This window comes from Prionailurus bengalensis, chromosome C1 (assembly GCF_016509475.1).
Source record: "Prionailurus bengalensis isolate Pbe53 chromosome C1, Fcat_Pben_1.1_paternal_pri, whole genome shotgun sequence".
Taxonomy (NCBI): domain Eukaryota; kingdom Metazoa; phylum Chordata; class Mammalia; order Carnivora; family Felidae; genus Prionailurus; species Prionailurus bengalensis.
In genome coordinates this window covers 23,299,784-23,584,215 of record NC_057345.1, presented here as the reverse complement: position 1 = coordinate 23,584,215, position 284,432 = coordinate 23,299,784, and the positions used below count along the sequence as shown (strand labels likewise).

The window sequence follows — 284,432 nt, the reverse complement described above, 5'->3', positions numbered from 1 at the left end:
AGCCCCACCCAAACCACATGAACTAAGGGTCTGGAAGGTGGTTCCCAAAACAAAGACCAGAAAAAGAGGTATTGGGCAATCAATAACAATGGATTTCCCTGGCACCTTTGTTCTTCTCTTTTGTTTGTTTGTTTGTTTGTTTATTTATTTTGAGAGAGAGTAAGCAAGCATAACAGGGGGAGGAACAGAGAGAGAAGGAGAGAGATAATCCCAATCAGTGCAGAGCCTGATGCTGGGCTTGAACTCATGAACTGTGAGATCATGACCTGAGCTGAAATCAAGAGTCCGACACTTAACCTCTTGAGCCACCCAGGCACGCCGGCACCTTTGTTCTTAAGTATAGCAGCTGCAAGGTTGAACCGGGGCTACTGGGAAAGGGAGTGCTGATGGGGTCCTATATATCAGTTAGCTTCTGCTGGGTAACAAATCATTCCATGACAGCAATTTAAAACAACCATTTTATCGAGCTCATGATTCTGCGGAACACCTGGGAGATTTTTCTGGTCTAGGTACGTGTCTTAGGTCAGTTGCTGGGTTGGTTAGCGGAATGATCTAAATGGCCTCACACGTCTGAAGGTTGATTGGCTGTCAGCTAGGGTGCCTTGGTTCTCCTCTCAGGCTCCGGGTGGGCACCCGGGCTCTTTCACGTGGTGTTCTCTGTGTTACACGTGTAGCAGGTGGGCAGACTCCAATGCACAAGCATTTTGGGGGTCTTCACTTGCATTGGGCTTGCTAAAGTCCCATTGGGCAAAGCGAGTCACATAACCATGCAGAGTTAGTGTGGGACGGCATTGTCGAAGAGCATGGAAACATGGAGAGGAAAAACTTGAGGTCAATTTTGCAACCCATTACAGCTCCCTGGGGGAAGGAGAGTAAAAAAAAAAAAAAAAATCCCTTTCTCTGCATCCCATGCATCCCACGGGCCAGGGCAACCTCCAGAACAGGAGTCCTTGGAAGAAGGGACTTCAGGACTTCTAGCCCTTCAGGGCGATGGCTCAGCCCTTGGCCAGAGCTGGGAGGGCGGGGAGCAGTCTGGATCCTAACTCCACCTGCTCAGAGCCCCACATGGGGCAGGGGCAGGTACTAGTGGGCAGAGCCTCTTGGCTCTGAAGGTGTTCTGTACTGTGGTTCCCTTCTCCCGTTAGCCCTCCCCGAAGTGATGATCAGGGCTCAGTCTCAGCCGGCCCCCACAGCCTTGCCCTCACTCCCCCGTATCCCTGTGGTCTTGCAGAGTTAGGATGATGCTGAGACTCGCGTACAGTCAGGCCGTGGTGCCCCATCACCACGGTAGGTGGCATCACCCGCTCCACAAGGTCAAGGAGGAATCCCTTCCCTTCCCTTTAGTCCCTGGCCTTCCCTTGTCCCTGTGGCCTCAGCCTGCTCTTTCCCACAGGTGGCTGCACTGGAGAGGCAGATCTTTGACTTCCTGGGCTATCAGTGGGCTCCTATCTTAGCCAACTTCCTGCACATCATGGCCGTCATCCTGGGCATCTTCGGCACCGTGCAGTACCGCTCCCGGTACCTCATTCTGGTATGGCTCACTTGCCCCTCCCCTCCCCCTCTCCCTCCCCACCCCCGCTGGCTCCTCCAGCCAGAACTGCCCCCTACCCTGGACACCCAGACCCCTGCTCTGTCTTAGCTCCAGCCCGGCTGCTGGTGCGGATGCCCAAATACCAATGCTTCTTTGCTCAGCAGAGAGACAAGAGCGGTATTCTCCCTAAAGAATTTCCTAGGGAAAAATCCAGATATTAACAAGATATATCATTTTAGTGAGTGCCTACCATCCGCCAAGCACAGTGCTGAGAGTTTCGCACGTTTTGCTTATCTTTACAACAGCCCTGCAAGGTATGGCTTACCATCGCCGTTTCCCAGATGAGGAAATGAGGCTCAGAAAGGTTATGAGGCTTCCTAAGGCCACACAGCTAATCGGTGGCAGGATTAGAGAGCAATCAGGTCCGGAGTGAACGCTCTTGACACATCTTCACGCTGCCTCCGGAAGCCAGTGGAGGGACAGACTTCATCTGGTTTAGTTCCTCAGGTTGCTTTAGGAAGACCTGCCCTTTGCTGTTCATGAGGAATATGGTCTCGAGCGGCTAGTGTGGCTTGTCAGTGTCCCCTGTGCTCCAATCCCAGGCGTGGATTGTGTTGTGTCCCTGGCTCCCTCCTCCTGCTTCCTCTTTCCAAGCCCTGGTCCTTGACGGTCTCTGTTAAACCCCTGCTTTCAGCTAGGCTCACCCTTCTCCCCTGCTCTTCCTCAGTGGCCCATTCACACGCCTCTTTTGAGGGAAAAGGCTTTTCAGTAGGTTTATTACATAAAATGCTAGCCACTTGTGATAACAGTGCCATGCAACGCCATGCTCCCGCCAGAGCCCCCTCCGGCTCATTCTTGGGCTTCTCCCACCTCCCACGGGCTGAGCTCCCGGAAGCCAGGTGAAGAGGGCCCTCCCAAAGCTCTGTGTCACCTGGGATGGGAGGCTCCTTCTCTCTGGCTCTCAGGAAAGCCCCAGGTACCACTCTAAGCATCACTGTCTGCCGTGTGGCGGCACGGAAATTGCAGGCATGGGACTTGGGTGGAAATATCTAGATCCTCTCCAGCGCTCCAGAGCCAGGCCGTGGCTGCTGTTCTCTGCAGAATGCATCGGATTAGCTGCCCGAGGACTGGAGTTTCAGTGGCAGCCCTATCTCTTCCTCGCTGTGTGATCTTGGAAACCTTAAACCTCCTCTCTAGGGCTTACATGAGTTATCTTTAAAGAAAGGATGGCGCCTTCCATGCAGGGCTGTTGTTGTAAGAACCGGACGGATATAAAAATGATTTGTGAACTATAAAGTGCCGTCTAAGTGGGATGGCATCATTTCCCCCTGCAAAGGTCCCCTCAGTCCCTGAGCTCCGTCTGCGTTGACATGCCCTGTCCCCACTTTCCCAGGCCCCACCCTGATCCCACCTCTCCTCTCCCCAGTATGCAGCCTGGCTGGTGCTCTGGGTTGGCTGGAATGCATTTATCATCTGCTTCTACCTGGAGGTCGGACAGCTGTCCCAGGTAAGCCTCGGGCCTGGCAGTGCTAGAGGGCAGAGCCGGACCTTTCCTGTCCCCTACCCAAAGGCTCCAAGTTAGGTGTGGGTCTGGGACATCGTCTCTTGAAGAGACTTCCCTCTACACATCCGAATAATCTGCTCCGCAAACCCTACCCCCACATTTTCGTTTGGCCGCCCCTGCACCTGCCAGAAACGAATGATGGAGCAGACAACGCTGAAGGGCCATCTGCATGAAGATGGGCTGGGGTCCCAGGTGATTCCAAGCTCGGTAGAAACCAGCCTCACGTCGTGGCCCTGAAAACTGCTCTCAGGCCCCACAGGTGTTCGGTGCAAGGGAGATGAAAACGCCATGCACTTTGTACGGCTAAGGCCACAAAGATTTGGGCCCAGTTCTTTTTTTTTTTTTCCCCCACGATTTCATTTTTAAATAATCTCCACACCCAACCTGAGGCTTGAACCCCCGACCCCAAGATCAAGTCAGATGTTCCACTGACGGAGCCAGCTAGGCGCCCCGATTTGAGTCCCGTTCTGATCAATATTTTCAGAAGAGAAAGAGGGTAGACTTCGGGGACAATCGAGTGGCCCAGGGCCCGTGCGGAACCACTGAAGAAAGTGGAAGTTCTTGGCTTGTAGAAGAGCAAGCCCAGAGGGCACAACTTCTAATTTTAGACAAAAAGAAGGCAAAATACATGAATGGGAACATTGGCTTTGTAGTTCTGCTGGATTTAAATCCCAGCTCCAACGTTTCCAAGTGATGTGACCCTGGGCAAGTGGTTTACCTTCTGAGCTTCAGTTTCCCTGTCTCATGAGTGCAGATAATTACTTCATGTGGTTGCGGAAGGGATGGAATGAGATGACACATCTCAGTGCTTGGCACCTGGTCAGCACTCGGTGAATATCTGTTAACAGGCTGCGCGAGTGACTGGATGGGTAAACACATAGACGCCGTGGGTGAGAACCTCGGATCTAAGCCAGGCCCTTCTCCATTTCAGATGGGCAGACCAAGAACTAAAGAGAGGAAACGTTTGCCCAGGGTCACACAGAGAGAGCAGTGGAGAGGCTGCATGGGCCGTGAAGGGGTCTGTGTTGAGAATTCCGCTCAGGGCTGGAAAATTGGACTCAGTCACTGTTGATGTCCCTTCCATCCCTGAAATTTTGGGGCTTTCTGTGGGTCAGCACCAGCCCTTTCGGTCTCTGAGGGAAGTGTGAGACCTGCATAGTCATCAAGCGCCACCTACTGGCCAAATAGAGACTTGTGGAAACAGACCCCCTTCCAGACCCTTGAAGTCAAGTCAGGAGAGGAGGCTGCTTCAACAGTCCAGGTGTCAAGTAGGCTTTATATAAAGTTCCCTGCTGCCTGAGGAAGATTCCCGCCACCTCGTGGCCCCAGCTCAGTATCCTAGGCCCCTCTGCCCCCAGGACCGGGACTTCATCATGACCTTCAACACGTCCCTGCACCGCTCCTGGTGGATGGAGAATGGGCCAGGCTGCCTAGTGACACCTGTCCTGAACTCCCGCCTGGCCCTGGAAGACCACCATGTCATCTCTGTCACCGGCTGCCTGCTTGACTATCCCTACATCGAAGCACTCAGCAGTGCTCTGCAGATCTTCCTGGCTGTGAGTCCTCCTGTCCCCCTGACCCACACACTCCCGGAGGTGGAGTCTACCCTAACCCCTTTGTTTAGCTCTAGTTCAGAAGGGAAGAATGTAGATCTCCCAGCCTTCTTGTGCTTCTGTCTGGCTCTGTCTCCTTATCTTGTATCTTCTCCCTTCACCCCTGCCCCAGCCTGGCGTGAGCAGGTTTAATGACTAGGATGAGTCATCAGACTGTAAGTCAACCTGATCCCCAGTGTATCTGCTGTGTGACCTTGGACAAGTCACTTGCCCTCTCTAAGCTTGTTTGCTTATTCACAGAATGGAATGACCACATCAAGTGCATAAGAGTTGTGAGAGTGGATCCAAGACAGTTCTGGTTCCTAGTCTTGCCCTCCACACTCCACATGCCCAAAGTCACATACTCCTCTTTCTTCTAAACAAGTCAGTAAAGTATTGCCCAGGTCCAGCTGGGGAAACTGAGGCTCAAAGAGGTAAAATAATTACTTGTCCAAAGTCCACTCGCAGAATGGAGAATGGAACCAACTATGTTTGACAGTAAGGCCCAGTCATTTAACTGGAAGTTGTTATGGGTTGGCCTTCATCTTCGCATACCGTGCCCCTCCAGTCGGACAAGGCCCAGCCAGGCAGAGGGTGGAGGAAGAGCTTCTGTCTTCTTTCCTTCCATCCCCAGCTGTTCGGCTTTGTGTTCGCCTGCTACGTGAGCAAAGTGTTCCTGGAGGAGGAGGACAGCTGTGAGTGGGGAGCCCCTAGGGAATGGGGAAGCCTGGCCGCACACCATCCTGTTCCTTCAGCACCCTGGACAGCGCCGCCAAGCTCCCTCCAGGGAGGGAGCCCTGGGTTGGCCAACCGGACCCTCTTGGTGGGGGAGAAAAGGCGGCAGGGGTAGTGGGGGTCTACGTAGCACATTTTGAGCTGTGACCTAGACATCCAGGTGCCCAGCCCATGGTTCCAGCGCCGCTCTCTATCCACCTCTCTTAGGTTCTGCCCCCCGGAGGAGCTCCATGAGGCTCACCCCTACCAAACACTGCCCATGCCCAGTCTCTGCCCCCATTAACCCACCACCACCACCACCACGCACCCACCTCCGTGGTCTTGCCCCCTTACGTGGCTCAAGCCCTGCTCCCTTAAAGGACGGCCTCGCCCCTCCAGGCTCTCTGTCCACTTAGGGCTTTGGCCACTCTGGCTGAGCTTCTCCATGTCCTGTTCCCCATAGGTCCACCTATTGGGATCTGGCAGCAAAGCCTGGCCCTAAAACCCTGTATGGGATCTGGCTCTCAGATTCCTCCTTTTCAGGACCCACCCTCCCATAACTCGCACCCTAGGGGCCCATCCCTAACTATGAGCCACCTCCCCTTCCACAGTCGACTTCATCGGTGGCTTTGACTCCTACGGATACCAGGCGCCCCAGAAGACGTCGCATTTACAACTGCAGCCTCTGTACACGTGGGTCCTGGTGCCCAGTGGGGTGGGGTGGAGGGACCGGGGCGTTGCTGCTGGGGGACGAAGGGCAGGGAGGAGCGGGGAGGGCAGCCGGATCTGCCTGCCCCCATATTTTCGGGGTCCACTTCCCTAACCTGCCTTTGTTTTCTGCAGGTCGGGGTAGCCGCGCTCCCCACCCGGGCGCCGCGCTCCCCACCCGGGCGCCGCGCTCCCCACCCGGGCGCCGCGTGCTTGCTGGCTAGACTGAAGCTGAGGCCACCAGGTCGGGCCCAAATGGCAGGAGCGCCCCCTGGCGGCTAGCGGACCGACTGCAGCCTGCACTGGCTGGGTCCGCCGGACATGGACCTGGCCCTTCGCAGCCCGACTCCAAGGGTGGGGCGGGCCGGGCGGGGGAGGGGATCGCGGGGGTTTGTATTTTTTTTTTTTTTTAATCTCAGCCTTGGTGTGCGCTGGGGCCTCCCTCCCTGCTCCAGCCTCTTCTTTTTGAAACCCTTCACCCAACTTCCGGTCCCTTGTCCAGAGAGAAATGGACCTCATTTTACCACACTGGTTCACCAGCCTTGGGGAGAGTTACTGTGACCTAGAAGCAGGAGTCCTGGGTTCCAGTTGCAGCTCCGTCACTGACTCTCTGTGTGACATCTGGCAAGGCCCTTGCCCTCTCTGGGCCTCAGTTTCCCTCAAATAATTAAAATAATCTCTTAGCAGATGGAGCTCTTTCTAGCCTTTTCATTTGACTCTTAAGTCCCCAGGGCGAGGCTGGGATTATAATTCCCATTTTTCAGATATGGAAACTGAGGCCCAGATATGAAGCGTTTGCTTGAGGCCACACAGCTAGGCTTTGGGTGGAGGCAGGACTTGAACACAGTGTACTTTCTGCAGTTTCAGGCTCCAGAACCCCTGGGGTCTGGTCTCTGAATTCCGTTTCTGAGCCCCCATCCATCTGGGACACTCTAGAACCCACATGATCTCCACCACCTCTCTTGTAGCAATATACCTGTTCTCCTGTTGGGAACCAGATGAACAGAGCCCAGAGCCCTGAATTCAGCCTGACCCACAGGGAAGCCCTCCTAGGCTCGGCCCCTGCCCACCCTTGGCAAACATTTCAAGCTCATTCCACTAAGAGGGGAGGCCACACCTCAGTCACGCCACCCCCTTCCAGGTCCCTGAGGCCGGGTCTGCTGCAGCCATGATCCCTACCTCGTCAGCAACCCCACCGACCCCTGATGGTTCCATCCACCTTCCAGATGGAAGACCTGTGGTTCCGGAATAGAAGAGGGCTGGTCGGTGCCGCCCAGTCACCACTTTTCAAAGATCACCAGCGTTTGTGACCACTCCAGTGTCCAGGAGAAACCTCTAAGAAGCCCAGAAGGAGTTCTGAAGAGGCAGACTGGGGGAGTGGGTCAGGGTGTGGGGCCGGGAGGGCCAGCACCCTTGAGAGCAAACAGAGATGAGAGCTCGTTCTCCCCACCTCCTTCCACAGACACCCCTGAGGACCTTGGTTCCTGTGTATGGGCTGGGAGTCCAAGGGCAGGAGGATCAGGCCTCAGCTCCCAGTCTGTGATACAGGAGTGGCCCTGGGTTAGGAAGGAGGGCAGGAGGCGTGGGGGACTTGGAGGGAAACACAGATGGCTCGTACACCTGAGCCCGTCCGTGGTGAACACTCCCTCCTTGCTCTCCACCCTCTGATCTAGCATTTCCTACCGTCTGCAGCCAGAATATCCTGGGCTAGGACCCCACCCCACCATCCCATCTGTAGTGCTGTGTCAAGGAGCCGGCCCCAGGAGTTCCTCTAGTTCCCCTAGGCACTGAGTCCCGGGTGGTCTGCCTAGGTAACTGTGCGTACAGCTCAAGAAGGGAGCAGCTCCCTTCAGACCTGACTGCTTCCCTGCCTCCAGCCCTCTCCTCCCACCCCCACACGCCCCGCCTCCTTTCTACTCCCCGGGTTTTGCCACTGGTGCTTTGAAGCCTTTTGTTTTTATGAGATGGATTTTGCAAGGGGACCCAAGTTCTTTTCTCACTGGGACCTTGCAAGGCAGGGAGTGCTCCCCTGGTTTCTGGATTAAAGATGGTGATTTCTTCTCTATCTTTCTGTCCTCCTGCCCTGTGAGTGAGCAGGGTCCCTGCTTGAAGGTGAGCAGGGGCTGGGAGTCAATGTCATTGTCATTATCACTCCTGGGGCACCGGCCTGTGCTTCCGATTGGCTGCGTAGTTTTGAGAAGTCACTCTCCCTCTCTTTCCTCATCCATAAAATGCAGAGGTGGGACTCAGTCGGTGGGTTCCCAACCCTGGCTTCGCGACCCCTGGGAGAGCTTTCTAGTTTTGTTTTTTTTTTTTTTTTTCATGAAGTACATTTTAAGTTTATGCTTCCAAATATCCTTTACATCTCGACCCTGCCCTCTTCCTGACAATTCAGTTTCTGATTTAGAATGAGCTGACAGACAGTGCTTTAGGCACAGGTTCCTGGATCCTTCCTGGCAATACAGCCAGAATCCATATTTTTGAACTTTTACAATTTTATTTACTTTTGTGAATAGATCGTATGCACAGATGCTACAGAATTCAGAAAGTTCCAGGCGCTGATGTCCTTTTGCTTATTTTTCATATCTTTCCAAAGGTAGACCATTCGTTGTTGGCTTATGTAAATACATTTTCCCCTTTTCACACAAATGGCAACATGCTCTCCTCAATCTTCAGCTTCCTCCAGCTGCTTCTACTTAACTTTGAATCTTGGAGACCTTCCGCCCAATGATACACATGGGGCTGCCTCCCATTCTTCCGTGGCAGTCTGATAGGATTAGGACTTGTTAAGATTCCCAGGTCATCTTGATGCGGCTAGAAGCTGAGAACCAGACGTACTACCCAAGATGCCCCAGGTTCACTACACAGACCTCTGTGGGCCACTCCTGGTCGTGGAGCTCAGGGGAAAACAAACCACAGACCCCACCTTCAAGGACTTTGTGGTTTAGTGGGGCAGGACAGAATGGGCGGGGCAGAAGGGTGAATGCCGCTGGCAGGGGGTCAGGGCTGAGGACCGGGTGGGGTGAAAGGCAGTTGTTACTAAGAGTCTCAGGCGAGAGGTGACCTGAGTGTCCCGAACAGGGTCAGCAGCATGAGCCAGATGTGGAGGGGGCAGAGCACATGGTGTCACGGGGAAGAAGAGCGAAGGACCACGTGCTTGGAGGGAGCTTCAGTTGTGCTCTCCGAGATGATCGCGACGTTAGTGTCGTAAAACAATACAATTTGTTCTCTTATGGTTCTGTAGAGGTTGGACATGAGTCTCACGGGTCAACTCAAGATGGCTGGAGGGTTGCATTTCTTTCTGGAGGCTCTGGGGGAGAATCCAAGTCCTTGCCATTTCTAGCTACTAGAGGCTACCTGCATTTCTTGGCTTGTGGCCCCTTCCTCCACCTTCACAGCCAGCAAGGTCCTGTCTCTCTCACCCTCCTTCCATCCTCACATCTCCCTCAGCCAGGAAAGGCTTTCCACTTTGAAGGGCTCATGTCATTAGGTTGGGCCCAAGCAGATTATCTCCCCCACCTCAAAGTCCCTTTTGCCAGTAACACATTCACAGGTTCCAGGGATGAGAATGTAAGCACCCTTGGGGGCCATCATTCTGCCTTCCGGGGTAGGAGTTGAATCCAGGCTATAGCCACACTGATGTCAAATCAGGGCATGTTAGCTGATGGGAAGTCCTGAAGGATTTTGAGCAGAAGCCACTCTTTTAGAGCTGTCCTTCTAGAAGATATTTGCAAATGACATATCTGATAAAGGGTATATATATATATATATATATATATACCAAAATATATAAAGAACTTTTAAACCTCAACACCCAAAAAAACAAATAATCCAGTTTAAAAATGGGCAGGAGACATGAATAGACATTTTTCCAAAAGAAGACATCCAGATGGCCCACAGACACATAAAAAGATGCTCGACGTCACTCATCGGGGAACTACAAATCGAAACCACAATGAGATACCGCCTCCCACCGGTCAGAATGGCTAAAATTACCAACACAGGAAAGCAGGGTGGCGGTGAGGATGCGGAGAAAGGGGAACCCTCGTTCAGTATTGGTGGGAATGCAAACTGGTGCAGCCACGGTGCAAAACAGGACAGAAGTCCCTCAAAAATAGGATCACCCTACGATCCAGCAATGGCACTACTAGATATTTATCCAAAGGACACAAAAGTACTAATTCAAAGTTTTCAGTAGCGGTAACGATAGTCAAATTACGGAAAGAGCCCAAATGTCCGTTGGCTGATGAATGGATAAAGAAGATGGGGTGTGTTTATATATGAATGGAATACTCCTCAGCCATAAAAAAAAAAAAGAATGAAATCTTGCCATTTGCAATGACGTGGGTGGAGCTAGACTGTATTCTGCCTAGCGACACGAGTCAAAGAAAGACAAGCACCATATGATTTCACTCACGTGGAATTTAAGAAACATTAGAGCTGCCCTTTAGCGAGAACTGGCAGGGCTGGAAGGCTGGAGTGGAGCAGGGAAGCGGGAAGCAGGGTTTTTTTGTCAGGAACCGACCTCGGGTTTCTCACAGCCCTGTGTGGATGTGTGTTCTTGGGGATACGTATGTGGCCATGAGCTCTATGTGTAAACTTGGGAGGGCTAGTACAGTGGGGCAATGATCACCATGAACTGCAGGAGTCAGGCTGTGCCTGGGTTCAAGTTGGTCACTCTGGAACCAGTCAAGCCGGTCTTCCTACCAAACCCGGTGAAGATCCCAGCTTCTGCCATTCCCCGCCCAGCAACCTCCGCACATTAGAATAATCCAGGTAGGAGGGGCCATCTTCCAGTAACTGCTGAATCCCAAAGGTACCCAAGGCATTCTTTAAGAGGACACGAATTCCCCAAGGTACATTTGACAAGTGCAATAGTCCACTGGGATTTATAGACACACTAGTGTTTTCTTTAATGCATTGGAATTGGATCTTGGAGTGTTTTTGTTTTTTAAGTTTATGTATTTATTTTGAGAGAGAGAGAGCATGAGCATGGGAGGGGCAGAGAGAGAGGAAGAGACAGAATCCCAAGCAGGTTCCACACTGTCAGCACAGAGCCCGATATGGGGCTCAAACTCACAAACTGTGAGATCACGACCTAAGTTGAAATCAAGAGTTGGAAGCTTAACCGGCTGAGCCACCCAGGTGTCCCAAGCAAGACCTTGCAGTTTCTAAACATATTAGGAATGAGAGAGGGCCGGACACCAAGGCCTCACTGCCTTACAGGACTCCCTAGTCCACAGGCTGCGGGCCCAGGACAGGGTTTCTCAAGTTTCCAGAGCATAAGAACCCCTTAACATCCAAATTCCTGATCCTGATCCAAAAGCACAGACCCAACAGCTCCTAGGCAGTGACAGGAATCTGCATTTTTTTTCAAGTGCCCCCTGTGCTCAAGGTTTGGGAAATCCTAGACCTGGGTGAAGAGACATCCAGACATTTTTGAAACTCCCCCTCAGGCCAATGTCCTGGACGTCCCATCAAATTATGCCTGCCAGCTTCCTCATGTCAGAGCTGGACGTTAAGACTCCCCTGAGCTCAATTTCACTTGTTACCGACAATCAGCGTGCATATGCGTGTGCGTGTGTGTTAATGGCTTAGTCGTTTTAAAGGCTGCGCTCCACTCCTGAATGTAAACGTTGACATAACTTCGCCACTAGGTTAGTGGGAGCAAAGGTAGGTCCATGCCCTGCCTTATCCCTCCCTCAGCCTCCGTCACGGTCACCCGGAGGAGGTGAGGGCAGTTTCAAGTTGCCCCACTGCCACCTGAGCTGGGGGCCACACCCTGCCCCGAGCCTCTGTTCCAGTGACTCAGCGGTTCCCCTCGAGCCTTCCCTGGAATCAGACCGGGCAGGCTCAGGCAGGCTGGAGCTGCAGAGAGAGCCCTGTGCCAGGCGTCCCGTACCTAAGTTCTACTTCCTTCCCCTCCCCCGCATGCACCTGGGCCACAGGGCAGCTCCTCCGCCTTTGGCCTCGGTGACTTCGTGGGGGAAATCAAAGGGCTGGACTTTGCACGACATTCCTGGGCTTCTTCAAACTGCTGACGTTCTGGAACAGGGCTTATCCAACCTAACCCTACTCGGGATGCTTTTTTAAAATACACGATTCCTGGACGCCACTTGCACACCAGGTTCAAGGGGACCTTGCATACTAATTCAAGGGGACCCAAGCATCTGAATTCATTCTTCAAATATTTATTAAGTACCTACAGTGTGCCGGGAATTGGGGGTACAACAGTGAACAAAGCGAAAAGCAATCCCTGCTCTGGGGAGGGTATCTATTGGGAAGAGGCATACATAAATAAACCAGTAAAATATATGGGATATCAGAGAAGTGTCGCAGAGCAAAGTGGCAGGGAAGAGAAGTAAAAGACATGAAGAAGGTTAATTGGGGCGCCTGGGTGGCGCAGTCGGTTAAGCGTCCGACTTCAGCCAGGTCACGATCTCGCGGTCCGTGAGTTCGAGCCCCGCGTCAGGCTCTGGGCTGATGGCTCGGAGCCTGGAGCCTGTTTCCGATTCTGTGTCTCCCTCTCTCTCTGCCCCACCCCCGTTCATGCTCTGTCTCTCTCTGTCCCAAAAATAAATAAACGTTGAAAAAAAAAATTAAAAAAAAAAAAGAAGAAGAAGAAGAAGGTTAAGTAGGAAGCATAGGGAGCAACACGTGCAAAGGTCCTGAGGTGGGAGCGTGCCTGAATGTTGGAGGGAAGCAAGGAAGCCAGTGCGGTTCAAAGCAAGGGAAAGGGAGAGTGGTAGGAGATGAAGTCACAGAGAGAGGAGGGGTGGGAGGTGGCACGTCAGACGCTCTTGACCTCGAAGGACATCGTAAGGGTCCCAGCATTTAATCTGAGTGAGATGGGGAGCCACTGGGGTCATAGAGCACAGAGCTGGGAGATGTGCAATGAATGGATACTGTGGGTACTGTGTGATGAATAGACGGCAGGAAGTCAGGGGCTGGACCAGGGAGACCAGGCACACGCCATCAAGGTAATCCAGGTGACAGACGCTGGTGGTTTAGTTAGGGTGGCGGCAGTGAAGTGACCGCATTTCAATACATCTCGAGGGCAGGGCCAGCGGGCATTTATTTGTAGACTGCATGGGGAATGTGCGTGAAAGAGAAGGTCAAACAGGACCTCAGGGATTGTGGCCTGAGCGCGTAGGGGATGGGATGGCCCTTGAGATGGGATGACCACACAGCGAAGGTGTGGGGGTGGCCTTCAGCATTCTGGTTCTGCACAGGAAAGTCATGCCTGTGAGACGTGCACAAGGAGATATCAAGGGGGTAGTTGGGTACAGGAGGAGAGCTCCGGGCTGATACAGAAAGCTTGGCATCGTTAGCGTTAAGATGACGTTTCAAGTCATGCAAATGGATAAAGCCACCAAGGAATGAGTGCAGACAGGGAGGAGGGTGGCAGCCTGAGTCCTGGGGCATTTCCCCGTTTGGAGTTGGAGAACATTTGATGGAACCACCAGGGAAGGCTGAAGTCAGGAAACCAGCAAACTAGCATCAGTGAGTCGTCTCAGTTGACTGATTTCATTCTCTGTCAAATGTTTACTGAGCACCTACTATGTTCCAGCCACCATTCTAGACACTGAGGCTATGGCAATGAACAAGACAAGCAAAGGGGCACCTGGGTGGTTCAGTGAGGCTCAGTTAAGCATCCGACTCTTGATTTCGGCTTAGGCCATGATCTCATGGTTTGTGCATTTGCAGCCCGCATCAGGCTCGGGGCTGACAGCCCGGAGCCTGCTTGGGATTCTCTTTCTCTCTCTCTCTCTCTCTCTCTCTGTCTCTCTGCACCTCCCCATCAAAATAAATAATAAAAAGCTAAACTTCAAAACAAAACAGAAGACAGGCAAGGCCCTAGCTCTCTTACCCTCTAGGCAGAATTGACATGCATTTTCTTGTTCAGTCTTCGTAACAATCCCGAGAAGGTAAGTTCTATTACTATCATTTATGGATGGAGCTACTCAAGCTGGGAGAGGTTAAGACACATACCCAAAGTTATACACCTACTAAGTGGTGAGATAGGTGTTCCAATCCAGCCACTCTGATCCCAGGCTCTTTCTCTAGCCATGGACACACATTGCCTTGCAGAGAATCTCGGTGCCCAGCTAGGTTTGGGAACCACTGCTCTAGGACCTGGGGGGGACCCCGTTAGATTTCTATTGCTGCCTAGCAAGCTACTCCAAATGCAGCAGCTTAAATCCATAGACATTATCTCACACAGTTTCGATGGGTCAGAAATTCCGAGCACCTGCCAGGGACACGGACTTCCAAACTCTCCCACCCTCTAGGTGAACACCCTGTATGCACTTCTGTCGCCCCCCTCGGCATCCTACCCTTGGAGTGACTCGAGGCTTCTTGAGCAAAGTGGGAAATAGCCCCCGGGACCCAGCAGGGAGGGCTGCTACTGACGAGGAGGGACGGGATCAAGGTTAAACACTCACTGCGTCCCTACAATGTGTCCGACTTCCATAATTCTCTTAATCCCCATAGCAACCCTGTGAAGCAGCTGCTGTATTCCCATTTGATAGATGAGGGAACTGAGGCATAGAGAAATGCAGTAAGATTTCCCAGGTGGTAAAGTGGAAAGTGCCTCGTGGGCACTTGTCGGAAGTGATACCGTGCATCTCTTAGCCTTGCCCTTGAATAGCCCACTCTACCCCTCCCATCAGAACACGGGGCGGGGGGGCGGGGTGTCTGGGAGCACGTCTGTCCCAGCAACACCTGCTGGCTGGCAATGCACCCCTCCCTGCCCGTCAGCCGGCCCTCCTCACCCAGGCACCCCTGAGTCCTAAGTCCCCCCCCCGCCGCGCCCCCGAATACCTGGACATCCTGCTGCCCGGTCAGCACCCTCCCTCTCCCTCTCCTTTCTTGGCCCAGGAAGGATCGTGGATTCTGAAGTTTGCGGTCTAGCTCTGCCATTTGCTACCTGGGCACACTCAGCCAAGTCTTATCATCTCTCACTTGAAAAATGCCTCCCTGGGCAGGGTTCTGTGAGGATCCCAGGTGGTGGTGAATGTAAGATAGGAGGGGTGAGTTCCCTTCCGTTAGCCTGCAGGCATTCGTGTTTGAGGGGCTACACAGGGGGCTGGGGGAGGCGGGCGGAGTCTGGGGCCCTGGAATGTGTCCTCTCTGCCTGCCTAGAGCCTGGGTGTGACAGAGGGGCATCCCACTCCGTGAACCTCCGGATCTTGCCCTTCCCTGACACCTCACCCTTCCTGAAAGATGGCAGCCCCTGGGATCCCCATGGATGGGGTTGGGGAGGTTTGGGGGCCCCAAGAAGAGGGTAGATGGGGAGCTGGGGTTGGGAGTAAGTCGGTGGGGAGCTGGAAGGAGTGGGCGTGACCGGACGGTGATTCTTCTTCTTTTTAATGTTTATTTATTTATTTTGAACGAGAGCGCACGCACACAGGCGCTCGAGTGGAGGAGGGGCAGGGAGAGAGAGGGAAAGAGAGAATCCCAAGCAGGCTCCAAGCGGTCGGTGCAGAGCCCGACGCGGGGCTCCATCCCACGAACCGTGAGATCAAGACCTGAGCCGAAACCAAGAGTTGGATGCTTAACTGACTGAGCCACCCAGGTGCCCCAAGTTCCTGTTTAATGGGTCGCATTAGGCAAGTTAGCCTGCTGCTTGGAGCCTCAGTATTTCTATCTGTAAAACGGCCCTAATAATGTGTGTCTTCAGGCCATAGAGAGTAAGAGAAAGGGCTCTGGAAACTGTAAGAGCTGTCCACAGGGGAAGAGCTCATTATATTTGGGGTGGCCTGAGGCCTCCTTGTGGGATTGCACCCACAGCAGTGTGGAGGGACCAGAGTCTCAGCTGCGCCTCCTGTGGGGCTTACAGAGGCCTCCCTGGCCTGGGGGCAGCTCTCAGGGCTGCTCAGCCTTTCCTGCCAGCCCCAGCCTTCCTCCACCTGCCTCTGCAACCCCAGCTGCCCCCTGGGAGGACGATGGGCAAAGGGCCCGTCTCACTGTCCCAGACCTTGGCCCTGAGAACCAGTCAACTTCTTTCCAGCCCATGATCTGCTCACCTCCCTGCAGCCTTGCCCAGAAGCCCTGTGAAGTCTCTCCAAACCTCCACTGTGATAAGCACTCCCATTACCTAGAGGTGAAAGCAGGGCCCCTGGAAGGGAAAAAAAACGGTTCCAGGCCCCAGGGATGATCACCTCCTTCCCGTTGCCTATAAGGACTGGCACACTACTGCCGGGGTCACACCTTAGTGTGGTCCTGGGCCTGGGCCTGTCAGAAGTCAGTAGGTGTTCATTGAGTAAGTAAGGGAAGGAAAGAAGGAAGGAAAGAAGGAAGGAAGGAAGGAAGGATAAGAGGGAGGGAGGAAGGAAGAAAAAGAAAGAAGGAAAGAAAGAAAGAAAAAAGGAAAGAAAGAAAGAAAGAAAGGGAGGGAGGGAGAGAAAGAAGGAGGGAGGGAGGGAAGAGAAGAGGGAAGGAGGGAAGGAAGGAATAGCAGGGTAGGTGCTATGGTTATTCCCTTTTTACAAATGAAGAAACTGAGGCATGGTGAGGCAAAGTGCCCTCTCCTTCGACAGGCCGGTCTCCACTGCCTGCCTCGTGCAGCATTTTGTGTTCTCCATGGGTGTGGTGGGAACACTTGGCCCAATGCCTTGGGTTTTAAGGGACCTGGGCTCCCCACATTGCCCATCCTCCTCTATCCTGGCAGGGGGCGCCACAGCCCCTCCTCCAGGGTTAGTGCACATGTGCTGGGGGCCACCACTCCGTCCCCCTGGGAGCTGTCCCCCACTGCCGTGACATCTTCAAGGCCTTCTAACCCCTCTGACATGGCCAGGCCACAGTTCTAGGGCTGGAGCCCAGGCTCCAGTCCCAGCTCTGTCCCCCCCAAGCCTCAGTTTTCCGTGTTTGAAATGCAGATCCATTGCGTGTGTGTGCGTCTCCCTCTCTTTCTTTCTCTCCCTCTCTGTCGCTCTCTTTCTGGATTGTGCTGAGCTGGTAAAACACCACGCATCGCTGTGCCTGGCACACAGGAGGAGCTCAATATATATGAGCCCTTTCTGTTCCATGGCATCAGCGTGAGGTAAGTCAACACCTCCAATGTGAGGTCAATGCCATGGACCACTAAGAGCTCTCTCAGCTTGGGCCAGTCAGGGAGAGATGGGGTGGCCAGTGACTGCCCACCTGTCCAGCTGCAGCCCTGCCCGGGTGCAAATGAAGCTCTCATTGCTTTCCTCTTCCCACCAGAAGATCACTCACCTGCCCTCCTGAGTCCTGGCGGCTGCCCAGCCAGCATCCTTGGTCTGGCTGCCCAACGGTCTTGTTCCCTCGGTTCCAATTATCTATTGCTGCATCACACATCAGCTCCAAACTTTGTGGCTTCAAACATTTCAACAGATCTCACAGTTTTGTGGGTCAGGAATGTAGGCAGGGCTCAGCTGGGTTATTCTGCTCCACATAGCATCAACTGGGGTCATCTGGCAATGTTTAGCGGGTAGCTAGTTTGATCTGAGGTTCCAAGACACCCATGAAGCTTCACTCACATGCCTGGTGCCTTGGGGACATCAGCAGCGACAGTGAACCCAGCCGGACCCTCCCTGTGAGTTTGAGTGTTCCCACACCGTGTCTCCAGCAGGATCGCTGGAGTTTTCCATGGTGACTGAGAGCTCCATGAGACCAAGGAGGGTACCGCCTAGGTTTCGGGGGTACCTGGCTGGATCAGTTGGTGGAGTATGTGACCCTGGATCTCCGGGTCATGAGTTCGAGCCCCATGTTGGGCTTAGAGGCTACTTAAAAAAAAAAAAAGAAGAAAAAGAAAAGGGGCACCTGGGTGGCTCAGTCAGTTGAGATTCCAACTCCCGATTTCCACTCAGGTCATGATCTCATGGTTTGTGAGTTCGAGCCCCACATTGGGCTCTGCACTGACAGCATGGAGCCTGCTTAGGATTCTCTGTCTCCCTCTCTCTGCCCCTCCCCCACTTGAGTTGTGTCTGTCTCTCTAAAAAATTTTTTTTTCCAATGTTTATTTATTTTTGGGACAGAGAGAGACAGAGCATGAACGGGGGAGGGGCAGAGAGAGAGGGAGGCACAGAATCGGAAACAGGCTCCAGGCTCCGAGCCATCAGCCCAGAGCCTGTCTCGGGGCTCAAACTCACGGACCGCGAGATCGTGACCTGGCTGAAGTCGGATGCTTAACCGACTGCGCCACCCAGGCGCCCCGTGTCTGTCTCTCTAAATAAACTGAAAAAAGAAAAAAAAAAAAAAGCTGTGTGGCTGGCACAGTATCACTTCTACCACAATCCACTGGTCAAAGCAGCCACAGGCCAGCTCAGAGTCAAGAGGAGGAACCACTCACTGGCCCTACCTTTAGACAGGAAGCCTGGCACAGAGTTTGTGACCACGGTCACCGGCCCCACCACTTGAAGTCTCCCCTCTCGAGGTACTGTTCTCCATTCCCTTGAAATTTAATATAGCACATACAGCCTCAACTCCTAATGTGCCGAGCCCTGCATGGGGCAATAGTGCTAACATTGTAAAGGCACAGGAAAGGGGACATCTAAACCCACAGCTGTGTCCTAGGCAGTGGAGAGTCCCTCCTTTCACAGGCCTCTGGTTTCTTCTGAATTCCTTGAAGGGGTTAGATGCACAGACGGGTTTGGAACCAGGGGCTGGAGAGAACGGCAAATGTTCTGCATGACTGGCTGAGAATTTTGGAGGCCTTCCAGGACAAACTGGTGTTAAAAAAAAAAAAAAAAAGGGAGGGGGGCGCTCAGTTGGTTAAGCATCGGACTTCGGCTCAGGTCATGATCTCACGGTTCGCGAGTTCGAACCCCATGTCGGGCTCTGTGCTGACGGCTCGGATCCTCGAGCCTGCTTCGGATTCTGTGTCTCCCTCTCTCTCTCTGCCCCTCCCCGTCTCTCTCTCTCTGTCTCTCTCTCTCTCTCTCTCAAAATTAAACATTAAAAATTTGAGAAAAAAAAAAGTTGAGAAAGGGGACAAGCAGAAGGCCTGAGAGAAACTTTGAGGGGGTTTCCCAGTGGAGGATGAACATTCAAGACGGATGTCTGATTCCATATTGATTCATTCATTCATTCAACAGCTGCCTCCCTAGCACCCAGTGAGCTCTGCCAGCATGATGCTAAGATCAGTTCCTACTCACTACCGGAGGAAACAAACCAAGAAAAAGTTAAAAGACATGTAAAGTAATTGCAAATCGTGATAAGTCCCATGAAGCAAACTCACGAGTTGCTGAGAAAGAGAATAAAATAGGGATCAGCTTTATATATTAAACCACCCCCCCCGCCCCCAACCTACCCCAAATCTTCAGGAAAGTCTGCTACCCGAGTGACGGGGATTGGTGGTTATCAGAGAAAGAGGATGAATTCTCAATCTGGTTTAACAAGACGTCTTCCGGAGCCAGGAGAATAGGATGGAAATGTTTCGGTGACCCGAACTAACTCAGGATGAACAGGACCTCAAACTGCCGGCTGACGGCAAGAATCCGAATTCCACCCCCCACGGTATGTTCCAGGGCTTTGCAGACAATGTGCAAGCACCATGGGCCTCCACAGAGTATGAATGGAGGAGTCAAATGATCCATTACAACCTGACTTCACCTCCCTTGAGGGGTCACGCTCCAACGGGGGAGGTGCCCTGTACCTCACAAGAGCGCACTGGAGTCCAATGTCGCCTGTAGCTGAGGCCTAGAGGAGGGGCTTGGGAGTACAACCTTGAAAGGCATGTTCAAAAGCAAAATTCAGGGGCGCCTGGGTGGCTCAGTCGGTTGAGCGTCTGACTCTTGATTTCGGCTCAGGTCATGATCTCACGGTTCTCGAGAGATCGGAGCTCCACATTGGGCTCTGTGCAGACAGTGTGGAGCCTGCTTGGGAGCCTCTCTTCCCCTCTCTTTCTGGCCCTCCCCCCACCCTCTCTTTCTCAAAATAAATAAGCTAAAACACACACACACACGCACGCATGCAAACAAGAAACAAAATTCAGGGGTGCCTGGCTGGTTCAGTTGGAAGAGCATGTGACTCTAGATCTTGGGGCCATGAGTTCGAGCCCCACATTGGGTGTAGAGATTACTTAAGTAAGTAAGTAAACTTTAAAGACTCAAGCAAATGTGAAGATCTAATCGGCTTTATTAAATGATTTGTGAATCGGGCAGCATCTCATCTCGCAAGGAGAGAGCAGCTCCGAGGTGTACAAAATGGAAGATTTTTATAGGAAGGAGGGAGGGCCAAGAAAGTTATGATCAAAAGAAAAGAAAGGATTGTTCCAGGCACGGTCAGTTTCCCTTGGGCGGAAGGACAAGGGGTCTATTCAGGCAGACCACCTCATCTGCCTTTGGGGAATGGAGAGGGACCATGTGACAGATTACCTCGCTGGTGCTTAGCAGAAAAACTCCAGATTGAGCGGTTAAGACTCGTATTTCTGAACGAGCTTGCATCTACAAATGCAATTAGATTAGGTATGAAGTCCTGGTATGGTGACTTGAACAGGCCCAAGTGGCATCGTTTTGGGCCCGTGGTTCTCTTTTCGACACACATTGCAAGGACAGCTGATAGTTCTGGGTGAGTTCAGAGAGGACTTCACGGTGGAGGGGACCTTTGAGCCGAGCGTCAGAGGTGGAGAAGGAATTCTCTAGGCCTCAGGGAGAGTGAATTAATTGGTATAAGGCCAGGCTGCTTTTACAGAGAGAGACCCAACAATGCAGGGGTTCAAGAACAGGGAAGGGTCTTTCTCACAGAGCAGCCCCCATATGAATAGTCCCTGTGGGTGGGTGGTTCTGCTCCCTGTAGTTATTCAGGGACCTGGGCCAGTCCCGGTAAAACTGTCATCACAAAAGCTCTCTACGGTTGCAAGGCCCTCACACCTTGGCTGCCGGCTCCTTTCCTGCCAGGTCACTCTACACCGGGTGAACTCGTCTCCCCACTCCACATGCCTGTGCCTGTCTCCTGGTTCCACAGCAAGAAGCTAAGGCATTGCCTCATCGAAAAGCCAGGACGGGCCCACATCCAGGCCCTTCCTAGATTGGTTTCACCAGCTTCCCAACCTCGGGAACCAAGTGGCAGAAAGCCTAATGCCCAAAAGCGAAAGCACAAAGTTATCAGCCCCGGAGCTGAACAACCCAGGAATAAGTCTGGCTGTAGGCTGTGGCGGGACATCACCAGGACTGGTTTCTATCTTCAGCCTGCAGTGACAAGACCTCTGGATTGGCTCAGCTCTCAGACCCTCTTGTGAATGGATGCTACAGCCCCCATCCTCGCGGGGCCTAACTTCTTTCCTTTAACTTCCTCTAATTTAGGAAGTTCTAAGTTAGAACTTCTAACTTCTAACTCCTCTAACTTCTTTCCTTTTTTTTTTGAAACTTTTTATTTTTTTAAGTAATCTCTCCACCCAACATGGGGCTCCACGTCACAAGCCTAAGTTCAAGAGTCACAAGCAAGCAACATGGACTGAGCCAGCCAGACGCTGGGAGGCTGGCCTAACTTCTGAAACCCATTCTGATTGGACTGGTGTATGTCATGTGACCACGCACGTACCAAATCATCACAGCCAAGAGAATGTGATACAAGGATGGGCCAAGCCAAGTCAGGTGCTTGCTTCATCCCTGATGCTGAGGGTATTGACCCAAGGTCGCCAGACTCTCTTAGTTGGAGGGGAACAGTGGCTCTAAATAAACAGGTTGGAGATGGATGCTAGGGAGGCATCCAACCAATGACCATTATGGTGCAAACCCCCTCCACTTTCCATCAGCCTTGAAGTCTCTTCCCCCTCCCCCAAATCAGTTAAGTCTGTTCCCGCCTCCTGCCCTTGGCCTGGACCGTCACTTAGCCAGAAAGGCTCTTTCTATTCCTCCTTTTCTTCTTTTAAAAAAAAAATTTTATATTTATTTATTTTTGAGAGACAGAGTGTGAACAGGGGAGGGGCCGAGAGAGGGGGAGACACAGAATCCCTTTCACACATCACCTCATTTAATTGACCCCCAAAACGTCGTAGCACGGTCCTGATTAGCCTCTGTGCACACCCCCTTTGCTCAGACTGAACTTGGGGAAAATCCACCAGACTGTGACTACCTCTTCAGCCTCATCTCATGCTAGTTCTTGTCTGCACGCACCCTGCTGACCTTCCTTCAAGTCCTTGAACATACCATGCTCTTTTCCACCCAGACAGTAAGTTCCCGTGAGGGCAAGACTGGGGTCTGCTCTGCTCACCAGATGGTTTTACCTAGCACATGAAAAGCTCAGCAAATATGCTATAATCTTAGCAGATAGGGAGGACTTCGGACAGACTTGGCTTTGGGATTCAGCTTGTGCACGGGTTGAGGACGACCTCAGGGAGTTTGGGGGAAACAGTCCCAAGACTGCTGTTCTATGCTGAAGCCCCAGTGGAAAGTATGCTTTCTCTCTGAGGACTGAGAGCTATAGTCAATGAAAGCCTAGCGCTGTTGGTAGCCATCTTGCCTGGCTGCATGGAAAGAAGAATTGAGGGATGCGGAGAGAGAGGGGGCCCTGGAAACTTCTCTTGAGCCCTTAGGATCCAGCCATACCCAAAACTCCTGTACTTCTATACAGTGTGCCAGTAATTCTCCTCCCCCTCACCTCCTTCTTTGCTTTAGCTTGTGGTAGGTTTCTGTCATTTGCAACTGCTAGAACTCTGGTGAATACAATGTTGAAAGGAGTCTGGTCAAGATCTTAAGTGGGCGGGAAACCCAAGTCAAATCATAAAGGGTTTAGGATAGAACCTGGCACGTGATAGGCACTCATTGTTGAGGAAACACTGTTCTTGTAGTTCCCTTACTTTCCCACCAAAATGCAATTACATACTGCAATTTTAACTGAGTAATTATTGTTGTCATTACTTGCTCACTGTCTTCCAACTATCCTGTAATCTTCATTTCTGTAGGGACTGTCACTTGTTCCCTGTATTCTTACACCCAACACATGACCTAGCACAGAGGTGATCAATAAATATCTTTGAATGAATGAATGGATGAATGAACGAATGAATGCTAGTTAAGAGCATGAGCCTTAGGGTGAGAAAGACTCCAAAAACGTGAAGTGAGACCCAAGGTTTAAGTCCTGCTGCTTGCCACTTACTTGTCTTCATGTGGGCATGCCACATAAGCGCGTGTGAGCTTCATTTTTCTCAGCTGCAAAATGGGGGTGATAATATTACCTAGTTTATGGATTGTTTCGTGCAATAAATGGAAATGTGTGAGTGAAGTGTTAGTACAGTTATTAAGACAGTTCTTCCTAGCAAGTACAAAATAGACGTCTGTTAAGGAGATGACAGCAAGCCCTCCTCCTCACTTCCGTTCTCGCAACCCACTCTCCCAACACCCGGCAAAACAAGACCTGTCATCGTCAATTCACAGAAGAGGAAACAGGACCACGCAGGAGAAGGACTCGGTCCAGGACCCAGCCCCTAGCGGTGGAGCCTCCGGCCTGAGCACACTGGGGACGGGCGGGGCTGCGGAGCGGGCGGCGCGCAGGTTCGGGGAGCCCATCCGGCGCCCCTTGGCGCGTTCCCCACCGCTCTGCTCTCTCCAGCGGCCGCGTTCCTGGGGTAGGGGCCCCTGCGGGACCCCGCGGCTCCCCGCCCCTGCGAGCTCGGGCCCCGCCCCACTCCTCCCGGGCCCCGCCCCTCCGCCCCCACTCTCAGGCGCAGGCCCGCCTCTTTCTGCATGGGCCCCGCCCCTCCGCCCCACTCTCAGAATCAGGCCCCGCCCCACTCTGCATGGGCCCCGCCTCTCCGCCCCTACTCTTAGGCGCAGGCCCCGCCCTACTCTGCATGGGCCCCGCCTCTCCACCCCTACTCTCAGGGGCACGCCCCGCCCCACTCTGCGTGGGCCCCGCCGCTCCCCGCCCCTCTCCCCCGGCTCCGGCCCGGCTCCTTCTCCCCCGCCCTGGCCCCCCAACCCCCTACCAGCCCCACGCGGACTCCCTTTGTTCCAGAGCCGCCCGCCTGGGTCTCGGGAGCCGCTGACTCAGCGGAGTGGAGCCAGCCTTCCGCGCTCCCGCCCCCACCCCGCTTTCTCTGGAGACCTGGGAGCCGGCGCCTGGGGAGGTGGGAGGTGCGAGCGCGCCAGCCCAGCCCTTCTTTTGTTCCCTAGGACATTCCTTTGCTCCAGTCCTCCCGATCTGGAGCGTCTGCGGTTACTGTTTCAGGTTATGTTTCAGGGAAACTGACACCGAGGAAGTAGCCCTGACACCACGTCCTGGTTGTTGGTCTTCAGGAAGCCCTTCGACGACCCCCTCCCTGAATCTCAGTTTCCTCACTTGTAAAGTGGGAGCCAAAATGCTGCAGTGGAAGGGTCACTATGAGATTAAGTGCGAAAACACCAATATAAAGCGGCAGGTACAAAATGAACGTTGGATACTTGTTTTTGGAAGGTCTCCACAGATCAAACGCTAACATTTCTGTGTTGAGGTCGCCCCTCCCTTATCCTGCTTCATCGGGACAATTTGACGTCCCCCTAGGGGATTTGAAATCTCACTTTCTGGTGCAGACCTTCCCTGATCTCTACCCTACCCCCAGTTCGCCCACACCCCCATACCCTCCAGGAGTTACCCTGTCGTACATTTCCCTAGTATACGGTAACTTCCCTATTCAAATACTTTTTTTTTAAGGAGTTATCGTTTACATTCGATGTAATGCACAGACAGAACTTACACGTGCAGTTCCACGAGTTCCCAGAAATGAAAACACCCCTGTAACCCACATCTCTATCAAGACAGAACATCTCCAGCCCCAGAGAAAGTTCTAAGAGTTCCTACCCAATGAATCCCACACACCCCACCCCAGGCAACCTCTGGACGCCCTTCTCTGACAACAGGTAAGTTTTGCCTGTTCTATCTAGAAGAATATAAATTAAAGCATACAATATGTTTTTTTGAGTCTAGCTTCTTTCACTCAGCATAATCTTCTCGAGATTCACCCATATCACTTTTTCTTCTTTTTTTGAGAGTCATCCATATTGTTGTATGTGTTAGTAATTTTTAAAAATTGAAACTGATGAGTAGTTCATTGTATAACTATAATATAACTTGTTTAACCATTTTTCTGTTGATGGACATTTGTATTGTCTTCAGCTTAGGGTTATATCAACTATCAATATTATTATTTTTTTAATTTTTTAAATATGTATTTATTATTTAGAGAGAGAGAGACAGAGTGTGAGTGGGGGAGGGGCAGAGAGAGAGACACAGAATCCAAAGCAGGATGTAGGCTCTGAACTGTCAGCACAGAGCCTGACGCAGGGCTGGAACCCACAGACGGCAAGATCATGACCTGAGCCAAAGTCAGACGCCCAACCAACTGAGCCATCCAGGCACCCCAGTATTATTATTTTTTTAAGTTTACTTATTTATTTTGAGAGAGACAGAGACAATGTGAGCAGGGGAGAGGCAGAGAGAGAGGAAAAGAGAGAGAATCCCAAGCAGGCTCTGCGCTGCCAGGACAGAACCCGACTGGAGGCTCGAACTCACGAAACTGTGAGATCATGACCTGAGCTGAAACCAAGAGTCAGGGGCTCACCTGACTGAGCCACCCAGGTGCCCCTATCAATATTCTTACACAAATCTTTTTGTGGACCTGAGGTTTTATTTATCTTGGATAAAAGAGTGGAAGGAATTGCTGGGGACCCCTGGGGGGCTCTATAGGTTGAGCGTCCTACTTTGGCTCAGGTCACATCTTCTGGTCAGTGGGTTCGAGCCCTGCGTCGGGCTCTGTGCTGACAGCTCAGAGCCTGGAGCCTGCTTCACATTCTGTGTCTCCCTCTCTCTCTGCCCCTTCCCCTCTTGCACTCTGTCTCTCTCTCTCAAAAATAAATAAACATTAAAAAATAAAATAAAATAGGGGCGCCTGGGTGGCTCAGTCAGTTAAGCATCTGACTTCAGCTCAGGTCATGATCTCACAGTTCGTGAGTTCGAGCTCCACATCGAGCTCTGTGCTGACAGGTCAGAGCCTGGAGCCTGCTTCAGATTCAGTATCTCCCTCTCTTTCTGACCCTCCCCTGCTCTCTCTCTCTCTCTCAAAAATAAAAATAAATAAAATAAAATAAAATAAAATAAAATAAAATAAAATAGGGGCACCTGGGTGGCTCAGTTGGTTACGCAGCTGACTTCAGCTCAGATCATGATCTTACGGTTCGTGGCTTTGAGCCCCACATCAGGCTCTGTGCTGACAGCTAGGAGCCTGGACCCTGCTTCGGATTCTGTGTCTCCTTCCCTCTCTGCCCCTCCCCTGCTTGCGCTCTGTCTCTCAAAAAAAAACAAACATTAAAATAATTTTTAAAAAAAAGTGAAATTGCTGGATCATAGGTAGTTGTAGATTTACTCTTGTAAGAACTGCCAAATAGTCCTCTAAAGTGGTTGTAGCATTTTACGTCCTCACCGTCAGTGCATGAGAGGTTCGGTTGTTCCACATCCTCCGGGTCATTTGGAGTTGCCAGACTTTACCCACTTAATGGATGCAGTGTATCTCTATGGCGTTACTTCTAAAAATAATGAATCCATGTTGTTTAAAATTATTAATAAAAGTATACAATTCCAAAGGTACAAAAGGCTATTCAGTAAAGAAGAGGCCCACTTCACTCGATTTTTCACCCTAAGGTATCAGCCTTATGAGTGGCTTTGGTCTCCATTCAAACTGTTCTTTTTGACTGTCTCCTTTCTACTAGAATGTACAAGCCCCAGGAGGAGAGGGGTCACCTATGGTATTGACAGTTGTGAGCTGAGCTCCTCTCCGATGCTAAATCAAAGCCCAATCAATATTGTTGAATGAATGGCAGGCACTGTTCTAGAAAAGACGCATCACCAATTACATTATGCCATTTAATTTTTGTTTAATGTTTATTTTTGGGAGAGAGAGAGAGAGCGTGAGCGGGGGAGATGCAGAGAGAGAGGGGGACAGAGGATTCGAAGCGGGCTCTGCACTGAGAGCACAGAGCCCCATGTGGGACTCAAACCCATGAACGGTGAGATCATGTCCTGAACCAAAGTTGGATGTTCAACTGACTGAGCCACCCAGGGGCCCCCCATTTTTAATTTTCTTTTTATTTTAGAGAGAGAGAGAGAGAGAGCATGAGCGGGGGAGAGGGGTAGAGGGAGAGAGAGAGTCTTAAGCAGGCTCCACACTCAGTGGGGATCCGACGTGGGTCTCAATCCCACGACCCTGGGATCATGACCTGAGCCAAAATCAAGAGTCAGACCGCCAACTGACTGAGGCACCCAGGCACCCTTACATTATCATTTTAAATCAAGAGAGTAGCAGAGTCCTTTTGGACTCTGGAATTAAGTGATATCAATGAAATTTTGTTAAATGAGTGAATGTTGATGAAGGGGACCCCTGGGTGTTCTTGCAGGCAGTGCAACTCGGTTTTTTCTTTTCTTTCTTCCCCCCCCCCCCAACATTTCTTACATGTCAGGCTCTGAGCAAACCGAAAAATACACGTGTTATTTTTGCTGCCCAGCATTATTTCACCCTTCCGGTAATAGGACCTCAATTTTTCTCAGGGGAACTGTCTTTGTCCGCTCAGCCCACACTTCCTTGAGCTCCAGGTGGGCATGTGACTCGAGCCTAACCAATCGGAGAATCTCAACCCTTTGGCCACAGTGATTGGTTCAGGGATGTGCCCTTTGGCCAATGAAAGCCAGCCCTGGACTTGGGTTCCCACTGGTGGGGAAGCAGGCGCTCTTCCTTCTACTGGACTTGGAATCCTGGGGGTGGAGACCTAGGAGGGAGGAGATCAAGGGAGTTGAATTACCAATGAAGTTAGGCAGCAAGGCGTAGGGGTGAGGTCCTGGCAGAGGAACACCCCCAGCCTGAGGAAAAACGAGAAGCCCAGTGCAACGGAGTGAAAGAGCAAGAACCTTCAGGGAGTCAGACAGCGGGTGGAGTTTGAGGGGCCAGACAGGCCACGGAGAGGGGTTTGGATCTTATTCGGAGAAGCTAGTAGAAGGTTTCGAGCAGAGGAGTCACGGGCTTCGCATTTTTAAAAGATCATTCTGTGGAGATGAGGCTTGGAGTGAGAGGCAGGGGTGTGGGAAGAAGGGAGACCAGTTAGGAGGCTGTTGCCATCATCAACCTAGAAACCGTGCTGTTTGGACTAGGGTCATAGCGGTGGTGAAAAGTAGCGTGATTTAGGGGCACCTGGGTGACTCAGTCGTTTGAATGTCCAACTTCAGCTCAGGTCACGATCTCACGGTTTGTGAGTTCAAGCCCCACATTGGGCTCAGTGCTGTCAGCACAGAGCCCGCTTCAGATCCACTGCCCCTCTCTCTCTGCCCCTCTCCCGCTCGTGCTTTCTCAAAATAAATACATAAATAAATAAATTAAATTAAACATTAAGAAAAAAAAAAGTAGAGCTATTTAGCATGGCTTGTTTGGGAATGGAGCCAGAGCAAAAGAAAGCAGAGCTACAAAATTGTTTCTGATGACAATATTTGAGCCATTAGATCCAGCTATGCCTGAAGCTGTTCCTCCTGGACTTTTCAGGTATATATGAGCCAAGAAATTCTTTTTTTTTTACGATTAAAGCTAGTTTGATTTGGGATTATGTGTATTATTTTATTAACCCTCAGAACAGATGTTAGGATTGCCACTATTAGCCAATTTTGCAGTTGGGAAAACTGAGGCTTAGACAGGGAAAGTGAGTTGCCCGGGACCACACGGAGATTACATGATAGAGATAGGATCCAGACCAAGTCACGAACCCCAAAACCTGTGCAACTAACCCTACAGGCCATTGATTGTAAACTCCGCCCCCCCCCCCCCCCCCCCCCCGTCCCGACATCCACCCCAGTCTTAGATCATCTTTCTGACTGGCACTCGGTTCCTTTTGCTCCACCCTAAAGGAAAACCAAAGGTCTTTTATTTTCATGGTCTGGTGTGTGATCTTGTGCTCCAAAGGAACCCTCGAGGGGTCAGAATCCCACTCGCCTGTTTACACCGTACTCGTGTAAAATGAGGGGGATCTTAAAGTTCTCAAGCAAGTTTAGTATCGACCCTGAGTTCTGCGTGGATGTGAGAGATGCAAAGAGCACGTGTGTCAGTACGGGAGGCCGCGAAGTATGATAGGACTGATTCTCTTAAAAGAGGCAGAAGCAGGGGCGCCTGGGTGGCGCCGTCGGTTAAGCGTCCGGCTTCAGCCAGGTCACGATCTCGCGGTCCGGGAGTTCGAGCCCCGCGTCGGGCTCTGTGCTGACAACTCAGAGCCTGGAGCCTGCTTCGGATTCTGTGTCTCCCTCTCTCTCTGCCCCTCCCCCGTTCATGCTCTGTCTCTCTCTGTCCCAAAAATAAATAAAAAACGTTGAAAAAAAAATTTTTTTTTAAATAATAAAATAAATAAAGTCACCTTCTTGGGGTGGCTCAGTCGGTTGAGCATCCAACTTCGGCTCAGGTCACGATCTCGCGATCCGTGAGTTCAAGCCCTGCGTCGGGCTCTGTGCTGACAGCTCAGAGCCTGGAGCCTGCTTTGGATTCTGTGTCTCCCTCTCTCTCTGCCCCTCCCCCGTTCATGCTCTGTCTCTCTCTGTCCCAAAAAATAAATAAACGTTGAAAAAAAAAATTAAAAAAAAAAAAAGAGGCAGAAGCCTAGATCAAAGAAGCAGAAGAAAAACATTAGGCAACTCAAAATATAACACTACTGACTTCGGGTATCGTGGATCCAGGATCTCAGATCACATCTTCCATTTCTCTTGTTTCACAGGTGCTCTGTGTGAGAAGGATGATGGCCTCCAACAGTCCAAGACTTCGCTTACAATTTTAGGAAAAAAGATAATTTTCTCCAAAAGCTCTGGGGGAAAAAAATATCTCAGGCGGACTCTATTTGACTCAGTCAGAGAAAGTATCTGTTCTTTCTCTGATCCAGTCACTGAGATTAGGCAAATAGGATACCCTGTTGGGCAGGACATGGCCATGCCCACCCCTGTCACCAAGAACAGGTAGGCTAGAATTAGTATTGGTCAAACCACAAAGAACAGTTCCTTATAAAAAATAAAAATGAAAATAAGGGAGGATTTTATCCCCCAAAAGAATAAGGAAGGAGTTCTGGGCAGACCAGTACAACCAGTCTACTTTAGAAAACTCTGACCATTCCATCATTATTTTATGTCGTTCAACTGGAGAATTTGCGCCTCCAGCTGAAAAGAGGCCAGATTTTGGAGGCAGACAGGTCTGAGTTCAAGCCCAAGGTCTGACACTGAGCTCTTTGAACCTCCGTTGTTAGCTCGCAGCATTGTAATGTAGTGATTCATTCTTGAAATTCTGGGTAGCAACCTTGAAAGGATTAAAAGAAGTAATCACAGTGTAAGATGGCCACAGAATTTTGACATCGCATGATGTGCTCAAAATGCTTGTTAAGTATCAGGCTGGGTCAAGGGCCTTCTCTGTTTGAGAACAGTTTCCTGCCTTCACCATGTCCTTTCATACTCAGAAGGCCAGGGTCTTGCATGTTACAGTCAAGACAGAGTCTCTCCGGGGCATCAGCTGAGGGCGTTACACCTCTCAGCCATCTGTCTGCCGGACATCATCATAACAGCATGTATGCCCAGGGAGAGCATAGTAAATGCGTTTCACACACTGATCCAAATTCAGCAACGTACCTGTGAAGACCGTGGAACGAGGAGGGGCAGTTGATGGCACCAGCACCGATCGGTCACAATGCATTCTGTAGCACAGAACAGGAATCCCAACTCAAACTGGCTTAAGCAAAAAGGATGTTTATCGTCTCACATCAGAGACGGTGTAGGGGTAGGGAGAGCTTCTGGGACGGCTGATGATGACTCCACAATGCCACGCAGGACGCGGGTTCAGGCCACCTCTCCGCTTTGGTGATCTCAGTGTTGGTTCTTATCCTCAGGTCGGTTGAAAGAGCTGCAGTTCTGAGGGCTCACACCCAAGCACCACGGTGTTGAGGGAAAGAGGAGAGTCCGTACCATTCTGTGACCGTCTCTTAGGAGAAGACATGTCCCCGAAGCTCTCCGGCAGAGCCCGCCCAGGTCCCATTGGGCAGAATTGGGTCTCCTGACCAATCTTGAGCCATCGCTGTCTAAGGGATGGGATCATCATGATTAGCTTGGATACATCATCTGGGTGTGGAATCGATGTGGGAGGTGGGGACTAAGGCCGCCACCAGGGACCAATTTACATAAGAGATGTCGAGGGCCTGGTGGGTGCTGAGCTACAAATAGCTCCCTTCTCTTTCTGTCTTGGAATTGATACTGTGATTAGATGGCGTGTCCAACGAAGGCCAATGTCAGAGAGCTGTCCCATCCAGGGATCACAAGGTCTTTGGCAGGGACCTGGTGAAGGCTATTTGTTTGCAAGAAACTGAAACTGAGCTCCGTTCAAGCTCGATCAAATAAAAAGGGGTTGTGAAATGATCGGGGAGAACTGTAAGACACTTCCCAGCGTCTCCCCAGCTCCGGTGCCTCTCTCTACCTGCTCACCATACTGCAGTGGGCTGCTTTTTGAAAACAAACATGCTGGGGCGCCTGGGTGGCTCCGTCGGTTGAACGTTCCAACTCTTGATTTTGGTTTAGGTCATGATCCCCGGGTCCTGGGATCGAACCCCGTGTCAGCCTCTGCACTGAGCGTGGAGCCTGCTTGGGATTCATTCTCTCTCTCTCTCTCTCTCTCTCTCTCAATCTCTCTCCCTCTGCCCCTCTCCCCCACTCATGCTCTCCTTCTCCCTAAAGTTAAAAAAAAATAATGAATAAAAACACACGTGTTACTTCCAGTGAATCATCTTATACCTAAAATTCTTTCTTTTCCTTTTCATAAACTCTAATCTGCTTTTTGTTTCAATGCCCAGGAAGACAGAAGCACCAGAGAGAGGTAAGAGACTTCTACAGAAGATGTCCTTATCTGAGTTAAATAAATTGTCAGGATTTTCATAATTTTTGGTGGGTGCGTAACTTAGGACCAGGCCTGTAGAAGGCTATTGGCTAATATCTATTTAAAAATTTTAACTGCATAGGGGCAGCGGGCAGGCTCAGCCAGCTGGCTGGCAGGGGACTCTTGACCTTGGGGTTGTAGGTTTAAGCCCATGTTGGGTGTAGAGATTACTTACATTAAAGTCTTAAGGGACACCTGGGTGGCTCAGTCAGTTAAGCATCTGACTTCGGCTCAGGTCATGATCTTGTGGTTGGTGAGTTCGATCCCTGTGTCCAACTCTGTGTTACAGCTCAGAGCCTGGAGCCTGCTTTGGAATAAATATCATTTTTGAGAGAGAGAGAGAGGGAATGAGTGGGGGAAGGGGCAGGGAGAGAGGGAAACACAGAATCCAAAGCAGACTCCAGGCTCCGAGCTATCAGCACAGAGCCCAACATGGGGCTCAAACCCATGAACCATGGGATCATGACCCAAGCAGAGTCAGATGCTTAACCAACTGAGCCACCCAAATGCCCTTACATTTTTATTTTATTTTAAATGTCTGTTTATTTATTTTGAGAGAGAAAGCACCAGCAAGGAAGCGACAGGGAGAGGAGACAGAGGATCCTGTCTTTAAGTTTGTATTTTAATTCCAGTTAGTCAACATACATTGTTCTATTAGTTTGTTTTGTTTTTTAAACTGGGTAGGAAATAGAGGGGCGCCTAGGTGGCTCAGTCAGTTAAGCGCCCGGCTCTTGATTTCAGCTCAGGTCATGATCTCCCCGTTTGAGTCCGAGCCCCATGTTGGGCTCCGTGCTGACAATGCAGAGCCTGCTTGAGATTCTCTCTCTCCCTCTCTCTCTGCCCCTCCCCCACTCTCTCTCCCAATATAACTAAAAAAAAAAAAAAGTAAAAAATATATAAGTATAAATATAAATGTAAATGTATGCTTGTATATGCACAGAGTATCTCTGGTAACCTAGTTCTCCTGAGGCAAAGCAAAAATGGCTAGGGACAGGGGACATTCTTTTGTACCAACTGGTGCATGTGCGGGGGAGGGGCAGAGAGAGGGGGGGACATGGAACCTGAAGCGGGTTCTGTGCTGACAGCAGAGAGCCCAATGCGGGGCTCAAACTCACAAACCATGAGATCGTGACCTGAGGCAAAGTTGGAGGCTTAACCTACTGAGCCACCCAGGCGCCCCCACCATTAATTTATTTTTTTAAATTAATATCCTAGTGGACACTTATGCTTAGCCCAGATTCCCTTGGATCCCTTTTACCATTTCTTTTTTTTTTTTTATAACATTTATTTATTTTTGAGACAGAGAGAGACAGAGCATTAACGGGGGAGGGTCAGAGAGAGGGAGACACAGAATCTGAAACAGGCTCCAGGCTCCGAGCTGTCAGCACAGAGCCCGACGCGGGGCTCGAACTCACAGCCCTCACGCACCGTGAGATCATGACCTGAGCCGAAGTCGGCCGCCCAACCGACTGAGCCACCCAGGTGCCCCCCTTTTACCATTTCTATGTGCACCTCCCCTGTTTGCATGCTGGTGATTCAGTTTCCAGTGCTCACGCCCCCACCCCCACCCCGGGGGTAGGGGGAGCCGTCTACAGAAGCCTGGACCCTGCTTCTGCAGCCACTTTGTCCTGGGGAGAGCTAGAAAAACTGGAAAGTTTAAGTTCCTGGCCTGGCCCCATTCCCTACCCCCGTGTGCTTTAGCCCGTGAGGGATCAGAGCCGAAAGGAAAGCCCCACTCCGATGCTTCAGGGCAGGACAGCGGCAGAGACCGTGACCTCCCCTCTAGAACCCCCAATGCCCAGGGGGATCAAGCAGATGTTACCCCCGCCCCCTTCAGGATTTTGTCTGAAATCACATCCCTGTTTGCCCTCTTCCCTGGCCCTGTCCTGTTTCCCTTACCGGTTTCTTTCTCTTGGGGGTCCTTTCTTAATAAATCACCTGCACGAGAAGCTTCATCTTGGGGTCTGCTTCTGGAAGGAAAAAAACAAAAAACAAACCCAACATATTTGTTTATTTGCTTTCATGAAAACGACATCTATCTTTTTGTTTAAGTAAATACATCATACAGACATTTACTCTTGCTGTAAAAATTCAAGTAAAACTGAGCCCAAAGCAATGTTAAATGTCCCAAGTCCCAAGTCAATGGCACCCTGAGGAGGCAAATTCTGCTCTTGATGAGGGGTGTGGCCTTTCAGACCTTCGACTGTATGTTTTCACTCAGACGCGTGTTTTGTCTGCTGGGATAGCTTTGTGTGTTTCACTTGGCCAACTGCCTTTCTTCTTTAAGAATCTGTCTTGAATGTTTTTCCGTGTCAGCACATTTAGCCCAGGCTCCAGGGTGACCTTCCTAAACTGCCTGTGACTTAAAGCAGCTCCCCAGTTTAGGGGCCTTCGAAGGAATGCTCCCCACTGCTCCTGGAGGCCCCGCCCACCACTTCTGCCTCCTCTCACCCTCTTCACACCCCTCCAGCCTCTCTGGACTCCCCTTGTTTACTTGAATGTGCCTCAGGGCCTTTGCACGGCCCATTTCTTCTTTCTAGAATATTCTCCCCTTTGCCTAGCTAACTCCTACTTACCTTTGAGGTCCCAGCAGAAAAGCCTTCCTTGAGGCCCCAGGCTGGGTGACATCTCATGCCCTTCGTCTTTATAATACCCTGTACTTTGCCTTTGGAGTCCTGGTAAATAATTAAGTCGTCTTGTCATTAATTCGCATTGGTAATCGTGCTGCTAATTAATGAGTTAATTATTCATTTTTTTCTCCCTGACTGGAGTGCAAGCTCCAGGAGGGAGGCCTCCCTTCTGTCTTGTTCGCTCACCTCGCGAGGGACCGGCACAGCTCCAAGCAAGGAAGCTCAGTGGTTGTTGAGTGAGTGGAAGGAAGAAGGGAAAAGCCGCCAGACGGCTTCTCTCTGTTTCCGTCTCTGTGAGGAAGCCCTGTCTCTTGTCTCTTGTCTTTTTTTGTTATACAAAAAAAAAAAAAAAAAATACAAAGGGCTTTTTTGTTTTGTTTTGTTTTGGGTTTAAGAAAATTGAGATGGCCTGGGGCACCTGGGTGGCGCAGTCGGTTAAGCGTCCGACTTCAGCCAGGTCACGATCCGTGAGTTCGAGCCCCGCGTCGGGCTCTGGGCTGATGGCTCAGAGCCTGGAGCCTGTTTCGGATTCTATGTCTACCTCTCTCTCTGCCCCTCCCCCGTTCATGCTCTGTCTCTCTCTGTCCCAAAAATAAATAAACGTTGAAAAAAAAAATTAAAAAAAAAAAAAGAAAATTGAGATGGCAGCTACCACTTTCTAGATAAATTTTAGCTTGCTTCTTCACATCCACAGAGCCATTTGGGGCCATCTGTCCAGCTCTGATCCTCTGGGAACTGACCCCTACCACAGAGAAGCGTGTTATACATATGGTTCCTCCCCAGAGGCCATAGCTGATGAGTCTTGAGCTCGAAACCTGTCTCAAACTGGGTCACTCAGAGTCCTTGGGCCGAGAATTTGGAATTTATCGCAGAGCTCCAGAACTGACCCGGCAATTTACCGTCAGATGCTGAGGAAAGCAAGAAGGAGGAGGAGGAGGAGAAGGCAGACTACAGAGGGAAGCTAGACCAGACTCTCATTCATTCAGTAAATGTTCACTGATCAGGGCGCCCGGCCGGCTTGGTCAGAAGAGCACGCGACTCTGGATCTCGGGGACGTGAGTTCAAGTCCCACACTGGGCGTAGAGATGACTTAAAAAGAAATTGATTTTTGAAAATAAGTGAATAAATATTCACTAAGTCAGGCACTATTCCGTGTGCTCAGGACACGCCGTGAAACACGAAAGGAAAAATCCCTGCTCTCTTGAGGGTACATTTTATTTTTTATTTTATTTTTTTTTTATTTTTTATTTTTTTAACGTTTATTTATTTTTGAGACAGAGAGAGACAGAGCATGAACGGGGGAGGGGCAGAGAGAGAGGGAGACACAGAATCCGAAACAGGCTCCAGGCTCCGAGCCATCAGCCCAGAGCCTGACGCGGGGCTCGAACTCACGGACCGCGAGATCGTGACCTGGCTGAAGTCGGACGCTTAACCGACTGTGCCACCCAGGCGCCCCGAGGGTACATTTTAGTAGGGAACAGACAGTACGTCATATCAACAAAGAAAATAATAAATGGTGATAGGAGCTGAGGAGGGAAAAGAAAGCAGGCTGAGAAGTGGGGCAGGAAGTGTAGGGGCAAGAGAGGGCAAGTCCTGAAATGTTAATTAAGCTGTCCAGTGAGGTTTTTACAAAGACGGGGATTTTTTTTTTAACATATATTTTACTTAAAAAAATTTTTTTAATGAATTTCTTTATCTTTATTAATTTTTGAGAGAGAGAGAGAGAGAGAGGAAGTGGGGGAGGAACAGAGAGAGAGGGAGACACAGAATCCCAAGCAGGCTCCAGGCTCCGAGCTGTCAGCACAGAGCCTGACGCGGGACTCGAACTCACCAACTGCAAGATCACTGGGGTCAACTGAGCCCAAGTCAGACGCTTATCCAACTGAGCCACCCAGGCGCCCCTGGGGATTTTTTTTTAATGTTTATCTTTGAGAGAGAGAGAGAGCACAAGTAGGGGAGGGCGCAAAGAGAGAGGGGGACAGAGGATCTGAAGCGGGCTCCGCGCTGACAGCAGTGAGCCGGATACGGGGCTTGAACCCACAAACCGTGAGATCATGACCTGAGCTGAGCCACCCAGGCACCCCTGCACTCATATCATTCTTTAAAAACCCCACTCCCTCTGTGGGTTCGAGCCCCGCATCGGGCTCTCTGCTGACCGCTCAGAGCCTGGAGCCTGTTTCAGATTCTGTGTCTCCCTCTCTCTCTGCCCCTCCCCCGTTCATGCTCTGTCTCAAAAATAAATAAACGTTCAAAAAATGAATAAATAAAATAAAAACCCCACTCCCACTCCATCTGTGTAAGCTGGTTGAAAAGGGTTTCCATTCAGGACCAGCTGAAAGACAAGCCCCTCCTGATACACCTGTTCATGTGTCATTTCAGGGGCCTGAAGCCTCGTAATACTTTTTTTTTTTAACGTTTATTTATTTTTGAGACAGGGAGAGACAGAGCATGAACGGGGGAGGGTCAGAGAGAGGGAGACACAGAATATGAAGCAGCCTCCAGGCTCTAAGCTGTCAGCACAGAGCCCGACGCGGGGCTAGAACTCACGGACCGCGAGATCATGACCTGAGCCGAAGTCGGCCGCCTAACCGACTGAGCCACCCAGGCGCCCCAAGGCTCGTAATACTTTATATGCATGTCCGTCTACCGCTGGACCAAGGGCTCCCTGAGGGCAGGGGCTTTGCTGCCCACGTCTGCATCCCCGGGAGCTAGCACAGGGCCTGGCTCAGAAATATCCCTGGTTCAAAAAAGGTGGACAAAATCCTGCCCGCTTCCAGGTGAGTGGGGCAGACTGAACGCACACTTACTCTGTGTTCCTTCGAACTAAAATGAGAGGAAAGCCCATTGAGCCGAATCTACACCGGTGAGGGCAGAGCGGAGACGCCGCCCGACTTCGCCGCAGCGGACCCCAAAGCTCAGGGCGTGGAAGGACTGGGTAGCTCTGGTCTACACGAGAGGGGCGAGAGTTGCTGAAACTCGGTTGGAGGCGAGGAGGCCTGATGTCCCCCCTGCCTCCCCATGTTACACACCACCGACTTCCAATCTCTCCTTCCTTCCACACTCCCTTTCAATCCCTCCTTCCCAAAGTTGAATTCTGCCTTAAGGTTATGAACACTTACAGTACCGCTGAACTGTGTTCCTGTCCTCTTTGAAATTTGGGGTTAAGAAAAAGGTCGAATGAATAAAACCTTTTGTAAAGACGGTCGCCACCTTCAACAGAGCTGAACAGTAAGCATTATTCACAAGAAGTATTTGTTTGAGCCATAAAATGTATCTCGTGGAAGTCCATGTACTTTGATGTGAACTGTCAGAAGTGATAGTCTGATCCTAAGGAGAAGGGATTGTAACAGCTTGGATTATTCCTTAAATTCATCCTTTCAATAACCTCACGTGCCAGGCATTCAGATCTATCGGCAAACGTCTACAAGCTCACACGGAAGAGCTTTTCCCAGAATAAGACAAGTATCACCTGAGTCAGGTTTCCCGGAAGGAATTCCTTTTTTTTTGGGGGGGGGAGGGGGGGAGGGTGAGGAAGGGACAGAGAGAGAGAGAGAGAGAGAGAGAGAGAATCCCAAGCAGGCTCCGTGCTGTCAGCACAGAGTCCGATGCTGGGCTCGAACTCACAAACCCACGTTTCTCATTTCCGTTACTTCCAAAGGTGATGTTTCCTTTGGTCCAAAATGCAGTGTTGACTGCACGCAAGCCAGTAAAATCAACACTTGGGCAATTACACGACCGCATCTTGGTTTAAGCTACTCACTGTGTGAGGTTGAAACTACCCTCTTGAGCTGGACCTGATTCTGTGAATGAAAACGCACCATCTGAAAGGAATCTTCTTCCTCGTTCTGCACGTGGAGATGCTTTGACAAGTTCCAACCTTCTTTTCCGTGTCAAGTGATGCACAGACCTATGAAACAGCCCTTGGAACTCGAATTATGAAAACACCAATGAAATTAGAAACAGTTGGGGCGCCTGGGGGGCTCAGTCGGTTAAGCGTCCGGCTTCGGCTCAGGTCACCATCTCGCAGTTCGTGGGTTCGAGCCCCGCGTCGGGCTCTGTGCTGACAGCTCGGAGCCCGGAGCCTGCTTCGGAGTCTGTGTCTCCCTCTCTCTCTGCCCCTCCCCCGCTCCTGCTCTGTCTCTCAAAAATAAATAAAGGTTAAAAAAAAAAATTTAGGAACAGAACGAAAATTACAGCCAAAGAGTTAGGAATACAGGTGTGGTACAGCCCAATGACAGAGATGGAAAAGAACAGAGAAATCACCAGAACACCAGAGGGCCAGCCTTGGAGGTGCAGTATCTCAGTCCCAGGAGTTCCAAAGAGAACAGAGGAAACAGAGTGGAGGAAATCCTCCAAGAGCACATTCAAGAACTCTAAAGAACATTGGTTACCATAGCGAGGCCCACTAAGTTCCCAGAAAAGTAGGTGAAAATTGGCCTGTGCCAAGTTACATCGGCAGGAAATTTCAGAACAATAGGGACAGAGAGAAGATGCTAAAAGATTCCAGAGAGAAAAACAAGTTTTCCACAGGCACGTGCGCACAGGGAGTCCGGTGACGGTATTCAGACGTGCTGAACAAAGGACACTGATTCTGTTCACTCTGCAAAACGCCGTGTGGGTGCGGGGACGTACTTTTTGTGGGAGGGAGGGAAGTGGGGGTGAACTGTCGCTTTGTGTGCCCGGAAGGACACATCACTCTTCTGGGAAGGGGTTCTGTCCCTCTCTCCTCCACGTACACCCTGCGTGTCGAGTGGCTACTCCCCGGTCTGCTAGGCTCCTTCCTCCCTGGCCACGTTATATCAGAGCCACCTCCAAAATTGTGAAAACCCGGGGCTGGAAAGTCATTACTGATTTCCGGCTGGGTGGGAAAGACGGGAGCTTCTTTGGCGGCTGGCCACCGCGAGCCCAGTAGATGTTTGAAAGCCTAGAGTCCCGGCAGAGAGAAGCAGAGATGAGATTTGGCAGTTTCCGAGCCCTGAGATCCGGCCGTCCCCGAAAGTAGTCGAAGCTAGACCCTTACAACTTTCCGGGTGATGTGAGGTCTTCCAAAACAAAACAGCAGAACCAAACGTTTCTCTGACCTGGGTTTCCATCACTGGAGCAAAGTCTTGTGCCTAATACAGAAATGTAAAGGGCAACCAGACTTACCTGTGCAACAAATAATTATAACTGATGTGTATCAGGGCTGACGAGGTGTCAGGCACCGTGAGCGTGTTTTCAGTGAAACACAGAAAGCAACTGAGGACAGAGTGGGCGGCTTACTTCTTGTTTTCACACCCTGAGATCAAAGGCACGTAAGAGGCCCTCAGAGACCCTCCCCTCAAAGGGACACCTCCCTCCTGCCCACACTTCCATTCCCCCCACCAAGCCCTGCTCCTGTTTTGTCTTTTGCCAGGGTGCCCTTTCTTCCGGGAAGATCCTATGTGTCCTCCAGGACCCACGCAAACGTGTCCTGCCTTGGGGTCGGTCCCTGGCAGGGGGAGGAGGAGCATGTGACTCTTGATCTCAGGGCCGTGAGTTGGAGCCCCACGTCGGGCACGGAGCCTACTTAGAAGTGTCCTGCCCTGGTCCATCCTGAACTCGTCTTCAAACGCAGATCACTCCCTAACCTCTTCCCTCTCCTCGCCCCGTAGGCACGAGAGTATGAAATGTAAGGGCATAAACTCTGTTCCGGTGGAATTTAAATCCCAGCTCTAGCACTGGCCTGTTGAACATACCTGGGCTTTTTTAGTTTTCCTCCTCTGCAGAAGGGGATAAACTAGGGCAGCCTGATAGGGTTTTCGTGAGGATTAAGTGACTTGAACACATGCCCACGACAAGTTCTTAGTGCCCGCGTCGTAAAGAGCATTGTCTGAACGTCAGCTAACGTGATTACCAGCCCATGACTTCATCCTCAAGCAACTGCCTTACTCTTTCTACGCCTTCGATTCCTTATCCATGAGCGGGACGTCACGACGGCCCAGCTCTCGGACTGGCTTGGGATTTAGATCAGCCACTGCTGGTGAAGCACCTGGCGCCGTGGTCAGAACACCGGCGGCCGCTGCCAGAGACTGACGTCTCCATCTATTTCGAGACTGTCCACGACGCACCTTTCTGTGCGGCTCTGTCTCCGCCCCCAGCACTGGCATCTCCGGGGCGGAGGCGGCGATCCAGGCGGCTGTTCCCCGAAAGACCTCTCCCTGCCTTTCCAACTGATTGGTTTCCCAGTTAGAAACCCAACGTGTAAGTCTGGTCGGGTTCTCTTATTTATTTAATTTTGGAAGAGAGAAAGCGTGTGTGGGGAAAGGGGCAGAGAGAGGGGGAAAGAGAGAGAATCCCAAGCAGGCTCTACACTGTGGGGCTCGAACCCACCACCCGAACCGTGAGATCGTGACCTGAGCCAGAGTCGGACGCTTGACCCACTGAGCCGCCCAGGCGTCCCTGGGGACAAATCCCATCTCCTTATTAAAAAATGTGTGGATTATCTCCAAGACTGAAATCCGCTTGGAGAGGATTTCCAACCCTTTCAGAGATTCCCACTATTATCGGTCTGATGGCTTATTTTCATTGAAGTTGCTCAGTAGCTGGGTACTTTCAGTCTGAGATCTGATGTCTTTCTTCTGTTCTGGAAAAGTCTTCACCCCTGACTTCTTCAGGTACTGCCTCTCTGCCATTTGCCCCATTCTCCACTTCTGGAGTGCCTGTAACATGGCCTCAGTCTGGCCTCCAAATGTCTTCATTTCTCTCTCTTTTCCCTCCTCTGTTTTCCTTTTGGGAAAACTTAGTACTATCTTCATTTTTTAGTACTTAGATAGTACTTAGTACTATCTTCCTTACTACTATCTTCATTTTTTATTTCCCTGAAATTTGACTGTGTTCTCATAGGCAATGAAGAGTAAGTCTAACACATCACAACAATTATGAAAAGCATGTGACATGAATATTAAAATGTAACAATATAAAAACTTTAAAAAACGTTCAATGTAAAAGGTAACTGTACTTCTTTTAAAAGTCTTGTCCAGGGGCGCCTGGGTGGCGCAGTCGGTTAAGCGTCCGACTTCAGCTCAGGTCACGATCTGGCGGTCCGTGAGTTCGAGCCCCGCGTCAGGCTCTGGGCTAATGGCTCAGAGCCTGGAGCCTGTTTCCGATTCTGTGTCTCCCTCTCTCTCTGCCCCTCCCCCGTTCATGCTCTGTCTCTCTCTGTCCCCCCCCCCAAAAAAAAAAAAAAGTCTTGTCCATTATGGGGCACCTGGGTGGCTCAGTCGGTTAAGCATCCGACTTGGGCTCAGGTCATGATCTCAGTCCATGAGTTTGAATCCCTGTTTCGGATTCTGTGTCTCCCTCTCTCTCTCTCTGCCCCTCGCCGGCTCACGCTCTGTCTCTCTTTATCTCTCAAAAATGAATAAACATTAAAAACGTTTTTTTTAAAAAGTCTCGTCCATTTTGAAAAGGTGGATATCGAATTTAAAAAATTTTAGGTGGGGGGAAAAAATCTCTCTCGCCAAAACGTTTCAAGAGCCATGGGCCAACATCGTATTCTAAGTGCCTTGAGTGAACTCTTAGGAGCTGGAAGGATCTTTCCAAGGCAAGTAATGACATTCAGCTTGTGAATGCTATCTGGATTTAGCCCAAAGCGAAGTAAAGGTGAAACGGGCCATTTAGAAATAGCCACGTCACCCCTCTGTCTCTGATATGCTGCCCCGCACCGGGCCCCATGCCTGACGCATGCAACCCCTTGGCCTCACTTGGGAATCCGACACCATGATTACAGAATGGCCACTCCGATTACACTCCAGGGCCCCTGAGACTGGAGGGCCCGGAAAGCTAGCCAGTACCATCTGCTTTCACCAGGAACAAAGATCTCTCTGCAGCAAACTAAGTTACTTTCCAAGACCTCCTTAACCTAGGACCCCAACCATGTGAAGTCTTTTTATTGCTTTTCCTGTTTACTAATTATGACCGCAATGTGTCTCAAGAGATTGTTTTTTTCCAGACAGGCTTGCTGTATTTCTGCTTCCTAATGACAGAGAACACTGGCTGTACACAGGGCCACGGGCTGCCTTTTGTCCCTTTTATTGTACTTTGGTTTGTTACCCATCAAAGGTATTTGGGGGGCAGAAAGAAAAGCTGGGAAGTCCATCAGGACACACACATTTCTTAAGCTGAGTCACCTCCGATAACACAAGACCTCATTTAGCTGGCCCCTGGAGAAAATTCAAGCAACTTTGGTGTTTATTCAAGCATGCAGATCGTGGTGTCAATTTCGAGCATAAATCACAGCCCTCCAGACGTATGTACTTTCAACAGAAAAATAAAAGCGAGCCGTTTAAAAATAATGTTTTCTAAAATGTCATTTGATGGATTTTTATAGCAGGTTGAGTATCCAAAACTCAAGCCTGAGTATTTTTTTGAAACAGACAAACTGAAATGTGTTCACCAACAAAATAAATTCAGCACGTGTAGCCAACTTGTTTACAAGGTTTTTATGTATAAAGGCACTAGTGAATTTATATTCTGCAACATTCGATCCGCAAGTCAGGTTGTTTTTATTAAGAATTGCATTTTGGGGGCGCCTGGGTGGCTCAGTCGGTTGAGCGCCGACTTCGGCTCAGGTCACGATCTCGCGGTCCGTGAGTTCGAGCCCCGCATCGGGCCCCTGTGCTGACAGCTCAGAGCCCGGAGCCTGTTTCAGATTCTGTGTCTCCCTCTCTCTGACCCTCCCCCGTTCATGCTCTGTCTCTCTCTGTCTCAAAAATAAATAAACGGTAAAAAAAAAAAAAAAAAAATTAAAAAAAAAAAGGAATTGCATTTTGTAGATAACAGAGCATCACAAACTGCATTCTAGAGTAAGAAATTGTGGTGTTTTGACATCAGTCCACATAAAAAGTCCTGTTGAGATGCTTTCCCAAATTAGTATTATGTAATCTTTTATTACTTTCCCAGAAAAACACGGAAACGCTATAAACACATTACTCTGAAAGATAAAAAAAGAGGTAACAATGGACTGCTCTATTACTTTTGACTGGAAACATTAAAAAAATTTTTTTAATGTTTATTTATATTTGAGAGAGAGAGACAGAGCATGAGCAGGGGAGGGGCAGACAGAGAGAGGGAGGGAGACACAGAATCTGAAGCAGGCTCCAGGCTCTGAGCTGTCAGCACAGAGCCTGCTTGGCTCTTTGTCTCCCATTCTCTCTCTTCCCCTCCCTCGCTCTCTCTCTCTCTCTCTCAAAAGAAATAAACTTAAAAAAAAATCCATATTCTTAAAAGAAACAAAAAATAAACTAAAAAAACCCCCAAAACCTAAATCTTAGGGGCACCTGGGTGGCTCAGTTGGTTGAGTGTCAGACTCTTTTTTTTTATTTTTGGCTCAGGTCACGATCCCAGGGTCGTGAGATCGAACCCCGAGTTGGGCTCCATGCTTGGCATGGAGCCTGCTTCAGATTCTCTCTCTCCCTCTGCCCCTCTCACGCTTTCTCTCCCAATGAATTAAAAACACACACACACAAAAACTAAATATTGAGCTCTTTTGCCCATCTTTTGGTATCCAGATTAAAATCAGTGGAAATGAGGGGCGCCTGGGTGGCTCGGTCGGTTGGGCGTCCGACTTCGGCTCAGGTCATGATCTCACGGTCCGTGAGTTCGAGCCCCGTGTCGGGCTCTGTGCTGACCGCTCAGAGCCTGGAGCCTGTTTCAGATTCTGTGTCTCCCTCTCTCTCTGCTCCTCCCCAGTTCATGCTCTGTCTCTCTCTGTCTCAAAAATAAATAAAAGTTAAAAAAATTTTTTTTTAAAAATCAGTGGAAATGAAATGGGAACACGATTAGAATGAATTTGTATCTGCTAGGGTCTTAGGTAAAGTGTCTTCTGAATGACGGGAAAAGGAAGTTCTGCTCATTTTACTAATTCCTCATTTTTCTTTTTTTTTTAATGTTTATTTATTTATTATTTTAAAAAATTAAAAAAAAATTTTTAACATTTATTCATTTTTGAGAGTGAGAGAGACAGAGCATGAGCGGGGAAGGGGCAGAGAGAGAGGGAGACACAGAATCGGTAACAGGCTCCAGGCTCTGAGCCATCAGCCCAGAGCCTGACGCGGGGCTCGAACTCACGGACCACGAGATCGTGACCTGGCTGAAGTCGGACGCTTAACCGACTGTGCCACCCAGGCGCCCCTAAGATTTTATTTTATTTTATTATTTATTATTTATTTTTTATTTTTCAACGTTTTTTTATTTATTTTTGGGACAGAGAGAGACAGAGCATGAACGGGGGAGGGGCAGAGAGAGAGGGAGACACAGAATCAGAAACAGGCTCCAGGCTCCGAGCCATCAGCCTAGAGCCCGATGCGGGGCTCGAACTCACGGACCACGAGATCGTGACCTGGCTGAAGTCGGACGCTTAACCGACTGCGCCACCCACGCGCCCCTGTTTATTTTTGAGAGACAGGGAAAGCAAGTTGGGGAGGGGCAGTGAAAGGAGGACAGAGGATCCAAAGCAGGCTCTGTGCTGAGAGCAGAGAGCCCGATGGCGGGGCTCAGACTCACAAAGTGTGAGATCATGACCTGAGCCGCCGAAGTTGGACGCTTGACAGACCAAGCCACCCAGGCGCCCCCAGCCCCCAGTTTTCATCTTGAAGTAACGGCTGCTTTCTACCTTATTCGTGGTACTTTTCTTTGTTTGCTTTTTTGTAGGAAAGGATATGAATGAGGCCAGATCATATTGGTTTCTTATCAGGATGATGTCTCTATGTCTCTTACATCCTTTTTTTTTTTTTTTCCTGTTAATATTGCAGGATAGGTTTCCTTTGGGCTTCCTAAGCCTTTGGTCTCTTGGCAACAGCGTTCGGTCAGCTCACAGACGCCCGTGGGTTGGGGAGGGTTGGATCAGCACAGTATCCAAGGCGCTGGCTGTAGGAACCTAGGAAGCAGGAAGGCATCGCTTAACAGTCTTCAAAGGCATGGTCAGGTCAATCACCATGTCTGTCAGACGAACTCGATCCAACAGCCAGCTCTACAGGGTGAGACTTTTCAGCGGAGTCACACTGCCTGGATTGAGTATCCCATGCACCATGGAAGTCTTGAATGAACGCTGACTTCTGGGTCCCTCGGCGTGTGGTCTTGGAACAGTAACCTGATAGATGTGAGGTGGTATATCTTGCTTGGGCACAGCACCCTTGCCTAAACCCAGGACCCTCTTGGTCTCTGTGATCAGCAGCTGCCTGGATACCTTCATGCTGGAGAGAGAGAGACGAGGGCAAACTCCGGGCAGGGATGAGAGGTGGCCTGGCCCAGTGAGGCTGCTCACCCAGCTCTGCCTCCCGTCCACGCGTTAATTTGCATGCTTTCTGAAGTCCGTTGTAATAAATCGTCACGCCCCTCTCCCCACTTTTTTTTCATTTTTTCTAAGTGTATTTATTTATCTTGAGAGAGAGAGAGAGAGAGAGAGAGAGCATGAACAGGAGAGGAGGAGGAGGAGCAGAGAGAGAAGGAGAGAATCCCAAGCAGGCTCCACCCTGTCAATGCAGAGCCCGACACGAGGCTCGATCTCATGAACCGAGAGACCGTGACCTGAGCCGAAATCAAGAGTCAGACGCTAGGGGCGCCTGGGTGGCGCAGTCGGTTAAGCGTCCGACTTCAGCCAGGTCACGATCTCGCGGTCCGTGAGTTCGAGTCCCGCGTCAGGCTCTGGGCTGATGGCTCGGAGCCTGGAGCCTGCTTCCCATGCTGTGTCTCCCTCTCTCTCTGCCCCTCCCCCATTCATGCTCTGTTTCTCTCTGTCCCAAAAATAAATAAAAAACGTTGAAAAAAATTTAAAAAAGAGTCGGACGCTAAACCCACTGAGCCACCCAGGCGTCCCTCATTTCTCAACAGACTTAAATGTCTGCAGAATGATGTCCTCAGATTGTAAGTATGCCGTCGGATGTGTCCGACAAAGGCATACAGCCCTGTAACCCACACCCTTCTCCAGATAAAGAATATTTTCGGGGCGCCTGGCTGGCTCAGTTGGAAGAGGACACTCTTGATCCCAAGGGTTGCGAGTTCGAGCCCCACGTTGGGTATAGAGATCACTGAAAATAAATAAAACTTAAAAAAAAAAAGAATATTTTCATCACCCTAGAAAGGTGCCTCAGCGCTTTCCTAGTAATCTCCCCCACCTCCGTCCCAGGCGACCTGTGCGTCCCCGATAATAACACATAGGAGGAGTTTGGCGTTCTGATATTTGCAAATAGTATTAGAAGAGCACCAGCCGTTCGTGGTAGCGTATGAACATACATATCGCCCCAATGTCAAGTGCTTCACAAGTATTACCTCATTTATTTCTCACAACAACCTCGTCAGGTATCAATATCCCAATTTTTCAGGTGAGGCAACTGAGGCCCAGGTTGGTGAAGCATAATTGGTGGCACAGGTTGTAAGGGGCGGGGCCGCTGTTGGAGGGACCCAGGCTAGGAGACCCCCAAGTTCCTGTCCCATTCTTCTCACATTGCCTCAACATAAAGCCTTACGAGCAACGTGTTTTTCAAAGTAACAGGGCCCTGCTGGGGTGGGGCAGAGGCAAGAGTTGACCGAGAAGGTGCCAGAACCCTGGGTCTGCAGGCTTTCGGGAAGGTATGCTGGAGTCTGCTCACCTGGGAGCCGACCGTTCCATCTTCAGGCTGATGCAGGGCAGAAAATCAGCTTGAAATCCGCCACAGTGAGAGCGTTCACAGCGAGGAAATCAGCCAACGCTACAGACCGGAGCTGTCTCTTCACTCCGGACAGCCGCTTGGTGAACACTTAATGGCACGCTGCTGGTGACACCCGTCATGCCGACTGCCCTTTCCTGTGCAGAATCGTCCGCTGCCAGATCAGCCCTCCTGAATAGCCCAACGGAATAGGCACAGGAGACCAGCGTCCGATCTGACTTTGGCAGCTCGCTAGGTGAGTGACCTCGAGCTCATCGTTCACACTTGAGTCTCAGGTTGGTCCTCTGAAAAATGAAGGGAGGAGCAAGCCAGGGCACATGGAGTTAGGGTCCAGATAGCACATCTACCTGGGGCTTTCTGATTCTTCCAGACCGAAGGACCCAGGCAGAGAAGGGCCGGACCAGACAGATTTTAATGGTCTCTTAGCCATTAATAATGTAGAAGGCTGCCTAGTGAGACAGGCCTTAATTTTTAGTTTGGCAAGAGAAGCTGCTATTTTAAAATTACTGCCTGCTTCCCACCCTAGAAGGACATAGAAAGTCACCTAGGTGCGGAGCAGTCTAGGCAAGGATTCCTGGAGTGATCCCTGTTACATATGTAAATGTAAGACTGGTTTGCTCCTTATCTGTGTGTGTGTGTGTGTGTGTGTGTGTGTGTAGGTACCCTTTGTAACCTGACAGGGGCTTCCTCTCCAAATGGAGTCCTGAAGGAGACAGAAGTAAGGAAATTTGCATTCTAGAAATGACCAGATTGAGACCTGCCCCCTTCCCCATGAGCGTCAGTGATCTTCGACCATTTCTGGAGGACTAACGTGTCTTCTCTCTTTCTATTCTCTTTCTGGAACTCCTCGTAGTTAGATGTTCTTCCTTCTGAACTCACTTCTCTCTCTCTTTTCCCAAGTGTGAAGTCAATTTAGAAAAATTGGAGGGGCGCCTGGGTGGCTCAGTCGGTTGAGGGTCCGACCTCAGCTCCGGTCATGATCTCGCAGTTTGTGAGTTTGAGCCCGCGTCGGGCTTTGGGCTGACAGCTCGGAGCCTGGAGCCTGCTTCAGATTCTGTCTTCTTCTCTCTCTGCCCCTCCCTGCTCATTCTCTCTCTCTCTCTCTCTCTCTCTCTCTCTCTCTCTCAGAAATAAATAAACACAAAAATTTTAAAGTAATCTTTACACCCCACAGGGGGCTTGAACTTATAACACCTCTATAGTGCATAAATCTGAAACATATACTCGTTAAATTTTAGAAATGAACATACCTGACACGCCTGGCTGGCTCAGGCGGAGCATGTGACTCTTGATGTCACAATTCTGAGTCTGAGCCCCATGTTGGGTGGAGAGATTACTTAAATAAACTTTATTTTTAAAAAACTGAACATACCCATGGAATCATCCCTCAGATCAAAAGGGAGAATGTTTCCAGCATCCCGGATTTCTCCCTCTTGCCCCTTGCAGTAAGACCTCTCCAAAAGCAACCACTTTGTGTTGTGATAGAGTAGTCTTGTCTGTTGTAAAATTTCGTACAAATGTAACCATGCAGGATGTACCCTTTGACATGCATTTTTTTTTTCCACTCTGTATTGTATCCATGAGATTCCCCTGTGTTACTGTGTAGGCCAGGGTAGATTCTTTTTACATTGCTCTGTGACATTCTACCACATAAATATAAAACATGCTGGGGCGCCTGGCTGGCTCAGTCAGTAGAGCATGCCCGTCTTGACCTCAGGGTTGTGAGTTTGAGCCCCGGGTTGAGTGTAGAGGTTACTTAAAAGTAAAATCTGCCGCACCTGGGTAGCTCGGTCAGTTAAGCGCTGACTCTTGATTTCGGACCAGGTCATGATCTCAAGGGTTGTGAGTTCGAGTCCCATGTTGGGCTCCACACTGCCAGAGTGGGGGAGCCTGCTTGGGATTCGCTCTCTTCCTCCCTCTCTGCCCCTCCCCTGCTTGTGCTGCCTCTCTCTGTCTGAAAAATAAATAAAAGTACACTTAAATAAAAAAGAAATCTTGGGTCGCCTGGGTGGCTCAGTCAGTTAGGGGCCGGCTCTTGGTTTCAGCTCAGGTCATGATCTCCCGGTTCATAAGATCAAGGCCCAAATGGGGCTCTGTGCTGACCGCAGGGAGCCTGCTTGGGATTCTCTCTCTGTCTCTCACTGCTGCTCCCCGACGAGTACACTCTCTCTCTTTTTTTTTCGGTCTCAGAATAAACATTTTTTTTAAATGAAATCTTTGAAAATAAATAAATGTAAAACATTTATTTTCGAGTTTTCCTGTTGATGGATATTTGGATAGTTTCTATTTTGGAGCTGTTATCATAAAACAGCTACAAATATGTCATATTTTACTTAAGAGTTTTTATTAGGAACAACTGATCATGCTTTTCAGGCTCAATTCATGTAATCTTACGGGTTTTCTTCCTTAATTAATATCAGTGTATTCTTTCACAGCAAATGCACTCACATACTCATAATGAAGCCTGTTTGTATTATAGTCACATACCCTGTGAAGGAGGCTGTAGTGTATCATGTTCTCATTATATTGCTAGATTTGAATTGTCAAGGTTTTATTAAGAACTTTTACAACTATGTAATGTGAATTCGGGATGTATCAAGTTTATTAATTTACATATTAAGGTTATGCCGGTTTCATACAAATAAATTGTGAAGCTTTCAATTTTGTGATCCAAAATAGCATTAGGGGCGCCTGGGTGGCTCAGTCAGTTAAGCCTCCCGCTTTGGCTCAGGTCATGATCTTAAGGTTCATAGGTTTGAGCCCTGCATCGGGCTCTGTGCTGACAGCTCGGAGCCTGGAGCCTGCTTCAGATTCTGTGTCTCCCTCTCTCCCTGCCCCTCCCCTGCTTGTGCTCTGTCTCTCTCTCGCTCCAAAATAAATAAAAATAAAAAAAAAAATACAAAAAATAGCATTAGATACACTTGAGTTTTAATGGTTACAGAAAATTCAGCTATGAAAGCATCTGATCTGATATCCTTTTTTTAATTATTTTTTAATCATTTTGATACAACCTTAGGCTTACAGAAAAGTCATAAAAACTGTACAAGGATTTCAGATTCAATAAACATTTACATTCTGCCCTACATAATTCTCTCATTCTTCTCTCCCTCTCTCCCTCTCCTTCTCTCTCTCTCTCTCTCTCTCTCTCCCTCCCTCTTTCTATGTATGTGAAACAAGACCATTCTCTTATATAACCACAGTACAATTATCAAAAATCAGAAAATTTAATATTAGTGTATTACTATTACTTAATATACAGTCCATACTCACATTTTATGGCTTGTTGCAGTAATGCTCCTTAGGGCTATTTTTTTCCAGGTCCAGGCTCTAGTCCAAGGTCACACACTGCCTTTGGCTGTCCTATCTTCAGTCTCCTATAATCTGGGGAACAGTTCCTCAGACTTTCTCTGTTTTTCTGACTTGGCATTTGGGAAGTGCCCGGGCCAATTATCTTCGCGTGGGTTTGTCTGATGTTTCCTTGTGATTAGATCCAAGTTATGCATTTGGCTAGAGCATCACGCAAGCGAGCTGTGTCCTTCTCAGGGCCCAGGACCCCAGGAAACTGTCTGCTTGTCCCAGTCTTGGGGTGTTAACTCTGACCATTTGCTTAAGTTGGTGTCCTCTGTTTCTTCCCTGCAGGGTCACTGTTTTTTTTCTCCTTATAATTAATAAATATTTATGGGACATTACTTTGAGTCCACTTAACTGCCCTGTTCCTCCTCGAACATCTGGCCTCACCCCTTTTAGAAAAATAATAGAACTTTCATTACCTTCCAGCCCCTTCTCGATGATCGGTGTTCCAACTTTTCTGTCCTTGAGTCAGCTCTTAAAATGTTCTGCCTGTCTTCTTAGCTCTCCATTTTGTGGAATTTTGTCACTTTTCATTTAAAATCTTTTATCTGCGTTAAAAAAAAAAACAACAGGGGCGCCTGGGTGGCGCAGTCGGTTAAGCGTCCGACTTCAGCCAGGTCACGATCTCGCGGTCCGTGAGTTCGAGCCCTGCGTCAGGCCCTGGGCTGATGGCTCGGAGCCTGGAGCCTGCTTCCGATTCTGTGTCTCCCTCTCTCTCTGCCCCTCCCCCGTTCATGCTCTGTCTCTCTCTGTCCCAAAAATAAATAAATGTTAAAAAAAAAAAATTAAAAAAAAAAAAACAATAAAAAAACAAACAAACAAACAACTCAAGCGATCGTGTAATTAATTCCAAGAAGACTTTCTTGTCCTCTGTTCATTTTTAAAAATGTGCTGTTACTGTTGAAGAGATGACAATAATCGAGGGTCCCCTAAAGTACCTTTGCTGCCTCCAAGATCTTTTTCCCTCCTTGTTTATATATATATTTTTTTATTTATTAAAAAAAATTTTTTTTAATGTTTATTTATTTTTGAGAGACAGAGAGAGACAGAGCATGAGCGGGGGAGGGGCAGAGAGTGAGGAGACACAGAATCGGAAGCAGGCTCCAGGCTCTGAGCCATCAGCCCAGAGCCCGACGCGGGGCTCGAACTCACGGACCGCGAGATCGTGACCTGGCCGAAGTCGGACGCTTAACCGACTGAGCCACCCAGGCGCCCCTATTTATTTTAAAAAAATGTTTAATTTATGTTTATTTATTTTTGAGAGAGAGACAGATAGAGTGCGAGTGGGGGAGCGACAGAGAGAGAGGGAGACACAGAATCCGAAGCAGGCTCCAGGCTCTGAGCTGTCAGCACAGAGGCCAATGCGGGGCTCGAACTCCCAAAACCGTGAGATTATGACCTGAACCGAAATCAAGAGTCAGTTGCTTAACAAGTGAGCCTCCCAGGCACCCCTCCTCCTCATTTATCTTGGTCTTCCTCTTTCCCTCTTTCCCATGGAAGCCTTCTTCAAATGCCTGGCAAGTCTTGTTTGGTGTGTGCAGTTCTAAGAAGCACGCAGTGTAAAAGCTCTCAGGGGCCTTGCACGAACTTGCTAGAGGCTTTCTGGCTGAAAGCTTCATTTTTGGAGCCGTGGGAGGGGCCCTCACGGTGCTGGAGGATCTCAAGGGGAGATTTATTCAGACAGTGGCCGCCGTCTTCCCCATCCGTCTTCACCATCACCAGAGAGTTCAATTGCTTAATTGTGTAGACAAGAGCCCCCACGTTACAGCCTGCCATTTCGTGTGGCGGAAGGGCGTCTGGGTGAGACGTGCAGTGAGTGCCTCCGTTTACAGCCCATCTCTGACTCTACCACGTTATCCCAGTTCTCATCTGCCAGTCAGGAACCTCTCTAGAATTCTGCCGAAAAAATAGATTCCCTCTCTTCCTGCAGCCCCTTCTCGGCATTTTCTCACTCGCTGCTTTCACCAATCTGCTTTGCCGCCCATTTGCCACCACCCTGAAATTTATTGAAACTTCTAGTTCCCCCAGGGATCAATCTCCTTTTTTAGGTGCAGATATATACAATGTAAAAAAATGTTGCTATCCTTTCGGTGGCATCCCCAGACAGAACAGAATACAAGGGTCAGGCTGTCATCTTGGGCTACCGCCTTGCCAGTTACATTTTAATAAAAATGTCCTGTACTAAACTAACCACAATTTGCATCTGTTACTTGTAACCAAAATATGTTGAAGATAGAAAGGCATGGTCAATTTGTAGCTCTCTGCTGTAGGCATAGGATCCTTTCTCATTCCCTCTGCCTTTCTGCAAATGCATTACAATGCAATTGACTAGCGTCCTGGCTTGTTGCGTGAGATCACTGCCCGGTCACCTTGGATCAGACTTTTGGTTGCTCCTGGAATCCTCCATCACAGTTAATTTCCTTTCTGATTCTCGGGGCGCCTGGGTGGCGCACTCAGTTGAGCATCCGACTTCAGCCAGGTCACGATCTCGCGGTCCGTTGAGTTCGAGCCCCGCTTCGGGCTCTGTGCTGATGGCTCAGAGCCTGGAGCCTGCTTCCGATTCTGTGTCTCCAGACTCTCTCTCTGACCCTCCCCCACTCATGCTCTCTCTCTGTCTCAAAAATAAACGTTAAAAAAATTAAAAAAAGATTCCTTTCTGATTCTCAAATCCAAATACCTGGGGGAGCCAGGCATATGTCACCAACGAATGAAGTGGGCTAAGTGGGGACGGGGGCAAACAGAGGGTTTATGCATCGTAGAGGAACAGCTGACACCAGACAACACAAGATCTCTGCCGTGTGGACATGTGACCAAAGTTGCCAGGTCTTCTGATTTTGGGGGGTGGGAGGGGGCAGATCTTTTGAGTTTTAAAAGAAACTGGGAATCTAAAATTGATGTAAAAATTCCAGAGTTTTAAATGTTGGCAATGGATTTTTTTTTTTAATTTAAAACCCTGTTCTGACTGAAGAAAACATGCTTTAAGGCCACATTTGTTACTTCTAATTTAATCCCATAGGTGTTTAATCACAACTGATTTATGGGACACTTTTATCACTGCTACTGCTGGTGACAATTTTACTGCATATTTACTATTAGGCATTGTGCTAAGTAATTTATGAACATAATTGTATTTCATTGATATTACTTTTCCGTTTTATAGATGAGGGTGTCTGGGTAGTAAGAGTGATCCTTTTGAAATACAGCTCTTAAATCCTTAAATCTGTTCGAGGCTTCCTGTTACCCTTAGAATAAAAGTCAAACTCAAGATCCTATTTTTCTCTTTTTAAAGTCTGTTCGTCTGGGGTGCCTGGGTGGCTCAGTTGGTTAAGCATCCGACTTCGGCTCAGGTCACGATCTCACAGTTTGTGGGTTCAAGCCCCGCGTCGGGCTCTGTGCTGACAGCTCAGAGCCCGGAGCCTGCTTCCGATTCTGTGTCTCCCTCTCTCTCTGCCCGTCCCCTGCTCATGCTCTGTCTCTCTCTGTCTCAAAAATAAATAAAAAAAAACATTAAAAAAAATAAAGTCTGTTCATCTATTTTGAGAGAGAGAGAGAGAGAGAGAGCAGGGGAAGGGCAGAGAGAGAGGGAGAGAGAGCAGGGGAAGGGCAGAGAGAGAGGGAGAGAGAGCAGGGGAAGGGCAGAGAGAGAGGGAGAGAGAGCAGGGGAAGGGCAGAGAGAGAGGGAGAGAGAGACTCCCAAGCAGGCTCCATTCTACCAGAACCGTGTCTGACGAGGGGCTCAATCCCACCAACTGTGAGGTCATGACCTGAGCCGAAATTAAGAGACACTTAACCAGCTGAGCCACCCAGGTGGCCCGAAACTCAAGATCCCTTAGCGTGGGGCGCCTGGCTCGTTTGGTTGGTGGGGCATGCGCCTCTTCATCTCAGGGTTGTGAGTTCAAGCACCGTGCTGGGTATGGAGATGACTTAAGAATAAAATATTTTTTAAAAAGAGAAACGATCCCTTAGCTTGGGTTACAAGGCGCTTAACGCCCAGCCCCTACGTATCCCTCACCCTGCCTTGCACACTCAGCTTCAGCAGCACTGAAGTTTTCTCAGTTCCTTCAAACGTAGTAATTCTCTTGCTACTGGGTTTTCTCTACCTGGACACTCTTCACTTCCATTCACTCTTCAGCCTCCACCCGCTTCCCTTCTCCCCCACCCCCCATGCTCCCTCCTCATCCTGAATTAAGTTAGGTACTTACACCGTGAGTTTCCACAGCACTCAGGCCATTTCATTGCCTGTGACAAACGTGTTAATTAAATACTTCTTCCCTCGGGGCGCCTGCGTGGCTCAGTCGGTTAAGCGGCCAACTTCAGCCCGGGTCACCATCTCGCGGTCCGTGAGTTCGAGCCCTGCGTTGGGCTCTGGGCTGACGGCTCGGAGCCTGGAGCCTGCTTCCGATTCTGCGTCCCCCTCTCTCTCTGCCCCTCCCCCGTTCATGCTCTGTCTCTCTGTCTCAAAAATAAATAAACGTTAAAAAAAATATATATTTCTTCCCTCTTTATCCCCCTTGAGTAAGAGAGCCCTTAATGATGGGACATCTAGGTCAGATTCCATAAATTCTCACTCACTTTCAGATATTCAATTTGTGTCCAGTTTGACGTGTGACAATAGTCTGCAGCAGGGATCAGCAAACTGGGGCCTCTGGGCCAAATCCTCTGGACTGTTTTTGTAAATAAAGTTGTTTTTTTTTTAAACACTTATTCAAGTAAATAAAGTTTTTCTGTACAACGGAATAGTGTTCTGCAATAAAAAGGAATGAAGTTGGGGCTCCTGGGTGACTCAGTTGGTTAAGCTTCTGACTCTTGATTTCGGGTCACGATCTCACAGATCATGAGTTTGAGCCCCGCATCAGGCTCTGTGCTGACAGCACGAAGCCTGCTTGGGATTCTCTTTCTCTACCCCCCTCTCTTTCTGCCTCTCCTGCGCCCTCTCTCTCTCTCTCTCTTAAAATAAATAAATAAATAAACTTAAAAAACTGATCGTAAAACAAAAAATTGATCGTGCTGATGGTCACACAATTCTGAGTATAATGATAACCAAGGAATTGTATATGTCAGGTGGATGAATTGTACAGTATGTGAATTATGCCTCAATAAAGCTGTTAAGAAAGAAAGAAAGAAAAGAGGAAGGCTGGAGAGAGAGAATATGGGGCACAACGGTGTGAACTTGTTGCAATTTATCGCACCGTGAAGGATTATCAGTGGGTTGACAGAAATCTGTTCAGACTACAGCGGGAGCAAAGAGGGAGGAAAGGTCACTCCCTCCAGGGAGGTACTTGGTGATACATGAGCTGGGTATTGAGAGATAGGTTGGTGTTCGCCAGGCTGACAAGGCAAGGTGGGAAGGGGTGAGCGAGGCATTCTAGGCAGAAGGAACAACTTGGCAAACATCCAAAGATGTGAAACAGCAAGATACGTCTGGGAAACCGTAAGCCTTTCAATACCGTCAACCCTTTAAAAAAAGGAGAGAAATTGGGGCATCTGGCTGGCTCAGTCGGTAGAGCATGTGACTCTTGACCGCGGGGTTGTGACTTTGAGACCCACGTTGGGTGTAGAGATTACTTAAAAATAAAATCTTAGGGGCGCCTGGGTGGCTCAGGGTGTTAAGCGTCTGACTTCAGCTAAGTCATGATCTCACAGTTCACAAGTTCGAGCCCCGCGTCGGGCTCTGTGCTGACAGTTCAGAGCCTGGATGGAACCTGCTTCGGATTCTGTGTCTCCCCCTCTCTCTGCCCCTCCCCCACTCATGCTCTCTCTCTCTCTCTCTCTCAAAAATAAACATTTAAAAAAATTTTTTAAAATAAGAAAATAAAATCTTAAAAAAAAAGAAATGTAGAGAAATGGAAGTAAGGCTATCCTTGAGAATGAGCCTGGTCAGTGGAGCAGAGTTTTAGGGGCACAGAGTTGTTTTTTTTTTTAAGTTTATTTATTTATTTTTGAGAGAGACAGAGCATGAGTGGGGGGCGGGGAGCAAAGAGAGAGGGGGAGAGAGAGAATCCCAAGCAGGCTCTGCATTGTCAGTGCAGAGCCTGACGCGGGGCTCAGATTCACGAAACTGTGAGATTGTGACCTGAGCCGAAACCAAGAGTCCGACGCTTAACCAGCTGAGCCACCAGGGGACTCGGGGCACAGACTCTTGAGGCAGATAGACCTGGATTCAAATTGCCTCCCATCAGGTATACAGTGTGACCTTAGGCAAGGTAATCAACAGCCCTGGTGCTCAATTACCTCATTTATTTGTTCAACTGACTATTAAACACTGAGGCTGTGCTGGGCACGGTGCTAAATATTCATAATACAAGGGTGAACAGGGCAGTCAGGGCTGATGGGTGCTTCCCTTGATGGAACTTAAAGTCTATTGGGAGAGACAGACTCTAACACAAGCTACATTTGGGGTGCCTGGGTGGCTCAGTCAGTTAAGCATCCGACTCTTGGTTTTGGCTGATATCATGATCTCACAGTTGATGAGTTCGAGCCCCGGCTCGGCCTCCATGCGGACATAGTGCGGAACCTGGAGGAGATTCTCTCTCTTTCCCTCTCTCTCTGCCCCTCCCCGCTGTTTGCTTGCTTTCTCTCTCTCAAAATAAATAAATAAACTTAAAAAAAAAAAAAAACCCAAGCTATATTTATTAGATTTAGCTGCAAATGCAATGAAGCCCCAGTCAACTGTGTCTGGTGGTGGTCCAGGGTTTCTGTGTCGTTCTGTTGTCAGGAAATAGGTTTCCTCCAGTTTTGTGGCTCTGCCATGCTTGGTCTTAACTTTATGATGCAGAAAAACAGAACTACATTTCAGAGACGGATAAAGAAGTAAAAAGGGCATTGGTCTCTCTCTCTCTCTCTGTGTGTTTAAAAAAAATATTTTAAACATTTTATTATAATGTTTATTTATTTTTGAGAGGGAGACAGAGCGTGAGCAGGGGAGGGGCAGAGAGTAAGGGAGACACAAAATCTAAAACGGGCTCCAGGCTCTGAGCTGTCAGCCCAGAGCCCGACGCGGGGCTCGAACCCACAGACCGCGAGATCGTGACCCGAGCTGAAGTCAGATGCTTCACTGACTGAGCCACCCAAGTGCCCCATCTCTTTAAAAAAATTGTTTTAAATTTATTTTATTTTTTTATTAAAAAAATTTTTTTTAATTTATTTTTATTTTTTTGAAGATTTTGTTTTAAGTAATCTCCACACCCAACACGGGGCTTGAACTCACAATTCTTGAGATCAAGAGTAGCACAGCCAGGCACCCCCACACATGATTTCTTAAGAAAAGTTCATATTTGAGACACTTAAGACTCTTTTAAAAAAAAAATTTTTTTTTAACATTTATTTATTTTTGAGAGAGAGAGAGACTGAGCACGAACGGGGAAGAGGCAGAGAAAGAGGGGGAGACACAGAATCCGAAGCAGGCTCCAGGCTCTGAGCTGTCAGCACAGAGCCTGACGCGGGGCTCGAACTCACGGACTGCGAGATCATGACCTGAGCCACCCAGGCGCCCCGAGATTACTTAAAAAAATTTTTTTTAAAGATTAATATTATTATTATTTTTGCTTCAGTTTATTTATTTTGAGAGAGAGAGAGAGAGAGAGAGAGAGAACCAGTGGGGGAGGGACAGAGAGAGATGGGGACAGAAGATCCCAAGAGGGCTTTGTGCTGACAGCTCAGAGCCTGGAGCCTGCTTCCGATTCTGTGTCTCCCTCTCTCTGGCCCTCCCCCGCTCACGCTCTGTCTCACTCTGTCAAAAATAAATAAAAATTAAAACAGTTTTTTTTAGGGGCACCTGGGTGGCTCAGTCGGTTGAGCATCTGACTTCTCAGGTCATGATCTCACAGTTCGTGAGTTCAAGCCCCGCATCAGACTCTGTGCCGACAGCTCGCAGCTCGGAGCCTGAAGCCCGTTTCGGGCTGTGTCCCTGTCTCTCTGCCCCTCCCCTGTTCATGCTCTGTCTCTCTCTCTCTCTCTCTCTCAAATATAAATACACATTAAAAAAAAATCTTTTAAAAGATTTTTTTTTTTTAGGTAATCTCTAGACCCAACATGGGTCTCGAACTCACAACTGTCAGATCAAGAGCCACATGCTCCGTTGACTGAGCCAGCCAAGCATCCCCCAAATTCACATAGTTCTCAATCTCTCTCTCCCTCTCTCTCTCTTTCTCTCTCTCTCTTTTTGCAAGCCCCTCTCCCAAATTCACAAAATTCTTTACCGGAGCTGGAATTTGAACCGAGGCAGTCCACTTCCAGGGTTTGTCAGTGTAACTACCTTGTTGGGGAGTTAAGGCACACGCAGGACTTGTCACTTACGTATTTATTTATATATGATGGCTTCCCTTTTTCATCTCACGGGTGTCAGATTGGAGAAAGGTATCTCCGATGGAGAATGAGAAGCACAAAGAAAGAAAGAAATGCAGAAGCCTTTAGGAGCAAAAGATCTCCCAGCACTTCCAGACATGCCCCCGATAACCCTGGGACTCAGTGAGGGCAGATGTGATTATCTTTTACGAACACAAAGCAGATACTCAGGTAAAGTGACTTGCCCAAGGTCACACGGCGAGGGCGTGGCAGAGTCAGGATCGGGGCTCCGGACTCCGGGAGCTTGTCTGGGTGCATCTTACGAGCACACTGTCTCTCAGACTCTGTCCAGGCCTGCAGCCTCCTCTGTTGGATGGGTTACCCAAGACCTGGTTTTTCCCGAGAACACCGCGTATGATCTTCGGTCGTGCACCAAATCCCACAACGTCAGAACCCTTGGAAGCTCAGAAGTGGCAAGTCCGTGAAAGACCATCAGGGGACCCTCCTGCTTCTGTCGTGTCTGTGTGCCAGGCCTTGCTGGCTGCTTGGCACTCATTATTCCATTCAATCCCGCAGAAGTCTCCAGAATCTTTCATTTGCGAATCTGTGGCCCCAACAGCGGGTCTCAGCGAAGGGAGTCAAGGCCCTGGGGTCAGACCGCTGCCCGTGGCAATCCTGGCTCAACCACTCACCAGGTCTGCAACCCCAGTCAGGTTGCTTGACCTCTCTGGGCCTCAGTTTCCTCGGCGGGAAAATGGGGACAATAGAACTTATCTCGCACAGCTGTTGTAAGAATTCAGATTAATATTTGTATGTCAGAGTCTTCTCAGTGGTGATCACTAAGGGGCAGGGTTAGGGGAGACATTTCACAAACTTTTGTAACTGTAAATATTTTACAATAATTGTGTGTTATTTGGGAGCACCTGGGTGGCTCTGTCGGTTAAGCGTCCCGACTCTTGTTTTCGGCTCAGGTCATGATCTCCCGGTTTGTGAGCCTGAGCCCCGTGTGGGGCCCCGTGCTGCTGACTGCTGAGCCTGCTTGGGATTCTCTCTCTCCCTCTATTTCTGCCCCTCCCTCTCTGCTCCTCCCCCACGTTCAGCGCTCTCTCTCTCTCAAAATACATAAATATAAACTAAAAAAAAGTTACTTCTGAGGGAAGTATCTTCAAAAATAGTGTATTATTTTGTCAGTAGAAAAATACGTATAGATGAACATATACACACACACACACACACACATACACGCAAGCTAAGTGCATACAGTAAGCACTCAGTTCACTTGCCTGTATATGTATTTGTTCAACAAACAGGGAGCATCTGCTGTCTACAGTTGGCTACAACAACGTGTCTGTGGGATTTGAGCCCTGAAGAAGTTCCCAGTATGATTCACACTGGGTGAGGGTGGGAGGCATCTGCTGTGGTGTGAACAGAGCGCTGTGTGTAGGTGACAAGGCCAGGCGGGAGCGGGGGCCTCTAATTGCCAGTTAGGGGTGATGGAGACACCGGGAGAGGCGGGCACCCAGAACAAAGGGTAGGTTTTCTGGATTAGTAGAGCTTGCCGGAGGGCAGACTGGAAAGGTACTTTCCCACAGCCAGCGACGATTTTTCGCAGGATTATAAGGAAAAGAGTTCTTTGTCTGAGGGTGGCTCAGTATGTGTCAACCTCTGTAGCGGGGAAGGCACGGCCGTAAGATTTTAGGACTCACCAGGTCACTCATGGTGGGGGAGGGACAATTCTCTGCGAGAGGCTGGATTGTCATCCGGATGGAGCCCAGCTCCCTTACAGATTTAAATGTTATACCTACAACCATCAAAGCTCAGGAAGAGGGGGTGCCTGAGTGGCTCAGTCGGTTGAGCAGAGGACTTCAGCTCAGGTCATGATCTCACTGTCCGTGGGTTCGAGCCCCCGTTGGGCTCTGTGCTGACAGCCTGCTTGGGATTCTGTGTGTGTCTCTCTCCCTGCCCCTCCCCTGATCACATTCTCTCTCTCTCTCTCTCTCAACAATAAATAAACATTAAAAAATTTTTTTTTAAAAAGCTCAGGAAGAAATATGTGAATAAGTTTACAGTATAGAGTTGAAGAAGGGGTTCCTTCTAAACACCAAGCCAGAAGCCATGTTGTAAAAGATTGATTAATTTGATGGGGGGGGGGGGTGGAGTCTAAACACAGGTACGGCACAAGAGTCCAAAACCAAAAGCAAATGACAGATTGGGGTTAAATATTTATAATAAATGTAACATGTGTGTAGTGTAAGCACAGAGCACCTGCAAATAGCAACAGAAAGACAGGGCAAATAGGCAACTCACAGAAGAAATGGCTGGGGAACGCAAGAAGATGTTTATCATTCTTACTATGCGAAGCTACAAACAATCCAACAAAAAAATACGATCTTTTTTATCTATCAGATTGACAAACTTCATGAAGGTTAATGATAGCCTGTGTTGGTAATGGTGCATCTGTGTGTCTGTATTTGTGTACTTTTTTTTTTTTTTTTGGTAAACTCTACCCCCAATGTGGGGCTCGAACTCACCACCGTGAGGTCAAGAGTCATGTGCTCCACTGACGGAGCTAGCCAGGGCTCCCGTGTACCCTTTTTATTTTATTTTTTTTAATTTTTGATATGTTTTTTATTATTTTATTTTATTTTATTTTATTTTTTATTTTATTTTTATTTTTTTTTCAACGTTTATTTATTTTTGGGACAGAGAGAGACAGAGCATGAACAGGGGAGGGGCAGAGAGAGAGGGAGACACAGAATCGGAAACAGGCTCCAGGCTCTGAGCCGTCAGCCCAGAGCCCGACGCGGGGCTCGAACTCACGGACCGCGAGATGGTGACCTGGCTGAAGTCGGACGCTTAACCAACTGCGCCACCCAGGCACCCCGAAATGTTTTTTATTTTTGAGAGAGAGAGAAAGAGAGAGAAAGTGGAAGCAGGGGAGGGGTGGAGTGCAAGAGAGAGAGGTAGACACAGAACCCAAAGCAGGCTCCAGGCTCCGAGCTGTCAGCACAGAGCCCGACGCGGGGCTCGAACCCATTAACCGCGAGATCATGACCTGAGCTGAAGTTGAACGCTTAAGCGACTGAGCCGCCCAGGCGCTCCCTATGTACCCTTTTTAAGTGGGTTTGAAATTGGGCAACTACTTTGGAGAATAATTCGACCGTATGTATTAATATTTGAATGATTTGCTCTCTCTCCCTCCCCTCACTCCCCAGGAACGTAAGATCCAAGAGGGATCCAAGGACCTCAGTGGCCATCCCTGCTGTTGTATTCCCAGAACCTGGAAGAGTATAGGTATGACATAATAGGCCTTGAGTAAATACTTAATGGAGGCATGAATTTTACATTCACGTTTCTCTAAGTGTGGAAATTCTTTTTTTTTTTTTAAGTTTACTTACTTAGTTATTTTGAGAAAGAGAGAGAGAGTGTGAGCAGAGGAGGAGCAGAGAGAGAGGGAGAGAGAAGATCCCAAGCAGGCTCCGCGCTGACAGCGTGGGACTTGAACCCACGAACTGTGAGATCATGACCTGAGCCGAAATCAAGAGTCAAACGATTAACCGACTGAGCCACATAGGCGTCCCTCTCTAAGCGTGGAAACTCTAGTCCAGAGAATCTGTTGAAAACTTCTTTCATGAGGGGACAAAGATATTCCTCTAAAAATGTTTATTGAAGGGGCTCAGTCAGTAGAGCGGGTGATGACTCGATCTTGGGGTTGTGAGTTCAATCCCCACATTGGGTGTAGAGATTCCTTAAAAAATAAAATCTTTAGAAAATAAAAATATCTGTTGAAGCATTATAGGACATGATGAAAAGAAAATTACAAACAAAATAAATGTTCCCCAATAAGCAGGGTGCATGAAAAAAAGTTTTCACCATGGAATACTATGCAGTGAGCGTGGAATGTCTCTTCGAAATCCTGATTTCATTTCCTTTGGATTTATACCCAGAAGTGGGGTTGCTAGATCATATGGTAATTCTATTTTAATTTTTTGAGGAATCTCCATACTGTTTTCCATAATGGCTGTAACTCTTGTGGTTTAGTTTGAAATGTTACTCACGAGCACATATTAGAATTATAACTTTCAAAAGAAAACAAGAAAAGTTAATGGAACATAAATGGTATTTTAGCACGAAAGCACTAAAGAGAAAAATTCAGCAGTCTGCCTAAATCACTGGGGTCTGGATTCGGGGTTTTGTTTTGTTTTTTTTTCTCTTCTCCCTTCCCTCCTTTACCAGTTCTCCTCCTTCTCTCTTACTCCTCTCTTATGATTATTACTTTTTAAGATATTTATTTTTAAGGAATCCCTACACCCAATGTGGGGCTCAAACTCATGACCCTGAGATCAAGAGTCACATGCCCTTCCTACTGAGCCAGCCAGGGGCCCCTTCCTTCTTCTTTTAGATTCAGTATTTTTTCTCTCAAAAATAAAAAAAAAAAAACATGAAAAACAAAATTTAAAAAAAAAATGAAGATGATAATGACACTTCCCACCTAGGGTCATGGTCAAGATGGAGTGAATTGATGTGCGTCAGACTCCTAGAACGGTGCCTGACACCGTTTTACAGATAAAGAAATTGAGGCAAGTCAGCAGGGATTCGTGCCCACATCCCTTGGCCTGGATCCAGACACTGAGCACTCAGCACCTGCTGGGTCCTTCCAGTCAGCCCTATTTTGGGAGCCAACCTTTCACTTGGACTCTGAGGCAGAATGGGGAGGTGTAGTTGGGAGAAGTTCCCTTCTTGGTCCTTCCTGTGTTTCCTCAGCTGTTGAGCACAGCAGTGGTTTCCTTAATTAAGCAGGAGGCAGCCTGAGGGAAACCAGAAGCAAGTTCCTCCGCTCTCCACAATCCTCAGAATTTTTATGCTGGTTGTAAAGTCAATTTGTGCAAGTCCCTGGGAGGGTCGCGCGTTTTTGTGGGGGGATCGGTTCCTTGTTGGCCTGAGGGGACTGCTTCTCTTCCCCGCCAAGATGGCAGCCTGTGGAGGCAGGTCTGGCGGGACCCTCCCAGTTCAGGCCCTGGCCTGCCCCCTACCTCACCCCAGTGACCCCGTGTGATGGCCACACAGAGATATAAGTGAGAGAGAGCTCCATTCGGAGGACTCTTTGAGAGGCACCTGGGTGGCTCGGTCGGTTGAGCATCTGACTCTTGATTTCGGTTCTGGTCATGACCTCACGGTTGGTGAGACTGAGCCCAGAGACAGGCTCAGCACTGTCAGTACCTGTCTGGTTGGCATTCTCTCTCTCTCCCTCTGTCCATGCCCCTCCCCTGCTCACATTTTCTCTCTCTCACAAATAAAAACAAAAACAAACCAAACAAAACTTTAAAAATCATGAAAATAATTGGGACTTCCTGGGTGGCTCAGTTGGTTAAGTGTCCCACTTTGCTCAGGTCATGATCACATGGCTCGTGGGTTTGGGCCCCGCGTTAGGCTCTGTGATGACAACTCAGAGCCTGGGGCCTGCTTCGGATTCTGTGTCTCCCTCTCTCTCTGCCCCTCCCCCAGTTGTTCTCTGTCTCTCTCTGTCTCTCTCTCAAAAATAAATAAAAATAAGGGCGCCTGGGTGGCTCAGTCGGTTAAGCATCTGACTTCAGCTCAGGTCATGATCTCGCAGTTCATGAGTTTGAGCCCCGCGTCAGGCTCCGTGCTGACAGCTCAGAGCCTGGGGCCTGCTTGCCATTCTGTGTCTCCCTCTCTCTGCCCCTCCCCCGCCCTGTCTCTCAAAAATAAATAAACACTGCAAAAAAATGTAAATAAATAAACAAAAATATTAAAAAAATAATAATACATATTTTAACCATTTTGCTTCAGAAATGTTTAGGAGTGGGGTGCCTGGGTGACTCAGTTGGTTGAGCGTCTGACTCTTCGATTCACTCAGGTCATGATCCCAGGGTCGGGGATTGAGCCCCGTGTCAGGCTCAGGGTTGGGCGTGGAGCCCGCTGAACATTCTCAGTGTCTCTCACTCTGCCCTACTCCCCCCAGTCAGGTGCGGCCTCTCTCCGTCTGAAATGAAATAACATACTTTAAAAAAAAAATTTTTTTTTTTTAAAGATGTTTGCGGAAAAAAAAGCAGATGACAGGGCGCCCGATGGGCTCAAACAGTGGAGCATGTGAGCGGACTCAATCTTGGGGTCGTAAGTTGGAGCCCCACACTGGGTGTAGTTGTTAATTAAAAATAAGAGTGAGGGGCGCCTGGGTGGCGCAGTCGGTTAAGCGTCCGACTTCAGCTCAGGTCACGATCTCGCGGTCCGGGAGTTCGAGCCCCGCGTCGGGCTCTGGGCTGAGGGCTCGGAGCCTGGAGCCTGTTTCCGATTCTGTGTCTCCCTCTCTCTCTGCCCTTCCCCCGTTCATGCTCTGTCTCTCTCTGTCCCAAAAATAAATAAAAACATTGAAAAAAAATTTTAAAAAAAAGTGAAAGAGAAAGAAAGAAAGAAAGAAAGAAAGAAAGAAAAGAAAAAAGAAAGAAACAGAGCAGATGTGAAATCATTTCTTTTTAAGAAAAGTGAGGTCACAGAGGGAATGTGGCAAAATCCAAGGCTTCCTCCGGGCTGCCCCTGCACCTGCTGGCCCCACACCCCATCCCCTCTGCCCCACGCTTCCTCCCTCACTAGGTGTGTGCGACGAAGGGGGTACAATCTGCAGTGGGGTATCCCTCTGGCACTTGGTGACCGGGTCTTTCCGCACCCTGCCCCCTCCGCAGACCTGGGCTCCTCCCCCACCCCTTCTTCCTACTTATAATTCCGTGTAATGATTTAATTCCTGGGGGGTGGCCTGTGTGCGGAGGCTGCGCGTGCCTTGTGGCAAGGAGGCTGGTTTCTAGTGAACTGAAAATAAAGAATAATAAGCCACAAAATCAAAACACATACACAAGAAGTCAACGTGGAGAGCAATGTCTATTCCGGTTTTTGCTCCTTGCCCAGGACGGAAAACACAAAATGAAAACACAGCTACTCCCGGCACGGAGAGCCAGCCAACCTTTTTGTTAACAGTTTGTTTCTGCTCTTTGGGTTACAGGACACCTGTGGTGTTTATTTAGCCCGCGGGTGGCGGAAGAGACAGCCACCTGTCCCTGCGTGCCCTCCCCCCCTCACCCCCCTCCAGCATGAAGAGGGCAGAGTCGATGGCTCAGCTCGGCCCTGCATCGGGGTTGCAGCTGTCAGCGCAGAGCCCGCTGTGGATCCTCTGTCCCATACACGTTTGTAAACAATTAAAAATAAAAATAAATAAATAAATAAATAAAAATAAAAATGACGAATAAAGCCATCTGGGTGGCTCAGTGGGTTAAGCATCTCTCTCTCTCTTTTTTTTAATGTTTATTTTTTCAGAGAGAGCGAGCATGAGTGAGGGAGGGGTAGAGAGAGGGGGAGACACAGAATCCGAAGCAGGCTCCAGCCCCCGAGCTGCCAGCACAGAGCCGGACATGGGGCTTGAACCCACGAACCGTGAGATCATGACCCGAGCGCCCAGTCAGACGCCTGACCGACGAAGCCACCCAGGCGTCCCAGCATCTGACTCTTGATTTGGGCTCAGGTCGTGATCTCACGGTTCCCGGGATCATGGGATCGACTCTGCAGACAGCGTGGAGCCTGCTTGGGATTCTCTCTCCCTCCCTCTCTGTCCCTTCCTGGCTAGCGTCCACATGCTCTCTCTCAAAATAAACTTTAAAAAATAACCATACTAATTATTACAACAGCCTTTTCAATTGGAAAATGCAAAACAAAACTTTTTTCTTAATGCCGACTATGGAAAGTCAGCTGAGAGGAAATCTGGTCAAGAAATCTGATCTTGGGGGGCATCTGGGTGGCTCAGTTGGTCGTGTCTTGACTCGATTTCGGCTCCTGTCATGATCTCACGGGTTCGTCTTGTGAGTTCAGGCTGTGCATCTGGAGCTGATGGTGCAAAGCCTGCTTGGGATTTTTTTTTTCTCTCCCCCCCCCCCCCCCGCCTTGCCTGCACTCCCTGAAACGAATAAATAAACTAAAAAAAAACCCACAAACGCCTGATCTTGGGGTTATCGCAAGCCTCTTGTTATCGGCGATCCCAAACCTGGGGGAGTGGAAGAGGGGCAGGGCCCTGCCCTTTTCCAGAGGCTATCAGGAATGGGTGGGCGTGAGCTGGTTTTATTTACCAGACTTAAAAAGGTGGATTCCAGGCTGATGGGGGAGGGCCTGGAGCAGAGAGGACTGTACTGATTAGAAAGCAGAGATCTGGGCCCTGGGGTCAAAGGGAGAGCTCGGCAAATTCCAGGACCCGGAGGGAGCTGGAGGGGGGAGGTGCTCTGACGGGCCTTGGCAGGAGCTGACCCTTAGAACAAAGTTTCTGCCCAGTGTCCCCAGGGCAATGGGAAGCCACAGTGGGTGTTTAAGTTAGAGTTCTTCGGTTAAAAGGGACAGAATTCCACTGGAACTACGTTAAGAAACTCTGTTAGGAAAGACAAAGCGATCTCTCTCTCTCTCTCTCTTTTTTTTTTGCACTGTTTATTCAATTTTGAGAGAGAGCGAGAGCAGGGGAGGGGCAGAGAGAGAGGGGGACAGACATCCCAAGAGGGCTCTGGGCTGACAGCAGTGAGCCCGATGCAGGGCTCGAACTCACAAACTCACAAACCTGAGCTGAGGTTGTAGGCTCAGTGCTCCATCAACGGAGCCACACGGGTGCCCCGACAAAGGGATCTCTTAAAGAGAGCCGAAGAGCTAACAACCAGGTCCAGGAAAGAGGAAAGGGGTGTCCCAGCTGCGGCAGTTTGTGTGCTGGCTCTGGGTGGTAAGAACAACTCCTTTTACCAGGTTCCCACCGTATGCCAAACCTTGCTCAGTCCTTCACGTGCATGAACCTATTTAATCCTCAAGGGATGAGGCCTCGGCAAGTATGACCTGTTGCCCCGATCCTCACTGCACAGGTAAGGACAGTTATGTGACTTGCTTTTAAAAAAATATATTAAGGGGCGCCTGGGTGGCGCAGTCGGTTAAGCGTCCGACTTCAGCCAGGTCACGATCTCGCGGTCCGTGAGTTCGAGCCCCGCGTCAGGCTCTGGGCTGATGGCTCAGAGCCTGGAGCCTGTTTCCGATTCTGTGTCTCCCTCTCTCTCTGCCCCTCCCCCGTTCATGCTCTGTCTCTCTCTGTCCCAAAAATAAATTAAAAACGTTGAAAAATTTTAATAAAAAATATTAAAATATATTGAATATATTAAAATATAAAATATTTTAATATGTATATAAAATTTATTTAAAATATATAAAAATATATTAAAATTTTTTTGAGGTTTATTTATTTTTGAGAGAGCGAGACAGAGCGTCAGCAGGGGAGGGGCAGGTTCCAGGCTCTGAACTGTCAGCACAGAGTCCGATGTGGGGCTCAAACCCATGAACCACGAGGTCGTGGTCTGGCCAAGTTGATCATGATATCGCTGAAGTTGGACACTCAACCAACTGAGCCACCCAAGTGCCCCAAAGGTATCTTGACTTTTAAGTTTTTGGTGACACAGTGGCATGCACTTGGCTTTCTCATTGTAGATTCAACATTGACATTCAACTTTGGGACATTTCTGTTTGAAAATACTTATTCAAAACCCTCCAACGTGTCATCAAAACTGAAAAACTCCTGCTATGTCGTTCCTAGACGCTATTTAAAAATTCAGTGATGTCAAAGGAACCTTTTACCACATCGTTCGCTATCAAGTTTAAAGGATACACAAGACAAAAAAAAAAAAAAAAAGATACACAAGACAAAATAAATGGATTTCCCTGGAACTATTTCTCAAGGCTCTTCTAACCCATCATAGTTTTCCATGCATTTCTGCTACATAGTCATATTCCCGGCCCCTGGGGTTATTTCTGTCTTCCCCTTGATTCAGTTTTTGTAAGTAGTCTCCTGAGAATGTAAAATCTTTCCCTAGTTGAGTCATCTGCTAAACAAAATCCCCCAAGATGTTCACACATAGATATATTTGCATTTTGGAAATCAGCAAATCTAAAATAATTGTTATGTATTCTGCATAGCTTGTTTCTGGAGTCGTACTTAAAATAATGGAGTAATGTCTAACATCTCTTTATTCAACATGGTCTTATTCGTTGCATCTCTCCTTTTAATTATTTCGTTTTGCCTTTTATTCCCTAAACAATGTGTAATATTATTTTGTGTCAATGTTTACATTTCGCATAAAATGTTCTGACATGATTGTTTCAAACTTGGCTATGATTCCTGCCAAGTCAAGAACGTTTCTCATTATCACACTCATTAACTTTTTTTGGATGAGCTTAGATATTCCCTCACCAAAAAGTGAATCATAAGTATCATATGCTCAAAAACAGCACCCAATTTTGTTTTCTCATTTTCACATGGATATCATATATTTTTGGAATCAGATTTCAATTTGGTTGGTGTGCATTTCACTCCCTTCATGTTTATTAGGAATATGCAGGAGACGCTGCCAATCTCTGTGTTCCCATTCTCGTGTTGATTTGATTTTTTCCATCTCCAAAGACTTTACAATGTAGACAAAATATAGAATTCCTGGAGGAGAAATAAAGTAAGGAGGATTTAGTGATTTTTTTTTTCCTAGAAGAACTGTATTTTCTTTCTTTTTTTTTTTTAAACGTTTATTTGTTTTTTGAGACAGAGAGAGACAGAGCATGAACAGGGGAGGGGCAGAAAGAGAGGGAGACACAGAATCTGAAACAGGCTCCAGGCTCTGAGCGGTCAGCCCAGAGCCTGACGCGGGGCTCGATCTCACAGACCGTGAGATCATGACCTGAGCCGAAGTCAGATGCTTAACCGACCAAGCCACCCAGGCGCCCCTCTTTTTTTATTTTTTTTAAGTATTTTTTTTTAATTTTTTTTTCAACGTTTATTTATTTTTGGGACAGAGAGAGACAGAGCATGAACGGGGGAGGGGCAGAGAGAGAGGGAGACACAGAATCGGAAGCAGGCTCCAGGCTCTGAGCCATCAGCCCAGAGCCCGACGCGGGGCTCGAACTCACGGACCGCGAGATCGTGACCTGGCTGAAGTCGGACGCTTAACCGACTGCGCCACCCAGGCGCCCCTTAAAGTATTTTTAAGTAATCTCTACATCCAAGTTGGGGCTCAAACTCACAACCCCAAGAACAAAAGTCACGTGCTCTCCTGACTGAGCCAGCCAGGTACCCTAGAACTGTGTGTATTAAGTTTCTAAAACTTTCTACTTATGATGTTATCTGGAAACTTAACATTTCTCACCTGAGATATATCATTACAACTAGAGTTCCCTGTTTAAATTTTTTAATGTTTATTTATTTTTGAGAGAGAGAGACAGAGCGTGAGTGGGGGAGGGGCAAAGAGAGAGGGAGACACAGAATGTGAAGCAGGCTCCAGGCTCTGAGCTGTCAGCACAGAACCGGACATGGGGCTCGAACTCATGGACCTCAAGATCATGACCTGAGCTGAAGTGGGAGGCTTAACCGACTGAGCCACCCAGTCACCCCCAGAGTTGCCTGTTTAATATGCAGAGTTACGTGGTCAGTACCTGACAGCCAGAAAGTGCATTTGGTTTAACGGATTCTTTCTTCTATTTTTTTTTCAATTTTTTAATGTTTATTTTTGAGAGAGACAGAGAGACAGAGTATGAGCGGGGGAGGGTCAGAGCGAGAGGGAGACACAGAATCCTAAGCAGGCTCTAGGCTGTCAGCACAGAGCCCGACGCAGGGCTCGAACTCACAAACTGTGAGATCGTGACTGGAGCTGAAGTTGGACACTTAACCAAATGAGGCACCCCTGGGTTAATGGATTCTTTGAGGGTTTTGTTTGCTTTTGTTTTGCTCTCTCTTCCAGTTTTTCGCAAATTCCATCCGTGATGGGGTGTTGAAGTCCAAGGTAAACTCACAACCTTGAGAGCTACATTTTGCTAAAACGTGTACCTCCTTGTGTTCTGGCAATCCTTCTCATTTTTCCAGAAATCCAGTCATCTAGAGGAGTCATTAAGCTTGGCCACTGGAACCTAAATGTGTAAGAGGGTGCTTAGATCATTGTAAGCAACTAGATATATATATATATTTTTTTTTAATTGAAAAAAATGTTTATGGTGCACCTGCCTGGCTCAGTTGGTAGAGCATGCAACTCTTGATCTCAGGGTCATGAGTTCGAGCCACATGCCCCCCCGTCCCAGGAAAAACAGTGTTATTTGGACTGAGAGTTGGAGAATGAGAAAGAACTGAGCAGCCTGCTGAGCTAAGGAGTAAGATTAGGTAACAAAACGGCAGAGAGAGCTCATCAACCAAATGAACTCCACTTCCTAGCCACCTTCAGTGCAATCAATTAAGGCCTGCTGGGAAATGTATTTGCCATTAAATCACCAAAGTGTGCCAGCCCCTGTTACAAAAAAAAAAAAGTACAGTTTCTTTTTAAGTTTCCACAACACCTCCCAGCCACAGTATTGCAAAAGAAAGTTTAAAAACATCACCTTTGACAGATCTTGAGCTTATCCTCGGCATTTAGCTCAAAGGTCTCACCATCCCCCCAAAATGATTCTCCCGCCAACCTCATCAGCTAAAAGTTGTATCCAAGTAGTGAGAAGTCGGTCTTTGCTGGCCCACGGTAATTCTCTTCCCGTTTTCCCTAGCCGTTTAGGGCTGAACGGCAGAGTCAGGCTCCGATTGGGGGGGTGAGGGAGGAAGGGCTCAAGGGCTTAATTTTCCCCTGTACAAGATGGCTTCTGGAGCTTGATGGGAGAGTGGAGCTGGAGAGGCTTGAGGGAAGCATCCAGGCCCTGTATTCAGAGTCACTGCTGGAAAAGGAGGAGAAGAAATGTTTTCCTACCTTGTGGTGTTGGCGCATCTTTTTCTGAGCTTTCCTCATTTTCTTCCGCATCTTCTTGTCCATCGTCATTCCTGGTCCTACCATGCAGGGTGCCAAGGGGTTCACAGGAGGCATGCCAGGAGCAGGTGGTGGGTAGGGAGGGGGGTAGGGGTCTAGGGGTTGGGGTCCTAGATACCCCGGTTGTGAGAGAGGACTGGCTTCTGGATGTGGCTGGATCCGTGGCCTCAGTGTCATCAGGTCAGCGTCTCTTGGCTTTGTTTTCTTCTGGGCTAAGCTTTCTTCTCTGGCAGGCCCCTTATGAGCGGGGGAGGGGCAGAGAGCGAGGGAGACACAGAACCGGAAGCAGGCTCCAGGCTCCGAGCTGTCAGCCCAGAGCCCGACACGGGGCTCGAACCCACGGACCGTGAGATCATGACCAGAGCGGAAGCCAGACGCTTAACCGACTGGGCCACCGAGGCGCCCCTGGCCCATGTGTTTTGACCTCCGAGGGGAGAATTGGTTAAAGAAATGGTCTAGCAAACAATGGGAATTTCAGAGTCTGCACCCACGAACGTGCCTTCCCTCTAGCCATTGTAGAAGAATGGTCTTCGCTCCTCTCTAAAGCCAGTCTCTCCTCTGAGCCACCAGACTCAACGACAGCGATCTTCCCCTCTCCCCAATGTCATCAACTTCTGCTCCCTGCTGGCTCATTGCCACCAGTTTACAGACATTCCATTATTTCTCCCATCTTAAAAAGAAACTCCTCCTCATTCTATCCTCCCCCCCCCCCCCCCCACCGGTCACAGCTTCTTTGAGGGGCACCTGGGTGGCTCAGTCGGTTCATCACCTGACTCTTGATTTTGGCTCAGGTCATGATCTCACGGTTCAGTTCGTGGGTTCAAGCCCCGCATCAGGCTCTCCACTGTCAGGGCAGAGCCTGCTTGGGATTCTTTCTGTTTCTCCCTCTCTCTCTGTGCCTCCCCTGCTCTCTCTCTCAAAAAAAAAACAAAAAACAAAAAACAAAAACACCTTAAAAAAAAAAAAAAAAGAACAAATTTCTTCAAAGCCAGTCTCCTCCAAAGAGTCAACCTACTCACTGTCTCCAATCTCTCTCCTCATAACCTTTTTCTCCAGTCTGGTTTTTCCTCCAGCATTCCACCGAAACTGCCCTGGCCAAGGTGACCAGCCCCTTTCACTTTGTTAAGTTCAGTGGTTAATTCTCTTTCTTTCTCTGGTTTGACCCATCTGCTCACTCCTCAGCATACTTTTCTTTTCTGGTTCCAGGACACCAAATCATTCACCTCCAGTCCTCCTCTGTTTCTCGGTGGACTCCTGTCCTTCTTCCAGACCTCGGTGTAGGAGTGCCCCAGGGCCCCAAGGTTGAGCTGATTCCCTTCTCCACCTCTTGTCACCGCCCCCCATCTCATCCAGCCTCATGATTTGATTACCGGTTGTGTGCCAGCAAGTTCCAAGCATGTATTTCTAGCCCAGACCCCTTTCCTGAACCCCAGACTTACTTACCTGCCTACATACCAACACTGCTCAGATCTGCTTGAATGTTGAATAGCTGTCTCAGATTTAAAAATATTTAAGGGGCGCCTGGGTGGCGCAGTCGGTTAAGCGTCCAGCTTCAGCCAGGTCACGATCTCGCGGTCCGTGAGTTCGAGCCCCACGTCAGGCTCTGGGCTGATGGCTCAGAGCCTGGAGCCTGTTTCCGATTCTGTGTCTCCCTCTCTCTCTGCCCCTCCCCCGTTCATGCTCTGTCTCTCTCTGTCCCAAAAATAAATAAACGTTGAAAAAAAATTTTTTTTTAAATATTAAAAAAAAAATTTTTAAGGTTTATTTATTTTTGAGATAGAGAGACAGAGCGTGAACAGGGGAGGGTCAGAGAGACAGGGAGACACAGAATCCAAAGCAGGCTCCAGGCTCTGAGCTGTCAGCACAGAGCCTGACGCGGGGCTCGAACTCATGGACCGCGAGATAGTGACCTGAGCCGAAGTCAGACGCTTAACCAACTGAGCCACCCAGGCGCCTAGATTTAAAATGTTTAAAACTTGGGGGCGCCTGGGTGGCTCAGTCGGTTAAACGTCCGATTTCAACTCACGTCACGATCTCGCGATCCAGGGGTTCGAGCCCCGCCTCGGGCTCTGTGCTGACAGCTCAGAGCCTGGAGCCTGCTTCGTTTTCTGTGTCTCCCTCTTGCTCTGCCCCTCCCCCGCTTGTGCACTGTCTCTGTCTCTGTCTCTCTCTCAAAAATGAATAAGCCCTAAGAACAATTTTAAATGTTTAAAACTTGGAGCGCCTGGGTGGCTCAGTCGGTTAAGCGTCCAACTTCATCCCAGGTCACGATCTCATGGTTCGTGACTTCTGGCCCCGCATTGGACTCTGCTGTCAGCACAGAGCCCGCTTGGGAACCCGCTTGGGATCCCCTGTCTCCCTCTCTCTCCGCCCCTCCCCCTCTCCCAAATCAAGAAACGTTAAAAAATAATAAAACCAAGTGTTCAAAAGTGAACCCCAAATCTCTCCCCTCCCCACTTCCTCATTCCGTAGCCTTCCCCAACCAAATAGAGGACAACTGTCTATTACTCGGGCTTCCAAATCCTCAAGTTATCTAAGTGACGTGCCAAGGTTGGCCGTAGTGGGGTGAGACGTCCACGGGCAGTGGCCTGGCGGTAGGGGGGTGAGATGGCCACGGGCAGTGGCCTGCCACAGTGGGGAGGGAGTACTTTATGACTTTTTAGACAATGTTTAGAATTGGCGATGCATGATGATACTACACAGCACATTAACATCTCCATTTTATTATGATTTTAAAATTCTCTACAGACAAGATACCCCTTCATTCTTATTGCCTAAATCCAGGGAGAACCATCTGGTTACCATGCTTCCCATCCCTCCCTTGGGGAGGCTACTGTCTGTGTCCCCTCTTTTCTTTCACCTTCTTCGTTCTTTCACATAAGAAGTTCTAGTAACTCGACCTTCGAAAATATCCCTGGGCGCCTGGGTGGCTCAGGTGGTTGAGCGTCTAACTCTTGGTTTCGGCTCAGGTCATGATCTCAGGGTTTGTGGGATCAAGCCCCGAGTAAGGCTCTGGGCTGGCAAGTGTGGATTCTCCCTCCGCTCCCCTCCCCCACTCTCTCTTTCTCAAAATAAAAAGAATAAACTTAAAAAAAAATCCAGAATCCAGCTTCTTCTGCCGCCTCCACTGATGTCACTTTGAGCCACCACCGTCCCTTCTTCGCATCGATTGTAAGTAGCCGCTAGCTGGGTCTCTGTGCCTCTACCCTTGCCCCTCGGTCACTCCTGACGCCGCAGCCAGAGTGACTTCTTTTTTAAGTTTGTTTATTTTGAGGGAGACAGGGTGCCGGCAGGGCAGGGGCAGAGAGAGAGAGGGGGAGAGAGAGCATCCCAAGCAGGTTCTGTGCTGTCAGCACAGAGCCCATCGTGGGGCTCGAACTCACGAACTGTGAGATCGTGACCTGAGCCGAAACCGAGAGTGGGACGCTCAACTGACTGAGCCACCCGGGTGCCCCTGGAGTGATTTTTCTAGAGCCTTGAGTCACATCGTGTGGAGGCCCTGCTCAGTACCCTGCAATGGTTCCTCACCTCCGTCTTCACAATGGCCTCTGAGTCCCCAGTCAGCCCAGCCCCGTAGTCTGTAGTAGGTCTCACAGACTTGGACTCTTGCCTCTCCCTCCCTGGCTCTTGCTGCTTCCACCCCAGTGCCTTTGCAAGAGCCGTCCCCATTGCCCGGACTGCTCTCCCCTTAGAGGTCAGCTTGGCCCGCTCCCTCACTTCCGTCAAGCATTTGTTCAGACGTCACCTTCTCTGAGGCCCACCTGCGTGGACCACCCTCTGGCCGTGCTGCGATCCATGCTGTCCCCCCCACCCCCAGACACATGCGTCCTCTCATCTTCTGTTTTTTTTTTTCTTTAAAAAAAATTTTTTTTTTAACGTTTATTTATTTTTGAGACAGAGAGAGACAGAGCATGAACGGGGGAGGGGCAGAGAGAGAGGGAGACACAGAATCCGAAGCAGTCCAGGCTCTGAGCCATCAGCCCAGAGCCCGACGCGGGGCTCGAACTCACGGACCGCGAGATCATGACCTGAGCTGAAGTCGGACGCTTAACGGACTGAGCCACCCAGGCGCCCCTCATCTTCTGTTTTGAAGGTATAATTGGCTTTACTAAACGATTCACGAATCAGGCCGCATCCTATCTGGCAAGCAGAGGGGAGCTCTGAGGAGGTATACACAATGGCAGGTGTTTGTTTGTTTTTAAGCAGGCTCCACACCCAACATGGGGCTTTAACTCAAGACCCTGAGGTCGAGAGTCGCATGCTCTGCGGGACGGAGCCAGTCAGGGGCCTTCAAAATGGAAGGTTTTTATTTTTTTTTTTTTTAATTTTTTTTTCAACGTTTATTTATTTTTGGGACAGAGAGAGACAGAGCATGAACGGGCGAGGGGCAGAGAGAGAGGGAGACACAGAATCGGAAACAGGCTCCAGGCTCCGAGCCCTCAGCCCAGAGCCCGACGCGGGGCTCGAACTCCCGGACCTCCGTGACCTGGCTGAAGTCGGACGCCCAACCGACTGCGCCACCCAGGCACCCCAAAATGGAAGGTTTTTATAGGAAGGAGGGTGGCGCGAGAAAGCTATAAGGAAAAGCAAGGATTAGAGCACCTGGCTGGCTCAGTCCGTAGGGTACTGGACTCTTGATCTCGGGGTCATAGGTTCAAGCCCCATGTTGGGCCTAGAGTTTACTTTAAGAAAAGAAAAGAAAAAAAGGATTATTCCAGACCAGGTCACTTTCCCTTGGGGGGGCGGGGCCTTATCTCGCAGATTACCTCTTCCTTTGGGGAATGGAGAGGGCTGCGTGACAGACTGGCGCTCAGTGGAAAAATCCTGGCTGACTGGTTGAGACTACCTTTCTGGAGGGGAGAGGGGCCGTGTGAGTCCTCTTGCCTTAATCTCTGATCTGTTTTTCCTTTTTCTTAGCACTTTCCCTCCCCAAGGTATTACCTAATCTACTTATGATGTGTATTGTTTCTTATCTTTCTCTCTGGGACTGGACCGTAAGCTCCCTGAGGGCGGAAGCTCTTTGTTTATTTATTTACTGATGGATCCCAAAGCTTTGGTGAAAATGACACCTATCATCCCAACCAGTGGTGAAAGAAGGTGCTGTTTTCTGTGGCTTCTTGGGTGTCCCCCACAACTGTTCCCCAGCCAACAAACCTAGACAGAGTCCAATGTCTTCACTTGCTCATCTGGAAAACTTTGAAGTTGGTGCAAGCAGGCTGGGTCCAGGGACCCAGAGGAGGATCCTGTAGGACCAGCTCAGAGGGTCCTGGCCTCCCTGCAGGATAGAAATCAAATGGGAGCAGGAGAAAGTGAAGGCAGAGTGTGTTGGATAGGGTAAGGGACAGGAAGAGAATGGCAGAGTGTCTGGGAGACTCAAAAGAAAGAATGAGTGTCCTTGTCGCTTTGGGTTAGGGGTTTATACTGGAAAGGGGTCGAGGATAGTGTTCCTTGAGGAATCCAGGGCGGGGTCCAATCAAAGTGGGGGGGTGCATAATGGGTGTTATTTTATAAATCACCGAAGGTGGGGGATATGGATGTCAGCGTTGGCTGAGGTTTGTTTGAAGCTAATGTCTTGGAACCTGTTTGGTTCCAACTCTTCTTAGATGTTATCAGGTGTTTGGAGCCCAGGACAAAACTCAGAGAATGATTAACTTTCTTGTCTCCTGCTGGGAGTGGGAACATAGTTTCTTTGGCTTATTCAGAGGCAAATTATGGAACATGAGTAAGGGGGGCCTCGCAGATGGAGTCTTTCTAAAATGGAGTCCCGGGGCTCCTGGGTGGCTCGGCCAGTGGAGCAGGTGACTCTCGGTCTCAGGTTGTGAGTTCCAGTCCCATGCTGCGTGTAGAGGTTACTTAAAAATAAATAAATAGATAAAAAAATAAAGGGGCGCCTGGGTGGCTCAGTCGGTTAAGCATCCAGCTTTGCCTCCGGTCATGATCTCACGTCATGGTTCGTGAGTTCGAGCCCCAGGTCGGGCTCTGCGCTGACAGCTTGGAGCCTGGAACCTACTTCGGATTCTGTGTCTCCCTCTGTCTCTGTCCCTTCCCCGCTTGTGCACGCGCACTCTCGCTGTCTCTCAAAAACTAAATAAGTAAATATTAAAAAATAAATAAATAACGGAGCCTGGGTGGCTCAGTCGGCTGAGCATCCGACTTCGGCTTAGGTCATGATCTCACGGTTCGTGAGTTCGAGCCCCGCGTCGGGCTCTGTGCCGGCATCATGGAGCCTGGAGCCTGCTTCGGATTCTGTATCTCCCTCTCTCTCTGCCCCTCCCCTGCTCATGCTCTGTCTCTCTCTCTGCTTCAAAAATAAATTTTAAAAAACATTAAAAAAATTTTTTAAATGTATATAATGGAGTCCCTTCAGCTTCTCTGCATCAAAGGGATCCAAATATATAGTTGACAGCACAGCTGTCCCCATCCAGAATTTTCCATCATACTTCTTACCTCTTTGTTTTCATTCTGAACCCTTTATGATACAGTCTCCCTACTGCGTCCAGAAGACATCTCCTTCCCCATTTCCATCCTCCCCAACCCTCCTCTCCCCTTAAAGACAATCATTTAATGTATATCCTTAGAATTATAATTAGGTAAAATTGTAAATTACATTTTAGTACTAGTATTTCTGTGGGTTTGAGTTTAATTTATGAGAACGGGACTGTGTTTCTTCCGTTAAATTTTTTTCTTTCCTGTAATAGTATGTTTGCTTGTTTCCTTTTTTTTTTTTAATTTTTTTTTAAATTATTATTTATTTTTTTTTGTTTGTTTGAGACAGAGAGAGACAGAGCATGAACAGGGGAGGGGCAGAGAGAGAGGGAGACACAGAATCCGAAACAGGCTCCAGGCTCTGAGCAGTCAGCACAGAGCCCGACGCGGGGCTCAAACTCACGGACCGTTGAGATCATGACCCGAGCCGAAGTCGGACGCTTAACCGACCGAGCCACCCAGGCGCCCCTGTTTGTTTCCTTTTTAAGTAAACTGTGTGGTGCTTCTCTGGATCCTATGGGGGTGTCCCCAAAGGTGCGGCAACTAATCAGGTAGAAACTGGTGGTGCAGGCAGTGACAAGAATTCACCTGAAGCAGAGCAAAGGAGGTAGAAGTTTATTGAATACGCGACAGGGGAGTGGTGGGCAGGACAGCGGAGGAGAGGCTGTCTACAACAAGGCATTGGGCGGGGGGCCATATTTAAAGTGGAAAAGTGAGGAGGTATGGGGACATATGGAATTTTCCCTGTTTTGGTAACTGTGCCTCGTTGTGAGTAGTTCATTGGTCAGTTAGGGCCTGTTGCCTGATAGGCCAGTCTATATTCAGCCAAGGAGTTGGGGGTCACTGTGGGCCCTTCTTCCTTCCACTGCTCAAGGCTGTTGGCCTAAGAGGGTCAGCTCAGAGGGTCTACAACTGTACCCCAACTGCTCAGAGGGTCTACAAACTGTACCCCCAACGTGGAGCTCCCACTCATGACCCCAAGGTCAAGGGTCAGGAGTTGCATGCTCTACCGACTGAGCCCGCCAGGTGCCCCTGTAACAATATGTCTGAGAGAGCTATTCATGGTGTTACGTGGATGGAAGCATGACACTTCATTGAGCGTATCCACCCCATTTCCTTCTTCCCAGGCCTGGATGACGAACAGCAGGTGCCTCCTGGTCTCCGTTGCCACAAACAAGACCTTGATAGATATCCTTGCATAAGCTGTTGTTAGGACGCTTGCAAACATTTCTTTGGAATGGAAATGAGGAGACGGATGATTGGGTCCTGGGAGGTGTTCATCCTTAATCTGATTAAGTTCAGATCTATTGATCCATAAATGGCTGCAGGGCCTGAGGGAATTTACACTTCTCTCTCCTTGACAACATTCAGATTATCTGGCTTTTTACTTTTTGCTACTCTAATAGTGTAAAGTGATATCTCACCATGGTTTAATTTGCATTTTTCTGATGACTAGTAAGTCTGAGCAGCTCTTCATAAGATCCTTAGTCTTTTGCTTTTCCTTTTCTGCAAGTTATCTGCTCATATACCCTTTGCCAGTATTGATTTGCAAGAGTTCCTTGGTTTTTAGTCATTGTTGGGTTTAATCGTTGCAAATATCTTCTTCCACTCTGTCTTCTGTCTTGTAACTTTGCCCATTGTATCATGCTTTGAATAGAAATACTTAATTTTGGGGCTCCCGGGGGGCTCAGTTGGTTGAGCATCTGACTTCAGTTCAGGTCCTGAGCTCACGGTTCGAGCCCCGTGTTGGGCTCTGTGAGGACAGCTCGGAGCCTGGAGCCTGCTTTGGATTCTGCATCTCCCTCTCTCTCTGCTTCTTCCCTACTTGTGTTCTGTCTCTGTCTCTCTCTCTCAAAAATAAATAAACATTAAAAAAATTAAAAAAAAAAGAAATACTTAATTTTGGGGGCACCGGGGTAGCTCAGTCGGTTGAGCATCCAACTCTTGATTTTGGCTCAGGTCATGCTCTCGTGGCTTGTGAGTTTGAGCCCCACATCCGGCTTTCTGCTATCAGCTCAGAACCCACTTCAGATCCCCTGTCCTCCCCTGTGTCTGCCACTACCCACCCCGCCCCCCGGCTTGCACTCTCTCTTTCAAAAAATAAATAAACATTAAAAAACATCCTTAATGTTAATATTGTCAAATGGTTTGTGCTTCAGATTTAAATGGCTTTTCCCCTTAGTTTTTATTTAAAAAAAATTTTTTTTTAACGTTTATTTATTTTTGAGACAGAGGAAGACAGAGCATGAACGGGGGAGGGGCAGAGAGAGAGGGAGACACAGAATCAGAAACAGGCTCCAGGCTCTGAGCCATCAGCCCAGAGCCCGACGCGGGGCTCGAACTCCCGGACCGCGAGATCGTGACCTGGCTGAAGTCGGACGCCCAACCGACTGCGCCACCCAGGCGCCCCTAGATCTTACTTTAAAATAAAAACTAGATCTTACTTTAAAATAAAAACTAGATCTTACTTTAAAATAAAAACTAGATCTTACTTTAAAATAAAAACTAGATCTTACTTTAAAATAAAAACTAAGGGGGCGCCTGGGTGGCGCAGTCGGTTGGGCGTCCGACTTCAGCCAGGTCACGATCTCGCGGTCCGTGAGTTCGAGCCCCGCGTCGGGCTGTGGGCTGATGGCTCAGAGCCTGGAGCCTGTTTCTGATTCTGTGTCTCCCTCTCTCTCTGCCCCTCCCCCGTTCATGCTCTGTCTTCCTCTGTCTCAAAAATAAATAAACGTTGAAAAAAAATTAAAAAAAAAAATAAAGAAAGATCTACACCAAATGTGGGACTTGAACTCAAAACCCCAAAATCAAGAGTCTCATGCTCACATGCTCCACCAACTGAGGCAGCCAGAGGCCCCAGATTTAAGTTTTATTGAAAGAATACTTACCTGCTTCTAGGTCACGAATGTGCTCTCTTATTAACTCAAGACTTTTGCTTTTTTTTTTTTTTCATGGTTAGGTCTCTATTTCATTTGGAGTCTATCTTTGTATACAGTGGTAAGCAGTCATCATTTTTATTATGCGTCGATTTTCCCAAATGTACCTACTAAATCAACGAGTCCTTCCACATTGGCTATAGTGCTGCCTTTCTTGTATGTTAAGTTCTCATTTCTGCCTGGGTTTGTCTCCAAGCTTCCTATTTTATTTCATTTGTCTATTTGTTCTTGAACAATGCTACAATATATCGGGTAGCCTGATGGGTTGGTAGCGTCTTACTATCAGCACAATCGGTCTCCCTTCTTGACTCAGCACTTTACTCAAGTCTGGAGTTAGAATGTTGGGGAGATTGACATCTACTCTAATTCTGAGTTATTTCTCCTATGACATGTCTCTTCATTTATTTGGGTTGTCATCTATATCCATCTATATTCATTACTATGGTCTTAAATTCTCTCTATAGATATCTCCATATTTTTGCTTAGTTCTTCTTTTTTTTTTTAAGTTTATTTATTTATTTTGAGAGGGAGAGGGCAAGCAGGGGAAAGGCAGAGAGAGAGGGAGAGAGAGAACATCCCAAGCAGGCTCTGCACAGAGTGGAGCCCGATGCGGGGGCTTGAATTCTCAAACCACGGGATCATGACCTGAGCTGAAACCAAGAGTTGGATGCTTAACTGACTGAAGCATCCAAGTGCCCCTTAGTTCTTAAACTAAGTACCTGTGGTGACATGTTTCTTAATTTTTTAAATTATATTTTCCAGTAGGTTGTAGCAGGTAGAGAGATACAAACTTCCTCCTTGTCTTTTAAAGCATCTTTTGGGTAAACTTCTTTCTCAGATGCTTGATTTTCAGGTTGATGAAATCCCTTCCCTCTTTCTTAAGAGATTCTGGCACAGTAAGAACCTTCTTTTTCTTCTCTGCTGTACCCTCCATGGTTCCAGCTAGAAAAGAGGAAGAAAGTTTCTGTGTCTCCCTCTCTCTCTGCCCCTCCCCCACTTACTTTCTCTCTCTCTCTCAAAAAGTAATACAAGATAATAAGATAAGGCCACCTGGCTGGCTCAGTCTGTAGAGTAAGTGACTCCTGATCTCGGAGTTGTGAATTCAAGCCCAATGTTGGGCGTAGAGCTTACTAAAAAAAAAAAAAAAAAAAAAAAGATAGTAAGAGAAAGCTCTCATAATTTTTATGCCAATAATTTTCCAAATTTGTATGAAATGGACAACTTCCTAGAAAATATAACAACTAAAATTGACTCAAGAGAAAAGCAAAAAGGCAAGTCATCTTATAATTATTAAAATTGTAGTCTTAGCATTTATCACAGAGAAATGAAAATAATGTTCACAAAACAAAACACCTGTACACAGTTGGTCATAGCAGCTTGTTTTTTTGTTTGTTTTTGTTTTTGTTTTTGGTAGCTTGTGCATCACACTTTTTTTTTTTAGGTTTATTTATTTATTTTGAGAGAGAGAGAGAGAGGGGGTGTGTGTGTGTGTGTGTGTGTGTGTGTGTGTGTGTGGTGGGGGAGAGGGCAGAGTGAGGGAGAGAGAGAATCCCAAGCAGGCTCCTGGAGCTTAAACTCACAAACCCTGAAATCAATGCCTGAGCTGAAATCAAGAATTTGAGGCTTGACTGAGCCACCCAGGTGCCCCTCAGCTTTACTTGTAATAACCTAAAACTGGAAAGAACCAAATGTCCTACAATGCTTACATCTGTGGTTCATCCCTACATGCCTAGCCCTGAATACTACTTACTCAGAAGGAAAAGGAACAAACTATTGATACAGGCAGCAACTTGAATAAAACTTAAGGGATGCTGAGTGAAAAATGCCAATCTTGAAAGGTTACATCCTATATAATTCCATTTATATAGCATTCTTTTTTTTTTAAGTTTATTTATTTATTTACTTAGAGAGAGGGGGAGCTCCCATGAGCAGGGGGAGGGGCAGAGAGAGAAGGAGAGAAAGAGAATCCCAAGTAGGTTTCACGCTGTCAGTGCAGAGCCGCCAGACCCAGGGCTCGATTTCACAAATCGTGGGATCGTGACCTGAGCCCAGCCAAAATCAAGAGTCAGATGCTTAACTGACTGAGACACCCCAGTGCCCCAGAGATCATTCTAATTTTATACAAACTCTTCCAGAGTGTGGAGAAAGAGGGAATACTCCCCTTCTGCCAATTCTATGAGGCCCATATAACTTCAATGCCAGCTCCAAGTAAAGGAAGAACAGGAAAATGATATTATAGACTCATTTCACCTGTGAATATAGGTGCAAAGATCCTAAACAAAACATTAGTGAATAATAGTCAACTATGAATAAAAGAAACAGTATGCTATGACCAGCTTGGGCTTGTCCCAGGAATAATATATCTCCAAGTTGGAATATCTCTAGATGTCACTTAAGAGATTATAAGAGATTAAGAAGAAAAAAGTAATATAAACATTTCAATAAATACAAGAAAGTTATTTGACAAAATTCAACATAACTTAAAAATAAAATGGTGACCCGAAGAGAGATCTATGAAAACCTTACAACAAATGGTATCATAAGCGTGGAAACTTTAAAAGCATTCCTTTTAAAATCATAAATCTGAGGGGCGCCTGGGTGGCGCAGTCGGTTAAGCGGCCGACTTCAGCCAGGTCACGATCTTGCGGTCCGTGAGTTCGAGCCCCGCGTCGGGCTCTGGGCTGATGGCTCAGAGCCTGGAGCCTGTTTCCGATTCTGTGTCTCCCTCTCTCTCTGCCCCTCCCCCGTTCATGCTCTGTCTCTCTCTGTCCCCCCCCCCCAAAATAAATAAAAAATAAAATAAAATCATAAATCTGATATGCATGCGAACTCTCATTATTTCTGTTCAATAATATGAGGGAGGTCCTAGCCAGGACAATAAAACAATAAGAAGAAACTCACGGCACAACTATTGAAAAGTAAGAAATGAAATTATCATTACACTCAGATGATACTATTTTCATTAAAAAACACAAAATAATCTATAGACAAGTTATTAAAGTATTAAGAGTATATAGTAAGGTAGCTGATTATAAGGTCCAAGTACAAAAGTTGATTGCAATTCTACACAATCATATCATGTAATTATACAAAGAAACCATTCAAATAGCACAAAACTATGACATGCTCAGAAATAAACCTAACAAAGGAGGCATAAGATCTGCACATAGAAAATTATAAAACTGTACTAAAAGACATTAATGAAAACCTAAAGAAGTAAGAGCTATGCCATATTAACAGTAGGAAGACTTGAATTCAGAAAAAGACAATTTTCTACAGGTTGATCTACAGATTCAACCATTTTTTTTTTTTCAAAACCGGTATTGGATTGACAAGCTAATTCTAAAATGTATATGTAAGAATAGACCAAGAATGGTGAAGACTAAATTTTATTTTTCAATTTTAATTGTAATTTTTAAAAATATTTTGTTTTTAAGTAATCTCTATACCCAATGTGGGGCTCACAACCCTGAGATCAAGAGTTGCACACTGTAGGGGCGCCTGGGTGGCGCAGTCGGTTAAGCGTCCGACTTCAGCCAGGTCACGATCTCGCGGTCCGTGAGTTCGAGCCCCGCGTCGGGCTCTGGGCTGATGGCTCAGAGCCTGGAGCCTGTTTCCGATTCTGTGTCTCCCTCTCTCTCTGCCCCTCCCCCGTTCATGCTCTGTCTCTCTCTGTCCCAAAAATAAATAAACGTTGAAAAAAAAATTTTTTTTTAATAAATAAATAAAAAAGAGTAGGATGCTGAACGGATTGAGCCATCCAGGTACCCCCTAAATTTTATTTTTAAACTTACTATATATATTTAAAATTTTCTACAATAACGATTTTAAAGAATCTTGTCTGTTCTTGGTCTTTTATTCTTCCTATAGTATACTAAAACTCTCACATACTTGTCATTCAATTTCAACAATGATCGATTCTTATACTATCTTGTTTCATTTATAGTCTCTTCTAACTTCCCCCACTCCAGATTATTTTGAATCAGATCCCAGACATTACGTCATTTCACCCTAAATAGGGAACTCTTCTTTAAATGTTTTGACAACATAGCTGCAAGAGGAATATTTTTGTTCTCCACTAAAGTTACTCAGACATTCCAACAAAATAAAATAGCAGCGGAAGTTCGATTGTGTTTCACTTAAATGTATTTTCAACTTCTCTTTAATCTTGCCAGTTTAACAAGCCAACTAAAGTTTACAGATAAATGCAAAAAAAAAATTATTAGAAAGTTACCCTTTCTTTTCAAACAGTCCAGGAGAAAAGGGTTAACCGAAATACATCAGGCTGTGGAATTGATTTATCTCAGACATGATATATTGCATTTTGGCCTCAAATTTGGCGAAACGCTTATCGTAATTATGGAAAGTTTTGGTCCGTGATGAATTTTAACTCCCAGACATGTTCGATCTTGTCACAATACATGTCGATGATTATTCCTTTAAAAAGTGACACGTACATGCACGGTCCGGATATATTGGTTATACAAAGTGAGGTTTTCCCAGGAGCTACCATAGGAAGTTAGTTGTTGGGGGTGTGCTAGGTAAAATGATGCTGGGTGCTGGGTCGAATTAAAGATTTGAAAGTTTCATTTACTTTCATGGTAGCAACTTTATTCCTGCCATGACTCGGATATTCTGAGAATGGTAGCCACATCTTTTTTGATGGTGAACACCAGTTGTATCCCTCCAAATTGATGACCGCAGGAAAGAAGGGTGAGACTGTTGTCAAGGTTAAATGTTTCAGAAATATCTCATCAAGTGCATGGTCAGAGTGCCTGGCTGGCTCAGTCAGTAGAGCATGCAATTCTTTTTTTTTTTAATTTTTTTTTCAACGTTTATTTATTTTTGGGGGGACAGAGAGAGACAGAGCATGAACGGGGGAGGGGCAGAGAGAGAGGGAGACACAGAATCGGAAACAGGCTCCAGGCTCTGAGCCATCAGCCCAGAGCCCGACGCGGGGCTCGAACTCACGGACCGCCAGATCGTGACCTGGCTGAAGTCGGACGCTTAACCGACTGCGCCACCCAGGCGCCCCAGAGCATGCAATTCTTGATCTCAGGCCTGTGAGTTCTAGCCCCACGCTGGGTGTAGAGATTACTTAAAAAAAAAAAAAAAGTGTGATTACATATGGAGAAATAGTCCACTTTATTTTTTATCATCTGAACTGACACAAAAGCCTACACATTAGCAAATAGATTCCCAAGGCACTTATTTCTTTTTTAATTTAATTTAATTTAATTTTTTCTTTTTCTTTTTTTATATTTAAATTTTTAAAATGATATATGAATAAGGATATTTATTTAGTGTTGTTTGTACTGGCAAAAAAAAAAAAAAAAAAAAAACCCAAGCTGGAAACAACTTGAATGAACATTAATAGGAGAATAGTTGGATTGATTATAATAATCTTTACTACAAACTGTTATACCAAAATTAAAAAGAGTAAACCAGATTTACATATTTTGAACTGTATGGATTCCAATGATATAATATTATGTGGGGAAAAAAAGTGGGAGATTAATGTACAAGATAGTATCACATTTCAGATTAAAAAGAAAATTTTTTTTCAATGTTTATTTATTTGTGAGAGACAGAGCACAAGCAGGGAGGGGCAGAGAGAGAGGGAGACACAGAATCGGAAGCAGGCTCCAGGCTCCGAGCTGTCAGCACAGAGCCCGATGCGGGGCTCGAACTCACGGACCATGAGATCATGACCTGAGCTGAAGTCGGATGCTTCACCGACTGAGCCATCCAGGCATCCCAGTTTAACTTATTTTATTTTTAAATGCTTATTTATTTTTGAGAGGGGGGGTGGCAGGGGAAGGAACAGAGAGAGAAGGAGACAGAGGATCTGAAGCGGGGTCTGTGCTGACAGCAGAGAGCCCGATGCAGGGCTTGAACTCCAGAACTCTGAGACCAAGACTGGAGTCGAAGTCGGAAGCTTGACCCACTAAGCCACCCAGGTGCTCCAATTTAATTAATTTATTTTTTAAGTACTTTCTACACCCAATGAGGGGCTGGAACTCACAACTCCAAATTAAAAAGTTACATGCTCTACCAACTCAGCCAGCTAGGGGCCCCATGTAAAGCATTTCTAAACAGTGGTATTCCCATATGTTATTACATTCATTTAAGAAGTCAAGTACTGGGGCGATTTTTCAGCTTCCATGATCTCACAATATTGTAATACATTCTGGACAATAGTCACTGCTTGTGTCTATTGACTAATTATATTTATCCACACATTTGCCCACGAATAGATAGTTTTCTCTGGTGATTTTCCATCATTAAAAAAAAATGCCCCGCAAGATCATGTAATTGACCATGGGCACCTCCACGGAATGTAAAAACCAACATTTCTTTTGCAGTTTGATTTTTGTGTTAGTATAGCCTCAGCTTTCTCTCATAGGATCCACACGTGGTTCTCTTTTCTTTTTCCTTCGGGCTTGTCCTGTAACTTTTGGTAACTTCTAGAATTGGATCGGTAGGACTGTTCATTTGGAACAGTTCTATCTCCAAAAAATATATGATAAATAAAGCATTTAAAATGATATATTTTCCTCCAAATACTGTGGGTTTTTTTCTCTATTCCATAAATTTTGAACTGTAGTGTTTTTCTTATGATTCATTTCATTTTTTTTCTTATGATTCATTTCTAAGTGATTTCCTTTACACATTGGGAGCGCAATTGTTGCTTAATAATGTAATTTAGTTTCCAAGTATACAGGATGTGTCATTTGTAACAATAAAAAACAAAGTTTTTAGTTTTGCATCTTATAGCTGGAGAACGTGGTCTATGTGATATTGATTTTTTGGAATTTATTGAGGCTCCCTTTACAGTATTATGCACATTCTATTTGTGAACATGTACTATAAATGCTTAAAAATCTATGACTTCTGTTGGCTGGGAATAGAATTTTACGTATAACTAGTAGGCTGAGCTTATTGTGTTCAGATTTTTGATATTTTTACTTATTTTTTTGTTTACTTGATCTGTATGTATTTTTTGTTTTGGTTTATAAATTTTTTTTTAACATTTATGTATCTTTGAGAGACAGAGAGAGACAGAGCATGAGCAGGGAAGGGGCAGAGAGAGGGAGACACAGAATCCGAAGCAGGCTCCAGGCTCTGAGCTGTTGGCACAGAGCCTGACGTGGGGCTCTAACTCATGAATTGCGAGATCATGACCTGAGCCTGAGCCACCAAGGCGCCCCTTGTTTTTATTTTTTGAAGTTTATTTATTTATTTTGAGAGAGACAGAGAGAATGCAAGCAGGGGAGGGGCAGAGAGAGAGGAGGACAGAGGATCTGAAGTGGCCTCTGTGCTGACAGCAGAGAGCCCAATGTGGGCTCGAACCCATGAACCCCAAGATCATGACCTGAGCCAACTGAGCTTTTAACCAACTGAGCCACCCAGGCACCCCTTTACTTTTCTTTTTTTAAGTTTACCTTATTTTGAGAGAGAGAGAGAAAGAGAGAGAGAGCTGGGGAGGGGCAGGGGGGGATGGTGGGAACAGGAGAGCCAAAGCGGGCTCTGTGCTGATAGCCCGGAGCCTGATGCAGGGCTCAAACTCACGTGAGTGAGATCAAGACTTGTGCCGAAGTCCCTCGCTTGACCGAATGAACCATCCAGGCACCCCTTGACCCCATGTCTCTTAAAGATGGGTGAAAGGACAGTCACCAGCCTTCAACTGTCACCTCCACACCAGCCTTGATTTTCCTGAGGTTTCTTGTTTGCAGTTCATAATGTTTCTTGAATCTATGCCTTTATTTTTTTCATAGGTTTTGGTAAGTTAATCTTTTCATGTCAAATATTTCTTTTCCCTACTCTTCGCTTCTCGTCCTGCTTTTCCAATTACTTGCACATGAAAGTGTCTTATTCTTGCCTCTGTGACTTTTATCCTTTCTCTCTTCTCTATCCTTCTACCCCTTTATGTTTCATTCTGGATATTTGCTTCTGAGACCCCTAAATTTGCTAATTCTTTTCAGCAGTGGGTAGATTGCTGTTGAATCCAGTTCATTGGGTTATTAAATTCTATATTATATTTTTTAGTTACAGAATTTCCACTTGGATGTTTGTATATTTCCTACTATACAATTTCCTACTATACTATACTATACTATACTATACTATACTATACTATACTATTTCCTACTATACTATATACTATATTTCTACTAAGGTGATCAATCTATTTATCCTCTTGAACATATTACATAATTTGATGAGCTGGCTACAATATCTGGGGTTCTTTTGGGTCCTTCTCGATTGTCCTTTGTTGCTGCTAGTTTTTGTTCATGCTATATTGTCTTCCAGTATGTGTGATTATTTTTGTATCACATATATACTACATATATATACATGTATAATTGTTCATAGAGACCATCTGACATCTGAGGCCTGGGATGGTGATCTCTTTTTTTAATTTTGAAAAAATGTTTTAATGTTCATTGATATTGGAGAGAGAGACAGAGACAGCATAAGCTCTCTATAGAAGGGCAGAGAGAGAGGGAGACAGAATCCGAGGCAGGCTCCAGGCTCCAAGCTGTCATCACAGAGCCTGACACAGCACTCGAACTCATGAACCTCGATATCACGACCTGAGCCGAAGTCGGACACAACCGACTGAGCCACCCAGATACCCCAATGGTGATCTCTTTTTTTTTTTAAGACTTTTTTTTTTTAATTTTTTTTTTCAATGTTTATTTATTTTTTTGGGGGACAGAGAGAGACAGAGCATGAACGGGGGAGGGGCAGAGAGAGAGGGAGACACAGAATCGGAAACAGGCTCCAGGCTCCGAGCCATCAGCCCAGAGCCTGACGCGGGGCTCGAACTCACGGACCGCGAGATCGTGACCTGGCTGAAGTCGGACGCCCAACCGACTGCGCCACCCAGGCGCCCCAATGGTGATCTCTTTTAACCAGAGATGATTCACTTCGTTTTCTTCTAGATACCTGGAGGCCTTGGCACTCTGGGATCACCTTAACATAATTACAGGATTTGAGACGGTTTGAAACGGAGTTTTGATCTCTGTGAGAGCTTGTCTATTATATTCACGTTTGCTTTTATTTTATTTTATTATTTTTAAGGGTTTATTTCATTAAAAACTTTTTTAATGTTTTATTAAAAAAATTTTTAATGCTTATTTTTATTTTTGAGAGAGAGAGAGACAGAATGCAAGCGGGTTAGGGGCAGAGAGAGAGGGAGACACAGAATCCAAAGCAGGCTCCAGGCTCCAAGCTGTCAGCACAGAGCCGGATGTGGGGCTCAAACTCATGAACTGTGAGATCACGACCTGAGCTGAAGTTGGACGCTCAACTCACTGAGCCACCCAGGCGCCCCTATTCACTTTTGCTTTTAAATTGGAGTCCTTTGGGATCCCAATCCAAAGTGAGAGTTGTTTATTGGGTTTTCTCTCTCTCTCTCTGGGGGGTTTCTGGGCTCCAGTCTCTGCTCCCCTAACTCCCCAAGGCCGCTAAAAGCACCACTCAGTCTCTTAGCTGCCTCTCAGGAAATGCCCCACCTGGAAAAGTAGTCCTAAATGTGGGCCTTACATTGCTTAATTTCTCTCTTCCCAGATCCTGGCTCAGTAGTTCTTCACTAATGTTAACTTTCCAATGATTTAAAGATTTTTAGATTTTTCTAGTTTTGCTAGTTTTCCTCGGTGGCAGAGTTGGTCAGAATTACCTAGTCACCAATACTGGAAGCCCAAACCAACCCTCCCTCTTACCTTCTTATGGAAAAAGTACTGCCATAACTGAGATTTGCTAAGAAACAAAATGACAATAGAAATGTTAACAGTGTAACGATTACCCAAGCACCCAAACAATGAGGGGAAGTGCCTCGAAGGGAGATTCCACAAATATACAAAAACACAAGTGTAACACAGTTTAAAAAGCAACTCAAACCAACACTGATGACAAATTATGTTTCCAGAAAACTGGGAGTGTTCCAACTTTGCTCAAGAATACTTTATATCCAATATGCAAATTCCGTATTATAGCAACCTTTGCTAGCCAAAAGCAGTTGGCTGTAAGTGAGAATAAAGGCCTGTGGAATTGAATAGCATTTGTCCATTCTGGAATTTGTTAGCTGTCAGCACGGCCAGGTTGGCTGACTCACCAGTTAGCCTCAGACCATACTTTGAGAACCACTACCTTACGAAGGAAGAGGCAACTGTCTGAAATCCTTGAACCAACGGGGGTGCCTGGCTGGCTCAGAAAGTTGAGCGTCCATCTCTGGTTCAGGTCATGATCTCATGGGTTCATGGGCTTGAGCCCCACGTCTGGCCTTGCACTGACAGCATGGAGCCTGGTTCAGACTCTATGTCGACCTCCCTCTCTCTCCGGCCCTCCTCCACTTTCTCTCTCTCTCTCTCTCTCTCTCAAAAATAAACATCAAAATTCTTGACCCAAGTCTTACTTGAATGGCCTTCACTAAAGTTTCTATCTTGAGATCTCTGTCTTTCTCTGATTGGGTTACAATGGAATGGATTAGTGCCGACCAGACAACTCTCAGGAAATAGCCCTAGATAATAACACGTTTGGAGAAAGGCTAATCTGATTCCTTAACCACCCGGAGCCTCAGTTTCCTCACTTTTGAAATGGGAATAATTATGTGGTCCATGTCATAGGTATTTGGGTTTTTTTGTTTTTTTTTAATTTTTGGTATTTGGGAGTTTGAAATGAAATAGTGAATATAAAAGTCTTAACCCAGTACATGACACACAGGTAAGCATTGTCTCATGAGTTTTTTTGGAAGACGATGCTCTGACAGGGTTGTTTTGGGGCTGGACAGGGGCCGCAGGTCCTTTAAGAGCAATGAAGGGAAACCAGGGATGGGTAACTAAGTATTCTGTTGAGATTGCAACGTTCGACTGGGTAGGGGCCTGGGTGTGGCATAGTTCCACATGGTGCCTACACGGATATTAGAATCTTTATGACTGAGTAACACAAGCTAAAGCTTAAAACTAAGGAGTTAGTTGTGGGTCTTAGGATGAAATCACGGCGCGCAGAGCCTGATAAGTTTCTGGAAACTGTAATTTTCTCATGTCTGCTATGTTTCCTCCTCTTCCATGCTTTTCAATTATTGGCTCCTCAGCACTCCGTGTCTCCGCCCCATGGGCCTAAATGTTTTATCTGCTTTATTTCATTTAGTGTTCTTATATTAACCTCATGTTTCGCGGGAGAAAGTGGAGGCTCAGAGAGGTTAAGGAAGTAATTTCTTGTCTGGCTTAAGAGCTGGCTCTCTGAACACAGCATATTACTTTTAGGGTTGTTGAATTTGAGAGTTGATACTCCAAATGGCTGTTGGATTCATTCATTGAACAAATATTTAGTGAGCAAGGACCACAGGGGATTCAAAAATGAGTAGAGACTACAGCTACAATGAAACGGCCACATTTATTGAGTGTTAATTCCGTCTCTGGCGCTTTGCATATGTTAGTTCATTAAACTGTTGTAACCCCCCTGTGAGAAGAGTATTGACATTCTTATTTTGTAGATGAGGGGGCTGAGACTCGGGGACTTGCCCGAGGCCACACAGCCAGTAAGTGGCAGAGCTCAGGACCTCTAACTTTCAAGTTTGTCTTCTTTTTCGGAAATGAAAATCTCACTTTTTTACTTTTAAAATAAAAATAACTTTTTTTTAAAAAAGATTTCATCTTGTAAGCAATCACTACATCCCACATGGGGCTCGAACCCACAACGCCAAGATCAAGAGTCGCATGCCCCACAGACCGAGCCAGCCAGGTGCCCCTGTGAAGTAAAAGGAATCTATACTCAAACAAGTTAAACAACATGAGTGCTGATTTTCTCACAAAACTCGACAAAACAGAGTGTTTATAATCACTGATCGGGGCGCCTGGGTGGCGCAGTCGGTTAAGCGTCCGACTTCAGCCAGGTCACGATCTCGCGGACCGTGAGTTTGAGCCCCGCGTCAGGCTCTGGGCTGATGGCTCAGAGCCTGGAGCCTGTTTCCGATTCTGTGTCTCCCTCTCTCTCTGCCCCTCCCCCGTTCATGCTCTGTCTCTCTCTGTCCCAAAAATAAATAAACGTTGAAAAAAAATTATAATCACTGATCATTTTTTTTGCCAGTGTATTTAATATGTGAAAATATTATATTTCGAAGTTGTTTCTTTTATTATTTTTCCCATTTTGTTTACAGCTGTATTGAGATATATTTCACGTACCATCAACTTCACCCATTTAAAGTATATAGTTCAGTGGGTTTTGGTACACAGTATTTCAGAGTTGTGCAGCCATCATTACAATCTAACTAAAACTTTTTCAACACCCGTAAAGAAACCCATACCCACTGGCTGTGCATCTTCCTTCCCCTACTCCGCTACCCCTCTGCCCCCGGCTAGGTATTTTTCTTCCCTTAAGTTTATTTATTTATTTTGAGGGAGAGAAAGAGAGAGCACAAGCAGGTGAGGGGCAGAGAGAAGGAGAGACAGAATCCCAGACAGGCTCGGGGCCATCAGCAACAGCCCACTGTGCGGCTGGGACTCAGGAACTGTGAGATCAAGGATCAGCTGAGCTGAGATCGAGGATCAGTAGCCTAACCAACTGAGCCACCCAGGGCCCCCGGGCTAGTTAGTTATCTTTATGTGTTTATTGGCCACTAATGACTTGATGTCTGTTTACTTTGGATTACGGGTTTTTTAATTGATTAGAGACGGTCTGTATTTATCATGAAGATTAACCATCTGTTTACCGTGCATATTGCAATATTTTAAAGCTATTTTCTCAACTTGTTCTACTTTGTTGGTGGCATCCCTTCCTGACAGATGTTTAAACATCTTTCACTTTTTAAAGTAATGTATTGATTTCGACTCATTAGAAACGTTTTCCCTCCTCCAATTATAAAGCTTTCCCCGGTATCCCCTTCTGGTCTTTTGTAGTATTGTGAGATTTGCCTAAGGTTTCAATCTATCTTGGGCTTAGTTGGAGATAGAATAACAATATCTTACCAAACGCTACTGATCGGAAAAGTCACTTTGATCAAAAGATAGTACGAGTGCTTACAACCAGGGTTGACTTTGTGTCTTCGGTTTTGGTTTCCTGTTTGCTACCGTGGCCTTGCAATTCCTTGACAATTTTGAACAAGGGGCCCGGCGCTTTCACGTTGCCCTGGACCCCGCAAACTATGCATGGGTCCAGTTTACAAGTCCCGGGCCCTGTCCTGAGAAGCGCTGGCTATCTTTAAAAGGAGTAAGAAGCCACATTGTTTTCCTTAATTTTCACGGCAATTCTGTTGAGTAGCTGTTCTCGTTTTCCTCTCTCTTCTCCAAATGGGGCGATGGAGGCAGGGAGATTAAATACGGCCACAGAGCCAGGAAGCTACAGCAAAGGGGCTCGAGGCCGGCACCGGTCTCAGCCAGAGCCGGGTCAGCGTCCCTTCACCCCCGCAGGCCCGTGCAACCTGGCGGTGAAGCTGGGAGCGCGCGGGGCCGGGCGTCGCGAGCACCGCGGCCGCTCCTAGGCCGGCGCGGGACCCCGCCTTCTTCCCGCCACGGCGCGCGCGAGTGCCCGGCGCGCGCTCGTCTGGCGGGCGGGCACTCGCGCGCGCAGCGGTTGTGTTGCCTGCGAGTTTCCCAAGTTCACACAGGCCCTGGGTTGGCATGGCAACCGGGCAACCTGTTCCAGAGCCGCCTGCCTTCTCCGCACATGCCGCTGCCACCGCCGGAGCCGGGGCCAGAGCCTATCCCAGGATGCACCGCGCCAGCCCCGTCCCCAGTGGGCCGCCATGTTGTCGGAGTGAAAGGTAAGGGGGAGCGAGAGCGCCGGAGAGAGAAGATCGGGGGGCTGAAATCCATCTTCATCCTACCGCTCCGCCCGTGAGTATCCGCACCCCGCCGGCCCCAAACGCTGCTCCGGACCCCCAGCGAGCGGGCTGTCCCTTTGTATTGGTGTTTGAGAGCGGCTGTAGGGGTGAGAAGGGCTTTGGAAAAGCCGCCCGGGGCCCTGGCTGAGGCTTCTCACTCGCTGTTCCTCGTACATGTTTTGGAGTCAGCAGCAAGGCCCCTATTGTTATCAAAGGAGGGAGGGGGTGGGGAGCGGGGTCGAAGCGAGGAAAATGCCGGGGGTTGAGGCCCGGGCCGTGGGCATAGACGTGCCTGTACCTTTCTGCTGGGCCCTGTTGGAGCCTCCGAAGATTGATGTTGCCATTCGGGTTGCTTTTTTTTTTGATGGGTTTGCGAAGCCGCGAGTCTTCTGTGTGGCCATGAAGTGTAATTCTGGGCCACCCTGGATTTCTTCGACTTCTTGAGCTTCCGTGGCCGCGTCGAAGCCAGGGGAACAATAAATCGCTTTAGAAGCAGCCTTGGCCCCTTGTCTACAGGCGAGACCCACCATGGGGGAACTTTGCGAGCCTTAAATGTGGAGAAGTGGCGATCAGGAAGTTTCAGATCGCTTTTTAGTCTCCTGGGTGCTTGTGGCCTTTTGTCTCCGTGAGAGCTTGGGTTTTGGTGGGTTCTTCCTCTTGGAGCCTCCCAGGGTTGGCGAGTGCCTGTCTTAACTCGAAGAGGGGCTCACCCCTCGGTAGTAGGAAAACAGGCACGCACTACCAGAGAGTTTTAGTGCTCACAAACGTTCTTGGTAAACAGACATCGTTTGTTATACTTGTCGTACCACTCCCACGTCAAGTGAGGAATAAGCTCCTGGAACTTTTTCCCCCCCCTGTAGCACCCCCTCCAACCCCCCCGCCCCCCCCCCCCCACCGCGCGTACGTACACACACACACACGCGCGCGCACACACACACACACACACACACACACACACACAAGAGAGAGAGAGACCCGGTGTTAGGGAAGGTTTTAGCCTCCCCATAGCTTGAAGAATTGTTACTCATTGTCTGATTGAGAGAACAGTGTTTTTTAGTTGTCGATAATCCAATCCGTTCACTTCCTGCTCTTCGTGGGATGAAGGATGAGAGTGGAGAGAGGGTTTTTCGGGGTTGTGTTTTTAAAGTCAGCCGCTTCTGAAACAATAGACGCGTAGCTTTCGCGTTTTGTGTGTTTTATGAAAACACAAAAACCCACCAAAACAAGCCTACTCCCGAGATAATGCGGCTCCCAGTGCACGTTTAGTAAACAAAATAAACATTTTGACTCGTTGCTAATTTTAACTTCATAAAACACTCGCTGGGGCTGTTGATTTGTTTATTTGGACCTTGGGGAAATACTCACTGGATTTTGAACTTTGAATTAGTATTTTGCCTTAGCCACAGTTGAATGCATTTTGTCCAAGGCCACATCTTTTTGAAGTTGGGTTTGAAGTTTAGTTTGGGTTTGAAATGAACTGCTTTAAAGTAAATTTATGATCACAGAATTTTTTGTTTTCAGTGTGGCAAAAAAAAAAAAAAATCAACAAAAACCACCTTTTATACTACTAAGTATTTTAGTTTTTTGTTTTTTTTTTTAAGAAAAGGTGAGCTTTTGAGAGATCAAACCGTATTCCTTTGCTTGAAATAAAATCTATTAGGGATATTAAAAAAAGACACTTCGGTGTGAACAGTTTGAAAACTTCGGAAGAGTATAGAATCAGCACTTCTAGTTGCTTACAGTATTTTTATAATGTGCTATAACTCTAAAAGGCATCAGCAGTTTAAATGTTTTATAATATTTAAGTGACTGATTTCTTAATTTTTTGTGCTGTAGTTGCCAAGATATTACACAACTACCCAAGACACATGTTAATTGCTTAGGTATTTGCTCACTTTCAAACTGTCCCTTCTGCCAGGTTTTCTCTTGTTTGAGAAACTGCCTTGCCTCATTAGGTAAAGCAGGAAGTCTTAGGGCATACAGATAGCTTTACAAAAGCCAATTGTTTTGTTTGAACTGTTTTGGAGGAACTCCTCCCCCTCCCCAATCCCTTGTTAGAACTTAGTTGTGTTTCAGAGGTAACCCTTTTTCATATGGAAATTCCTTGTTAGAGATGTATTGTGGCAAATCTTTTATTTCAGTTAAAGATTGCGTTTGCTATTTTAGGAATCCTCTTAGAGACTGGAGCTTCATTGCCTTCACTGGTGGTAACGAATTCCTGGGGTCTCAGCATGGTGACTTTAAATTTACCAAAAACTTTTCTATAATTTTATTCTGATTAAAAACAACAACAAACAAACAAAACACATTTGTGAGTCTTAGAGAAAGGATTTCTTCCAATTTCTAGGTGAGGAAACAGGCTCCGAGAGGTTGCTAATTTAGTGGTAAAACTTGAGTTTTGGGACTCCTGGCTTACCCTAGAATAGACTATTAGATTGATGGTCCCTTGTAGAAGAAAACTAACAGGGCAGTGACTTGGTTGATGAATGGTAACCAGAAACTATTATGGTGATCATTTTGAAATATATGTAAATATCCAATTATTATGTTGTACACCTGGAAACTAATACAGTGCTCTGTGTCAGTAATACGTCTATAAAAAAAAGTGCAGTTAATTCATTTGAAAATCAAATGGGAAGGTATTAGCCTGGTTGTCACTTTGCAATAGCCTATGGTAAACACAGCTATGATTTTCTGGTTTTGGTACTTAAGCATGAACACGATTCTATTCAAGAAAGCACAAACTGTAGTCTAGAAAGCTAGGCTCCCCACTACCCTGGTAAAGTTCTGATGGATTAGAATTGTTAACTGAAACTAGGCATTTCCAAGTTAAGCTTTGAACAAATTACAAATTCCGTTGTGTCTCTGGCTTCAAAACATGAATTGTGAGAAGCACATGCTTTATCAGGAGGTTTAATTCTATAAAGAAATAACTTAATAGATTTTTCATAAATCTTGTAAACCTGTTTTTGAGACGTTACAGTTGAGCTTGGTAGAGAGAAGGCATGTGCAGCAGTGGGACTATTAAGCTGATAGTCTTGAAATTAGACTCCAGTGACTATAGGCAGGGGTAGTCTAATAGGTTAGTGATTACTTTGTGGCAATTTTTTAAGCACCCACAGTTTGACAGATGTTCTCTCTTGTGTACAAATGTAGCTTTTGGTTTTAAGAACCTGAATAGTAGTGTTTCATAGTAACATTTCAGAGATTCTTTGTTCCTTCCAGGGAGGAGTTGTTGCAAGTGAGAGATATAGTATCTGTAAGGGGCTGACAAAAGTAAGCTTGAGCACAAAACAATTATTTATTTATTTATAGATTTTTTTTTGTTTTATTAAAAAAAAATTTTTTAATGTTTATTTTTGGGAGACAGAGAGACAGGGTGGGGGAAGGGCAGAGAGAGAGGGAGACACAGAATCTGAAGCAGGGTCCAGGCTCCGAAGCTGTCCGCTCAGAGCCGGATGTGGGGCTCAAACCCACTAAGTGTGAGATCATGACCTGGGCTGAAGTTGGATGCTCAACCGACTGAGCCACCCAGGAGCCCCTATAGATTTTATTTTTTAAATTATCTCCACATCCACTGCTCGAACCTACAACCCCCAGATGAAGAGTTGCTTGCTCCACAGACTGAGCCAGCCAGGTGCCCCCAAAACAGATTTAGGTTTGAGTCCCTCCTCTACAACTCACTAGCTGAGTGGCCTTGGGCACATCCCATAACTTTTCTGTCCCTTAGTGTTTTCATTTGTAAAATAGGGCTGATATGATACTCTCTGCATTGTGTTTGCCATTCAGTTATTATTGAGGTATCTGTTTTTTTACAGTGAGATGTTCTATACTAGTGAAGTGTTTGAATTTGGTTTGGTCTCATCCTATTTTTAAGGGAATAATGATGTGATTACAACTGTAAATTATTGGTAAAAAATTTTGATCCCCCCCCCTGCCCCGCACCATTCAACAGCAGCTAAAATGGTTCAGGCTAAGAACATCCTGTTGCTGTGCTTGGTCAGGGGGTTCTTACTGTTTCTTCAAGGAGCATCCTATGAATATATTAAACATTTTAAAGGGTCTTTTCAAATTTTAGGCAGTCTGAGTCATTGCTAATTATATACTAGGTTTGGATTTTTGTTTGGTTTATTGGCTTTTGTCTGCTCCATTTGTAAAATGATATTTTGTAGAGCTCTTGTTCGTTGAAGAAGTATCTGTCCCAGTTGGCTTATGGTGTAAATAAGGTGGGTAGAAGAGCCATTGATTGGAGTCCAATTCTATATCGTTGTGTTTGGTAGCAACGTAGGGCTTCCCTGAAGTTGCCGTATTGAACTCTGATCTCAATACCTTGTCAGATTGCCTGCCACCAACCAACTTACGTTTATTTCCACATGTGCACATATTCAGCAACTTATAAACAGAGGTTTCAGTTTGGCAAAATTGTGTGTGTATGTTCTAAAACATTTAGCTGCTTGGTAGAAATTGGTTGTAGATGTGGTATCGCAAAAGACATGGGGCTCCCATTTTTGTTTTATCAAAGCAAATATATTAAGTCATGTACGTCAAATTATGTTTTAAAAAATGCAGATTTTAAACGCTTGTAACCTCTTTGTCCTTAGGTGTTGGTGGAATGAGCGTTGCATGTGTCTTGAAGAGAAAAGCAGTGCTTTGGCAGGACTCTTTCAGCCCCCACCTGAAACATCACCCTCAAGAACCAGCTAATCCCAACATGCCTGTTGTTTTGACATCTGGAACAGGGTCGCAGGCGCAGCCACAACCAGCTGCAAATCAGGCTCTTGCAGCTGGGACACACTCCAGCCCTGTCCCAGGATCCATAGGAGTTGCAGGCCGTTCCCAAGACGACGCTATGGTGGACTACTTCTTTCAGAGGCAGCATGGTGAGCAGCTTGGGGGAGGAGGAAGTGGTGGAGGCGGCTATAATAATAGCAAACATCGATGGCCTACTGGGGATAACATTCATGCAGAACATCAGGTAAAAAAAAGTTCACTATTTCAGCTTTGAAACTCTTTTTTAATCTCTGTCCACTCAGGATATCTGCTTTCAGTGAATGTCTTTAAAAGCCTAACTGCTAATTTCATTTGGTCCCAACTTAACAGTCACTTGTTTTAAGGGATGAATGTTGTGATGTTGTCACTGGATCATTTATCATTCTGGTGCTGAAGAGGTAACAACCAGTTCATTTAAGAAAAGACCTCAGATTGTTTTGATGTACACGTTACGTTTTCGAGTACGCTTTTTTTTCAGTTCTTTTTTTCATGTTTATTTTTGAGAGAGAGCGCGCGTGCACGCGTGCACGAGTGGGGGAGGGGCCGAGAGAGAGGGAGACACAGAACCCGAAGCGGGCTCCAGGCTCTAAGCTGGCAGCACAGAGTCTTGTACGGGGCTTGAACGCACGGACCGTGAGCCTGAGCCTAAGTCAGACGCTTAACTGACTGAGCCACCTAGGTGCCCCTCAGGTACACTTTTTAAACAAATAATATTTTTTCTCCTTTGACATATATTCTTTTTTCTTTTTAAGTTCATTTATTTCTTTTGAGAGAGAGAGAGAGAGAGAGAGAGCGCGCAAGCCAGGGAGAGAGAGAGAAGGAGGGAGAGAGAATCCCAAGTAGCCTTCGCACTGTCAGCTCAGAGCTGGGTCTCGAACCCACGAACTGTGAGATTATGACCTGAGCAGAAATCAGGAGTCAGGCGTTTAACCGACTGAATGACCCAGGCGTATTTGGCCTGTTAAAGGATGTGTCCATATTTTCAAAGCCTTTTCTGTTGGGCGTGGGTGACTTTTGTTTTTAAGATGTTACAGTTGAAAGTAGGAAGTTGATAACAAATTAGCTGCTCAGGTGAAATTTATTTGAAATGGAACTGGTATATTTAATGTTTTGTGTCAGAGGAGTGGTTGTGGCTTTTAGGTTTCAGCCATCTTTGTCCTCTTGTTGTAAGTGCTTGGCTTCATTTGGTGAATTTTAACATGCTTACTTTTAGTAATCCAAAACCACAGCTGGAATCACAGCGTTATTTCGCTGAGAAGAGAGTTCAGCTTGATCTAGGTTTCCTAACTTCCTGATAGTGACGAAAGGCTTAGAATGTTTTAATCAGGCTATTCTTTGAAATGGGATATAGGTTGAATTTGCAGAGGTTCATTTTATATTGCCAGTGTCTTGAGTACTGACTAGCAAAAGGAACTTTCAGCCTTTCGCTAGGTCCCTGCTGCTTCTGTTCTGCCTTAGAAGTAAATCAGGCACAAGCACACTTGCAAATCTGAATTCTCATTGTGCTTTGCCTGACCCTTCAAAAAAGGCAGCCCATGTGCCATGGTTCTTTATCATACTAGAAATGAAGAGGTGGGATTTATCTTCTTCTTCACGAGATTTATCGAGCATGTTGATGATACGTCTCTGGTTTATTGGAACTGTGGTATATATGAGTGCTGTTTCAAAAGCACATACTATGTGTAAGTGAGGGACACTAAGAAGTCAGACACGTGGGAGCTTCTTGTGCACTTGGGACACTTTTTGTCTTTAAGGCAGTGTATTTGCTATTTGCTTGGAGTCTTGTGGGTGGGAATCAGATTTTACTCATCTCACTATCCTATTCCCTAGAATTCGGCGTATAATAAAGCTTCAGAGGAAATTTACTGATTGCGTGAGTCCTTAATTCTTTGGCTTTAAAATAAAATAGGAGTGGGGAGCCTGGGTGGCTGAGTTGGTTAAGCGTCTGACTTTGGCTCAGGTCATGATCTCGTGGTTCATGGGTTCGAGCCCCGTATCGGGCCCTCTGCTGTCGGCGTAGAGCCTGCCTCGGATCCTCTGCCCTCCTCTCTTTCTACTCCTCCCCTGCTCGTTCTTTCTCTCAAATAAATAAATAAATTTTGAAATAAAATTGGAGAAAAAAGACATTGTCACAAAGAGAAGGGCTTTGAATGCCAGTGCTAAGATTTAGTTCAGTAGGCTGCAGGGTTTTTGAGTGTGTATGTGTGGAGTGGTGTTTGGGAAGATTGAGTTGGCAGTGAGAGATGGGAGTGGGTAAGGGTTGAGACTAATTGAACAGCTACTCTCACAGCCCTGGTGTGAGCGATGGTCAAGAACGTATGGGACTGAGAAATACAGAGTTTGGTGACTGAATTAGAAATCTTAGGTCTGTGGGAAAATGGAGTAATAGAGGAAAAGGAATAGAGACAGTATCTGGTTTGGGGACAAGATAATTAAATTTGGTAATACACCTGTTGAGTTTGAGATGTAGGCAGCTGTACGTGTGGGGAGACCAAAGTAGGGGGTGTTTGGTTTGGATGGTATCTGTGTAGGGGGCAAAAGTGAAAGGACTGTAATCTTTGCTTTACTTGGCTAAACACTGTTTAGAAATCATAAACGTTGGTTTTAAAAATCTCTATTATAGATCTTATGTTGGCCTTCCTAATGATAGTCCATTGGGTAAAAGCTTAAAGGAGAATCAAGGTGCTTGCCTGTCTTGTGTAGTTGGGAAAATCAAACTCTGGGTTAGTTTTTGGCAAAACTCTAAGATCTAAAAATCTGGCTGTGCTGTGCAAGTCAGCAAGCGTTTATTGAAGGCTTAGTCTGGGCTGTGTCTTATGCTAGGCCTTATCATAAGGAATCATATCTGATTGAGCAGTTTTATCCAGGTCGTTTAGCAAACTAGAGTTAACATTGAATGGCAAAACCTGTTCCATACCCTGGGGACCTAAACCAGTGAACCAGCTTGGAATTGGCATTCGTCACAACACAATTCTGTTGGGCCAGACGCATGATACAGCGAACAGCGTCGGAGAAACTCAGGGTAGTTGCTGTGTTGTGGCTGTGGGCCACACACAGATTACCTCTTCTGCAGTCATCATAGTGTATTGTAATTTACTAGTTTTGGTGTTGATCTCATCTGTTGGTCTGAACTATGCCAGGGCAAAGACTGTTGTGTTTTTCATGCTGCTTTGCCTGGCGGTGTCTGTAATTTTTGTGTTGATGGTTATGAGGATGAGAAGTTCTTCAGATTTGTACTCGGGTAAAACAGTAGATCTTAGAGCGCGGCTATCCTGCTGGGAAACACCAGGTAACAGGTGAGGCAGAGTGCAGGGTAATTGAAGGGGGGGGGGGGGGCTTATCTTTAGGTGGAGAATCAATGCCGTCATCAGCCAGTGTTACTGATTGGAGGAATAAAAAGGTGTTTGATCTGTCAGGTGGGAACCACTGATGGTGATAGAAACATTTACTGAGCATTTACATTATAGGCCCTGGACCATATATTATTTCCTGTAGTTACTCCTCAGGACAGTCCCATGGGGGAGGTAGTATTCTTTCTGAGAGATGAGAAACTGAAACTTAGTTACCAGGTAAACTCCGATTTTGAAATCAGGTCTTTGTTATTCCAGTTCCCATGCTCAGTCTATATTTCTGCCTCTCCCCGGGAAGAGTTCCAGCGTTAAAAACTAGACCAAACCAAACAAAGTGATTGCAACAAAGTAGCACATTCTGAGGTCAGAGAATTAAAAGCCATAATTTTGCTTGAATTCTAGAGATGATAAACTTGATAATAAGGAGAGGAGTACAAATAATGTTGACATTTCTCCTAGAGTTGCAAGAGTCCTTTTTTTCCACAGGAACGGTAATGCTAAAGTCTATTTTTTTTTTTTTTCAGATTTTTTTTTTTTTTTTTTTTAAATTTTTTTTTTTTTCAACGTTTATTTATTTTTGGGACAGAGAGAGACAGAGCATGAACAGGGGAGGGGCAGAGAGAGAGGGAGACACAGAATCGGAAACAGGCTCCAGGCTCCGAGCCATCAGCCCAGAGCCCGACGCGGGGCTCGAACTCACGGACCGCGAGATCGTGACCTGGCTGAAGTCGGATGCTTAACCGACTGCGCCACCCAGGCGCCCCTCAGATTTGTTTTTATTACATGTGTATTCTAAGTAGTAATTGTGGGAAACTTACCTATATTGAGACAGAATGACTTGCTAGCACATTCTGCCATAACCCTGGGCTATTATTACTGTTTGGTGGGCCTGTTTCATTAGCCTTTTTTTTTTTTAAAGGCCTTTTGGCAAAATGGAACAACATTTAAGATCAGATTGGCAGAATGCTTTTATCAAAGTGAGTTGGTGAAGTAAAAGAATATCACAGGCTATGATGCCAGTCAATAGTGTTGGAGGGAAGGAAACTATTGTGCCAGGTACTTTACGGCCATTTCTCTCATTATTACTTGCATTTATGAACAATCAGGTTTTTTCACTTAAAAAAAACTTTTCTCTTTCCTTTTTAAGTTAGGATTTTCTTGCCTGATGTAGAAATTCTCATAGTGTCTGAGTTTTCCCTTTTTTTTTTAATTTTTAACGTTTATTTATTTTTGAGACAGAGAGACAGAGCATGAACGGGGGAGGGGCAGAGAGAGAGGGAGACACAGAACTGGAAGCAGGCTCCAGGCTCTGAGCCATCAGCCCAGAGCCCGACGCGGGGCTCGAACTCACGGTCCGTGAGATCGTGACCTGAGCTGAAGTCGGACACTCAACTGACTGAGCCACCCAGGCGCCCCTGAGTTTTCCTTTCTTTTAATGATGAGCTCTGTAAGCTGTGCCTAAATACGTATGTGACTTTTTTTTAATATGCAAGTTTTATTTTCTAAGTATAAACCTTAACATAATCAGCATGAGGTTCTTTAAAGGCTTAAACAACAGCTTGAGAACATGTGTTGAGGTAATATGCACTACTTAAAAAAATTTTTTTTAATGTTTATTTATTTTTGAGAGAGAGTGTGTGAGTGGGGGAGAGGCAGAGAGAGAGAGAGAGAGAGAGAGAGAGAGAGAGACACACACACACACAGACAGACACAGAATGTGAAGAGGCTCCAGGCACTGAGCTGTCAGCACAGAGCCTGATGTGGGGCTTGAATTCACCAACTGCGAGATATGACCTGAGCTGAAGTCGGACGCTTAACTGACTGAGCCATCCAGGCGCCCCTATGCACTACTTTAAAAATCTTGAAAACTTTATTTAAAATTTAAATTGAATTTTAAATATTTTAAAATTTGCTTAAAATAAAAAATTTAAATTTAAAAATTAAAATGTTTAAATTAAGTCTTTGAATAAATATTTAAAATTAGGTGAAATTTAGACACCATAAAAATAATTTTGAGGTGAGGAATGTGTTTAGATTTGTGTGTTTATTTTAAAAAGTTGTAGTGTGCAAACTCTTTATGGTCTGTCTTTCTACCTTAAGAATACAAACATATTGTCACTTATTTTAATACTTAAAATTACTATATTTGGCATAGTTAGAAACTTCAGACCCCCTTCTCCCCCATTTATGGGTCAAATTGAGGTTGTTGGAGGAGAGTGAGGTTAAGAAATCTCATGAATTTTGTTTTTTGGCCTGTTAAACTTAACCACAGCAAACAAGACAATGGATGTGGATCAAGGTATTATAAAATACTAGAAAGCACATTTTTCTATGTGAGTAAATAATATTTTTAAAAAACGTTGCCTACAAAAAATTTGTGTTTTTTAACAGTGATTTTTATAACCGAAGAACTTTTATTTTGAATAGTATTAAAAATTTCATCATGTAAAACCCAAGGTCAAGTCTTTGACTTGTGATTGTTTTATTCTCTTATTGTGAAATCTGTTTTCTCTGTAAACTGCTGTGAGATAAAGTGGGTGATGAAATAGCAAAAAAAATTTTAGGGTTGACCAATTGAACTGTGTGGCCTCTGAACTGGATTTTAAGGAACAGAGGTGGGGAGTTCTACTTTGGGTGAAAAGAAATTGAGAGGATGGGGCACCTGGGTGGCTCAGTCAGTTAAGCCTCCTGCTTTGGCTCAGGTCATGATCTTATGGTTCGTGAGTTCAAGCCCTGTGTCGGGCTCTGTGCTGACAGCTCAGAGCCTGGAGCCTGCTTCAGATTCTGTGTCTCTGTCTCTCTGTGCCCCTCCCCTGTCCATTCTCTCTCTCTCTCTCTCTCTCTCTCTCTCAAAAATAAATAAACTTACAAGATTTTAAGAAATTTAGAGGACAACTCAACAGATCCTTTTCACCTTGGCTAGTAGTCTTTTGGCACTAGGATATATCAGTGTCCACCATGGATGGACAGTTAGTCAGTGGGAGATAATTCTAGGTAGCCTGGCAGAATTCAACGGGTGAACCCTCTCTTTGACTCTGTATCTCTGTTTTCTTTCACTTGGTGTTGTCATCTTCTGTTGGTATCTTGACACTTACCCTTGATATGTCTGTCCATAGTCTCCAGTGTCTGTTAGTTAATCCTTACATTTGTAATTAACAATATTGTGTTAAACTAGGCGGGATGTCAAGTATTCCTCATACTGAGAATCTCCTCGTTCCCTGGAGATCTTTTTCTAGTGTCCCTGCCAAATGATTGTGCTAGATTATGAGCCTCTTGTCTTTTTGGGTAGATTGCTTAGATGTTTCAGCATTTGGGCCATTGCCATTGAACAGCATCCCCTAAAGCTGAGTAGTCTGTGCATATCTTGAAGCCTTTTTCATTATATTTGGAGTTCACAAAGACTCAACGTGTTATGTACACAGTCAAAGGATCCCTTTCTTTGACTAGAACTATTTTCCATTTTTAAGAACTGGGTTCCAGTGTAAAACAAAACAAAACAGCATTCAGTCAGTTGCTCTTTACTAATACTGTGTGTGGTACTTGATTGTATGTGCCCCCTAGATGGCAACTTGCAGAAGTTTGTGACACATCTTTACTTTGTTTTGTTTCAGAAGATGTTTGGAGTGGAATTAGGGGAAAAAAAAATACATAAGATAGGTGGTAATGAGATGTAACCGTGGGGAAACTAAGGGTATGTCAGCAAAATGAAGTGGGTAATTTTAGAATTTATAAATATGTACCAGACTGGTGAGTTACAGAATTTGCTCTGGGTGTCCTTGTGGCCAAAGAAAAGAGGGAAATGTGGCAAATTATGGGACTCTTCGTAAGAGAAAACCACAGCAGTTATTCAGGAAGAGATTTCAGTTTCAGATGTGTTTGAAGTGTTTTGTAAAGTAATGTGGTGATACTGGTTTTCAGTGCACTTTTCTGTTGCTGCACAAGAGTGACACATCTTTTGTGTGTGTGTCCATTTTCTCTGAGGCAACGGCATTTACTGAATACTTTCTATAGGCTGAGCCTGATTACAGAGTTACGCTTTTGGGTACTGTGGAAAAAATACTTAAAAAAAGTTCTAGCACTTGCTTAGGATCTATCCGTTCTAGGGAGTGGCTTAACGTTCATAGAGGAACATAGGCCTGCCAATTAATACACTTCCAAGAGCATAGTTAGTGCTGAGGATAGGGTAAGTAACGTTTTTGTTTTTTGGTTGAGGAATTTCTGGCCCTCTTTGCTTTGTCTTTTACATTCAGTTTCTTCGTCTTTGGAATATGGTAAGGAGCCATGGTGAGAGTGTGGCTTTGGCTCAGTGGACTGCTCTGGCAGTTTGCGCCCTGCCTGTTACTGTTTTGAGAAGTGATGGTCAGTGATTGGCATTAGATTGGATGAGTTTACTGTTTGGAAATTGGACTGAAGACCTTGGGCCTGAAGGGTGTACCTGGCATTGGTGATAAAGTCTGCAGTTGAAGAGTTACTGGACCTATTGCAGAGGAACGCTCTTCCATGTCTTTTCCATGTCATATTTTTGGAGAACTGTGGATTTTAAAGTGCCTTAGTAATGGTTTCAGAAGACTTGGTCTATTTAATGCCCTCAGTAAGTGCTCTTTTATGGTTAAAGTACCCTTCTTAGTGTTTTTATGAATCTCATCGGGAAAATTCTTAGGCTTGTGGAAATTGAGGGCCCTAAAGATTTTTTTTATAACTGCTTTATTGATACATAATTCATCCATTTACAGTGTACAATCCAGTGGTTTTTAATGTATTCACAGAGTTGTCCAGCCATTATCACAGTTTTAGAACATTTTCAGCACCCCAAAAAACTATATCCAGTAACTTTCACTTCCAGTCCTTGGCAGCCGCCAGTCTACTTTCTGTGTCTGTGGATTTGTTGGTTCTGAACAGTTCATATAAATGGAGTCCTACAATGTGTAGTCCTTTGTGACTGGCTTCTTTCACTTACCATCATGATTGATTTATTATTTATTATTAACATTTTTTTCTAATGTTTATTTTTGAGAGTGAGAGACAGGGACAGAGTGCAAGCGGGGGAGGGGCAGAGGGAGAGGGAGACACAGAATCCAAAGCAGGCTCCATGCTCCGAGCTGTTGGCACAGAGCCCAGTATGGGCTCTCACAAACTGTGAGATCGTACCCTGAGCTGAAGTCAGCCGCTTAATCAACTGAGCCACCCAGGTGCCCCTAGAGTCATGTTTAAAAAATTTTTTTTTTTGTTAACATTTATTTATTTTTGAGACAGAGAGAGACAGAGCATGAACGGGGGAGGGGCAGAGAGAGGGAGACACAGAATCGGAAGCAGGCTCCAGGCTCTGAGCCATCAGCCCAGGGCCCGATGCAGGGCTCGAACTCACGGACTGCGAGATCATGACCTGAGCTGAAGTCGGACGCTTAACCGACTGAATCACCCAGGCGCCCCCCCTAGCGTCATGTTTTAAAGGTCCTTCCATGTTACAGCATGTGTCAGGACCTCATTTCTTTTTATTGCTTAATAATAATGCATTATATAGGGATACACACCACATTTTATTTATCCATTTGTCGATTGATGGACAAGTTTTTGTATACAAGTTTTTGTCTGGATGTATGCTTTCATTCCTTTTGGGTACCTAAAGATTTATTAAACATTTCTTTTAATGTTTAATTTTGAGAGAGAGAGAGCACGCGCCCACGCATGTGAGCCGGGGAGGGGCAGAGAGAGGGAGACACAGAATCTGAAGCTGGCTCCAGGGTCTGAGCTGTTATCATGGAGCCTGACATGGGGCTCGAACTCACAAACTGTGAGATCATGACTTGAGCCCAAGTTGGAGGCTCAACTGACTGAGCCACCCAGGCGCCCCTGGGTACCTAAAGACTTTTTTTTTTTTTTTTTTAATTTTTTTTAACATTTATTCATTTTTGAGACAGAGAGAGACAGAGCATGAATGGGGGAAGGTCAGAGAGAGAGGGAGACACAGAATTCGAAACAGGCTCCAGGCTCTGAGCTGTCAGCACAGGGCCCGATGCGGGGCTCGAACTCACAGACCGCGAGATCATGACCTGAGCCGAAGTCGGACGTCCAACCGACTGAGCCACCCAGGCGCCCCTACCTAAAGACTTTTAAAAGGGCATAAGTTTCATATGTACAGATACAGAAATAATGGGAATTTTTTTCACTGATGCCAGTACTTTATTTAATTTAATTTAAACATTTTCATTTATTGATTTATTCTTAAGGTGGTTTTACCTTTTTTTAAATTTTTTTTTTTAAGTTTATTTATTTTGTGTGTGTGAGAGAGAGAGAGTGTAGGTGCAGGGGAGAGGCAGAGAGAGGGGGAGAGAGAGAGGGGGAGAGAGAGAGAGAGAGAGAGAGAGAGAGAGAGAGAGAGAGAATCCCAAGCAGGCCCCAAGCTGTCAGCATAGAGCCCCATGGGAGGCTCAATCCCACAATCCATGAAATTATGACCTGAGCTAAAATCAAGAGTTGGACGTTTAACTGACTGAGCCAGCCAGGTGCCCCACGGTAGTTTTACCTCTTAAAAAAATTTTATTTATTTATTTATTTAGAGCATGTGCATGCACAGCTGGGCAGGGGCAGAGAGAGAGAGAGAGACAGAGGATTCCAAGCAGGCTCTGTGCTGTCACCGCCATAGTCTGATGTGGGGCTTGAAGCCATGAACCATAAGACCACAACCTGAGCCGAAGTCAGATGCTTAACCAACTGAGCCATCCAGGCGCACCCGTGGTTTTACCTTTTTAATGACTGATTCAGACCCAGGATCTGAATCACAAATTCCAGATGTCTGGTGGCACTTTTCTGTAGGCCTGTTTTTTTGTTTTTTGTTTTTTTTAATGTAAGCTCTAGGCCCAGTAAGAGTCAAGAATTGCATGCTTTACCAATTGAGCCAGCCAGACACCCCTGTATTTTTTTTTTTATAACTTTTAAATTTTAATTTTTTATGGAAGTATAGTTGACATATTAGTTTCAGGTATATAACATAGTGAGTTGACATAAACATGAAGTGATCACCACGATAAGTCTAGTTACCATTTGTCATACAAACTTATTACACTATTATTGACTGTTCTGTATATGACCCTTTACTGTGCCATGACTTACTTGTCTCATAACTGGAAATTTATACCTCTTAATCCCCTTCACTTCTTTGCCTATCCTCTACCCCATCCCCCCACCACCTTGTTCTCTGTATTTATGAGTCTGTTTCTGCTTTGTTTTGTTGGTTCACTTGTTTTGTTCTTTAGATTCCACCTATAAGTGAAATTGTACTGTGTTTGTCTTTTCCTGTACCATTTATTTCATTTAGCAGAATACTCTCTGGGACCACCCATGTTGTCACAGATGGAAAGGTTTCACTTTTTCATTTGTGGCTAAGTAATATTCCGTTGTAAATATATGCACAACATCTTTATTAATACCTGCATCTATCAGTGAACACTTAGGTTGCTTCCATATCTTGGCTATTGTAAATAATGCTGTAGTGAACATATGGGTGCATATATCTTTTCGAAATAGTGTTTTATTTTCTTTGGATAGATACCCACAAGTGGAATTGTTGGATTGTATGGAATTCCTAGTTTTAATTTTTTTGAGGAACCTCCATACTGTTTTCCATAGTGGCTGTACCACTTTACATTCCCACCAACTATGCACAAGGATTCCCTTTTCTCCACAACCTCAGCAACACTTGTTACTTGTCTTTTTTTTTTTTTTTTTTTTAATTTTTAAAGTATTTATTTATTTAAAGTTGATGCACTTGAGAGAGAGAGGGAGAGGAAGGGAAGGGCAGAGAGAATTCTAAGCAGGCTTCTGCTGTTGGTGCAGAGCCTGATGCGGGGCTCGATTTTATGAACTGTGACATCATGGCCTGAGCTGAAATCAAGAGTCAGATGCTTAACTGACTGTGCCACTTATGCACCCCACTTCTTGTCTTTTTGATACTGGCCATTCTGACAGGTGCGAGGGAGTATCTCACTGTGGTTTTGATTTACATTTCTGTGATGATTAATAATGTTGAGGATCTTTTCATGTGTTAGTTGGCCATCTGTTTGTCTTTTGGAAAAATGTCTATCCAGGTCCTCTGCATTTTTAAATCAGATCATTTGTCTTTTTGGTGGTGAGTTGTACGAGGTCTTCATATATTTTTGTATGTTAACTTCTTATTAGTTATATCATTTGCAAATATTACCTCCCATTCAGTAGGTTGCCTTTTCATTTTGTTGATGGTTTCCTTTACTATGAAAACGTTGTTTTAGTTGAATGTAGTCCTGATTGTTTATTTTTGTGTTGTTTTTTTTTTTTTTCTTTTTGCCTTTGCCTGAGGAGATGGATCCAAAAATACATGCTGAGACTCATGTCTGAGATTTTACTGTGCCTTTGTTTTCTTTTAGGAGTTTTATGGTTTCAGCTTTTACATATAGGTCTGTAATCCATTTGAGTTTTTTGTTCTGTATGGTATAAGAAAGTGGTCCAGTTTCATATTTTCGCCTATAGTTGTCCAGTTTTTTCAACATGATTTATCAAAGAGACTATCTTTTCCCCATTGTATATTCTTGCTTCCTTTGTTATAGAGTAATCGACCATGTATGTGTGGATTCATTTCTGGGCTCTCTAGTCTCCATTGATCTGTGTCTTTTTTTTTTTTTTTTTTTTAATATTTTTTTCAACGTTTATTTATTTTTGGGGGGACAGAGAGAGACAGAGCATGAACGGGGGAGGGTCAGAGAGAGAGGGAGACACAGAATCGGAAACAGGCTCCAGGCTCTGAGCCATCAGCCCAGAGCCTGACGCGGGGCTCGAACTCACGGACCGCGAGATCGTGACCTGGCTGAAGTCGGACGCTTAACCGACTGCGCCACCCAGGCGCCCCGATCTGTGTCTTTTTGTACCAGTGTCATACTGTTTTGATTACTATAGCTTTGCAGTATAGTTTGAAATCTGGGAGCATACCTCCAGCTGCTTTGTGCTTTCTCAAGATTGCTTTGGCTATTTGGTGATGGTGGTTTTTTTGTTTGTTTGTTGGTTGGTTGGTTCTGTACACATTTTAGGATTAATTTAGTTTTGTGAAAAACGTTCTTGATATTTTGATAGGGATTGCATTGAATCTGTAGGTTGTTTTGGTATGTAGACATTTTAAACAATATTCTTCCATTCTGTGAGCATGGTATACTTTTCTATTTATTTGTGTCATCTTCAATTTTTTTTATCAGGTCTTACAGTGTTCAGAGTACAGCTCTTTTACCTCCTTGGTTAAGTTTATTTCTAGGTGTTTTATGATTTTTGATGCAATTGTAAATGAAATTAAAAAAAATATTTGAGAGGGAGTGTGAGCATGAGTGGGAGAGGGGCAGAGAGAAAGGGAGAGAGAGAATGCCAAGCAGGCTCAGATCATGAACTGAGCCAAAATCAAGAGTCAGATGCCTGACTGAGCCGCCCAGGCTTCCTGAGCTTGTTTTCTTAATTTCTCTTTGTCATAGTTCCTTGTTAGTGAATAGAAATGCAACAGATTTCTGTATGTTAATTTTGTATCCTGCAACTTTACTGCATTCATTTATTTTAATAGTTTTTTGGTGGATTCTTTAGGGTCTTTTCTGTAATAGTATCATGTCATCTGCAAGTAGTGACAGTTTATTTCTTTCTTAGCAATTTGGATGTCTTTTATTTCTTTTTCTTACCTCCTGTGGCTAGGGCTTCCAGTTCTGTGTTGAATAAAAGTGGCGAGAATGGGTATTTTTGTCTTGTTCCTGATCACAGCGGAAAAGCTTTCAGCTTTTCACCCACAAGTATATGATGTTAGCTGTGGGTTTGTCATAAATGACCTTTATCACATTGAAGTATGTTTCCTCTATACCCGTTTTGTTGAGACTTTTTGTCATACGTGTGCCAGTGCTTTTTAGAAATAAGCTTGGGAGGGTTAGTTTATTTACAACTTTACACCATGGATTTGGAATTTTTCTTTTTTTTTTTTAATTTTATTTTTTTTAATTTACATCTAAATTAGTTAGCATATAGTGCAACAATGATTTCAGGAGTAGATTCCTTAGTGCCCCTTCCCCATTTAGCCCATCCCCCCTCCCACAACCCCTCCAGTAACCCTCTGTTTGTTCTCCATATTTGAGAGTCTCTTATGTTTTGTCCCACTCCCTGTTTTTATATTATTTTTGTTTCCCTTCCCATATGTTCATCTGTTTTGTCTCTTAAAGTCCTCATATGAGTGAAGTCATATGATATTTTGTCTTTCTCTGACTAATTTCGTTTAGCTGGATTTGGAATTTTTCTAAGCAATAAGTTTTACTGAAACTGATAGTGTCTTTCTTCTCTATGAAGTGTTTTCAGGTTAACAGCATAAATAAATTTGTTTACAACCCTGGGAAGAGGTATACTTAAATTATAGAGAACAGGTGTTTTCAGGTAACTGTATTATTTAGATGTCACGAATATACAATCAGTTGATCCACTAATGAAATATCATTTTTCTCTGTTAAAGGAAGTTCCCTAAGGACTTTAACAAGGGAACAGTTCATTAACCTAATTCTAGGTATTGTATGTATTTAAAAGCACCATACCTGCTGTTAATTAAAAAATGTTCTTTAGGGGCGCCTGGGTGGCGCAGTCGGTTGGGCGTCCGACTTCAGCCAGGTCACGATCTCGCGGCCCGTGGGTTCGAGCCCCGCGTCAGGCTCTGGGCTGATGGCTCAGAGCCTGGAGCCTGTTTCCAATCCTGTGTCTCCCTCTCTCTCTGCCCCTCCCCCGTTCATGCTGTCTCTCTCTGTCCCAAAAATAAATAAACGTTGAAAAAAAAAAATGTTCTTTAATTTGCTAAGAATTTATTGATTCAAATTGTTCTTTTTTCCCCAGTTGGCCAAATTAAGGAGATCCTACTTGTATGTGTCAGAAGCCCAGTAAAATGCAAACCAATGAAATTAATATATTGTTCTTTCTATGAAGAAACTTAGTTTCATGAACTGAGGAAGAAATTATAAACAAATTTTTTTCCAGATGAGAATTTCAGTGAGTGTCTACTCAAATGAGTGCTAAAGCTGGGGCTGTGGCGTGTTTGGGTAACACAAATCAGATGAGACTCATTGTGTGTGTGTGTGTGTGTGTGTGTGTGTGTGTGTGTATTTCATTTTATTAAAAAAATTAAAAAAAATGTTTGTTTTTGAGAGACACAGAGAGATAGAGCTCAAGCAGGGAAGGGCAGAGAGAGAGGGAGACACAGAATCTGAAGCAGGCTCCAGGCTCCGAGCTGTCAGCACAGAGCCTGACACACAAACTGTGATGTCATGATCTGAGCCGAAGTTGGATGGTCAACCAACTGAGCCACCGAGGCGCCCCATTTTATTTTTTTGAGTAATCTCTAAATGCAACTTGAACTCAGGACCCCAAGATCAAGAGTTGCATGTTCTACTGATGGAGCCAGCCAGGCACCCCAGACTAATTTTATATTGAATACAGTTCCTTCAGTTGTTAATTTATTATCCAGAAAATGGACTTAAAGCTCTTTGTATCCCTGAAGAGTGGTGCACATGGAAAAGGACTGGGAGGAAATACAGCAAATTATTGCTTTTATTTGGGTGGGTGGGGAGATTATGGGTAATTCGATTTCATCTTGTGTTTTGTAGTTTCCAAATTTCAAACCCTGAAATTTTTCTAGGTTTAAACCACCTGGCTGGCTTAGTCTATGGAGCATGTGACTCTTGATCTTGGGGTCATGGGTTCAAGCCCCACATTGAACGTAGAGCTTACTTACTTACAAATAAATAAATAAAATTGTTAAAAAAAATTCAAAGAAAAATACATATGTAAAAAAAGAGCTTAATTTATTGTACTGAATTAAGGGAAAGTGAATTGGCCAATACATTTGCAGTGGAATTTTGGTATTGAAAAAGATCTTGGAAATCATTTGACTTTTTTTCTGATGCAGTGATCTCCTTTACGTGAATTATCTCTGTTTTAATAAAAAAATGTTAGTGTTTTGAGCAGAGTTTGCTAGGATAGGTTGAGTGTATCCAGTGAGATCTAGAAGTAATTTTAGTATTGAGTACTGCCTTTCTGTATCTAGAAGTAATAATGACATGTAATTCATAAGCTGTGTGCTGGAACTGTTTTAGTCTTTTTTACATATGATTTGAATCTCCAATAACTCTTTTGGTTTTCATCGTTTCCATTTTACGAATGAGGAAATGCAGGGTCAGAAAAATGAGCTATCATGCTTTATGGTCTCAGATGATGTATGTTGAAGGTGATTACCGTTTGCTCTTTCTACCAGACCAGTCTGTTTGGAGACCTACCATTCTTCTTCATGGCGTATTCAACTTTTCCCTAAAACGCACACACAGTCCTGTTTTTACACATCACACATTTTAAGCCCTATCTGCTGTGCATATATTAAAGTTTAGGGACACCAGTAAGAGTTTAGTTTGTATGTCTAATTATATGTATGTCCTGGATGCATAATAGGTCTTCAGTGAGTGATATGATGTTGTTCAAAACTGAACTTGTTTAGTGTCTGTCATTCCCTACAGCCTGTTTCTGTGGTGCCATCCCCATTACAGGCAACTTAAGAATCTTAGATTCCTCCCTCCAGCCTCCCAACAATTCCAAGGTTATATTTATACTGCCTTATTTGATAGGCTCATATTTCTTGCCAGGACATTTACCGTAGTCTTCTGGTTGGTTTTCTGTGCTCCCCCAGCCCCTCCCTCTCCACCCCCCCCCCCCCCATGTTCTGTGTTGCTGCCGAATTGGTATTTCTGAAGACGCAAATCTCTTGTCTCAACCTTGCCTAAATTTTGGTATTTTGTTTTTCAGTTGCTTTTAGAATAACTTCCAAACTCTTCAGCATAATTTAGGTCCTTCATGTTTTGAGCCAGTTTACCAGTCTTTACTGTTACCCTAGTTCAGCTATATTGAAGTATTTGTAATTTTCTGAACATACATGCTAATTTTGTAGTGTGTGTGATTCCTCAACAGAGTTGTGCTATTTTATTTATGCAGTTTTCTCTGTTTGGGACTCTTTTCTGTTTTCATCCACTTAGCCACTTTCTCCTCTTTCAAGTTCCAACTAAAGTATCTTCGTCTCTGGTAAACTCTCCTCATTATTCCACTCTTTTATTGAAGGTTGGGTGTCTTGTTGGTGTTGCTGTCATACTTCATACTCATTGAAACATTCAGCTTCCTGTATTAGAGTTAAATATTTACTTTTTCTGTCACCATTGGGTGCTAGGAAGCTGGTTCAGTAAACACATTCTTGGGCTTAAGTCCAGACCTACTGAATCCAAATCTCCAGTGATGAGACACAGTTCATGTGTTTTTTTTAAAAAGCACTCCCTGGTGATCCTCATGTGCCCTTTGGTTAAGAACTACTGTGATGGTTCCTCTTGAAGAATCTTTTAGCCTTGTATCTCCAGCACCTGGCAAGTAGTGTTTACCTCATAAATGATGAGTGAATACAGTATGTTTTCAGAGCACATTGAAGAGACTCATTGAGTGGAGTGTTTTATTTTCAAGGGTATTAAGATTGTATTTTGAATTGATAAGGTCTAAGGTGTAACAGAATGTATGGTCTTGGAATACTGAGAGGCTTTTGGGCTTGAAGATAAGGAGCCAGTTAGCATTTCTTGAAAGGTTGTGTTAAAGAACTTTTAAATTCTTATCAGCTCCGGTTTTATGCTTTTTCTTTTTGTTTTGCCCCCCCCTCCTCCCCCCCCCCCACCCCCCGCCCCTATTTGACATTTCTTGAAACCCTAAAGGATAGGCAAACAGAAGGGGCTGGAGGAGCAAGGTTTACTTTCTTTAATTTGTAAAACATTAAAACTTTGTTTCTGTTCACAGTTACATCGCTTACTGGAAAACAGTGCTGTACTTTTTCAACCTAATACATTTACAAGGTTCATTCCTGTTCTCTGAAGTGAATACTCTGTACTAGCATAGTTGAAGATCACATACTTATGAACATAGGATCAAAGTTGTAGTTTAACCCTGTCTTGTCAGCGGTTAATTGCTTTTAAGATTAGTGACTCGGGCGCCTGGGTGGCGCAGTCGGTTAAGCGTCCGACTTCAGCCAGGTCACCATCTTGCGGTCCGTGAGTTCGAGCCCCGCGTCGGGCTCTGGGCTGATGGCTCAGAGCCTGGAGCCTGCTTCCGATTCTGTGTCTCCCTCTCTCTCTGCCCCTCCCCCGTTCATGCTCTGTCTCTCTCTGTCTCCAAAATAAATAAAACGTTGAAAAAAAAAATTTAAGATTAGTGACTCATTTTTCCTATTTGAAGCTTTTTAAGAGGTACTGTTTGGGTTCAAGCTTTTTATTGGGGTATAGTATAAGGTACAAACTGTGAATTTTATTTTTTATTTTATGTGTTTATTATTTAAATATTTATTTGTTTATTTGTTTGTTTGTTTGTTTGTTAAGTGATCTCTACACCTAGCATGGGGCTTGAACTCATGACTCCGAGATCAAGAGTTGTATACTCTGTTGACTGAGCCAGCCAGGTGCCCCCAAACTGTGATTTTTAAAAGGTTTTGTGATGTAGTTCACATACCATACAATTCACCCATTTGTTTATTTAAAAAGTTTTTTTAATGTTTATTTATTTTTGAGAGAGAAACACGGAGCATGAGTGGAGGAGGGGCAGAGAGAGAGGGAGACACAGAATCTGAAACAGGTTCAAGCCTCTGAGCTGTCAGCACAGAGCCCAGTATGGGGCTCAAACTCAAGAATTGCAATATCATGACCTGAGCTGAAGTCAGATGCTTAACCGATTGAGCCACTCGGGCGCCCCACAATTCACCCATTTAAAATGTACTATTCAGGGGCGCCTGGGTGGTTCAATCAGCTGAGTGTCTGATTTTTAATTTTAGCTCAGGTCATGATCCCAGCGTTGTAGGATTGAGCCCTACGTTGGGCTCCACACTGAGTGAGGAGCCTGCTTAAGATTCTTTCTCTTTTTTTCCTTCTGCCCCTCTACCCTGCTCTTCCTCTCTTTCTCTTTCTCTCTCTCAAAAAATAAAATGCACTGTTCAGTGGTTCTTAGTATTCACAGAGTTGTGCAACCATCACTACAATAAAATTTTAGAACATTTTTATTATGCCCAAAAGAAACCGTGTACCCATTACCAGTCACTGTCCACTTCCCTCATTCCTTTAGCAACCACTAATCTACTTTCTGTCTAAAATGGAATTTTTTTATGATCTAAAAATTTTCATTAACTTTTTCAAAGTAAAATACTTCTAACAGCACAGGTCATTTTCTTTCTAGATGTTTTCTGTGTGTATATACATAAACACAGGTTCATGTGTTTTAGTTTTAAGCCAAGTGGGAACATTCTAAGTATATGACACATGTACACAGGTGCCTTTTTGCCCTTAATACATTGTGGCTATCCTTTCAGGTCAATAATGTTTGATTCTTCTTTAAGGGCCTTAGTGCATGGAGCTACAGTGATTTATTTGACTGACTTATCTCACATTAGTGAACTTTTAGAGTGTTTTCAGCTTTTGACCTTCTAAACAATGCTATAGTAACAACAGGTAGTTTTATTTTTGTATTCTGCGGTCATTTCTTTTTTTTTTTTTAAGTTTTTATATATTTATTTTGAGGGAGAGGGAGAGAGAGAGAGAGAGAGAGAGAGAGAGAAATGAATGAGTGGGGGAGGGGCAGAGAGAGGAGGGTAGAAGATCTGAAGTGGGCTCTGTGAGCCTGGTGCAGAGCTCCAACTCCCGAACTGAGTGATCATGACCTGAGCCAAAGTTGGGCACTTAACCAGCTGAGCCACCCAGACGCCCCTCTGCTATCATTTCTTTAGACTGTATTTACAGAGGTGAAATTGACAGATCAAGGAAAAGAATGTATTTAAGATTTTGATACATATTTCCACATTTTTCTCCAGATTTCCACGTTGTTCTACGAATTTAAAGTTTTACCAACATTATACGAGTATTTATTTTCTCTGTTGGTATATATATTATTTTCGTAGATTTTTTTTTTTCTTTTTTGAGCGAGAGAGAGAAAGAGGGCACAAGTGAGTGACAGGCAGAGAAAGAAAATCCCAGGAGAGACAGAGAGACAGAGAGAAGCAGGGCTCATCTGAAGTGGGGCTGGTGCTCACCTAATGTGGGTCTCGAACTCACCAACCGTGAGGGCTAGGGCTCTAAGACTAGAATTTTTCTTTTTTAAATTACCTTTATTGAAGTATAAGTACATAATAAAATGCACACATTTTAGATGTATAATATGATAGTTTTGACACAGAGTATTCACCCATGACAGGATCACTCTAATCATAATGACAGTTCCCATCTCTCCAAAAGTTTCATGGGCCACTTTTAATTCCCCAGCAGCAACTGCTGATTTGCTTTCTGCCTAGGCCTAGACTTTAATTACTGTATTTTAATGGCATTTGGAATGACATTAAAACAACTCTTGTTATTTCTAGAATCACAGGTATACCCCATGCCCTAAGGGATGAATGCTCCTCCATAGATGGCTGTAAAAGTTGCTCCCTCACCTCCTTCCAAGTCCTTTGTTTAAATGTTACTTTTTCATTGAGGCCTTCCATGAATACTATTTAAATTATAGTTCTGTCCCCCTTCCCTGCTTTTTCTCAGTGGTCTTTATACCATTTTGTAGTTTTCTGTACTTTCCAAAATGTTTGCAGTGAGGGTTTATTGTTTTTAGAATTCAAAATTACCTTAAACACGTTATTTTTAACGGGAGGAAAAAACTCCTATGTGTTTTGGTTTTTAAATCCAGTTTCAAACATTATTCCATGGCACTCACAACACCCATAAATAAGCAAGTGTAAAACCTGATAAATTTGCTATAGCTGAAGTTCTTCTCAACCACAAGAGGGAAACTTGCATGTTTCATGACCTCACAGTAATACAAACTGTATTAAGGGTAAGGAACTAAAGGTAGTAACTGTGCTCAAAAAAGGAGCAAATGAAGGTTTACTGTTTGCATAACATCAGGTGGAATTCTATACAGAATTAAGCCACATAAATTAATACCTGCCAGTGTTTAAGAGATTATTTTGATTAGGACTTCTTACTTTTTTTTTTTTTTTAAGTTTATTTATTATGAGAGAGCACAAGCAGGGGAGGGGCAGAGAGAGAGAATCCTAAGCAGGCCCCGTGCTGCCAGCACTGAGTCTGATGCAGGGTTTGAACCCACAAACTGTGAGATCATGACCGAGAGTCTGAGCACCTAATTGAGCCACCCAGGTGCACCCCCCACCACCACTTTTTTTTAATTCAGAGGAGATAAAACTCTGAAATATATTCTCCCACAGATACAGTTTTGGATTTATGTATTATGTACTCTTTTAGGATCATAAAGTCCAGAATGAGCTATTTGATGTGCTTGGTAGCTGCCTTCTTAATTATGTTGCTGTGATTTATCTGGATAGATTTACTCAGTGAGAATTCCTTATTCCCTTACATACTACAATAGAATGTTGAAACAAGGGAGTAGTAAGGGTTTGTGACAAGGCCACTAAATGGAGGAAGACATTTTGTAGGCCTCCTGGTTGAAGACTTGATAGATAATCTGTTTCTTGTGCCAGTTGTTTGTAACTGTAACAATAATAATGAAGTGTTTAACTCAAGAAACTTTATCGCACCAGTGTTTATTCCCTTTACGCCGCCTGGCCTGGATGGCTCAGTCGGTCGGTTGAACGTGCAACTCTTTTTTTTTTTTTTTTTTTTTTTTAATTTTTTTTTTTTTCAACGTTTATTTATTTTTGGGACAGAGAGAGACAGAGCATGAACGGGGGAGGGGCAGAGAGAGAGGGAGACACAGAATCGGAAACAGGCTCCAGGCTCTGAGCCATCAGCCCAGAGCCTGACGCGGGGCTCGAACTCCCGGACCGCGAGATCGTGACCTGGCTGAAGTCGGACGCTTAACCGACTGCGCCACCCAGGCGCCCCTGAACGTGCAACTCTTGACGTTGGGGATGTGAGTTTGAGCCCCACATTGGGTGTAGAGATTACTTAAAAAAAAATACGTATATATGCAGATATGTTAAAACAAGGGTCATTTTTATTGACAGTGAATGTAATTTTGTTTTCATTATGGGCCAACTAAGGAATCTTTCCATGGTTCAATGCCATTCTGTGTATCCTCATAAACAGGGATTTAAAAATCAAATAAAATGTTTTTCCCTCCCATTAAAAATAACTTGTAGGTACTTTTGATTTCTAAAATCAATAAATGCTCATTGTAAATATTTTGGAAAGTACATCCAATTACAAAATTATAAAAACATGCAGGAAACCAACCAACTAACTGTAATTCGGTCTTCTGTAACCTTTTATGATAGGTCTATCTGGTTTTTTACTAAAAAATTTTAAAAATGTAAATACTTATATATTTATAGACAGGAAAATCTCTTTGGTGCTAATAACAATAATGATTGCTTCTTGAGTTTTGCCTTTTTTTTTTTTTAATCTTATGGGCAGTATGAATTTTTACTAATTATTTTTCTGTTTTGGTTAACCACTGGAGAAGTTAGAGATAAATTTATGGCTCATTTCTAGCAAGTATATTGGACCCAATTGCATACATTTTATAAACAAGGCTCTTTCTTCTCATTTTCCCTTTGCCTTAATTTTCTCATTAGTTGAATTTACTCGAGTTTGTAAGTCACTCTGAATCCTTTTTGGAACAAGTTCAGGTAAAGTAAAAACATTTCTGTGATTATAGGTTTCTGTCTTTTTTTTTTTTTTTTGGTCTAACATATCAAAATATCCTATGACAGAATATTTCCGTAGATAATTTTAAGGTTTTATAATATTCCATTATATTTAATGGTCTCATTCTTTTCTGTATTATTTCCTGATATTGGTCATTTAGGCTTCTAAATTTTTACCATTATAGGTGGTTCTGTAATGAATATTTTGTTCATCAATATTTGCAGTTTGAATTATTTTCTTAAGTCTTAGAATGGGAAAAATACTGCTAGATGTTCATAAAGCTATTCTACCTCTTGTGTAATTATTCCCCCCCCCTTTTTTTTTTAAATTTTTTTTTCAACGTTTATTTATTTTTGGGACAGAGAGAGACAGAGCATGAACGGGGGAGGGGCAGAGAGAGAGGGAGACACAGAATCGGAAACAGGCTCCAGGCTCTGAGCCATCAGCCCAGAGCCTGACGCGGGGCTCGAACTCCCGGACCGCGAGATCGTGACCTGGCTGAAGTCGGACGCTTAACCGACTGCGCCACCCAGGCGCCCCATATTTTTCCCCCTTTTTAAGATACAATTTGTGTATAGTAAAATATGTTATTTTGGTATGCACTTTTTTATAGGTTTTGACAAATGCAGATATTCTTGTAACTACCATGATCAAGATCAGTTTGACCCATCCCCACATTCCATGCAGCCCCTTCATAGTCACTTCTTAACTCTGTTCCCAGCCGCTGGTAACCATGAATCTGTTTTTTGCCCCTTTAGTTTTGCCTTTTCCAAAATGTCATATACTGTAAATGTATGTAGTTTTGAATCTGTTTTTTTTTTTTCACTTAGCATAATGCATTTGAGAATCTATGTTGTTGTTTATAACAATACATTGGTCCTTTTTATTGCTCAGTAGTGTTCCATTAAATGGTTTTGTGACTGTTATCCATTTTGTGTGCTTAATTTTAATTCTCAGCTGGAATGCTTGGTACACTCATTACTTGAAAGATGGAATGTGGGTGGCATATTTTTGTTACTTTTCTATATTGTGTTTCTGTAGTCTTTACATGTGAAAGACAGTTGTATCAAGACCAAATCTTTGGCCATAGTTTGTATGTTTTATTGTCTTTGGCATGTAGTATTTTATTTTCTTTATTTATTTAAAAAAATTTTTTTAACGTTTTATTTATTTTTGAGACAGGGAGAGACAGAGCATGAACAGGGGAGGGTCAGAGAGAGGGAGACACAGAATCTGAAACAGGCTCCAGGCTCTGAGCTGTCAGCACAGAGCCTGACACGGGGCTCGAACTCACGGACCGGGAGATCATGACCTGAGCCGAAGTTGGCCGCTTAACCGACTGAGCCACCCAGGCGCCCTGGCACGTAGTATTTTAGAGAACCAAGAGTAAACCCCCCCCCCCCCCCACTGGAATACTTAAGGAATACTCCAACTTTAGTATAGTTTGTTCAGGATGTGATTTTTATGTGCTATTTGAGTGAGACCTTTTGATCTGCATTGGTTTTTTTTTTTTGTAGCTTGAGAAAAAGGTTCTTTTGGTTATATATTTGCTTATTTTAGGGTTTTTTTTCCCCCCCCCCTCAGGACTATCTTTTTTATGGAACTATCATTTTTAAAAAAAAATTATTTTTTTTCTTTATTTTTTTTAATTTACATTCAAGTTAGCATATAGTGAAACAATGATTTTTGGAGTAGATTCCTTAATGCCCCTTACCCCTTTAGCTCATCTCTCCCCCCCCCCAACCTCTCCAGCAACCCTCTGTTTATTCTCCATATTTTTAAGCCATATCTTCATTATTTCTTTATAGTGGCCTTTTCTTTTTTAATGTTTATTTATTTTGAGAGAGAGAGAGAGAGAATAAGCAGGTAAGGGACAGAGAGATTGGGAGAAAAAGAGAATCCCAGCAGGTTCCACACATGGAGCCTGATGTGCACGGTTCAAGTCCATAACCCTGGGATCATGACCTGAGCCAAAATCAAGAGTCAGACATTTATCTGACTCAGCCGCCCATCTGCCTGTCCCCCTCCCTCCCTTCCTTCCTTCCTTGCTTCCTTCTTTCCTATTTTATTTTCTAAAGAGAGTGAGCGAGTGGGGGAGGGGCAAAGAGAGAGCGGGACAGAGAATCCTAAGCAGGCTCCATGGTGACAGTGGAGAGCCCAATGTGGGGTTCGAACTTAACAACTGTGAGATCAGGATCTGAGCTGAAGTTGGACACTCAACCAATTGAGCCACAAGCACCCCACACCTGTCTTTTTTTAATTTAAAATTTTGATTTAGTTATTGTCAACTCACATACTATTGTAAGAAATAATACAGAGTATAATAATACAGTGTACAATCCTTTATACACTTTGCCAAATTTCTCCCCAGGGGTAACATTTTACAGTATAACATTTGTAGATAACATTTTTTAGGTAATGTTGTGTAATATGACATTACAACTAAGATGCTGACATTGATAAAAATCCATCCAATCTTACTGAGTTTTTCCAGTTTTGTTTTTAATTAAAAATTTTTTTAACATTTATTTATTTATTTTTGAGAGACAGAGAGAGAGAGTGTAAGCAGGGGAGGAGCAGAGAGAGGGAGACACAGAATCCAAAGCAGGCTCCAGGCTCAGCTGTCAGCACAGAGCCCTATGGGGGCTCGAACCCACGAATGGTGAGATCATGACCCGAGCCGAAGTCAGATGCTTAACTGACTGAGCCACCCAGGCACCTCTGATTTTTCCGGTTTTGATCTCATTTGTGTGTGTGTGTGTGTGTGTGTATGTGTATTTTAAATGTGGTATTGGAGTTTTATTAAGATAAAGGGCCTCTTTCTTTCTTTGTTATTTTAGAGAGAGCGAATGGGGGAGGGGGCAGAGGGGCGGGGTGGAGTGGGGGGCAGAGAAAAAAAGAAAATCTTAAGCAAGCTCCATGCTCAGTATGGAGCCCGATGCAGGGCTTGAACCCACGAACTGTGGGATCATGACCTGAGCTGAAGTCGGAAGCTTGCCCAACTAAGCCACCCAGGTGCCTCTGAGTAGCTCTTTTTATAACCACATCCACCTTCTTCTTGAGGGGTAGGGGATAGGGGAGCTCCCCCCAAACTCTAATTTCTTATTCTCCAGTTTTGCAATTTTGTCTTTTCCAAACTATTCTGAATGGAATCATCGTATTACCTTTGGGGATTGGCCTTTTCTTGGTCTGCAGAAGGTCCTGGAGACTTAGCAAGTTGTTGCATATAGTAGTTCATTCCTTCTTGTTGCTGCACACTGTGCTATTTTGTAGATGTACCACAGTTTGTTTCACCTGTGGAAGGGCATCTGGGCAGATTCTGGTTTTTAGTTGCTGGAAATAAAGCTGCCGTGAGCATTCATATTCAGGTGTTTCTGTGACCATAAGTTGTCATTTCTCTGGGATAACTGCTTTAGGAGTGCAAGTGCTGGGTCGATCATAGGATAGTTGCATGTTCAGTTTTTGAAGAAACTGCCAAATCGTTTTCCAGAGTTGGCTGTGCCATTTTGCGTCTTACCAGCCATGTTTGGTCTAATTTTTCTGAACCCTTACCAGCGTGTGGTGGTGTTACGTTTTTTTATCTTAGCCATTCTGATAGGTACGTGATGGTATCTCATTGTGGTTTGAATCTATATTTCCGTGATGGCTAATGATGGTCAGCATCTTTTCACGTGAGCAGTTATCTTTATTTATTTTTTTTATTTTTTTTTTCAACGTTTATTTATTTTTGGGACAGAGAGAGACAGAGCATGAACGGGGGAGGGGCAGAGAGAGAGGGAGACACAGAATCGGAAACAGGCTCCAGGCTCTGAGCCATCAGCCCAGAGCCTGACGCGGGGCTCGAACTCCCGGACCGCGAGATCGTGACCTGGCTGAAGTCGGACGCTTAACCGACTGCGCCACCCAGGCGCCCCAGTTATCTTTATTTTTTAATGTGGGTTTTATTCTTATTATTTATATGATCTTAATTATTGATAAAAATGTTAAATTCTGTTTGGTACATTTTCCCTGGTCCCTTTATCCGATAACATTTGTGGAACTCTATTTATAAGTTTGATAAAAGATCTTTAATTTATAGATCAGCATTAATTTAGCATGTATTCACTTGGAAAAATTTAAGAATGATTTATTTTTAAACTAGATTTGGCAAACTGTGGCCTCTGTGCCAAATCTGGCTTGCTGCCTGTTTATGTATGGCCCTTGAGCTAAGAATGGTTTTTTACCTTTTTAAATAGTTGAACCAAATCAAAACAAACCAAACCAAAGAAAGATATGATAAAGACCCTGTGTAGCCCACAAAGCCTATATTCTTTGGCCTGTTACAGAAAAAGTGTGCCAACTTCTGTTTTTTAGATAACAGCTTTATTGAGCTATTTTTCACATACCTTAACATTTGTCCTTAAATTTGTAATTCAGTGGTTTTTAGTACATCCACAGTGTTATGCAACTTATCAGCTATGTAACTGTAGACATTTTTAGCACTTCCAGAAGAAACTTTGTACTCATTAGTAGTCATTGCCTATTTTCTCCTTTCCCAAGTCCCTGGCAAACCCAAGTCTATTCTTGTTTCTGTAGATTTGTTTATTGTGGATATGTTATATAAATGGGATCATATAAATATATGGCTTTTTGTGTCTGGCTTCTTTCACTTACCTAATGTTTTTAGGGTTCATGCATGCTTATGTATCAGTGCTTCATTCCTTTTTGTGGCCAAATAATACTCCTTTGTATGATATACTATATAAATTTTACACATTCAGCAGTTGACTTACTGCCTTGTGGATTTGAATTTTGCTATGAATTTTTGTCTGTAGATCTATATTCTTTCTTCGAATAGGTAAATCATTTTCAGAAATCTTCTCTTTTATATCTTCAGGATGTGACTTCTTTTTCCTCATTAAGTAGTTTACTCCCTGTGGCCTCATGATGACTTACTTCCGTTTGATCATCCTTGAATTAACGGAGAGAGTTCTGGCCACAGATGGGCTGTGTGGGTGGCTGTTACATCTTCACATACACAGTTGGGCGGCAGAGTAGTGTGCACAGCTCCTTCTCCGCTTTTGGGTTTCTAGCAGGCTTTTGTCTGGTGCAGCTTTGTTGGATCTGGATGGGCCCTTTTGTCTTTATTGCCCATTTAAACAGTTGGAGTACCCCAGACACATTTTGATCCCGCGATATAGGACACCGGAAAGAGACACGGGAGTCAGCCTGCCTGGGTAACTTTGGGCGAGTTTTTAACCTTTCTCTACCTCAGTTTCCTCCTCCATTAAAAAAATGGGAAATGGAGGATAATTAGGAATTATTTTATAATTTGAGAATTAAATAGTACATACTGCTACCTAGAACATAGTAAGTATGAACTATTCTGACAGTCATAAAAGGCCCATCCTATTTCTGTTCTTTTTCACAGTGTTTCCCTGTAGAAACTGCTTCTGAATGTACCATAACTAACCTAATTTTTATTTACTGTTGGCTATCCTACCCCTGACTTTTTGTTGAAAATTTTTTTCTTTCTTTCTTTAAATTTTTTAAGCTTGTTTGTTTATTTTGAGAGAGAGAGAGCGAGCAAGCAGGGAGGGGCAGAGAGAGAGGGAGAGAGAATCTCAAATAGGCTCTGCCCTGCCAGCTCGGAGCCCGATGGGGGCTCAAACTCTCAAACTGTGAGATCATGACCTGAGCTGAAATCAGCAGTTGAACGCTTAATCGACTGAGCCACGCAGGTGCCCCTGTTGAAAGTATTTCTTAACTGTTTTTTTTCTTATTGTTAAAAGTAACTACACAGTGAGCACCTTGGCTTATAGAACTTATTCCTCATTGTGGTTATTTAAGATGTTTTTAGAAAGAGGATTATTGGTTTGAAAGTTACTAATATTTTAAAGACATAAATATTGTCAAATTTGTTTTTAGAAGATTCTGATTTTTTTCATAGGCATTACACAAAATACAGAAACTACTGAAGAAATTTTAACATTTGAGTATATTACCTTAGTCTTTTTTTTAACCTTCTAGTCTTACTTTGTTTATGTCTCTGTATGGAAATGTATTTGTATCTTTTTATATATGCAGATTTGTTGTCTTTTTTTTTTTTTTCAACGTTTATTTATTTTTGGGACAGAGAGAGACAGAGCATGAATGGGGGAGGGGCAGAGAGAGAGGGAGACACAGAACCGGAAACAGGCTCCAGGCTCTGAGCCATCAGCCCAGAGCCTGACGCGGGGCTCGAACTCCCGGACCGCGAGATCGTGACCTGGCTGAAGTCGGACGCTTAACCGACTGCGCCACCCAGGTGCCCCCAGATTTGTTGTCTTTAGAATCCTTACACATACACATTTTTCTCGAACAATTTTAAAGATGTTTTAAATAGCTGCATAAAATTCTGTAAGTGAATATATACTACACTTAATGATTCCTACTGTAGTTTAACTTTTTACCACTTTTGCCATCACATTGCCAGGTTGAAGATATTTGTTAACACTCTTCGATCGTATTTCTGATTATTTGCTTTGGCTAAAATCCTAGAAGTGGAGTTATTAGAACAGAGGCAATGAACATTTATAAAACTTGATGCATATTGTCAAATTTCTTAAAAAAATTTTTTTAAATTATTTAGTTTAGAGAGAGAGGGAGAGAGAGAGAGAAGGAGAAAGGGAGGGGCAGAGAGAGAGGACGACAGAGGGTCCAAAGCAGGCTCTGTGCTGAGAGCAGACAGCCCAATGCGGGGCTCAAACTCATGACCTGAGATCATAACCTGAGCCAAAATCGGATGCTTAACCAACCGAGCCACACAAGTGCCCCATCAGATTTCTTTCTTGAAAAGCTGTAGAAAAACATGACAAAGTATTCTTTTAAGCAGGATAAGAACCATTTTAAAGAAGCTGGCACTGGAAGTCCTATTTCTGCTATTTTTATCACTCCTGAGACCAAGGGTAATTTCTCACATTACAGATATTCGTGTGTACTGCCCGTCATGTTTTTAATACTGTGGGGGTGACTTTTAGAGAGAGAAGACAACTGCCATGGCACTATTGATAAAGTGCAGTTTTGCTACTTAGTGGTTATGACAGCAGTTAAGAGAGCAGTAGGACCTGTGTGCCATGGTCTTTGAACTTTTGTTTGCATCCAACTTCTGGTTTGCCAACAAGGGAGAGCAAATAACTAGAGAAGTAGTCTTTGTGTAAGGACCTCTCCCACCTGGAGACTGACACTGTAGGCGTACCTTGCAGCTGATAGTTTCTCCTCCTAGCTTATTTTCCAAAATTGGTAGTTTCCACTGGTGGTCTTAATTGTACATTTGTTAAAAATAGTCACTGTCTTGTAATTTGTGGAAAATTCTTATCAGTGACTGTGTAGGCCCTTAATTTGTTTTCTCTGACAAACCCTTCTTATGGTAGGAATTCTTACGTGTCTGTTAGTGAGCCCCAGGGATGACAAAGTGAATCTCAGAAAATTTGATGTTAGCAAGACTTTGGAAAGTCCACTTCTATGCCTTTTTGGTGGGTAAATATTTGCTACTTTCATATAGACTCTAATACTCTGCCAGTAAGATTGTTCCTGATTCCAGTGAGGTCAATGGTGCCTTTAAATTTTGTTTCATTTTTTGAAAAGAGCCTGATACAGATTTGCCACAACCTGATTTAGGAACTTTTGGATGAGTATTCTTCATTTATCTTTTTTTATTTTTTCCATATGTTCTCTCTTGAGATTGGTATTTCAGAATGAAGTTTTTTACTGCTAATGAACACTTTCTGGTGTGTTCCCCATTTGTAAATAAACATTTTTTTAATGTAAATGTAATCTCTATAGTGGTATAGGAGTCTCTTTTATGTTTCTGAATTTTGGGTTTTTTTGGTGGTTAGCAATATGCCAGTCAGCTCTCTGGCTACAGATAGTAGTTTCCAGACAAGAAGAGAGACGATTGATCATTATCTTAAGTTTTTAAGGTGTTTTATTTTTAAGTAATCTCTACATCCAGTGAGGGGCTTGAACTCAGACCAAGAGTTGCTGCTCTACCAACTGAGTCACCCAGGCGCCCCGATCATTGTCTTAAGTTTTACACTTTTTATTAGGTTCTTCCATAACAATTAAACCGTTTCTTTTTGCAGTTAAAATGGCCTTGCCTTCATTATTGATTTCAGCTTGAACATGATTGGTGAAATTAAGAAAAAGACTGGCAGAACCAGCAGTTGTGAGGTTTTTTTGTGTTTAAAGGTCACTAGTATCATTAAATGATTTTGAAAATGTGTATTAATTCCTTTTACTTTCAAAATTGTTTTCTTTTATGTTTAGGAAGTGCTGACATTTACATGAGATGTATATGTTCGGGTAGTCTGGTAGCAAAACAGTTTTGGTAACTTAGTTATAGTAGTTTATTATGGGGGTCTGTTAATCATCCTAGCAGAATGCCACCAGCATATTAGGAAATCTGTAATTCTAATATATTTACCTTAATTAGTGAAAGCAGTAGCAGTGTTTAATGATAGATAATAAAGAAGTGGATGGGGGTGCCTGGGTGGCTCAGTCGGTTAAGCATCTGACTTCAGCTCAGGTTCTGTGAATTTGAGCCCCACGTCAGGCTCTGTGCTGACCGCTCAGAGCCTGGAGCCTGCTTCGGATTCTGTGTCTCCCTCTCTTTCTGCCCCCTTCCCCACTCACGCGCTCTCTCTCTCTCTCTCTCTCTCTCTCTCTCTCTCTCTCTCAAAAATAAATAAACATTAAAAAAATAAAAAAACATGAAGTGGATGTTCAGTCTAATCCTGGCTGTGGTGACTTCATTTTCCTCATTGTGTATCATAGAAGACAGTATCAAAATAGCGTAGTAATTAGTTGCTGGACCAACTGTTGAACCCAGGTGTGCTTTTGTGTGACTTTGACGAGAACACAGAAGGTAGTAAAGGGTAGAGACTTAAATTTGAATTCCACTCTATGTGCTATATAACTTTGCACAAATTACTTCACTGAACCTTGGTTTCCTTGTGTATAAAGTGGAATAATATCTATTTTTGTAGTACAGTGTCTTGAAACTCAGCAAATGCTGGTGTTTAGTGTTGTCACTGACAGTGAAAAAGAATGGAAACCTTCATGAGTAAGATCACGTAGTAGGGTTTGCAGCCACTTAGGCCGAAAGAGTGGGTTTTTTTGTCAATGCCACCCATCCCCTCCCCGCCAAGAAGGATGCTGATTTATTTAAATTTTATTTGAGGACCGTAATCAGTTTTTGCTTTTCTTACAAAGTGGGTGCTTTTGTAAGAGTACCTGTGTTTTCAAATTATGATTGTTAAAACATACAAAGTATTTATAGGACAGGGTCTGGCACAAAGTAAGGCTTAGTAAGTATCAGTTATTGTTTATGATACTGATACGTAGTGGTACAAGAGCTGCTGTAGAACAGACTTAGTAGTTAATTCTCATGTTCCCTTTCCATATTTTATCGCTCAAGTTTCTCCTGCTTTTTTTTTTTAGGGTTTTATTTTTTTAACTAATCTCTACGCCCAGCATGGGGCTCAAACAGACCAGCCCCGAGATCCAGAGTCTCATGCTCTGCCATCTGAGCCAGCCAGGCACTGCTCAAGTTTCTCTGGCTTTTGCTTGGCTTTTTCTCACTGGTGTCTCCTTCCTGTAATGGTTCTTGGCACCAGCTCCCCTGCTTATATTGTTCTGGATCTGTGCTAGTGAAACAGAGCTAACGTGATCTAGGCTTGCCTGTGCAGAAAATCCTCCAGGAGAACAAAGGTAGTTGTGGAGGAGAAAAGCTCCTCTGACAACTTAGATTCAGTTGTCAGTTGAGGAAGCACATATTCTAGTAAAGGCAATTTTAGTCTCAAGGTGTAGAAATATGTTTTAACTAGCAAAAATTTAGGGCTTTAATGAAAGAATGCCAGGGATTCTCTCTGACCACCTCTGAGTAGAAATGTAAACGTGGGCCCCCTTGGCACTAGGTAGCTTTCTGTTTCCAGCACATTCTTTCTCTACGTTGCTTGTCTTCTGCTTATTCACCAGCTGATACTTGAATCAAAAATGATAGCCCCAACTGCCAGATCTTTAGGAACCTTCATTTTATCTCTCCATACCCGTCAGGCTCACATGGTAAGAGAAGAACCTGATTAGGTCAGTTTATCATTTCTTACCAGGTACCAGGGATTTGGCCATTTAGGGGAATACTTTTGCAGTAGGTGCTTTGGCCAGAGATGATAGGAATCATGAACTTGTCCTTTCTAAGCAGGTGTCTTGAAACATGTCCATTACAGAGAATATTCAGAAAGTATTGATTTGTTGAATTTTATTTTTCTAAGTGCACTATATAGCTCTGAGTTACTGTTTTTTAAAATACTATATTAGGGTGCCTGGGTGGCTCAGTTGGTTAAGCATCCGACTCTTGATTTTGGCTGAAGTCATGATCTTACGGTTCAAGAGACTGAGCCCCCCATTGGGCTCTGTGTTGACAGTGCGGAGCCTGCTTGGGATTCTCTCTCTCCCTCTCTCCCTCTGCCCCCCATCCCTCGCCCCCCCCCCCCCCGCTCATGCTGTGTCTGTCTCAAAATAAATAAACGTTAAAAAAAAAAATAAAGACTTCCAGTGTGATTTAATAAATACCAAGTCGGGGCGCCTGGGTGGCTCAGTCGGTTGGGTGTCCGACTTCAGCTCAGGTCACGATCTCGTGGTCCGGGAGTTCGAGCCCCGCGTCGGGCTCTGGCCTGATGGCTCAGAGCCTGGAGCCTGCTTCTGATTCTGTGTCTCCCTCTCTCTCTGCCCCTGCCCCGTTCATGCTCTGTCTCTCTCTGTCTCAAAAATAAATAAAACGTTAAAAAAAAAATTAAAAAAAAAATACCAAGTCAGTGATATCTTTGTGTCCGAGTTTGGTTCTTCTGTACAAGCCACGGAGAACTGGTCAAGCTGGCTCAAGTAGAGGGGCATTCTTTGTAAAGACACACTGGGCAGTTAAGAGGAATGCTAGCAGAGTCGGTCCAGGAACCTGACCACAGTGCTGTCAAAACTTGTTTCTTTCTTAGGGCTTTTATTCCGGACTGTGTGGTCTCCCGTGATTATTTGCTTCATTCCATTCTTTGAGGTATAATGTTCAATAACACCTGCTTGAAAAATGGATTAATTGTAATTGATTAAATATTTGGATCACGAACTGTTTACATTTGGATGTCTTTGTGCCTGAGTTTGTTCTTTTTTTCCCCCCTTTGACTACAGTGTTGGTTGGCAGAAAGAGTCAAACATCTGAAGAGTGAGGTAGGAGGAGAATCAGGAGACCATAGTGGCATGGGAAGTTCAGGAATGAAGGAATTTTATAAAGTGGTTTTACTGAGTGTTTTAAAAAATGAGAACTGAAAGAACATGAGGTTGAGCCAGCGATGGTGTTGTTTTTTTGTTTTTTGTTTTCCCTTTTGGAAGTTTCTGAATGGATGAGGATGGAGAGTGAGTGTTGAAGTTTCTTTGAATTGGTGATTTAGCTGGGAATTGAGACAGAGAGATGGATGTACTTTGAGATGCTAAGTTTTAGAAAGTAATTTAGATGTTTGCATGATCTAGGGACTTTTAATACGTTGATTATGGAAATGCTGAACTGGAGAGACACCCACCCCACCCTCCCAACAAGGAATGGCCAAAATCTTAACCCTGGGGGTGGGGGGGGGGTGGGGAAAGAAGGGATGAATGGGTGAAGGAGACATTTCAGTTACTTGAAACAGAATAACCTGTGAGGTGGGTACAGTTGAATAAGTGCCTCCTAAGTATTGGCCATTTTGTCTCATTTAACTATTACAACAAACTTGTAAGAGTTGGTGTTACCTCGGTTTTACAGATGAGGCAGTAGTGACATGTATATCATTCATTGGTGATTCTGATAAGTGTATGGACCGTTGGGTATGGTAAGTAGGGTTTCTCAAGGGGTGATGGAAAGGGCAGGCACCCTTTCCATGTGATTATCTTAAAGAGAATTTGATTATGTTAAAAGATTTGTAAAGTGATACTTTTGCTTAATTTTTAATTTTCCAAGTGTGATCTGTAATTCTGGGTCTATTTGTTTTTATTTTATAACTTCTGTGTGGTAAAACATGCAACTTAGTTTGCCAAATTAGGCAACAGGATCTAGTTAGGACAGGATCCCTGCTGGAAGGAGAGATAGGTGTTGAGTTTACGGAAGAAAGTTCTGGGAACTGGGAAATGGAAGGGAAACTCAGAAGCATAGGACCTGTGTATGGATGGTATTTGTGGTGGGATGAAGAGAGGAACATAGACGTAGGTCAGGCACTAAAGTGCTTCTCTTGCTCGCGTCTTCAGTAAAGGGACTGGCAGATGCCTTCATGGGGAGGGGCAGTGGTAGAACAAGTCCTGGATGGTTATGAGAAAGTTACATGTTACTGGCAAGTAGCCCGAAGACGGAAAACAGGAAATAGATTTGTGAAACCAAAGGAGATAGGTAATAGCAGTTAGTGAACGGAAGGACGTCTTCTAGACGTTTAGCGAAAATGGAGAAGAAATTAGTAAGTCGTGCTAGAAATTAACACTAACCCGGCACTCAAACCTAGAGAAAGCAGTAGAGCACCAGGACTGGACAAGACTGTTCTGTCCTGATGGGAGAATTTACTCTGATTATAATTTGCAGCCAGCTCTTCTCTTTTATGATAGAAGGAGCTTCTTTGTTACCTGCCTAAAATATTTCTTCATTCTTTGATTTCTCTTGATTCCCGAGCATCTTCTTCTGATCATTAGTTTTGTTTCCTAGGAAGAATTTGTGTGGAGAGTCTGCCTGGTGTCGATGACCATACCAGGTATAGCTTCTACTATAAACAGTACGTTCCTGACTAGTTAAAAACGTTTTTTTTTTTTTTTTTTTTTTTTGTGAGAATGATTTGATTTGTCTGGTCTAGTCACCTGTGGGCAAATGGTTTTTAATGGAGTTTCTGGACTAGCATGGCAAACTTTGGAAAGTGAGGCTCCTTCTCGCCTGTGTGAGGAGAACGACCAACAGGAATTAGGAGGGTAGTGCGCAGAGGTACGAGGAAGAGTGGTTCATCCTCTGGGTGTGGGGGGGGGGGGACAGAGGGAGACACCCGGAAAGAGGGAGGGCTGGAGGAGGTGAAGAGGGAACTGAAGAGAGGGAGAGAGAAGACCTGAGAGAGCTAGCAAATAAGAACAGAGAGAGGGAAAGAGGGAAAAGGGGGGGAGGGGGAGGGGAGGGGAGAGAGAGAGAATGAATGAATGAGTGAGTGAGTGAGTGATGGATGGGAAGATAGATCATATAGAAGGGAATGGAAATGGCTCCAAGGGCAGGGCTGGCTTTGAAGGTGCGGGGGAGGAGACAGTGGAAAGCAAAGGCAAACACGCCAAGAAAGCACACTCCTCAAAGCCCAGGCAGAAACAGAAGGCACTGTTATCTGAGGGGGCGAAACTTCCTGTGGCTGCCTTGGAGGCAGCGTGGTCACATAGGAAGGACGTTGCATTTTGAGTTGGAAGCCCCGGATTTAAATCCTGGCAGTGCCATTTAAGGGCTCTGCCCTCTTAACAACAGTTGGGAAGGGCATTTCTCAGAGGTTCAGTGTTCTCATCTTTTAAATGGAAATAATCGCTGTGACGTTGTTGTGACGATGACATAAATATGTGTACTGCATGTTCTGTACCTTGCCTTACTACTCTCTTTATATTTCCCTCCTTGGGAAATATAAATAGGATTTCCAACATTCTTGGTTAAAACTATTTGTAGATTGGATTTTCAAGAAATGCCTAGCTCTAGTTAAATGTATGATCGGATTCCACAGAAAGAGCTAGATATAGAGCTTTATGCATTTGATTTACACGCTTTGTAAATGTTCACTCTGGCCTGAAGGTTTAAAATGATTTCATCTGACATTTGTAGTTTTCCAGTTAGCATCTTGTCCTCATTCTCTCCTCCCCCCACGGCCCGGCCTTTATCTTTACTACCTATAGCTTAGAAGCTTACTCAGTGTGTTTACCTAAATAATGGAAACACTTTGTAATGTGTTCACAGCTTGTTTCCAGGCCCTTTGAAAGTATTTTAACCACAGTCAAAAGCTTGGTCTCTGTCTATGTCTCTTTGTTCTCATTGGGCTGAATTTTAGCTTCATTTTGAATTTTATAAATTTCCATTTTTAGCAGGCATCCCAAAGCTGCTTTGTCTTAGTGACACATTGTCATTTTGTAGCGTGTATCAGCTCTGGGTTTTGAAGGTATGTGACTCAGAACAGCGGTGTAACTACATTTTTATGTGGTGTCGGTTCAGTCAAGTTAAGATTGTTGGGTGATAAACAGGCAGCCCTGTTAATAAAATCCTTGGGTTGGTTCTCCTAGCTGTATTCTGGCCCGTGTTCTCCATACTCTTCCCTCTGCCTGCCTGACCTCAGCCTGACCTTTGTGTGTACCCATTGCTGGCGATTGTACACCTACATTGGGAGGTAGTGATGGTCAGATGAGGGGTTTGTGAGAGTCCTGCTTCAGGCCCTCTGCTGTCTTTCTCCAGCGGTCGAAGAGCCTTCCTTGTGAATAAACAAGGGACGGTCCTCTCGCCTCCGGCAGCAGAGATGGCTTGCTGCTCATAACTGAGAGGACCTACAGGATATTAGACAACACAAGGTTTTTTGGGTTACTGTTTCGAATAAACGATCGCACACTTCTTCCTTGATCTTAACCTTATCTTGTAGAAATGACCTTAGATAGGAGTTCATTGAAGCCTGAAAAGATTGTTCCGATGTGGGCAGTAGTTTAATGATAGGTGAGGTTTGAAGGGATTCTTGTGATGAGTGCTGGTTTTTCCTCCTGGAGTTGAGATCCCTAGAGCCCCTCTGCGGAGATCTTCCAACATGGAGAAATGTTCGGACACCCCACTATACAGTTTGCAGTGCCTTTCCCTGAGGTTTATCCAAGAAATAACTGGGTTGGGTCAAATGAGTCCCCTTGTTTCTACCTGCTTGTCACAGTTGGGGGCGAGCACTGTGGCTTTTGAGTCCAGAGCCATGTTCAGGTCACATAATCATAGGTCATTGCCCTTCAGCATGTTGGTCTTATACATTTAAAATATATGAAAAATAGCTAACATAATGCTCATTTGACGGAATATGCTTTTTCTGGATTATGTATTTTTCATGTTGTGGAAAAAAAAGGAATGGGAGGGGAGAAAACAGGGGTCATTGGCTCTGAACCCTGCTGATTGAAGGTAAGTGAACGTTTAACTTCAGTCACTTGCTTCTTGTTATGTCTTTGTCAGTATCTGAAGGTAAACCGTTGTGTTTAATGTGAGCGTACAATTCAAGATGCTAACTCGAAACTTTTTCCTTCTCTATTTTGAACGATAGGTGCGTTCTATGGATGAACTGAATCATGATTTTCAAGCACTTGCTCTGGAGGGAAGAGCGATGGGAGAGGTAAGTGAACTGGTGTGTCAGAAAAGTGGGCCTGTTTTTAAGGGAAGTTTGGAGCTGTCTTTCATCAAATGTGTCCGAATCTAGTCTCCAGAAGTATGTGCTTGCTTTTCCTTGTTGCCATCCTCATGATAGGAATGGGATATTGCCGAATTTTGCCAAAATGATTTCATTATAAGAAGAACGTTAGCCTTAGCCTAATGTCTTAAAAATAAAACAAAGCAGCCAAAACATGAGCACAAATTATTGATGGTTATATTAGCCAGTCAGTTGTAAGTCGAGGCTTTAAAGTTTCACAAGATAATTTTATATGCATCACATATCCTTACTTTTGCCTCATTTTCCACTTGCTAGGTTCTTTTTGCAGCGGAAGAAGGGGGTCTTAGATTGGCTGCTGATCAGAACATGTTGATAACCTGTTTTTAGAGTAGGTTGAGGAGGTTGTTTGGAGCTCCATTGTGGAGAGGAAGTTGTTAGATTTCTGGTGAAATGATTCCAGAGGGTAGAGGTGTCAGCCAGAATATATAGAACTCAGGAACAAGAAGTTTGGTTTGTTTATAATGTTTAAAATTTGCAAAAACAAATTCCTGTCATCTGCACATCGATAGGGAGGGTTGCCGTAATTCTAGAAGAAATGGGAGTATAAAGCACAGCTGACTTCTGGCCATTCTTGTGGTTGACAATTAGAATGTATTGGTGATAAGGTAGAACCTATAGTTTGGATTAAGAGCCAAAGGTGTAACAGGTTCTCAAGCTGGGGGCATTTGCTTGTGGTCCTCTTGTTCTGGAGCTTAACCTTAGGTTTTTTCCTTCTGTTTTATTTTTTGCATATCTAATATTTAAAAGCTCCCACATCTGTTTTAATGTTTTAAAGGAGGGAAAATAGCTGTATTCTGGATTCTCTTTTATATCATTCATTAAACACACTTGTTCTTTGATTTAGCAAATATCCTTTGATCCAGGCACCGTGCTGGGTTCTGAGGGTTCAGGATTAAGGTAATTCTTCTCCTGATGTATAGCAAATATTCATTGACTGCCGTTTCGGTTAGGCATTAGTTAAACTCTTCTGGTGTTTTGGTTCTGAGGGTCTTGCTTCCTGTGTTTTGAGATTTCGTTTCCAACTTTTCCTTGTCATCCTGTGATCAGAGTTCCAGTGTCCTATCATCTTGGGTTCATGGGTTTTGGGCCTGTTCATGGGTTTTTCTCCTAGAGCTTTAAGAGAAGTTAGATAGGTGGCACCATGTCTCCCGTGCCTGCCTAATATTAAAACAGTGCACATTAATAAATCCTCTATGGTTAATGGGGAAGAGATTTTTCTCAGCTTTTGGAGCAAAATTTGAACAGAAAGTTAAACAGATGAATCAGATATTAAGTGTAGATGGGAAAACCGTGTTTCTCTTGTTCCCCACTCCTGTGATTTTAGCCTGGTCCACTCTACCAGACATCAGTGCCAGTTTTTAAAATTAATTGTACAAAATAAAATAATGCCTTTTGCTGTTGTGTACACTATATAATCTCTAAAGGCTTAAAGTCTGTTTAATTGAAGAAATAGTGAACAGAATCGAATAGAAAGTGAATTTTATTTAAATGATGACAAAACTACACACACACACACACACACACAGACACACACACACACAGACACACACACAAATGCACACACTTTTTTATTTTGAGAGAGAGAGAGAGAGAGAGAGAGGAGAGAGAGAGAGAATTTCAAGCAGGCTCCACACTGTCAGTGCAGAACCTGATGTGGGGCTTGTACTCATGAACCCCATGAGTTCATGACCTGAGCCACAATCAAGAGTCAGATGCTCAACCGGCAGCCACCCAGACACCCTGACAAAAATATTTTTTGAATAGTTTTTTCCTTCCAAAAATACCTTTCCCCCTACCCAAGGCTTCCAAACCTCACCTTTCTTATTTGTGTTAGGAAATAGTATTTTTTTGGTATCTGTATACTCACACCTGGTTGTGGGCATATGTAGATAACCAAAATGTACTCCAGCAGTTATGGGCTGTCACTCTTCTTCTTTCCTCATTACGTATTCAGAGAGTAATAATAACTACCATTTGCTGACAATGTATTACACAGGTGCTAAGGAGTTTGTCTCATCAGTAACTCTATCAGGACGGATCTCTTATCCAGATAAAGAAAGAGGCTGAGAGAGATGAATTAATTTGCCCAGGGCCACATATCTAGTAAGTGATGAAACTGGGATTCTGACCTGGCTTCCTCTTCAAAGCATGTTCCCTTAGAGTAAATGAAAATCTCATTTTAGTAAGCTGTATAAAAATTGATATTTTGGGGGAGGATTAAAAAAAATGCTTAATATATGTTCCTCCCAAAATACAGATGCTGAGGTAGTTTTTTATTTTTATTTATTTTTTTATTTTTTATTTTATTTATTTTTAAAAAAAAATTTTTTTTTCAACGTTTATTTATTTTTGGGACAGAGAGAGACAGAGCATGAACGGGGGAGGGGCAGAGAGAGAGGGAGACACAGAATCGGAAACAGGCTCCAGGCTCTGAGCCATCAGCCCAGAGCCCGACGCGGGGCTCGAACTCACGGACCGCGAGATCGTGACCTGGCTGAAGCCGGACGCTTAACCGACTGCGCCACCCAGGCGCCCCTGAGGTAGTTTTTTAAAAGTAGACTCTGCCCTCAACGTGGAGCTCAAACTCATGACCCCAAGATCAAGAGTTGTAAGCTCTACCAGCCAAGTGCTCCTGGTTTTTGAAAGCATAACCCACTGGTTAGGCACGGTGTGGACAGACTAAGTATAGAGAATGAGGTTTCTGTACCCAAGGAGCTCTTTAGCTACTTGAGGAAGCAGAGAGTACACTTGACAACAGAAAGAAGGCCCAGCGTTGCCTATATATGTTTCGGGTTTAGAGAGAAGGGAGTGGTCGGTATCGCTCGGACAGTTTATGATTACTGTAATGGAAGAGTGTAAGACTTGGGAATTGTTTTCTGGTTTATTTAGTTGGGGTCTGGATAGGTGCAAGATGGGAGAATGTTTTCTGCAGTGTTACAAGGGAAGTTGGCAAAAGAGAAACGAAGAATTAATAAGCTTTTATTATAAAATAAAGCTACAGCTTCTAATTAGTTTAACCTCATTAAATTTCCTTCCCTTTAAGCAGTGAAAGAGAGGGGCTGTGTATAAATGTAGTCTTTACCCCTATATACGCTAAAATTTCAAGTAAATTGCTTTGATTTTTCAGCCAGGCACAGTGTATTTTTGTTTCACTTATTTTGTGTGTATTTGTGTGTGTGTGTGCGCACGCGCTTGCACTTGTGTGAGTCCTCATTACAGTAAACGATAGATACCTCGTTTTGGTAAACGAAAATGAGTCCTAGTTCCTTCTGTTAAGAACGTTATGAATCGTTAGAATTGAAAGAGAATTGGTTCCATTAAGAGTAATTGAGCTCTAGTAAAGTTAATGCTTCTTGGCTCTTGTTAACATTTTTTCCGTCAAAGCCAACACTAGGCTCTGCAAAATGTAGAGCATTTCTTAGAACTCTTGCTAAGAAGTGGCTACTTGAACCATCACCTCAGACCTTGTTGGCTGTCCGAGGTACCGTTGTTCTTAGCGGAAGGATCACAATACAAGTGCTTTACCTACCTCTTATTCTAGAAAATCAACATTAAAAGGACGATAGTAAAATAAATGTCTTAGGGTTAGGCCACAAATTATTTTCAAATATGTCATCTACTCTCCTTGCTGGTCATTTCCATTCAACTTAAAGGTATAGTCCTGAAAAGTTGAAAGGCGCATATTGGAGCAGCTTCTTAAATTTACACATGAGAAGATTAGGCCGTTAGTTGAGTATTCAGGAGTAGATCTTTGTAGTACTGAGGAAAGGCTCACTAACCTTGGGTAACTGGGCTTGGTTTCTACATTGGTTTGGTTTCTGATTTTGTATAATTTACTTGCTTCACCTGTAAGAGGACAGCAGTGTTCCTACTTTTTGTGTCTTCAAAAAGGATGGATTTGCCAAGGGGAGAGCTGTTGATAGAAAAGGCACCTTGTTTTTTTTTGCATAATTGGTTTTCTAAAAACTGAGGACTTTTTTTCTGTTTAAGATTCCTGACTGTTTTATGTGCAGAAAACTTGATCATTTTCAGGGATGTTGAGATAGTAGTGATTATTTCTGGAGTAAATGGGATGTATTTAGATACGTGGCCCTTCATCTTTGTTTTAGAAAGCTGAAGCATAGACAAGTTTGTAAACCTGAGGAAGCAGATCTGGGAGGTGCTCGTGTGTGTGGAGTCCTAATGAGAATCCTGTCATGTTCCTTGGAAGTAGAATAAGGTGAGATAGGGTTAAAATACAGCTGTAGATTCTTTTTTTTTTTTTTCAAGTTTATTTTTGAGAGACAGAGAGTGACAGAGTGTGAGTAGGGAAGGGGCAGAGCCAGAGGGAGACACAGAATTCAAAGCAGGCTCCAGGCTCTGAGCTGTCAGCACAGAGCCCGACGCAGGCCTCGAACCCATGAACCGTGAGATCATGACCTGGGCCGAAGTCGGACGCCCAACCGACTGAGCCACCCAGGCGCCCCAATCTTTTTTTTTTTTCTTAAAAATGTTTTTAAATGTTTATTTTTGAAGGAGAGCGAGAGAGAGAGAGAGCGAGCGAGCGAGCGAGCGAGGGAGCACACAAGCTGGGGAGGGGCAGAGAGAGGGAGACAGGATCCAAAGCAGGTCTGCACTGTTAGCACAGAGCCCGATATGGGACTTGAACTCATGAGCCGTGAGATCATGACCTGATCCGAAGTCGCTTAAGTGACTGAGCCACTCAGGCACCCCTAAAATATAGCTGCAGATTCTTATTGGACATTATGTTGGAATTCTATCTGTAAGTGTAAAATAGCAAAATGGCTAGTAAAGGGAGGAATTTGGTAGTGATTTGGAGAGCTAAAGAACAGTTCACCCAAAGAAAGGTGTAACTTGGTGGGATAGAGCACGCTCTAGACCAGAACCCTGAAGCCACAGTCCAGCCTTGGCTCAGACGTTCATCTTCTTCGGACTTTGGCTTTTTTTCATCTGTAAGACAAAGATGTTGGACTGGTTTCCCAGGACCCTTTCAAGTCTAAGATTTTGGAGTTTGCCCTTATTTCTATATCTTTAAAAAGATAGAAAAGAGGGATAGTTCTCCTTTTTCTAGGATATGCCAGAGGGCATCTAAAAGATGTCTTTTTAGAGTGACTTCCCCCTTGTGATGTAGAGGTTCTGTAACTTTTCATTGGGTTTTCTAAGTGACTCATCCACCAGTCTGCAGTTGTCTAAGGCGTTGACGTATCTGTTCCTAAGGGCTCATGGGTGGCAATTCTGAAATCAAGGCAAGTGGAAGCCTGATGTGGATACCAAGTCTGTTAAATTCTTTTCTACATCTTTCCATCATGGCAAACAGAATGGCTCATAGAACTGGAGGCTTTTTTTTGAGTAGCTAAAAGTACTTTTAGGATTCACAGCCCAAGAACGGCTACCTAACACTGGCAGTTTCTTGCAATTCGAGTCCCATGAGAGTAACTCGGTCGACTCCAAAATTGACAGAATTTAGACAGGAGATATATTGTGTGCCAGCAAAATCATGCACCCTTTCTTGCAGAAGGAAGACGAATTAATAAAGTCTTTGGTGTATTAATATAAAAACATCTGACCAAATAATGCAGTGAATCCCTTTTCCCCCAAAATATAGCTTTTGAGTACAGACAGGAATGGTAAAACTGCCTAGTTCCTTTAGCCTTGTCTTAATACCATTTGGTTGTTGGGCATTTTTGGCATCTTGCTATTAGAATGTTTCCTTAAGAGAAAACATACATAGTTAGCCAGACCAAGTGACCTGGAGGTATGAGATCTTAGTTCATGACTTTCCTGTATTAGGTTAGTGACTATGGGTTAGAGATGAAGTAAGCAACCTCTTTAAGGTATTGTTTGGGGAAGTTCCTGAGATCTCGTAATAGTTTTGGGACTGGGCGTTTTGAAGAACAAGATAGAAAAAGGGGTCTTCTGTATTGAGGAGGGCACCTGTTGGGATGAGCACTGGGTGTTGTATGGAAACCAATTTGACAATAAATTTTATATTAAAAAAAAGAAAAAGAAAAAGGGGTCTTCTAACCTTGAGAATGTGGGTGCATCTGACATTTGGAACCTGGTTCTCAATTCTGTCCCACCACTTTGAGACCTGTTGGGAACCTCACTCGTTCCAATATCTGCCTTCTCTCCTGTATTGGGAAGAATAGATAGACCTACCACTGTATATCCTTTGCAGCAGGATGTAGCTTATCCACATACTGCTTAGTCTGTGTTTGTTGAATTTTTCCCCCTTTATCCTCCATTGGTTGAAATGTTTTCATTCTTTTCATCCACATCACTGTGCTTTATTTGAGGGCAGGCCAACTAAATCGCTACAGTAATGCATTAACACTTTTCAAGATACTTTGGCATTGATTTCATTGCTTATGTGAATCTCTGAATAGATTTTTGGGAGATATTAATACCATTTTTTTTTTTACATGAGGAAAATGAGTCCTAAGGCCAAGTGATTCCAGCTAAGGTGATGAGTATTAAGATGTGGATTTGAATGCCAAATAAGTTCTATTTCAGTAGGCTCAGGAATAATAATAATAGCTGTAGCACATTACCGTATATAATTTTCCAGGTACTATGCCAACTACTTTGTATACGTTACAGTCTTCACAGTGGTCCTACAATATTGTGATGCCCTTTTATAGACCAGGCAAAAAGGGACTTGAGAGGTTAACATGATCATGAACCAGCTATTTGAATACACATCTCTGTCAATCCAGATCTGATTGGGTTTTTCTGCTGTTCGTTTCTTCATGTCCAGAGTCTGTTATTTAACTTCACTTATCAGCTCCTCTTTATAAAACTTTTCTTGCTCTTACCAACCAGAATCAATGGAGAGGAATTCAAGTAGCAAGTTATTTGTGTCATTCTTATGGCTCTGATTTATTTCGTATGTAGTGATTTGTGTAAATGTTTTCTGTTTCCCCGCACATAAGTTTGTTCAGGGCAGGGGCTTCAGCTTAATAACATACTTTGTAAATAGCATCTGCCCATATGCTGTGTTGAATGAATCTTACAAAATAAATATTTTTTTCCTAAGCATGGCTTCCTCTTTCTTTTCTCTTTTATCCAGAAGTTGATACTGTCCTCCCCGCACGGGACCTTAGTTCAATTCCGTAAATATTTATTGCCTGTATTCTTTATTCAGATTACTTTTCTATCCTAAGGGATGTGGGGTTGTGAAGGGGGGAGGATGAGGAACTGCCAGAACTAAAAAAGCCTCTATTCATTCATCCTTCTCTGCATATTTTTACATTTTCAAACTATTTGATTATTTTGCAAAGAGTAGTACATAAGATGAATAGTAAATCAGCAGTGCTATTATCATCCAAGTTGAATCCTATATAAGGGGTTTATTATAAAGGGTCTTTTGTTTAATATAGTTGTAACTCGATCAATGGGACACTTTCTCTGGGTTATCTGCGGGGGCGTGGAAATACCCTCATTACATATACACAACCAGACATAATTGTATTTAGAAAACAGGAATTACTTTTGTTATATTTCTTGTTCGAGTGTGTATTAAACAATATTGTGTGTAATTCTCTCTTCTTTACTGTTACTTTACTGATGAGGAACCAGAATTAACCAGAGTTAATCCATTGTTTCTTGATTAATTAATGCATTCTGTGATTCTCATTATAGCAAAGCATGTAGAGGAAAGAATTTATTTTCCGTATTGGTCTTCCTGGTATACATAATAGCCATATCTATGAAATTTTCATCTCCTGGAGTGCATGAAAAAGGGAACTTGTCCATATCTGGCACACTGAGATCTTTGTCTTGTCAATTTAATAATTAAAAATGCCCTGAGGCTGACTGGGCATGTGGGTGGGTTTAAGTATTTGCTCCCATCTTGAGGCAAAGGACTCTTTCTCTTCTCTTAGTTGAGCTGTTTCCTGCTTGGGGGATATGAGGTGGGTAGGTCATGAAGCAAACTAGATGTTTTCATGGTTTTATTCATGAACTTAACAGGTTTCCTATGTGATCTGGAGGCTTATCTTTTGCACATTGGGCTCTTGGGTATTACTGCAGGAAATCACCTAGATAATTATTAAGTCTAGACCTAGTGTAACATGTATATGATTATGTTATAGGACAAACCATGTAGCTTATACATGTGCAAAAACAAATGACCTTGTTTGACCTAGATAATATAATCCTGTTTCCTTACATGCCGTTCCTTTATCCTGCAGAAAAGCCTAGTTCACCTTGGACATTTCTTCATTTTCTGAACACAGTTTACTGTCAGTCTATCAAGTTTTATGAAGATAGCAGGGAAAAGAAGTTTCATTTGGTTCTGTTCCAATAATTTGAAGGGAGAAGGTGTAAAGAATTTTACTTTCAATGGATTTGGGAGGTGGGGAGGGTGCAGTGGAGAAAGGATTAGTGTGGAGCTTGCCCCAGGGTAATTTATCACAAAAGAACATGGAGATTGATGTGCTAACAGTATCTCTGAATTTTTTTATGAAAGTATTCTTTCATTTCACGAATGAAGTTAACAGTGATTGTGCTCTTTGTGTGGTAAGGAACCACTGTGCTCCTTTGAAGAGTGCACACTGTGGAGTTTGGCAGCCATCAGCTGAAGAACTGAATGCACTTCTGACTAACTCGTGGTTGTCCTAAAATTTAAGAGCTACCAAATTCTTCTGTCTGCTTGATTCGTCTTTTTGTTCGTACTGTTCCCTAGGAAGCAGCCAACCATGGATCTTCAGGACAACCTGAAAACTTTACCCATTGGACTTGTGAACTTAAACTTGGAACGCTGTATTGGTACATACTTGGGTTCTGTTGCACGACTCTACAGAATAGACTTCTCCTTAAAAGAATTTCAGTGATAGACTGGCTTATGTATACTTAGTGACTTCATTCTTGCTTGTCATAATGGGCTATGAATCCTCACTTTTGAAATGACATAGGTTTTTTGTTTGTTGGTTGTTATTATTATTATTTTTTTAATGCTTTGAAAGCCGAGAGAAGCATCTGCATGGCAGTTTGTATCTTCCTTGCCCGATTTCCACACGTCCCCTCTCTTACCCTTTTGTGCCTAATTATTGCCTCCTGACGTCCATTTAACTTCCCCTTCCCCTTCCCCCATTTTATGGAGGAATGTCAGATTAATTTTCTGAACTTAATTTTTATGATGTTCCTTCCTGTTACTGCCTGTTGGCTTAGAGTGTCACTGGTCGCTGGACTAGTTGGGCTAGTTGGCCTAGTCCTTACTGCTTCCCTCTGTCGCTGGCCAGATGCCTTTCTTCTTGGTGGGCACCTGCCCGTGTGCTTTCCTTTCTGTCTTTGCTCTTGTTCGAGAGTCCTTCCCACTGTCTTCTCGCTCTCCCGTACGGGAGTCCTGACCAGTCCTGTCACAGGTTAGTGCTCCTTTCTTCATCTGTAGGAGGTTGTGAAGTTCAACAGTCTGAAGCACACCGTAAGTGTGCTTACCTTAAAATGAAGGCCTGGTAGCTGTATCACTTTGATTCCTGGTAGGTTTTTCTTTTTTAGGGTGAAGAGTGTCTTTCACTACTTCTGTTTCCAGTAGTGGCTTCTACAGGCTGTGCATTTCAGGGCCTAGTCAAGTAATACTTTACTTTTTGACATCAGTGCTTCAGATGCTGAAAGCTTTGCAATTTTTCAGTAGCCAGAAGAGCAGTAGTGGTTTTCCAGATGTGGGAGAGAGCAAATTTTCTCATTGGCCAGGCCTCAGTGGCTTGTGTCATGTCTTTAGGGGCAGAAGAGTTTCTAAAGGACATTCAGTGTAACTATTGACATTACTTATGAAAAGTGCTTAATAGCTGGAAAATATTTTTCAAAAAACCTGTTAATTTTATATACTGCAGGATTATAATTATGCAAAAAATTCCTCTTTTTTAAAAGGAGGACATTAGATTTCAACCAAAAGAGATACTTACTTAAGAGACCGTTCATGTGGAAATCAGTTTTCAGTGGTAAGCATCTCGACGCATAGATGGACAGTTTTAGGCAGTAATTACTAGGTGCCAGGTTTCAAATCTGCCTGGTAGAGAGATGTGAAAAAATTATAGCAGATGTTGATGCTTAGTTTTTTTGTGATCTGAATGAAATGAAGCAGTCAGAAACGTTTTAGCACTGAAAAGTGATCTTTACGTGTAAGTATTGAACAACAGGTTAAAGAGAATGGAGGGACACTTCCTTAATTAGTAGCTAGATCAACAGGAGGCGTGAATTGAGAAGGTCCTACTCCTTAAACTGGAAGGGAAAATGAAGAGGAAAACACCACCTTCGTTATACTTATTGTCTATTGAAAAGAGTAACTGGCTGTGATAGCACCATTGAACTCGTTCGACATTCCTTATTTAGGGTACAGGTTTCAAAGTGGGTTAGATGTTATGTGCTTGCTTAAAAATACTTGAAACATACAGTGTGGGCACTCCTTAAAGTTGCCACTAACTTTTGTTACTGTGGGATTATGTTGAAGTGAAGTGTGTATGCTTAAAAGAAAATGCCTTGTTTGTAGTGAATTCCATACCCCTGTAATCTTAATTTCTATTTGTTAGAAAATCCGTTCTAAAGCATCATAAACGTTGATTTTGTAGTAAGTCATTCATAATGTCACCACCCCCAGCAAGCACCGATTTCAGTTTTTATTTTTCTTTCCAGTCTTGATCCAGAAGGGAAGGATGCGCCAGGAGAAGGGGTCTTTACCTGTGCAGTTTTGTCTTTTACTTTTAATTTTGTAAACATTACCTAGAGTCTTTATGGCTGTTTTGGGTGAGCTTCCATTGTGGTAGCACAGCTACCTTGCTCCTGATTGTTTTGGTCTTGTACTTTGAATGTAGAGGTGTTTTTTTTTTTTTTTTTTTCTTTTCTTTTGAATTCCAGTCTTTTGTTGTTGTTGAGATATATTCTCAGGAATGAACATGACTCTTGATGTATATATATATTTTTTTACCCTTTCCGAAAGAATTATCCTAACAGTGAATGAATGGATATACCCTTAAAAAAAAAAGTAAAGTATATTGACATGTAATTTTGTATTTAAACTGTTTCTTGTTAAAGCTTTTTAAATGACTTCTGAGTGTAGTTCATAGTATTTACTATGAAAGCACTTGATGTACTGTCTTCCTTGATATGGCTACAACCCTGTATGGTCCGAAGGGCATGGGTAAGGTAGGGCATTAAGATTTTGAGAAGGGCTTTCTGAAAATTATATGATGTTCACACATCAGAACTCTGCCTAGAACCTGTGACTGTCAGTGGTTACCAATTATACTTCTTTATTTTAGTCAGTTCTGAGAGGTCCTTTCTCTGAGTTGATGTCGAATTCTTTTAACGCCATGAGAATGTAATGGGAATATGTACTAAGAGATTAAGAAATTGGGGGCGGCGTCCTGTACCTTACCACCTGTTTAAAACGTCAGGTATTTGACTCCTGCACTGGTTACATTCCAGTGATGAAACTCAGCTTGTGTTGGAAGTTTGCGTTGCCAGATAACATGATCAAACCTGAGCATGCCTGTAGGGCTGTAGCGTGCGCCCTGTGAATGCTCCTCCTTAAGAAGCCTAATTTCTGCTCTGAGAGGCAGACAGTGTTGAGTCCTGTAAGCAGTTCCCTGATATTTTATTCCTTTTGAGAACAGAGTGCCTGTCGGAGTGTGCATTGAGTATTGAGACCATCAGAAAACCTCACTGATACTTCCCTGTGCAAATGTTCGTGGTGGTGTGGTCAGACATACCCAGTCCTTAACAATGATCATGCCTCTTAGTTTCTGCAAAGATGTAATGATGGCTCTTCTTGTGGTGGTTTGTTAGGGCTCTTAATTTTATGGAATTTACACACACACGGGCTGGGTGATGCTGGGCTCACACCTGCTAGTTGAGTACCCCAGGAGCATTTCATTTGGCTAGCCATTCGTAGTGTGAGGTCTGTTGGTTACCACTTTGTTCTTCAGTCACAGTGGCAGCCGATTTTTTGAGTGCTTGCTCAGAGTTCAGCATTGTACTACTTTTTTGCACAGATCTCATTTAATGTTCGCGATAGTTCATTTTATAGGTGAGAAACCTGAGGCCGAGAGGGGTTAAATTCACAGAGTTGGGATTCAGAAGCAGGTCGGTTTTTAAAAGTGACTTCAGGGGCGCCTGGGTGGCGCAGTCGGTTAAGCGTCCGACTTCAGCCAGGTCACGATCTCGCGGTCCGTGAGTTCGAGCCCCGCGTCAGGCTCTGGGCTGATGGCTCAGAGCCTGGAGCCTGCTTCCGATTCTGTGTCTCCCTCTCTCTCTGCCCCTCCCCCGTTCATGCTCTGTCTCTCTCTGTCCCAAAAATAAATAAAAACGTTGAAAAAAGAAAAAAAAATTTAAAAGTGACTTCAGAGCACCCATGCAGGCTTTACTACTGTATTATTGCTTAAAATAAGAAGGCTGGAGGTGCTTGATATTATCAGCACTTTATTGTCTCCACCTCTGTTTACAGGGCTCTTAGTGGGGGCTAATGTTGTGATTGATTGTGCAAGTGTGGCTTTGTGTATTGTCTCTTTTGCTAGATGGTAAAAGAAAAAAGGTGTTTCCAAACAAAATTCAGAGATTTTCCGAATGGCTAACATTGCTTGTAAACCAGTGCTTGGTTTCTCTTTTGTTCTCCAGAAGCCTCATGAGTATGCTTACTGATTTCTTTACTTTCTGTGTCTTTTCTTTTATAAACCTGTGGTTCAAACTGGGATAAACAGTGTTTTTTTTTTTTTCCCCTCAAAGATTTGAGAACTCACATATTGGGGGGTTTGGGGCAACTAGGAATCCCATTTAATGGGACGATACAGGGAAGAGTACAAAGTCTGTTGTTGGCTGGGGAGGATGCTGGGACCTCCCAAGTCCTGGTTCTCAGTTAGTAGATCTTGAAAGGGATTTTGATCACTAATTCAGAGGTGATTGGATTATGGGATTGACCTATACTAACCAGAACCACAAGAGACTTCTATATGAAAACCAAAATACAGTTTACTAATTTATAAGGAGAAATAATAACTCTCAAGTGGGCAGGATAATTGTGTTCAGTGATCAGCATGCCTGGCTACAGGAGGGAGCCAAGTTCTCATATGAAGTTTGCTTGCTCAGCAAGAGTCTGAGCCAGGGAAGTTACTTAGATGTTTTTAGTGGCTACTGTAATCAGGCTGCTATCTAGCTTGATGCACTCATTGCTTTTATGAGGATAGACTGTGCATCATATGCCCTCTCCCTAAATTTGCCACCTGGGTAATACTGCCTACATCTGACTCCCTGGGTCTCTTTTGCTTTTGTTGGACCAATTCCTGATTCCAGTTATCTTCCTTTAGAATTGTCAAATCTTTTAATCCTCTTATTGCCTAATCTTTCTTTAAAGTAAATTTTGTAAACCTCTGCTGTGATCTGTTCCTTGTTTTTTTTTTTTTTCCTGTCAAAGAACAATTTTATTTCCAAGTTTTTTATGGGGTAAGCAGTAATTCACTTTTCATACAATGGTTGGTTTTAAATTTTTGGTGTTGGATTTAGGTGTGGCTTAAATGAAGGTTTGGCAACTCCTGGTGTTTATGCCAGTGGGTTGGTGAGCCAGTCAGTCTGTTTTAGCCAATACTGTAGATGATACCTCCAGAGGGGTTGCTGTTGCATTTGAAATAACAGATACTCATCGTCACTTTGTTTTATTTTATAATTCAATAGATTATAGCTTCTTTAACTCTGATCAGATTTGAATGGTGAATGTCGTTATTTTAGTTGACTCGAATATCTGACTGCTACTAGTTTTCGGTAAGCTTTATATATCTAAGCCCATCTAATTTTGCAGAAGTTAGTACTTTTTTTTTTTTTTTTTTTTAATGCAGAAGGGCTATGAGACAAAGTAGGGGAAAATGGGAAATGAAAAGCATGTTATTTTTTCCAAAGTCAAAAGTCCTTGGACTGTAGATACTAGAAAAAGGAATGAGAAGTGCTTCTTGAAAACAAACTTTTATTTATTTTTAAACAGATTTTGAATTATTTATTTATTTTAAAAATTTATTTATTTTTGAGAGAGAGAGAGAGGGAGAGAGAGAATCCCAAGTAGGCTCCGCACTGTCAGTACAGAGCCTGATGCAGCGTGGGCTCAAACCCATGAACCGTGAGATCATGAACGGAGCCAAAATTAAGAGTCGGACACTTAGCTGACCAAGCCACCCAGGCGCCTTACTTACTTACTTACTTTATTTAGAAAGCGCGATTGGGGGAGGGCAGGGAGAGAGAGAGCAAGCCAGCAAGCGAGAGAGTATGTTAAGCAGGCTCCCCACTCAGCTCGGAGCCCCGTCTGGGGCTCCATCCCACGACCCTGGGATCGTGACCTGAGCCCAAATCAAGAGTCGGCTCAACCGACTGAGCCACGCAGGCGGGCGCCCCTATTGAAATCAGACTTAAGAAAGGTTTTGAGTCTCAGAACAGCTGTATTCAAATACATTCACAACTGTACGAGTTCCTCTTGCCACCTGACACGTTACCTCAAAATCTCAAGGCCTAAAACAACAGAGTTGTTTACACCTCACAGTTTCCGTGAGCGGGAACTCACGCATGGCTTTGAAAGACCTCTCTTTTGGGGCCCCTCCCAAGCTGCACTCAGGATTGCAGTGGGGGCTGCGGCCATCTCAGAGTTCGACGGGGGACGGGTCTGCTTTTAAGCTCACTCGGGAGATTGATGTCGGGATTAAGTTCCTAACAGGTTGTTGTTCGGAGGGCCTGAGTTCCTAATGAATTGATGGCCCCTGGCCTCTCTTGGGTTTTGCCACGTGGGGCCTCTCTGCAGGGCAGGTCACGGCGTAGCAGCTAGCTTCCTCAAAGTGAGCAAGCAGGAGGGGTCGTCAGTGTTTGTAAGGTAATTTTGAAGCCGACACGCCATTCCTCTTACCACGTGTTGTTCCTCAGGAGCAAGTCACTAGGTCCGGCCCACAGTCAAGGGGAGGGGATCACACAGGGCCGTGAGTACCGGGGGGCAGAGGTCCCAGTCTGATGCTGATGAGCACACAAGTGAGGGGTGGGGATGGGTATGTTGTGGAGGAAAGTGAGAAAGGCTAGGTTTCCGTGTCAGACCCGAGACTCTGAAGAGCTTTGCAGAGTTTGCTTCTGTCTTTGCCCAGGTTGTGCTTGGTGTGGTATTTTAACTTTCTTCCCATTTGGAGAGCACTCTGGCAGCTTGGCTCTATCTCTTTCCCTCCCAGAATCGGTGTGCTAGCACCTTCTTCTCCCACCCCTTTTTTCATGATCTCTTACACACTTGCCCTTTCAGTCCAAGCTGTTTGCATTGATAATGGTTCGTTGACCTCCTCACTACTACTTTGCCAGAGCACGTGGAGTTCTAGGACTTCTTGCGCCGTTCCTAGTCTCTATGTAGGATTTACATTTACACCGATTGCTAATGGAGAAATGGTTGCCTCTTAGTACCTGACAAGGGTCTTGGGGTTTTTGGTGTGTATTCGTTCCTTTGAGACTTGTTGCATCTGTTACTACTTTGAAGTAAAATCTCCACTTTTTAGCACCTTTCTACATGTCTGTTGTGTTGTTTCCTTTTGAGAGAACTTGGCCTGGAACCAGCCTTGCTTACATGTTCACCTGCTTTTGCTGCCTTTGTATGTTATGTTATGACAGCCTGGCAAGCTATAGTGAAAGATGACAGGATTCCAGAAGTCATTTTTGAAGCCTTGAGTTCAAGGGCTGCTGCTTTGTCAGCAGTTTGACAAATTACCCACGGACTGTATTTGCATACGGAGGCTGATATTCAAAGAAGCTTTTCCTTGAGTTCTCAGTAAAGATTTCCATATTTGTGTGGAGAGTGATGAGCGCCATTTTGACTCTTTAAAAAACAAATTATGTTTATTTTTGAGAGAGGGAGAGAGAGAGAGCGAGAGAGCGCGCGCGTGCGCGTGCGCACGAGGGGGGAGGGGCAGAGAGCGAGGGAGACACAGAATCCAAAACAGGCTCCAGGCTATGAGCTGTCAGCACAGAGCCAGATGTGGGGCTTGAACTCATGAACCACAAGATCGTGACATGAGCAGAAGTCAGACGCTTAACCAACTGAGCCACTCAGGTGCCCCTTGGCCATTTTTTTTTTTTTGATGACCTTTGCTCTCTTTCCATCATTATGTGGAAAACATCCACTATTATATGGAAATTAACCAGTAAGTGAGGTGTCCCTTCTGCTTTCATTCTTTCTTGTACGCAAAAGAGCAGTTGACGTAGACTCCTCTGTTTGTTCACACCACCTACAAAATGCAGGAGAAAAATCACAATTTTAGTTGGAAAAGATACAACCAATAGGGAAATATTTGTAATCTTGTGAGAGGCCATTTTTGAGACTAAAAGAAGAAAAATAAGTTTAAAAACAAGAATTCTTGAATTGTGCTTGAGTAGTTCATGTTAATTTTCAGTGTCCTTTCTGTGATTTACAGCTATTTTGCCCTGGCATGATAACACTGAATACATTTATTGAAAACCTGCTGTGTGGTGGGCATTGTGCTAGGCACTCCTCAACAACATCTCTAATCATCACAACCTGAAAATTATTTCCATCATCAATACAGAAAGAATGAGGCCTAGGGCAGTTCAGTTTGTCCCAGGACACGTCAGAGTTGTCTAGTCCATGACTTCCTGACGCCACTGCTTCTGACCCCACTGCTTAGCTCTCCCTTCTGCCCACCCGCCGTTCCCCCCACCCCTGCCCCCATCTCAGATTAACAGACGAGCTCTGTCTGTCCTTGTTTCCCTCAGAGAATGAACCCATGAGGCATTCTAGGCACCGGCTGCTTATAACTGTTCATCTTCAAGTAAACGTAAGCTGACTGAATGCCAGACCAAAATGTGTCTTTTGACACCATCTTGCTAGATTAGAAAATAACAGATTAGGGCCTGAAGAGAAAAGTGTGTGGGATACTGCTTTGACCAGGTTGTAACCCAGGTCTGCCAGGCAGATGTATAGAGACAGAACTGAAATTACGCTGAGAAACCCAGAATCCAGATTTGGAAAGCCGAGATTGATTTCAGTGACGGCAAAATTGAGTTATTCTCCCATTATCGCTGCGGTATGGGTTATAAATTGGAAAGGCAAACCTTTATTATCAAGGAGGAGAGCAAATATTTTGCTTTCTGATTTTTGATTCTGTTCCTCTGAGAACTTCAACTCTCCAGGTGCTTCTTTTATGCTCAAAAGCAGCGATTACTGTCTCAAACTTCTGTCTTTCTTGTCTGACTAGTAGTAGCTGAAATGAAAACATACTTAGAGGAAATAAGGGGGACGTTTTAGTGAGTAAAGCTGATGACCAAAATGAAGAATGATGGAATTCCAGTGGAATTTCACTTTGTAACTGACCCTGGTCGCTAATGCTTTGATCTTGGGCAAAACTGTACTGGTTTTGCTTAAATGGTGCTTTGCATTTCTTTGGTCACAGCCAGTTTAAAGTTCTCATATTGGTTTAGGGCCAGTGATGTATACATTTCTGTGAAGCATGGAGTGTTTTGTGAAGTCACTTTAATGGTATTATTAAGTTTTGTTAAAATCAACTGAGGATAGGAGGTTTTATTTCCCTTCCGGTAATGGGGAAATTGGCTGTTCTGTCTTCCCAAGGTCTTGGAATAGGTTAATGTTGTGGTTGGGAAGATTTTGCTTGTTTTTTCTTTCTGGTGATGAAAATGTTTTGGTTAACACAGTCTTCTGTGCGAAGGAGGTGAGTTTTGCCTCTAGCATTCCATGGCTGGGGTCTGAGTTCATGCCCCAGCTTGAGTAACTTTGTACGGCCAGTTAGTACACATGTAGGCAGAAGTAGTGTGTTAGTAGTTGTAGGTACATTCTTTTTAAAAAGGAGTCTTCTCAGCAAGTATTTAACTAATAGGTCTAATATTACTCCCCTTTCCCCTGCCCCCCGTAAAATCTTGGCATAGGTTAAATGGATAATTCTAGATATTTAAGCTGAGCCTCTATTGTGGTGGGTTGATCTGTGGCCCCTCCTTGCCTTAGGCCTCTCTGTGACTTGTACTGAATATGCAGTAGTGCTCTGACCACAGTCTGTGTAGTCAGAACACTGCGATTAAAGCCCTCCAGAGCACATGAGCATCTGCAGTACCTTGTCTGAAAGAAAGTGTTGACTGCTGTACTTTCATCCTTTATGAATTCTTTAAAAGCATCTATTATTTTTAATTTGCAGCAGCTCTTGCCAGGTAAAAAGTTTTGGGAAACAGATGAATCCAGCAAAGATGGACCAAAAGGAATATTCCTGGGTGATCAATGGCGAGACAGTGCCTGGGGAACATCAGGTAATCTAGATCTAGCATCTGTACTGTGATTTATGCCTGTCTTAGAGCTCCTTTCCTCAGCAATTGGCAAGTCATGAATTTCACATCAGTGACATAAGCATGTCAAGGAATGTCCTGTCCTTTAGTATAATTGCCATGAAGGAGCTTATATGATGTAATTTATTAAAACATAATTAACGCAAAATCAAATCTTCAATATTTTATTGAAGTGCTAGCCACAGGGGAGTGGTCTGTTTGAAATGACCGTAATTTCAGCTATAACTTCTTGTTCTGTACTGCTGTCAACATACTCGGAATTAGAAAATCCATGCCTGCCATTTGAAGTTCATGTTTCTTTTTCCTCCCCTTGCCCCCCTGTGTACTGTGTATGGGATGATCTATTTGTAAATGTGGTTGGGGCCAAATCAAGTTACTGGGCACGGATGCTCTTCTGACAGACTACCCCTGAAGAGGGATGGGGAGGACCTGTAGAGGCACACACTGACAGCAGAAAGAAATAACAGAGGATAGGGAGGAAGAAGACGGAAATCCCAAAAAGCCAACGTGCTGTGTTACAGCGCAATGTAAAAATGGAACCTGGGATGACAGTGAGTCATCAGAAAATATCAAATTATGTTGTTGGTTTTAAAAAGGGCAGTAAAATCACATTTTGTTTCAGTAATATTACTAATAAAATATATTAAAAAGAAATTCTGCTACTTGAAAGGGGTAAACAATTTATCCACTATACCTAGGTAAACCAGTTATGTGAACTGCTGTATTGTTCTGCTGTCCTGGATATATGAGGAGTGTGTTCCGTTTTCCTTAGTTTATGTAGAATTTATACTTAGGGAAAAACACAATAGGAGGTTTTGGCTCACCTGACCATGGCAGGCTTCCTGATTCCCAGTCATTGGTTTATCCACGAGACATCACTCATAATTTGTTTGAGCCTCTGGCTGCACTGTATCATGCTTGTGTATCTTTTTTGTAGATCATTCAGTTTCCCAGCCAATCATGGTGCAGAGAAGACCTGGTCAGAGTTTCCATGTGAACAGTGAGGTCAATTCTGTACTGTCCCCACGGTCGGAGAGTGGGGGACTAGGCGTTAGCATGGTGGAGTATGTGTTGAGCTCATCCCCGGGCGATTCCTGTCTAAGAAAAGGAGGATTTGTAAGTTGGCTTGAGGAACTTGTTCCTATATCTCTCTTTCCCCCCTCCCCTAAAGCAAAACATGCCTGTTTAGTTTCCTTAGATATTCACAGCACTAATTACAGTGTATTTTAAAACACTTTTATTGCAATTCGATGTCTGCAAACACAGTAGGAGATGTACATTGAACTTTTTAAAAACAGAGACATGATGTTTTTTTGGGGGATACATTGATAATAATGTGAGGTAGAACCGAAATCTAGTTCTCAGTTCCTTGGTCTATCAGAAGACATTTTTGGTTTAAAACAGACAGACAGACAAACAAACAAACAAACAAACAAAGTAAAAACAGAAGGAATTAAAATAAGAAAGCTGAAGCCGGGAATAGATCCGAGAGCAGCGATTTGCCAAAACCCAGAAATCTTTAAAGTGGACCAGATATGTAGGACCATTCTTATTTTGCTAGCTAGGCTTTAATTATGGTATGGTCTTTGGCCCTTTTTGAACAGCTTTGCCTCTTGTACCTTGCCTGTCAGGAAGTTAGAATGTCTGTTAGTTCCAGATCTGCACACTTTTGTGGGGGCAGGGGTGGGGGGAGGGGATTGATCATCGTTTGACCTCTGTGATGCTCAGTTGTTGCCAAAGCAGTTCCTCTGTCTATAGCCTCTCCGCTTTACGTCTTAGGCAGTCTTTCTCAAGCATCTTTGGTAGCCTTTCTTTCTCAAAACTGGTTCTTTCTTGTCATCAACTTTCTAGATCTAGAAGTCTTACCTTGAATTTCCATTTGAGTCTTCCTCAAATGTGTTCTGTGACTGGTTTTATATTCCGTGTCACAGCCAGGAAGGTCATGAAAGGCAGCCTGAATCTGTTTTCCCTCCTTTCGTTTTGACTCGACTTGCTTTGTATGTTTTCAGAATCCTTTCTCTGTGAAGTCTTTTTTGGCTAATACTGTTTTTGGCAGTCTTATAAAAGACCTTCTTTTCCCCAAATCCTGTTAATAATTTTGCCTCCATAACGATCTCACTTTACCTTACAGCATCTATGATCAGTATTTTTCTTGCCATATATCTGTTGCTGGGTATCAGAGGCTTGGTCCTCTTTTCCTCATTCCACTTGAAACTTCTTTAGAGTAGTAGGGTATCATTTTTGGTGAAGCTTCCTTATGTGTCAAGTGCAATTCTTCAGTATGTTAGTGGACATGAAATGAATGATTGTTGACGTGGTTGGTGTGAAGAGAACAGGTGACATTTAAAGTACCCAGAATCCACGTGGAGTTAGCTGTATTCTAGGCATGTCAAAGACGATGCTTCAGCTAACATTGACACTTGCCATGTGGCTGGAGCTCTTAATTCTACAGAAAACCCAGAAAAAATGAACTCCTGTAAGAGGATGTTCTGGATTTCTCCCAGCTTCACACCTAGAAATTTGACGTGAGGAATTTAGCCAGAAGAGGATCTTTTATTTTTATAAAAACCCTTAGGATGATGAAGGGACTAAACTGCGGCTTTTGTCTTGGGTCTTGAGTCCTGGTCATTCCAAACCTGACCCGATCGCTTCTGGGTCTTTTGACCTTGCAAAGACATAGGTCAGGTTTATTGGCTTGTGGATCAGGTAGGAAAAGCCTTCTTTATTTGAACCTTCCCAAGAGACTACTTGGGAAAAATAAGATCTACCCTTGGATGTGAGGAATGGGTTTGGGCAAAATGATCGTTTCTTTCTTGTCCCGTGGGAAGGATGGTGTTACTTCTTCTCTTCTTTCACCTATCCGTGGTTCACCTCTTCTTCTGCCCTCACACTTTCCCTGTCTCACGAGCACAGATTTCCCAGGAAGCGTTGCCTGCTAATTTCTGTGTGTAACTTTTATTTAGTTATTTATCGTAGGAGAAAGGTTGGTATTGCACATAGATAAGTTGTTAGTGTGGTGAACTGGATCCTGTATGCCTCCTGCCATAAATTCTCTATCATGTGTGTGCCCAGTTTCTAATTCTTGGGTATTAACCAGGAGGCACATGCCTGGGTTACTGTGAAGTTTGGAAGCAGGTAGAAAAATAATTGGAATCAGGAGACAGATAAAACACTGGGACTGAATTACTGCGATTTTTGCCTGCTTCTCTCTTTTAAGCATTTATTCCCTCCGTTAATCTTATGACAAAGCAGTATCTTCTGCATCATTGTCTTGTGTTGGATTTTGTGAAGGTGGCTTCCGTCTGAGTTGTCTTGAGAGATTGGTAATTTTCAGCCATTGTACAGTATTGTCACCAGAGGAGTTTAAGACCTCAGGATATAGAGGTCAGAAAATTGAACTCTCAGATAATTTACTGAGCCTCTGAGATTTGCATAAAGATAAATAAAACTTCTCCAGATATGTTTCAACTTCTTCTCAGAAAAAACTTACTGTGGGTAATGAAATACTATCCCATATTTGACTTGAGTCAAGGGTGGATACAGAGCACTGATCAGTGACATCAGGCTACCACATTGTGTATCCAATCTCTTGGTGAATGGAGGCCTGAGAAGCAGTGAACTACTTTTATCAACTTCATGACCTGGCTTTGCTCTGCCTGTTTGTTAGATGACATTTGACCAAAGCTCTTGGTAATGGAAACCTGAGTCACTTTTTGGTTGTCATAGAATGCATGCAAATAGGTGAACCCTTTTTCTTTTCTTCTTCTTCTTCTTCTTCTTCTTCTTCTTCTTTTTTTTTTTTTAATTTAGTCTGTCATTGAAAGTGTTGAGTTCAGAGAAGAGCTGCTTTGTAGACAATTATTCTGAGTGGTAGTTGGTGGCTTATGGGTCAGAGTGCTCAGATATTTTTACTTTTTGGGTGACCGGACCTCCAGTAGGTCGTGGGGAGACTCCATTTTAATTCTAAGAGCTGAAAACCTCATCTTCGATGGCATAATAAATGTAGACCTCAAAGCAGGTACCAAGGGGCTATTTCTGGATACTGACAACAGATAACCCAGACTCTGACTAACTTTTTGCCAAGGGTAGTTTAGAACTAAAGTAATCTACTCATTCTACAGTGGTTTTCCACTTTCAGTAAGTTTGTTTCTTGGTTACAGCTTGAATGAAGGTATTTAACTCTTTGTCTAACTTGCCTGAGCTTTCTGAAGTTCATCTTGATTGTACAGATGGACTCAGTTGAGTAGTTTTGGCTTCTGTACTTTCAGGCTGACGGTAAGAATCCCACAGCAGTATTTTATTCTTAGCACCCACTGTAAAATTTTGGTAGTATTCCACATATGAATCAAAAACCAGGGTAGCAGGTTTCAGGATAATAGGGAAACTCAGAATACCAGTTAAGTCAGAGATGAGTCTTTTCATATCCTTTATTTTATTTACCCCTGGAATAAGACGGCCTTCCTCCCCTGCGTCCCCCCAAAAGCATGGTTCAGAGTGGTTACAAAATCATACGTGACTACCGTATTGTGAGGCTACTGTGTGAAATATCCCATCGAAGGACCTCGCTGTTGGCCTTTGAAATACCAGCTGATCTTCAAATAGATTGAAGCCTAGCTAGTCAGCAGAGTGGGTTATAATTTCTACATTTCTGGTTTATGGTGCCTAGGGAAATGAGAAGACTACTTAAACTTCAGTTGAGGTGAAGACCACCTCAACCTTGCAGAAGAAAGATCTTTAGGAAAAAATACCTTGGGCCGGCCTTTCTACTTGTGTGTAGAGACTGGCGGCTTTCTGACCAGGAGGACGTGTGCACGCTCATGGCAGTTCCTTTGGGTCACAAAACTTATAACTGGCTTTTCTAGTCTTCGCTGCATTTGTTTTAGGTAACCAGTGCTACTTAATTGATTTTGTTTAAAAATTGTGTGTAGTGTAAATGCAGTTAGAAGTCAGGGGTTTGAATTTCAACTGAACCTTAATTTTCTCATCTGCAAAATGGAGTAATTAAAAACCCACAAAGTCTCATTTGTATGGATGTGTAATGTATATGAAGATGCTTTGTAAACCTTACAGAATCTTGCTCCACCAAGTCCATGGGCCAGTAGCATTCTCACGACCTGGGAACTTACCCCAGACCTACCCCAGACCTATTGAATCAAAACCTGCTTATTAATTGACAGGATCCTCAGGTGATTTGCATGCACACTAAAGTTTGACAAATGCGTAATTTTCTTGGAGGATTAAATTACCAGGCGGCCATGGATCAAATCCAGAAAGGCAGACACAGAATCTGAAGCAGGCTCTGGGCTCTAAGCTGTCAGCACAGAGCCCGACGCGGGGCTCAAACCCATGAACAGCGAGATCATGAGCTGAGCCGAAGTCGGATGCTTAACCGACTGAGCCACCCAGGCGCCCCTGGTGGAGCCCCTTTAGATTTGAACTTCTCTTGAACAGGAAATCTGCATGCTCTACTATCAATGTCAAGCTTTTAAATACAGACTAGATAAAAAGTTAAAAAACCAGCAACCACCTTTTAGAAAATGGTTTTGTTGTGTTTTCATCTCTGTAATAACAACAAATACCATTCTGCATGGTCAAGATATATGTTCCCCCCCCCCCTCCTGGATCTGGTGGCTACTACGCAGAGAACACTCTTCTTACCTTTTGGCACACCAGGAATTAGGTGATCACATGTGCAGTGTATATTCTGTGTTCCACTGTTTCTAAAGTGTACACCTCCCCACCTTATTCATTTTGAAATTGGAATGCAACTTGAAAATGATAGTATATCACAGTTTAATTGCCAGTATTTCCTTGTTAGCACATAAAATGATGGTATGTTTTATAAATTGATTTGATGAAACGTAGTAGTTGGTGGTGGCTCGATTCTGCATACATATCTCAAGAAAATCCGTGGTACAAAGGGTCTAATGATTAGAGCCGTAAGTTTTTTCCCAGGGGATGGGGAGACATAAGATATCTAGGACTTTTGAAGCTTTGGGAGGTGGGGGTGGATGTGTCTGAAAAAGGCATTGGGAAAAAGATGTGAAAATGGAATAAAGTACTTTGAAGAATTTTTTTTTGAAAGAGTCACACTTTTATGTATTGCCTTATTTAATCATTGAAACAACCATTTGAGGTAGATACTGTTGTCCCTGTGAGTTTATAGATGCAAAAAATGAGGCTTAGAAGGAAAGTGGTAGGGCCTGGATTCAAACTTTGTTCTAATTTCGGATATGCAGAATGCTCTTTTTTGGAAAGAAGGGCGGAACATTACTAATCTCATTGAATGTGACTTGCCCCACGGAGCGTTGTGGTACGATCACTGCAGTAAGAGAAGAAATTAAATTCTCATTTCTCTGACTCATTCAGAATTAATAGGTATTCTCCTGAAATATTCCTCCTGTTATGTGAGGCTTTTGACAAAGCTGAGCCATAAATGGATGGATTCTGATCTGCACGATATAAAGTTCTTCTCTTTGCCTGCTCTTCTGTCAATCCTTTATCTACGAGTGGAACACAGTCTTCCGCCTCTGTGTGGGCGGGGGATCTCTCAGAACCCTTCTTGGCCGCACTCTTGAGAGTTTGATTGGGCTTGGCTACGTGCATTTTGAGCACTCATTGAATCCTATATTTGAATGCTACAGGTTTAAGTTAACATTCATTTAAAGGAAGCCCACAATAAGAGGATGCTATTAATCCTTCTTTGTTGTTTCGTTTATTTAGATAATAGACTTTTTCGGTACTATTATGTGACCAAAAAAGCCAAACAAAAACCCTGCCTTTATGATGCTTATGTTGGACTTAATTACAGTGGTTCTCATTTGTGAGTGCTTATTAGAGTTGCTGGAGGAGAAGCTTTTTATAATACTTGTGGGAGCTTCTGCAGACCAATTAAATCAGAATCTCTGGGTGAGAGCCCAGACACTTGTAAATTTTAAATTGTAAAGAAATTGTGATGTTCAACACTAGCCATACAGCCACTGCACTGTGAAAATGAGTGTCCCTGGGAGGGCTAGATTGGCTATATACTTATATTAGAGTTAAACCGCTTAATTGGGGCATTTAAGAGTTTTAATCTTGATATCATGAATAATGTTACTTAAGAAATACCATCCCAGTGAATAGCTTTTACTAATTATCATAGTACTGTAGTGTAAAATGATTTATACTTCACAGACCTTTTGCATATGCATCATTTTATAACTGCTCTGTTATAATAAAATTATCCCTGTTCTGTAGATGAGAAAATGAAGACTCGGTTTTCATGACCTGTCCAAAGTCCTGTGACCAGTTAAGTGTTAGCAGTCCAGATAGAATGTAGGTTTTGTGCAATCTGAATTAGTCCTTCCTTGCTTCCTTCCGTCCTTCCTTCTTTCCTTCCTTCTTTCCTTCCTTCCTTCCTTCCTTCCTTCCTTCCTTCCTTCCTTCCTTCCTTCCTTCCTTCCTTCCTTCCTTCCTCTGCATTACTTCTTCCTTCTCTTTCCCTTCCCCATCCCCTTCCCCATCCTTTCCTGAGAGAGGGCCTTGCGAGCTGAGGAGAGGGGCAGAGAGAGAAAGAATCTTAAGTAGGCTCCACACTCAGCACAGAGCCCATTGTGGGGCTTGATCCCACGACCCTGGACCATGACCTGAGCCGAAATCAACCTACTGAGGACATTCAACCTACTGAGCCTTCCAGGTGCTCCTGGATTAGGTCTTTCTTAAAGACCATATAGCTATGAATGTACCCTTATCTTAAATATTAATTAAAAATCTCATAAAATGTACCATCCCATTTCTACCCCTGTTTTTCTCTCTCTAGAATGTTTATATTCCTAAGAAAACATTTTTATGATCCTGAACCCTGTATTCTCTTTTAATAGCAGACTTTTGACAAAAAGTCTTCCCACTTGTGCTCTTGGTATCATTCAGAAATCAGACTTGTGAGCCATTTTTATTTAGGGCTATCGTTGATTTACTGAACTTTTTCTCTTGAGTAAACTTTTTTTTTTTTTTAAGTTCATTTATATGTTTTGAGAGAGAACACGAGCAGGGGAGGGGCAGAGGGAGAGGGAGAGAGAAAGAATCCCAAGCAGCCCCCTCGCTGTCCATGTGGAGCCTGATGTGGGGCTTGAACCCAAGATCATGACCTGAGCCAAAACCAAGAGTTGGACGCTTAACTGACTGAGCCACCCAGGTGTTCCTTGAGTAAACTTTTTACTGAAATGTGACCCAAGTGCTAAAAAGCATATAAGTCCTATATGTTCATCTTTATGTGTTTCTATAAAACGAATACACCCAGTGACCATCCAGATCAAGGAATAGAAGCCTCTCTTGGGTCCCCCACCTTCAAATCGAAGGAACCTACTCTTCTGAGGAATTAATAGCCTAATCAGAGCAGAAAACCAGGTATCTATAATTTATATGAATAGACTGTACAGTATTGTTGAGAAATGGCCCATTCTAGGGATTCCTTTGAAAATCTAGCCCTTGGCAATATAATTGAGTAAGTTTAGTATCAGTGACTGTTTTCAGGCCCTGGCAGTTGGCTTAGAGATAGGCCCAACAGCTTCTCAGCAAGCCCTTCTAAAATGTCACTGAGGAAAGAAAATGCAGAGTTGATTTGGTGAGAGCGAATCTCTCGTCACCAGGTTTCTTGCTTGTTGGTGAAACTTGCCACTATTTCTTTATCCCATTTTCTTCCTATTTGGCCACCAGACCTTTGAGCTGCTTGTGAGACATTGGAGCCGAACTGTTCCTTCTGAGCCAGGAACTTGATTTGGAGATTTCTGGAAGATTACTTAGTTGTGTTAGTGGGATCATCCTTCTAATACTCTTGTTATTGGACATTAATGGTGTCACATACAGGTAGAGTTTGTTATCCAGACCGTGTCACTATCTCCTGGACTCTTACGATAAAGACAGTGGGAAGGTCCTTCTTACGGTAGTAGTAGTTCAGTTTTGCAGGACTTTTTGGTCCTTTCAGTTTCCTTCGTCATACTTTTTTTAACTTCTGCCAGGCACTGTATTCAGTACTGGGGATAGGAAAATGAGTACATGGTTTCTGTAGGTTTGACCTTTGCAGTAGGAGGGAGGTATTGTTTCTGGACATTTTGGAAGATGCGTCTTTAGAATCCTGTCGTATTCCCATCCCTTCTTTGGGATCTCCCTGTGGCACTTAATTGGCTGTTGTTCGTTCGCTCCTTTTGAACCTGTAACAGTCTTGCACTTCGAAAATTCTCCCGTGAAAGTCCCATCTCGGTGGCTGCCAAAACTGTAGTTTACCGTCTTGATGCCCCATGAGTATGAAGTTGTATATCCTTTCTATATTCCTTCTTGTGTTCCTTGGTTCACATTAGCCGTGAAATGTTTTTCTGTGTCTTGAACCGAGAATGAATTTGAAAGTAAAATGGGCTCTGGCTGGCAGGTGAAAGCTCTAAGAATGTCGGGATTCGTGAGTTATCCTCTCTGGGCCAGAGTTCTCCAGGAACTCGCCTGAGAGCGTGTGTGTATTTTGCATTCGTGGGTCTTGCCTGTTCACAACGGAGCGTCTGCTGCTCCGGCCTCCATTATTGACACCCCCCCCCCCCCCCAAAATGTGGTTGTGATGACTGGAAATGCTGTAAAGCAGCTCCTCTTTTTCTCATTGGCTCTTGCCTTTTGCCAGGAGCTTTAATTTGGGCCAGGTGTATTTGTTTCTTCCTTTGACTAGAAGTCGGCGGTGAGGACAACAAGCAAGGTTGCCTCTCCAGTTTTATAAAAGTAAAGGTTACTTACCGTTCGGTAAGATTCTGCAAAGCTCTGTGAACCATGTCAAGTCACTCTACCAAATCTTCATTTCCTTTTGGAAATCAAGGCACATTTGCTTTCTATGTCCTGGTCTTAATTTAGGATTGTTGATAAGAGGAGACAGACTTAATTCCCTTAGAAGATAAGGCATCGGTGTGCGTGGCACCAAGACAGTTCTTTTAGGTCCAGTCTTCCAGTCTTTGTAGCTTGAAACACTTCAGAGGTCAAGTGTGCTGCACCAGCGATCCAGCTGAAGGTGCTCCCTCATAGTCTCATAATCTGCTATGGGACAGGCAGAGGGTGAGACAACAGATGAGCACTTCTCAGAGTACTTTCTTTTGGTGAAAGACTTTCACACTTAGATTGAACATGTTTTGAAGGATTAAAACAAAAAAATGAAGTGAAGGATGATTGGTGAATTATCGATGCAGTAAGCCCTGAGAACTATTGTGGAGCGGAGGGGGTAGTGGTGCACATTGATTGGCAGGGCACATGTCTCCAGTTGAAGGGTAAGGTGATTGAATTGGACTGATGTCAGACTACACTTAGCACAGTTTTCAGAATCGAGGGAGTGTACACAGGCAGTGGCATAGCAGGAAATTCTTTTCATAGGCTCAACACCTTCTAACTAGACTGTGAGCCTCCACACCTGGGGCTTATTAGGAGTCATCCTGTTATATGGAATTAGAATTGGAAGTCGAGAAGTGGGACCAAGAGATGTAAAATTGTGGCTGGGCTTTGGGTAGAAGAGAGAAAACGGGATGGTGGGGCACTGGGTATGGTAAGACCGTTCTAAACTCTGTAACATAATTGTATGTCTGTCTCCCCCATTTGGCAAGACTTTCTGCAGTGTTCCTGCCTCTATGTTGTCTGTTAATTAGATTGTACTGTCTTGAAAGGGCCCGGACACTATCCTGTTGTAATTAGCATCTAGTGTAGTCTGGTGTCCACAGTGGTTGCCCGCTATTATTAGTTGATGATGATTAGTGAAGCTGAAGCTATTTTTTAAACAGGGCCCAAGGGATGCAGACAGTGATGAAAACGACAAAGGTGAAAAGAAGAACAAGGGTACCTTTGATGGAGATAAGCTAGGAGATTTGAAGGAGGAGGGTGATGTGATGGACAAGACCAATGGTTTACCAGTGCAGAATGGGATTGACGCAGACGTCAAAGATTTTAGGTTTGTATGTTTTACACTTCTGATTTTTGAATGGGGGCTGTGGGCTTTTGATTAGCTTTATTTTGATTTTAGTTTTCTTTTTCCTTCCTTAACTGTCCTTTTTGAGAATTGGGTCTAGTGTAGGCCATACCACAAAGATTCTAAATTTACTGGTAAAGTGGAACTTTTAAGAGCTGTCAATGCCTGGTGCTTTGCCAGAACAGCTTTTTTGCATTCGCATAGGACTCTATTATTTGCAGAATGATTCTATACTTATCATTGCAGTGGTTCACAAATAACAAAATCACCTGGGCGGGGGCAGGGGGTGGTGGTGGTGGTGGGTTCCTTGGGACTTTCCCCAAGTTTCTCCCAAATCACTATCTTGGGAGTAACCGTGGTCACTAATGGAAGTGTGTCCTAGCTCTCTGGCTTGTTAGTGTGGAGGGAAGCAGTTGAGAACTTAGGCATTTAGATCATTTGAGACTCATAAGCTCCCTTTGAGGTAGGTGGGTCAGTATCATCTCCCTCATTTTGAAGACCCAGAGATGTAGCTTATATGACTTGTTCTTAATTGTATCCCTTCCATGGATGCCTCTCATTCCATCTCTGGTCATGACTGATTTGTAGGTTTTACCCTGTAATTTAATGTACACGCTATTCAGATAATATTGTGTATCTGTCTTGTACATTTGGCAGTATTCTTCACTTACATAGGTAACCTTTAGTGGTGGTGTATCCTTTTCAAAATCCTTAGTGATTGATGTACAGGTAGAGAATTTAATTTTGAATAACTTTAGTGTTAGTCTAAAGCTAATGTATGTGTGTCTAAATACACACACATCTATCTCTGATCCTAATTTCTACCACAGCCAGAATTAAAATTCATTTTGGACCATCGTTTGTAGAACACAGTTCAGTTGTTTAGTATTCCTAATCTAATTTTTTAATCTTGCGAGTGTAAAGAGTTATAGTCTTTGGAGGAAATTTGAGGCACAGAGTAATAACCACTTACCTAAGGTCTTTCGGGTGAAGTGGATAGCCTTTCTCTCCTGATTCTCAGGCAGCCTGTAGCAAGGTTTGGTATAGTTGACTTCTGGCCGGGTGGTGGTAGGGCATGTGCGTGAGAGGGAATACACAGTAGCTTTAATTTGTACCAGCTAGAGGGTTTCTTTTAGGGATGAAGGGCACAGAATGTACTCACTGGCTATGCTCCCCTTACTAGAATGTAATATTGTTTTATATTAGTCTGATTCAGAATAACACAGTCCTCGATCCTCTTCTATAGGGAGATTATGTATCCTGGGCCACCCAAGACACTACTCGTTTATACCACGTCTGGAATATTTACTAATAGTGCCCTTTTCTTGCTCTTAGGAGTATCCTGGTTTGGATGATAAATTATACCCTCGTATTACTTATAATTCTTAGAATTGTCTCCTCAGCAGGGGCATATCCTAGATAACGAATTTATCGTGTACTGTTTTGTAATGGTTTGCTTCTTCTGGTTGCTTAGAAGGGGAAAATGGGAGACAGTCTTAGCACTGATGAGTAGTACCCAGATAATGCTTAAAATTTTTTTTCACCTATAAAAAAGTTTTTTTAAATAGAATCGTTCTCATTTATGGAATTTCCCCCTAGAAGCTACTTTTTCCGTTGGGTCTCTGTTTAAAGAGTAGGTGTTGTTTTGGGGGGGGCATGGTTCACTACCCACATTTTGGATCTTGTTTTCATGGATGCCACAGGTAGCGTTTTTTTCCAGTTCATTCATTATTCCTTAAATCTGGGCCCTTTGGTTAAAGGGATTGTAAATTCTTAGTGGTTAATGTGGATTTACGGGGTGGGTTGTGGTGGGAAGAGACAAGGAATAGAAGGGTCGTTTTATGGGATATGACACGTAAATACCGTAAAGTGTCTCTGGTTGTTTTGTAGAAATAGTGTTAAGTGCTATTGACAGTAAACTGCTCAAGGACCTTGTCCTTAAACTTGGGTTGCTGTAGTGTCCCTCCCCGCTCAAAATAAGGTTTAATGCCCTTTACTTTCTCTGTTTAGCCGTACCCCTGGTAATTGCCAGAACTCTGCTAATGAAGTGGATCTTCTGGGTCCAAACCAGAATGGTTCTGAGGGCTTAGCCCAGCTGACCAGCACCAATGGTGCCAAGCCTGTGGAGGATTTCTCCAACATGGAGTCCCAGAGTGTCCCTTTGGACCCCATGGAACATGTGGGCATGGAGCCTCTGCAGTTTGATTATTCAGGCACGCAGGTACCTGTGGACTCAGCAGCAGCAACTGTGGGACTTTTTGACTACAATTCTCAACAACAGGTACTGTGTGTGTCTCTGTCACTCTCTCTACTCCCCTCCAGCCAGCGCGTGATTCACGTGACTTAAGAATGGGGCGGGGTGGGGGGGTGGGGGGGGTGGGAGGAGGGTGGCATTATTTCAGGCTACCGATAGGCAGCACTCCTTACCCCGACGGTGACGTGGGCGCACAAAAGCCTCTGTATCTTCCCCGCAAGAAGCCGATTCCCATGCTGAGATTATTGGCGAGAGATCACTCTGCTCCACATGTCCTTCCTTTGGCTCCTCTGTCCCACCAGGGCCCGGCGGTGAGGTGGTGGCGCCTCTCGTGACACAACCCTCTCGGATGTTGAAACTAGTCTCTCTGAAGATTAATGTAACTGTGATGCCGTTGGTTTGTTTTGTTTTTAAAATAGTGAACTCTGTTACCTGCTGCTGGCAGGAGTCCACTGCCAGGTCATCTTATTAGTCATGTCTTTTAATTAAGTGAGCAACTATAGATGACAGACATACCTGCTGCCGTTCACCAGAGTTTAAAATAGGATTGGGGGAAAACACAAATCACTCAATGTAAAATCTACAGTGAAATGACTTGGCTCTTTCTTTTCTTCATAATTCCTTAGAAAATACTGTATGTGTGCCTTGTGGGTTTGAGCGCACGGTGTGACTAACTCTGGGGTTTACTGATCCTTCTGTTCAATTCAAAAACAAAAAGCCACTAACTGTCTAAATTATAAAAGGGGGTGCGTGGCTTCCCCATCTTGTCAGGTACCACAAGTTCTCTCTTGTGGGTGGAAGCACTTTGACGGGCCATGAATTTCTGATATTCATTAGTTTTGGACTGGAGCATAAATACAAACCTCTAGGCTTGACAGGTTAAATTTACATTTCGAAGTTTAGAAATTCTACATCTGTAGGGGAAATTGGCTTATGTATGTGGTCTTTGGAGATCAGTGTATCATACTGTCCCTTTGTTATTGTCACAAATAGTTGATTTTAAATGAATTTTGATTGATAGACAACTGGATAATAAAGTTAACCATATGAAGTTTACAAAAGGAAATCCCTTTACGGGATGATGTGATACATGCGCTCTGCTCGTATCAGATGGAACTATTGGGTTTAATTAACACACTCTTTTTTCCGGAGAGAGTGAGCTGTTAAGTGTCCACCACTCTCCCAGTGGTTCCCAATAAATATGCCACCTCTTCGTAAGAATGACTTTTTGTGCTTTTTCTCTTCTTTCACTCTTTGACCCTTTCACAGTGGCTCCTCAAAACAGCCGTTTTGAGTGAAGCCAGAAATTGCTGAATTCAGGTGCTGAAGGTAGATTAGACTTAAAATCTGTGCCACATCAGCAAATGTAGGGGGACACTGCTACCACATAGACCTCAGCTGGCTCAGCTTAGGAGAGGAGTGTGGTAGTTCCGTGTCTAAATTGAGGTTTGTGAGTGTAAGCTGCTTCTAATCAGAGTTCTTTAACTTGTTATGTTAAGAAGTTTTATCTGAATCTTCCTTTTACTCTTGTCTTCTTTGGTCTGAACTTCCCCAGCAACCGTTACAACTCTGGCCAGTTTTGGTGCTTAGCTTCCCATTCCCCATCTAATTCAGTCTGACCCTCTGCTTGTGAAGGAAAATCTGATGCTCTTTGATTTAATTGTTTTTTGCGTCATAATCAGAGTTGGGATTCTCTTTCGATGTATTGATCTCTGGTTTCGAACTAATTTGACCGATGTTTTAAGAGGCTGGATAATTATTAGAACTTGAATAGATGATGTCCGTTTGCAAACTTCTAAGCAGTTAACATGATTCCATTAAAGATAGCACCCACTCAGATTTATGAAACCTGGGATGCCTTTACACTTCCCATTTCAGTAATTTTGAAAGTGAACGTTACTGTTTTGAAAATGAAACTGTTGTTGGCTTTTGGCTTCCCGTGCACGTCTTGGTTGAGGCAACATAGAGGCATTGTTCCATAGGTGAACCACCATCATGTGATGTGGTCATGGTTGTTTTATCCCACAGGCCCACAGTTCCTACTTTTCTGCATAGATTCTTTTACACAGCCTTGTAGCGGGCGCCCTAATAGCATGCCCTGGAACTGTTGGGCCAAGACTCCTCTATTTTCAAGACCCTTACCCTCCTCCAAATGTCTCCTGCATAGAGGCAGGAGGAGCTGTTAAGAAGATAGGATCTCTTTTCTGCTGGAAATTGGTGTTTGGTCTTCGATTTTATCCCTCCAATATTTCTTTTTTTTTTTTTTAATTTTTTAACATTTATTTATTTTTGAGAGACAGAGTGAGCAGGGGAGGGGCAGAGAGAGAGAGAGAGAGAGAGAGAGAGAGAGAGAGAGAGAGAGACACACTGAATCTGAAGCAGGCTCTAGGCTCCGAGCTGTCAGCACAGAGCCCGATGCGGGGCTCGAACCCACGAACCGTGAGATCATGACCTGAGCTGAAGTCAGATGCTTAACCGACTGAGCCACCCAGGCGCCCCGAATATTTCTTACTCTTACTTTCCATTACATTTCATTCCTGTTTCCCTTTCTGCTAATTTATTTTTATTTATTCTTAAAAATTGTTAGTTTATTTTTGTTAGAGAACAAGCAGAGGAGGGGCAGAGAGAGAGAGAGAGAGAGAGAGAGAGGGAGACACAGAATCTGAAGGTGGCTCTGAGCTGTGAGTGCAAAGCCCACTGTGGGGCTTGAACCCACAAACTGTAAGATCATGACCTGAACCAAAGTTGGAGGCTCAACTGACTGAGCCTCCCAGGCGCCCCTCCACAAATTTAAATTGTTGTCATTCTTGAAGGTCCAGTGCTGCTAACTTTCTTGGTTTCCAGATCAGTAAGTTGTATTGTCTGTCTCCTTTGAACTCCGTGGTGCTCTGTGCTTCCCTGAAGAAAAAGAATCACGATGTTCTGCCTTGTGCTATGATTTCTTGTTTCATAGTCCTTGCTAGGTTGTAAACTCCTTGAAGATAAGCCCTGGGTCTTGTTCTTCTGTGTCTTCTGATTGGCTTTAGCAGACCAGGTTTTCAGGAAACTTCTCTCATATCCCTATTATAGTGTCTCAGAATATCCCCCATATTAAATATACTTCCCCAAACTAAAATCTGGAACTAGCCTTCTCAGAGATCTGGAGGCCTCTCTTTGAGGCCCTGCTTGTATTCTAATAAGCGAGTCCTTTAGATCTAGCCCACTAAGCTTGTGCCTCATGTACATAACTAGACCTGTATCATACCTAGGAAATGACCTCCTTTTTAGGGTCACAGCCCTCTGTTGCCATCTGATCAGAAAACGTACGTAATTCTTCTGCAGTCTAGTTTTGTGGATAACTTCAGGGAGATCGCAGATTTGTGGATTGTGGATTATGACTTTCTTTTCTCGTTTTTTTTGTTCTCGCTTGTAGTGGAGCATATCTTTCATGAATGAGATGGGCTCCCCCCACCCACAGCTCTCCATTTAGTTGTTGTGACTCATTTGGTCATTTAAATAGTGCAGGGAAGTACTCGATGACAAGTCTAGGTCATGCCCATGTCCTAGAAGCTTAGACAAGGGAGAGCATACTCTATTCTGGGGAAGGAAGAACTTACGGAAGAGGTAGATCTTGAGCTGTACCTTGCAAGACTTGTTTATATCAGGAAAAGAATGAAAATTCCATGGGAGGAAATAGTAAAACATAAAGGCTTAATACTAGAAATTAACAGGTACGTGTTTAGTAGATAATGTAGTCATCCAAGGAGGTGGGTGAAGCTGAAAAAAAGTGACTTGTGAGATTGCATAGTGTTGTGTCCTCTTACCTGCTTTGCTGTGCTGCCTTATTGACAACGACAAGACATTTCTAAGAAGGAGTGACTTAATTATCACGGTTTAGTTTTTTGTGTTGAGTGTTGGTTCAGTAGCAGTTTTAGACCTTTTACCCGTATTAACCTTAATTATTGACGATTGTGTCCTTCTAGGAAGCTGGGTTCTGCTTGTAGTGAACAGAGCTGGTGCTCATAGTGAGACCATGATACGTGGAACCATGTGGGGCAGTTGAGGAACTATACATGCTAAATTGGTTGGTCAGGAATGCTGTCAGACCAGGGGAGGGCTCCATGGAGATCAAGGTTGTGTACCCCTAACTTGAAAGGTGCGGTGTGTATTGCCGTAATTAAAAGAGCAGAGGTATGGAGACGAGATGGGTGTGGTGTGGTCATAGGCTGCCAACAGGAGAAGGTATACTTACGGGGAACAGCAGATGGGTGGTTCGTTTGGCGAGTCCAGGTCTCAGAGGCCTTGAGAACCAGGCCTGAGTCCCAGACAATATTGATGATTGTGAGGTTTGAACCAGAGATCTGCTGTAATACATGTTTTTCCACACATTCTGCTCTTTTATGTTGACTTTCTTAAATGGGGATCACAGGCTGTCTTTAGTTTTGAGTTCCTTTATTTGTGATTTTGTGATGGGATCTGGCTTGGAAATTGACAAAATAAACAATTCCTTCTTGTGTCCTATTTTCTTTTATTCCCGACTTGGATTTGGTGTGTAAATTGGTTTCATAAAACTGTTAGTATCAGCTTCGATGGAGATACATAGTAGAGAACAGCCTGAAGATATAGGAAAGGTAATTTTCATTCAGTTCATTACACACTTAATGGTACGTAGGGGTACTTTGGATAGTTAAGTTACTTGTCTAGTCATTGTAAATCATAAACTTAACCTGAGGTTTATTCAGAGCAAGTATTCCTTTTTTTGTGCCATGAACCCCTTAGCAGTTAGATGAGATCTGTGGGCTGAATTGTGTGAGTGATATGTAGTATAGATAGGTTTACAAAGGAACCAGTGATACAGAAATAGTTACAGAAATATTTAACAAATTCAAGATGTATCTGCTTTATCATACGATGCATGCGGCAGAAATATGTACTAGTTTTCATGATGAGAGTGAACGCAGCTGTGAGATATCTAGTGGTCGTAAAGGAGCATGAAACGTATTTGACTTCTGTTGATGATGAAGTCACACAAGTGTATTGCTCATGTTAATATGGTTTGTTGCCTGTGGTCATAATTGAAGGACATGGTAAATTTCATGAACATGAGGATAATTTTACCTATACCAAGTACAGAGATCTGGGACTTAAGTACCCCTAATGTAGGGTGGTTTGAAATGTTCATTGATATCTCTGGAATATTCTCCCTTTTTCCCCCATCACTTTTCCCTCATTGTCTTCTCTTTAATCCTATGTGAACAATCAACATAACCAGTGACCAGTTAATTGTAATGTGTTCGTACCATTTTGTGTTATGATACTTGAGCGAACTTGTTTATTTTAATGAAGAGCCATACAAGTATTTATATTTCCCTAAGTTTATTTTAGAAACTTACTGCTAGGTTTCATTATATTTTAATGCTGTGTAGCAGAAACCAAAGCCAGGATCACATCATTATAGATCAGCCAGATTAATTGCTGATGTTCTTTATTTAGAATTCAGTTAATCTAAAAATAGCCTAATGCAGTATGTTTTACAAAATTGTATACTGATGTGCTAAAACCCTTAACCTGTTAAGCATGAATTTTACTTTAAAAGTGTTTAATTTCTGTCCAAATGTGTATTTAAATTTCTAGTGAGTTGACATACAGTGCAATATTGGGTTCAGGAGTAAAATTTAGTGAGTCATCACTTCCTTAGAACACCCAGTGCTCCATACGTCGCCCTCCTTAGTACTCATCACCCATTTAGCCCACCCCCCACCCCCTTCCCTCCAGCAACCTCCAGTTTGTTTTCTACCATGAAGAGTCTCTTGTGGTTTGCTTCCTGGTAAGCATGAATTTCAGCAAAGAAACCATACTCTGAAAATCATATTTGAAGTACAGATTTGTTCCTTCACAGCCCTAGGCGCAAGGGGGAGGAAGCTGGCACGCATTGCTTTTAGAAGTGCCATAGTGATTAGATGTCATCTTCTGAAGCCAAGTTTGTGCATAGTTTTCATACAGGTCTTTAATATTCTCAGCTTTCCTTTCAGTTCACAAGTGAGGAAGACTATTTTTCATTGTTGTGTGTAGTCCCTGGTAAACGCTGCCTTTCGCTGGCATGCTGACCGTTGAAGCTTGCCTTTATACTTTGCTGAAATTTTATATGAGTTTTCTCGAAAGATACTTACTGACTTGGTGGAAGGACGTTTTGTTTTTTCCACCTTGTTTAGAGATTATTTTGGACTCCGATTTTTCATCTGCTGAGGAAATGTGAAGAAGGTTTTCTTAAAAAATTCAGCAGCATATGTAGTTGTTTAACCAGAAGTCATTGTCGATCATCGTTGTTGTTCAGATAACCTGGTTGAAAATGGGCTCTGATCTGCAAGCTTTGGACGGTAGCAGACTTTCACATATTTTATGTACTACAGCCTGGCTCCCGTGATAAACCTCTTTTCTTAAAAGAGAAATAGTCCCACCGTTGATGTAACAGCTTCCGTGTTTGGAATCTCCTTTCTCTGTGAACGCTTACAACCGCCCCATGGGGTAGAGCAAGCATTAGGTTTTTACAGGGAAGAAAATTAAGACCTCACGAGGCTGAGTTGCTGAAGGTCACGAGACCACAAGCCATGCGAACATCTCTGTCCTGGTGTGTAGCTCTGGGCTGTGTCGTTCCTGGATCCAGTACTGGAAACACAAAGCCTTTTGACCCGTGGGCTTGCCTCACCTTCCCATTCTGTGCATGCGTGGTTTTCTCTGCATGGAGTCTATGCTAACGTATTCTTCGACAACAAGGCAAAAAAGGTTTTTCTTCACCTTTGTGAGCTGTTGACAGCAGTTGGTGCTCATGAGCTCAGTGGGATTTTGACTTCTGCATTCACTCTGAAGAGTCTTGACCTGTGCTTTCCTCGTCCTGGGCTGCCCTGTCGGGAGGAGGAGCTGTACGAGGTGCCTCACAGAAGGGGTGTCTGTATGGGGGTGCTCTTGCCATTCGTCAGAGAGAACATACATCAAGGACTGTTCCAAGTGCGTTACACGTGTTAATTTTAATACTTGCAGCAACCTTATGATTTAGATGTGTCTTCGTTGTCCCTGTTCGAGAGGAGAGTGAGTCAGAGAGAGGTTCTCTTGCCCTGTGTCGCGTAGTCTGTGTTGACGCCGAGCTATAAATCCAGGCTTTCCGGCCCCAGAGTCTCCGCTCTTATCCCCTGTCCATTGTGGCTTTGGCCTTAAACTGGCCAAAAGCCAGGGCTTTTTAGTTGCGAGGGGCAGAGGGATAATCTTGCAGACACCAGCTCGATATTGAGGTATTACTCCTCCGCATTCTGAAAACCTAGTAACAGTGTTTTCATGCCAACAAGTGTTATTGGTAACAACATAATGACAGTAATAGCTATCTTTGATCACTTAACACTATGCTGGGTGTTTCTGACTGCCCCTTTCTGGAATAAAAACTCTGCAGGGTATCTTTTGTAAGGTCATGTAGTGACAGAGACGGGAGTCAAATCAGCTTGCTGCTGTGGTTCCCAAATGATGCCTTCAATATTTCTTACTAGGAACCTTGATGAGCTTGAAATACTTGATGTATTTTCCCTTGCATTTAGTCTCTTGAACAACTTAAGAATTCTACCCAAGTATATTATAATCGGTAGTGGCACATTTATCATTATACCAACCTTAAAACAAGCATTCTTTCCAAATCTCACAGTATTGTGTTTCTCACTTACCATTGGCTTCTTTTCTGAAAATGATGAAAATGTTAACAGAGCTCAGTGGTTTGCCCAGCAGATGGCATTTGTATGAGTTTTTCAGGATCCTTTGGAATCCATTACTTGCCAATTACCCAATTTTGTTTTGAATACCCTGTATTTCCAGCTAATATTGGGGCATTTACATAAAGAGAATGTGCCAGAATTGCTGTAATCTATGCTATAATAAAATCTGCTTGCTGTAGATGATAATTTCTGTTAATTGTTTACTGCAAAATGCACTCAAGAAAACAATTCCTTCTCTTTTCACCATAATCACTGAGATATCAATCAACTCTCAAACACAGGGTATGTGGGAGCTCTTGTAGGGTCTGGATGTTTTTAGTTACAAGTGGTAGTTTCTCCTCCTCAAAGTATGGCTGCATGGTGGTGAGAATCACAAACTAATGTCATGCAGAAATGGTTGGTATTTACACATGCTGGATATTTATGGATACGGTACATGAGCATTGAATGAGTTACATGTCATGTTAAAAACATGAAGCGAGGAGAAGTCAGATGGAATGTCAGTGAGTACTGTTTTTGGTTAATAAGAGAACTTCAAGAGTTCTGTTCTGAGCACACTGTCTTTATCTCCCTAGCTCCCCATGTTACGGTGCCTCGCTAATAACGGGTGCTCAAAAAATGTTTCTTGAATGAATGACTTTGTTTGCAGCAGGGCAGAGAAGTGTAGACAGAAGAGACTAGCATGAACAGTGCCTGAGATGTTAAATATTTCAAAAGGTTTGAGGCTAGGAAGATTCCAGAGACCCACTGAAGACACAGATATTTAAGTGAAGCTATAAGGTATTTTTACAGCCTTGTAAAAAATTGAAAAACGACTTTGCACTATTTTGCTATTATGTTTTCTCCCTCTTGGCTTCCCCTCTGAGGTGAAGTGCCTCCTGTTGGTAGGAATACTCTGGGGCACTATCCTTAGGTAGACAGTCATGTGAAAAACAACCTGGCAAAAATCACAAGATCTCAGTTACCAGATAGTACTGATTGGCTGCCTTCCTGGAGGGATCAGGTCTTTTGATAGGTTGGTCTATAAATTCCAGTATTTCTTTTGAAGACTTGATATTTAATCAGTGCCTGTTAAATTCGTGCTTGTCTTTTTACCAGCATCATAATGAAATTTCTTTTTTCTTTAACTTTTGAAAATAAAACAATTACTTTTGAAATCTGTACATAGTTACTTTTGATTTACTTTCATACTATAAAGACAAAGGCTAATTTTACTCTGGTCTTTAGAAAGATGAATATTTTACAAAGAGAGGTAACAGGTGAAGTTGGTCAGTATGTTCAAAATATTCACCCCCCCCCCTTTTTTTTTTTTAAGTTTGTTTATTTTGAGAGAGAGAGAGCACCAGCCGAAGTCAGACCTTTAACCAACTGAGCCACCCAGAGGACCCCTTTTGTTTTCTTTTTATTTAAAATTGTCTACTCATAGAAGTCTCTTCACCACCTAAGATAACATTACAAGTCCAATTCTGACGATAATTAAGCTGAGTTGGTGGGATGACATTATCTTTTAATGTCTGAAACAGGTCTCTTTATGAGGAAATCTGTTATTCAAGATCCATGGTGTCAGTTCTATATCATCCAGTGATATCACCTGAGTTGTTGAAAACTCCTATAGAAAGAGCAGGTAGCTAGGGGGAAGTTCCTTTGTAGGGAGGTACTTTCAATAAACACTCTGATTTCAGTGAATAAAGGTTTTCAGTGTGACTCCTTGGAAGGAGGCACATCGAGGCAATCCAGAATTTTTTCTTTGTACCAGTGCTTATTCGTACTGAAATGTATGACCATTTTAGTCAGTGTTGTATCCTTAGTTCCTCGCACAGTGCCTAGCAGGTATTATTTGTCTCCGATGTTTGTGGAATGAATGAGTGAATGATTGGCCTTGTATTAAGGTAGAACTTTGGGATATTCTTGGTGTCAGGGTCTTTGTACTCCTTTCCTTTTCTTGGGAATGAAGAAGTGTGCTAGGTCTGGGACGCCTGGGTGGCTCGGTCGGTTAAGTGTCTGACTTCGGCTCAGGTCACGATCTTGCGGTCTGTGAGTTCGAGGCCCGCGCCGGGCTCTGTGCTGACAGCTCGGAGCTCGGAGCTTGGAGCCTGCTTTGGATTCTGTGTCTACCTGTCTCTGTGCCCCTCCCCTGTTCATGCACACATACACGCTCTCTTTCTCTCTCTCTCTCTCTCTCTCTCTCTCTCTCTCTGAAAAATAAACAAACATAAAAAAAAATTTAAGAAGTGTGTTAGGTCTGAGCTCATAATCCAAGCTTTGTTAGTAGCACTGTATTCCTGTTGTTTGATTTCCTACACATAAAGAATAGGAAACTGGAGGGCTCCCAGAAGTTGGCAGCTGTCCGATTTCATCATTATGATAAGCCACTAGTTGAGAAAGGTATCCAGTAAATATCATTTCCCTGGGAAGAGGCAGCCAGGGATGAAATGAACACTTCTCATTTTCCTTTCCAAAATGTGAGTAGGTGAGGAGTAATTCAGAGTGTCTGTGGGGTTCTCAGAAGACCTGAGGAGAGGTAACAGCACGAGGGGCAGTGTGGTGGGTCGTTTTGTGGTAGCTTTAATGTGTGAGTGTGTCTGGGATCAGGCAGGACCCTTGGCCTGTTGGCGGCTATTAGGTCGTTTGTACGTATGTTTGTGCTCTGGGGACACCTCGCCCGGGAAGTGGGAACTGGGTGCACCGAATGGAGGTAAAGAAAGACCCGGGAAGTAGAACTCTGAAGCATCACGATACCATCGGAGTGGGAATGGAATCGAACACAAGAACGTTTTTGTTTCAAATGCCATTCCTGAACAAGGGCTTGTCGAAGTTTTTATTCAGAGAAGGTTTAAAGTTGTCTCGCGAGACCGTTTCTCTAACCTCACCGCATCCTTTTCTTTCTTCAGCTGTTCCAAAGACCTAACGCGCTCGCCGTCCAGCAGTTGACGGCCGCGCAGCAGCAGCAGTACGCACTGGCGGCGGCTCACCAGCCTCACATCGGTAGGTCCCTGGGCTCGGCTCCCGTGCCTACGCGTGGCCCCCGCTCGCTCCAGGAGCCCCGGTGGCGTAGGCCGGGTAGGACAAAGCGCAGACAGGGCTCTCGGAGTAGATGGCCTCGTTCGTCCTCTTGTCCGCCTGTCTTTGAGCCACCTGCTTGATTTTTGGCAGCCTTCTAGACTTCAGCTTGTAAGCTTGCCTGGTGTCCAGGGAGTGGTCTGCCTCCACTGTGCTGTCGGAGGACTCAGGGTCAGTCCTAAACGACAGTTGTGACCAGCATGGACTCTGTTGGTTAAGACTGGATGAAATCCGTGACGTAACAACAGTTCTGTTCTTGTTAGGGTCGTCTAGACTGTGAAAATATCAACTTCTCATCTTCTTAAGTAGCAGGGAGTACCCATAAGGCCATTTTCCAAGCAGCGTGTATTGATGGTCGTGAAAAGTATTTTCATTTAATGACTGGTTTTTAAAGTAGGTTTTCCCTTTTCCGGTAACATTGGTTAATGTTCTGATGTACATATTTTTATTGCCTAGACTCCCCCCCCCCACCCAGACCTTCTTAAGGTCTCTTTGAAACAAAGTGCTATATGTGTAAACAAGTACATGTACAATTTTTTTTTTTTAATGCATCCAAAGGACATGGTAGAATAGAAGGAAATCATGGGTTGAGGTATGCTGTGGAAGGAAAGACTTGCTTCCAGCCTAAATGTCTTAAGGCTAGGCGTAACGGCCTTTGCCTGGGTCTGGTTTAACTTAACAGTTGTAGATGCTAGTCTTAATAAATACCCATACATTTTTCTTTGAGAAAAGCTGTCCAGAATTTTTTTTTTTTTTTTTTAATTTAGAGAGAGAGTACGAGTAGGGGAGAGGGACAGAGGGAAAGAGACAATCTTAGCTTAAGCACGCTCCATACTCAGTGTGGAGCCCGATGTGGGGCTCGATACCATGACCCTGGGGTCATGACCTGAGCCAAAATCAAGAGTGGAATGCTCTAGGCATCCCTGGGAAATTGTTTTATTTTTGTTTATTTCTTTTTGTAAATACTTTAAAAAAAAATTTATGGGGCGCCTGGGTGGCTCAGTCGGTTGAGCGTCCAACTTCGGCTCAGGTCACGATCTCACGGTCTGTGAGTTCAAGCCCCGCGTCGGGCTCTGTGCTGACAGCTCGGAGCCTGGAGCCTGCTTTGAATTCTGTGTCTCCCTCTCTCTCTGCCCCTCCCCCTGCTCATGCTCTCTCTCAAAAATAAATAAAAATATTTAAAATAAATAAATTTATTTATTTATTTTGCTAGAGAGAGAGAGAGAGAGAACTCACAAGCAGGGGAAGGGCAGAGAAAGAAGGAGAGAGAGGTTCCCCAAGCAGGCTCCATCCATACTATTAGCACAGAGCCTGATGTGGGTCTCAAAGTCACAAACCTTGAGATCATGACCAGAACCAAAATCCAAGAGTCAGACGCTTAACTGACTGAGCCACCCAGATGCCTCTATCTACCTATCTATCTATCTATCTATCTATCTATCTATCTATAAGCGTTTCTTTATTTTTGAGAGAGAGCAAGCAAGCGAGAGCGTGAGTGGGGGAGGGGCAGGCTCTATGCCGACAGCAGTGAGCCCGACTGGAAGATCATGACCTGAGCTGAAGTCAGACACTCAACCAACTGAGCCACCCAGGGGCCCCTGGAAAATTGTTTTAAATGGAACTAAATGATTCCTTCTATCTCATGACAAAGTCTTTTAAATTGCTTTATTTTAGCCTGTTATAATTTTTTTTTTTAATTTTTTTTTTCAAAGTTTATTTATTTTTGGGACAGAGAGAGACAGAGCATGAACGGGGGAGGGGCAGAGAGAGAGGGAGACACAGAATCGGAAGCAGGCTCCAGGCTCCGAGCCATCAGCCCAGGGCCCGATGCAGGGCTTGAACTCACGGACTGCGAGATCGTGACCTGAGCTGAAGTCGGACGCTTAACCGACTGCGCCACCCAGGCGCCCCTAGCCTGTTATAATTTTAATAGTCTGAGAAATTGTGCTGGATTTACAACTGCGTAACAGTTTAAATTGTTAGCCAAAGTAAAAAATAAAAATAAAAAAAGACGGTAGATAAACATCACCCTAATCTTTAGTGTAGGGATTATTTCATCTTTTCAGAGCCCTCTTTCCTTTCAATCTGTCCTTTTTTCTTTTTCTCACCTGCAGCCTGGAGTTGAGTAGCCAAACTGTGTGGGTATTTGCTAGGGTTGCGGTTTTAGTCGGGTTTGTTTTTACTGACAGGTGTGTTTTCAGCAGGTTTAGCGCCCGCTGCGTTTGTCCCCAATCCCTACATCATCAGCGCTGCTCCCCCGGGGACGGACCCCTACACGGCTGGACTGGCTGCAGCGGCGACACTAGGTGAGGTGTTCTGCTGCATGTGGGATTTTATCCCCTGCTGAAAAGTCGTGTTGGCCCGCATGCATTCTTTGTACTGGGTCCCAAATCCAAGTCTCCGGTGGAGATTTCTCTCCTGGTTTCCGGTGTTCTTTCCCTGCCGGCTGGATAGCTCTCCTTAGCTGTAACCTCAGACTCGAGCATAATCCAAAGGCAAGTTAATGAGCTGCCTCCTGTATAGGTATTTGTGATCCATGGAGACACCACTTGCTTGTAGGTATTTTGGGAATTCCTCCCCTTTCCTAGATCTTCCTACTATCTGTAGTCTGCCATAGTCCAGGTCCTTATACTCTTTCTCTAGACTTTAGCAGCTGTTCTTACATATTGCTAATGTCCTCTCCCACCCCCACCCCCCTGATTGTTCTAGAAAACTATCTTAAACATCGATTTTAACTTCGCACCTTTCAGTTTTAACCCATCACTGATTTGATTTTTCTTTTTCTCGTGCTGTGTTATCTTTAATTAAGCAACCCGTCACCGATTTCCGTCTTATCCAGCCTAACAGCACACCTCAGCTGTTAAACATGGCTGATTATTCCAGCCTAACTGGGTGGTGGTGGTGGTGGTGGTGGTGTGCGCTATTCCTTGGAATCACCATTTTTAAGGAGCTGCCACGGCATTCTGAGGATTAGTGAAGACTGGAGCCCACTGTGTATAGGGATCTGATCTCTCTCGCCATGACTTGTATGTAGATATCTCTACACGCATACCACTTTCTTCCCCTCTCCGGATCAGCTCTTACTGGCTCATACCACACATTCTCGCTGTACTAAATGAATTTTAGCTTGCTGCAGACACCACGCTGGTTTAGGTCTCTGTGTCTTTGCCTACTGTGGTTTCCTTAGTCCTCTATAGTAAACTCCTCCCATTCTTTGGGAATCTCATTGGCTGGCATTGTTACCCCCTTCCTTTGGAAGAAAGCCTTCCTTTGCTACCACCCCCTCCCCCATTTTTTTCTCTGTTACTTCTTATTACTTTGTGTTCACTGCTGGTGGATGTTTGAGTGAGTGGTTTTAAAACCCCCTTAAGATTGAACTCGTTCAAAAGCAGGCCTTTCTGTTACTTATCTCTGTAGCACAGTTGCTGGCACCATAATGGGGCCACACGTGTATGGTAGATTGGATTCAGTGTCAGGACGAAGTAAACGTCTTCCGAATCCCTCCAAGTCATGTTAATTGTGACTAAATATTATTGTAAGATTCTACTTTTTACCTAGCGTGCAGTTTGCCATTATGAACTCAAATGGACAGTATAGAATTCATTTATTTTTTTTAGTATTCACATTTTAGCGTGGTTTTGTTGTGTTTGAAAGACAGGAGCAAATCTTGATTTTATTTTATTTTTTATTTTTATCATTTATTGTCAAGTTAGCTAACACACAGTGTAGTCTCGGCTTCGCGAGTAGAGTCCCGTGATTCATCATTTCCACACAACACCCCCTGTTCATCTCAACAAGTGCCCTCTGCGATGCCATCGCCTATTTTCCTCACCCCCCCGAGCTCCCAGCACCGTCACCCCTCAGTTTGTTCTCTGTACTTAGGAGTCTCTCATGGTTTGCCTCCCTCTCTGTGTGTAACTTACTTTTCCTTCCCTTCCCCTATGGTCTTCTGTTAAGTTTCTCAAATTCCACACATGAGTGAAAACGTGTGATATCTGTCTTTCTCTGACCACCTTATTTCACTTAGCGTAATACCCTCCAGTGCCATCCATGTTGTTGCAAATAGCACGTGTTTGTGGATATGTATGTAGTATAGTTCCTCTGTCCCCCTCACCTTTGGGGTAGTACAAGTCTCTTTCTAGCAGAACGATCTACGTAACCATCATTAATTTTTATTCATCCCTTATTAACCATTCGCCAGACATTGTGCTGAGTGCTTTTGTTTCATACGAGTTGTTGGAGGATGATTTTACAGATTAGGAATTTGGGGCTCAGAGAGCTCCCTTTTTCAAAGGTCACACTATTTAAATATCACACAGTTGGGGTTTGAACCAGGTCTAACTCAGAGTCCTTGCATGCACTTTACTGTCGTGTCCAGTGCCCATGCTATCTTGAGTTGCCTTCTCTATACTTTCTTTCCTTTGCTAATTTACTATATGTTATTTGAAACAAAGAACTAGTTTTAGGAAAGACACGCTTGGCCTCACTGAGATCATAGTTTGTGATGAGGGTCTTGATCGTTGTATTCATCCCTAAGCCAGACTGAAAAAGACTTGAGCTCTTTCACACAGAACCAGAGATGTTAACCACCTAAACTACGAAACTGCATCCGCGTGTGGGGTGTTCGTCACACGGGAATTGGAGCAGGCATCCTGATGAGCCCAGCTCAATTGATGATGCACCCTGGGGGTATTTTCCTAAATGCAGCCAGAGGCCATGTGACCAGGGGCAGCAGTAGAAATGCTAGTTGAGAGAACTTAGAGGATCATATGAAAGTTGATGGTAGCAGCAGTCTGCGCACAGCTGAAGGTGGTTTTGTTGACTTTTGGTGGAGACTGTCATCGCAGGTTGCAGTCCAGCCTTTCGCCATGGATGTGGCAACACCCTCACCCTTATGATAGCCATTCGTAGGTGAGGAAACTAAGGCATGGGTAAGGTCTCGCTATTGTTTTTTCTTTTGTTCTTTTCGGTAAATGTCCAAGACCACCCCGTTTTGTAAATGCTAGCCAGATGAGTTTGGGTATGGTGTTTTAGACTATGCAGGTTCTGAGGAGTTAAAAGGTTTTCATTACCCTTTTGCTTATTATAAAAAAGTTGCTCGTACTGTAACCTAGCTTTTCTAAGCAGCAGCATCTTTATTTTGCGCCCAGATGTCATATTTCACAGTGGGCAGCCTTATAAACAGAGCTGCTTTTTGGCTAAGCCCACAGGTACAGAAAATACCAAATTAGAAATGTCAGAGCAATGTTGGGCAGGGATGTAATTTGACTTATTTGTATTTTAGAAGCTTAAAACTGGGAAACAAAACACACGTTCCAATTTATTTTGATTTAATGAAATATATGTTTCTATAGGATTAGCTACTGTGTCAGAATGGATACATTTGAAATAGCTCTTTGGAACTCTGTCTTAAGGCACTGTTGTTATTCAGTCAGGTTGCAAATATTTTAAGTTCTGTGCTTTAAGAAACTTCTCACTGGAGATGTGTTTCAGCAGATGTGAGAAGCTGGCTCCGAGCCCTTGTCTTGTTGGCACAATGCAGCTTTGGTGTTTCTTGCTGCCATCTTCGGGGAGTCTGTGGTTTAGACACCTGCCCCACCCAGGCTGCTGTCTGCTAGCTCTGTTACCTCTGTTGCCTCCCCCAGAGAAGGTGAACAGATCATTTAGATTGAAGCAGAATGCTTAGTTTTGTTTAGGATACTCAGCAGGTCTGTAAGAACTCAAGGTTTTGTTTCTGTTTCTTTTCGACGGTGACTTAGGTTCAAAATTTCATATATCAGTGTCTGAATGTAGTTGTGTTGACTGACTTCCAAAACAGGAATGGGAGAACCAAGCCTCTTAGAAATTGAGCGGTGGAGGTTCAGTGGCGTGTCTGGGTCACGTTGTCAGAGACTGGTGGATTTTCCTGCTTCGGGAGTTAATGGAGCAGCACGGCCCCTGTCCCTGGCAGTCACCTTGGGTGCCATCCTTACCATTGAGAGCAGGGTACCCTTAATTTTTTGTTCTCTTCCTTCACTTGATGCACACAGACTCTCCATTTATTTCCCTTCAAATAACAAACTTTGTCTCTGTCTATCCCGTGTCCTTTCTTTCTCGGGGAAGCATAGGCCTTTTTGTCTTCTTCCTGACCCAGCACCAGTTCCTCTGTTCTTAAACCCAACCTTTCTGACTTTGATCAGTTATTCTCCCTTTTTAAAATGTTTTGTCCTTCATTAGCTTCTTCCTCTTGGCCCGGAGTATATTACAGGCTTTAGAAGACTTTTATAAAAATATAAAAACATTTTCTGTTTTTTAAAAAACAATCCACAATCAGCTAGAATGAATCTGTATGTTTTTTTTTTCTTTTAATTTTTTTTTAACGTTTATTTTTTGAGAGAGGGAGATAGAGCGTGAGTGGGGGAGGGGCAGCGAGAGAGAGAGAGAGAGAGAGACGGAATCTGAAGCAGGCTTCAGGCTCTGAGCACAGAACCCATTGTGGGGCTCGAACTCATGAACCTTGAGATCATGACCTGAGCCGAAGTTGGATGCTTAACTGGCTGAGCCACCCAGGTGCCCCTGAATCCATATGTTCTTAATATTTTACGGTAGGATCTGTTGAGCCTGACTTAGCCTTTGGAAACCCTGAGTGGATTCTGACTGGTCTGAACTTCCTTACCTTTCTCTTGATATTTTTAGGCCCGGCTGTGGTCCCTCACCAGTATTATGGAGTCACTCCCTGGGGAGTCTACCCTGCCAGTCTTTTCCAGCAGCAAGCGGCTGCCGCCGCGGCAGCAACTAATTCTGCAAATCAGCAGACTACCCCACAGGCTCAGCAAGGACAGCAGCAGGTAAGCGTAAAGAGAATTTACCCATCTAAGTGTGCATTTGAGTCCTTGGCTATCATTAACGTGTAATGATACTCCTGCTAGAGAAATGCTGTGAATGGGTGAGTGCCCTCCTGCGCATGTTACCTGGGTTCAGGCTCAGACTCAGCAGGGCTCACCGAATGCCTTGTATTCGCAGGTTCTTGGCCTGTGTGACTAGGTACGATCATGAGATTGGGCACGAAGAGACTGTAGAGAATCGTGCGGTTGAGGGTCCGCACTTAGCAAGTGGCAAAGCGAGTACTGCTTTCCGCCACACGGAGTCTGCTTCTAGACGCCATTCCCAGAGTTCTGCCTGCCCGAGGGCAGCTTGCCACCAAAGGGGACGTACTCGTTGTCCGGACTGCCTGTTGAGAATGCCAGCTGAATTGGATAGAAATCTGTGACCCTATTGTACCTTTTAACTCAGAGTAAGAAGAGCTTTTTAATGAGTTGGGAAAGAAACTGACTATGCCCTTTCGTTTTGAATAGGCCATTTTCTCCAGCTTACTAGAAAAACACCTGTTTATTGCTGAAAATTGTGGTAAATTAGAAAACTCGAAGAAAAAAATGCCTCTTGTGAGGAAAAAAACAATATTAATGTTTGGTATTTGTCATTCTAGTTTTATTATTTAACTTCTGATAAAGTCAGGGTTATGCTCTCCACACAGTTTTGAGTTTTTACACTTTTCCATATTATTTAATGCTTTTTAGAAATATTTGCTAGCTATATTTAAATGTCTCCGAGTATTCCAGTCTTTTGTTCTCACCAGTTTAACGTTTTTATTTATTTTTGAGACAGAGGGACACAGAGCATGAACAGGGGAGGGCCAGAGAGAGAGGGAGACACAGAATCTGAAACAGGCTCCAGGCTCTGAGCTGTCAGCACAGAGCCCGACGCGGGGCTCGAACTCACGGACCGCGAGATCATGACCTGAGCCGAAGTCGGACGCTTAACCGACTGAGCCACCCAGGCATCCCATGTTTTCGCCAGTTTATTACTATTATTTGATATTTAGCTTAGCAGTATTTTGACGTTATAAAAAAGATGGACTGATATCCTTTGTATAAGTGTCTGATTATTTCCATGGAGTAAATTCCCAGAAATGGAGTTTTGTTTTTTTTTTTTTCTGTGCAAATAAAATGAACAGTTAGGCTTTGATACACATTGTCAAAGCCGTCTTTTGAGGCAAAACACCATATGTGATACAATGCAAACAAGAATGGTTTTTACTAGTCTCACTAAGAGAGTATGTATTTAATATTTTAGATTCCGTAAAGTTATAGAAAAACTCAGATCTTAAAATTCTAGCCAATTCATCATTTTCCAGTAAGATCAGTCATTTTACCGTAAGATAAATTTTTGGAAGCTGACGCACGATTTTCTTTGCAAAGGCACAATTCTGGTACCAGGATATGTAAGGGAATTTAACAGATAATTTGTTGACATAATGGGTGATCCCTATTAATAAGCCTCATAGCTTACTCTTTGTGGATAGTCAGTACTTATTTGTATGATGATCTTTATGTTTAAATGGCTGCCAAATAATCGTGGATTTGGAAGACAGAAGTAATTGCTACGTTTTCAAAGTAGTTCTAGTAGAGTGCGCAAGAAAAATAGTAGGAACTACTTGTTGAAAGCTTTTTGCTTAAAATTAAGTGCTTAAAAAAATAAAGCTGAGTGTTCCACATAGGATTTCTTTTGCTTATTCTAATTCTGATAGATTATATGATTTCACTACATAAGATTGAGGAAATGGAACTTGTGTGGCCAGGGTCACACATATATTGTTGAGATTTGAACACAAATCTATAATTCACAACTTGTGTAATTTTCTGACCGTGTTGTGATATTCAGAGTTCCGGAAAACCTGAGGCCTGGCCTTTGTTTTCCTGTGGCCTGGTTGCACCTAGAGGTCAAGGAGCACAGCTGTTCTGTATTCAGAGAGTCTGTGTCCTGAGCTGTCAAATGGGCATGGCAGTCATTTGCATTTCAGGGATTTCTGTCACCCACAGTTGCAGACCCTACCGAGGAAAGATTATTCACATTGCTTTTTACTTTTTAATAAGCAGCCATAGTTCAGTTCCAAAGTTATTTTTGTCAGTTTCTGTTTCAGTCATTTTAGGAAAAAACAGTTTTATTGGTGAAGTCCTTTGTCATAGTCCTTGAACTGAGAGGCCCTTTTTAAACTTTGCTTTTGACCTTTTTGGCCTTTATGTTTTAATCAGAAAGCATTTGTTGTGTTCTAGGCATGGTAACTGTTCCACACCTAATTGCTGGAACTTTCTGCACAGGCAGTGACATTCCAGCTACTCCATCATACTTCTGAGTCCTTTTTCATCCTTTTTGAAGGTTCCTTTGACACCTGATAAAATTTTTGTTCTTTTCTATTTTAAGCGTTTGCTAAAGAAAAACTCCTTGTGTGTTGGGTTGAAGCCAAGGACGTGTTGGCAAACCTGGCAGTGATTTGGTGTTAGATACTGCATTTTGAGAGAGAAGCGTTGATATTTAAAAATAAATTTTTTTTAATGTTTATTTATTTTGAGGGAGAGAGAGACAGAGTGTGAGTAGGGGAGGGGCAGAGAGAGAGGGATACTCAGAATCCGAAGCAGGCTCCAGGCTCTGAGCTGTCAGCACAGAGGGCGACGCGGGGCTTGAACTCACGGACCGTGAGATCATGACCTGAGCCGAAGTCAGATGCTTAACCAACTGAGCCACCCAGGCGCCACTAGAGAGAAGCATTTAGAATGGCTTCTGAACTTTCTAGAATGGAGGAGACTCTGTAGATAATAATTTTACCGAGCATGGTGAACTATAGAAGGATGAATGATTATTAATAAAGATATCCCCACTGAGCGTCTCCTTGAGTATTAGGTATTGGTAGATCTCAAATGCTGTATTTAAATCGGTACCTTTTAAAAGAAATTTGAATTTAACAGCTTTTACATCATAAAGAGAGATAGTAAGCTAACTCCAAGGATAGTGTTTTACAAAGTAATTTTTGTGATTTTGTTAGATGTTAAAATGTTACTTATAAATTTTATACATGTGTTTCCATAAAATCCAGACTTGATAGCTACTGATGAAATTAAAATATATACATATTGGCAGTGGACCTAAGAACTTTGATTAGTCATCAGGGTCCCACACAGTTTTCTAGAGACTGGACATAAAGGAAACAACATTTCTCTCATTAAAACGAGGCTCAGTAGTCTGGACTCCCTGTTTTTTCAGGCACATTGTCCATTCCCCTGTCCCCTGACCTTTCCTACAACTCCTAACCACACATAAGCCTAGTTCATAATGCCCAATGATAATGATGGTTTCATTGATGTTGTATTAGTTCTTGAACTATTAGTATTTGCCATATATGTGTACATGCTGTTTACTTTTCCTAGAGTGAGAGCTCTTCTGGATCTTGGTGCAAACACTCCCCTGGGCAACCTCCTTTGACTCTTCTGTGTGGATTAAAGCACTCTTTCTCTTGGAAAGTCTGTTAGATTCCTTAGGTCACAAATAAATATTTTGATAGTAATTAGCTATTGGTTATTGATTATCTCCTGGGTACCAGGTATTGTGCCTTGCAGAAGTTAATTCGAATGCTCCCAACATATTTGCAGGATCAGCTGTTACCCTTAACTAATTTTACAGAGAAGGAAATAAGAGACTGGGAGTAAATTGTCTACATATCTCTTCTTGCCAGTGTGGATGGTGTTGTTTCTCTTATGCTCATTTAATAAATAGCTAGTGGTGTTTCTCTTTTATATTGTTTACCCAGTGGTACCAAGAATAATCTGTACCCAGGTTCCTGACCATATGTCTAACTTTTATAAATAGCAAAGTGATAGTGAAAGTGATCCGAGAAGAACTTTGCCTTTGGAAAACATTGCAAAACGCATTTTATAATTTTAGCCTCGGTCTGTGGGTTTTGCATTTTTACTTACTGGAGCATATAGATCACATGGAGTAGATTCTTCAGAGCATTCAGAAAAAGAATGATTACCAGCATTTTGGTGCCCATGTTTCATTAATAAAAGTAGATCCTTCATCACAGTGGCAGAACTGGTGTTCTGTACTGAAATGGCAGTGCTCTTGACACCTCTCCATTTAGATTGCTGTCTGTTGTGAAATTTATGAGAGGAGAAATAGAAGCAGCTCGGAGGCCTCCTAAATCCAGTCCTGGTGAGCTCATTCGGGACCATTTGGGCCTTGTTGAATACCAGTAGTGTTATAGGGTAGAGAAGATGTTCTTATATTCTGTAAAGGAATATAGACTTTTTGGGGTGTGTGTGTGTGTGTGTGTGTGTGCCCCTTTAGACACAGCTATTTTAGTCTAATTATGTGGGTAAATTACCTCTGTTTACCTATCTAAACTCCCCTTCCCACCCCATCCTCCTCCTCCTTGACGCACTTTTTGTCAGAGCACTGACACTGTGTTTAGACTTAGTTATCTGTCTTCGTTCACTGGAATGAAAGCTTTAAGAGGGCAGGGGCTTTGTTTGTCTTGTTCGTTGCCTTGTCTCTAGTACCTGCCAGATGGAAGGCATGAAGTATTTGATTAATGAATCCTCACTTTTATAGGCTTTTGGCTGCTTGTAAAGGTAATAATGTTTAAGAGTGGTAGAATGAGGTTTCATTCAATGAAATGTTGTTAATTGAACTTTTATCCTAACAGCCATGCCATATAAAACATTATAGGAGAAATGGTTTACAACTACCAATTTAAAAAAGTTGACCCAACTTAAGCACACGGTGGGTCTTAGGTATTTCCAATGAGAAGAAAGTAGTTGATTTATTTCTGTCTCCCAGGTTCTCCGTGGAGGAGCCAGCCAGCGTCCTTTGACCCCAAATCAGAACCAGCAGGGACAGCAAACAGATCCACTAGTGGCAGCTGCAGCAGTGAATTCTGCCCTTGCTTTTGGACAAGGACTGGCTGCAGGCATGCCAGGTGAGGCTGCATTGTTGTTCCTCATGCTTTGAGGGAAAAAACAGTCTGCTTGTTGGGGGAGACTGAGAGGAAAACAGGCGGTGCTTTCAGCTTGCGTAGCAGACTTGTCACGATTTGGGGACTGGCAGGGATGACATACACTTGCCCTCACTTAGACCATCGTTCGTTGATGAGAGCACCTGATTGTTCTGAGCCAGTCTTAATCTTACATGTGTCTCTCCACACACTGCTTGGAGTATGCCGTTGTCCTTTGGTGGTGATCTGTTCTGTCCCTTGGGACTGGGGATGATGGAAGGAGTGGGCAGGCTACTTTAGCATCACTCCCAGGTTCTAGTCTTATGCTGATGTCTTTGAACAGTATTACGGAAGAAGTTCCTAGTGTTCCTTGATGGGGCCATCCCTTACGTTTCTGGGATTTCTCCTGAGCCGACAGCAGAGGTGCTTTGTGGTTCCCTACCTGTGGTTGATCTTCACCTCGAGCAGATGTTATTCTTGGCTCACTGTCACCTGGTCCTGTTCTTTGCACAGGTTGGAAGTAATTTGTGCTTCTTCCTTTGAAACAGGTCCTTGTGAGACCTCAGCATAAATTTATGGATTCTTACTGATCATGGAGCGTAGCCACATTAACTGATCTACTTAGGAATTCACCGAGTAACTTGAACCTGCACCATTTGTTGTACGAGTTACTAAGCATTCAGCTTTTATTGGGAAGTCACCTGTAATTTCTCCTGTGGCTCAGTAGCATTTGGAGATTCCATGAGGTGCTGAAAGATCCTATTATTTGAAGTGTGTCTAGGTTTACCTGGTAACTTGCAGGGTATTTGTGCTTAGACTGTTACGAGGTATGGAAGTACTACGTTGTGATCATTGATACTCTCTGTTATTTTCGTAGTCGAGGAAACTGTAAAAAAAATTGTCAGGCTATGATTTCTGGTGGTAACCTTGGTTGGCACTTGGAAGAGCGCAGGTTTCCCTGGCCCGCCGAATTCCCTTTCTGACACTTAGCGGATGATGAATAATACTGTACCATTCTGTGCCAGACACCATGCGAGATCTTGCGCATTCCTCCTCTGATCGTCTCAAGACTTTTATGAGGCAGGTATTCTTATCATCGTCACTGGGGAAATGGGATGCGCAGAGATTCAGGGTCATACCGCTGTCCAGGTAGTGAAGCCAGGATAGAAATCTGCGTCTGTCGGTCCCCACGGTCCAATCTGTGACTGTTTACAGTCTGCTAGCGCCCAGGAGGCCCTGGTAGCTTCCTGTCTACTCACATGTGGCTTGACATTCCCAGGTTATCCGGTCTTGGCTCCTGCTGCTTACTATGACCAAACGGGTGCCCTCGTGGTGAACGCAGGGGCGAGAAACGGTCTTGGGGCTCCTGTGCGGCTGGTCGCTCCCGCCCCAGTCATCATCAGTTCCTCAGCCGCTCAAGCAGGTGAGCTTCCCGCTCCGTGAACTCCTGTCAGAGATCCAAAATGGGCGACGGACGATGTTCTTACAGTCTGTTGAAATGTACTTCATTTGACAGTTCTCGATATAGCAATTCTGCCCTGTAATATTTCAAAGAGAAAAGCAGAAGCAGCAAGTGACCTCGATAGATTCTGTTGACAGCCATGTGCCAGCTGGTTAGCAGCAAGGACCTGCTCCACCGTGAACATAGGAAGTTGGATTACTCACGCACAACGGCACCGTTGGCAGCAGTCCAAGGCTGATTTCACAGAAATCCATGTCCTTATTTTCATTATTTTCAGATAATGTTTTTTTTTTTAAATATGTTGTTTTTGTTTTTCGGGGTGGAGGCGGGACGGAGGGAGTAGTGAGAAGTGGCAGAGCAATACATTTTGATGGGGGATAAATGATACATAGGTTTTTGTTTTAGGCTTTGTGTGTGTGTGTATATATATTAGGAATGTAAATTAGGAGCAACGGCGGAAACATCTAGAAGAGAGCAACATGTTTAAGAATTCGAGGGACTTGAGTATATTGATGACAGTGGTTCTGGAAAAGTCCTCAACGATGATATTTGTGGAACTTGAGATTTGAGGAAGTAGTTGTAGTTAAAACAGCTACGTTTGACATCTGTACCTGTTTTAAACTGCAGACTCCTTAAAGCTGCCACCATAGTGAATTTGGCTTCGGTGGTATTTTGACTTCACATTGGAAGCAGAAAGAGAAAATAGAAGCTTCAGATGAAGGGATCGAAGGCAGATTTGCGTAGTTGTGTACGAGGCTCATGTCCACTTCGAAGAGATAGGACGGCGTTACGGGGTTTTCGGAAGGATGACACCGTGGCTGGGGAATGCGGCCAGTCCCTTTCACAGCCCAATGGTTTGCTTTCTTCTTCGTAGCTGTTGCAGCGGCCGCAGCTTCAGCAAATGGAGCAGCCGGTGGTCTTGCTGGAACAACAAATGGACCGTTTCGCCCTTTAGGAACCCAGCAGCCCCAGCCCCAGCCCCAGCAGCAGCCCAGTAACAGCCTGGCATCCAGCTCTTTCTATGGCAACAACTCTCTGAGCAGCAACTCACAGAGCAGCTCCCTCTTCTCCCAGGGCTCAGCCCAGCCTGCCAACACGTCCTTGGGATTTGGAAGTAGCAGTTCTCTCGGCGCCACCCTGGGATCAGCCCTTGGAGGGTTTGGAACCGCAGGTAGAAATCAGACTTTATGTGCTGTTAAAACTGAATTGTAATTATTTTTACAATCTTTATGGAACACTGACAGTGCATGGAATCCTGGACAGATGCCCCAGGCAGATCTGGACCGACCCCCGTGGGAAGCCGGCCGTCCCACATATCTGAGATGATGGACTGTTAAAATCAAGTTTTTAGGGTTGGGGCCGATTTCAGTTTTATGCTTATGTTGCTACTTATTTATACTCTCAGAGTCGATTTGTTTCAGGGATCGGAAAACCAGGGGTGATTTTTTTCAGGCATTGGGAAGAACGTGGAGGGAAGCGTAGAAATGTGGACACTAAAAACTGAGGGAGGAGGACTTACCAAAGACCACAGGGTAGCGTACCCCACAGTCTGCAGGCCTTGAAGAGTCAGGAATTTTCTCCAGTCTTCTGAGAAGAATTAAGGTGGATATTATGGCAAAGTGGGAAGGCGGAAATTAGACCAAGATATTTTTAATGTTTTGATGGGAGAGAAAAGCAGGGAAGGAGTAAGGGAAACAGTGGGATAATTGCAGTGTTTGTAAAACCATGTGATCTCCGAACAGCAGGGCATGTTTGAGAGCGAGAATCTTCAATTGGAATTGGGGGCTAGCAGTAACTCTTGATCGAACCCATTGAGAAAACAGGCTTTCATATGTAAGTCTTGTGTAGGGGGACGATACCCCATTTACAAATCTTTTTTTTTCTGTACTCCATTTTTCTACTAGAACCTTTGGGTTGATGAAAGGCATTCTTTCTAGCCCATTTTCTTTCACCTTTTCCATAGCTTATGTGGCCGTCAGAGCTTTTTAACCCCTCCCCACCCCATAATATGTGACACCAAAGGAAGGTAAATTTAGCATTCGTGTGATGGTTTGAACAAAAGTTTCATGTTAAACCGAGCCATGTCCTCTTTATTACTTTACCTGCCCCTAGAACTGCCACATGAACAGTTAGGCTGTCTCTGCTGACAGATTTGCGGTGGTAAGGAGTCTGGATCAAAGTGTTAGGAACAGGTCACTGGGCTTGTTCTTCAAAGAACAGGCCTTTTCTTATCTGCATTGTTTTAATTCCATTTTAGTTGCAAACTCCAACACTGGCAGTGGCTCCCGCCGTGACTCCCTGACTGGCAGCAGTGACCTTTATAAGAGGACATCGAGCAGCTTGACCCCCATTGGACACAGTTTTTATAACGGCCTTAGCTTTTCCTCCTCTCCTGGACCCGTGGGCATGCCTCTCCCTAGTCAGGGACCAGGACATTCACAGACACCACCTCCTTCCCTCTCTTCACATGGATCCTCTTCAAGCTTAAACCTGGGTAAGAACCATTACTCTAACACCACCTTGAACTCTAGAAACCTCTTGCCACTGATGACATTACAAGTACTTTGCGTACGCAAAGGACAGTCCCTTTATCCCAGGAGCGCCCTGGGTGTTCTGTGCCTTCCTTAAGTGCCTCATGTTATACAGGCTGTACCTAGATAGCATAGCAGTTTCGGGTTTATTCAAGTTTGGGTGCGTCCCCTGTATATTCACTTCAGCTTCCGTCTGAACATCTTGTTCTTGGTCTACACGTGGGAGTCTTTCATGAGAAGCCCAGTACAGATTCATTTTCAGTAAAGCTGGAAAACACAGAGACACAGACAAAGAATGTGTTCCCCTAGTGTCACCACCGAAATATCACAATTAATATTTTGCCTTATTTTTCAGACTCCCTCCCCCCCATGTTTACGCTTAATATCTTTTCCACAGAAAACACTATGTAAAAAATTTGCCAGATTCTTACAAATTCTTTATATAAACTACCTAGTATGCTAATGAGTATAGAAGTGTATTTCTCAACTATATGTTCAGGTTGTTACTGTGTACGGGGATTTAAAAAATGTTACCATCTAGATCCTAAAATGAGGAAAGAAAAGAGGATTGCAAACAGCAGACTGTAAGAATGAAAAGAAACTTTATGTTAACACTTTGGGTGGCAAATTCCTAAATCTTGGAAGAGGTGGAAGACGGTGCATACTTCCTTCCCTTGGTTATTTATTGGGTGTGGATTCTGAAGCACTGATTTATTCTTTAGGTGGGGGAAGTTGAGGCTTTGGAGTAGAGTGACCATATAATTTATCGTGCAGCCCAGGGCATGTTTGAGAGTGGATGGGAGTGCTGTTAATAATTACTCTGATGATAGACCTAAACTGGCAGTGTCCTGGGAAAAATCATCGTGTTTGGGTACTTCCCCCAGAAGATTCTGGTTTTTGTTTTTTTGTTTTTTAATCCTCTATTTATTATTATTATTTTTTTTTAAAAAGACATTTTTTTACGAGCAGTTTTAGATCCATAGCAAGATTGAGGGGAAAGTACAGGGATTACCCTCACACCCTCTGCCTTGCGCTCGTGCACACTCCTCCGTTATCAGTGTCCCCCGGCAGACTGGGACCTTTGCAACAGTGACCTCATTGACATCGTTGTCATCCAGAGTTTGTAGTTTACGTGGACTGTTTTCAGTTTTCACCAGCAAGGTTAGAAGTGGCTTTACGGGCTCTGAAATGAGAGCTGACTAAAAACAAATAGTATGCTTTCATTTGGAAAGACAAAGACCGCAAAGTGATCTATAAAAATCAAAAAAGTCTCGAAGGGGATAGGATAATAGAGTTCTTATTCTGGGACTGGAAAGTGCGGTCGCTGGGTTGGAGTGGTGGGTTTTCAGGCAAAGCTGTGTACGCACATATGCATTTGTGTGAGTGTGTTTGTGTCCTGCAATCTCCGAGGTCAGAGCTGTTCTTGTAGAACTCATGGGCTCAGGTTCCATATGGACGTTACTTTAGAAAAGTTGTGGGGACATTCCAGATGGGTAGATACGTGTTGGACAGAGAAGGCAGTGGGGTCCGTCGCACGACAGGGTTTCCTAGTGACAGAATGCTTCCCTTTAAAGACTGAGGGTTAATGCAGATCATTAGGGGTAAACGAAAGTCCCAGTTTAGTATATAGATGGAAGGAGCTAACGCTTAGTGGTTATTATTGGCTGCTATTAATGGTTTTGGGTGCTGTACATATGACTCAGGCAGGGATTAGGTATTTTGCCCGTGATACAAAGTGAGGAAACTGCCTTAAATATCTTGCCTAGGTCTTCGCATTCTCTGAAGAGATTTAGTGTCAAACCTCTTCGGCCCCGAAGCCTGCACTGTCAGTGTGCATGTCCTGGCCCGTGACATACCCAGGGTATCTTTTAAACCAGTGTTTTCATCACATCCAGAAAGTCTCTCTTTTTAATTCCTCGAGTTAAACATTTGAACCGTGTCAGCTAATAATCTGACATTTGTAGTAAAGAAACTAAATCTACAAACATTTTTACTTTACTAAAAAAAAGTTGTTTTCAACGTTTGTTTATTTTTGAGAGAGAGTGAGGGAGTGGGGGAGGGGCAGGGAGAGAGGGAGACAGAGGATCCACAGCAGGCTCCGGGCTGACGGTGGAGAGCCTGATGTGGGGCTTGAACCCATGAACTGTGAGATCATGACCCGAGTCGAAGTTGGACGCTTAACCGATGGAGCCACCCAGATGCCCCAATTTTTTTTTTTTTTTTAATTTAACAGTTTTTTTGGCTAAGAGACAGATGGTAAATATTGTAGGCTTGCAGGTCAGGTGGCCTCTGTAGTAAGTATTCAACTCTGTTGTGAGGTACAAAATTGGCCACAAACAAAATGTAAATGAATGTGTAGCTCTCACGCAGTCAAACTTTATTTATAAAAATAGGTGGCAGGCCAGATTTGTCCTGTGGGCTTTAGCTACAGGTTGGCTCTGTCAGCCTCTGAACTAGGTGCTGTGGTTCTTGGTGTTTGAAAATGGGGCTGGAAACAATACTTGGGTGCATGGTGCCTTTCCTCTTTCCAGTATATCTGCAATTAAATCCTTCTTAATTATGTTTCCCCTGTGAGGTAGGCAATAACTGTTGGTGTGAGTCATTTCTCATTTTAAGGACTCCTGCTGCCCACCTGGCTTTATTTTTAAACGTATCTTCCCTTTTGAAACAGTTTACCTCATTTAAGCAACTTAGTTGTATGTGTTCGCATTGGACTTCCATTGCTACGGGTGCTGTGTAAACCATACATGTCATTCCTGAGGAACTTTGTGTCTTGATCGGTAGAGCTTTGCCTCTGCTCGGTCTGTTTGCTTGACAGAAGGGTTGTCCTATGCTTTAGTCCTAACCTAGACAAAACAGAGGCGTGGGAATTGCTTTCTTTTCTTTTCTTTTCTTTTCTTTTCTTTTCTTTTCTTTTCTTTTCTTTTCTTTTCTCTTCTCTTCTCTTCTCTTCTCTTCTCTTCTCTTCTTAATTTTCTTAATTTTCTTTTCTTTTTTCCTCCCCTCCCCTCCCCTCCCCTCCCCTCCCCTCCCCTTCCCTTTTCTTAAGTTTATTTGTTCATTTTGAGAGAGAAAGAGTGCCCAAGTGGGGGAAGGGCAGAGAGAGAGAGAAAGAGAGAGAGAATATCTCCCAAGCAGGCTCTGCATGGTCAGTGCAGAGCCTGATGTGGGGATCCAACTCCAGAACTGCGAGATCCTGACCTGAGCCGAAGTCAGATGCTCACTTAACTGACTGAGCCACCCAGGTGCCCTGGGAATTGGTTTCTAACAGTGTCCATACAGAGGTCCTTAAAGACATTTTGGTGCCGGAAACTTGACATTTCTTTACCAAATACATGTTGGGCCACACCTAGTAGAGTTTCTACTGACACCGCTGCCCTGCTGACACCGGCCATTAGTTCTTGGGTCACTAACCGCCATGCTGGGCATTTGCATCCATTGTGTTAAATGCTCACGTAACTCTGTTATACACAGGGAAAATTAAACTCAGCACGGTCTGGTGACTTTCATAATAACACACAGCTAGCAAGTGTTTGAATGTGCATGCCAGCCTGTATATCTCTCGTTTTCCCAGTGTGGGTCTTTTCTCCATGATATTTTCATACTTGTTCCCCGAAGCCACGTGTGTTAGGATACTATCAAAATGATCAATGACCTGTTTAGTTTACTTAGTTTTTTTTCTCATTATTTATTCAATAATCATTTGTTAGTTAGACTAACTAACGTAAGACTCCTAAAAAATTTTTTTTAATGTTTATTTATTTTTGAGAGAGAGAGAGAGCAAGTGGAGGAGGGGAAGAGAGAGGGGGAGACACAGGATCCAAAGGAGGCTTCAGGCTCTGTGGTGACAGCTCAGAGCGAGGCTCGAACTCACAAGCTGTGAGATCATGACCTGAGCTGAAGTCAGCTGCTTAACCAACTGAGCCACCCAGGCGCCCCCAAGACTCTTTTCTTTTTTTAATGTTTATTTTTGAGAGAGAGCGCACGCACGCCTGAGAGCATGAGTGGGGGAGAGGCAGAGAGAGGGCAGGGACAGAGGAACCAAGGCAGGCTCCCACCTGACAGCAGCATAGCCCAACGTGGGGCTCGAACTCAAGCACCATGAGATCATGACCCGAGCCGAAGTTGGACGCTCAACCTATTGAGCCACCCAGGTTCCCCTACATGAGACTCTTAAATGCTTTTTTCCATTACCCATTGTTTAAAGACCAATATTCTTTTCTTAAGGACACAACTTTATTGAGTTATATTTTACATATCATAAAATTCACCCATTTCAGGTGTATAATTCATTGATTTTTAGTAACTTTCTGAATTGTGCAACCATCACCATAAATCGATTTTAGAACATTGTCATCCCCTCGGTAAGATTTCTCAAGACCAGTTACAGTTAATCTGTTAGCAGTCACACCCTTAGCCCCTGTCAACCACTGGTCTACTTTCTGTTTTTAAATTTGCCTTTTCTGAACATTTCGTATAAGTGGAACTGTACAGTATGTGATCTCTTTTGTTTGGCTTCTTCCCTCCTCACGGTGGGTCGTCCCTCCTACTCCTTCTCATGTTTTTGAGATTTAATCCATGATCTTGTGTGTGTCAGTCGTTTGCTTCATTTTACTGCCAAATTGTCTTCTTTTTTATGGATATGCCACATTTTGTCTAACCATTCACAGTTGAAGGATTTTGTTGATTACAGGTTTTGGCTTCTGGAGATTATTCTGCTGTGAATGTTTGCATGCAGGTCTTTCTTTGGTCACATGTTTTTATTTCTCTTCTAGTAGAATTGCTGAATTGTGTTTTAGTTTTATGTTAAACCTTTTGAGAAAGTGCCAGATTGTTTTCCAAGTTGGTACACATTTTACATTCCCATCAGCAGTGTATGAGGGCTCCAGTTTCTCTATATCCTCACCAATGTTGTGCTTTTCTTATTTAAAAAGCTCTTCTGGTGGACTTGAAACAGTATGCCATTGTGGTTTTAATTTCCGTTTCCCTTATGACCAGTCATGTTGAGCGTCATTTCATGTGTTTATTAACTATGCGTATATCTTTGGTGTAATGTCTGCTCATATTTTTAAAAATTTGGATTGTTTGTCTTCTTATTGAGTTGTAGGAATTCCTGTAGAAATTCCTTTTTATATTCCTGGACAGAAGTCCTTCATTAGATACCTGCCTTGCATGTAGTTTCCTCTGGTTTCTTGCTTGTATTTTCATTTAAAAAAAAAAAATTGTTTCTTTAATGTTTATTTATTTTTGAGAGAGAAGAGAGAGACAGGGTGCGAGCAGGGGGGGGGGGCGGGGAATAGAGAGAGGGGGACACAGAATCCGAAGCAGGCCCCAGGCTCCTAGCTGTCAGCACAGAGCCCGATGCAGGGCTCGAACTCAGGAACCGTGAGATCATGACCTGAGCCGAAGTCGGAGGCTTAAACGACTGAGCCAATCAGGTCCCCTTGTCTTTTCATTTTTTAAATAGTCTCTTTTGAAGTGCAGTATTTAATTTCGATGAGGTCCAGTTTTTCATGCTTTCTGGTTCAGAAGAAATCTTTGCCCAACTCACGGTCTTAAAGATTTTCTCCTTTTTTGTTCTAGAAATGTTATTGTTTTAGCTCTTACAGTTAAGTCTGTCATCCATTTTGAGTTAATTTTGTGATATTGCCCGAAGTGGAAGTTCATCTTTTTGCGTGCACCAGTTTCCCCAGTAAAGTTTTGAAGTTTTCAGTGAACAGGTCTTACGTGTCTTTTGTTAAATTTGTTCCTACAGATTCTATTTTTCTTACGGTATTGTGAATGGAATTGTATTCTAGGTTTGGTTTTGGATTGTCTGCCGCTTGCTTATAGAAATGCAGTTGGTTTTTGTATATTGATCTTGTATTCTGCGCACTTGCCATATTTATTAATTAGCCGTAATAGATTTGGATGGATTCCTTACAATACTCTCTATATAGGGTCATGTCACTTGTGAATAAAGAGTTTCCCAATAAACAGACAAACAAGAGTTTTCCAGTCTGGATGTCTTTTATTTCCTTTTCTTGTGTGATCGTCTAGAACCTCCAGCACTGTGTTAAATACAGTAGATGAGGGCACACATCCTTGCCTTGTTCCTGATCGTGAGGATGAAGTGTTACTCTTTTCCTCTTAAGTATGATCATTGTATGTTTTTCATAGATGCCCCTTATCAGGTTAACTTCTGTTCTGAGTTTAAGAGTTCTGCTATGAATGGGTTTTGGGTTTTGTTAAATGCTTTTTCTATGTTTATTGATGATTGTGTGGTTTTTATCTTTTATTCTGTGAATGCTGTATGCCACATTAATAATTTTTGGATGTTAATCCACCCTGGCATTGCAGGGATAAACTCCACTTGGTCATGTTGGAGTTGGTTAATATTTTTGTTGAGGAGTTTTGCATCTATATTCATGAAGGATATCTGTCATTTTCCTTTCTTTGACTTGTTATCATGGTGATACTGACCTTATAACATAGGTTAGGAAATGTACCACCCCCCTCTGTTTTCTGGAAGAATTTGTGGAGTACTGATATTATTTCTTTTAAACTTTTGATAAAAGTCAACACTGAAACCATCCTGGCCTGGGTGTTTACTTGTACTTGTGGGAAGGAGCTCTATTACTAGCTTACTAGCTCAGTTTCTATTTAGGTCTTACAGGGTCAGATTTTCCATTTCTTCTTGAGTCAGTTTTGGTAATTTGTGACTTTCTAGGAATTTGTTCCATCTAAGTTGTCAAATTTGTTGGCATAGGGTGGAAATGTCTTAAGTAAAATCTCCCACCCGTTTCTCTCTGTCTCTCCCTCCCATGTCTCCCATCCATAAATGTGCATAGGTGTATATGTGTGTTTAGTAATGCAAATAAGTTTTTTATGACCCCGAGCAAGTCAGATGTTGAAAATATTTAGTTTGTCTTAGCATGTGTTATATTTCTCAATTTTAAAATACTGCTTTTGTAATTATTAATATTGCTTTTGATAATATTATTATTAACAGTTAGACTTACAATCCTCATTTGTGGCTTCCGTGTGGGTAAGATGAAGCCTTTAGGCTCTCGCTGGTACCTAAAGCACTCATCTCTAATAAATTTCATCTCTACCTCAGCGAGAAAAAGTAAGGCATGTGGAGATGAGTGCTGCAAAGGTGTGATTCTTACCTAAATAGTTTCATGTCCTGCCTACCCGTAGACCTCTCCACTCTATACCCGTCTGTGCGTTTCCTAAGCTGCTTCTTCATGCTTACGGTTTTCTCCATAATCCCCAGATTGTGCCACTTTTAAACTCTAGGCATCGAGAAGTAGCAGATGTAATTTATTATAATGTACACGGTTGACAACTCCCAGCCTTTTCAGGTGCCCTGGAAGAGGAGTACTGTGCCTGTTGATTCCCACAGTGTTGAGATGCAGCAAAAGTGAGCTCAAAATTCATGATCTATCTGTCCAGGGCAAAAAGATACAAGCGTTTAGTATTATGTCATGATAGAATTCCTATCTTCTTAAGATGAATTCTTGCTATTGTTTAAATTCAGGGTTGTAGGTACTTAGTCCTTTAAGAAAAGCAAAGTTCAAACACAAGATGGTTTTCTCTGTCCCTGCCTGAACTGCAAGAGATGTTTCTAATTTATTGTTCAGTCACTCGTACTAATTTCAGATTGTTTACTAGTCATGGGTGTGCCTTTTCATGCTTCTCCATTCTAAAAGGTAATGGAGTGTTTTGTGATTGCTCACTTAGTTCTTTGAAAGTGACTTGTTTTCTGTAAAATTAACCATGTGAAAATTAACTTATTTTGGACTCAGTCATATGCACTGAAGATAATTCATTTTAGGCTTATTTTAATTTAGGGCTAGCTGGCTGTGGTATTACTATTAGGGAGTGGTTTGGTTGGGGAGAACTTATAAACATTTTGGTGAGTGGTGTTGCCTTGCCTGTATTAAACCCAGAGCTAGATGTTGGGGGCCTTGGGAATTTTTCTTTAAAGGTGAAGAAGGCGGGGTTTTACCCAGTAGAATTAGATCACAGTAGATTAGATCACAGTATTAGATGTGTGAGTACAAAAAGCAAATGAAAGAGAACATTCCAGATAGCAAGAGGGTGGAAAACTAGATGGCTGCTGGCAGAAAACCTTTTCATATACTTGTAGAAAACAACTGAAGTACATACTAATTTAGTTTAGCGCAGTCTAGTTTTTCCATCCATTTACTTTTTATCTGTATGCGTCTTCATTTTTAAAGTCGATTTCTTGTAGACGACATCTAGTTGGGTCATGCTTTTTTGACCTACTCTGACAATCTTAATTGCTGCAATTAGACCTTTGACATTCAGAGGGATTCTTGATACAGTTGGATCAATATCTCCGATACTTGTTTCTGTTTTCTATTTGTTGCCTTTGTTCTTTGTTCCTGTGTTGTCTTCCACTCTTTTTCTGTCATTTATAACTGATGCAAGCTCACTTTCAAATAAGGTTATACCACTTGCCATGTACTGTGAGTACCTTACAATAATAAAATCCCAGTTCCTTTCTTCTGTCCCTTGTTTCAGTGCTGTTACTCATTTCACTTACATATGAGCATACCCAGCATTTCACATATCTAAGCATAAGCGTTCACTGCATGCATTGTCGCTATTATTATTTTGAACAGGCTGTTATCAACTGAGAATAGAAATGAAAGTTTTTGTTACCTTCACCTATTCCTTTTTTGATGCTCTTCCTTTCTTTATATAGATCAGTTTCTGACCTATATTATTTTTTACTTCTCTCCAAAGAACTTATTTTTACTCTTCTCCAAAGAACTTTTTTTTTTTTTTTTTTAAAAAGATTTCTTGCAAGGTAGATCTGCTGGCAGCCAATTCCCTCAGTGTTTGTTTGCCCGAGAAAGTCTATTTCTCCTTTGCTCTTGTGAAGCACAATTTTGCAGGATGTGGAGTTCTAGAGTTGTGGGTTTTCTTCCCTCAGAACTTTACTTATTTTACTCCACTCTATTCTTGCCTGTGTGCTTTTTGAGGCGGAGTGAGATGTAATTATCTCTGTTCCTTTTTAGGTAAGGTGTTTCCCCCCACTCTGGCTTCTTTCAGTGTTTCCCCCCTTTATCTTTGATTTTCTATAACTTGAAGATGATGTGTGGAGGTGTAGTTTTGGGGGCATTTATCCTGTTTAGTGTTTGCCAAGTTCCTGGATCCGTGGCTTGGTGTCTGACGTTAATTTGGAGAAATTCTTGGTGGTTGTTGTTCCTGATATTTTTTCTGTTTCTTTTTCTTCTCCTTCTGATCTTCCCATTATGTGTATGTTACACCTTTTGTAATTGTCCTCAGATAATTTGATTCTGGTTTTCTGAGTCTTTATTCTCTTTACTTTTAGGTTTTTGGGGATTCTGTTGATACTTCCTCTAGCCCAGAGATTCTTCCCTCATCTGTGCCTCGTCTACTAACAAGCCCATCAAAGAATTCTTCATTTTGGTCACAGCGTTTTTTATTGCTAACATCTCTTTTTGGTTCTTAGGATTTCCATCTCTGCTTGCGTTGCCCATCTGTTCGTGGATGCTGCCTACTTTATCTGTTAGAGCCCATGGCAGATGCATTGTAGTTGTTTTAAATTCCCATTCTGGGGAAAAAAAAATTCCCAGTCTGGTAACTTTAGTATCCCTGCCTTGTATGTCTCTGATGCCTACTCTTTCTCTTTACATTGTGTTGTTTGACTTTTTGTATGTCTTGTAATTTTTTCTTGAGAGCTGGGTATGATGTGCTAGGTAAACAGGACTGCTATAAATAGGCTTTTGGTAATGTTGTGAGCTGTTGGGGGAGGGGAGTGTTCTGTAGTCCTGTGGTTGGGGCTCTTTTAGTGATCTCCAACTTCACAAGGGCTTCTCAGTTTTTTTTCTCCCCTTTTTGGTGGGACAGGATGGTTTGAATAAGCTGGAGTTGTATATTTCTCTTTCCTAGGTCAGTTGGTCTCTGATAACCCAGCATATTATGCTCTGGTTAACCAGTTTCCCCAGAGGTCAGGCCTGCTTAAGAACAGAGTGCTCTGGCCTATTTCAAAATTGTTTCTTTTCCCTTTACTTAATTAAGCCTGAGAACATTTTCCTCTCATATTTATTGTGGAACCTAGTTGGCCTCTGAGAGATCGAAGATTTGTGGGGGTTCCCCTCTGACTGGGTCCTCTTCCAGTTTTAACTCTGGAGGCTATCCACTCTGCGTTAATTGCAATTTGCCAGTTACCGTTCAGGTTTCTTTATACTTGTCATCCATATCTGGATGGCTTTTTTAGGAGATTGGTTCTGTTTCTCTGTTGACTTACTATTTTCCCCTAAGTACCTTTGTTAGTGACCAGGTTCCTAAAATATCTTTAAATTATTTTCAGAATTCTGTGTATGCCATTCTTTCTTCTGAAGCATGTTCCTTGCTGTTCCCACACTCTGTAGGACTGCCACTGACTTAACTTGATTTTCACCTCTTTGCCCATTTCTCCCCAGTCTCAGGGAAGAGAGAATTGTTTCCGAAATGGAATAAAGAACAGCCATGTGTGGCTCCTTACCCTTCTCTATTCTTATAAACCTTCTCTCTTTTCTTTCCTTAAAGAGTCCTTTAGAACAAGAAAACTTGATATAACTGAGTCTGAAAATGAGTCTCACATGGCTGCAATGGCACTTATTCTAGAGTCGAGTTCTGTAACATTCTAGCCATGATCATCTTGGGTTTTGTATCTTTGGGTGAGCATTTCACCTTAGTCATCTGGTACATACATGGTAGTTTAAAACTCCTTGTCGAAAATAACAGTGAGAATTCAGTGGAAAGTGTGTATGAAACACTTGTAGCGTAGTGCCTAGCATCGGACAGATGCTCAGTAAATGTTTCACAGATTGTAACATCAAGCCTTTCCTTTTGGTCCTGTTACTTTCTGTGGGATCCAGTCCTTTGAAGCCGAGCCCTGGAATTCTGTGGGGAAATCCAAGCTGGTTATCTTTTTGTAGCTGCCATTAAACTCCAGAGCAGACATTCGTTAACATCTCGTGAAGATGTTAATGGACAGTTCACGCTGCGTGACTTTTCTCACGGATCCTGAGTTGTTTTTCCTCTGTGTTCTGTGTGACTTTTATGGTGTTTCTTACCTACTTTGCCTTTTTGGTTTAAAAGGAGTGAGGTAAAATGACACACAAAAAGGGCTTTTTTTTTTTTTTTTTACCCATCTTTTTTTATAGTGTAGTCTAAAGTTAAGAAACAACCAGTAAGAATATTGAAAAATATATACTCATAATAATTTATTTATTTATTTATTTATTTTCTGTTATTTTACTCATAGTAATTTATTAGTCTGCTTTACATTTTGATAAGCCTTTGGTCTTTATTTTATCTCTAGGGCTTCCCAGTTATTATTCCCGTGTTGCCAGTTCAGACCACAGTATCAGCGGCAGGAGAGTTGTCGCTGTCGCAGTCATTTCAGCCTGTGCCCCACTGGAAGGTGCTAAGAGCTGCCCGTTCCGGATGCAGAACTTGAAAACCTTCCATTGCGAAGCATATGTCCTTTTTTCCGACTCCTTGTGTCTCCTCCTCGGCCTGGGGTGCCTTAGTGATTTTCAGATTTCTGTTTAGTGGCAAAACCATTCTTTGAAAGCTTTGTGGGAGGCTCTTTATATAAAACAGACCAGTCTGGGTACTCTGGTTTGTTTTCTTTTTTCCTTTTCCTTTTTAGAGGAAGGGTTTCCGGTGGGAGTGGGATCATTCCACTGATGGCAGGAGTCTCCCCAGAGCTCAGAGCAGAAAACCGCTGAGGTCTCTGTGCGTTGTGTTTTCGGATTTCCGGTGCTCAGGTGCTGGTTCACAGGGCAGGCACTTCCCCGGTCGTTTTACTTACGAGGGGCTGCGCTGTCTATCGTTAGCAGAGCCCTGTCGGTGGACAAAAGCGTCCCCCTCTCAGTCTTTGTACTGAGTAGAAATTTCTTTCTACTTTGGTGAGTTGGCCTTGTAAAAACCGTGGCATGAATGGAATTGAATCTTAACATGAAAGCAACAGAATTGAAGCAAAATCAGAAATGATGCAGGCTTTCATGTGTGGGATGCTTTTTCCTCTCATAAACAAATTCCTTAAGAGCGAGTCTTGAGTTCTCCTGTTCTGTAACCAACAGGAGGACTCACAAATGGCAGTGGAAGATACATCTCTGCTGCTCCAGGCGCTGAAGCCAAGTACCGCAGCGCGAGCAGTGCCTCCAGTCTCTTCAGCCCCAGCAGCACCCTGTTTTCTTCCTCCCGGTTGCGATATGGAATGTCTGATGTCATGCCCTCTGGCAGGAGCAGGCTTCTGGAAGATTTTCGAAATAACCGGTACCCCAATTTACAACTGCGGGAGATTGCCGGGCATATAATGGAGTTTTCCCAAGACCAGCATGGGTCCAGGTGAGGACTTGGCTTTGGCACTTAAGGTAACTGAAATCTTAATGCCTTAAATTCCGTGCCTCAGATGAGGTAGACGCTAGTAAATTGCCATAAAGCAATCGAAAGTTTGCCTTTTTGTGTGCTTCCCATTATGTATTTCAGAGGGATGTAGATGTGAGAATCACTAGATATCCGGGTGATTGAAAAGAGCCGTTTAGTAATCTGGATCACATGCTGAAAACAAACCTTTTTACCTTATTGTGGTGTTCCGAATTCATGGGAACCTCACAGATGATCTGTAATTTAAGGAACAGAAACACTAACACAAAGATATATGCATGCTTTTGCTACTGTTTGTTTTTTTAAGTTTATATATTTTGAGAGGAAGTGCATGGGGGAGGGGCAGAGCGAGAGGGAGAGAAAGAATCCTAAGCAGGCTCTGAGCTGTGAGGGTGGAGCCCGATGCAGGGCTTGAACTCATGAACCATGAGATCGTCACCTGAATTGAAATCAAGAGCTGGACACTTGGCGTCCCCACACTTTTGCGATTTTAATCACTATTAAGAGTCTAGTTCTTAAAGAGACATTATTCACATATAAGTTTGGATTTCTCCTGCTCAGGAGTAAGATAGCTCCACCATTTTTCTTTGTTGTTCCGCTCTGTAGACGTGAGAGAGTCTGCATAGAGGTGAGAGGGAAGAAGGAAGCTGCCGTGTAAAACACAGAGTTTACTTCTCCCTGTTTGGCTGTTCCAGTGGGCTTCACAGAAAGGGACCACCCTGGTCCTGGGGAAAAAAGCCTAATTATGGTGACATCATCCGTCCTTCCTTCCCGTTTGTCTCCATGTCTCTTTCTTGCTCTCTGTGCCCACTGAAACAGCTTCTAAAGAATCCACCTCCTCTTTGAGTTCTGCCATCTTGCGACTGGGCGATTTCTTGTATTTGGATCCTATAGACCAGGTTGAGAGACAACATGGTTTTTCTTACATAGTCACCTGAACCTGAAAAATGAAAACTGAGTAGTTACTACTTCAGAAGACATTTGCAGGCATAAGTAACAACTCTTCCGCGTCATGACTGACTACTGCTTTGTATTAGCATGAGTTTAAAGAAGACAGTAAGGGCTGTAAGCTCTCAGTTTATTGATGTGGGACTCGTTTCTAAAGGAAAAAGTCAGGTAGGGTTCTCCCTGTGTTCTGTCCACCTTCAACCCCCTCTCTTTTCCTGACCCCCTCCTTGTTTCAGTTTATTTTGAGAGGGAGAGAGCGAGGGGCAGAGGAAGGTGGTGGGGGAGAGAGAGAATCCCAAGCAGGCTCCCCCCACTGTCAACAAGGAGCACGATGTTGGGCCTTGAACCCAAGAACTGTGAGATCATGACCTGAGCCGAAATCAAGAGTCGGAAACTTAACCAACTGAGCCACCCAGGCGCCCTTCAAGTAATTCATTTAAATGACACTTGTGTGTGTGTGCCCATGTATGCACACACACACAGTTTCAGAACCGATACATTATATAAATTGAGCTAATCCTTATTTCCCCAAGTCTTCCTGAGATGCTAGGATTGCCATTTCTTTTGTACTTCAGATTCATTCAGCTAAAACTAGAGCGAGCCACACCAGCTGAACGCCAGCTTGTCTTCAATGAAATCCTCCAGGCCGCTTACCAGCTAATGGTGGATGTGTTCGGAAATTACGTCATTCAGAAGTTCTTTGAAGTAAGCCTTTGTTCCTTCTATCCTTTGACGTTAGAGAATCTCCAGAGCATTTTGATTTTCATTAGCTGTTTTTAGAATGGCAATCCCATTCCAGTCCTCAAAATGAAGTGTGTGTGATCTTTTTGAAGAGCTTTTAAATGTTTCTCTATTTAAACGATACGGCAGCAGTATATCATTTAAATACCCAAACAGATGTGCCAGTCTGTTTTAAAAATGTGTTTGGAGAACTGCTGTCCCCATTTAGAAACTAGCACGTTACTTCTGATTGTTATAATCATTTCGCTAAACGTGTCATTTTTAGAGGAAATAATCTTTGTAAGATATTTTAGTAGGATCATGATAAAGTGTTCTAAAAGATGAAAAAAATTAGTTTATTTAATTTTGAAAGAGAACAAGAACATGAGTGGGGGAGGGGCAGAGAGAGAGGGAGAGAGAGAATCCCAAGCAGGCTCCACGTTGTTGGCACGGAACCCGATGTGGGGCTCGAACCCATGAATCGTGAGATCCATGACCTGAGCCGAAATCAGGAGTTGGACACTTAACTGACTGAGCCAGTCACGTGCTCCAAAAATGAATTTTTGTTTTTAGAATTCCTAGAGAGTTATCTTTGAATGTCGACTGTAGTGTTTTTTTATTTTAAACTATAGTTCTAAAGATTATTAAACGCTTCTTTTTAGCTGATCCTTCAGCTTTGGTTTCTTATTTACTTCTATTGTTGTGAATAACATCCACTCTTGTTACCGTTGTTTTTGGAAAGGATTAATAGAGTTTTGGATTAAAGTCTGTTTCCACCACTAAACTGGTGTCAGAAAGGCAGGTACACTGATATCAACAATTCCAAGTCCTAAATCCAGAAGGGAATGAAACATTGAGAAGAGTCTGGTACAGAGAAAAATGCCGGAAGTGGGCATTACCTTCCCCAATCGAAAGAAATTTGTAAATTTTATGCATCTTGTTTTATGCAGTTTGTATGAAGATTAAAAAAAAAAAAGGCTCATAGCCTTTGTCTTCCCAACTTTTCTCATAAAGACTTAAGTTTTTTTGTTAGTGATTCGTTAGCGATACACTAAGGAATCAACTTAAAATGACTTACATTATTGATTTTAGAGTAGCTTTCACTCTGTGACCCTTTTGTCACAGATCTAAAAATGTAGAGCTCTCCACCTCCAGAAGTTAATATGCAGGTCGAGGTGGCCGAATGAACAGTGGATTATAGCTGTATGACTTGGGACGAGCCAGAGAACGTCCTGGCTCAGACAACGTCCCTGGTCCATAGTCCCCTTGTGTGGGGAATGAGTGGGTTTGGGAAGCTGATTATATATAAAGTCTCCTTCACTCACATGATTATGCCGTTCAGATGAAAATAAAAGGCCAGCAATGGGAGATCATTCTAGGAAGAGTTTTGGCACTTGTGCAGCCTGACCTCTTGCTTCAACTAATGTGCCCCCAGACTCCGTTGCCTTGTGTAAATAGAACATTTCAATTCTTAGAGTGATGTAGAACCCTACTTCAAAACAGGATGTCCCTATGTTAAGTTTCCAGTAGATGAAAGAGGAACTTTCTAATCCACGGGCCTTGGACACCTGAGTGCCATAGCTTTGCTCCAAGAAGTGCTTGAGTCTTTCCCATACACTGTCGAAAGTTCCAATAGACAATGTTTCCCACGTGTATTACTATTTTTAGCGTAAATAGGTATAAATGCTCTTATAATTCATAGGAGTATAAATTCACTTAATAGTGGATTAATGGCAGCTTTGAGGAATTCCATATTTGTTTAGCGGGTATTAGTAGTGAAACTGCTGTTGTTGGGTATGTGAGAAGCTTTTCAACATTAAAGAGGGTTCCTTGCAGTCAGAGGCTGAGAACTCTTGCCTTGAAGAAACAAAGATTTTTTTTTTTGAACAAAAAGGTTTAGTTCATTAATCCTAGTGACAGAGCTAAAAGAGGTTATGCCAGTGGTTGATACAGAATAATGGATGCTTTGCCTTCTCTGGTTTCTTTCCTTCTACCTAAGTAATGGTGTTCACCCACACATTATGTCTAGTTTGGCAGCCTTGAACAGAAGCTGGCGTTGGCAGAACGCATTCGAGGCCACGTCCTGTCATTGGCACTGCAGATGTATGGCTGCCGTGTTATCCAGAAAGCTCTTGAATTTATTCCCTCAGACCAGCAGGTAATTGTAAGTTTCCCCTTTAACTTTTCTCTTGGTGTTCGATGTTTCTCTGTGGCACGTGTGGTAGTGAATCCTGTACATTTGTCAGTCTTTAGTTTTCTTTTATGGTTTCCTTTGGTGCTTGTGGCTGCCTTTCTGTGCATGGCAAGCATGAGCTGTGTGATTAATTTTGTAAATTTATAGTAGATCAAGTGTGTTTTGCTAATAAGGCTGTTGGTTTCAAACACTCTTTTCATCAACCAGGCTTCAGTAGGTGTAATTTTACAAGAGACCGTTTTGTTTGATAAGAATTAAAGCCAGTAAAATACTAGTAAGTTGTTGTTGTGTTCAACTTGAACTAACCACTCCGGCCAATCAAACTTGGATTATCCAGCCCACCTTCCATTTTCCTTCACTTCTTATTCATTCATTCCACCACCTTTTACTGAGCGAGTGCCTGGCCTGGCACACTGACCTGGTGCCCGCTCTGTGCCAGGCGCCAGCGCGGGGAGGACGAAGACTGGTCCCTGCCCACAGAGCGCAGCGTGGGGAAGAGCCGTGGAAAGCTGGGCCGGGGCGGGGGGGGGGGCGCGGGGGGGAATGCGAGAGCACGTGCCCGAGGCTTGGTGGGAGGGCAAGTCCAGGCTAGGGAGGAGCGAGGAGAAAAGGGACGGAAATCTGAAATGTCAAGGTGCTGTGTGGGGGGGAGCGACGCCGAAAGCCCCAGAAGCAGCCCGTGCGTGGCTGGAGGAACAGGCGCAGGGCAGGCCCAGCCAGCAGGTGAGCCGCGGCTGTGTTTGTGCTGGGCGGTGCCGCGAGCCCCGGGGTGCGTCTGATGCGAACCCTCAGCCTTTGGGCTCTGAACTCCCTCTGCCCTACCTGAGGGGAAGGTGTTGGCCTCGGTCTGGCAGTGATGAGCCACTTGCCCTCGCTGAGAACAAAGTTCGGTAATGAGAATCTTTGTTAAGGACTCAAGTTCTGAGCCAGGCGAGGCGCCCACCGCCTCCAGTTCGCAACAGGACGCAACACGACGGGGCATCGCGGTGGTGTTGGCGATGGCGGTCGAAGGCTGGGGGCGTCCGGAGTCCTTCAAGTTGGGAGGCTCAGGGAGAGGTGTGTTGAGACGCTGGTGAAGCCAGAGGGGATGTTGGGGACACACGGGCAGGGTTGGGGTTCGCTCAGTACTCTGTCCGGAGACGTAGCGGTGGTAAAGTGGTGTGTATGTCGGGAATTAGAAGCAGGGACTCAGCTCCTACTTTTTTTCTTCTAATGATCAGAATAATTATTAGTTTCAGTTTTCCCTGGGATTTTCATGGATGAAAACTTCATGAGTGAATCTTTCTTCTTAAATTTTCTCGTTTCTTTGGAACATGGAAGTTTCTTACTCTTTGACTATAATTCTCACTAGCTCAGAGAAAGGAGGAGTATTATAGTTTCCCAGGAATGTCCCCCATCTTTGCCCTCTCTCAGGATTGTGATAAACTGTTGATTGATATCTGTCTATCTCTCTATCTATTTATTTAATTTTTTGAGAGAGAGCATGAGTGGGTTGGGGAGAGGGACAGGGAGAGAGAAAAAGACTCTTAAGCAGATTTCACGCTCACCACAGAGCCCCAACACGGGGCTCCATCTCACGACCATAAGATCATGACAGCGGAAATCAAGAGTCGGATGCTCAACCAACTGAGCCACCCAAGTGCCCCTAAATTGTTGATTTTGTCTCCATCTTTTCAGTTTACTGTTTGTTTTTTTTTTTTTCTGATTGGATGGCTACACTGTAGTTGCTTTTCACTCTCCCCTTGAGTTGTTCTTTCTACTCTATATTTCTGTGTTGTTGTTTTTTTTTTTTTCTGGTCTGGTTTCTTTGTGTACCTTGTTGTGGACCTGGTAGGACTCTTCCTGGTATGGATAGTTTACTGTTATTTGGATGCAAGTTTATTATTTTACATGAAATTAACTTCTCTCCAGTGGAGTTTTTATGGACTCCAGAAAATATACAAGGAAGCCATCTCCCCTTTATTTTGATTAAAAGTGTTCCTTGTCTTTGTATATAGCTATCATTCTCCATTTACCATTCCCATAATTATATTTCCAGAAGAAATTTGTTTTCCCTGACATTTGATTAATTGCTTTAGGAAACTTTCCTCAGTCTATTGCCTTTGGCTGGTTTGGTCCCTGGCATTGCAATCTTGAATTTCTCCCCCCCCCTCCCCAGTATAAATGGGATAACTCTTAGCTGCTTTGACATATTGAGCAACTCAGAGATTTGAGACCTTGTATTCACAAACATCACCATTTTGACTGGTTTGTAGTTCCCATATAAATACATGTTCAGCACAGGGGAGCGAGTAGACAGAGATTGGATCGAGCAAGGAGATTGGGCAGCACATACTAGGGCCCAGCCACGGTGCAGGTATTCAGCATCAAGAAAGGGATCCAGTGAAAATCTCAACACCTTTTTCTTGTCGCTTCCACTCATTCCCTACACATGTGCACGCATGCTTGCTCCCACGCTTACAACTCCGGTGTCTGGTCTTCTCCTGTACTTCCGGAGTTTCTCATACACACACACACACACACACACACACACACACACACACACACATCACGCACTCACGTAACTCAATGTCTGGTCTTCTGTATTCTCTGAGAGTGCTCTCCCTGCTGTCCTTCAGTCCTTGGCCCTGTGGAAAGATCATGTTGGGAGTTACAGACCTGTAACCAGAATTCTGGTACTTAATCCCTCTCAGAGTCCCCTCCTTCTTAGATGTGGGCAGAGGGTGTGTGCAGTATCATATGTAACTGACACAGGTAATTACTGACCCACATTGTTTTACCACATAGGCGCCAGATTGCTTGGGTTTGAATCTTGGCAGTGTAGGTCTATGATTTTAACAAGTCAAATAATTTGTGCTCTGGTTTCCTCATCTGTAATAGTGTCCAGTACACAGGATTATTAGGAGGATTCACTGGGTCAAAGAGTGTTAAGCACTTAAGAGATATATCTAGCATACTGTAAGCTATAGATTGATTCTTCTTCTTATTATTAATTTTTTTAATGTTTATTTGTTTTTGAGGGAGAGCAGGGAAAGGGACAGAGAGCGAGGGAGACACAGAATCCAAAGCAGGCTCTAGGCTCTGAGCTGTCAGCACAGAGCCCGACGCGGGGCTCGAACTCATGGACCGCGAGATCATGACCTGAGCTGAAGTCATATGCTTAACGGACCGAGCCACCCAGGGCCCCTGCTCTTCTCATTATTAATAATATGTACCTTACAGGGTTGTCATGTTAAGAATGTGATAAATTAGATGTGAAGTTCTCGACGACAGTGTGCTTTGTACACGTTCTTTTCTAGAGATGTCTACGTTTTTATAAAGTCTCTGAGGCCTTTTGCGAATTAGAGAACTTTTTTGAAGACAGGCTCCTATTACAGGAAGTTTGCTAACATGCAAAAACTGCGGCCTTCACTTGGTGCCGGTGTGCTGTCACAGTGCCACAGCTGTGCTGTCCTGCTGCTTCGTCACAGACTCTCTGCCTGGTGCTTTGTGTTTCGCAGGGAGACTGTTGATTGTCCAGGAGTTTGCTTGCTGTGATTCTGGTGGTGCTTTCTTTCCTTGTCTCCTCTAATAGAACGAGATGGTTCGGGAGCTAGACGGCCACGTCCTGAAGTGTGTGAAAGACCAGAATGGTAATCACGTGGTTCAGAAATGCATTGAATGCGTGCAGCCCCAGTCTTTGCAGTTCATCATCGATGCGTTTAAGGGGCAGGTAAGTGACTTACGAAAGAAACGAAGGAAACAAGTTGATGGGTGTTTCCATTGTGAGCAGAGAACAGGGTAGCATTTGTGGGGTGTCCCTAAGTGGCCACCCCACCAGAGATAGCTTCTGGTTTCTCCTATTTACCTGTGTGTCATAAGAGCCCCTATGATCTTAGCACCAGCTTCCAGGCAGATGGTTTTTTGTTGTTGTTTTTTTATACTGTGATTTTTCCAGAATTGCCCCTTGATTGGCTGTTGTCATTCATTTCTTTTTCCTGAAGCATCATCCTCACACTCTCCTAAGCTACGCGGAACAAAGAGAGTAAAACGCATCTCCTTCTTGGGTCTGTGAAATTGGTTTTTTGGTTTTGTCTTTAAAGGGAAAAAAATGGTAAATACCAAGTAGGTTTTCAGGTGCAGTCATGTGTACTGCTGAGCCTAGATTGAAGTGGGATTTTAGAGTTGTTAGGTTTTGCGGTTTGCTCAATTATAGCAGCGGTAAGGAGATTGCAGGCTTTAACTCAGGGGGTTGTTTGGATTTTCTGAGTTAATGAAAAAAGATCTGTTTAACATTTTACATTTATTGAAATCGACAGCAAAGAACGTAAAAGTAGATTAAGCTACCAAATGGGAGAGAATATTTTCAAGATGACACTGTCAAAGAATTAATAACTGGAATATATGAAGAACTCCTGTAATCAAAAGAGTGCAGTACAAATTAGTGTGAAAACGGGCCAAAGGCATTAACAGACAAAAGAAACACAAATTGCCAGTCCATCTATGAAAACATAATTCTGTTAGTCAGGAAAACGCAAAATAAGGACACAGAGGATAGGCATTGTTTGCCCATCAGTCGCGGTGTCCTGGCAGGAATGTGGGACCTGATCACCGGTGGTGGGAATAGATATTAGCACAGCCATCAGGAAAATACTTCTGTATCACCGTCAAGGTTCAACATTTGTATTTCCTCTGCTGGCATTCGTAGCCTAGGTGTGTAGCTGGGGGAATGTCTACATGTGGATACTACGAGACATATTTAGACATGTTGAAAGCAGCATTGTTCTCCTAGAAAAGACTAAAGAATCTAGATGTCTGTCAATCAGCAGAGGGTTGGACAGAAATTAAAATAACAAACTCAAATACTTGCCCAGCAGAAGCTTCACAGTATAATAAGTAAATACCTGAAACATAATGTTGAGTGAAGTAAGTTCATTTGTTACAGACTGTGAGTTTTGAACCTTTTTTATAGAATCAAGCAGAACTGTGCTTTATACTGTTGAGGTACACAGTTGTGCATATACAGCTACGTCTAAAAAACCCACATAAAAAGCCCTTAGCGCATTGACACTTGGTCAACATCTACGAAGTGTGAGCCGTTGTTTCTGTGCTTATTATTCCTGTGATTATTCCTGGTAACAGAGCGGGGGCAGAGAGGGGGTGCGGGTTGCTCCAGGTCATTCACACTATTCACACTAGGAAGGACAGAATCGAGACTGAGTGATCTGGAGCCGAAGCCCAGGTGCCTGTCTTCTTCCAGACGCAACAAAAGAGGAAGCTTTTCTTGCTCATTGCTGGAAAAACACCCTAATTAAATGTAGAAGATTGCAGCGTTGGTTAGGTGAAAGCATTTATGATCCTAGCCCTTTCTTTTTCTGTTTTTAACCCTGTCTTTTGACACTATGGACTCTTAATTAAGTGTTTTTTATGACCTCGACTAATTCTCTGTTCCTTTCTAGGCTTCTTAGAGAAGTCCTTTTCAGCTCTGAATTTATGTACATTTGTGAATCCCTAGAATAGGTAAATGGGTTTACACACACACACGCGCGCACACACACACGCACACATATACACCCTACTGTTTGTAGAGAGAACTCAAATGTGTCCTATGTATAATTGGGGCTTTTGAGTCAAGACTAGGACGTAGTACCCTGGCTCTGTCAGTTACTATCTGTATGGCTGCAAGCACATTATGTAAACTTGTAGAAGCTTCAGTTATCTCATTCGTAAGGTAAGAATAATTCTCGCTCTGTCAGAGTCTTTGCAAAGATTAACAGAATAATGTGTATGTGAACAACACTGAAGCGTTGAAAGTGGCAACTGTCTTTTTTGGCTTTATTTGCTCGTCTGCCCTAGGTATTTGCTTTGTCCACGCATCCTTACGGCTGCCGAGTGATTCAGAGGATCCTGGAGCACTGTCTCCCTGACCAGACTCTCCCCATTTTAGAGGAGCTTCACCAGCACACAGAGCAGCTTGTACAGGTAGTGGAGCTGCCGGTAGAGTAACTGCAAACACCTGTGGGCTCGTGCAGGCCCACAGCTTGTGTGTTTTCTCAGCACAGGTATCCGTTCCAGAAGAGTTCGTGTTCACGTGTTTAAAATGCCCATTGAAGCTTTGGGGCAGGTTTTCATTTATACCATCCTGGTTTGTGTTTTGTGAATATGGGTGATGAAGAGAGCCCCGGCCTAGGCGTGAAGGGCGCTGCCTGCCGGCCACCTGTCGTGGACCGGCTCGCGGTGCCACCTTAGGCGGGTCGTTTAATCTCTGTGGGTCTTAACTTCATCATTTCAAATGAACTGAGTGGATCAGGGGACTTCGTTTTTGCTTTGATACTTTCTTTTGCTTCTGCCACTAAGCATTTCTCCCAACATTGCAGTAACCAGTAGAACACTTTCTACAAGTCGGATTATTGTGCTGAAGCAGCATTTTTGTTGGTGTTTGTGGCTTGTTTTGGTGTCAGGTATTAAATACTCACTGTAGAAAAAAATGGTAGGGGCGCCTGTGGTTAAGCATCTCTTGATCTTAGCTCAATTCTGGATCTGAAGGTCGAGAGTTCAAGCCCTGCACTGGGCTCCATGCTGGGCGCGAAGCCTACTTAAAAAACGAAAAGAGGAAACATTGGAGGTGCAGGAAGTAGCAGTAAAACTAAAGAAAGCATCCATAATCCTGCCACACGGAAGCAAGCACATTTGGTCTTGGCACTTTTTTTTAGAAGTATTATTTGTACACTTAAATTTTTGCCTCTTGCAAATCTTTTTGCCGCTGAAATTCCTTACTTACACACATTTATTCTCTTAAAAGCATCTTTACCTGTAGATGAGTGAGTACATCCATTGTATGCTTGTGATGTTGTTTAATTAGGTATTGTCTGTTTTGTTGGACATAAGCATTGTTTCCCATTTTTCTTACGAGATAAATTTCTGTTTGAGAGAAAAATAGCTCTTTATTCCTACCTACACAGCCTCCCTCCCTCCCTCCCCCCCCCCCTTCCTTTTTTAAACAAGAAGAGGCCTACTTTTTGGCATCTAGTACTTTTGAAGAACCAAACTAGGATCCTTGGGCATAAATATAGAGGAATATTCCATTGTCTGGTAATAGTTCCTGTTTGTAATGATAGAGAAAAATCATCACTCCCTATCCATTTTAAAAATTCTGAAGTGTTCATTGGTATTCAGGCCGGCCGTCATGGTGCTACAGGAAGGTAGGCAGGTGTTGATTAGATGTAAGGATTTAGGTAACCCACAGAACTAATTTTTACATCAATTCTATTTCTGTTGTTTCTCCAACAGGATCAGTATGGAAACTATGTAATCCAGCACGTATTGGAGCATGGTCGTCCTGAGGATAAAAGTAAAATTGTAGCAGAAATCCGAGGCAATGTACTTGTATTGAGTCAGCACAAATTCGCAAGGTACGAGCTTTGCATTCATACAGACTCTGTTTTCCAGAAGGAATTATTACATTGTATTTCAAGTCGAGGGAGAAAGAATGAATTTTCATTCTCTTCTTTCAAAAGTGTTTTTCTCAAGCTATACACAGCTTAAAACGTCAAATGGTTCTACTATCATAGAGTAGAAAACAAAGCAGGTCCCTTAGTGGCTCTTCCCGCCCCCAGTCACCCACTTTGAAATACGGGGATTATGTTTCTGAAGAGCTTAAATCTTGTACTTTGGTGAACTGGACATTTTGTTAGCTTACTTGTTCTTGTTCTTCACTCAGTTTCCTCTCTGGTGCCAGAATTCAGACGTAGTGTATCATGTTGATGTATAGGCATTAGTACTCTTAGAGTCTCTTTTCCAGTCTTCATGTTGTGACAGATCAAGAATAAAACGCACTAGTTACTCCCAGGTTGTGAAAGATGTTTTAGGTGACTTACAATCAGCAGTGGTTGGAGAAGAAATTGATGGCCCTTCCAAGGGATTAGTGGTATGGTCTTCTGAGTGGAATGGGTGTACAAATATAGTCATTTGTACTTTGGGAATATTTTTCTCTGACTCTTAAGATAAATTCCAAAGCAGTTGTGATTCTACAGCCTTGTTTTTAAATTGTTCATCTCTAAGTTTTTAAATTTTATGAGATGGCAGCATGGAAAATAGAGAAAAGGAATAAACGCACTCCTAGATCCAGTGTCTTAGCAGCCTAACCATATCAGGGTCTCTCAGACCTTGTATTGCCTTTTTATTTTTTTTATTATTTTATGTTATGTTATGTTATGTTATGTTATGTTATGTTATGTTATGTTATTTTTTATTTTTTGGACATTTGCCAGGACCAGGGAAGCAGGGGCAGAATCTCTTAGAACTCTTCCTGGGGTCACTGTCTCCTCTTGTTTTTCAGTGCATTTAATATCTCACTCTTAAGTATAAGTATTAATGCTACAATAGACTTGTGGTCTGGTAATGACTGAAAAGCTACTTTGGGCCCAATCCTCCCACAGATAACAGACAACTGTAAATTGTGGACAAAATGCCAAAAATTTTGCTGAAGGCATTAGGCGTTACAGTGTGGCCAAGAGCAGGTGGTTACCAGAAGGGGTTGGGGAAGGGGAGGCTTATTGATACTGGGAAGGAGGTAATTGCACTGGGGAAATTCCCGCCTGCCCCTTTAGATTTTTCTTTTTTTCTTTTTTTCTTTTGAGGGAGGGAGGGGGAGAGAGAGAGAGCATGTGCAAGAGAGAGAGAATTCCAAGCAGGCTCCACACTGTCAGTGTGGAGCCAGATGTGGAGGGAAAACCCATGAATCATGAGATCGGACCATGAGATCGTAGCCCGAGCTAAAATCAAGAGTCGGATGCTTAACCAAGGGAACCACCCAGGCACTCCAGAGTTTTCTTTTTGTATCGAGTTGTATCGAGATATAATTGACAGCACTGTGTAAGTTTGAGGTATGCAGCATGTCGGTTTGATGTATTTCTGTGTTACAGTATGATTACCACAGCAGCATCAGCTAACACCTTTATCATGTCATACATACAATTGTCACTTCTTTCTTTCTTTCTTTCTTTCTTTCTTTCTTTCTTTCTTTCTTTCTTTCATTCATTCATTCATTCATTTTTTAAAAGTTTATTTGAGAGAGAGCAGATGCGTGCACACACAGGCCCTGGGGAGGGACAGAGAGAGAATCCTAAGTAGGTTCCGTGTAGCACAGAACCCAGCTTAGGGCTCATACTCCCAAACTGTGAGATCATAACATGAGCCCAAATTCAGTCAGACGCTTAACTGAGCCACCCAGGTGCCCCAATTACCATTTCTTTTTTTGTGTTAAGAACACCATTCAGATCTAGTCTCTTAGCAACTTAGCATTTTTATAGTGCAGTGTTGTTGACTATAATCAGGAAATTTCCCAGTTTTTAAAAAAAAAAATTTTTACATTTATTTATTTTTGAGAGACAGAGCACACGTGGGGGAGGGGCAGAGAGAGAGAAGGAGACACAGAATCCGAAGCAGGCTTCAGGCTCTGAGCTGTCAGCACAGAGCCTGACGCGGGGCTGGAACTCACAGACCTTGAGATCATGACCTGAGCCGAAGTCTGACGCCTAACCACCTGAGCCACCCAGGCACCCCAAGGGAATTTCCGAGTTTTAATGGCTTGTAGCCTATAGGTGCTTCTCATTCTGCTCCATGCTGGGCTTCTAAAGTTGGGATCAGAAATCTCCAGTGTTCCCATAAGGCAGAGTTTGGGACAACCGTGGCAATGAGAGTGACAAAGTGACAGGGGAGAAATCCTGGAAAGGAAGAGAACCAGGGACGGGGAGGCTCGCATTTAAACTTCCCAAATACCTGGTTGACTCCTGAATCACGTTGGTTTGCATGGGCTGAACCTGAGGCAGCCCAGCTAAGGATGGAAGTGCTGCACTGGGATCCCTGCGGCCTGGGACAGGCTTGCAGTTTGAGCTCAGCCAAGTTAACTACACTGAAAAAGGGAACAGATGTCACCTTCTTGGAAGAACATAACAGAGCTGTTTCTACGGTGTATCATTCATTATGTCTAGAAAACAGGAAAATGTGCTGTTGACCATAATCAAGAAAAAAAAAAAATAGGAGAACGGAAAACTGCAGCTAGTTCCACACCACCCTGACATTAGAGTTAGCAGAGAATGATTATAAAGCAGCTATTTCAGTTATAGTCAAAGATGTAAAGGAAGATATGGTTGTAATGAATGGAAAGATATGCTAGTAGAGAATTGGAAGCTTTACTATGAAAAGAACAAAATGGAAATTCTAGAATAGGAAAATAAATCATCTGAAATAGAATTCACTGTGTGGCTTTAGTATCAGCAGATTAGAGAGAACAGAAGAAAGAGCTGATATACTTGGAAATAGATCAATAGAAACAAAACAATAAAATAGATGAGTGACTTTCTGACGTTTTTGGCGGTGACCCAGAATAAAAAGTAACATTTTCATTGACTTTGCATGCACAGGCACATGCATACACATGTAACTGAACAACTGTGTTGTCCATGATTAATTCTGTTTCATTAAAAAGCAGCAGCAGCTGGTCCCAAATCACTAAGTTGGTATCCCTGCCCACAAATGGGCTGGGAGCTCCAGTTTTAGAAACACTAGAATAAGCCTAAAAGACTGCAGCACCATCGGTCATGCATGAGGGTAGAAGCCTTTGGCCAAGTGGGATCCCATGGTGGTAGCTGATTGACCTGCTTGCTTCCTTGGAAGACAGGTCACTGTTGAGGCTTGAGTCCTGTATCCAGATGAGTGAGTGTCCTGTCCCCAGTCCAGTTAGGAAGTTCTGTTCTGATGTGGACTGATTTGTTATGGAACGAGGCCTGGAGTGGACAAAGGTACATACAGTCTAGCCGAGCGGTCCTGACAGGTGATGAATTCTTTGCCTGAACATTTGGAGATCATGACTGGCTTTGTGCTCTCTGAACCAGCTCAGTAATATCTTAACTCCCTTTTCTGCTGAGGAGAAGCCAGTGGTTATTAGGAGATTCACTTCCACGGTGCCACACCTTAAGCTCACACTAGAATAGAACTGTACGTTAGTTGTATGTTTAGTGCTATGGGAGGAAGGTGGGAAGAGAAGGTTTTCTATGGTGTGGTGTCAGAAGGAGAGGCTCTTGTCTTAATTAGAGTTGATCGATTAGCTCACCAGACTTGATCTACACTGCATATCTTAAGAAATGTCCAGTAGGTTGGTAGTTCTTGACAGTTTAGCTTGAGAATTTGCTTTTCTAAATAAAAGCATATATATAAGCTCTGTGTTCAAAATGATAGAACACTGGGAGCTCCTTGGAGCAGCACCCTCTTATGGTGTAAAAACTTGTGGAGTAGGGGATTATTCTGGTGATAGTTACTTAACTACTGAGATATCCACAGGTCTGGCCTCTGGAAGGAGTAAGACACAGAGTACCTGCTCTAAGGTGCCTCGTGAAGTCGGTATATATGTCCTTTTTCAGTCCCTGAAGGCAAAAGTAAGACAAATGAAGAATGTTTAACAGAGCCATTCACCCATATGGTAGGTTGCCCTAGAAAGTAATGCTTCCAGATTATTAGAAATTCCCAAGCAGAGGCTAAATGGCCATCTTTCAGGATTGTCACAGAAGAGCTTTCTTTATTTTTTTTTTTAAATATACTTTGTGTGTATGTGTGTATTTTTTGAGGGGGGGCACAAGTGAGCGAGGGGCAGAGAGAGGCACAGAAAGAGAGAGAAGCGGGGCTCACCCAGAGCAAGGCTCATGTTCACCCAAAGTGGGGCTTTAAACTCTCGAACCATGAGAGAGTGATCTGAGCTGAAGTCAGATGCTTAACAGCTGAGCCACCAAGGTGCCCAGGGGCTTTCTACATTAGCTAGGTCTGGTCATTTAAGTCCCTACTCTCTCTGAGCGTTCTGTGGCCCAGAGCCGCCCTTGCCCCAGTCATGGACGCTTTACAAAGCCTTCAACTGCCCACCGGCCCACCAGACGTCCTCTTTGCCAGGTATTGGCTCCAGCAATCCACGTTCAGATGGCGTGTGTTCTTTGACATCATCCAACTTCCTCAGACCCACAGACCCACAAGATGCAGAGTAGTGCTGATTTTTAGAAACAAACATTAATGAGTGAATCAGTCCCTCCTTGATGAGAAATACCCATTGGCACAGCTGTATGTAATTTAATCACCCTCTCTGGCCCCTCTGGATTTAGTGTAGCCACGTTCCTGTTTTCCTTTCCCAAGATGACGTATTTCTGAAGTGTTTAGAAATGCTGACAGACCTGTAAGGTGGTTCTTGTCCCTAGACTCTTAAGAGGCAACCTGAGGTCATTGGGTGAGTGCTGTGGTTCCTCCTCGTACACTCCTGACTCAAGTCTGCAAGGCCTCTCCCTCAAGTGCCATGCTCTGTGGTAGGCACTAGAAATAAGTAAGTAAGGCTTGTTCCTGACCTTAGTACACTCAGAAGAGGAGGGAATTCATTGATTTTGGTTATGTGTTGAAATTATAATCATTGACAAGTTCAGCTTTTAGCCAGTCATGTGAGCCTTTATGTAAGTCCCCTCACTCACCTGGGCTCATTACCCTCACCCTGTTAGCGGGTTAGGGCTCGTATTCGCCCGACACCCGGTCCCAGCCATGGGTCACATTGGAAGCCACAGATGACTCCAAGGTGGAGGCTCATAGAGTCAGGCAGTTGATGAATTCATCTTCCAAAAATGTCAGGCTCTCTTCTGCTGCTGATGGTGAGGTCGGGGCAGAGGCCGGACAAGCACAGCCTCACAAGGTTTGTTCTAAGGGTTGTCCCTGGATTTGTCTTATTATAGCAATGTCGTGGAGAAGTGCGTCACTCATGCGTCCCGTACGGAGCGTGCTGTGCTTATCGATGAGGTATGCACCATGAATGACGGTCCCCACAGTGCCTTATACACCATGATGAAGGACCAGTATGCCAACTACGTGGTCCAGAAGATGATCGATGTGGCAGAGCCAGCACAGCGGAAGATCGTCATGCATAAGGTAGGCCAGGCTGGACAGGTCACACTCAGAGAAAGCGTGCAAGGCCCACACTAATTCACGCTTCTGAAATGCGGATGAAGGTGGGCATCTGGCTTCTTTTTGTGCAGTTTGTCACTGGACCGTGTCTCAATATGTTTGTTTTCCTTTTATCTAGAGTGGCCATTGTCTCCGTGGTTCATAGTTCACTGGTGTGAAAGAGTCTTAAACTCCATCTTTGTGAGGGTTTTCCCTCCCTGATCCTCAGGCCGTGTGTCTCGTCCTCTGCTCCCACTGCCCCCCCCACCCCCCCGCCCCCAAGCTTCTCAGTCCCACAGATCAACCTGATTGTCTTACTGCCTTTTCTCCTTCTTCCCTTTTGTTCATCCCACCACCTTTTACTGAGCGAGTGCCTGGCCTGGCACACTGACCTGGTGCCCGCTCTGTGCCAGGCGCCAGCGCGGGGAGGACGAAGACTGGTCCCTGCCCACAGAGCGCAGCGTGGGGAAGAGCCGTGGAAAGCTGGGCCGGGGCGGGGGGGGGGGGCGCAGGGGGGCATGCGAGAGCACGTGCCCGAGGCTTGGTGGGAGGGCAAGTCCAGGCTAGGGAGGAGCGAGGAGAAAAGGGACGGAAATCTGAAATGTCAAGGTGCTGTGTGGGGGGGAGCGACGCCGAAAGCCCCAGAAGCAGCCCGTGCGTGGCTGGAGGAACAGGCGCAGGGCAGGCCCAGCCAGCAGGTGAGCCGCGGCTGTGTTTGTGCTGGGCGGTGCCGCGAGCCCCGGGGTGCGTCTGATGCGAACCCTCAGCCTTTGGGCTCTGAACTCCCTCTGCCCTACCTGAGGGGAAGGTGTTGGCCTCGGTCTGGCAGTGATGAGCCACTTGCCCTCGCTGAGAACAAAGTTCGGTAATGAGAATCTTTGTTAAGGACTCAAGTTCTGAGCCAGGCGAGGCGCCCACCGCCTCCAGTTCGCAACAGGACGCAACACGACGGGGCATCGCGGTGGTGTTGGCGATGGCGGTCGAAGGCTGGGGGCGTCCGGAGTCCTTCAAGTTGGGAGGCTCGGGGAGAGGTGTGTTGAGACGCTGGTGAAGCCAGAGGGGATGTTGGGGACACACGGGAGTTAGAAGCACGTCCATGACAAATACTTGTGTGCGTACTTACAGCAAGCCCCCCTTTCGGCGGGGCTCCTGGATCTGAATACAGCGGTACTGTGCACAGAGAGCCGCGGTGGTGCCTGGGAAGTGTTGGGAGGGCTGTGCGAGAATGTGGCAGGGTCTGTTCTAATGTGGAGGTGCAGAGAATGCTCCCCCAGAGAGTGACATTTGATAAAGCCCTGAACCTCTCCTGGAAGAGCAGGGGACAGACTGGGTATTTGAAGAAGCAAAGCGAGTTTGGTAGGGCAGGCCCGTGGTTGCCGGGTCACGTTTACGTTTCACGTGATTGTCCCAGCTGACGAGTGACTTAGAGGTGGGGAGGCGGTAGGAGAAGGGGCAGTGAGGAGGCGGGATGGAGACCGTGGAGCCAAGAGACGGTGGTGGCCTTGGGATTGAAGACAGGGGACAGATGGGGTGTGGCAGTTGGCTGATTGAGGGAGCCGAAAGATGAAGAAGAGTCCTGCGAATCCCAGCACGAAGAGCTCTGCAGCCTTCTCCGAGACAGAGTCCTCTTGAGCAAGAGGAGACGGTACAGCAGGTCATTACTTCCCACCTCCCCCCGGATCAGGTGAACAGCGGAGCTCGACAACGGTGTACGTGCGTGTGCACGATGGGAAGGGCGAAGGGTAAAGGTTCGCCGGTGGCTGGACTGCTCAGTCGCCGGTCCTAGGGACAGGGCGGGTGAAAGAATTGAATGTCACTAATGTTTCTGAAAGGAGAGCCGCCAGAAAGCAAGGGGGTCTTGAACCTCACGTTCTGATGACCAAGTCGTGTCTGGGGCCTCGCTACATCCCAAGTGCAAGCGTAGCATTGTCTCACGTCCTCTCTCCAGAGGAGTCGAGGCGAACGGTGTGGGTCACACAGCTCAGGATTGGGCCCGGGGCTATTAATGGTTCCCCACGCGGGCTTGTAGATGAGGGTGTCGTAGCTGCTGGGTCCGCACCCTGTGGTGCAGAAGCAGTTTCCGGTGTCCTCGACACTCCAGGACGTGGCTGAGCAGACGGAGTCGCCACGTGGCCTACGTGGCGCTCTCGAAGTAGAGCGTGTCCGTCCACCCTGGTGTGGGCGTCCGGTGTGAGTGTGCGGGTGCGCCTCAGGATGGGGAAGCAGCCTGGTAAACGCGGTCATTCACTGTCCCTGTGGCACCAGCAGTGGCTAAACCGGCGATTGTGAAGGCAGTGTGCTCCTCCGTGCCGTAGCCAGGCCTTGTAGAAAGCTCCAGGAGCTCCCGGCAAGGAGGCACCTCTTGTGTCTGGGATGGAGAACAGAGGAGAATGAGCCGGACCTGGGTGCTGCAAGAGCCCGGCGCGGTGGGTGGTGCTGTGGGTGCAGAGCCGGGAGGGACCCCGTCCCCCTCCCACTGCTGTGAGACCAAACACCTGTGCCTTGGGAGCCATTTGACCTTGGATGTGTGACGCAGGCACCGTGAACGGGGATAATCACAGCTGCCTCGTGAGGCGGAAATGAACAATGCCCGGCCAACACTAGTCATTTTTATTGTTGTCGTTAGAAGTTTTCTGTGATCCTCTGTGAACTGGAGGCGGGACCAGGTGATGAGCTCAGCTCAGGGTTCGTGGTGCCCAGAAAGAAACTCTCACAGCTGAGGGGAGCCGAGGAGGCGCCTTGAGTGGGGGCAGAGGCTGAAAGCAGCCTCGGAAGGTGCTGTGCAGCGGCACTGTGGCTGTTGGTCAGGATGCACGTGTTCCGTGCACTGACCCGGAAGTGGTCCGCGACCAGCCGCCCCCAGAACCCTCGTGTCCTATGCCAGTGCTCAGGATAGGGGCTCCTCCTGTCGCCTGCTCGGATGGGTCACCCACCATAGCTCTAGAATCACGGCGCTCTGACTGAACCAGGGGAAGGTGTTGCCTCGTGGGCTCTCGTGAGCACTTCGGTGCCCGGAGCACAGCGGGAGCCCCCTGGGAGCACAGCGGGAGCCCGCCCAGGTCCGTGTGCAGGCCAGAGTAACACAGCCTGTGCTTCCTCCCCAGATCCGGCCCCACATCGCCACTCTCCGCAAGTACACCTACGGCAAGCACATCTTGGCCAAGCTGGAGAAGTACTACATGAAGAATGGCGTTGACTTAGGGCCCATCTGTGGCCCCCCGAATGGTATCATCTGAGGCAGTGTCACCCTGTCCCCTCGTTCACTGACCTCACTGGCCCACAGGCGAATCCAGCCAGCAACCAGAAATGTTCTAGTATGGAAGCCGACATGGGTAAATGGTTGCTCCAGGATTACCCGCTCCTCCAAAAAAAAAAAAAGGAATCAAATCCACAAGTGGAAAAGCCTTTGTAAATTTGTTTAATTTTATTACGCATAACATGTACTAATTATTTTTTTTAATTGACTAATTGCCCTGTTGTTTTACTGGTGTATAGGATACTTGTACATAGGTAACCAATGTACATGGGAGGCCACATATTTTGTTCAATGTTGTATCTATATTACACGTGTGGAAACTTTCAGGGTGGTTGGTTTAACAAAAAAAAGTTAAAAAAAAAAAAAAGAAAAAAATGTTTTTAATCCATTTTGCCTTGCTGGCAAGTTTTGCAAATAGCTCTTCCCCACCTCCTCATTTTAGTAAAAAACAAAAACAAACAAAAAAACCTGAGAAATTTGAATTTTGTTAAATGACCCCAAACTGGCATTTAACACTGTTTATAAAACATATATATATATATACATATATATATATAATGAAAATTGTTTTAGAGTTGCTAAAGCTTCAGTTAATGACATTAAGTTTATGAAACTTCAAAAAATTGCCTTTTTTGGAGACTATTATGCTGAAGAAGATGTGTAGTGTGTTTTGTGAGGAGGAGATGTGAGCTCCTAGGATGTCTTTCAAGGCCGGGCGGGTGTAACTTGTTTACTGCCTACTGGATTTTTTTTTTCTGTTAACATTGAAAGGCAAAATCTGATTATTTAGCATGAGAAAAAAAAAAAAAAATCCAACTCTGCTTTTGGTCTTGCTTCTATAAATATATAGTGTATACTTGGTGTAGACTTTGCATATATACAAATTTGTAGTATTTTCTTGTTTTGATGTCTAATCTGTATCTATAATGTACCCTAGTAGTCGAACATACTTTTGATTGTACAATTGTACATTTGTATACCTGTAATGTAAATGTGGAGAAGTTTGAATCAACATAAACACGTTTTTTGGGAAGAAAAGAGAATTAGCCAGCCCTGTGCATTCAGTGTATATTCACACCTTTTATGGTCGTAGCATATAGTGTTGTATATTGTAAATTGTAATTTCAACCAGAAGTAAATTTTTTTTCTTTTGAAGGAATAAATGTTCTTTATACAGCCTAGTTAAATGTTTAAAAAGGAAAAAAATAGCTTGGTTTTATTTGTCACCTAGTCCCACAGTAGCAAGATCCTTTCTAAATGTTATTCAAGATGATTCAGTTCACACTAGTGTTTTTTTTTTAATCCTAAAAAAGTAATGTTTTGCTTATTTTGTGACAGTCATAAGGACGTGCAAAGTTCAGCCCTGCCCTAGCTTTCCTTACAATCAGAGCCCCTCTCACCTTGTAAAGTGTGAATTGCCCTTCCTTTTTGTACAGAAGATGAACTGTATTTTGCATTTTGTCTACTTGTAAGTGAATGTAACATACTGTCAATTTTCCTTGTTTGAATATAGAATTGTAACACTACACGGTGTACATTTCCAGAGCCTTGTGTATATTTCCAATGAACTTTTTTGCAAGCACACTTGTAACCATATGTGTATAATTAACAAACCTGTGTATGCTTATGCCTGGGCAACTATTTTTTGTAACTCTTGTGTAGATTGTCTCTAAACAATGTGTGATCTTTATTTTGAAAAATACAGAACTTTGGAATCTGAGTCTGTGTTTCTGTTTTACCCCTCCCCTCCCCCCTTAGAATTCGTGCCCCAGGACAGCCCTTTCCTTCTTTGTGTCCTTTGTTCTGCTCCTTTTGTTTCTGTTTGTCGGAGGGGAGGGTGGGGTTTTGCGTTGGGATAGGGCCGATAGCCCTTGAGCCCATCTTGACCCAAAGATGCTGGGTTTAGCCTGCCTAGTGCTTTCAAAATTAAGACGTTACACATTAGTCCGGATTCACAGCTTCTCTTGAAAAATCAGGTGCCTGGTTTCCTGGGCCCGGGGTCTGCCGTTGGTCACAGGGAACATCCTCAAGAAGCCTGTGCCCTGCGGTTTGACCCAGTTACTGTGTTCTTTGTTTGCTCTCTCTGGCCTTTGCAGCATTGTGCACCTAGGGTCTGGATTTGAATCCAGTCCATCACAAAGGTCTCCCAGCTACGAATCCTGTGACGGGGCATCGAATCCTGTGACGTGGGCGGCAGCTAAGGCATCTCAGACCGATGTCCAGTCTGTCTGGCCTCCCCTCCTGAGGTCCCCTTCCCTTTTCTCTGGGCGGCTCCTGCCCGCATCCCGCCCGCCTGTGTTCACACTCGGAGGCCGGCCCAGGCTGGCCCAGGGGCCTAGCTTGCTCATCTTGCTTGTCCCCCTCAGATCGGGGACGCCTCCCAGCTTTCAGTACAGGAGGCTGTAGCTCACAGAGGTGCCCGCCACCTGCGTCTGAGGATGTCCCTCCTCTCACCAACCTTTGCTGCCACTTAGACTGGCCAGTGCTGGCAACTACAGGGTAGCTCAGCCAGGGGCCCGGTGGGAGCCTGTCCTACCTCATGTCTGCAAGCGGAGCCCCGGGCTGGTTGCAGAAGAAACTGCACGATCCCTTCCCAAAGGTAAGGGACTGTCACTAGCAGGCTCTGCGGTCCTGGGAATAAAGGGAGGGAAAGGAAGCTGAGCTAAGGCGGGTTTAGTCCAGGACCTGGTGGTGTATCAGCGGCTGAAATCGGGTCCTTCCCGGGGCTTCTCCCACTGATGGTCTTCAGCGGCCCACCAGAGACCACGCTCTAGAGGCATTGCCAGCCGTCACTGCGTGTGTGACTCTGAATGTCCCGGTTCCGGAGTCGGACAGACCAGGCTCAAGTCTGGGTCCCCTCCGCTGTGCCTGTGGGTGTCCCTTCGCTTCTCACCGAATTCCTCCCTGGCCATTGAAGGTGGTGAGAAGTATTTGTGGTTCTCCCTTCACGGCTTGGAAAGTCAGGGCTGTTCAGTGGTTCGGGTTTCACTAGACCCTCGCGGAGGCAGTGTGCAAAGCCGGCCAGGTGGGAGGTGTGGATTTCTCCCATTTGGCCGCCATCTTTGTGACCTGAGGCAAGTAACATCACCTGTCTGCGCCCCGGCCCCGTTTCCTCTTCTAGAAGATGGGAGGAGGGGCGCGTGGGTGGCTCAGTCTGTTGAGCGTCCTACTCTTCTCTCCTCTCAGGTGAGTTTGAGCCCCGCATCCGGCTCTGTGCTGACGGTGCCGAGCCTGCTTGGGATCCTCTCTCTCTCTCTTTTCTGCCCCTCCCCCGTTTGTGCGCGCTCTCTCTCTCTCTCTTTCTCTTTGTCGCTCTCTCAAATAACTTGAAAAAATTAAAAATTAGTAAAAAAGCTCTTATTAAAAAAAAACAGATTGGAGGAACACCTGGAGATGTGTGACCTGGAGCCGCCGATGACCCTGTGTCTGGTGCCTGGCACGTCTAGGCATTCGCTCGCCTAATGCTGGTTGTCGTCCTTTCCACCTGGATTGTGTATCCTTTGTACTCGGCCAGGGTTTTCCTCCCCCTTTTCCTCTTAGCATTTAGCGAGACGTCTTGCCTTGGTGTTTCTTCGTGGTGGCAAAGCCAAGGACTCCGAAGCACGACTGGCTCTCCTCCCCAGCACCTCTTGTCTCAAGCCTGTGTCTCTCAGGCTTTACATGATAAAGCCATTGGCTGTGAACCAGCTCTGTCTGCACCAGAGATGGTTCTTACGTTCCTCACACGGGTCCTGCAAGGAATGGGTTTGGACAGGTCTGGGATCTGATGCAGGGCCCGAGGGTACTTCCTTTGGTGCGTCGTGAAGGGGGTGGGCCCGGGGCAGACCCCTTCCTCTGCAGGCCTGAGTTTCAATCCTGGGCTCAACATTCACCGCCTCATTGGCCGCCTCCCAATTTCTGCGCAAGGACGTCCCCGGGCTGCCACCAGCCAGCCATCAGCGACCTTGGTCTCTCCCAACACAGTGTAGATAGTGATCTTTTCACCTGGTCGAAGCGCTTTACGGTTCAGAGTCTATTCAGATTTGTGATTCCTCAATCCTCATGAAAGCCTTGGAGGGTAAGGTTGGGGAGACATTATCAGCCCATTATATGGATGAGGAGTTTGAGATGCCAGCCCTACGACAAATCGGTCAATAACCAAATAAGGATTTTATCTGAAGCTTCCTGACCTCAAGCCCAGGGCTCTATCCATGGATTCTTGTTCATGCCACCTTCGGTTAGCCCCAGGAATAGCTGTCTTCTGTAGAGGGGGTGGGTTGCAGAAAGCTGAGGCCCTGGAGAGGGAAGCATTGTGGGTGAGGAGACCTGGAACTTCGTGTAGTTACCAGCTGAAGCCACACGAGGGCGCTGCTGCCCAAAGAAAGCAGTAGAGAGGCCAAAGGGCTCCAGGCTCCAAGGTCAGGGCTGGGATGGGTTTCCCCGGGCTTGAGGGCCTCAGGAGTGGAGTATCTCCCAGGGACCAGAGGCCTGGCATCCCCTCTTCTTCCCTCCATCCGCAGCTCCTCCTGGCTTTGAGCTAGTCCCTCACTCTGGCTTGGGATGGCAGGGGATGGTCAGGCGAATCTGGCTCACAGGCCCCAGCTCTGCCTCCGACTCACTGGGATATATCTGCCAAGTCCCTGACTTTCTCTGAGCCAACTGTCACGGGAGTGGCAACCCAGCCCTGCCACCCTCATGGGGATGGTATGCGGTCAGGTGGCTGGGCCTGAGGAGGGCAGCCCATGCCTCTGTTAAGGTGACCCAAGGCCCTGGTGCCTCCCTGTGGGACCACATCCCTGGCTTATGCACCAAGCCTTCTGAACTGAACCCCCTAAAGACTTTTCATGACCTATCGCTGCTTCAAACCCCAGGTCCTCTGGCCCCGGGCGACCTCTGCGAATCTTCTCCCTCCCTTTTCTCATCTGGAAAATGGGGACGATGCCTACTTCACAGGCTACGTTGGCAGTACAGGGCTGGGCTCAGAGTAAGCCATAAATAGGAGTTGTTATTAATTATTCTTATTGCCTCCGGTTTTCGCGAGGGCGGCTATTTAATTTAGCCTCCAAACTGAGATGCTTTCAAGCGCGAAGGCAGAAGCGCTCGGTAGTTAGCGTGCAAGGTGGCCCCGCCTCCTGGTGTTCTCACCCTCCCTCCTTCTCTGCCCGGTGGGACAGGGCTGCATGGACGAGAGAGGAAACCGTGGAAGGGTGGGGGCGGGGGGGTGACTTCCAGGCCAGGCCACCAGGGACACTTGCAGCCCCAGCTGGCTCTCTCTCGAGGATTGCATGCTGCGTAAGTCACTCTACGGCCGGCCGAGGTCTCCGTGGTGGAGGGACCGGCGTCTCCTTCTGTTAGCCGTCGCTCGCCGCCTTGTGAGCAGCGCACCCAGCCCCCATTGAGACTTCCAAGACCGCAGAGAGAGACCCCGAAACAGAACCACCCTCCCCAGGACTCCAGGAAACTTCTCGGGGCTCCTCGGAACCCAGGCTGGAGACGCGTGTCTCTGGAGAGGGCGGGACCACAGATTCTCGGGAGGCCACCACTATCCTGTTCCCGAGGGGGCTCAGCCTCTGTCTCTCAGTCCCAGTGGAGGGTCCCCCCTGGCCCGCTGACCTCACGCGTGCCCCATGTGGGGAAGGACTGGAAAACTGTGACCAGTTGAGCTGGGGCTGTGGGTGTGGCCCTGAGCCGGGTGCTGCCTTGCACTGCCCTGTTCACCTCCCCCAAACCCTGGAGAGGGACAGTCACTCACTGTACCTTCCAGGGTAGGAGAGAGGCCCCAGGTCACCGGCCAGGGAGTGGCAGACCCAGGATCTGACCCCAAAGTCCCCAGGCCTCCCCTCCGGGCTGGTGGTGCTCAGCCCCTCCCCACACCTGCCCTCTGCCAGGCCCCATCCCAGGGCCACCCCCAGGACCACCCGCAGGGTGCTGGGAATGAAGGTTGGCCTCCCAGACCTGCTCCATCTATGCGGAAGGAGACTGGGGCCCAGGACAGGGAGGGGGGGGGGACCGGAAGTGACCTGCTCAGGGCCACACAGACGGTGAGGGACAGAGCGGGGACCCGTGTCTCACTTAATGCGGGCCCTGGGATGGCGGCAACTTCAGCTCCCAATCCGAGCCTGCCTGGCCGGGAGCTGGGACTCTAGAACTGGAGGCTGAGGTGTGCGTCCTAGTCTCCGTGAGCCTCGAAACCTCCAAGAAACACAAGACACATCAAATATCTCAGTGACAGTCGTGCTCGCTCAGATTCCACGGCCTCAGGGGGAGGGGGGCCTCCTGGCCCCCCTTCAGTTCTTCCCGAGGCCCTGCTCCAGGTTGGTCTCCTGCACCCCAGTCTTTGGCTGTCACCCAGCCGGGCTGCTGTAGCCCCAGGAGGAGGTGAGAAAGAAAAAATATTTTTAGAGAGGCTTTTTTTTTTTTTTTCCTTCTTCTTCTTCCAGGAAAATGACTCCAAATGTGCAATTTATTCCCAGGAACGGGGGTGTGTTCGTGGGATGGCTTCTGGAAAGGCAGTGCCCTCCTCCCTGCCCCCCCCTCCTGCTCTCTCCTCTTTCTCCACATCCCGGCAGTCCTGTCTTCTCCCCCCACTCCCTGGGAAGACGGCACACCCACCCCTGGGCCAGCCCCCTCCCCGCCATCCCCAGCCATTTTCTAGTCCTGTGACCTTGACCTCGCAGGACTGGGCCACCCCATGGAAGGAAGGGCTTGAATGAGGGCCTTGGTTGTGGGATGATAGGTCTCACGCTGAGAGGTTTTGCAAATAGGGCATCTGGTCAAGGGCAATGGAGTAGGGGAGAGAAAGTCCCCAGGGCAGGGAGTGAAGCAGCCTGGGGTTCTGCCACAGACTGAACCTGTGACCCTGGGCCAGTCACTTCCTCTTTGGGCCTCGGTTTTCTTACTTATACAAGAGGCAGGTGAAGGGAGGTGCAGTTGGGGGGAACAACACAAGGCCCCGCATGCTCGGTTCTTTCCGGGTTACAGTGAACAAGCTTCTAGAATGTTCTTCCTCATCCACGCACACCTGGAGCTGGAGCTCAAGCCCTCAGAGGCCATTCTCTTGGGCAGGGCTCAGCCTCTCTGCTGCCATCACCACCACTATGAAGCCTTCCCAGATTCCCTCCATGACACCTAAACCCTCAGCGTGGTGTTAACCCCTCCCTGACCAGGGTCCCGCTCGCTCATGCAAATTTAGAGGCAAATTTGTCGTAAACTTAACGAAGCTTAAGCATCAGGGCCCCCGGCCTGCATATCCCCCTCCAAAGTCTTGTTCCGAATTTTGTATTTGTGATCCCCTCACACTGTGTGGGCTTCAGGCCCACAGAGCTGGGACTCACCCTGTGTTTTTCTCCCTACTCAGCTTGAGGCCCCAGAGCCCTTCTCTTCCCTCAGGCAGCACCCCCCCCACCCCCGACCCCTGCCACCTGGGCCAGGCCTGGACAGACAAGGGTTCCTGCTCAGGGCCTCTGCGCCTTTACTTACCCCACCTTCAAGGTCAGCCCCGCTCAAACAACGTCTGCCTCAGTCCTCCCCTTACCCCCACACCTGCCCTGACGGGCCTCCAGGGAGCCTTCTGGACTCCACAGTTTGTGAACTCCCGGCTCACAGGTGTAGAAGAGGCCTGAGTTCAAATCCTGCCCCCTTCTGGGCAGCTGTGTGCCCAGGGGGCATCGCCCACCCCCCATCTTGAAAGGACTTGCCTAGCACACACAGGACTCAGGGCAAGCTCACGGCACGGGCCCGTCCCTCACACAGCCAGGGCCCTCGGAGGGGCAGGGGCTCCCCCCCTCAGATGAAGGCCCTCACGGACACAGGCCTCTCTGCCTGCTTGCTCTGGCCCCTCCACAGGCCCCGAGGACTCCTCCAGAAGCTGAGGCTCACCCTGTGGGCCTCTTACTTGCTGACACAGCCGACTGTGAGCCTCCCAAGCTCTCTCTGCGAGCTCTGGATAGGAGCCCTCTTCCCAGATTCCTGTTTCAGTTCCTGATTTGGGGGTCACTCACTTTAGCACTGGCGCCACTTGGACTTTCTCGGAAGCCAGCCTGGGCCCCTGCCTCCATCTTGAATCCCGCCAAGACTGGACGTGGTGGCGAGGAAGGCGGGTGGGGAGGCAGCAGGGGAGGAGGGGCGGCCCAGGGGACACAGGGACGTCTCCCCCAGGGCCTAGGACTGCTTGGAGCGGACAGCCATCACGAGATGCCCTGGGCCCACAGGGGATGGCACGGCGTGCCCTCTTCTGTCCTGTGGGGCCTGTCCCCCGCTTCTCAACTGTCCCCCACATTTCCCCAACTGTCAAAGGGGGACAACGTGAACAGCCAATGCATCGGTCGTGCTCGCTCACGGCGGGGGGGGGGGGGCAGGTGTTGATGGAAGGGGCTCCCAAATGTCAGCTTCCGGCCGCGACCCGCGACCCGTATCTCTGGCAGCAGCAGGTGGCGCTCCTAGCCTGCCCAGCCCCCAGATCCTCCCTCTCCCCACCTCCTCGGGAAGTCACGGGCGAGGGGCTGCTGCTTCCAGAAGTCTCAGAACCGGCGGGAACCTCTGAAGATGAGCCATGCCCACTGCCCACCCCGTGCAGGAAGATTGTCCTAATGGCCTCCCCAATAGCTAGTTTTCAGAGCCTTGCATACCTCCCAAGACAGAGCGTTCACTACCTCTCAAGAGTAGCCATCTGTGGCCGGCTGCAATTTTCACACGTCCCACCTCACACCGAGCTGACCTGACGAGTGGCTTCTCATACTGTCCTCCCCACCACCACCACCACCCCCCCCCCCCCCCCCAGCCTTGCTGGCTCTGCCCCTTTGGAAGCTCCTCAGAGCCAGTCTGTTCCCTGGCCTGGTCTGCAGCCCTTCTGGGAGGTGACTAGCCCGGGAACCAGGTCCCTGACAACCCGGCCACCTCTACCGGACCCCGAGCACGTGTAATCACGAACTGACACCTGCCCCTGAGCCTGACACACGAGGGCACTCGATTTATATCTGGAGAACGAATGAACGAACGAATGAATGAACGAACGCTGTCTGGTCATTATTTCCATATTATAGTTGGGAAGCTAACGCTCAGAAAGGTAAAGCTAGTCCTCCAGGGTCACACTTCTTGTAACCGGCAGGACTGGGATCCACCCAAGAGCCAGTGGTCTTCAAATCCGAGCTGTGCCGTCTCAACCGGAACCCCCTCTTGCCCTCCCGGGCCCCACCGGCCCCTCTCTGCCCACCTCCCCAAGGTGCCCATGGGTCAGAATTGGGGATATGATTTCCAGAGGCTGGGACTCGAGAATTCCTAGGGATGTTCGCATCTCCGAGTTGGAAAGCTTCCCTCCCTTCCTGTCCAGGATCTCTGCCAAAGGGCAGCTAGCCTGGCCTTACATACCCCTTGGGGACTGGGCTCCCGTTCCCTCTGAGGGCACACTTCTAATTCAGCTCAACCTAACGCCGAGCCGATGTTTGTCCTCTGGACCCGCTCCCCAGGGCCCTGAAGGACAAGTCCCATCTCCCCCCGCAACACCCCAGATTATGGCCGGCACCCCAGACTCTTTTCCTCTGGGCTCAACCCCCCATCCTCTCCCCTACTGGCTCCATTTGTCCTGGTTTTAGTTTCTTTTTTCTTGGGGGAACTGTCCCAGTTTCAGCTCAGTTTGGTTCCCGTTTCCTGATAGCAGGCGCCCTGGACAGGGTACCGGACACAGGGGCAGATTGCCATCGTTAGCAAATAACCTCACCTCTCTGGGCCTCAGTTTCCCATCGAGGTACTGGAGATACAGACAACACCTGCTTTATGGGGCTGCTGAGAGAGGGTGAAACGAGACAGCCATGTACAGTACTTGGGGCCATGCTGGCATGTGACCAGGGCTTCACAAATATGTGCCCCCCCCCCCAACACCTGGGGCCGGATGAGCTCAGGTGAATGGGAAACACATTCATTGAATCAACACATTTGCATTGAGCTCCCACTATGTGCCAGGTCCTGGGCTAGTGCTGGGGACACAGCAGTGAACTGGATGACCCAGACCCCGCCCTCCTGGAGCTCCTGTGCTGGGTGGTGGGGACTTGAAGAAGAAGTAAAGTGCATAGAATGTCTGAGGGGGTGAGGGCAGTAGAGACAGGCCAGGCAAGGCACTGTCACTCAGGGACCTACGTCTGCACCACCCGCACTGGAGGAGGGGGTCCTCGGTTCTCAGGCATGAAATAAATGAGTGTCAGAGAGCCGGGGCCTCACAGCTGCCGGGGGAGCAGCGCCGCCGCGGGCCTGTCCCGCTTTTCCTAGGCGGATCCAGTGACAGGGGCGGAAGTCCACAACTCTCGTGGGTGCAGAGCGGGCACTGAGGCCCAGAGAGGTCCAGGCCTGGCAGCAGGTGTCCTGAGGATATCAAGGCCCCTGGACTTGGGTGACCTCTGGCCTCTGTGTCCACCGGCTTGGGGCCGGTGGTGGTGATGGGTCCCGGAAGAGCCACGTGAACGGCCCCCTTAGGGGGAAGCCGCTAATGAGCACACAAATGCCACCCATCTACTCAGACCCTCAAACGAGCCAGGCCCGGCCTCCTGCATTCCCACGCGGATCCCTTCCTTCCGGCGCTCACCACCGCCCTCGGAGGCGCGTTCTGCGGGATCCCCGTGCTCCTCCCGACCGCGGCTCAGCGAGGCGGCCCACTAGTCCCAGGTCGCGCAGCAGCCACAGCGTTGGGGCTGGCGAAGGCCGGGGCGCGGGGGGGGGGGGGGGGGGGCGGGGGGGAAGGAGAAGGGGCGGGCAGGGGGGCGCAGGGCCCGGGCAGGGGGCGGCGGGGCGGGGTGATGGTGACGGGGGCCGACGGAGTGCCGGGGTCCGGGGCAAGGGCGGCGGGGGTCCGGGTGGGGGGGGGGGTGGGGGCGCGCTCCGGCCCGCCCCGCCCCCCGCCCCTCCTCCCGCTCCGCCCGCGCTGGGGGCGGCCCGGCGGCGGCGGCGGCGGCAGCGGCGGCGGCGGCGGCGGCGGCGGCGCACGCTTCCTGCGGGCGCGGCTGCTGTGGGCGCGGAGCTGCGAGGCGGAGCCGGGCCGCCGAGCCGGGAGCCGCGAGCCGGGAGCGCGTCGGTCCAGCCTGCGGGCCGCGCCGCCGCCGAGCAGCCGCCCCGCGCGCCGCGCCTCGGGAACAAAGGCGCCCGCCGCCGCCGCCGCCGCCATGAAGCCGGGGCCGCCGCACCGCGCCGGGGCCGCCCACGGGGCAGGCGCCGGGAGCGGGGCCGCGGCCGGGCCCGGGGCCCGCGGGCTGCTCCTGCCGCCGCTGCTGCTGCTGCTGCTGGCCGGGCGCGCCGCGGGGGTGAGTGACAAGCGCCGGGCCCCGCGCTGCCGGGTCCCCGGTCCCCGATGCCCCGCGCGCCCCTGTCCCCGCGCCCCCGGCCCCCGCGCTCCCGGTTTCCGATCCCCCGCGCGCCCCGGTCCCCGCGCCCTCCGGTCCCCGAGCCCCCGCGCGCCCCTGTCTCCGCGCCCCCGGTCCCCGCACTCGGCACCTCGCGCCCCCCGGTCCCGGGTTCCCCCCACCCTGCACTCGGCACCCCGCCCCCGCACCCCTCGACCTCCGCATGCCCCCAACCCCCCTTTTCCCTCGGGCGACCCCCGCCCCCCAGCTCCAGGCTGGCCTCGTAAGGGGGGGGGGCCGTCCCCGTCGCCGCCCGCCTTTGGGGGCTCGCTCCTCCTCGCTCTCGGGACCCCTCCCCGGCAGGCGGCCCTGCGGGAACCGGAGCGCGGGTCGTGGACCCCGCGCCCCTCCCCAGTGGCCCCGCGGGCGGTGCGGGGTCCCCTGCCCCGGTGGAGAGGCGCGGGGCGGGCCCGACTGCGGGCGAGGGGTCGCCGGGCGCGGGGCCCGGGCTGGGTGTGTCGCGGGTCTTGAGCGAACGTGGCTTTTGCTTCGTGGGTGTGCCCAGACCGCGGCCACTTTTAGGGAATTGGGTCGATTCCCCCTGGGGCACGGCGGTGGTGGGGGGTGCATTTGGTTCCTCCGAGGGTCGCTGTGGGGAGGGCGGGGGGGGCGGAGAGGGGGAGGAGGGTGACTTGTGTGAAGGTGACCTGAGGGGCTGAGTGAGGGTGACCCTGTGTGTATGACCACCTCTGTGAAGGCTGTTGGGACCCGTGGGCTGTGTGCGGGTGAAGGATGAGAAGCAGTCCGCCACATGGCGGGGTGTCACCGTGCCTTACCTGAACGTGCGGTGATCCTGTGGGGGTGACCTATTGTGCTGGCGGTGTGTACCAGGGACGGGGCTGGGCAACTGTTGGCCGTGGCTGTGTGTGCCTGGGCGGGGGCCGGGGGGGGGGGGGGGGAGTGTGTGTCTGGGAGGGACGTGTGCGGTGGGTGTGTGCTTGGCCCCACCGGAATGTGTGTGTGCATGTGTGTGCTCCCGGCGTCGTGGATGACCCTGTGCAGGGGGGCATGTACCCTTGAGGGGGGGGGGAGAGTGGGTGCAGGTTGAGGCGAGTATATATGTAGGCAGTGACCCCTTGAGTGTCCGTTTGAGTGACCACACAGCTGTGGGGTTGAGCTCCGTCCCAGCTCCATTAGGGGGAGCAGGAGGAGGTATAGGGAAGAAGGGAGACTCCTCCCCGCTTTGAGGGACCCGGGTCCCAAGTGAGTTCCCCCATGGGCACGTGTCTGGAGCCTGGTCTGGGGATGAGCTGGGGGGTTCTAGACCCCGTTTCCTTGGCTGGCTCTAGGAGCTATGCCTGGCCCCTCATTCCCCAGGTCTCTCAGGCAACCGCCAGGAGCCGACTCTGCCCCTGTGTGTCTGTTTGGGCCTCAGTTGGCCAGTCTGTAAAAGGGGAGGAAGGACAGGCTCAGAGGTTGCTTCTTGGACAGACAGGCTACTCATCAGCTTTCCCCATCTGGGGGCTGAACTGAGGGGAGAGAGAGTGTTGAATGCCAAGGCGAGTATAGTGTCTGATAGGCTGGATGCCTCCTCCCTATGTGCCCCCCCCCCCCCCAGGAAGGGTGAGAAGTCCCTGGGAGGGACTGGGACCCAGCCCATCCTAGCAGCTGGGTCACTTTCTCAGCTCCGTTTCGGAAGACCAATTTTGAAATCAAAGGCGTGGAAATAACACGGCCTTGGGCTCGACTCCTGCTACCCCCACTGACTCGTGGTATGACCTTGGGCATGCCGGCTCCTCTCCCTGAGCCTCTGTTTCCCCCTCTGTGAAATGGGGCTGGTGTACCGCCTTTCTCAGGAATGAGATGGTATCTGTAGTCCTAGCCAGGAGTAAATGTGTGATGTACAGATGAATGAAAAGGGGCGTGGGACAGAATGCTTTGCATTTGGAAGCCCAGAGGGGAAGGGGCAGGAATGAGCTGTATGCCCCTGGGCAAGTCCCATCCTCTGCTGAACCACTGTTCCTCACGATCAGAACAAGGCTAATCTAATTTATGCCCCATAAGGGGGTGGAGGGAAGGAAGTGAGCGCGTCCGAGGTGAGTCAGGTGAGTGAGGGTCTCCCTGAACCTGAGGGTGAGGTAGATTGGGTGTGGTTCAGACCCAAAGCTGAGTGGCAGATAAAGGCAAGATGGTGGGCTTGACTGGGAGGGGCTCCAGATGGTGAGGGGAGAGGGGGAGCCCCTCTCCACGCCTCACATCTTCCCAGGGGGGAGGCTGTCCAGGAGGAGCATCGTCTCATCTGGCCCCTGGAGGCGAAGGGTAAATGAATGGTGCCCGGCTGCCCAGGTGCCCTAACAGAGGGAGAGGGTGATGCCTGTGGCAGGAGGGACCGAGGTTGGACCAGAAGAGCCCCACCCAGGTTGGCTTCAGGAGTGGCCTCCGTGGCAGGGTCCTCTGAGGACATCGCTCGGATGGGCAGTGGCTGGCTTAGGGCAGGGGAGGGACAAGATGACCCCTGGGTTTGCCCACCAGCTTGAAAGGGAGTGTGTGTGGTCGGGGTGGGGGGTGGGGCTTCCAGGGTGGCCTGTGGGGATAGCAGGTCCCAGTCATGCCGCAGATGGTGCGTGGGTGGGTGGGTGTGTGTCTTCGGGCATCTGCTTTGGGGAGTCCTCTCTCCTGAGACACCAGGTGTCTGGGATTCTGAAGGACAGCTGCCTTCAGGGCCACCTCAGTCCCTACCCAGAGAAGCTCGGAGTGTGGAGCTTCTGGAAGTTTTAGCTTCGAAACATGTTTTCTTAGAAGCTCAGGGCTGGAAGGGATTTTGGGTATCACCTCGTCGTGTTGGAATATTCCCCGTGATGGGAGATCACTCCTTTGTGGCTGTGTGACCTTGCGAAAGTTAGTTAACCTCTCTGTGCCTCGTTTCCACCTCTGTAGAACTGTAGAATAACAAAAACCAAAGAGGTTACCGTGGAAAGCTTCTAGTACAGTGCCTGGCACATAGTAAACACCCAACAAATGTTGATTTAATGTTCTTTTGTAAGGTTGTTATTCTGTGGCTGGGGACCACTGGGAGGTGAAATCAAGGAATTCTGTTTTGGTTTTTTTTTTTTTTTTTTTTGAAACATTTACTTATTTTTGAGAGAGAGAGAGAGAGAGAGAGCGAGCACGAATGGGGGAGGGGCAGAGAGACAGAGGGAGACACAGAATCTGAAGCAAGCTCCAGGCTCTGAGCTGTCAGCACAGAACCCGACCGGCGGGGGCTCAAACTCATGAACCATAAGATCGTGACCTGAGCTGAAGTCAGAAGCTTAACCAATTGAGTCACAAGGAATTCTTTTGAAGCCCCACCCCCAGGCCTGGTGTTTCCTGCCCCCTCCCACCCCCCCCCCCCCCCCCCATTTCCAGTCCTGGAGCTCTGTACTCCTCCAGCCACCCTGCGACTGAATGATGAGTTGTCAGAGCAAGATTGTCCTCACTATAAAAATTAAAAGTTGGGGACCCTGGGGCTGTTGGAGGTCAGGCCCTGACCCAGGGACACCACAGGGGTCTGCTCTCTGTTAGCTCCCCAGGTGGCAGGGGCTGCAAAGACAGACACCCGCTGTGTGGCTTTGAGTGAGGGATTTCTCTGTTTCAACTTCCTCATCTGTAAAATGGGGACTATAACCATGCCAACATCCCAGGGATGTGGCGATGAGAAAATGAACCCCTGGGGTAGACTTGAGCACAGCCTGCCATGTCGTGAGCTCTCAGCAGAAAGGGTCTTTGCAGGAGGGAGCCCGGAGAGGTCAGGGAGGGCTTCCTGGAGGAGGAGGTTTTGAATTATGCCATAAAAGCGGTCCCCACGTGGCATGGAGCAAGCTGTAGCCTGCCATAACCCCAGGCTTTCTTACTTGTCGACTGGAGACAGATACTTGACTTCTAGGACTGCTTCTGGGGCTTGCAACATCCTCGTGGCAGAGTTGGGATGGGGACCTGGCGCCTTCTACACCCTAGGGAGCAACCCAGTGCTTCCAGCTGCCAGTTGAGTGTGTGACTTGTTCCCTCGCGTTGGGGGTTCTTCTGTAGAAAAAAAGCCCTTTGGCCTTTTGAAGACGGATGACTCCTCCCACCTCATGGACCGGGACCAGGGGTCTCTGGGGGGCTCCGGGGCAGCACTGGGGCAGGGCAGTTCTGGGCTTGGGCTCTGGAAAGTGCTGGGGCATCAGTGGGGTGGGTGAGAGGGGTCCTCCTGAAGGGAAGAAAGAGGTGGAGACAGAGTTCCCCCCTTCCCCAAGAAGCCAGGCCTCCCTCCAGACACTCCCATTGGAGCTGGGACACCCCCCCCCCCCCCCCCGCCCCAGCCTGGCTGCTTGGAGGAGAGGGATGGGTCATTCTAGAAGGGGCTGCAGTAGGACTGCGGAGGGCTGGAGCAGACTGAGGCAGCTGGGGGTGGGGATGGGGATGGGAGGCCGTCAAGTCTCCATCTGTCTTTGTCATCCCTCCCCACCTGCCCCCCACGGGGACTGTGGGCAGGATCTGGGAGGCGGGGCGCACACCCCCGGGCTTAATGACAGAAACAGCAAACTAAGGCTCACTGGAGCCCCGCCCACCAGGCACTTGATCGTCTTTGGAGGTGGGAATTGTTAGAACCTCCATTTTACGGAGGCACCGGGAGGTTAAATGACTTGCCCACGGTCCCACAGCTGGAAAGTAGCAGAGCCGGATGGAGCCAGGGCCTGGCAGGCCAAGAGGACTGGGCCGCAGTCCGAATTTTACCCCCTCTTGCTCTGTGATCTTGGGCAAGCTACTTCTCCCTGGGGCCTCCTTACCACCCCCCCCCCCCAGACGAATCCCACATTACCTACTGTCCCCTAAGGGCTTGCTCTCTGCCAGGCTCTGGGCCAGGCACGTCGCCCATCTCTTTTCATCTAATGCTCCCCCTGGCCTTGGAGGTGGGTTGCTCCTCGGCCACCTCACAAGGCTTTGCCATCTGTAAAATGGGCTTTTTTGAGGGTCATGGGTTTGGATTGAGGGAGAGCTTTGTAAACTGCGCAGGATGAGGGGTGGGGCTCGTCTCTGGTCAGGGCCCAGGAGAGGGGAAGTACTTAGAACTTCAGGACAGGACGTGAGGGGTCTAACCTGCCCCCCCACCAGCCCCACGCCCCCTGGCTCACGCTGGTTGCCCTCAGTGTTGGGGCTCACGCTGCATCGGTGATGAGGCCTGCGTGGAATCCCTTCTGCCCCTCAGAAAGCTGTCACGTGTGGAGCCCAAGTCTACATCCCTGCGGTACCCCAAGGCCAGCTTTGCTCCTGGCCCAGAATTGAACGGTCTGAATGAGGGAATGAGGGAAGGAAGGAAGGAAGGAAGGAAACCAGGACTCTGAGCTTTGGAGCCCAGGAGGGGGGGCTTTGTGTTCTCTCCTTCAGAGGTGGGTTGAGGGGACAGTGAGGGACAGCGAGACTGGCGGAATTCTGCTGGGCCAAGCGTGTGCCCGTGGGCTAGGAGGTGCCCGGGGGCCGCATGGAGCGGGCCTGAGGTCTGAGTGCCAGGGCGCGGCCACCGCATCTGGGTGGGACAGGGGCACTGTGGCTCTGGGCTCCAGCTCAGCTGCTCGGAAGGCTGTGATTTGGTGTCTGGGGCAGGGGGGCAGGGTGCCAGGAGCCGTCCTAGGGCCCAGCCCCTTGCTCCTGCCCACCCCCCCCAGTCCCCATCCCAGCAGGGGGTGGGGTCTGGGCTGGTCTCGGACCACCTGGCTCGTCTTGCCGTCCCCACTAACGGTCCGCCACATCCTGGGAACATCAGGCCAGGACTGGGTAAATATTTGTTGACTGGCCTCCTTGGGGGCCGCCCCCCTGCTTTGGCTCCCAGCCTTCCAAGATTCCAGGAGGCTGGGTAGCCTTTACTTCCGGCCCCCCTCCCTTCAGAGTAGGTCCCGGCCAGAGGGGTGGCTGCTCCCCTCCCCCCACTGACCAGGCCTAGTCTCCACGCCAAACAGGAAGCCGTGATTACAGGGGGGAGTCTGGGCAGCAGTGGCTGAGGGCCCAGCTGCAGGATGGGGGTGGGGGCGGCCCCTGACAAATGATCTGGCCTCTTCCCTACCTGGCTGCGGAGGGTGGAGGGCAGGGAATGTCTGTGCTGGCCTTTTATACCAGATGGACAGGGTTCCACAACCTCTGTGACCCAGCTGGCCAAGGTCTGCTGCCTTCTTTCCACCCCTGGCCCCTAACCTGGGCCTTGGTGCCATCTGTTTTGGGGTCTCCCAACCGGGGGGGCAGCTGGAGGTAGTGGAACAGCCAACCGGGTTGAAATCCTAGTTTTGCCAGTTTCTTGGCTGTGTGAGCTTGGCAAGTTTGCTTAACCTCTCTGAGCCTTGTTCTCTTGTCTCGGTGGAGCTCAGGGTACCTCTGTCTCCAGAGTTGCTGGAGAATGAAGAACATGAAGTAATAAAGTGCCCGATAAGGGGTGGGTCTCCCTTAAATACTGACTTCTTCCATTTACCTGCTTCGGCTTTGCTCTTTTCCTGTCCCACTCTTGGCCTCATCTGAGGAGTTGGTTTGGGGGGGGGTGGGAACAAGGCTTTCCCTTGGAGAGCGGGAACCGAGTTTCAATGATCATGGATGACCCAGAGTAGAACCCTGAAGGGTGGGGTCTACCCTGAAAGGGAGAACTTGAGCCGGATTAGAAGAGGGACTTCCCAGTGCCTCGTGGTGCCGAGTTCAAGGGCAGTTTGGTTCTCTGAGGCTACTGGCAGTTTGCACTCCGGTCTGGAGGCGGAGGATTAGCCTCAATGGCTCTTCGGGCCCTTCTGGTCCTAGAGCTCCCGGGAGACCTTGCTGTTTGCAGCTTTAGCTAGGACGTGGTGACGCTGGGTTCTTTCCCCTTTCCCCCCAGCTGAGGGACACCTTGGCTGTGGCCCCTGGCCCGGACCGGGTGACCGTTGTTTGTACAGGGCGTCAGAGGTGGGAGAGCCCTAAGGGGATGACCAGCCCCATGGTCTGCCGTCTCCTAGTGGGAGGAGTCCAGAGACCCAGAGACAGCCCGGGGCCTTGGCCAAGGGTTGGGCCTTGGTATCCAGCCTGAGGTGGGCTCACTGAGCCTTCCACACTCTCAGAGGCGGTGGCATTGCCGTCCTCTAGAAGGCTCAGAGATGTCAACCACTTGCCAAAGCTCACACAGCCGGGTCCTGGTGGAACCAGCTGTCCAGTTGCCCCTTCACCTACTCTGGAGCTCTCTGTCCCTTTGCTGACCTGTCATCACACCCCCTCCAGAGGGGGGCGGGGTTTTCTGAGACGGGGCGGGATGGGGTGGGGGGTAATGCTTCATCCTGCTTCCGCGATGGGTAGGGGGCTTGCTTCAGGCCAAACTCTCCTAGAGCTCGCTGTGCCCCCTGTACAGCCGGCCGGCACCCCCCATCCTGCCCCCCCTCCACCAGCTCTGCTCGCCAGCCCAGACTTTACTAAGGGTAGTTTGGAATCCGTCAGCAGTGGGATCTGGAAAATCTAACTGCAGCAAGCTGATTGCCAATGCCATGGCAGGCACCAGGGGCCTGTGGGCGGCTCCCTGGGTCCCTCCTTGGGCTGGGATGGGGGGGAGCCACGTGGGGGCTTAGGAGGGCTGAGCTGACAAGGTTCCTAGAGAGCTGGGGGTTGTTACACTGGGAGCAGGGGGGTCTTGTCAGCCTGCCGGGCACAACCCATGCACTGGCATCCTCCGCGGGGCCCCCGGCTGGGGGGTGGGTGACCTTGTTTCCTGTCTGCCCTTCGCTGACCCGCCGCCTGTTGACTGCCGCCCTCTTAGGGCCAGGCTGCCCTGGGGGCCGCGGTGGGGATGTCTGCGGCTGAATTCTGGGCGCCTGCCCTCAAGGTGAGGGCGTCTGCTGGGAAGACGGACACCGATGGTGACAGCAGGGCAGAGGTAACGGCCAGTGCGTGCTCACCACGCTTCGTCTCCGTTCTTACCATGACCCTGCGAGCCGGGGTTGCTATCCCACTGTGCAAATGGGGACCCAGAGGCCCAAGGTGAGGCGGTCCGCGAGCAGCTGGAGTCTGTGCTTCCGAGAGGCCGTGATGCCAGGGGCCGGCCGCGTGGGCTGCTGTGCGCATGCGCGGGGGCGTCTTTTGCTTGACCGACTGGCTCGTTCCGCAGACGTCGTTGAGCACCTGCCGTGTGCTGGGCCCTGTGCCAGGGGCTGGGGGTGTGCGGGGCTCTCGGGCGGGCTGTGTGTTGGCGGCGGGCACTGGGTTGTGCCCGCGCCGGGCGTGCGGGGCTCTGCCGCGGGAGAGCGGGCCAGCGGCTCCTTGGTTCAGCCCGCATCATCTCCGCTGATCCGTGGGCCGGTGACGCCTCGCCCTCCAGGCTGCGGTGATGCTTTCCTCGAGATCGTCCGTCCGGTTTCAGAAGGGAGGCTGCTACCGGGCTGGTCACGTGACCACGGGCACAGCCCCCTCCCGCTCTCAGCCTCCACTTCCACATCTGTGAAGTGGGGGAATGGGACGGGGCGACCCAGGGACCCCTTCAGGTCTTCACATTTGAGGAGCTGTCCGAGAGATGTGAGGCCAGGGTCTGGCCCGGGGTGGGGGTGGGGGGACCCCTTTGGGAAGAGGGAGCTGGCTGGGGGGCGGGGAGGCCTGTTTCCCACACGTGGACTGCGTGTGGTTCCTCTTCGGCCCCGGGTGGGCCGGGCCCCTTGCCTCACCCATCACGCTGAGCACCACCTCGCTTCCTGGGGACATGATCGGTCAAATCCAGGCGGTCTGGGGGCTGGGCTGTGAGCCCAGTAACCGGGTCCGTGTCCCTACTCTGCTGCTGACCTGCCAGTCACTTCAGCCACTATTTGCTGCTGCCCCCTCTGTGTCTGGCCTGTGCCGAGCACTTGGAACCCGAGGAAGCTCAACCTGGTCCCTGGTCTCAGGAAGCTCCCGGTTAGAGGACGGAGCCAGCGCATGTGAGAGGCTAAGGGTAGTGAGTCAGGGGGGAGGAGAGGTTGGTTCTGGCTCTGGAGAATCAGGGCGGGCTCCGTGGAGGAGGTGTGATTTGTACCAGGCCTTGAAGGATGGCAGCACATGGATAGGCCAGGGTGGATGGAGGCTCAGAGGTGGGAAAGGTCACAGTCGATTGGGGTGTGGTTAAAAGCGGCAATTCCTAGCTGGGGGAGGTGGGGACAGAGCTACCTGTGGGGCGTCGCTGTTTCTAATGAGAGCGTGGTGTTTCTTGGACTTAATACGTTCACTGGGCACCTCCTGGGTACCTGGCCCTGTGCCATGCGGTGATCTGGGCCCGGATGGGTGAACGTCACAGGGCCTCGGCTTGCGAGACGCCAGTGGCTCACGAGGTGGGCTTTGAGTCCCAACCAAGGCATCTGGGTTCCATTCTGCAGGTGGGGGGTGTGGGTCTTGAAGTGGGCGCAGCCACGCTGCCCTGAGGGGCTGGCATGAGATGCCAACAAGACCACAGATGTGACCTACTCGTATTGAATCCTGCCTGTTGAGGGCCTGCCCCGGGCAAGCCAGTCGGCCAGGCGTCTTCTCTACGGAAACTCGCTGAGTCCTTACAACAGCCCTGGGAAGGGGGGACCGTTATTATCTTGCTTTTACAAAAGAGGAAGTTGAAGCACAGAGAGGTTAAGTAACTTGTCCAAGGTCAACACAGTGGCGTGCCTGCTAGGATTTGAACCCAGGCCATCTAGAATGCTCCCTGGTGTACAAGTGCTGCCTCCTGCTACCTCGCGCTTTGCACGCTGTAAAGTGTGATGCCCTGAGAGGATGAATCTGGGGCCAGTCACGTGTCGCTAAGGCACCTGAATCCGTGTGGCTGCTGGGGGAGAGGCCCCGACCCGGCCCTGGGCTCCTGGCTTCCACACGGGTCTTTTCTCTGCTGCCTGTTTTCTGTCTAGGGTGGGCCAGGGGCTGAGGCCATCCTAGGCTGGGGGAAGATCAGAGGGCCAAAGAGTCTTTCAGCCGGAAGGGCCCTTGGACGCAACTCTTGTGCAACTTGTTCATTGTCCTGAAGGGAGGACGGAGGCCAAAGGAGTGATCTCTAGTCACAGCAAGGATCTTCTGAGGTCTGGTGGTTTAGCCTTCTTATTTTACATATGGGGAAACTGAGGCGGAAAGAGGAATAGTGGCTGGCCCAAGTAACACAGCGCGTTGGCCGCTGAGCCGGGACAAGGGACAAAGGTCTCCCGGCTCCCCGACACCAGCTCTTGCACCGTTTCTCCTCTGTACCTGTCTCTGTTGTGCCACGACTGGAAAGCCAGCTCCCCCCACCCTTCTCCCCCAGGAAGCCACCCCTAACCCAAGCCCCACTGCCCTCAGCCCCAAGACTCTATGCCAGATTGATTCCTATCCAGTGCATTCGGTGTATTTCTCCTCAGTTTCATCCCTTGGCCCTGTTCACCCCTCACTGCTACCACTCTGTTCCCTGGGCGCAGAGTACAACCTCATTTCTCTCGCCTTCACGTCTACCTGCGTGCTGTGCACTCTCCGTGGACTTGGCCCCTTCTCCGGTGAACTCCTACTCATCCTGCAAAACCCCGCACAGGTGTGCCCTCCTCTGGGAATCCTTTACCGACCTCTCCTCCCAGCTCTCAAGCACAGAGCGCCTTTCTTCAGCCCCTTCTCTCCTCCCTTCTTCTTCTAGATTTCTAGACCGTGCCCCTCCTCTACATGTCAGGGTTCTTTGCTGGGCCCCACAGTTTTTTCGTAGCTTCTGATTTCCCCACAGGGTTGCATCCTTACCTCCCTGGAGCTCTCACTTGGATACGGTGTCGCAGCAACTCTGTCATTACATCATCTCCCTGTCGGGCCCTCCCAAGGGCTACTCGGTTTCATCTCCCCAAGTCCTGGCATGGCTACGCTGTTTCCTTTTTCTGCCTTCACACATCCTCAGTCTGTTTTACTTGGAGTTCCCCCCCCCCCCCCCCCCCCCCCCCCCGTGGTCACACCTTGTCCTCCCCAGCCCCCTGCTCCTCTGATCCCCAGAATTGGAGAAGTGACCCCAGGGAGCAGTGGTTACAAGCGGTGTAGCCTTCCTGCCTTCTTCAGCTGGGGGAGGGGGGTGGACTGGGTCCTTTCGGCCTCCAGCTTTCTGGAAGGTGGACACACGGTGGGCTTCCAGAGGCTCAGGCTTGGTTACCAGAGATCTTCCCCGCCACCCCGGCCTCCCCCAGCAAGCCCCCTGCCCACCTCCTCCTCCTCCTCTGCCCACTGCTCCCCCCCTTCCTCTCTGCCACCCACCCTCCTCTCAGATGCCCCTGCGTCACTCCCTCTCTTGCCGGTTGGAACCTCTCTTCTGCCTGGCTGCCACTCAGTGGGGCTAGGACTTGAGGAGTCCCCTGGGGGACAGGGGTCTTGAGGGCCGAGGGGGTGGTTAGGGTCAGAGTCTACTCTTCACCCTCCTGGGCCCAGATGTCCCCCTCCCACCCCCGTATCTCCATTGATACATCCAGAAAGGTAGTTTCAAGGGCAGAGGGCTACGGGAAATCAGCCTCCCACCTTGCTGTTCACATGAGGACCCCTGGCCCAGTGAAGCTAGGACAGCTCCCCCAGGGCAGTGGCTCCTTGGGGACCTCTACGGAGCCAAGCCCTGGCTCGGCTGGGTCCTGTTCTCGTGCGAGGCCAGGGAGCTGCGAGGCTTGCTGGAGGCCGGTCTCCGATCCAGAAGAAGGGGTTCCGGCTCTGTGTTCAAGGGACGGTCTGCGAGATGGTGGTTGAGCCTGGGGTGATCCTTTTCCCCCCGTGGAGCTGAGACCACGGTTCAGTTCAGGTTTGGACGGGGGGCTGGGTTTGTGTCCGCGCGTGTCGCCGCGTGTCTATGCTGATGCGTGGGGCTCTCGCGTCCGAGCGGGGAAGGACATTGTGGCCCACGCCCCTGTTCCAGCGGCTCAGGTGTGGCCAGGCCCGGAGAATCGGGGGAACCCAGACTGCTGTCTCTCCGCCTCTCGGCTGTGGGGAGCCTGCCCCCCAACACCTTGGCTGGCCGTGGATATTAGCAGCTGCCGGGAGAATGCTGGGAGAATTGGGAGACGCTCTCCCCGGCGTGGGAAGGTCGATGCACACCTAGAAACGTGAACACGTGCGGACGCATTGGCGTATGTGACGGAGCGTGCAGACCCGAACCCGCCCGGGCACACACAGACAGGGACACACACGCTCTCCCTGCTACCTCCGTGCACGCGTCCCACTCACGCGAGCACAGCCAGACCCGCGGGGGGGCATTTGAGCCCATCTGAGACCAGCACAGGTGTGCATGCACAAATGTGCCCCCAGCATGCCCGGAAACAGCCCTGAACGTGCCCGCGTGTGCACACGCGCACGCACGCACGTTGCTGGGGCTCTTGAGCTACCGGGAATGTGTCCGCCCTTAATCCCAACTCTTAATCCCGGAGTCTAGGGAGCCCAGGCCAGAGGGGCAGCTGGTCATCTGGCCTCCTTAGCGGTGATTAAGGCAAGGGCGGGGGCAGGGTGCACAGGGACGCAGAGATCCGTCTTCTGCCTGACCTCCAGGGACACCACACGCTCAAAACTCGGGTTCCTTCAGAGATTCGGTCATATGTCCTTTACGGGGCCCCGGAAACGGACATCCTGGGGTGGAGGGAGATGGATGTGGCTATGTGTCCCTGAGGAAAGGGACACCTGGGGTCAGGGAGGCCAGGCGAGGTGGTCCCTTCATTTAACCGCTTACCCGACGTGGACCCTGAGTCAAAATCTTCAGCGTCTCTGGGAACCCTGTTTCTGGCCAGAGCATTTCCGGACCCAAGTGCAAAGAAAGATGAGGCCCAGCCGCGAGATGCCGAACTTGGGGCCCTGAGCCGGGACGGGGGTAGGGAAGCTTCCAGGAGGAAGCGAGGCCCGAGCCGGGCATTGAAGGTGCCAGCGCCTGGGCTTTTGGAAGTGCACGGGGACACTTTTGGTTGTCACAGTAATGGGATGCTACTGGCATTTCCGGAGGGGAGGGGAGTGGTCGGGGCTGCTAAGTGGTGGCCGTGTCCCATCCAAAGGACCGTCCTGCCCAGGTGGCAGTAATGTTCCTGCTGAGAGATGCCGTTAGGTCATGAGATGTGGTGAGGATGCTTCTGGTGGGGGGTCGGTGTGGACCACGCTCGAGTGACACTGTCCCTGGCACACTGGGGGTGGGTAGGGGGACAGCCCACGGGGGAACAAGACTGGGTCCCAGGAACAGTCCTCGCGTGCCATCTAACTTGGAGCCCCGCTTTCCCAGTCCGGGCCCTTCTCCTGTAGGCGCTGACCGCTCCAGTCCCTGGGCCGGGCCCCTGGGACGCATCCGTCCAGCCTTCTGGAGGGGTGCTGCCCTGGCCTGGGGTTGGGCTGGCCCCGGCGGAGCGCCCTGCGGGGAGCGGGGCCAGGCCGATGGGACTGGGGCTGGAGCCTCTGACCTGCCTGGGGGGCGGGGGGGTCAGGTGATGGGCCAGGTGAGACCCGAAGGCGCTTTTGGTCAGGGAATCCGTGTTCAAGTGACACGTGAGGAGCGGAGGGCCCGTCTCATCCTTGGGCTGCAGGGCATGCGGGGGCCAGGGTGCTCAGGGTCCCTAAATCCCTAGTGGGCATCTGGACTCCCTCTGAGCTCGGGGGGAGAGGGTTCTGCCTTTTGGCGGTGGACTGAAGACGGGCTGGCTGGACACAGGGATGTGCCGGACCCACGGGAGGCCAGTGGATGATGTCAGGGGAGGGCACGTGGGGCCCCGGGGTTGTCTCTGGAACCCTCCGCGCCACGGTTGGGACTGAGGGCCAGGGGGTCCTGGCGGAGGTTTTGGCTTCCCCTCCTCGGGATCCTTGGTGGCCCCTGCTCCGCAAGGCTCTGTGAGGTAGGTCACCCCTTCCCCTCTTAGGGACCAGATGGGGGGCCAGAGCCAGGGACGGGGAAGCTTGGTGCGGCGGTGGACCGGAAGCAGTGGACTATGCGGGTGCAAGCGTCGTGCCTGAGTTCACCCTGGTAGGGGTGTCTGGGGGACACGGGGCACCTGCCAGACACAGGCCCGGCCCTCGGGACAGATGGGCGGCTGTGTGGAGAACAGAGAGTGGACACCAGCCTGGGGGGTGGGTGGGTGGGTGATGGTGGCCGCCAGCTGAGATGGGCGGGGACTGGTACCGGGGAGCCACGTGGAGCGGGACACGGGGTGAGGGATGGGTCCTGGAGACACGTCTGCCCTCAACATTGCTCAGACGGCCACAGGGGGCAGGGGACCGATGGGCTCGTCTTCACATCCAGGTGTGCTTTACCTCTGGGGCCCTGCCCCCTTTCCTGGCAGAGCCGCATCCTTATGCCCCTCCCTGAGGGCAACCAGGGGTCCGGGCACGGACAGAGGGCACCCCAGAACCGCGGAGGGCTGGAGGTGGGGCACTGGGGTCTGGGGGGGGGAGGGGGGCAGCCAGCCTGACTTTGGAGCTGCCTCCCTTCTCCTGGGTCACTCTGGGCCAGGCCTGCCCCCTCCCTGTGGTCCCACCTGCAAAGCGGCCTTTGACAAGAGCAGAGGAGGTAGCTGCCACGCTGGGCCTGTCCCACTGCGGTCGGCAGAGTCAGTGTGTGCCCTCCTGGGGGTGAGGGCTCGGGAGGCTTCACCCGGGGCTTGGGGGATACTCAGATGGCAGAGGAGGTGAGCTTTGCCCCTGCTCACCTCCTTTCCCATCTGAGTATTTGAGTTTAGGCTCTGCTGTGTGACCCTGGGCAAGTTTCTTACCCTCCCTGAGCCTCAATCTCCCATTCATTCTCTCCCCGCCCCTCACCCCCGACAAACAACAGCTTTATTGAGATTGAACTCCCCTGCCATACAATTCACCCATCCAAAGCATCCAGTTCAGTGGTTTTGCGTACAGGGTTACACAGCCGTCACCGATTTTATATATTTTTAGCAGCCCCCAAAGAAAGCCTGTACCGTTTAGCAGTCACTCCCCATTTGTCCCCAGTCCACCGGCCCTAAGCAGTCACCTCTGCTTTCACTTCTACGGATTTGCCTTCCTTGGACGTTTCGTACAAGTGCAATCACACAACATGTGGTCTTTTGTGACTGGCTTCCTTGACTTGTCGTCACGTACGTAGTTCAGGTCCGCCCGTGCAGGAGCGTGCACCAGAACCTCGCTCCCTTCTCTGTGGAGCAACGTCCCGCCGTGTGGACGTGCCATCTTTTATTTATCTATCAGTTAATGGGCACCTGGGTTTGGCCGCTGTCTGCCTATTATGAATAATGCTGCTTTTTTTTTTTTTAATGTTTATCATCGAGAGAGAGAGAGAGAGAGAGAAAGAGACAGAGCACGAGCGGGGGAGGGGCAGAGAGAGAGGGAGACACAGAATCGGAAGCGGGCGCCAGGCTCCGAGCTGCCGGCACAGAGCCCGACGCGGGGCTCGAACTCACAAGACCGCGCGAGATCATGACCCGAGCCATAGTCAGACACCCAACCAACTGAGCCACCCAGGTGCCTCATATTACATATATATACATTTTAATGTATGTGGACATATGCTTTCGCTTTCCTTGGATACACACCCCAGGCGTCGAATTACTGGCTCATCTGTAACTCTCCGTTTCACGTTTTGAGAAGCTGCCAGACCATTTTTGCAAAGCGGCCACCCTGGTGTTGATCCCCGCCTGTGCGTGAGTCTCCAGTCGCCTCGCCAGCCCTTGTTATTTCCCGGCTTTCTGGTCACCTTCACTCTTGCATCCGTCCGTCCCTCGGGTATTTATGGAGCATCTGTATTTGACGAGGCGGGGCGCTCGCTGCAGAGTCAGGGGGAGGACTTGCCCCTTGAGGAGCTGTTTGGATTCAGTGGCACAGTATCTCCAAAAACCTCTGTGCGCCTAGGGGCGGGCGATAAAGACGATCCAGGGTGGAACCTGGGGGTGGTCAGGAATCACGGGGGCCCCTGAGAGCAGAGGAAAAGAGAATCTGTGTGTGCTGATGACCTCCCGTGTGTCACTGCCATTGCTTCAGTCCTCACGACCCTCTGGGCTGTATGGTCTCATTTGCAGACGGGAAAACTGAGCTTCAGGGCCAGGCAGCTTGCCCCAAGGTCACCGAGCTGAGAAGTAGCAGGGCTTTGGGCCAAGAACCTGTTTGGATAATCTCACTTAATCCTCCGAGTGCTTTGAGGTTGGTTCTATTCTTACGTTTTATTTATTTATTTATTTATTTATTTATTTATTTATTTATTTTTGGGACAGAGAGAGACAGAGCATGAACGGGGGAGGGGCAGAGAGAGAGGGAGACACAGAATCGGAAACAGGCTCCAGGCTCTGAGCCATCAGCCCAGAGCCCGACGCGGGGCTCGAACCCACGGACCGCGAGATCGTGACCTGGCTGAAGTCGGGCGCTTAACCGACTGCGCCACCCAGGCGCCCCATTCCTCCCAGTGCTTTGAGGTTGGTTCTATTCTTATGCCCATTTAGTAGGAGAAGCAACAGGGGCTCAGAGAGGTGGGCTTATTTGCGCAGGATCACACAGCTCCCCGGAGGCCGGTGCTGGGATTTGGATCCGAGCAATCTAGCTTCAGGACTCCTGCTCATTGCAAGGCCCTGCCTGGTGTCCTGGGACTCAGGAGATGGGGGGGAGAGCCTGGGCACCTGTCCGCTCCTCCCCTTTCCCGGTCAAACCCATAGTGCCGCACAGAGGGTCATCTCGGGCTGGGGCCCTGCCATGCCCCCCTGCCCGCCCCGGTCTTTTGGTCTTGATTCTTTGCACCCCACTCTCCCATCCGGGCAGTGGCCGTGGTGGACCCGCGTGGCTCACTACCTGAGTCTGGCTCATTCCATCCCTTGGAGCGGAGCAGCTCAGAAGCCAGTGGGACAGCTCAGGGCTGGGGGGCGGGGGGCGTGGCGTCTCCACCATGTGTGAGTTACAAATAACACAGCAGATGGGATGGTGAGGGGGTCCACAGCCCGGGTCCGCGAGGAGGCTGGGCTTGGACACACGCAGATGGGGACACTTTGCGGGTGTGCGTGTGCGCCGTGTGTCCTCAGGGTGCATGCTGGCACGTGCCTGAGAGGTTCCGGGGAGGATGACAGAGCTATGAGGTTTCCCAGGACAGCTGGAAGGGCTGGGCCTGCCTTGGGCTGCCTCCAGGGTCTGTTCAGTTTCTCGGGGGAGGGCTGGGGGTCACCTGGCTTCAGGTGGCCCCCAAGATCGGGCTGAGGATCCTGCCCATTGGGCTGGACTTCTTTCAGGTTCTGTGGGCATGAGAACCAGACACGTGGCCCTGGGACCTCTATGTGCTCGTCCAGTGCCTTCCCCACCCCCAGGCCTCACTTCCACCTGCCTTGGCCACCCCCCCCACCCCCCCCACCATTCTGACTCATCGCCTGAGTTCTCTGTGACCTCCAGCAAGTCGTCTGACCTGTCTAGGGAGTAAGGAGGACCCTTTCGCCTGACTCCGTGTAAGGCGCCTGGCATTTAGCAGATGCTCAGTAAATGCTGCTTCCCCCGCCCAGCCCGGGGCCCGGTTGTAAAGCGGCTGAAATCGAAGGTTCCACTGGGAGCCTGCTAATCTGCAGGGTTTTCCATATAATTTGCATAGCGATTTTATGAAAAAAAAAAAAAATGCTGGGATGAGTCTGTTTCTCGTCCCTCCTCCCAGCTCAGTTGGAGTCCTCCCGGTTGGCTTTTGCAGGGACCAGGGAGAACATTGTCCCGCCCCCTGGTTTTAGGTGTGGTGGGGAGACTGAGGCCAGAGGACAGGGCCCCACGCAGGATCACATAGTGATTGGGGGCGGGACGTGGGTGGCGTGGGTCTGTTGAGGGTGATCCCGTTTACGGGATCCATTGAACAAGTATTGATGGAAGCTGGCTGTGTTCCAGAAATACCCCGGGCCCTGGGAACACAGGAGTGGCCTTGCCAGACCTGGTCAAGGGCAAACTGAGGCCCAGTGAGGTGAGAGCGCTTGACCGGGGCTCTCTGGGAGCCCGGACTGGAACATCTGACCCCCATGCTGGCTTGTTCCTTGGAGGCGTGTGGGCCTCAGGAGTGGGGAGGCAGGCCCAGTCCCCTTGATCGTTGGCGGGGATTTTTGCAGAGGCTGGGGACTCCGTCCCCGAGGCAACTGCTGGTGAGTCATGGGGTGACGGGTGGGGCTGCTCACCTGAGCCGCGCCGTCTGTCCGGGGAGAACTTACCAACTTCATGTCTGTTCATCCCCAGACGTCCAGTCTGTCTGTCTGTCGGTGCCCGTACAGGGTGCTGTGCGGAGGTGGGGGGACTGGTGGTGGTGTGGTCCCACCCCTGAGGAACTTTCTGGTGGGGCAGGGAGTAGGTGTATGCTGTAGTACAAAGAATGTGGTCTTCGCGGTTCGGCTGATCCTGGGTTCAAATCTGGCCCCCGCCGCTGCCGTGTGACCTCAAGTCAGTTGCTTTACCTCTCTGGACTTCGGGATGCGCACCTGTGAACTGGGGATAATAACCCTTCGCCGGGAAGCTGTCTGGGAAGAGAACCGAGGTGAGGTGCATAGAGAGAGTCTGGCACGTACTGAGCGCTCCCTCCGTGGCCGCCAACTCTTGTCCCTGGTAAGGGAACGGAAAGGCCCAGGCCTCAGCTGGAAAAATGCCCGGGGAAATGAGTTATCACATGACAAACTGGGATCATCTGCGCGCCTGCTCCGGGGGGTCAGGAATTCCCTGAGCCCAGGATCTGGTGTCAGTGAGGCTGGGGTTCAAGTCCTGCTGTGCCCCTGCTGGCCTGAGAGTGTCTCGCCATCCCCGGCACCTTGAAGGGTTTAGGTGGCGGGAACAAGAGGGGTAGGCAGCTGGGGGAGGAGGCCTCAGTGGGTGGCCCTGCTTTCAGGCACCGGCTTGGGGACAGGAACAGACGAGCAGTGTGAGTCAGGATGGCCAAGAGGGTGGCACTGGACAAGGCAGGTGGCTGGGGCTGGCGGAGCGATGACGGGGCGTCCCAGCCCGGGGTTGGGGAGGGGGGGCTGCTTTGCCCAGGGTCTGGACGGAGGCTGCATGGTGGGCAGCTGAACGGTGGCCAGCCTGCACCCCCAGCCGGGACCGACGGGGATGACAGGGCCAGGAGCTGGGCTGGCAGGAGACGGAGGGTGAGTGGGTGTCCGGGCCAGCCTGCCCCCAGACGTTTCCAGGCCTGGGGAGGGAGCGGGCCCCGCCAAGCCATCCCGTCGGTGCCGAGACGTGCTGCCCAGGCTGTGCCGGCTCCACCGGGCTCTTGCGTCCTTCCCTTCTGTCCTGCGTGTCCTTCTGTCTGCCCATGAGCGTCCTCTGGGACGAGCTTACTGGTGGGGTCTCTGCAGGATGAAGGGGCCCAGGAATTGCCAGACTGGAGAGCGGCAGGGATGGGGACACAGAAAGAATGTGCTCTTTATTTATTTATTTTGAGAGAGAGGGAGAGCACACACACGTGTAGGCAGGGGAGGGGCAGAGAGAGACGAGAGGGAGAGAGAGAATCCCAAGCAGGCCCCATGCTGTCAGCACAGAGCCCGATGCGGGGCTCGATCCCACAGACCGTGAGATCTTGGCCTGAGCCGAAATCAAGAGTCAGATGCTTAAACCGACTGAGCTGCCCAGGCGCCCCGAGAACGTGCTGTTTCTAATAATCAAAGGACTCTGAGTTTATCATAGAACATTTGGAAAATACAGACAGGTCCTGAGGGGAAAAAAATGAAACACTGCCTGTCATCCCAGCACCCAGAGAGTTTCTGGAAAGCCTTAGTAGGATTCGGTGTTTAGAAATCCACTTTGGTAGGGCGTTCTTTAAAGCAGGATCGTGTTGTCTAGTTTTTTCTAACTTGTTTCCTAAACTTAACGACGATAATAGTATTCATCGCCAGCGTTCACTGAGCGATTCGTTAATGTGTCAGTCTCCCGTGCACCCGGAGTGGGTTATTATCTTTGTTTACCAGGAAAACCGGGCCGAGAGAGTTAAATACCTGCCCAAGGTCACCCAGGTATTGAGAGACAGAACCATCTGTACGATCCCATCAATAGCCGAGCCGCATTGCCTCCTGACAACCAACGCGTGCATTTTCCCCTGTCCTTAAATATTCTTTGAAGCAAGTAAAAAACAAAAACCTTCTGTTCCCCATTCATGCCTTTTTAATGGCCTGAGAAAAGACAGCGCGGGCTTATGAAGACTCAATTATTGATAGCTACATAATATTCCACGTTATGGTTATGCCTTCATTTATTTAACTAGTCCTCTGTTGGGAAGGTCGGTTGTTTCCACTTGTCATCGGTAACATTTCCCCGGGTCTCTTGAACTGGAGGACTGGGTTCCCGACTGCCCAGAGTGTCAGAGTCAGAAAGGCCCTTAGAGCACCGAGCGAGTGAGGCATCGGGAAGTACGGAGAAGGGGGCTGGTCTGGGGCTCAGAGGCTGTGGCCTCCTGCGCTGGGAGCTGCTTGCTCTCCGGGGCGCCCTGGGGGGGTGTGGGCAGGGGTAGTGCTGCCCAGGGGAAGGGGGATTCCGGGGAGGTGGGGGGGGGGGCACAGGGGTGTTTTCCCGCTCCCTGAGCTGCCCTGGTGGGAGATTGGAAGTAGGCTTCTGGAATAGGGGCGGTGGGACAGGGTACGCCTCTGTGCTTTGCTGACTGTTTGGTGTGTGTGTGTGTGTGTGTGTGTGTGTGTGTGTGTGGCGGGGTGGGGGTGGGGGGGGTCTGTCAAGCTGAGCCTGGGCCTTCTCTGCCCCTCCCCCCCTGCCCCTCCCCCACGCCCTTCTCTCTGGCCCTTGAGCTCTGTGGCCCCTTCCCCAGCAGGTGCCACCCTCATGCCCCTCACCCCTCCAGCAGCAATCGAATGTGGTGGGTGCTGGGTTCCCAGCCAGGGCAGCTGTGGACTGGCAAGGGGGTGGGGACCGAGGCGTCCCCCTTCCTGGTCCCGGCTCTCCATTGTGAGCCCCCCTCAGCTGTCCTGCTGCCCAGAGCCTGGCCCCGGCCCACATTCCTGCCGTGACGCTCTGGGTCTCCGGGTTGGAGCTGGTGAGCGTGAGGGGCACTGAGTTCTCACAGGACGGAGGGCCTTCTGGGGACAGAGCCTGGGGGGATCCAGGGGGCTCTGCCGAGACCACCCTGCTCCCACCAGCTAGTGGTTACGTCACTGCGTGTCCCTGGACGGATCCCTTGACTTTCCTGAGTGCCGCTTGGCAGGCTCGGTCCCCACCCCCACCCCTCTTAGCAGGGACTGGGGTGATGCAAGCCCTTCCCCTCTCTGAGCCTCAGTTTTCACATCTGTAAGAAGAAAGGGTAGAACCCCGTGATCACTGAGGCCTAGTTTGGCCTTGAGGTGTGGACCGAGGTGGGAAACGTGCCATGGTAAGGCTGACCACCAATTATTCTGTGCCACCTGTGTTACTAGTGTCCCCGTGTGACCGAAGAGAGGCTCAGAGAGGTTAAGTAACTTGCCCAGAGTCACCCAGCAAGTAAGCCGAGCTGGACTCGAACCCAGGGCTGTCTGAATCTAGAGCTGGGCTCCCAACTCCTGCTCACACGCCTCTAGTCACCGAGAGCGGGGCGCCTGAGTCTGGCTCATGCAGGGCAGGAAGCTTGGGCAGAATTAATTATACTTGATTTTATTCTTAGCTTTTGCGGCACGATTAGCAGTGCTCAGGGGTGCTGGGCTCCTGGCCCCCTGCCAGCTGACCTAATTTGTGTGTCTGCGTCTGTTTCTGTACCTTACCCTTTCTCCCCGCTCATCCAGCCTCTCTTTTTCTTCTCTCTGCACCCTCCCCTGCTGTGTGGCCTTGGCAGGGCCTCTTGACCTCTCTGGGCATCCGCAGCCTGGGTGTGACCGTCCCGATTCTATTTCCCACCACGAGGATGGCGAGGCTTGAATGAAGTAAAATCTTCGGAAAGGATCACGGAACGCTGAGCGCATAAGGGACACTAGCTGCAACTACGTCCATTTATCCAACTCTGGATGTTGGGTCCTGTGCTCAACCCGTTACCTGCGTGATAGTATTTGATTCCCAGAGCAGCTAGAGGAGCACCCCGTTTTACAGATGAGAAGGCTGAGGTGCTGAGAGACTCAGAGGCTTGCCTGATGTCCCACGGGTAGCGGGGGGGAGTGGCCGGTCCATTCCGGCTTCACCTCTGTGCTTTCCTGTTTCTCAGGGAATGCTCTTGATGGGGGAGGGCAGGTGATAGGGGCTGGGCCTGAGAGACCCCAGACTTCAAGTCTGGGAAGGAGGCTGGGGGCAGAGGGAGGCTCCCTGGCTTTCTCCCTGAATGCACCCCTGCACTCAGAGGGGAGGAGACATACCTGAGGTCCACCTGATTTGGGTCCGTCCCCCCCTTCCCCCAGGTGGCAGCCCCTTGGGAAGGGCTCACCCCAAGGGAGGGCTCACCCCAAGGAAGGGCTCATACCTCACAAGGGTATGCTTGTTTGTACCCAGAAAGGAAGCCTGCATGGTGTGTGTGTGTGTGTGTGTGTGTGTGTGCGCGCGCACGCGCGTGCGCGTGTGCATGAGGGTGCGGGATTGCCTGCTGGCTGCAGTGTGTGGGTGTGTTAGGCGCGTGGATGCGTTTATCAAGCATGAGGGGGGGTTTACCCAGAGGTGGGGCGCAGTGGGGGGCAGGGGCAGGCCACAGGGTCCTGGGGCCTTCGGATTCAGTTCTCCTTTCAGGGGATGGCATGGATAAGTATGCTAATTATGCATGGAATTATGCAAATGGAGAGGTCGTTTGGGGGTCGAAGGCTGTTGTCACCATTCTCCCCTGGCACTTTGTGACTTCTGAGTCTTTCCCTGCTGCCTCCCAGGCTCAGCTCCCGGCCCCCATCTCTTTCCTCCCTCCTCCTCCTGGTCCCCTGGGAGCTGCAGCCACCAGCACCCCTGCAGTGTTTCTGGGGGGCACCCACTGAGTTCCGGCCCCTCCAGCTGGCCCAGGGAGGGGTCAGGCTGGCATTCAGCTGGCTGGGGGGGGGGAGGGGGCTGGGCAAGATGGCATCCTGCATCCCCCTACCCCCACCCCCACAGGTGTCCCTTGCATTAAGCTTCCCAGGACGAGTTCAGGGGTGACCGGGCTGTTGGCCACCCCTCCTTCCACCTCGTCTGGGGGCCACTTACTATGCAGAAAGGATGTTCTCTTGGATGCGGGTTTGGAAAATCACTGAAGTGGCCCCTTCCCCAGCTCTGTCTGATTGCGCGCGAGGCTAAATTAAGATGTGAGAGAATTCGCTCCCCGCGCCTGCCACTCTCGCCTTCCTGCTTTCTCTCTCACTCGCCCGCTCACCGCGTCCTCCCTGCACTGCCCCCTCCGCCTCCCCCCTGTGCCCCTCTGACCCCTGGCTTCCCTCTGCCCTGCGCCTCCCCCCTCCCCCCTCCCCGTCGTCCTCTCTATTCTTCCACTATCTTTCCCTCTCCTGCCCCCCTCCATCTCTGTGGGAAGCTGGAGCTCCTGGTCCTTAGCATGGAGGAGATGGTCGCCATGGTAACGGTTGTCATGTCGATGGCTACTGAGCTAGGGATGAATAGTATCTAGGTGAGAGCTACCTGAGTGGAGGCTGATGGGTTCACAAGAGGCTCCATGCTTGTCTCGGGGCCTCAGAGCTGCACCGTGTGCGCCCCCCCCCCCCCCGCCCAGTGCCTGCCCCCGATGCGTGGCCCTTTTGTACCCAAAGGCGTGCCAATGCAAGGTGCCTCTCTGAGGCTGCCTAAGGGTGTGTGCATCAGGGTGTGTCTGTGTATGTTCTCTCTCTGTCTCTGGGAGTATCATTTCAAGAGTCTGTGTGGCTTTGGGGCGAGTCTTTGGATTTGGGCAGGCCCTTCCGGGAGCAGATTATTAGGGGCTATTGCATGGCATTGGTCACCCAAGAATCATGAGGACTCCCTATTTTGGCTCCCATGTTGACTCCAGTTTGGGCACCCCCCGGGGACCTCAGACTTCTTAGAACCCCTCCTCCCGGCTGCTCCCTGGCCTTTCCTGGAAGGATGGAAAGACAGCGAAGACAGCTCCACTCCCAAGCGCGCTGTCCTGCTGTGTGGCCCTGAGCAGGGATTGCACATCTCTGGCTCCTGGCTGCTTGCCTAAGAATTAGGCAGAACGTCTCCAAGGGACTCCAGCTTGGCTGGCCCAGCTTGAAGAGGCTGGTGGTGCAGGGAGCCTTCTGTTTCCCTCACCGGGGGTCCTGGGGGTTCGTTCTTTCGGGCAGCGGGGGCAGAGATGGGAGCTGGGGCAAGTCGGATCATAGCTGCTCTGAGCTCCTGGAATGTCTGAAAGCCAGAAAGACCCAGCAATTAGTCACGGGAGCAATTACACTAATTGTTCCACTCCATGACTCATTGGTAGCAAGTAAATACTGATTAATTCATTACTTTGCGTGTGTGTGTGTGTGTGTGTGTGTGTGTGTGTGTGGTAACAGGGGTGGGGTGGCAGGACGGAGGGCATCTCCTGGCTTGCTGCCCTGGCCTCTTGCCCCGGCTGGCCTGGGGAGCGCTGCAGAGCAGGTGGTCGAGGCTGGGGCAGGAAGCCAGGGTTGGGGTCCTCTCTCTAGCTGTGTGCAAACCCCAGAAGGGGGCCCATCCGGGGGCCGAGGGCCGGCTCGCGGCGCTGGCCCGGTCCCCTTCCTGCTCCACACTCCTTTCGTGGTTCCCACGTCCGTCAGACAGTGCGAATGCTCAGACTGTCCCTCAGATCTGCTGAACCACCGAGTTCAGTGTTCACGATATTCTGACGTGCGGTCAGGATGGAAAGGAACCGGTTTCCAGGATGGAGTTGTCAGTTGGTCGCTGAAAGCCCCCTGTGATGGGGCTTCCCCAGCTGCAGCTCCAGCCCGCCCCTGCCCCGGGCACTAGTCCCATCTCCCAGCTCAACCCCGTTTCTTAACAGGCATTTCCTGAATACCTACTATGTGCCGAGCAAGGTCCCGCCTCCATCCATTGAGATGTAGTTCTGTAGGGCGGGCTGTCGTCACCCAAGCAGGCCCAGCTCACAAGTGGTGATAGGCGTGAATTCAGAACCATAGGATCCTCGGAAAGATCAGAATAGGGTGGGGCTTCTCGAAGGAAGTAGAGTGGAGGTTCGCTGGCCAGACATTGGACGATGAGGGGATGGGAAGGAAGAGTGTTCTGGGCGGAGGGAACAGCATGAGTGGACGGGAGAGACCAGGCACATTCCAGGAATAGAGAGCTGCCAGCGTGGCTGGAATCCAGCAATTGGAGGGGTGCAGAGGGACCCCGGATGAGGCTGGAGGGCGGGCATGGCCAGCCCGGGGAACACGGGTGCACTTCCCCACCTCGGAGACTTTGGCGTATTTCTTTCTCTTCCCTCTGCTGGAGATGCCTTTCTCTCTTCCGTTGTTTCAGCCCCAAGCGCTAATCCCTCCAGATCCGTCTCACTTTCCTGGGGAAAGCCCTCAGGGGCAGGGACTGTGGCTTGACTTGGCTTGGAGCCAGGGTCAGAAGTGTAGCAGGGGATGGGGCCCCGGCTGCCCCCTTGGAGGGGGAGGGACTCCTGCCTTGCTTGCCCCTTGTGCTGGCCGTCCTCCAGGGTTGCAGTGGGGAGGGACGGCCCCAGCCCCGGGCCTCCCCAGCTTCTGACACTGGGAGGAGTCTGTCCCCAGACTCCTGCAAGGAGCCCGTCGCACCCCTCCTGAGGTGGAATTGGCTTTTGGGCCCTCAGCTGACTCGGGCATCGAGATCCTCCGGGTGGGGAGGTAGGCCACCATCCTGGTTTGGGGAGGACCCAGGGCCAGGGCTGGAATGTACACTCCCTTCTCTCCCTCCCCCTCCCCACTCTTACCCAAAGTGCCCCCCTCCCAAAGCCCCTCGTCTCCCTAAACCCCGTGTCCGACTAATCGCATTGCCTTTGAGACTTCGATTGGGTCCCCAGCAGAGTCTGAATCTCGTCGTGTCACGTGCTCTCTGGTGACCTAGGGCAGCTGGGTGGGCCTCAGCTGCCTCCTCTGCAGAACGGGGCTGATGACCGTGGCCACGCCAAGAGTCCCGCCAGGCGTCCCGGGCACCACACACACATCCGCACGCCGTGTGCTCGCGGCACCAGTGAGGCAGGCACTGTGGATAATGAGTACAGAGCGGTCACACGTTTAGTAAGTGATGAAGGCGGGACTCGTCCAGCGTTCTGGCTCTAGACCCCCGGTCTGCCAACCAGCAGTTCTGATCAGGGCGTCTGGGAGTGGTCCGGGTCCCCGGTGGGGGCAGGAAGGTGGGGCTGCTGTCCTAGCCTCTGGGGGGGACCAGGAGGTGGTATTCAGGCCCGCCCTGGCCCTGTTGGCCCGTGTGGTGGCCACGCCTGACGCTGTTCCTCAGTCGCTTGGCCCACGGATGTGTCTGCTGTCCCTCTGGGCACGTCCGGGCCGCAGGTGCTGAGCTCTGTGCCCGCCTCTGCCTTCCTCAGGCTCAGCGCTGGCGCAGTGAGAACTTCGAGAGGCCCGTGGACCTGGAGGGCTCTGGGGATGACGACTCCTTCCCCGATGACGAGCTGGACGACCTCTACTCGGGGTCCGGCTCGGGCTGTAAGTACCCGCCTCTCCCCGCCCCCCCCCCCCCTTGCCCTGTGCCTGGGCAGTGCCGTCTGCCTCCGGTGCCCCACCCAAGGCTCTGGGATCACTGGGAACAGGGGCCCATGCAGGCTGGTTTCCATGGTGGGGGTGAGGGGCCGGGGTGGGGGGTGGGGTGGTCAGGCAGGGGAAGCTTCTGGGCCGCAAGCACGGGGAAGGGCAGCCCGCCCTCCCGGGGCTGTCGCCAGGGCTTTGAGACCTCAGAGCTCGGGACTCGCCGCTCCCCGCGGTTCTCTCTGCACTGTTTGCGTCTCCCTGAAGACCTCCCGCCTCTGCTGGGGAGCACAGACGCCCCTCAGTAACCCAGTTTTCAGTACTGCCCTGACCTCTTGGAGGAACTTAGTAGTCACTTCTCGGATCTGCAGGGGCGCGTCCTCAGCAGAAACCATTTGACTGACTCCGCTTGGGTCAGGTGGCCCCCTTCCTGTCCAGTCAGCTGTGGCCCAGGGTAGAGTTCAGGGAGCGGTGGAAAGGGGCAGACGCCTCCACCAGTGCCTGGGACAGCCCAGTTCTGTGGCCTGGGAAAGGCCAGGAGAGTAGTGTGAGGTGAGGGAGGTTGCCCCCGCACCCCGGGTTTGAATCCCAGCTTCGGCGCTTAAGACCTGTGCTACCTTCAGCCACTCTCCCCCTCTGAGTCCCTGTGTTCTCACCTGGGAATGATAGAAGAGCTATGCCTTCTTCTCAGAGCCTCTGGAAGGCTTCAGCATAAGGTGTCAGTGTCTGGAACAGGGAAGGAGTTCTAAAAATGGTAGAAAAAAGGGGTGTGTGTTTGGGGCACCTGGCTGGCTCAGTCAGAAGAGCTGTGACTCTTGATCTCTGTGTCTTGAGTCGGAGCCCCGCTTTGGGTGTTGAGATTACTTTTTTTTTTTTTAATTTATTTATTTTAAGAGAGCGAGAGAGCGCAAGGGGGGGGGGGGTAGGGGCAGAGAGAGAGCGAGTGAGAAAATCCCCAGCAGGCTCCACACTGTCAGCGCAGAGCCCATGGCGGGGCTTGAACTCACGAACTTCGAGATCATGACCTGAGCCGAAGTCGGACATTAACCGACTGAGCCACCCAGGTGCCCCAAGATGACTTTTCTTTTTTTTTTTAAAAAGGGGTATGTGCTGAGATTGGGCCCTGTGAGAGGACAAGGCGGTCTGATGGGATGGTAGGAGGTCTCTGTGCTATGGGCCTGGCCACCCACAGTCCTCTACCTCTAGTCTCCCCGCTTTAGCCCTACTCCATGTAAGCCTCTTGCAACTTAATCTTCGTAAAATCTATCTCTGCTGGGTCATGGCTCTACTCCTGAACCTCTCTGGCTGCTCTCCACCCCTCCTCTGCCTGATCAGGGGCCCAGGGAGTGGGCTGCACCTTTTCTCTCTCTCTCTCTCTCTCTCTCTCTCTCTCTCTCTCTCTCTGTCCCCTATTTCCTCCCGGGCCCCTTCCCTTGTCCTGGCTCAGAGTCCGCCAGATTGCTCAAGCATTTCCCTGTAGGAAGGGCTCCTTCTCCTCCTTGCTGTCTTCCTGTGGCCTGTGCCTCCGGAGAAGCCCTTAAGCGCCTCATGCTCTTGGCAGGGGTTTATCTAGGCCTGGCTTTTCCCAGAATGCCACTCCCCTGCTTCCCCCCAGCTTTTAGCAAGATCTGCAGCCCGTAGGGCTTTTAGGCTGCCACTAGGTCCAGGCCGGGGGGTCTGGAAAAATCAGAGAAGACTTCCTGGAAGAGGTGCCCTCCCTCCCCTGCCCCCACCCCCCGAGGAATTTTTGGCTAGGCAGGGAAGGCTTAGGGAACATGCACCAGCCGCCGACCAGCTGTTGACCTGTGGGCAGGCTGTGGCTTACGTCTTTCCCTCATCTTGTCCTGGGGAGATTGCATGGAGTGAGGGCTGGGATCCGCCCCATCTTGGCGGCCATTGCTTACCTGGGACCCTCCTGCCCTCACGATCAGCCAGCTCCCTAGCTCTTTCCTCTTCCCCACCCCCTCAGACTTCGAGCAGGAGTCGGGCATTGAGACAGCCATGCGGTTCAGCCCAGATGTGGCCACGGCAGTGTCCACCACACCCGCGGTGCCGCCCACCATGGACATCCAGCCCGTGGGCACCCCGTTTGAAGAGCTCCCCACTGAGCACCCCACCCCGGAGCCAGCCACCAGCCCCCCGGTGGTGACAGAGGTCCCGGAAGAGCCCAGCCAGAGAGCCACCACCATCTCCATGCCCACGGCTACCACTGCTGCCACGACCGCGGGAGCCCTGACCGTGGCCACGGTGCCCGCCACGGTGGCCACCGCTGCCCCCAGCATCCCCGCGGCACCCCCTTCCACGGCCATCACCTCTGTCATAAGGACCACCGGTGCACAGAGGCTTCTGCCTCTTCCGCTGACCACGGCGGCCACGGCCCGAGCCACCACCCCAGCGGCGCCCTCGCCTCCCACCACGGTGGCTGTCTTGGACACAGAGGCCCCGACACCCAGGTTGGTCAGCACAGCTACCTCCAGGCCGAGGGCCCTTCCCAGGCCAGCTACCACCCAGGAGCCTGACAGCCCTGAGAAGAGCACCCTGCCCCTGGGGACCACAGCCCCTGGACCCACGGAAGTGGCTCAGGTGAGCAGTTTGGGGGAGGACAGGGAGCGAGAGCAGAGGCAGGTGGGTCGGGCCTGGGCAGGGGAGGTTGCAGCTGGGCGGGGCGGGGACCAGGAGGGTCTGGAGATGGGCCAGACATGGCTAGAGAGGGTGAGGCCAGAGGGCCAAGGCTGGGGGCGTGAAACACAGGATGGGGACAGAGGTCGAGGTGGATGGGGATGGAAGGGAGACTGGCCCTGGGGCTTAGGATGTTGGGACAAGATAGGGAAAGAATCGGGTAGAGCGCGGTTGGGGCGGGGCGGGGCAAGGGGCCTGTGCAGGGCCAGGGGGCAGGCATCCTGGAGTGAGCTCAGGAAGTCGTCGATTCTTTCTGTATGTCCATTTCCTCACCTGTGAGAAGGAGGAAATAATAGGACGCAGACCCTAGTGTTGCGGGAATCATCCAAAGCGCCTAAAACGGGGCCTGGCAATGGTAAACCAGCCAGAAGCTTCGGTATCGTCACGGTCACCATCATCACCGTTGTTGTTAGTCTGAGGGTGACTGGGGGCGGGGGGGGAGGCCGAGGGAGAGGAGAGCCCTCAGCTCACGTGTGCGGTGTGCTGCCTGGGTGGCCGGCTCAGAGCTGAGCGTCCCCGTGCCCTCCCTCACCCTGGCATCCACACTGTGGGCGGCACTGCGCCTTCCTCCTGCTGCAGACCAGGCCTCACCCGCGATGGCAGAGTCAGCATCTGAGCCCCGCAGTTGGCTCTAGAGAGAGGCCAGGGCATGTGTGTGTGTGGGGGGGATGTTAGGGGTGAGGGGTGGAGGGTTGAAGGGGGGAGGATGCGGACGTCAGGACTGTGGGGGTGCATGGGATCAAGGAAGTGGGAGCAGTAGCCTGGTCCCTGCTGGGTGGGCTGGGCTAGGAGGGGAGGAGGTCACACTGACTGGGGTACAAAAGCCCTTTGCAGCCGGCCTCACGGAGGGAGGAGGGCCATCAGGTGGGAGAGGTGCCTTCAGGTCCCCCTCAGCCCCTCTGACTCCCCAGCCCCGGCCAGATGCAGACCCTGCCCTCAGCTCCTCTGAGCAGCTGGGGCAGCCTGGTACTTCCCAGACGCTGGCCAAGCAGGAAGGGGAAACAGTGACAGGGGATGGAGGGAGGGGCACCAGGCCCACCTCGCCCTGCTCACCCCCGAGGCACCTACATCCTTGCCCCAAACCCAGCCCTGGTCCTGCTTCCCCCTGGTGGGAGCCGCCGGGCTGGTTTCCTGGATGCTTGCCTCCAAGGGGCATCACACTCTGCATTTGTACACTTGAACTGACCCCCCGGGGTTGAGGGCCTCACCCCTGCCCCAGGTACGTGGCCTGGGGACCAGGCAGCACCTAGCAGTCCCCAAACAGCAATTCGACAGCGATCTCCCAACGATGATTGTTATTACCAAGAGGCAGCTAGAGGGGGAGGTGACAGATGGGGTGGGGATAGGATGTGGCCAGGTGAGAACAGAGGCGGTGTGGGGTGGTCAAACCCGAGACGTTGGAATTGGGTGGATGTGGATTTTAGTTCTGCTTCTACTGCTTTACTAGCTGTACGTCCTTGGCAAGTCACTTAACTTCTCTGAACCTATTTCCAGCCCTATAAATCAGGGGTAACAGTACCTCCTTCACGGGGGTATTGTGAGGGCAAAACGCCCATAACGTGTTTAGCACAGTGCCTGGCACATAGCGAGTGCTTAGTTAAGTAAGTGTCAGACCCACTGGGAATGCGGGGTGGTTTGGGCAGAGGTGGGGGGGGGGTGCCCCATGGCAGGAGGGGCTGAGGCCTGGCTCCTAGGCTCATGCCTCCCTCCCTCCAGACCCCAACTCCGGAGTCCGTCCTGACCACGATCCGGGATGAGCCAGAGGTGCCCGTGAGCGGGGGGCCCAGCGGGGACTTTGAGCTGCCGGAGGAAGAGACCACACAGCCAGACACAGCCAATGAGGTGGTGGCTGTGGGCGGGGCTGCAGCCAAGCCGTCACCTCCACCTGGGACGCTGCCCAAGGGTGCTGGCCCAGGCCCCAGCCTCCTGGACAATGCCATCGACCCAGGCAGCTCAGCTGCTCAGCTGCCTCAGAAGAGCATCCTAGAGCGGAAGGAGGTGCTCGTAGGTGAGGCTTGGGGCCTGGGAGGAGCCCAGAGCGAGGCAGCTGGTCGGGCCTCAGTTTGGATGTCTAGGGACCCGAGAAGAGGTCAGGGCGTGGGGTTTCTAGGAGCCTCGTCTCCTAGGAAGGGAAAGCTGGGGACTCAACCCCCCAGACCCTCCTTTTGTTTCCTCCTCTGACCTTCCCCTGTCCCAGGGTCTGACCCCGCCTCCATATCCTCCTTCCGGCGAGGTCTGTGAAGGCCAGCCAGCGCTGCCCGTGTGAGAATTGGCCACGCCGCGCCTCAGGTTCAAGGCTCTGAGCCCCCGCCCCGCCCGGGGCCCTCTGCCCTCTCGCCAGGTTCTGAGCTTGTCCCCAGCTTGCCTTCAGCCCTTGACCTCTGCCTTCTTCCTCCGCAGCTGTGATTGTAGGCGGGGTGGTGGGCGCCCTGTTCGCGGCCTTCCTGGTCACGCTGCTCATCTACCGCATGAAGAAGAAGGATGAGGGCAGCTACACACTGGAGGAGCCCAAGCAGGCCAGCGTCACGTACCAGAAGCCTGACAAGCAGGAGGAATTCTACGCCTAGCGGAGCCTAGTGGAGCCACAGTGCCTCCCGTAGCCTCAGCGTCACCCCTCCGCCTAGCCCCCGGCCCGGCCCCACCAGCCCTGGCCTGGGACTGGGCCTGGGAGGGAGTCTGGCCGCGGTTCATCTCTGCCCGCCCTCCCAGGGTCTGCCCAGACAGCCAGCCTCACGCAGATCTTACCTGAGGGACAGGGGGCACTGCCATCTGCCCTAGACTGTGCCCTTACCAGCTCATCTCTTGTCCCCCCCCCCCCCCCCCCCCCGCCCTCCCCACAATCAGCCTGGGGCTTCAGGACCTCGTGTCGGCCGGACAGGAGGAAGGAAGCTCCGGATTGGCTGGGAGAAGAAAGGGTGGGGCTTGAGATGGGCTCCAGGCCCCAACCTGGCCCCCCCCCCCCCCCCCAGGGCCAGCTGAAGTCTCGTTTCGGAGGCGGAGAGGCACGCAGGCTGGTTTCCAGGACGAACGTTTGGCCAGCTCAGCCCTCGACATCATCGAGACACTGCGGCCTCTCGCGACCGTCCCGGGGCCCCTCGCTGCCCAGGAGAGACGGTTCCTCTCGTCACCAGCCTGTTTTGCCCTGGCCTCTCTGGGGTGGTGGGGCCATTCTCCCCTGGCCCCTGCCCAGTGCCCACCTACCACAGGCCTCACCTCATCCCAGCGTGCCCCTAAGGAATCGACTTGCTAAGAGTGCTCTGGCAGCCACTGGTGAGGAGGGGCTGGACTGCCTGGGCCTCCCTCCCTCTTGCAGGCGGACTCTGCACAGACACCATCTCCCACACGGTCACGCATGACGTCATACACGAAGGCGATGACGCGCAACGACAAAACCTTGCGCGGTCCCGCTCACCCAGCCGGTGCAGACCTGTCACAGACATGCTTCCAAAGATGCTTATTCTCACGTGTTTCTCACCCCGCGGCCCCCCCTCCCCCCGCCCCCCCAATGCTCACAACAATGCAAGGCACTAGTCGTCGTCCCCTGATGGTGGTGACAGTGTGGCCTGCCCCTCCCTCTGTCCCCCTCCCCCCATGCACACTGTGGCACCAGGCAGGCTGTCCCCAGCTCCCGGGCTCACCGGAGAGGGTGGAGTCAGGCTGGAACAGTCAGCCCATATTGGGTCCCCAGGGTTGCCCTGCCACACTCAGCCCCTCACCACGACGCCAGCACCAACCACGCGGCCGCCGCCCCCAGCATGTCAGATACGATCCCACGTGGAGGTACAGTCTCCCCCCTGCACAGCCCCGCGCTTGTGCTGTAGGGGAACCGGCGGGCACTTGCTTGCCTCTCCTGAAATAAAGTGGGGGGGGGATGCTGCCACAACCCCCCCCCCCAGGGCATTGCACATCGGTGGGGCCTGCTCCCCTCCCCTCCCCTCTGTAGCTCGCCGAGGGGTGAGTTCGGGGCCAGTCCCCCGCTAGCTAGGAGCCTTGCTGAGGAAGGCAGGCTGGTTCCTGGAAATGTGGAGGGGGTTTGGGTCACCCAGGACCACAAGGCCTGGGCGGGGAGGGGTGTGCGGCCTGGCTCCCGGTCTCCCTGTACCCTCTCCTGCTCTGAGCTAGGGGCTGACTCTGCCTCCCAGGACACAAGTCTCCAAAGTGCCTGTGAGGGTGGGCCCTGTCGCCTGGGCCTCCTGCACCCTCCCCGCGGCCTCACCAGGCCCACCTCGGTCCCGCCCTGGGGCCCTCCCCGTGGACACCTGCCTGCTTGCTGGCCAGACAAGCTGATGGTTCTTGAAGCAGCCCAGCCAGACACACTGCCCCAGGCCGGGAGCTGAGAGCAGGTGGGGCTGGGCGGGGGTGGCGGGGGCGGGGGGGGCGTCCCAGGCCCCGGCCCACCTCCCCCTTCTGTGTTACCCTTGCGAGGGGGCCGCTTCTGTAGATATTTTAAATATGGGGTCACAAATCTCCTTGGGGGAGGAGGGTGTGCTTGGTGGGGGCTCCTGAGGACACGGGATATGGTCTGAGTTGGGGTTGGCTGGTGCTCACCCCCCCCCCAACCTTCAGCCCAGATTAAAGTCAGGATCCCAGCTTTTATTTCTGTTCCCTTTTCTAGACTCGCTGGCAGCAGATTTCTGCAGGGTGAGGGGGGTGGGGGGTGCCCGAGGCATTGAGAGCAAGGGTCCAGGGAACTTCCACACCCTGTCTTTTCCACCATCCTGCTTCCGGGCTGGGGCTTTGTCTTTCGGACTCAGTGTCCCCCCGGGCAGGGCCTGGAGGCCTGTGAGGAGCCCAGCCGGTCCCAAACTTTGTGATGGGCAGGAGTGAGGGGAGGCACCCTGGGCCCATGATTTGTTGAAGGTGAGGCGACCTGGCCTCAGTCATCCCTGGAGTGTGGAAGGGCGAGGGGAGGAGGGACTGATGTCCCAGCAGCTCCCTGGTGGGCTGCTGTGGGGGGCCAGCAGCTCTGGTGACCAGGCCTGGGCAGGCCAAGGCTGAGAAGCCAGGGAGCATGGAGGAGAGGGGACGTGAGCCCAGGGATGGTGGGCCTGGGGTAGGAGACCCCTGCATGGGCCACATGTAGCCCATGGTGGGGCGGGGCCCGGCAAGGATGGAGGAGCTGGGCTTCGTCTGGCTGGAGTGGGCTTGGAGTGGCCCCCCTGCAGGGGTCCAGTCTGGTCCCAGCAGGCCTGACTCCCCACGTAGGGCTGGCTTCTAACTTGGGACTTGGGGCTTTGCCTCCTGGCACACGGGCCTCTTCTCTCTGTCCTTAGCGTTTGAGAGAAGGGGCCAAGGGCCTTGTTCATGGAGCCCTGGACCTGAGCCCAAGGCCCAGGCTTTATCCTCGTGGAACAACACAGTCTGACTGGCCCAAGTTCATTCCGGCCAGCCCGGCTGGGGCAGGGCAGTCCAGGAGAGAGGTCGGTTAAAAGGATGAGCTGGGGCTCTCCTCGGTGCAGTGTGGGTGCGGGGCTCTCACTCTGCCTGGGCACGAGGTGTGATGCAAGCAGGGCCCGGGCAGATGGGTCCCCAGACACACCAGTGTGCTTAGGGAGGGTGTCCCGCAAGGCCCTGGCGTTTCCTAGAAGCCGGGCCGATTCCAAAGGGGAGGGGGCTTGTGTGGCCCGAGAATTTCCCTGGGGCCTCAGCTGCCAGGGAGGGTGGCTGGGGCCTCGGGAGGTGGGGTTCGGGCCCTCGCTCCAGCTGTGACTTCTAGAACCCAGGTTCTGTCTCCCTAAGGGGCCACAGGGGCATACCTCTCCTGAAAGGTGCGTCCCCTTCAGCCCTGGAGGGGGCTGGGTGGCAACCAGGGCTGGGTGAGGCAGGTCTGTGGTCCGTGGCTTGGGGTGCTCAGGCCAGATCCCTGCCGGGGCTGGCAAAGCCATCTGTCCAGGCCTCCAGGCTGGGGCCCCGGGCGCAGGAAGCAAACCTATCTTGGCCTCTCCGGTGGGGCGGGAGGGGCCACCACCTCCTGGGCTCTCCTGGATTTCTCCTGACAGCCACCACCCTGGACTTGCTTCCTCAGGCCTCCTGCCTGTAAATAGAAGCCCACGAACTGTACAGATTTACGGAGATGCCAAGACTGGGTCCTGGAGTTGCCATCTAAGGGCTGATGGGTCCAGCATCCCCCACCCCCCCCCGGTGCCCACCCGGCAGCTTAGTGCACAGCGTGGCAAATACGTGTAAATACTTTTCGTAGGCAGTGTGGCTCCAGAGAGCCCCCTGAAGACAGTGTCCCTCCCGTGCGTCCTTTCTCCTGTACAGAACCCTTCGCGTACCCGGCCTGGGGTGGGTGGGAGTTTGTCCTTCCCTCCCCCAAGCCTTCCCTGCCCTTTCTCCCCCCCCCCCCCCCCCCATAACCTGTTTATTAACCATACCTGTCCTGAGTTCACGGCCAAATCTCTAAAAAAAGCGGAGGGAAAAGACTGGAAAAAGAGACCCAGGTGCCTGCCCCCCCCCCCCCCCCCGCCCCGCCACCGGGGTTACTCACCTGTCCCAGCCTTGTGAAGGAGCTGTTTGGTTGTTTTGTTTTTGTTTTCTGTTTGGTTGTTCTTTCTTTCTTTCTTTCTTTTTTTTTTAACACTTCCCGTGCTGTGCCCATTTATAAGAAATAAAATTAAGCTGAAATGATACAGTGTGGCCTGAGTGTGAGATAAACAAGGAGGCTTTGGGGGAGGGGCCGCTCGTGGTCCCCCCCCCACACCCCGTCAGCCACTTTACCCTTCAGAAGAAATTGAGAACCAAGCAAGGAAAATTGACCGGCAGCCTCTCGCGGGAACCATTATGGTAAAAGCGACCGTTGGTTGAGAATGTTCAGGAAACCACGAAGCTGACTGTGGTAAGGCCGCCTGGGGGCTGCGGTTGGGCCGGGGCCAGTCTGTGGTGGCGTTGGGGGCCCTCTGGTCACCCCCCCGCCCAGGGGGAAAGAACTGGTTTCAGGCCACAAAGGGAGAATGTTGCGACCACAGGACATCAGAATCAGACTGAGGCCGCACGGCTTTGGGGTCGGGAGGCCTGATTTCAAGCCCAGGTGACATTTCCCAGCTGTGAGTCTGGAGAGGCCACTTCTGAGCTCGCGGAGCCTCGATTTTCTCACCTGCAAAATGGGATGACAGTGACCACCCGCTAAATGGAATGTGGTAAGGATTCCACGAGGAAGAATCGTGCTCCGTGCTAGAACAGAGCAGAACCTCAGGAGAAGCGGTTTTCCCTGACCTGGCACCACAGACTGACCCCTAGGGTCACAGGGTCATAGAGCTGGGAGGGCCTCGGGCCAGCCCCCAGCCCTGGGCCCTTTGGTGCAGAAGTCCTTGTGCCTACCCCTGCCGGCGTACCTCTTGTGACAGGGCTTTGGTGTATCCTGGGGACCAGTAGGTCACTCTACCTGTTGAGAAATCCTTTCATTTTTAGCCAAAATTGGCCTCTCCAGTGTTTCTCTTCTCTGGGGGCACACCAGGCTCTGCCCTCTTGCCCCGGGATGGCCCCTAGGCGTGAGTGTCACGGTCGTGAACTTCCCTCCTCCAAGGGAAGCCTCTCCACGTGTCTGGCAAGCATTTCCTACAGGAATTTATTTCTCTTAAGACGTGATACTCACACCGGGTCTCCGTGTTTCCGGGGTAGGTTGCCGTCTAAGGCCTGCGGATCCATTCCTTCCTCCCTGTCTTCACTGAAGTTTCTTAAGTGCCTGCTCTGAAACTGGGGGACGAGGTGTCACCAGCACAGACCCAGCCCCTGCCCCACGGGGCGCGTACAGTCTCCTGGGGAGACAGGCCATAACCAGAGGCCCGTGACCGTGTAATGACTCCAGCCTGGGGGTGGGGGTGTCTTTTCTCCTCAGCCACCCCCTCTACCCCCACCCACCTCACTGCCAGACAGTTCTGGGACGGAGCTCCCGGGCCTGGGTCCTCGCTGTGGGACCTCAGGCCACTGGTCCCCTGACAGCCCTGGACCACACAGCTATAAAAGGGGAGAAGGGACCAGTCCGGCGCTACGTCGAGGTTTATGACAGAACCGGACCCCAGTTCAGAGCCTGCTGTGACGTAAGGGGTTGGCCTGCCACCACTCAAGGCCCAGCTCTTGACACGGCCTCTCCTCCAGGAAGCTTCTGGAAGGTCTTTGCATCCTCTTTCTGAATCCCTACAGCCTAGAGCTGTCTCCCCACCTGCAGGGCCCCCTTCACCTTCTCTGAATTCTCGTGCCGTACATCCCTCTGGTACCCTCAGCCGGAGGCATGGGGACAACGTGCTTCTGGGGTCAAGTGGACCCAGCTGCGCACTTGGGCACAACGTTCTCCCTCTCAGAGCCTGTTTATTCACATGCAAGTGTGGGCGATAAGGCGGGTATTTGGAGACTATGGTGGAGATTAACTGAGGTAATATATAGAAACCAATGAGGGGCGCCTGGATGACTCGGTCGGTTAAGTGATTTCGGCTCAGGGCACGATCTCACGGTCCGTGAGTTCAAGCCCCGCGTCGGGTTCTGTGCTGACAGCTCGGAGCCTGGAGCCTGCTTGGGATTCTCTCTCTCACTCTCTCTCTCTCTCTCTCTCTCTCTCCCCCCGCCCCCCACTCTCTCAAACATAAATAGAAACATTTAAAAAAGTAAAAAAAGAAAACAATTAGCATGACAGCTGAGTTCCAGCCCTTCTGTGGCTTTGGTCTTTCACTTACTTTAAATGTTTACTTATTTTCATTCTGAGAGAGAGACAGAGAGTACAAGCAGGGGAGGGGCAGAGAGAGAGGAAGAGAGAGAATCCTTGGAGCCCGACAGGGGGCTTGATCTCACAAAGGGTGACACCGTGATCTGAGCCGAAATCAAGAGTCAGAGGCTCAAACGACTGAGTCACCCAGACGCCCCTGTGGCTTCGGTCTTTTGCAGGCAAACCTTTATGCCAATCCCAGCTCTGCTCGCTGACTAGCCGTGCGACCTCGGGCGGCTTATTCAAACCCAGGGCTCAGTTTCCTTGCCTGTAAAATGGGGACAATAGTAGTACCTGCCCTATGCGTCCGGTGCTTTGAACCGTGCCTGGCTTGGGGCAGGGGCTCTACAGCTGGGGGCTGTTTTCTCGCCCTGTTGCTGTCGTATTATCGTTGTTATGATTTGCAAGGCCCAGCATGCTGCCTACTGAATAAGGAAATGACCCAGAACCTGGGTAGAAATCCAGACGTCAGCATCAGCGCTGGTGTGAACGATGGCTTGGGCTGGGGCCGGCGACGCCCAGGGTCACTGCCCGGGAGTCATACACAGGGGCCTCGCAGATGGGCGCGTGGGCACACAGGAGCTGCTGGGAGGTGTCGCGTTTCTCTCCGGGCCCCTTGGCTCAGGGATGGGCGACAGGCAGAGGGGGAAGGAGGAGGAAGCTCGGCTTCCAGGCCGCCCACCCTGTCTCCGCCGACCCGCAGGGGGGCAGACGGAGGGGCCAGGCTTACGGCCCCCAGAGCTTCGAGCCTTCTAGCCTTCTCTGCACTTGGGGAGGACAGAGGCTGGACCTGGCGTGGGAGCGGGGGAGGGGATTAGGGCCAAGGAGCAGATTGCCAAAGCGCTGGGGTGAGACACCGTGCGGGGTGCCCTGATGGGGGGAGGGCGGTGGGTACTTCTCCCATCACCTCATTACAGCCTCGGGCAGGTCTGGCCTCCTGGCCGGTGGAAATTGAGGCTCAGAGAGTTCGAGAAACCTGAGGCCAGAGAGCTATGTAGGAGTGGAGTGGGAGCCAAACCCGGGTCTCCTCCTGGTGTCAAAATTCAGTTTTACCCTTTCATTTCCTTCCTCTACCGATAGCTGCTGTGCGAGCACGGACGGGTTCCTAAGCTTCTCTGAACCTCAGCGAGGCCGTCAGAGAAACAGAGGCCACGGCGTAGGGACAGACTCAAAAGATATGTTCACGCAGGACATATTTGCTGGGCGCTTTCTCGTGGTCCGTGCCCATTCACAGACGCTCCCTGCTTTCATCCCGGGAGACCCCGATTGCCCCCCCCCCCCTCACAGATAGAGACAGCGAGCCTGTGAGCAAAGCCCTACACTGCGGGGGCACTTCTAAAGGACAGATGACCCAGTTTCTTCAATTAAGTTCTTACACATTCTTGCAAGATGAAGAGGTAATTTACAGGTAAGCTTAAAAGGCTTGTTAGCTAATCAATGTGGGAACTTGATTCAGATCCCGATTCAAACAGATCCTAAAAAAACAAACAACAAAAAACAAACAAAAAAACCCCACAAAACTCCAAGCTAATTAGGCAGGTGGAAATCTGACCTATGAATGAATAGTTGTAAAAGGATCATTGTCCGTGTTCCTAGATGTGACAGTGGTCCTATAATTATGTGTGTTTCTTCTTTAAAGCATCCTTATCCTTATGTAGACTGGAATATTTGCAGATAAAACGATAGGATGCTTGTGACGGGCTCACGGCAAGTGCAGGGAGGAGGGCGCGGGTGGGCAAGCAGAGGGGGCGACGTGAGATTTAGGCTGGTAATTGGAGAAGCTGAAGGATGGGCACATGGGGGTTCATTATATTATTCTATCGACCTGAAGTTTAAATTTTGAATTCTTCATTCAAAGATGTTAAAAAAAAAAAAGAAAAAGAAAAAGAAATTGATCGCCGGGGGCATGAGGTCTTGCCAGGGTCTCACGCCAGCAAAGGCAAAGCTAGGTCTTCTGACTCCGGGCCCCGGGCCCCTGCCTGCCCTACACCCCCTCCGCGTCCCCGCCCCGACCGGGGGCTTCTGCAATGTCACATCTCCCCTGCTTTGTGTGGTCCACTTCCAGGGGGCCAGCACCTTCACCGGCCTCGTCCCCTCCCCTGCCACGGACGCTGACTTCCGCGAACTTCTCTGATGGAAGAACTCCCATGGAATAGTGACGACGGACGTGGCAGTGGCCTACCCTCCTCTAGAGGTGTCAGCCTCTTGCCAGAAGGAGGAACAGACAGCGCCCTTCCCACGCGGGCGGCGGGTCACGGCTTTCCGGGGGATCTTTGGCCTTGTTCTCTGTTCACACCAGTCCCGTGAGGTGGGCTGGCTGGGGGTTACTCCTCCCACTTTGAAGGACATTGGGTTGGGTCATTTCTCTCCATCTACAAGGCTCTGGCCAAGTCTAGACCTTTGTCATGTCTTGCTGGGAATACTGAAGTAGGCTCTGAGTAGGCTGCAAGGTCAAGGCACAGGCTTTGGCATGAACGGCTGGGGGTCATCCCCCGGCCTCGGCCAGTTCTTCCCGGGCTGTCCTGGGGCAAGCCACTTTGCCCCCTGACTTTGGCTTCCTCCTCTATAATGGGCACAGTGGGGACCACTAAAGGGGTTTGTGGGGATCCGGAGGCAAGGCAGAGCCATGTGCTCAGCACGACAGCAGGTGCCCAACAGCAAAAGCCCAACAGGTGCAGGTGCCCAACAGCAAAGGGGGTGGTCTTCCCAGGAACAGCACTCACCACGGACTGCATGGACTGCACTCACAACATCCTAAGCCTTAAAATTGAAAAAAAAAATTATTTTTATTTTTATTTTTAGAGAGAGTGTGAGTGGGGGAGAAGGACAGAGGAAGAGAGAGAGAGAATCTTAAGCAGGTTCCATGATCTGTGCAGAGCCTGACGCAGGGCTTGATCCCACGACGCTGAGATCATGACCTGAGTTGAAATCAAGAGCCAGACAGCTGACTGAGCCACCCAGGCGCCCCCTAAGTGCTTTTTAATACGCATGCATTTAGAACAGGGCCCGGCACGTGGTCAGTACTATATAGGTGTTTATTTAAAATAGCATCGTTTTTGACATATGAGCCCATTTTCTGCTATGGACTGAATCGTCTCCCCCACAATCCATATTTTGAAGCCTTAACCCCCGATGTGACTGTACTTAGAGACAGGGCTTCTAAGGAAGTAATAAAGGTTAAGTGAGGTCATAAGACTGGGGCCCTGGGACACTTACCCAATAGGATTAGTGTCTTTACCTTGTAAGAGACGTGAGAGCGTTTGAGCACTCTCTCTGTGTGAGCACAGAGGAAGGCCGTGTGAGGACACAGCAAGGCAGGAAGAGGGCTCTCAGTAGAAGCCGGCCGTGTGGCCACCCTCCTCTCAGACTGCCAGCCCCCCGGACTCTGAGGGAACAAACGTCCCTTGTCTAAGACAGTAAACCCAGTCTGTCGGATTTCATTATGGCAGCCTCAGCGGAGTGATATATTTAATCTTTACAAAAATCATGAGACGTGGTAGGTACTCATTACTTTCATGCTTACAGATGGGGAAACTGAGGCCTATAGACTCCGAGAAGACTGAGGGCGTAGGTAATAAAACCGTACAGGCAACCTTGACTCCCCCGCTCTCCTTTCTCCCGGCAAACTCCTATGGGTCCTTCAAAGCCCTGCTCCACGACGCCTTCCCAGGAACTCCCAGGCAGCATTAGTCGTTGGGACTGGTAAGAATAGGAGGCCAGGAGGCCAGGAGGAAATAGGCCTGGAAGAGACGAGGATGGAGAGCAGGGAAGGCCTGAGGGAGGCCGTCGGGTGAACGAGGGGGAGGGACCCAGGCTCGAGGGAGAGCCTGTGGGTTGGCTGTTGGCAAGGGTGTGAACAGAAAAGTTCTCGGTCCTTCTTCCCACCATAGGTGGCTCTGCCTCACGGCTTGACCTTCAAGGCCCAGCCCAGCCTCCAGCTTTCTTGAGGTTAACAGACTGGGGCCTCACTGCCCTGGTTTGAGTCCTGGCTCCTCAACTTATTGGCTAAGTAATCTCAGGCAAGTTATTTAATCTCTTGTGCCTCAGTTTCCTTATGGGGATAAAATAGGGATAATCACAGTACCCACCTCATAGAAGGGTCCTGAGGTTTAGTTAAGTTGATGCACGGTACGTAGAGAATGCTTCATGGATATTAGCCAGTAGTCATCTTGAATTACTCCACGGCACGGTGCTCTCTCTTTTCTCGGAATTCCAATGGGCTTATGTAGAAACCACACAATTTGACGCAACGGTAGTGATAAAAACAATGACCCTTTATTGGACACTTACAATTAGCCAGCCTGTTCCTTTCTATAGTGTTTCATTTAGATGTCAGAAATAACCCCATGAGGTATATACTGTTAATATGCCCATTTTATAGATGAGAACACCGAGACCCCTTTAACATGTGTCTCAGAGGCTCCTGGGTGGTTCAGGTCGTTGAGCTTCTGACTCTTGATCTCAGCTCAGGTCATGATCTCATGGTTTGTGAAATCGAGTTCTGCGTCAGGCTCCATGCTAACAGTGCAGAGCCTGCTTGGGATTCTCTCTCTTTCTCTCTCTCTCTCTCTCTCCCTCCACCCTCTCTTCTCAAAATAAATAAACTTAAAAAAAAATGTGTCTGTGGGGCACCTGGGTGGCTCAGTCGGTTAAGTGTCTGACTTCAGCTCAAGTCATGATCTCACACTCCGTGAGTTCGAGCCCCGCGTCAGGCTCTGGGCTGACAGCTCAGAGCCTGAAGCCTGCCTCAGATTCTGTGTCTCCCCCTCTCTCTGCCCCTCCCCTGCTCATGCTCTGCCTCTCTCTGTCTCAAAAATAAATAAAAACATTAAAAAATTTTTTTTTGAAAAAATGTGTCTGAAATTACACAGCTAATACATGGTGAAATGAAGATTTGAACCTAGGACATCTGACCTGGAGCCCACGTGACTTGTTCCAGTCTGTTAGTCATTCACCCAATATTGGGAGATGCCTACTGTGTCCCAGCCACTGTGCTGGGTACCGGGGATATGGAATTAAAAGACCCACAGTCCTGGCCCTTGGGAGACTCACAGGCTGAGGTAGAGAAGCTAGACCTGGAATCAGATGCCTGAGAATCCCCACGATGGGGGAGGGACGGGGCTGAGCCTCACGTCTGCATTCGATCCGTTAGAGGCTATGTTTTATTTAACCATATTCTGTCAGTTATTGGGCATATGGTCTATATAATAATTAAGGCTCCCTCTTCCCAAAGACAAGGCAAGCAGGTTTCTTCAGTGAAAGAAGGATATAAAAAGCACAGCTTTGGCATTATTTTTAGGCTTCCCAGTAAATCTGAAGTTGTCAAATATGAGCACTGTTGGAGCCGTGGTTGATCAACTGAGGTTCTTAGAAAGCCCCCGCCCTTCTGGCAATCGCCGCGCCTGTTCTCACCGGCCCAGACAAAGGTCGCTAGCTTCCGTGTGAGACGGGCACACGCCAAGTCAGAGTTCAATGCCTCCTGCTGATATGGATATGCACCAAGCCTCTGGGAGTACAGAGGAGGGGACAATTAACTTTGGGGCTTCCAGAAGAAAATATTTGAGGTTTGAAGGCTGTGTAGGAGTTCCCTGTGAAAAGAAGAGGGGAAACAATCCTTAAACGAGGAGGAAAGGGTGCAAAAGGCACCCCAGGTTATTTGGGGACTGGTGGAAATCAAGTGGGTCTGGAGTGTTGGGTTCATGGGGGGTGGTGAGGGTTTCTTGTATAAGCAATGTGGGGGGTTGCTGTGCAACTTTTTAGGGAGCGATAGATGGTCAGATTTACAGTTTTGTAAACATGGCTTTGGTAGCTTAGGGGCAGGTGGGTGGGAAATTGCTGGCAAGACAGTCAATTCCCCAACCAGATTGTAAATCCCTTGGGGACAGTGACAGTCAATGTCTTTCCTTCTGGTATTTTCCATAACACCTCGCAGGGGTGGGGCACGAGGGTGGTGTTCAACAAATGCCTGCTGCATGAAATCCATGAACGTCCCAGGACGTGTGTATATGGGTGGATTTTAGTAGCACCCAGTGCCCGTCCCCCCGAACCCCTTTCCGGTGCTGTCCGTGGTACTAACACACACTCTAAGGCTGCAAATCCAGGGGGCTCCCTGGGGGCAGCTTGGTGTGTGCATGTGTCCGTGCGTGCGTGAATGCATGCGTGTGTGCGTGTGTGTGCACGTGCGTATGTGTATGTGTAGGATGAGGTAGGGGAGGGGACCCTCAACATCTGTTTCTTGGCATCGAGGCAGGGTCCCAGCTGCCCCAGCCTTAGAAAGGCTTCCCCTATGACTGCGTAGTCTGGGAGGTGGATCCTTACTTCATCTGGCCAAGGGTTAGTGCATGGATCCAAGGCAGGAAATAAAGACAGATAAAAAGGATGGGTTTAGAGTTGGGAACGGGTTTGAATACCACGCTGGAGAGTCAAGATCCACAGAAAGAGAGGGACAAGGTCACCTTTGTGGTCCAGAAAAATTGCTCTGGTGATAGCAAGGAGGGTAACTCTGGAATGTTGGGGCCACACGTTAGCACCCAACGTCATGTAACACACACGACTTAGGTGAGGGAGGAAATCGGTGAGGGTTAGAGTAACCAGGCAGGTTTTCCTGGAGGAGGTGGGACCTGAGCTGGGCCTGGAAGGATTTACAGAGAGAGCGGGAGGGGAGAGGGGTGTGCCAGGCAGGGGAACTGTAGGAGCACAGGTAGAGAGGTCAGAACGGCTAAGAAGAGGGAAGAGGCACCTGCTTTTCTCTTCTCTGTCCTCCCCGCCTCCTGGCAGGGGCCCTTCTGAGCAGGGAGGCGGCCTGCTCTGGGACTGAACTCAGTGGCATTTCTGGGTGTCTCTGGCTGAGAGAGGGGGCAGGCTCGGTGTGGCCTCGAAAGGTCCTTCCATTGTGTGTGAGGCTCGGCCAGGGCAGCGGAGGCGGGTCCATGGAGCCCTTTGTGTGCAAGTGATCCGCCCCGCACTCCGGCGGCCCCCACAGTCCTCGCTGGCCCTGGCCTCAGAACCATGTCACAGAGATAGGCTGTTCTGCCTTGGCTGTGGCTCCGATGTCATAGCTGAGGGAGGGGGCAGGGTAAGGGGGTGGACACATGGTGGCCTTCGAGGCTGGCTGAGGGCTAACAAATTGCCTCTTGTCCTTGAGGCTCGTGGGGCTCCACGAATCACCAATTCATGACATCCTTTAACTCTGTGATCCTCAGGCCAGTGGATGAAACCTTCCAGCACCTGAGTCTCCCAGAATAATGGAGTCTTTTTAGGATCTTTCACAACAGACCCCGTGGGAATCATAGCATCCCGTAGAATAACAGAATCTTAAAAGCCATAGACTTTTTTCCTATCTTCCTTTCAGGGCAAGAATGAGGGTAAAGTGAACCCTTACATGGAAGCTCATAGAACAATCCTGGGATGTCA

General features: G+C 47.4%; 3 protein-coding genes, 2 long non-coding RNA genes and 3 other non-coding genes across 36 annotated transcripts in view; 6 read left to right on the top strand and 2 right to left on the bottom strand.

The window, feature by feature from the left end:
• Positions 1-6,795, top strand: part of NKAIN1 (sodium/potassium transporting ATPase interacting 1) — a 40,758-nt gene extending 33,963 nt beyond the window's left edge. Inside the window, exons 2-8 of one of the 3 annotated variants that reach the window (XM_043574342.1) lie at positions 1,394-1,531; positions 2,958-3,038; positions 4,454-4,651; positions 5,322-5,382; positions 6,013-6,094; positions 6,245-6,261; positions 6,303-6,795. In XM_043574342.1, coding sequence (XP_043430277.1) covers positions 1,394-1,531; positions 2,958-3,038; positions 4,454-4,651; positions 5,322-5,382; positions 6,013-6,094; positions 6,245-6,254 — 570 coding nt within the window. In that variant the 3' untranslated portion in view covers positions 6,255-6,261; positions 6,303-6,795. The remainder of the gene's footprint in view (positions 1-1,393; positions 1,532-2,957; positions 3,039-4,453; positions 4,652-5,321; positions 5,383-6,012; positions 6,095-6,244; positions 6,262-6,302) is intronic. The other 2 variants (XM_043574344.1, XM_043574343.1) reach the window with 2 other exon arrangements.
• A 24,221-nt stretch (positions 6,796-31,016) lies between these two features.
• Positions 31,017-34,873, bottom strand: LOC122480206. The gene is made up of 3 exons (XR_006296528.1): positions 34,553-34,873; positions 33,876-33,946; positions 31,017-31,128 (listed from the first exon to the last, which is right to left on the bottom strand). It is a non-coding gene; the product is annotated as an uncharacterized LOC122480206 (long non-coding RNA).
• A 59,812-nt stretch (positions 34,874-94,685) lies between these two features.
• Positions 94,686-229,615, top strand: PUM1 (pumilio RNA binding family member 1). Of its 27 annotated transcripts, none has more exons than XM_043574319.1 (22): positions 94,686-94,937; positions 99,599-99,972; positions 137,133-137,201; positions 155,459-155,564; positions 156,538-156,716; positions 166,382-166,548; positions 168,577-168,847; positions 179,445-179,538; positions 181,818-181,919; positions 186,289-186,440; positions 191,266-191,404; positions 192,699-192,842; positions 193,756-194,052; positions 195,139-195,375; positions 207,526-207,793; positions 209,356-209,485; positions 211,530-211,658; positions 215,269-215,406; positions 217,530-217,655; positions 218,964-219,085; positions 224,432-224,624; positions 227,744-229,615. In XM_043574319.1, the coding sequence occupies exons 1-22, from the start codon at positions 94,841-94,843 to the stop codon at positions 227,873-227,875; spliced, it is 3,666 nt and encodes a 1,221-aa protein (XP_043430254.1). In that variant the 5' UTR covers positions 94,686-94,840; the 3' UTR covers positions 227,876-229,615. The 27 variants fall into 27 exon arrangements, with proteins under 27 accessions (XP_043430254.1, XP_043430247.1, XP_043430251.1 ...); XM_043574312.1 differs by having other exon boundaries at positions 94,702-94,937; positions 155,456-155,564; positions 181,815-181,919; positions 211,530-211,664; XM_043574316.1 differs by having other exon boundaries at positions 94,706-94,937; positions 155,456-155,564; positions 181,815-181,919.
• Positions 191,525-191,602, top strand: LOC122482341. The gene has a single exon (XR_006297128.1). It is a non-coding gene; the product is annotated as a small nucleolar RNA SNORD103/SNORD85 (small nucleolar RNA).
• LOC122482340 lies at positions 212,541-212,625 on the top strand. The gene has a single exon (XR_006297127.1). It is a non-coding gene; the product is annotated as a small nucleolar RNA SNORD103/SNORD85 (small nucleolar RNA).
• LOC122482339 lies at positions 225,461-225,545 on the top strand. Its single transcript, XR_006297126.1, has one exon. It is a non-coding gene; the product is annotated as a small nucleolar RNA SNORD103/SNORD85 (small nucleolar RNA).
• Positions 229,616-238,830: 9,215 nt separating the features above from the next.
• SDC3 (syndecan 3) lies at positions 238,831-274,494 on the top strand. Its single transcript, XM_043574311.1, has 5 exons — positions 238,831-239,159; positions 265,486-265,603; positions 267,612-268,225; positions 270,038-270,329; positions 270,722-274,494. The coding sequence occupies exons 1-5, from the start codon at positions 239,022-239,024 to the stop codon at positions 270,886-270,888; spliced, it is 1,329 nt and encodes a 442-aa protein (XP_043430246.1). The 5' UTR covers positions 238,831-239,021; the 3' UTR covers positions 270,889-274,494.
• A 7,669-nt stretch (positions 274,495-282,163) lies between these two features.
• Positions 282,164-284,007, bottom strand: LOC122479566. The gene is made up of 2 exons (XR_006296363.1): positions 283,759-284,007; positions 282,164-282,607 (listed from the first exon to the last, which is right to left on the bottom strand). It is a non-coding gene; the product is annotated as an uncharacterized LOC122479566 (long non-coding RNA).
• Between the last annotated feature and the right edge of the window lie 425 nt (positions 284,008-284,432).

What these genes read in the sequence shown, in the direction of transcription:
- SDC3 (XM_043574311.1), top strand. Translation starts at nt 239,022, where the DNA reads ATGAAGCCGGGGCCGCCGCACCGCGCCGGGGCCGCCCACGGGGCAGGC. An exon ending in TGGCCGGGCGCGCCGCGGGG is followed by an intron (nt 239,160 to 265,485) that starts GTGAGTGACAAG and finishes TGCCTTCCTCAG; the next exon opens with GCTCAGCGCTGGCGCAGTGA. An exon ending in GCGGAAGGAGGTGCTCGTAG is followed by an intron (nt 270,330 to 270,721) that starts GTGAGGCTTGGG and finishes CTTCCTCCGCAG; the next exon opens with CTGTGATTGTAGGCGGGGTG.
- PUM1 (XM_043574312.1), top strand. Translation starts at nt 94,841, where the DNA reads ATGCCGCTGCCACCGCCGGAGCCGGGGCCAGAGCCTATCCCAGGATGC. An exon ending in GTCTAAGAAAAGGAGGATTT is followed by an intron (nt 156,717 to 166,381) that starts GTAAGTTGGCTT and finishes TTTTTTAAACAG; the next exon opens with GGCCCAAGGGATGCAGACAG. An exon ending in GGCTGCAGCGGCGACACTAG is followed by an intron (nt 181,920 to 186,288) that starts GTGAGGTGTTCT and finishes TGATATTTTTAG; the next exon opens with GCCCGGCTGTGGTCCCTCAC.